The 246,823-nt window shown below is 40.0% G+C and overlaps 3 protein-coding genes across 12 annotated transcripts; all 3 read left to right on the top strand.

Moving 5' to 3' along the window:
• Nucleotides 1–22,644: 22,644 nt before the first annotated feature.
• Nucleotides 22,645–75,120, top strand: RFX7 (regulatory factor X7). Of its 6 annotated transcripts, XM_082061214.1 has the most exons (9): nt 22,645–23,075; nt 45,131–45,164; nt 53,008–53,090; nt 53,826–53,948; nt 60,153–60,273; nt 62,986–63,066; nt 63,772–63,979; nt 66,562–66,857; nt 67,798–75,120. In XM_082061214.1, the coding sequence occupies exons 1-9, from the start codon at nt 22,930–22,932 to the stop codon at nt 71,071–71,073; spliced, it is 4,368 nt and encodes a 1,455-aa protein (XP_081917340.1). In that variant the 5' UTR covers nt 22,645–22,929; the 3' UTR covers nt 71,074–75,120. The 6 variants fall into 6 exon arrangements, with proteins under 6 accessions (XP_081917340.1, XP_081917344.1, XP_081917345.1 ...); XM_082061219.1 differs by lacking the exon at nt 45,131–45,164 and having other exon boundaries at nt 22,984–23,075; XM_082061217.1 differs by lacking the exons at nt 60,153–60,273; nt 62,986–63,066; nt 63,772–63,979 and having other exon boundaries at nt 22,997–23,075; nt 53,012–53,090.
• Nucleotides 75,121–83,723: 8,603 nt separating this feature from the next.
• On the top strand, nt 83,724–140,676 carry NEDD4 (NEDD4 E3 ubiquitin protein ligase). Of its 5 annotated transcripts, XM_082061213.1 has the most exons (29): nt 83,724–83,830; nt 94,320–94,393; nt 95,999–96,077; nt 97,195–97,233; nt 97,651–97,704; nt 117,225–117,275; nt 119,781–119,842; nt 120,665–120,767; nt 121,670–121,839; nt 122,429–122,546; nt 122,674–122,841; nt 124,307–124,372; nt 125,030–125,149; nt 125,587–125,793; nt 126,801–126,878; nt 127,116–127,170; nt 127,261–127,319; nt 128,241–128,306; nt 130,526–130,755; nt 131,332–131,453; nt 131,553–131,623; nt 133,184–133,279; nt 134,325–134,398; nt 134,534–134,594; nt 135,173–135,232; nt 135,329–135,436; nt 136,037–136,133; nt 138,669–138,741; nt 138,817–140,676. In XM_082061213.1, exons 1-29 carry the CDS (start codon nt 83,786–83,788, stop codon nt 138,917–138,919), a joined length of 2,709 nt encoding a protein of 902 aa, XP_081917339.1. In that variant the 5' UTR covers nt 83,724–83,785; the 3' UTR covers nt 138,920–140,676. The 5 variants fall into 5 exon arrangements, with proteins under 5 accessions (XP_081917339.1, XP_081917337.1, XP_081917338.1 ...); XM_082061211.1 differs by having other exon boundaries at nt 127,116–127,319; XM_082061212.1 differs by lacking the exon at nt 97,195–97,233 and having other exon boundaries at nt 127,116–127,319.
• Nucleotides 140,677–154,997: 14,321 nt separating this feature from the next.
• PRTG (protogenin) lies at nt 154,998–235,663 on the top strand (the record flags this gene model as incomplete). The annotated part of the gene is made up of 20 exons (XM_082061098.1): nt 154,998–155,064; nt 155,896–156,198; nt 187,219–187,363; nt 188,372–188,505; nt 188,787–188,924; nt 190,019–190,177; nt 190,775–190,934; nt 191,545–191,792; nt 195,680–195,844; nt 196,877–197,182; nt 198,375–198,563; nt 223,351–223,446; nt 224,005–224,191; nt 225,873–226,000; nt 226,766–226,936; nt 230,522–230,704; nt 231,898–232,018; nt 232,933–233,098; nt 234,079–234,183; nt 235,265–235,663. The coding sequence occupies 20 exons, from the start codon at nt 154,998–155,000 to the stop codon at nt 235,661–235,663; spliced, it is 3,570 nt and encodes a 1,189-aa protein (XP_081917224.1).
• Nucleotides 235,664–246,823: the final 11,160 nt, after the last annotated feature.

Raw genomic sequence — 246,823 nt, 5'->3', positions numbered from 1 at the left:
TCTAACAGTGATGTTAGATTCCAGATTAAGTGGCTCATGCATTGCCAGAGTTGCTCTTCCAGCAAAGGAGGAGGTAGATCGCAGAACAAAAGAGCTCAGTCAATGTGTCTGGCAGGAGCGGTGCAGGACAGAAAGGTGTGCAGAGCTGGTATGACATTAGAATAGTTTATTGCATGAGACTGATGAGAGTCAATAACAGTATTTACCTTTGATTGGACCAGAAAACTTGCATTATTTGTTACCTATGGCCTTCTTGTGCAGGCACAAATTTTCTGATCTCACTTTCCTCCCACAATAAAAATATAAAAGCAGGTGATTTTTATATCAAGCTATTATCTTTACACTTTTAGACACATTTTTTGTTCATAATAATTTATTATTGCTTTAAGATTCATTATGCAGAATTTTCAATGCTTCTGATAAAAGTTGGGCCATTTAGTAAAGACCTAGAGTACTGTCAACAGCCAACGCTGTAGGAAGGCACAGGACTTCCCTGTATATCACATTACTTGTCAGAAACAGAGGAACAATAGTGGTTTAGGACATTTTGTTCCATAAAAATCATTGCAAATGTTTCAGACCAAACAGACAACAGGTGATACCCTTGCTCAAGTTTTTGTTATTTTTTTCTTTTTTTTTTTTTCAATAAGACCCATTCTAAACAAATAAATAACATCATATATATGTGCAAAAATGCTTACCATTTTTAGACCAAGAATCCTGTTAAGGGTTATATGTTGTCTTTGATATGTGATAGAGCTAACTTCAATTAAACATATATATATATATATATATGAGAGGTCTGTAGTCTGTCGATTCCACCTCTAGAAGGAAAAGTATTCTAGCGGACTTGTTGCTGCCTGCTGTACCCTCCACCCTAGGAAAGCGGGATACTTCACTGAGGCAATATGACACAAAATGTGTCATTCTTCCTTGTATGCTAGTTTATTTGACCAGGACAGTGTGTACTGCTTAAATTACCCTGTTCTGGGTTAAGCAGTCAGGGAGAGACTGTTTACCACAACACGTTTACCATCTCAGGTCTGAACACTTGTACTTTTCCCACTCCACACCCGTGTTTTAGGCACAGGAATCCGAAGCAATCCAACCTGCGCTTGAAGGAGAAGTGTGTTACCGCCCGGGCGGGCTGCCTGGCAGCCGCGTGTCACACAGCGCTGCCATATCTCGTGGCCCACGTGACACAAGCTGCCGCTGGCACCGTGCCCCTTATCGCGTGCTGCAGGGCCAGGGCGCGCACAGGAGCTCTGGCAGAACCAAAACCCTGGCCGTGGGGAAGTACAGCAGGGACAGGCCTACGGCAGCACTCGCAGGTGAAGGCACGGACTGTAAAGCAGCAGGCGCTTGTTTGCTTGTTTCCTTACTTATTCTAAATGTACCATAGAGGATGTCAAACTTGCATCCAAAGCATATCACCCTAATATAAGCAAGTGTAACAATTACAGCCCTTTCACACTGAAATAGTTTCCCTACCTTAAATTTCTGCTTTGTTTTTCTAGTTCCAATTTCCTGGAGGGAAGAGCAGAATTTTGGAGTGAATTTTAGGTGAAATTTAACACTCGGCAGCTTTCTGAAAAGTTGGATTTTTTTTTTTTTTTTAATCTCTAACCACTTATGTTAGTTTTTACTTAAACAAATACAATTGCTATTTCATATTCCTATTGTGTGGGGTGGAAGCAACAGCTAATCTTGAATTCACCTAAAAATCAGAATAATATAAATAATTTTTTGAGAAAAAAAGGGAAAAAAAAGTGATGTAAACTCATGTACAGTATTTGCAAACATTAGTGGAGTGGTAGGATCTAGACAATGTGTAGCTATTAAATCAATAATCCAGACATCGAGGGGATTCCCCAGACAGCTGTTGGGTTTTTCCCCCCTAATCAGTAATAATAATCCAATGGTGTTTGAAATCGTGTGATTGTATATCAGAACGTATTTTTGTGCTGGTATTTTCTCATGTGTCTCTAATGGCTCCCTAAAATACAAAGATGACCAAGTATTATTAATAGCCATGTATTTCTTATGAAAAACCTGTGAACTGTTTGGATATATGAAGTCTTCAAAAAAAATCTTTAGACCTTACTGACAGATATCCTAAGCTGGTTTACATCAGTATAGGCTGATATCATTTTTTTTCTAGCAGAATGACCCAGGTGCATGTCTGTTGCCTGTGTCTAGTTTTGTGTGGCAGAAGCTGGGGAGGTGTGTGGGAACCGAGCACGCAGATTTTGATGGGCAAGCTGACCTAAGAAGCCTATTCTGTCTCCAGTGTCTCCAGTTTTGCTTTCATATGGATGGTGCAATACAAATGTTTATTCTGTTTCTAGTAGCTGTGTAAACATATACAATACCTAGTTTCTAGGCTAGTCGAAGTAGTTTTTGTATAGGTCTAACCAGCATACCTAGGCTATCCAGACTGCTATTTAAAAATACAAATATTTTTCTTTGTTCTTCTCTGTTTTGCTGCACTATTGGGGCTTACTTATTTCAGTGTCATCCTTCCTAACCTAATCCAAACAATAACCTTGGCTCAACAATTTAAACATATTGAATCCTCAGCCAGAGTAGTTTTCCCTAGTAATACTCTGATTACAGCAGCTTTTATGTCTGAACAGGAAAGGACCTTAAACACTAAATCTCATCAGCACTGTAAAAAATAAGTGGTGAGCATCAGTCACATTTTCTTGAAATACCACGAGTCTTTCTTGAGGCCTAATCCTTTAATCTCTGGATTTTGGGCACTTCTGTTCTGATTACTAGGGATCAAAAGGTTTGGCAAATACTCTTCAGACCACTCTTCAAGGTGGCCACTGTAATATCACTAGGTTGTTATGACAATTGCATGATTATTTGTTGTAGTAGAACTGGTGTTTGGTTTGGTTTGTTGTTTTGTTTTGTTTTGTTTTTGGGGTGGGGGTGGCAACAAACAACCAAACCAATGAATGCTACACAAAAAAACAAGCAGAGAAGTAAGTTTATCAGTGCAACAGTTTGCCACATTGAAAAGTACTTTAAAAAGCACATGGTCTTCCAGTACTGTGGTTCAGAGGATTTCAGAACATGGCAATGTCAAAGAAAAAGGGCAATATCCTTCACAGATGATGGAAATTCCTCCTACTGTGTAAGACACAATATTTTTCTAATGGCTGTTACTCCTAAAGAGCTGCTGGAATGTATACAAATGCTGTTTTCCCAGCTTGTTCCCAAAGCTGCTAAGTAATAATTCATTTTACTGAAACTAGAAGTCTTATACCATTTCCTACTTGAAATACTATCATATGTGAAGTTACATTAGAACAAAAGAAAGAACTTGGCATGTCATGCATAGACCAAAATCAATACCTTAGACTCTGCTACCAGATAGTTTTGTCAAATGTTCATTGGCCTGTTCTGGAAGGACAGAGTTTTTTCCTAAATGAGATTATTTCCTCATGCTAGTTCAAAGAAAGTCTACATACGTTGAAGCAAAACAGTGACTCCTCCTACCCAAGTTTCATTGTACTTATTGTAAAATTAGAAATTAAGTTGGGCTAAATATTTTTCCCTATATTTGATCACTAGGACTCCTAAAGCCTGACAATTTACATGTTAGATCTCTGTCTGAAGACAAGAACCCCACCTCACTCAAATTTGAGAGATAAAAAGCTACTTTTAAGAAGAAATCACTCACTTTTCAACAGAGAGGCATGCTATTGACAGGGTAGATTTTGGAAAAGAAACAATCTTGTCACCTGGATGCTGAGCCCTACAGTTATAGCAGCAGCAAGCACAAATCTGTCCGTACTGTTCCTGCTCATCACAACCTCCGTTACTCACCTGCGTTTGTTGTTCCCATCCTTGCGGTTGCCAGTAAGAAACCCAATCGCGTATTTAGTACCAAAAGCCTAGAGCCTGAAAGAGCCAAATCTTCTTCTGCTGTTTTCATGAATATTTTATTTGCATGGGTGTGTTATCACTTGTATCCAATTCCTCTTCACTTGGAAGATTATGTTCTGCTACATAGCATAACATTAATTTAGAAAATACTTTTTTTAAACTGTTGCTTTCATGAGGCTTGCAACATTGTATATCTGAGCGTGCATACCAGGAGTGAATGCAGATGAGGCCTTTGGAAGTTACTTCGCTGTGTTGACACCACCAAAACAGATCTGGCCTTTACTATCAACTTGCATATTGTTTATTAATTTTTCATTCAGTGCAGAATAAGACATAATGGTTCTAAAATATTCAGTGAATATAGTGTGGCATCACCAAGAAAATTAATATTATGTAACAAGTACAAACAAGTTCTAACATTTTAAATGTGTCAATGTTAGCATTCAATGTTAGCCCAAAAACAGAATAACACATGTTTTGGCATTTGCTCATTCTATGTTGCTCGATAAAAGGAATGCTAATTCAGTCTATATTGTCAGCTCAGCCCTTGGCTTCCCTGCTAATGCCTACTCTCTTTTAGAAAACTTGTTCCAGTGTAGTAAAATGGGTTAAAAGTCAACCTACATGCCCATGTGTAAACTGCCAGTATGAATGCATTTGACTTCTTAGTGCATTAAAGTGCACTGGAAAATTATTTCAGCTTAGGAGAGGTAGGAACTTTTTTGCTAACTGTAGTAAAAGATGTGGAGCTCAGTGTCAGCTGGGGGGAGACTGTTAGTTTGTTATCTTTTGCCCGTTTTCATAAACAAATGCCAACAGCGATTGTTGTTATTGCAGAGCCAGCAGAAATTCATAGGAGTTTTCTTTTGTTGTTCTGCCACACACAAAAAAGAGATGTTATTTTAACAACAGAATGTTTGATAGCTTTTAAAAATACAAGGCCTAATTTTAGGCATACTGAGCCCCCACAATTGCCGCTGAAGTCAGCTCTTGCTGCAGATGCGTCACAGCACTCTGAGGAGTCCCTCAGATTCGAGATCCAAGAACAACATTAGGGAACGCCTCTGATGTGAGGATGGCCACCAGGAAAAGCATGGCGGTTTTTGCTTTCTATACGTGAACTCCAATTGGACTGAATCTTTCGAAAAGCACGTATGTTGAGTGTGTTCATAAAATCTGCCAAGGTACCATCACAGAAATCAGCCTTGGTAGTAATGAGCAAGTTAGCTGAGATGAGAGCAGGGCTTCTCTGATGGGAATTGCTTTGTGATAGGGAATGCAGAGGTCAGATTTGGACATAACCACTGTGGGACAATCAGGCACAGTGAAACATCTGTCCTTTGAAGAAACTACCTGTGGCAAAAATAACCTTGGACTGAATGCTGAGCTACATTTCCAGGCTGGGTCCACCTGTCAGAGATTTAAAGGTTTCTGTTGGGTGGTCACTATCTTTTTTTTCCCTTGCAGCAGCTAAGGTTTTCCCAGGATTCATGCCTCAGCAGGTAACAGTTAACAGATAACCCTGAAGGTCTTCTGAAAACAAACAAAAAAAACCCCTAAACAATGACAAGCACAAACCAAGACAAAAATTTCAAGTCCCTGACAAAATCAAATACTTAAATACAAAATGAATAAGTGGCATATACAAGGTGGAAAAATGCCCTTACTTTGGCCCCATCACTCCTTACTGTCCTCTTTCCCAAAGCTGAATCCCTACTTCAATTTAGGTGTTACGTATCCATTAAGTGTTATAGAACAGATGTACAGACAATGTAGTGGCAGGTAAAAGGCTGTTCATTCCCTTAACATTTATTGCCCACTAATTGATTAGCACTATTAAATAAATGTCTATGTTCAAATGCTCTGAACTTTTGCTTAACAAGGTAGGAGAGAAGAAAAACTGGCTGATGTTAATTTTGAATGAATCAGCTTTTATGCCTGTGGCTGTCCTGAGTAAAAAGAGTGCTCTAAAGGCATTTAAGTTCAAAGACTAGGTTGTGGGTTCTTTTCCCTAAAAGCTGATCAAAAGATCCATTGGAACATCTATTTTGTTTACTTGGACTTGGACATTTTTCTCCAGTGTTGGCAACTCAGATTTTGCAAGATTGTGCCAGAAAGTGGAAGGTAGAGATGAAAGCAAATGTTTGCTATCAAAGAAAAGTTGGATTCTCACTGTAAACAGATAGCTTGACTAGTGAAAATATTAATTGTAAAATTATTGCTGGTATCAGTAAATTTAAACATATGCACATAAGCATTACGTGTAAAGTCACATTTAATCATTTTCAAATGCAGAGTCAGCATATTAAACAGCTCTGATTATAAGCATGATTTTGTAGCACTTCTTTTCATTGTATATTGAGTGTTAAATGGTACTTAAGTAGAGTTAAAACTCCAAAGTCAGACTGGGACAGCAAAGATAGGGCCGTTGGGAGTCTAGCACACCAGTTGTGGAAGGGCAATGGGCAGTCAGTGAAGGTTTGCCTGATGACTGTCTTTCAAATCAAGCACATGGAAAGATGAAGAAAAGAATTCACTTAACCAGTACACAATAGGAAATTAAGGACTGGAAAAATCTTTGTAACATATTGCTTATGAAAGAGAAAAAAAGCAGATAAGACAGTGAAAAATAAGTTCCATTTTCCTTTTTATCTTTGAAGTTAATGCAGTGAGAACAGCAATCATGCATCCTGTCCCTGTGCTACTCTGTCTAGTCTGCCATGACTAGGAGCTGGTCTGTAGTAGAGAAATCACCTCCACTAAAGTTGTGGTTTATTTTCCATGCAGCTTTTCCAACTGTGTTGCCATTAACTATAAAGCTGCACATAGCGTTATTCCATGTCATGTATAGTTGTGTTTTTCCTTATGTGGTCAGCTGTGCAATAGGAGATGAAAATAAACGACCTCTTTTCTGAGCCACATTGAACAACCGTTAGATGAGTGCTGACCGCTCCTGTGTCTGAGCATTCAGTTCTGTAAAGCAGTGTCCAGGCTGGCGTCACTGGAGTTCTACAAAGTTACCTGTGTGACAATGGCAGCTGCTGATGTGAGTGGGCTATGCTAAGGAAAGCACTACTTGTGTAAAACTGAAAACGTATTTTTCCCAACTTGCATAATATTTTTGTAGATCTCATCTGACAAAGATTTCAGTTTTGTTGGAAATTTTTTCTGATGTTGAAACTGTCAGGAAAGTGGTTAAACTCATGTATGGTGCTAAGTGCGTGAGCTGTTATCTAGCTACATTGCTGAATCAGATTTCTAAATTTGTTTTGTCTCCTTTTGAATGGAAATTGATCCATCTTCTGAAATACTGCTTATGCTAATGGAAACATATTTATTTTTTCAGAAAGGCATGCTAGTTGAGTTAATATTTGCCTTTAAAGTTTGATTTCTTCTGGCAGAGGGAATAGTTTAAATTATGTCGGGGCTACAGTAGAGCGAATTTCATAATGAATATATAAGAGATGGGAGAAGAATATCTAGCATTCCTGCAAGTAATATGAAGCACCCTATTTTATTGTTTGATCTGTGGCTATGCTGTACTGTTTGAGATTAATAAGATTTCCTCTTTAAGTCTTTTCCTAATGTTTCAATTCCCCCAAAAGTATTTATTCTTTAAATTAGTAACATGGTATGAAACCATCCTGTCACTTTCCAAGGTCTTTTAGAATTTACTTTTATACACGAGTTTAGCTAGATTCTTTAAAAAGCATTCATGTTAGCCATTTCCAACCTGTACTCCTTCACTTGCCTTGCCTATTTTTCAAGTTTTCCTTTTCTGCATGTTATTTTTATGGCAGAGACCATGCTGCAGAAACCACCTTTGGGACTGATGCCATGTGGTCTGGAGTCTTCACGATGTGCATTGCAGTCATTGACACAGGGTAGACCTGATGCTCATTAACTCAGGTTTCCACTTGGGCTGTGATAGTTGTGTCCAGGTGGCTTTAACCTTTTATGCTTAAAATATCTCATTGTTGCCACCTCTGGTTCAGCTGCATGAGAGCACTGGTCTACAGACCATGCAACAACAAAGCTTTTGTGTTCTAGGTCAACTAGTATTCAGACATTCATCACAAAACCAGCCAAAATAGTGGCAGAAGTGGTGAGAAATTACTCCTTTGGTTGAAGCAAAAAAACTGAAGAATAGAACCCGTGTTTCGTTATCTCAAACACCAGAGAGTGCTGACACTGTGAGTCTGTTAGCACATGCACACAGTTTGAGAATAACAGCTATCATGCCCAAATTTCCATGGCATCTATTCATAATAGTCCCTCTTTCTCAGTAAAAAAAGCAAGGTTTTGGTGGCCTTTCTGAATTTGTTTTCTGCTGAAAACTATGTATCTTAAAATCTGGATGCAGCTGAACTCTGGGTAAGGCCCATTCTTTTGTTTGTTTGTACTTTGACTGAAGGATTACATTGACAGTTTCCCAGGATCCAAAATAGTATTTAGTCTGTTTACAGAGCTACATATGTTATTTGAATTAGAAAGAAGGAAATGAAAGTGGCTGTATCTACGTGAGCTGCTTCAGAGGAAGCAGCGATTACTGTCTTGCCTGCTGCCCCAGGAAAGCCCACCCGACTGCTGCGTGGGGCACGGACATGCAACGCTGCCACCCCAAGCACCAAAACAGCATCAGAGAGCAATAACAACTAACACACATGAGCAGAATAACAAGAATTAGAATAATTCCTGCAGGAACGTAACTGAAGGTAATTTCACTTGCAATTGTCAAACTCAGCTAAACTGGCAACCGAAGGAATGTGGATTTGTAATCAGCAGCTGTGCACTTGCAGTGCAGGAGCGACGCAGGCACAGCACGCTCAGGCGCTATCACCTCTTTCAAATTCACTCAGCCTCTGCCGTACTCTGGCATTTTTCCTCTTTGCTTTTTTTTGGTCACAGCTCACACATCTGTGAATCATTGAAGGGGAAAGTTTGAGAGATGCTATGTGTCAGGTCAATCCAGGTTTATTCACTGTATGTCCTTAGAAAGCAAGAAACACTGGTGTGTAAACAATGGGGGAGGGGAAGGTTTAACGAAACAACCAGGGTTAACCTTTTCTTTCACTGTTGCACAAAATTTGGTTTTCTGATTACACACTGAACTAGAGTTGCATTTTCTTTAATTCAGTTATACAAACACAGTAGGCAATTAATATTCCTGCACTCTGTGTGTTGTGAAGGATGCATGGAGAAAACCTTTGTTATTTTTCTGGTGCTAAAGGAGCTGTTCAAGTTAAAGCATATCCTCTACACAGCAACAGCAAAGTAAATGACAGAATTAATTCCATCCAGAATGCTTGATAAATTGAGAGGGATTGTTTACCTAGTGTATGAAAATGTCTCTGTGGGGATGGGTTTTATTGTGATCTGCATAGTCATCCATCTTCCTATACTGTCTGTGCTCATGTTTGTGAGTAAAACATATACAGTAATTTAGCATTCAGATAATCCCACTGCTATAATCCAGACAGATTTAGCTCAAATTTCTCCAGGATTTCTATTATCTAGATTTAGCAGTGTGGTGTTGACTGGATATTTTAAATTGCTGCAAATGCTTTTTTCTGCAATAAACAACATATTTTGATGTTCTCACAATTGAGATTCTTTCTGGCATTAACCACATGTAAAAATGTATCTTTGTGAGGGCAGTGATGGCACAGCTGGAGCTTGGTTTTAATGAGTTCCAGCTATTTGACTACAGACCACGTAAGATCATACAATGTTCATGTGAAATTCAATGTAACATATATGAAAGTACTAATGGGGATAACCTGAAGAATGTTTGTCTCCACACCTCATCTATTTGAAAATGAACTCAGCTGCTTCAATTTTAATAATGTTTTACTACAGTATAGTGACAATACAATACTATAGAACCTGGCTCTCTTACAGCACTTTCTTAAGTAGATCAGAGCTTTTATTGTTTTACGATTCATCTGACAGGACTTCTAGTCTTCCTCGCTCAGCAGTTTTGAGGAAAAGAGGGAGTCCAGGGGGAGAGAGGGCATCATTATCTGCATGAAATGAGGGGATATTAAGTCCGAGTGCACTGGGCACCTTTCACAGCAGACCACCCTTTGTCGTATGTTCATCTGATTAATTGCAAATGTATTCAAGGGAGCAGAGCAGACACTATAGAGAGGGTCCAAATATTCTTGTACCAAAAATGTCAGCCCTCCCACACTTGCTAGCACTGGTGGAGCTGCAAGAGTAAGAATGCTTATGTGGGAGATTTTTAGGAGGGAAGTGTACTGTGAGGAAAATTGTAAAGCTGCTCCTTTTGCTCAAGTAGCGTGAGTGAGAGTGTCTGAATTGAGGCAAACTGCAGAGCAGAGCAGTGCATGCACTGTGCTCTGCTTAGTAATTGTGTTGCAAATGCATAAAATACATTATTCGCCCCCAGGCCAGATCTTCTGGGAAGAGGCTTATGTGCACTTGGCAATAATTTGATGCTAAGATAATGTCATCCATAAGTGTCTGAGAAATTAAAAATAAGCAAACCACTTGGAAATGTTTGGAAAACAAATGTTTGGAATGATTTGTGGGGTTTGGGATGCCTTGTGTCATATTTTTGCTCCCTGAACTGGAGGATTCAGATGCCAATTCACTAGGTGAATTCAGGTGCTGCCCATGAAAGCACCTCCATCCTGCTGTGTTCCAGATACCTTCTCTGACTGTGCAATATCGCCAGCACCAATAACTGTAAAAATCTTGAGAGATTTTCTGAGTGAAGAAAGAGGATTCTCATTTAATCAGCTGTGATAAAGCTGTTCCAGGTATGAAATATATCTGGTTAGTCCCCAAATTACAGAATTGCCAGAACAATAGAGGAAAAAAAAAGGGGGGAGGGGAGGGGGCATGAATGAGAGTCTTTTGTAGCTAACAATCATGCTTCTGGATAGAAATCTTCTGAAAGAAATATGCTGCGTCTATGTGGCAGTACTTGTGGTTTCATACTTGCTCTGAGTTATTCTTTGCTCTACTATAGCAACTGGGTTTCAGAAGCAGCAGTGCTTATGCACTTGCAATGAAAAAGAAAAGAATCAAAGCATTCACATGCCTTGCTCTGATGCCCCTGCCACAGCAGTGGGTCTGCCTCTATTGCACCGAAAGCTCCCACTTCTGGTCTAAGAAATTATACTTATGTTGAAATATCTATCAATATCCAAGCGTGATCCTGAGTAAGTCAGAACTATGAAGCTGTAATGCCAGTGAGGTGGAAAAGCAATCTGATAGCTCTTAAACTGCTCTTTCTTCCAGACGGTGCCTGGGGCACCAACTGTTTTATTAATAGTTGGTAGTTTTCAAGCCTCAGTTCTCTTCTTTCTGAAAAGGATTTCCTTAGACCCCTAGAAAGTAGTGTCAGAAAACCACAGATGATCAGAAGAGTTTAAGAGCCTAAAATGGACCTGACATTATTATGTCTTAGCTGCATCTTTATCTGAATAGAAGTATTAATCAATTTAAAGTTTTACAGTCAATGTCTGAGGAGGTTGCAAATGCACCCACAGGCCTTCTCATTGCTGCACATAGCTGCTCAGCTGCCTTTGCTTTTTCACTTGCTAATGCAAATGCATCTCAAAATATCATCCTCCTAAGTTATTAGATCCAGGCCTTGATGATGCATACTGGGCTTAGTTGAAGTATCAAACCAACAAAGAAAGACCAAGAAACAAAAGAGCACCATGTAAATATTGACAGATTGTTTTCATGACTAAGCTATGATTATTCTTCATTGATTTTTCTATGCTTTCAGAAAGGAAGGGAGGAATTTGAAAAGCAGAGTAGTATTTTTTTACAACAGGCACCTGTGTTCTGTGATTGTAGAATTTTATATTCAAGAAGTTCCTCAAATTCAGGAAAAAAAAAATTAAAAAAGAAAATATCTTACAGTGAGGCAAGTCTGGTATGTTTAAAAGTAACACCAGTGTGTTCCATGTCTGCATCTGTAATTTGAGATTAAATACACTGTGGATAAGGTTAAAAACATAATCTTTTCTAACCACCTACCAGGCATTTCTGCAGTATGTTGTTTCATTTTTGACAGTTAAATTACTAGTAGTAATAAAGGTCTGCATCTCTGCCATGACAGTGTTTGTCCTCTAACACAGTTGTGCAACTGCATCATCTGCTATAAGCTGCACCAGCACGAGGGCAGAATCTCAGCCTTTAGCATCCAGTTAATCATTCCACGTGCCATTAGCAGAGCTGATACCTTTGTGCTCCCTCCCCTACCTCAGTGCTGGAGGAATAAAGCAACTCAAACTAGTCAACTGCTGCAATTCTGAAAGCAGATTTTCTGTGCAAGAAGTTGCCATCTGCACAATCATCCTTCTCCTCTTTGAGTTGCAAACAGCCAGAAGGTACCAAGCCCCCTCTCTCTGTTGCAGAGGGAAGAATCTCAGACATGGCTTTGGTAGCTGTGCCCTGCTGGGTTTTTTTTAAGCCATTGAGGTATTTTCTAAAGATGCTCTTATTTCCATGTGCTTGGCTGGTGTTATGGTGACCATGAGTGCATATATCAGGTTACTGGTATGGGAGTAGCCTTGCCAGGAAGCCAGAGGGCATGTTCAGTGCAAACTGTTTTTAGAAGCCCAAATAGGCACAGCTCTAAGTTGAGTGCCTGCTATGTTAATAAAATGTCTAAACATTACTTCTCTTACCTCTGAACGTGTACAGAACACAGCCTGTATCTGAGAAAAGGCTTACTCCTGGGTTGGTGTCACACTTGGCTAATTAGCCCTTAAAGCATTGCGTAAATAGCATAAATAGTATTCTTAACCTGGAGTTAGTCAGATTTTTGAGCTTGGGATCTGCTGGAATTTGTGACTTTTTAAAAGCTGAATGGGGAGAAATTAAGAAAAGAAGCAAACAAACAAATTCCCCATCTGGCCCAACATGGGAAATTTTAATGAACAAAATGTGATCAACTCATTCTAGTAGAGGCTGAAGTAAAAATGAAAACCAGAGAGAAAGCTGCCCCTACTTCCTTTCTTCCTGGTGTTGAAAGAGATCTGTTCCTTGCTTCATGAAGGGAGGAAAATTATCTGACTCAGGAAAATCAAGTTAGGAAGGTGACCTACTGATTTATTTATTTTACTCTTCTCATAGTGGTATAAAACATCCAGCTGCAAAGTGCACTGGTTTGTAAACGGAGCTGTTCTGCTAGAGGTTATTCAGATTAAAACTGCTGAAAAACTCTCAGCACCATCCCAAACTGTAAAGTTGAGGACTTTATCAATTATAATCCTCGTGCTTTCCTCCTATTCACAGATTATATCAGTTGTAAAATGGCAGCTAAATTTCCATAATTTCACCCATAGTATTTATTAAAAAGCTATTTAAATACATAAATAATCTCCTGGGTTCACTTAAGAACAGCAGAAGACATGAAGTGCTCTCTTGTACTGAAGTTTATACCTTAGTCTGTTTTTCTTTTGAATTGTTAGAGAAATGTTAGAAACCTGATAGTATGAGAATGGCTGTTTCTTGGCTGTATGTGGTGTTGGTTTGTAAGAGTAATGATATTGTAATTGTTCAGCTAATTGGGACATTGATTAAGCATCTTGATACAGGATGCCATTCTCCTCCTATCTAAGCTGATTTGCTGTTGGGTTTTTTGCCAAGTCGACAATCCAACCCAAACACATTGGTTAAGACCACAAAGATCCCTGTGGGTACGGAGCAGCCTAGACCCACCACTGCTGACTCCTTCCCTGCCACGTTCCACTGCCCTGGGAACCTCTGCCCAACCTTGCCCTTACACCCCTGTAACCTGCTGCTGTCTGCCCATGGACAAGGGTCCCTCAGCAGCTCTCTGGCTTCATCCCCATCTCAGTGGTACCTTTCCTGATAGCCTAATTTTGGCTCTGAGCTAGATCCAGTGCCTAGATAGGATAAGATTTCAGCCAGATGGATTATGAACAACATTTTCTTTTCAATGTTCTTGGCTAGAACCCACAGGAGATTGATTTAGCCCAACAGAATAAAACCCCATCGTTCGGGCAGCTGAGCCACTTGCCTTTACCATGCAATGTAATTATCCTATATGTTCCAAATAACAGGCATTCCATTCAGAGCTTCTGGTTTGCACCTGATGTGCTGCTGAATTCAGGACCACACAGTGTGAACTTCCTTACAAAGGCAGATACAGGCATTAAGAATCAGGGCCTAGGTATAGCATCACAAATAAACAGTCTTTAATTTCTTACATTTCACCCTAATGAGAAAAAATAAAATCCATGCTTCACCAAGCTCTATGCTAGTGAGGAAAACTCCCTGTGAAACTTATAAACCTGTTCAATGCAAATAGATAATACACCTTTTTTTTTTCCCAACTTGATTCAGATTATCAATGAATGTGATTTAATCCACCCATCCATACTGAATAATTCTACAATCACATATTCATGCTCAGGGAGACTTTCTAGTGAAATTATTTGCAGAATAAGTCTTTGCTACCTGTTACAAGTGGGATCATTGCAGAGATAACATTTTCCTTCTACTTATCAAATGCAGCACAAATCTGCTTGGCATCTTTGTTAATTATTTAGAGTGTAGAAGACAAAAACAATCTTCTTAGAATTATTACTGCAAGAATTTATGATCTATTACGAAGTGAAAGCGATTTTTATATATGAGCAGTATTGGGAGGAACTGCCAGTGTGAAAACTCAAACCGGATCTGTGTGCATAATATTCTTGTCTCGCAGGAAGTAGTGGGAGTCATATGTAAAATAGAGTTGTTCACAAATCAGTATCCTTGGGAGCTCTCTAGATGACTTTTCCTGCACTTTGTGATACTCTATAAAAAAAAAAAAAATCCTCTTTTCCCTTTTTTAGCCTTTTTGTGTCGCAAACTGTGCACATAAAGCCACAGGTGTAACAACTCACACCATTCTTCAGCAGAGGATGCAGAGTAGGATCAGGTACATAACAAAGGTTCCGGTCCCTTATGGTAGTTACAACTACAAATCTCTGTGCAAAATAATGTTAGTCATTAAAACAAAGGTATTCTTAAAACTCTCTCTATTGGTAAAGGCTGATTTATCTTTCCATGTTATAATGCAATGAATACCCGACAAGCCTTTGCATTGTCTTCACTCACAGTTTTACTGGAATCATGAACAGCTTTCCTAACAAAGTCTAAAGCCTGCAAAAGATTGGTATTCCAAGTGTATGCGTAGACCCTGTTGTTCCAGGTTGTACTTCTTTCCTAAAGCATGCACTGACAAGCTCTTCAGTGTGTTTATTACTGTACAACACTGTGAGCCAACTAATGTTTATTACTGGCTGCACATTAGGTCAATCCAGGTTTTTACCACAACAAGGTAGGTTTTAAATGGGTTGTGCCTGAAGGGCACTATCCCTTATGGATCAGCTTAGTGGGGAGAAGAACCTGCATCTTAACAAGGGTGTGCTGAGCTCCCACCTCAGCCTCGGGGGAGAGTAGGTAGAGTGGCAAGTCCTGTCTTTGTATTCTCTAAGTGCAGTCCCCCTGGCCTTTTTCCAGGGCTCCGAGATGCAGGAAATCCTCCTCATGTCCTGCCTCACTCTGCAGAGCTACACTAAAGCCAACCGCAATTACTGGTATGTGTCTTATTTTGAATAAGTCCATGTAACATCATAAATACATGTGTATTATACCTAAGTTATGTTCATAATGAAGAGCAAAGATGCATCCATAAATACATGTACGAGACTGCTCTGTACATAGAGAACAGATGATATTTATTCTATATTAATTAATATTGCATGCAGAATTGCCTCCCTCTTTAAATATCTTTAACATCCTTTTTTAGAATCTATATGCACACATACAGATTCTTTTGCTTTGACAGCTCACCACTGTATTTTATCTCAATTCAACATAGGTGGTCTTGGTTTGTTCTTATAAGTACTATCTTGTGTATCTTCAGTCTAAATGCCATTATTGTAATTCTACTTTCTACTTAAATCAAGTTAATAAATTGATTTAATTAATTTAAAGATGGAAAGCAAACAATGCTATGAACCCTCCTGAAATCTGGGAGTTAATAGTTCAAGTTTGACAGGATTTGGATCTTCAGGTGTTGGTTTCGCTGGCCATCACCCTTTTGTATAGTCTGTGTTTTCTTAGCCACTTGTTTCAGACTAACATTACACATAAGGATGAAATGCAGCCACTGCTGGGATTCTACTGTTCCCTGTAACTTGTTCAGAAATACTGCTCGAGACACGTGGTCTTTGCCATTGTAGTCATACAGTGGAACATTTCTGCCTTACAACTACAGCCACACATAGATGCGGCTAAAAACAAAAAAGCAGTGGCACTATCATGGATATTCAAACACCATTGCTTTAAGGGACACTTGAAACGAAACTAGGCCAAAAACTTGACCTATTTTAAAAGACATGGCAATCTGTTCTTTTAAAAAATCATTCACACTTCACTGAGTCCTTCTCTCTCTCCTATACCATGAAAAATATCATACAGTAGCAAGATTCAGAATTCTTCTATCTCTGTACAGTTTCCCATACAAATATTGCAAGCTGAATTATCTGATTTGACAATTTAATTTTTCTCCATCGCTGGTCTTGAGAAAGAAATCATCTTAGAAATTAGCAAATGCATAAATTGAACTAATTAGCTGTAGCTAACTAAAATTGCTACATCACTGTACTTTCTCCCTAGCGTTAGCTGCTTGTGGACCCATTTGACAACCAAAAAGTCTTAGGATCCATAAAGGATTTTTGCTTCTAGGAACTTCCCTGTTTTGAATTTGAAAACCAGGAGCAGTGAGCCATATTTCTCAGTTATTTTGTTGTTTGAAATCTGGCTGTGAAACTCTATTTACTTTGTGTTGGACTCCTGCCAGAGGAGGCCTGGTTTTAGCAGATGGTGGTGGAGCGGAGGCCAGACGTTTCCTGCTGCATCCTGACGAGGCACTGATAGCACTGCTCCCAGGCACGGGCAGCGCTGCCTGCAGCAGCCACCGGCGCTGGAGCTGCAGGGACCGCTGGCCGAAAGGTTGTGAAGAGCCTGTGACGCAGCCCTGGGGGCAAAAGCCTTTGTGGTCAAGAGGGTCCTGTTGTGGTGCTCAGAGGTGGTGGAGGTGCCAGCCAGAAGATGAGCAGGGGCAGGGCTGGAGTTTTGACCAAGAAGAACTGAAGTGTTAAAACCAGATGGACATATACCAGTGTGAGATGTGATTGCTTTGATCTTTGACAGGACACCCCAGTGCATTTTCAGGGATATAGAGCTGCAAGAAGAAAGACAAAATGGGAGGCTATGGCATTTTACTGTTGTGTGGGTTTACCTCTCTGCTCTATGGGCACAATGTGCAGGTAGCATTTTCCTTTCCCCCCATTTCTGGGGAGCAACTTCTATGAGAACAAAAATCTTCAATGTGTCCTCAGGCTGGTGTTTGATCTTTCAAGACAGTGCCTGCTTGCAAGATGGGGAATCAAAGGGCAGTGCCATAATTGCAAGAGTGTGTGTATTGCTGGATCACTGCCTTGCCAATTTGCATACAGGAGAAAATGCAAACAAATTTCTCAGGAGGCTGCAGGACTTGGAAATCCTACAGGATTCCTTCAGGCAGCAGTAAGATTAAGGACATCCATAGTTTATCTGGGGATCCAGAGCTTGGACCAGCATAGCTGAAATTCATGGTTCCTGTGCCACATGGCTCCGCCTTTGGGGACTGGGTGCTCTCCCATCCTCTGCCATCAGATACCTGGAGCCACTGCATTACTGCATGAGGCTTATTTGGCTCACGATTTTGTACAGGTGGCAAGGCCTCTGGGACATGCAGCTGGCCTCTCCTTGCACTCAAGCCATTCTGCTGGTACACAGTGTTTAGTTTTGAACACCTGTGCCTTTCCAGTTTACCACTGGATCTCAAAAGGAAAAAAAAAAAACAACAAGGAAAGACTGAAGTGTTGATTTCTTTGTTACATGAAACTTGCATATATTTCTCTCTCCTTGGCCTTAATTCTGTCAGAAATGCCCTAAAACCGAGCCCCTGGGTTAGCACAAGAGACAACTGACGAGATCAAACAAGTGCGTAGGGGTCTGACTGAAAATATTTTTCCCCTAACTTCTACCTGCAGGAGAATAAAATATTCAACAACACTGAAAATGGAAGGATGTCTCTTTTTAGAACCTCAGTCAAGGATCAAACTTTGGTATTTCTTTCAGTGACAGCCCTTCCTTCCTACTCATCAGCCTTGTACAGGACAGTCTGAATCACCACTTTCATGACCTACTGTTCCTTTCTAAGTAGTTTTCTTAGGCTGTGGTGGTTGATGCCTTTTTCTTCCTTATTGACTTCTTCCAGCTTGAAGACAAGCATGCAGTGTATAGGAACATCATACTCATAACTTTTTCAAGCTCAGCAGCTGAGCCCATTTGATATTACATTGAGACAAAGATTTATTTTACAGAGGAATCAATCTATAGAAATTAAAAGTTTCAAACTACCTGTATCATCAAAGAGCCTCGATGGACCTTGGGAATTAATCTGCTTATCATGACTTACAGAATGCCAATGGTCTGTGTATTACCCCAGCAAAATGCCATACTCCTTGTCTGACCAACCATGGCAAGCTACAGGCAGGCTTGTGTGAGCCTGGGCCATTCCTGTCTTGCATCTGATGATTACCTACATCTGCACAGAGTAAGGGCTGCATACCCATTTCATTAGTGCCTTAAAACTGCCTTGCAGAGATGTAAATGCCTAAATGGATGGCAAAACAGACAACTGGAACTGTGGTTGCTAAGAAAACTGCTGTAACCAGTTAGAGTGGTAGGACACGTGACCACAGGGCCTAACTCAGACGTCCCTACCATTTTTTAAAATGTTTCCCATTATTTGCCAGGTCATGAGACTGCCCACCGCACAGCCCCTGCACCCGCTTAAACACATACTGCAAGATCCAGCAAAGCTGGGCAAACTCCCAGTCAAGCAGGCTTTCATTATCATTAAAATAGCTCCCTTCTCACTACCAGGCTTGAAAACAGTCTGGTTTCTCCTGTCAGTTGGTATGATACCAGTTTGAAGATTTCCTAGGTAAACTTTTTGGTTTTGTTTTTAATACTTGAAACCATAAAAGCCAAAGTATCCATTAAAATTGGTTAGGTGAATTACTAGTTATTGCACTTTCATTTTACAGGTGCTATGCATGAACAGAGGTAACAAAACAAAGAGAACCAGAGGGAGATGTCTTGGGCACAGCTCGGGATTCACGGAGACAGATACCACTAGGGAAGGAGAGTTGCAAAAAGGCATCGAAATGGGGTTCACTGAACCAGCGTTTAAAGCTTTTGGAAAGTATATTTCTTTAGCAAGCCTTTAAAGTCAATTATCCTCACAGAATATATTTTATGTTTGTCTTGAGGATAAAGATAGCGAGATTTCATTATTTATCTGCCTCATACCTTGGGTTAGTCTCTGAGCGTGCAGGTCTCTGGCCCTGCGCTAGACAAGAGGTGGCAGATCCCTCTCCACGGACAGAGGAGTGGGAAGAGCTCCCTCCCCTCAGTCTGGCTGCTTGCTGGAGAAAGGGCAGCAAGACATTCCTCCTTGAAAGCTTGAAACGCTGTATTCCCCAACTGTCAGAGACAATTCATAACAAGGAAGAAAAAAAACAAAACAAAGCCATGCTGAAGTTTGGTAGAGAAAATCCTGGAAAACAGGTTAGATAGTATGAAAGCACAACGTTTCCCCACTGAGAGGGCTTATGTTAGATCCTAAGCTCCAGAAATGGAGGGAAAATAAACACAACTTTTGGAATTAACCTAGCAAAATGGAGTTAGCTCCTACCTGTCACAGGACCACATGGTGGAGATTGCAGACAGCTGGCTCTTCCTTTCTCTTTTCAAGATCATCCTCTAATGAATATATCTGTCTGGCACAGCAGTCTTCTAGTGTTTTGAGTTAGAAAAGACAGGAATTTTAGTGTCTAATACAGCAACATCAGTTTCTAGATGAGCAAACTCTGTCTGCAGAAGGGGAGAGGAGGAGAGAAAGCCCCTGGCCTACCTGCTCTGAGCTCAGCTGCTGCGCTCTTCCATCAAAGCATACATTTGGAAAATGGAAAAGAACAAGTAAGATCCTGGTCAGGTTTCTGACAGGCTTAAACTTTCACACCTGCTTTCATTTACAGTAATGTGACTTAATATTAACTCATTTTTATTACTTTTTGTGTGTTGGTTATACAGTGCTGACCAGGAGCTCAACGTCTGTGTCACGCGAAGGTGTTCAGAGCTGTTAGGTGCAAGAACTCCAGCAGATGGTTGTCATGGTCCTCGGTGGACATTCCCTGGAGGTCTTCAGTCAGTCCATCTGAGTTCAGGTTTGTCAGATGATTCTCCTCAGTGTCTTCAAGTTAATTCTGTCAGCACAAGTTCTTTGTTTATGCAATTATTCTGTTTGTTCTTTGCTTTAGTTGTGTATAACCAAGTAAACTGCCTGTAAGATGCCGCCGTTTTTCTTTCAGCCATTTTGCACAGGAGTCAGGTAAAATGCCCTCCATTAATGGGCCTACCTACTGCATAGTGGGAAAAATTCCTCAGCTGGCATTAAACGGGCCCGTAACAAACCTGTGCCAAACCCTGTGCTCCGTCGCACTGAGGGAACACCAGGAAAGTACCAAGGGGGGATTACTCCTAATACAGAAAAGGCTGTTGAAGAGCAGAGTGTGGGCCTCTGCTCTAGCTATACACAACACAGCCCCATTTATTTCAAGTATCATGCTAGGAGAAAATGTTAAACTTTTCTTTACTGCTAGGCCTGAGGAGGAAATATCTTCTTTACACAAAATGGGACCCTGATCCTATTTTGGGCCTCTATGCCATCTTATTTTGGGCCTGCTACTGAAACCCAGTAACAGAAACTGACTAACACTTCAAAGGCTTCACACCAAAAATCCCACAGAAAAAGTAGTGATTTGTTTTGTTTTGTTTTGTTTTAAAGCTGACTTGATGGTGAGATATGGAAATACAGACATAGCTTTTGAGGCCCAGTGACCACTTCCACCATAAAAATGCAACCTTGAGTCTAGCCCGCTCATTTAATCTCTGTGTCAATTTAATCACATTCTGGGAACTAAATTGATTATGAACTAAATAATAAATTTGTCTTTCAATTCCTGGTTTAGACTGAAAGCAACACTGAAATGATGTATATTTTTCCAATTTATTGTAATAGACTATTACCCTGTGACTATGATGCACATCTGTTGAACTTTATTCTGATATGTAGGCCCCTTGATTTTAGTCTGGGACTGATACACACACTGGCCAGAACATTTTTAGGTCTGGGATCCCCACGGGTTAAGCTCTGGACAGTCAGATGTCACAGGGTCCAACAGAAGATCTCAACAGAGGCAACCCTGAACCCTGGCTGTGTTAATACTATTGGTATTAGGTGGAAATTGCCACAAAACTAGAAAACATCATCAAGGACATTCACCTCTGTCTTCCTGTGCTGGTTAACATGCTTATTGATGTAGTTTTCCTGCAAGAAGCATAGCAGTTAGGGATTTTAAATTATTACTTTTCTCTATTTACTCCTGATTACAATTTTTACTGGTATTTTTCTCTTATTTTATTTTGGATGCCCTTCAGAAATTTTAAATTAAATTTTAAAAATGCTTTTAACAGGAGGCAGGAACAAGAGAGCTTAGTTTTTGTGATTCTGATGAGAGGTCTTATGAGGAGAAGAAAATCATCATTGTCATAGCCATTAATGTTCTGATTTTGGAGCAGTGGAAACTGCTGTATTTTTGAAGTCTGAAGATGTATTTTTGAAGTCTCTCTTTGGTTGGTGACATAGTGATTTACAAATACTCATCTCCTAAATTTAGCAGTGCCATGTCTCCATGTGTGTATTTACATTATTAGTCATCTTCAGGCCCACATCTATGATCAGCGTACGGAGGTCAGTCCTCCTTCCTTGCGTACCACTGTTAGGAAGGGTACCTGTGCCTCCATCCCTTTGCCATGTGCTGCCCCAGCGGGCTGAGCCCAACAATTGTGAATTCCCATCAGAATGCTACCAGAATTGCAGCGATTGGGGAAAAAAGGGGCAACGCAGGGGGAGGCTGAGCCGCCTGGGCTGTTCACGAAAGCTGGGGGTCAAGGCCCGTGGGACTAATGGCCCCACCGACCCACTGATGTGCAGGGGACACACAGGAAGGCAGAGGACAAGGGGTGGCCCTGCCCCCACCCCGTGCCATGGCTGCCTTCCTCAGGGTCGTGTGAGCACCGAGGAATTCATTTTTTTTTTAACAAGCAAGCACTTCAGGAGCGCTGCCCGAGGTGTGAGGCCGGGGAAGGCGCAGGAGCCCCCGGGAGGAGCCGGGCGGCTGCGGTGCAGCCCGCTGATGTAATGCTGCCGCAGCTTCACGTGTCTCAGTGCGCAGATCCGCGCTCGGTGCACTCTATGTAAATCATGCACAACTACGTGTATTATATATATCTCTATCTATAAAAAACGTACACACACACGTATGTGTTATTTTCGCCGCCAGCGCGCAGCGGGGGCCACCCCCGCAGAGCCGGGCCGCTCCGGGAGGAGCCCACCACCCCGCGGCGGGGGCCCGCAGGCCGCGGCCCGGGGCTATCGGAGGGGCCGCCCCCACCGCCCCGGCTCCGGCTCGCCACCGCCGGCCGCGCCCCCGGCCCCGGCCCCCTCCCCGGCGGCGGCGCGGGGCGGCCCGTCTGCTCGGGCAGCGCCGAGCCTGCGCACTCGGCGCCCGGGCGGGCACGGCGGCCGCGGGGCGAGGAGCGGCGGCGGCGCGGGGCGGGCCGGGCCAGGTGCTGCGGAGCGGGGGAGCGCGGAGCGACCCTGCGCGGGGGCGGCGGCCGGGCCGCCATGCGCCTTGCCGAGGGCCGGGCTCGCCATCCTGCGGCGTAGCGGCGGGACGCGGCTCGGCTCTCCGCCCGTGATGTCCCCCGGGCAGCGGGGGAAGGCGACTCACTCAAGGGCTGCGGCAGAGGCCTAGTGCGCCCAGCGCCGCTCCGCGTCCCCGCGCCCCCATGGCCGAGGAGCAGCAGCCGGAGGGGCAGGCGCCGCGGCGGCTGGCCGGCACCCCCGCGCCCGGCGGGGCCCTGCCGGCCCTGGTGCCGGGGCTGCAGGGCTGCGAGGCCAGCGCGCTGCAGCACAAGATCCGCAGCTCCATCTGGTAAGGGCCGGGCCCCGCTGCGCCCCGGGCCGGCGCTCGCTCGGGTGCACGGGGGGAGCGGAGCGGGGGTGGGGGCGCTGCGCGGGCGCGGGGGGGGCGCGGCCCCTTTGTGCCAGGAAGCGCGGAGCTGCGCGCGGAGCCGCCTGCCACCCCTGCCGGCCCCGTCCCTTCCCCCTTCCGCGCGGAAAACACGCGTGGCCGCGGTCAGGTGCGCCGGTTGGGCGGGCCGGGGCGCGCGGCGGCTGCCGTGCCCGGTGCTTGTTATTTTCCAGGCGTGAGGCAGCCGGGCAGCCTCCGTGTGCAGCCTGCGTGTGCTCAGCGATAATGGGAGCTGCGGAGCGGCTCTCCTCGGGCGGGCGGGCGCAGGCTCACCTGCTGGAGGCATTTTAATTACTCGGCATCCTATACGGCCCTCTGTTTTTACCTTGGGTTTTTTTTTTTTGACGTTCACATGAGACCCCCCAGCACAATGTTGATGCAGCAAGGAATGCAGAGTGTTGCAGTAAGGGTGCGTTTTTCCAGCCTTCCTGTAAACCTCTGTGCTTCTGAGTGTCCAGTCTGGCAATTGAAATGCAATTTTGACTGAAACTTGTGATGGTGGTTTGCAAGTTTCCGCACAGGAATCCGGTTTCTTTTGTTTTTCTAAAAATAGAAACAAAATTAATAGTAAACCAACATTTTATTTAAGAATATTTGGGGGAGGTAGATTGAGTTTAGCTTGCCCTGCAAATAAAATATTCTGCTTTTAAAAAAATATCTGTGAGAGCCTATTGTAGCATTTATATTTTCTGTATGTTTTTAAAAGCTGCTTTTGGCTGAGAGGGCTGGTAAAGTATTGTGAAAGTTGGGAGTTATAAATATAGGTTGCTCATATGTAATGTTTTCCTTTATATATACATACCATATATATATTTACATACATGTGCTCATCCTCATAAGAACATACTGATCTAGCTTGCATATTGCTCCGTATTACAGTTAGATTTTATGGTTGGATTGATGTAGCTATGAAAGAAAGAATCTAAATATAATTTTTCCTTCAGATTCTTTTATTGTATGGCATACTGAATTTGCATTTGTTGTTTGGTTGTTGGCTGTTTTTAATTCATTGTCCTTAATCCACACTTGCTACCTTTTGTTTTGGTTTTCTCTGCAATGTGACCCAGAGAAGGAATACAACTGCAGAATTTCCTGTCTGTTTAGATCACACAATCTTCACACCCTCCTAATTTATTATGGTATTCAGTGATGGCCTTTTTGTATTTTCTTCTCTTTCCATGAACGTGCTGTTTGGAAGTGAGCCTCAGAGAGCATGTTTACATTGCATTCAGATTAGGTATCATGTCCAAGTTGAAGACAAAATGGCTACTAAGTAAAACCTCTGCTTTTATTATGGGTTTTCTTTTCAAGGAAAAAGAGAGTGTATGTATGTTAACCTTATAAATGAAAGCTGCTAATTTAATTCAGGTAAATTTGATGAGTAGCTCGAGCCTGCACTGGGTACAAAGGAATGCAGCGCTTTGGGGGTGTAAGTGGCTGTCCTGGTGCCAAGCGCCTGTGACCAGCAGAGGTGTTGGCAGCACCTTGCAGCCCTGTCTCCTGCTACTCTGACAGCCGTTCCTCTCCTCCGCAGGACTCTTCCTCTCTGGAACTCACTTCCTGCACTGTGTTGCCACTTCCTTGCTGCTTGCAGGCAGTATCCCTTCCCTGCAGGTTATACTGGTGAAATGCGGTATTTGAAGATAAGATTATTTTTATAATAAAACCTTTTCTTTGACACCTTAAAATCTTTTGTCTGGAACTACTAGAAATTCTGTGTTTCTGTGTTGCAATCAAGCGGTTTTCATTTCAAGCTGGAGTTTAATGTTAATTTGCATCTTCACTTAGATGCGGTGGTTGTTTGCGAGCAGCAAGGATGAGGAGCATTGCCAGGGAAGTCGTGCATTCCACGCTTGGAGTAAACTGTGGAAAGTCTCCTTCTGTAGTTGCCGTTTGGATCTGCTGTTCTGTTCAGCAGGTGCTGTGTGCTGGTGATGCATAAACAGTGGGAGAGATGGTGGAAGGCTGCTTGTGAAAATGGCAGTGCTCTGTTGGTAACAGGGACTAGGTGTAATGTGCAGAGAGAGCTTCCTCTTTTCTGCCTCCCCTCCTCTTCCTCTGCTCTTCCCCTGCCCCGCCGGTTGTGTCTGCTGGCAGGTTGGCAGTTCCTCTGCTTCCCAAAGCGTTTAGCACATCTAGACTAGTACTCTTCTGTATTGTTTCCGCCCCCCACCTCTTTTTTCCTACAGGTTTGTGCATACTGGATGTTTTTTTGGTCGTTGTTTTCTGGTTGTGTTTTTATTTTTCTTTAAGAATGGTTTCAGTTTTCCAATTGTCTTGTCAATGAAAACAGTAGTATAGCAAAATATAGCAGCTACTGAAATACTGGACTTGAGGATCACAAACAAGTCTGTGCTTGTCCTTCCGCTCTACAGACGAATATAAATATAGTGTGTGATGCAGACCTCGCATGGAACAATGAGTTGCTTGTTATCTCAACTCATACTTAAGTTATTCTGTTTATTAAATTTAAATGTAGTTTGATAGAAGTAGCTCGAGTAATTGTGAACATGTTGAGTGCCTTAAAATGAAACAACAGGTTAAGTCCTGCTGGTTAAAATTGCAGACGTGGCCAACATATGTACTGAAGACTTAATGTTCTTGTTAGGAGTCCAGTCTGGGTTTTGTGTTTGGTTTGGGGTTTTGTCTTTTTTTTTGCATATAAAGTGACTATTAGTTTGGACTGAGGTGGAGAAGATAAGAGTTACTTAGCTGTTCTTAAAAACAAATCAGGAAGTATTTATTTGCATTGTAATATCACATACAGGTATTTAACTGCTGTTTGGTTACAATAATTGAAGTTCATCACTGTCTAACTGTATTTCTTTCCTGTCTGCCCTACTTGTACCCATCCAGCAAAGTGGTGTCTGTTTTTGTTTCATGTTGCGTACATGAGTTGCTGAGGCAGTCAGATGTGTTCTTACGGTGTCAATGAAACAGGCAGAAATAATATTAGATGTCTTTTCCCATTGACGGATTAGCAGTCTAGACGGGAGAACACGTCTTTGGAAGCCCAGCCGGGCTGATTAGTGTCAGGTTGGGTGGGTTTGTGAGTTGCCCTGGTCTTGGCTGGCCACTGGGCCTTAGTCTGCCTGATTTTATTTCCCTCTAGATTCATTAAAGCTTTCATATTTATTAATAGCTTTTTGTCCAGACGTTAGAGCCCGAGGCGGGAAAACCTCTCCAGTCAGCTGTCTGAGCCTATAGACTAATGGGGTTTCAATTATTTCCTTCGGGTGAGGGTACTGTATTTCTAAACGTGTTATTTGTATATGATGTTTCTGTACACAAACACGTGGTGGTGAAGACACAGTCTACTCAATATTACATTAAGTTGCCAAAGAATATCCTGTGGCTGAAGACAGCCAGTGATGTTCGTACGTAGAAGCAGTGTGGCACAAGGACTGAGGCGCGGAGGTGACCGAGGGAGGAAGGTGTTGCCTGAGGGTCTGCTCTTGCTGGCGTGAAAGAGAAAGACCAACAATTCTAGGCAATTTAATCCCTCTGCTCACTGTTTTAATCTAAAATCCAGTCTGTAGCAGCGAACACTGTAGGAATGGATGCCTTTGTTTTCTTGCTCACTGTTGTGAGTAACTGGTGATGATTCCTCAATGAGTACTTGTTTACTGTTGTAAATAGTGATCTCGTGCTTGCATCTGTGTGCGGGTTGGCTTCAGATTCTTTCACCTTGCCTGCATCTTGGCTCTTTTTGTCCCAAAGGCATCTGTTAGAATTTGAATATAATAATTCTGCTTGAGAGATTAATTTCTCTCCTCCCCCTCCCCAATAGCTCATGTGTAAACCAAGCTGAAGACCAGGTGGCATGGAGTGGCAAAGACAAACCATTGCTTTTGCAGCTATTTCAGCTGGATGTGGATGTGGGTTTCAGATCCATAATTTTTGTCCTCAAATCGCTCTTCTAGCTAGAAGTTGTACTGGAAAACCACATGAGCTAGGCTGCACAGTGCCAAAATTATGTGTCCCAAGGCCCTGTTTGTTTCATGTTGAAGGGGGAGTAGGAGATGACTTGTGCCCTTGTTTTGGGCTCTTGGTATCATGCTAGAAAACCAAATTAGCTGTTTGTAACACCAATATTTTAAATTTTTGGAAGACTCTGTTCTTTCTTATGACTTAAATAATTCCTGCTTCCTCCCGCAATCGCATCCATCACTCCTCATTAGGCATTGTCAGCAAGTGTGGATCATCACTTAGCTGTTGGCAGAGCAAATGTTCCACAATTTGGGAAATGCCATTGAGATTTTTCATAATAGGAATTGCTACTTATTTGTATGGTTACGTCAGCAGAAAAAATTATCAATAGCCTTGATATTTTTAACAGAATACCTGACAATGAAGAGAGAAGCTCTAGGGTTATGTATTTCAGGCTCTTTGCAAATGCAGGTGCAGGCACCTTTCTGGTAGTTTTCTTCTGTGGTTGAAATTCCTGTAACACCCTTTATGAATTTTTAAAAACTCAGATTTCTTTGAGTCAGTTTGGTTTAATCTGTAGACCAGTCCATCTGCATTTACTCTTTTTCAATTTTCTGTAGCTGAGGAGAGGGAGAAAGGGAATAAGAGCAAAGGAAAAAAACCTCTATATTTTGTTAAATGATCTGTCAAAATTGACTGGAGAACTTAAAGTTTCTTGTAACTGATTACAGACTCTTTGTCGTTATTCTATGTTGCCAGCCCAAAATGCACCAGCCACTATTCCCTCCTTCATCCTGGTTAATTCATTGTTGGAGATGGGAAACAAAGCTTATAATTCTTCAATAACAGACTACTAACTATTGTGAGGAAGAACTAATAATTATTGACAGGCATACAGACTGCACTCACTTCACTAAGTCTGTGTCATGTCAGAAATGTGTTTACCTCCTTTGAAAACATGCTTTGAGGCTCTTGACTAAGAGATCCCCTGTAAAACTGCAAAAATTTCTTGTCCCTAAGCCAGTTTTCCCTGACTTTATGGTGCCATTGTTCACAGGTGATGGTGAGACTTGCCTGTCCTGAATGTGTTTCCTGGTGTGGTGTATAAGCAGTCAAATATGTAGGAAAAAACTGAGCTGTGGCCCATATTTTAGAGTAGTTCTTGATGATTTCAGGGGAGGTCAGGCTTCCTTGGGCAGAGCATTTAGCAGCATGTCATTCTCCTTCACACTCTGCTTCCCCAAATGGATAGGAACAGAAAGTGGAATTTGTTTCATTTGGCTCCATCTGTTTCTGTACAAGTTGGTCAAGGTAGCTCCTTTGTAGCCATTGTGGAGAAAAATGCACTTCTGAGGTGAGGGCCATCTCCTACAGAAGAGATTTCCATAAAACAATCCATCTGATCACTTTATTTGCCTAATTTTCTTTTACTATAAACAAATTCTAAACTGCGTGCCAGGGCCAAACCATCTGCGGTGCAGACCTCTCAAACTGGGTGAAATAAATCCTGCACCATTTGTCATTTTTTTCAACTTGATTTATTTTCCTGGAGGATGGCCTCTGCATCCCCTCCATGGGTTGTTTTGGAAATCTTCCATTCTCTTGAACAAGGTCCAGGTACACCCTTTATCTAGGACCACACATTCCTGTATGGAAGTAACCCTCCTTTTGGAGGGAAGCCCCCATGGAAGAATTGCTTCTCACCAAAGTGGCTTAAAAAAACATGTAGTGTTCCCTGCTGAAATGCCTCCTGTTGCTGGTGGGGAAGCTGTCCCCGTGCGGGAGCGGGCAGGTCAGCAGCCGGCACTGCCAGATCGGCGTGGGAGGAGAAGCAACTTTCCAAACCGGGGCACGGCCACCACAGCGGTAGAGTTTCTAGGTCAGCAGGTGTGGAAGCCAATTTGGTCCACAGGCATTTTTACACAGTTAGAAAATAAACCTGGATAAAATGAACACTAACCTTTATGTAACCTTTTGAGAATGGAGTTGAGGTTTTATTGAATATCCTGACGCTGAGTTGGATGGAATAGCTTTGCAGAAAAAAGATCTTTGTAAATGTGCTTTTAGGAAGAGTGGATTTTTTCACTCTTGCTCGTGGGTTCTGTTTGTCTGTGTTTCTTGAAACAATAGGATCTAATAAAGTATACGAGAAGAAAAAACAATATTCAAGTAATAAAAGGTTTAGCTAAGTTTTACTGCTGTTTATTTAGAATGCATACGGTGCATTAAATTGTTGACTTTCCAGCATCAAACATGTGTAATTCCTTGTTTCATAAATATTTCCACTGCAGGAGTTCCCTTCGCTGAAGTAAGTCAGACGGTGTGACATCATGATTCAGAGCAGCATTTCTAATGAGCTCTTAATAAGATCAGAATTGCAGGAGTGTCATCCCAGGCCTCTGTAGCTGGGTCGCTTGCCATTTAGGACAGTTCTGTTTGATTTGTGTGTGTGTGGATGTCATTGATGGGTGGGAGTCCAACTGTCTACCTGAAAAGAACACTTAGAACCACCGCCCCCCCCCTAATTTTGTGGGTGCCATATAAATTAATCAGGAAAAATACTGTAACTGGGTGAGATGGCAGTACTGTTCAGGTTTGGGTGATCAGATTTCTACTGAAGCAGTGATTAATCTTTTAATTAATTGGGGCTGGGTGTGGTTTTGTTAGTCTTTTTGTGTTTGTGTGTTATGTGTAGTTTTGAGAGCAGGGGTTGAGCTTAATGTTTTTATACAGATCCTATAACTTATGTATGTTGCCTTCTCTTGTTACTCCACTCTACCGCTTGCCAAACAGAAGTATTTGGAGAGAGGCCAGAGCTGCAAAATTCAGATCAGGATCCAAATTTGGATTTTTGGTTCAAGTCTTTCTAATATCTAATATTTTGAAACCTCATAGACAAAAAAAGGAACTTATTATTTTTAAACCGTGAAGGCAAGGAGGTGAAGGTAGCTTTCTAGCTTGCCTCTGGAGCAGTCCAGATAGAATGCTGGACTGCATGTTTGAAAAGTTATCAGTAGGTGATTCAAAAGGTAAATTGAATAGATGAAAATGCAGCGAGTGCTCTGTCATCCAGAAAGAGCCCAACCAGAAGGCCAGCACAGATTGGTACTTTCAAGCCAGTGAGAAGAATCCTCCAAAAAATCTAAAAATTCTGAAAGCACTGGGGTGTTTTGTTGTGTTCCCTTAGATCTTTGGGAATTTTGAGGGTTTGTTTTGTTTTGTTCTAAATGGAGTGTCGAGGGTTAAGATTGCGGGGTGACAATAAAACCCTGGCAGATGTATTGTTAACCCCCTCTCCCCCCCCAACTTCCCCCTTTTTGCCCCTCCCTCTCCCCCCTTCCCACTCAGGACAGGCGATCGGGAGGGAAAGAAGAACAGAGAGAAGAGAGTTGGAAAAATTAAAGATGTTTTACTAATGCTACTAATAAGAATAGAGAAAATAATACAAAATATACAAAACCAATCTTGAAAGTCTCAGCAACTGCAGGGCCAGCACCCAAAGTCCTGGATTAGACTCTGCAGCCAACCGGAGCTGGATTCAGTCTCTCACTAGGCCTCAGTTCTCAGGGACCAGCAAGATCCTCTCCTAATGTCGGCCATAAGCAGAAGGAAAAAAGGGAAAAGGGCCGAGATCCTCGTGATCTCCCACTTTTATATGAAGTATTCACGTGAATGGAATGTTATACACAGTTGGTCAGTTTCTTGGTCACTGGTTTCTCGTCGCCCCTCTCGCGAGATGTCCATCCATGCTTATCAATAAGTTTGCATTCCATTGCTAGGTTTACCAAAACATGTGTCTGGTTCTCCAGGAAAATGCAGTTAATATGAAGGCTTAGCTGACAGGCAAAATTCACTGAAAGAGAAACTTGTTTTTAACAAAACCAGGACATGGAGTTAGCTGGTATCTCAATTTTAATGCTTTCTTGATTTAATGGAAAAAGGATTATCTGTCATCAAGTAGGATGCTTGTTATCGGCTGCTGTGCCACCAACAGGCTTTCAGTAAGCTGCCAAGTGTTTTCTGTTGTTGAATGTTTAATCATTAAGACAGTGGAAAAAACATTCAAAACTTCCCGGTATTTTCCCTGTTACTTGTTTTCGGTTGCTTGTGGTTGCTGCAGCGACATTGTACCAGTCGGAGGGTGGAGAGGCCGGGTGTTGCTGCAGGCGGGACCCAGGATGGGTCTTTATGTAGCGCTCAGGCCGTGTGAGCTCTTATTTTTTCTGATTATAACCTCAAAACACGCTGCGGGACACCGTGCGTGGCGATTGCAGAGGCGGGGGTGCGTCTACAGACGTGGGTCTCTCAGGGTGTACCTGCGCTCCAGAGCGAGGGGTCCTGCTTAGTTTTTCCCTGGAGCTGGCTTGGGATGGTATCACTTACTGATTGTCAGGTACTTCAAGTTTGGGAAGAAAATTTTGTTCCTGGGAAGAACTCATTTATTAAATGAAGCATCTTTGTGTCTCCCCCCAAGAGGAAATTAAAGGTTAAATGTCAAAGTCTGTGATTTATTGCGGTCCTTTTTGATGGATGGTCTCACAGGCATGGAGGCAATCTGTGTTTCCCAGTCAAAGATTCCTAAGTGCCATTATAAGGTTGTTGGGACTCCTGTAAATTAAAAAGCTGGATTGCATGGGACAGCAAGAATTACAGTTCATTACTTTGGTAGCCTTTAAAGCAGTGCTTTAAATTATTTTTAAAACTGTCAGTGATACAGACTATTGGAACTTCTTCTTAGTATGAGGTTGCGTGGCATTGTCTGCCTCAAGCAACCTTCGGACAAACAAGAATTAGCTTGTGAGCGAGATGTGCTGGATGGTAAGATGGGCAATTTGTTCTGTTGCATTTTCCTCACCTTCTTCTTGTCCTTGTTTAGAAATCACCTGAAAATACTTAGAGTAGTCTTTGTAACTTCAGTGAAAATACTCCTGTGTGCTTTATTAAAATACAGACTTAAAAGACAGTTACTCACTACCACAAGTGGTAACTGTTTGAAGGCCTGTAAATTGAAAAATTTTAATGTTTATTTTTTTTTCATGGATGGAATTTTAAGTGCTTTTTAATCTGCTTTGAAAAATAGGGACAACTCCATCCTCCAGAACCACATGCTAGTTTTATTGCTAATTCAGTGCAGAAAAGTACTCGGGAGACTTGGATGCTTATTAGGCTGGGCAAGGTGCTTCTGGAGGCAACCTAGAACTGGCACTTGAGGCTTCTGCTTGGGGGCCGGGTGTGCTGTGGCAGCTGTGGCGTGGGTGTCCCCCAAGGGACGGGTGCCCTGCTGAAGTGAGCTGTGCCTCTTGGTACTTACACAGCATCCTCTGCTTACAACCGCCGTCTCCCACATTATCTTCATATTCAGATGCTCTGTGCTTCTCACAGTGTTTCTCAGTGAAAGGTAAATGATCGCTCTCTGATCCTCGTGCTGATTACACGAAGGTTGAGGTCAGCCAGCCGGCACACAGCCCTTGCCTGAAAGCTGCAGCTCTTTCTGCTGCCATGGGGCTGTCTGAAGTAAAGGCCAAAAATAGTTTGGAAATAGTCTTGCAGGACTTGAGAGACGGTGCCACAGGAACCTTTTATCCAACCTCTGACAAAGTATGGTGTTCCTTTCATAAGGGTATGTAAGAAATGTGCCTGTTTTCTTTATGGCTTGATTTTTTTTTAATTAAGCCTGTTAGCATTTTAAACAACAAGCTGTATTAGGGCCTACATTGCTATTAGTGGTCATGTAAACTAAATAAATTAGCTGATATTTAAAAGACAGTTAAATTACTCACTGGCTGTAATAGCAAGCTGCACACCTGGAACCACAGTGTGCTGAAGAGCTAAGCCAGCTTTTGGCTTCCAGGAGACTCTTCTGCAGAATTATCTTCATTATGCATGATTCCAGTGGTATAGTTCAATGATTAACTCATTAAAAAGTTGAGAAATTAATTGGCAGCCAAGAGAAAAGTATATTTGCATCTTCCATTCAACAAGTGAATGAAGTGGGATTGCTGGGTCTAGTTCTAAAAGTGTGAAATGGGATATTTTGAACAGAAACCATCAGTTGTATTTAACAACTAGAGATAGCTTACTGAATCAAAAAAATCCCAAGTAATCAACAAATGTGCTGAAGACATATTTCTTTTTACAGTAATTTTGAAATGCTAGTTTGTGTGCGTTTAATTACGTTGGACGAAAGTTTGTCTAAATGCAGTTTAGAGTGAAATTTTGGGTAAAAATTAATCTTATAAATGATCATTTTATCATGCAAAAAATGCTAAAATGCGGATCCTGAAGATTAGGTAACCTATATAAATAAGTCCCTGATCCATGAAGATATTCAGACAACTCTCTGTTATTCCTTACTTCCAAGTAGCAGCTAGGTGTCTGATTACCCTGTAGATATGTACCTGGATGTCCACTATGAGTAGTCAATTTTCCTGGTTAATAATGGCTAAAAAAATTGTAATACTATTGATCTCTCAGACTGAGAATAAACATGAAAAACAAGGTAATTTTATGTTTTGTTTTGTTTAGTACTAATAAGTTTAAGCAGTCCCTGTTTACCTTTCATTGCAGATATCCCCATGGACTGCATCTTTTCCTTGCTAGATGCTTACTTCACTTGGAGGGATTAAGAAAGTGATGTTCATGTAGCATCATTTGTATGTTCAAGTTGGTGAAACTTGTAGGTTAACTAAAAATAAAATTTAGATTGTGTGTTCAGTGGGTCAGTGTGTGGAAGTCCTGTCTCTGTGAACACTTAGACACATGTGTGTACTGGGATGTTGTCAGTCAATGGCTCCAGATGTTCAGGGTGAAAATATTTATAATGGGTGTTCGCAGCATGGAACCTAATAATTATTTGTCATTTCACAGTGATTCTTGTCACTTCAGAAAAGTTCTTAGTTACCACTGAATACTTCAAATACCAGTAGCTTTGTGGCAAATTAGGCCCAATGTAGGGTCAGGAGATAGCTTGAGTAGATTGTATTCTTCTGGAAGAGATGGTCCTTCCTAAATTCATCAAACTTGGAAAGGCGAGCTGCAACTTTGGCTTGATTAGTTCAGCTGCTTAGTAAGGGAGGGGCAGAGCAGCATGTAGTTCACCTTGAAAATGGAAATCAAACTGCGTTAATAATCAGGAAAAGACATTTTCATTCCCTTAATGCAAACATCTGCTCTCCCACTGGCATGTTTACGCATGATGTGGTTCACAGGAATTAAAATCCAGGCTGATCAATTCCGTACTGCTCTCAGACAATGTCTCCTTCTGGAAAGACCCATCAGACAAGTAATTGTGGGTAACATTAGTGTTAATCTTTCATACAAGCATAGATCAGTAAATTGTTAGATGCTGAAAGATGTGAGCCAGCTACGTGCTGCAGCCTACAGGTGAATTTTAACAGTGCACTTATCTCTCGGGGAATATTGGTTTAGTACCTTTCTCTCTACATCTATCTTAAATATAATTCTATGGCGCTATGATTTTTGGAAAGTCAGAAGTTTAATGCAGTTTTTCTGAAATCTGTTCTTTAATCAAAGACAGCCTTTTCTGTTTCTGAGCACTTTACTAAGTAAGTTGTGGTGTAACATCCTGGGGATGTCTGAAATGGACATATTATGAATAAAGAATCCGTGCAGATGTTCTGCAAATTGTCTTACTAGGGTGCTAAACTCAGTGACCTGCATGGCTGTGGCTTCAGTACTTGGCATGAAGGCAGGTCACGTGCCCTCTGCTATGTTTTTAAAAGAAAACCATGAAAGCTTTAAAAATAGGTATCAAAATGCTTATGGACAACATTGTACCTACAAAGTTGGTATGATACTTGAGAAGAAGAGGGCGAAACTCTCAATTTTTTTGGTTGTGTCCCCACTAAGTTGACTACAGAGGTAGGATAGGCTGGCAAAGCCAAGCGTAGCACAGGCTGCCTGCAATGAACTGGCTGTGTACGTTGCACTCTGTTCCGAGGAGATGGAGGTTTGGTGCTGGTCATAATTTCCATTAATAAATTAGGTTTTAGAGGAAAGAAATAATCTGATAGACTTGCTTGTTCATTCATCATGGCTGCAGAGGCAGCCTAGCAGTGGAGGAGTGAAGTGACTGAGTGGATGGTTCTCATCTGCCCCACGCTTGTAGTTTATGCATCATTGGCGGTGGAATTGTCTGTTCTGGCCGCTGTGAAGCTGCACAGGCCTGCTGGTTGCCTCAGCCAAAGAGCTGGCGAATGTGATCTTGGGTTTCAGCACCTGGTCCTGCAGTGCAGGCTCGTGCAAGATGCTAATTGGACACAGTTAAGCTGCCACCTAGGAGCGAGGGCAGCTGTGTTCAAACTCGGCTCTGTAGCTGCAAACTGAAATAGATGCATGTAGGTATGAACTGACATGGCTTTAACTTAATTAAATTTTGTGCAGCTTTAATTTTAAGCAAGTGCAGCTTACAGGTTTAGACAAGCTCTTGAGTCTGCAAAGTAAACTAAAGTTCACCTGGGTTGCAGACAAGGGGAACTCAAACTTCCCAAACTAAATCCTTGAGAACTGGAGTAGCACATGTTTGCAGCTTTTCTGAAGATCTTAGTTTGGGGACCAAAAATGTTTTAAAAGATACCAGTAGGATTATTATTTTTACCCCCAGAAACAGAGGGTGGCAAACTTACGGTTTATACTACTTTAGTATTTGATGAATGGACCTTTAAGGTAGGCAAGAGACTTCTGACTGCTTGCAGATGGTCTCTGTGCCCGGTGTGGGTCGAAGCCTGTAAGCAGAGGTGAGTGAGAGGTGCCCCACGATACAGGTGCAAGGCTGAAGGATGGAGGCCTGAAAGAACCTGTGGCAGCTGAACAAGAAGGAGGAATTTTTTGAGATTGGAAGCTGTATGACTGTCACCATCAGGCAGCAGTGCCATGTTCATCCTGAATATGTTCAGATTTTAAATTTTACACCTCTACAAAAAAGTCAAGGACTGGAGTAGGGTTATGGGATGTGCCAGTGAGCAGCGTGGCGCAGGTCAGGAAGAGAAGTTGCCTTTCCATGTCCATCTAGCACAAAAAAGTGACCATTGTACTAGGAAGATGCTTGGAAGGTGTTTGTGGATACTCAGAGCATTACTCAGCATGGGGAAGCCTAAGAGGTTGCAAGGATTGCATCCCCTGGGAGTTACCAAAGTCAGCACTCGGGTACAGGTTCCTCTTCAAGTGGAAAAAAAAGGGTGCAGAGGAGCTCTGTGCTGGACAGCCATGGGAGAAAAGGGAGGAGCAGAAATGCAGATCCAGAGATTGGAGCAGAAGTGGTACAACCAGTAGCAAACCTGTTTCTTAGCAGAAAGTAACCAGGATGGCCGTGGGTCATGGAAATGTCAAAGGAAACAATGAGAAATGAAGAAGAAACACACCTTTTATCAGCAGGCTTCAATCTGCCATCCGTGCACCTGCGCTAGCATTGGGAAACGCGTGTGGTAGGAAAGCATTGCTGTGGAGCTGCTTGCACTGGAAGCTTTTATAGTGGATTCAGCTGAGCTGCATATAACTATGTGCAAGAAGCACAACCCTATACAGATTTGTACATTTATGGGTGCTTGTTAAATGTAAGCAGAGTGTAGAACCATTCCTGTCTTCTTGTGAGCGTGTTGTTTCGCTTTGCCCTCAGCTGTCTGTAGCCACCGTTTCTGCAGGGAAGGGCAGCAGAGGGCCGGGTCTGTGCCCTGTGCAGGCTGTGACACACAGTGAGGTGCTGCCGTCCTCCTCCTCATCCTGGGGCTCCACAGGCGTGGAAGTGAAACACCTTTGTGCTCATGTGTAATGTAGCTGTGCTTCTCCCCCCCACAACCTGGTTTTTATTTTTAAGTGCTGCTGAGGAGTGTCACTCCTTTAATTTCATTAGATGTCCTTTCTTAGAGCTAGGTGGGACAAAGGCTTGAGAAAAATCTCATCATGCTTTATAGCATCTCCAGTTCAGACCCTGTAGAAATACTAACCTTAAATAATAATGTTGTGGTTAGGCCTCTGCTGACCATGGCTCAAAATACCACAGCAGATCTTTTAGCAATCTGTAGACTGAACTCAGAAGCAACCGGTATTTTTTTTTTTTCATAATTAGTTTTAAAACCAGAAGTTTTCATTGTGAAATATGTGAGCCGTTGCAATGGATGATTTGCCGTTTAGCCACAAACCTGCCTATCTGGCGACTGCATCCATTCTTTTTTGCTTTTAGTGGAACATAGTTTAAGTTCCTACTCGAGCAGTCTTTCTTCTTGTAATTTTGTTGAGATCACTCTGTGATTTTTGTTTTTAGCCTTTCTAGGCAATTGACCCTTGCAGACTGATCTTAGAACAATGCCCTGCAGTGCCCCATGTAGATTGTTAGTAATAAATATAGGATGCCGCTCCTCTGAAGTCATATTATCTCCCCACAGAATGTACAGAGGACATCGCATCCTTGGAATAGAAAGTCCTGCCTGAATATAACAATATGCACTGATTTTAATTGAGAGCAAGGCCGAAAGAACTAGGGTGAGAACTGTATAAAAGCATTTTCTTTGTCATTAAAGTAACTTATGGCAAAATACTGTATTCAAATAAATGTAAAAACCCTCCAAAACTTTAATGACTGTCTTGTAGCTGGAATAGAGCACCCGGCAGTGTGTGATTGTTACAAGTTCTTCCCAGTTATTTTAAGAATTGTGGAACAAGCCTTTAGTGTTGAATACAGCTAGATTTCTTCAGAGAGCTAAAGGAGATGTTTATAGACCTAAATTTCAGACATAGGTATTCTGATGTCTGCTGGCTAATTATTTCTTGGCAGTTCTTTACAGTGGGCTACATTTGAGGCTTGGACATTTCATTAGCAGCCTTATCTTCATTCTTTGTTCAGCTATTTGTATAGCTGGCATTATTTAATACTCATAAAATCATCATAGTGTCAGAAATGGTGAAAGGATTAAATCTGTATCCTATATGAAATATTTAATTGCATTTATTTTAGTAATAAGTGTTGAAGTAATGTGTTTGACCAATTTTAACCTGCAGTAACTCAAGTGTTGTGGCACGCTGAACTATTCCTTTTTTCAGCTCTGTGGTGCAGCGTTGCTCCTCCTTGTGTCTGATGGGAAACTGGTCTGGCTTATTCTCTTTGGCAAGTGGATGGAGGTGGATTGGGTTACAGGGAAGGTTAAATGGCTGCAGCTCGCCCTTGTTGCACTGTTTTATGCACTTGCTGTGCTTGTTGCTTCCTGATTCTGCTGAGAAGAGTCTTGACTTGGATTGAGTTGGAGTCTGTCTTCAAGCTGAAAGAGCCGATATTTACAAGTTGGTGAATACTTGCTTTTTTCACTTTTTGAGGCCTGGGAGTCCGACACTTTTCTGCATTGCCAGTGGACACAACTCTGGCTATTTTTATGCGCTATGGAAATAAAGATACTTCATGTGCTTCCAAGCAATTACGGTCCATGTAGCTTTTATCTGGAGTAAGAATTCATCTGTATTTGAATACTGGAAGATTTAATTTGTCTTTTGTTAAATGTTTCGCTTCTGTTTGCGCTAGGTTCAAGTGCTGTGTCCCTGAGGCGTGACAAGGCATTGTCCCCAGGGGAGGGAGGAGTGCAGGTGGGGACAGAGCCCCTAGGTGGCATCAGAAGCCACCTGATTTTTGGGTCCTGCCTGCTGAAGGGTGGGACTCCTTCCTCTGGGGTGCTGGGGCTGGGCGTGCTTGCTTTTCTCTGTAACCCATGCTAGCAAAGGCTCTTACTCCATTAGCTGAGCAGTATATATAGTCATCATTTCACTAATTCAAACATGTTTCAACCTTTTGCAGCTCTGCTTTCTAAATATTTAATTGAAATGCTTTTACAGCCATTTTACTTCTTTATCAACGTGAGCCAAGCCAGACAATGTAACATGGCATATGTTAAGATGTTAATTGAGTAGCAGCACACATAGGCGGCTGTTTCATAATTTTCTCCTTAGATGATCCTTGGCTCCAGTTTAACATTTCTTTGTGCTTCTGAATGGAAGGTTATATAAAGATATATTTAGAGCTGTTAGTCTAAGAAAGAGAAGCATTAATTCAGTAAGATTAAGAATTAAGGGCTGAATCCTGCAGGCACTGCTGGGACACAGTGCTTGTCGTGGTAAGGATGCGATAATAGTACGTTTCTGATAGTACCACTTACTGTAATAGGGTTGGTAATCCTTTTATTGAGTGGTTCCTCACAGCATGCAGAGTAAATAAATGTTTTTTTTTTTTTTTTTTTAATGTTGCCTGATGAGTTGTGGAAGAGATGTTGAATGTTTCCAGAAGGATGTGTGGTCAGTTTAATAATGACCCTCCCTAAGGTGGCTTTCAGGAAGATGGCTTTGCCGAAGCTGTCACTGTTGGTATTTAGTAGTGGAGTGTAACTGGCTTTCCTCTGGAGCAAACTGGGTTTTTGCAAGAGGCAAAGAGGCAGCAGGACACTGCACAGGAACAAGAGCTCCTGCCACCAACACCCAAATACTGCCCGTGCCTGGGAGAGACAGGCCTGGCAAATGCTGCTCCTGTGATATTGCTCCCCACAGAAGCAGCTGTTCCAGACTACCTGTAGACCCTGTTGTTAAGCAGTTTGACAAACCACCCTTGGAAATTGTGTGGGAGAATGGTTGATGCAGTGGGAAATGGAGGCTTTCAGGGCTGTGTAATTTTTAAAAGACTGTGTGGCCGAAATAGTTCTTCCTTGGCAGACAGCTCTAACTGCTGTCTCGAGTATTGTTCTCATACAGAAGGCTTGTTTTCAGATATCTGAGTAAAAATACCAGGGCAGCAGTGTGTGGCCATACCAGGCTCGGGTGGTACCTGGGGCCAGGAGGGCACTGTCGGGGGGGTGGGGGGTGGTTCCCTGTGGCCCTGAACAGCCCCAGCTGCTCTTCTTTAGCTGAACCTGTGCTATGGGTTGGGTTGGTTTTGGTTTTTCCCCTTCTCCAAAGAAAGCTTTCTTTAATAATAAAACTGGATAAACCTCATCTCTGTCTTGAGTAGTTGTCTGGGAGGGTGGGTGGTTTTCTAGCTGAGATGGTAACTAGTTAACACTGATGATGATAAGTAACTACACACTGGGATTTTCCTTTCTAGTTGCAACTTTTCTTACTGTGTCCTGTGTACCAGGTAATAATGTAGCGTAATGCATGAGTAGTGGAAACTGGGGGCCCTGCGGTGGGGAACCCTTGCTGCTGGGTCAGGAGGTGGATCCTGGCTTTGTGATGGGTAGCAGAGCCGTTAGCAGTGATGGGAAGTGGTTCCTTTTCATAAATTGCATTAGTGTTTGGCAGAAATAATGTTTTCCCCTGGCTGTCCAAAATGTACCAAGCACACGGAACACAGCTACAGAGGCTGGTTTTGGGTGGGTATTCCAGTTTATGCAAATATTTGCAGTCTTGGACTGAACAGGAAACAGGATACAGAGTATCTGTGGCAACCTCAGTGTTGGTATGGAAGTTATAATGAAAAAATCACTCTGGGCTTCCTGGGTTTGACCACCTAGTGAAATGATTACAATATTTTGCACAATAAATTGTGGCTCCACTTGTCCCCTGAATTTTGCTGAACCAGACTCATTGCTGAGATTGATATCTCCTCCACTCGAGGGCTGAGTCCACTGCTAGTGCCTGAGTGATGAGAGCTGTGTCCCTTGGGACTTCTGGGGCTGAGAGGTCCCCTCCTTGTGGCACTGCTGGCTTTCATGGGCCGTGCACGATCTGCAGTTGGAATGCTGGTAAGGGTTAATTTCAGTGGCTGTGTGGGCTTGGAGAAGGCTTAGAGTTAACTAGGCAGTAGCTAATAAGTTTGAGGGCTTTCTTTTACCCCTTCCAACCACCTTCCTCTTTCTGGTCTCACAGGGATAAGGCTTCTCATATCTCATGTGGTTATATGGGCTTCTACTGTTTGCAGCTTTACGGAAATACTCAATGTGCTCACAGCAACTGAATTCTGCCACCTCTTGTAATACAATAGTCTCATATTGCTCAACGTAGCTCAGCTACCTATTCCTGAAAGAAAAGTATTGCTTAATTAGAGGAAGGTTGGCGGTATCTGGTTTTATGCCACTTTGAAAAAAAAATTACATCTCCTTGCCTTCTCCCTCAGTGCAAAGTAAACCCAGCTGCACACCTGGAGAGAGAACACACTCCTCATTCTACCTGTGCCACATCAGGGCGGTTAAAATGGGGCTGTTTTGAGTAGAAATATATAAATAGGTCAGGGAAAGCAGACGCATATACTTTGGCTTAAGATAGAAGAGCAGTTTGAGGAAATGCTTTAGTCTGCTTTTCCCCCTCTCCCCATTCTCCCCAAAATACTTTCAGGAGTTAGCAAACGTGGCTTCAACATTTAGGCGCCTAAATTATCGCACCCTTCAAAGTCACCTTCAAGATTCTTTCAGTGGTCTTGGGCCTAAAAGGTTGAGTCAAAAGCTGAGGCTGTTAAGATGGGCTGGAGGCTTTCCAGTAATGCTTTCCACTGCAGACCCAAGGCAGCCAATGCACGTTCGCTGGGAGGCTGTGGGCTGAGGGTCCCCATGAAACACAGCGGCTTTCACAGGGAGTCACCCTGCTGCGCTTCACTAAACCACAGGATAAGAAACTCCCCTTTTCTCTGCTGTTTTACTAATGAGAAGCTAAACTCTTGATGGGCTGATAATAGCTCTTCAGAGGTGAGCAGGTTGATCCAGACTGGAAACAATCTGCATGGTGGTATCCATCAAGCAATAGTTTCAGGTGCGAACTGGTAAATCCAAGGCAGCTGTTAAAGCAGCCACCTTTGCTGTCACTTATAAGAGACAGCTACCCACAGAATCACAAGAGGCACCTTCTTGTCATGGATGGAACTACTTGCAGTAGTCTGAATTAAGTTGTAGATCAAGTAAGTGAACTATTATAACTTCAGGGACACTGTCAGCATGAAGAGCTATGAAAGAGAAGGTAATGTCAGCTGTGCAAGCCCCCAGGAGCAGCTCTCCAAGAGAAGCAGCACTGGTTGTTGGTTACCCCACCGTTTCAAAGTTTAGTTTTCCAATGGCCCAGGTCCCTAATAGATTCAGATGGTTATTTTCATTAGCGAGAACATCTGTTGCTCCCGCTGCTCTCCTGCAGTTGTTCCTAGATGTGTAGCAAAGCGTGTGGGTAGCAGCCTCCAAACATTAGAAGTAGCTCTGTGTAGGACCTGATTCAGCCTTGCTCTTGCGATTGCTGGTTGCAGTTACTGTGATTGCAGTAGTAATTAAGTAAGGGGTGCCTTTGACAGAGACAGAAGCAGAATTATTTGTTTGTAAACCAAATTTCAGCTTTCAAACACATTTGTCCTGTTAGTAAAGGAAGAAGTGGGGTGAAAGAAACAAAAGTGGCAAATACATTGTAACTGGGATGGCTGTTCCTTTGCCACCTTTGTCACTTGTCCTTTTATCTCTGGATTCGATGGAGATGCATCCTGCAGTGTCAGGAGCTTTTCTGTGTGGTGCTCAGGACCACAAGGAGGTCACTGTCCCAGCACCTTCCCAGGGGAAGGGCTGGTTCCTCAGGGTTGCTGTTGCTTGCCTTTGACATGGATCAGCTCCACTGGAAGGTAAATTAGAAGCATTTATGTCATTAGGCCCAGGCTTTATAGAACCAGGCCATGTTAGCCTGTGCTTTGGTCAGGATGAAAGAAGCCTTATTTGGCCACGGACAAATTTTAACAATGTCTTCCCAGTATAACAGAGAGCATGGAGCAGGACATGAAGAAAAGAAAAAAAATATGTTAAAATAGACATCATGCTTATCCGTGCTGAAGCCATAGGACCTTTGCCTTTTAAAATGTCACAAACTCTGCTTGCAGATTGGAGGACACAAACTTGACTGTCCTTTTTGTGCCACCAGTTGACCAAAAGGAAATGGAGAGAAGGTGTATTTGCTGGCCTTATTATTGCTCTTCTGCTGCGTCTTCTTGACGCTGTTGATCGGTGCTGTGGGAGCAGAGGTCGCAACTGGGAGAGCCTGAACTAAATTTGAGAGTTTACCTTTACTGATTCAGACTGATATTTGGAGATAAAAGGACAGCTCCAGGGTTCTCCTGCCCAGCTGTCTCCTGGCAACTTGCTGCTTTCTCTTTGCAAGAAGACAATATTAATGCAAATGGGTGCTCTTATCTGCAGTTTGGCAGAACCAAGCAGGAAGGGAAGCCGTGCTGGCTGAAGCATGTTCTCCTGAAAAGCCTAGTGCACAATGTCATCTGCAAGGCTGTAGAGTAGGGGCTGTATTTGGACTAAGTTTGAGCTGCATGTACCCTGCATCTCCTCATCCTCCGTGCTCCTTTTCTGCAGTAAGCTACCCTGTGAAGCCATAGGTACAAAATGGGCACACGTGCCCGAACCCTGCTGCCTGCTCCTGTGAGTGCTGCTTTGTAGTAGAGGCTGTGGATCTGCAGCAGCACAAGGACTGTGAGGTGCTGCTGGTGCAGGAGTCCAGGGCGAAGGAAGCGCTGCTGGAGCAGCCGGCCGTGTCAGCAGGACTTGGGTCAGACACAGGGATGACTCTTAGCAGCAGGTTAACATGCTTAGTGTCCTTTGACTTCTCTAGAACGACGGTGGTTTGTGAAGAGTGAGATGACATGTGGGTTCCCTTGTCCAGTGCCCGCGGTAGATGTGAGAATCTTCCCCCAGGCAAGGAAAAGCTCGTGTTTTACTGTGCCAAGCATTCCCTGTTCTCACAGTTCCCCAGCAGATCTGCTTTACTCCTTCCTGTTCCCAAGTGTCCACCCATTGGATTGCCTTCTCTTACACAGTCACCTGAAGTGGATGGCTGCTAATGTATCTACTTTGTGGATTTGTCATATATTTTTACCTGTTGGAATTTTTTTAATTGTATTCTGTCACTATAGCATATGAAGTTTTTGTGTGGGAAGGAGCATCAGTATCAGCAGCTCCTGCAGAACAGATTTTTAGATCGTCTGGTTTCAAAGTGAGGTGATGTAGCAAAGCAGGACAACCGAGCTTCTGCCTCTTGGAGCATCTGATACAGCAGTAGATGCTGATTCAGTGGCCTTGGTTCCTATCACCACCAGACACTTTGCTTGTTTATTAATTTTGATTTTAGTGTATCCATCAGATACCATACTTGGTCCTTCTTTGTATGTGGTAGCACCTGTACAAAAGTAAAATAGCTGGAAATGAGATGTTTTGTTGTGTTGACAGGAGATTGAATTATGTTTTATTTTACTAGGGAAAGAATCGCTCCCTGAGCTCCAAAAATGATGGTTTAGTGCTTGTTCAGTAGGTGTCCAGCAGTAAAGAGTATTGGGTTTTGCATGTTAAACGTCAGAACAATAAAATGCCTTCAGCTAATGCAGTCAGACCAAGCATGTGAAATCCCGCACCCTTAAGAAACAAAAGCTGCTTATGGGTGTGTTTGCATGAAGTATAATAAGGTCCATACTATTTGCACTCCTTGGCACATGTACTGAGCTCATTTATGGCATGTTTTAACGCAGTTCCCACCCAGTGTCGTCTTAATAAGCCAACAGAGAGGTAGTGAGACTAACGTGGAAAACTCCTGAATTGCCTGTGGGATACCAATTGTTTGCTTTGTAGAGCTCTTTGGAAAGCTAGAAATAAATGCCTTGAAGTGGTGGGATTTACTGGAGCATGTGGAGAGGAGGATGTTAATTGTGTTACAGATGAACAAGTAAAATGCATCTGAATTGTGGAAGAGCTTACAATAAAAGTCATGACATCCATCTGGCTGCTTTGCAACTTGGGATAATAGCTCCCAGTTGCAATGATACTTCATTAAAAAAAATACAGCTCTTATATAAAAGAGCAAAACAGCAAGAATTCTAACAAACAGTTAAGTTTGGGAGTTTGGGATGAGTTTCTACAAAAAATAGCCAGAGGAGTATTCTTCCATAGACTAGCAGGATATTTCACAGCAGGAGATTAAGCCTGTAGTACAGTGATAGAAATTCTAATATGTAACATTTTTGTCATTGCTGTTTAGATTAATTCAAGATTTCTATTCTCTCTTTCTTCCCTCACGTCTAGCAAAACTGTACAATCTAAAGTGGACTGCATTTTGGTAAGTACAACTCCAGAATGCTTTTTAATATTTAATAAACTGCAAGACCAAAATAGATGGCTCTGGAGACTGACAGCTATTTTGACGCCTTTCCTTAGCAGTGCTTTAAGGTACTGCTACTAAATGTGACCAAAATTAGTCCAAAACTGCCAAAAAAGACAAGATGTAGGTTTGGTGTTTGTTTTCCGTGAAAGTATTGACCTCTTGTTGCCAGCCGCAAGTGGCTCTGATTGCTACTTGTCAAACTGTCAGTATAGATACAGCATAAAAGGTGACTTACTGCTTTTGTAAGCATGATTTTATTAAATGCAAGATTGTTTGTTGCACAGATCAGAGTATGCAAGAAGCTAATTGTGCCTTCCATTCCATTGCTCCTTAGGCCTTTAATAACAATTATTGTTGCTTTTGTTGATGGTTCCTTGAAATATTTAATTCATGGCCAGTGCTGCATTTTAAGGAGAGAACAAGATAGAACTGCGTGTTTGCACAAAACCAGGCAGACTAATGTTCTGGTCTGTGAAAATCTTGCAGGTGTTCGATAATTATCAGTGTTTGGTTCTGTGTTGTTTTTGAATCTTGCTGACTTCAAAATTTGCACATCATCTCAGGTACCTTCCCAGAAATATGCAACTCTGTAGGTCCTGTTGTTAGGTCAGCTGTATTACTAAGGAAAGGGAGATCATGTTTTTTGAAGAAGGAAAGCCCTTGCAATGCGTAAATGTCATCTTCCTTTGTGCATTAAAATAATAGGATCTAGACAGTGATAAGAGATTATTTCTAGGAAGCACATATTGAGCACTAACTCAGAAAGAGGATTTATTTGTTTGTTTTTAATAGTGAGCAGGCTGTGAATTTCTTTAAATCAGAGCCTGAGTTCATAAATCTTTAGACTGGAAGGGACTGCTTATTCTGACTTTCTACCTTCAGCATTTCATCCAGAACTACCAGCGGGTAAGATAAAAAGATGACATAGACAACCATCTGGATACTATCAAGTAGAATCTGTTCAGCTGTGTAGCTGAGCTAGATAAGAATACTCCTTCAAGTCATATTATCAGAGGCTAATTCAGATGGCGCTGAATTCTCTTTCCTTAAAATGTTGTCTTAATTCATTGTGGTAAGAGGTTTAAAATAAGCTGTATTGTTGTATTGCAAACAAACTTCAAAACCAGTTTTGCCTATGCTTAAAAATTTTTGGATGCATCCAACTAAAATAGCAATGCAAAAGTGTCGTTTTTGTCCATTTATTCCTCATTGACATTTGTGGACACAAAGCAGGTGTCTTAATTTTTTTGTGAGTCTTCAGTGGCAAAGGGATAAATTGCACTTGTAAAACTCTTTTAACACGAGGTTTTTCCATAGCGAAAAATGGGAGGTGGGGTAGGTGTTCCTAAGTAGCATTGGAGAGGGAGTAAATAAGTAGGAGGTTAACTGGTCATCTGCTTCTTGGAAATCTGTTCTAAGAAAATGGAATTACACTAAGACTATTCTTGCATTAAATTCTGCAGATTTGTGGCCCTAGGGTACTGAGGTAGGGATGATCAGTTTGTGTGAGCCCATCATTTGTGTAGGTCTCATCCACTGGAAGCATGCGCTTTTTTTCTGAGTAGTGCTCTTGGAATCAAAGCATCCTCTATAGCCTGACGTGGAACAGAGTCCTGATGTCTGATGGTCTGTCCAGATGTCCTGATGGTCTGATTTTCTGTTCCAGATGCATCCTTGTGTGTCCTGCTGATGAGTTCAGAGGAGCCTGTCAACAGTGGAAAGGCCACTCTAGGTTAGCAAAGGGAGATCTGATGCTGTTCAGGTAGTTTAAAAAAGAAAAATCCAAGACCAGAATAGTTGCAGGAAATAAAAAGCTGGATTCTGGAAAAATGGTTTCTGGTTTTTCACATGCTTTTGGAAAGCTGTGAGCTGCAAGACAGAATCTAACACTATGTTAAAATAAACGGCTGTGACTATATAACTCCAAATAACTTGCTTGGAGCTTCCTTGCAGAGCTGTCCAGCTTTGTGCTGCAGAAGAGAGATGAGCAGGTTGCTTCTTTGTGGAATGTAATGGGCTTGTCAGAGCATCCTGTGACTGAGGTACCAGCTGCCTGCAGGATCCAACTCCAAGCTTATGGGCAGGCCAGAACATTTCCTTTAAATACACATTCTCACATGTTTGGTTCAGACAGAAACATTTTCAGGGCCTTTGAATCAAGCCTCATGATGCATAAAGGGACAGTGTTCTTTGTCTCCCTTCTTACTGTAAGGAGATTTGGGACTAGCTTTCAGTTATGTTGGGAGGTGCTGACAAGACGCTAAAGCATTTAAACTTGATCAGTTTGCTGGCAAAACAACAACAAAAAAACGCCAATATAGAAAAAAATCAGACTACCTTTGTTTCCATTTGTGTTTGGTAGCACCAGTCACAGCCGCAGTGTGCAGAACCGCACACAAATGCTCTTTAGTACATACATATCCTTGTTCAACACAGGATAGTGAGAAAGAGAGAAATAGGAAGAAGAAACAGGTAATGGCAATGGACTTTGTGGAGGGAGTAGCAGGAGAGGACTACAGAAAACAGCTAATATAAGGGCACTGGGACTGCAATTACTCATACAAGAGACCAGTTATGTGCCTTTTATTTGTTATACTGCACCACTTACATTCTGACATGCTGTCAGTTTCTGGAAGATCATAAGAAAATCATTGTATGCTGTGCAATCCAAAAAAGATAATTAGCAAGAATTGTGGTGTAAACAGTCATTAAAAATTCATTATAACATCTTTTTAACTGTAGTAAACATGTCTAGCAGTAGATTCTCTTATGACTTCGCTTGTTATATTTGCTGCCACATACTAAGTGAACTCTTGAACCCGCTGTTTAAAATGGTGTGCTCCATATAAGCGCTCAGCAAGAAGGTTAAGGTTTCTTTCCTTAGTCCTCTGAAAAGAGGTCAGTGCTGCGAGAGAGCCATGAAAACTGATGCTGCTGGTGGCTGGAGCAGGTGCAGGTGAGCAGGAGCTGATGAAGCAATGCGGCTCTGTCCTGCTGCTGAGAAGGTGGTCGCTTGTCACTTGTCTTGTTGGCCCTACAGGAGACAGGCAGGAGCTCTGTGAAGCTTTGGCAGCTGTGCTTGGACACTGTCAGTATAAAGCTGCCATGTGTTTTTAGGGCTTGTTTGGAATATTTAGCACCTGAAATATGTTTCTGCTTCTGTTCAGCTAGGGCATATCAAATGTATTTATTAGCAGCTTTTTAGAATAATAGGTTCTGTTTCAAGTATTACCTATTTCTGTTTTGATCATATTTCCAACAAACCGTCTGACCTTGAGCAAATTATTTAACCTTTGCTTCTTGTTTCTCTATTCATGAAGTGGGGAGATGATTGCTTGACTACTTTGCTATTCTTAGCCTGGTTGTTAAATAATAGATGTTTGTTCTGCTGAAGTATGACAAGTTTTAGAACCAGTCTGCCAGTAGGTGCAAGTTACATTGCCATTGGCATAGCCTTTTTTACTTCGATTACGGTATAGTAATCTATAAATACTCAAGATGTGGAAATATTAAGATCAGTCCCTGCTCTTTAAAATAGTAGTCTTGCAAAAAGCTTGCAGCAGTGCCTCTGGCCTCCTGCTCCCCTTCACTGGAACGCAAGGACAGAAATAACCTGTAATTCTGCCTTCACTGTGGAAATAAATAGTTCAGATTTGAATGCGGTTTTTCACTGTATTCATTAGAGAAGTTGTAACTCTACTAATGGTTCCTTAGTATATTCTTCCTCTATTTTATTTAAAGTTTGGCCTGACTAAATATTTTCTTCTTTAAAACAATCCAGAAGCACATTCCCTGGACTTTTCCCATGGTAATCCCTCTTGACAACTTTAGGATTAAACTTCACTAATGTTTGTGACCTGACAGTAGATCAGCAGTCAGATAAAACCAGATAGAGAGAACCAATCCACCAAGGTCAGGACACCTTAAATGGGATTTTGTGATTCTAGAGACTCATGTTCCAATCTCTGTGTTCCCTGGTTCAAGCAGAAACTTGAATAAACTCATGTTTCCTATAACACAGGTTAAGTCCTTAATGACACTCTGTGTTGAACTGATCTTTGTCTCTTTGTGCTGCAAAAAGTTTCAGTGAAAAGTTAGTGTTGCCAAGAATGGAACCAAATGTCAAAACCTGCTATTTTCATTAAAAAAACAAACCCAAACAAACAAAACCACAAAAAAAGCCACAAAACAAACCACAAAAGAAAACCTCAACAAAACCATAAACAACCACATTTTGTCTGTCCTCTTTTATTTTAGAGTTGTTTATTCACTTAATCAAAATGCCTGTTAGAATAAAAAAGAAAGTTGCTTTTCTTCCTAAGAGGTCCTTTTTCTCTTTCTTAGGCAGCAGAAGCACAGATTGATTTGGAGCAGATCTGTGTGGCCACTGATAGTGCAAATATAAATGGAGCTCTGGTTTCATTTGTTTGCTACATGTTTTGTGCATTTCTTAAGCGAACTATATTTGGTAACTGTCAGAACAAAAATGTCAGGTAGACACCTGCTCCTTTGTATGTTACTGTTTGCTTAGCTGTAACTGGAGGTTTCTAATTCTTTCTCTTCAGTTTTTCTGTCTCAGAATATAAGATCACTCAGATACTTGGAGTACTCGATGTATCTTTTTGGCTAAACTGAAGCCAAGTTGGGAAAACAAGTATGAACGCTGCTTGTTCCCCATCTCCACTGAATCTTCCTTCATTTAATGTGGTTCCAGTTAGAGGAGATAAATGTGTGAAAACCAAGAGTAACAGAGGTGATGCTTTCTGATGGCTTTCCACCTCACTCCTGCAAGCAGTTTGGCATGCTTGTGCATTTTCCTAATGCAACTTCAAGAAATACCATTTATAAATAGCCTTTGGAGAGCTAGACAGTCTTCATCTGATTTGATAGAACCAGTCAGTCAAGGTCAGGAAACTTGAAGTGTAATTTTTGCTTAGATACTTGTAAGTAGCAGAAGAGAATTCCCCAGACATTTTACATTCTGTATGGGTTTTAAAACTACTGTAGCATAAGCTTTAATGGGCTGCGCAAAGGGGAATGTGTCCAAGACAGTGCCAGTATTGCAATCTTCCTTTTGATGCTGTGACTCTCTTCCACTCTATTGACCTATTTTTTCCAGACTATTGACCTATTTGGGAGGTGGTAGTGGAGAAGGTTCAGAGTATATTTTGTGTGTTTGTTTCTTTTCCGTATACATCCAATTTAGCACAAATAAAAACTCAGGACTGAATGAATCTTTTTTTCTTGGTCAGTAGTCAGCAGCCCAGCTGAAATGTTCCTCTGCTTTCCCAAATGCTTTTCTGATTGCATTAAGAAATTTGAACGTTTTGATACTTTGAACAGTTGCAGTAGAGTTGTTGCTGATTTCACCAGACCTTTAGCACTGAGAACTGGTGGATGTCAGCTGAGGTTGAAGAGATTGTATTTACTGAGGTTGTAAAGCAAGATTTGAGAGTTTTAGAAATGTTTGGAGAAAACAGTTTATCCTGTTTATACAAAACATAATATTTAACAAATTTTTAAACTAAACAAAACATAATGTTTCCTGAATCCGCTTGCACTGACTGTCACACTCCATCCCTTTGCTGCCACTTCTTCAGTTTTAAGATGATTTTCTCTAAATAGATTCAGTCTCATCTAATAAGCTTAGGTTTATCTAATTATCACCCAGGTAGGATTACATCTGTGAGCTGCCTGTGACTCCTGCCTGCAGTGACCTCCAGTTTGGAGGCGGCGGTGCTGCCCGGGGGCCGCCCCACAGCCGGAGGAGCTGTGCGGAAAGTGCTGCCTGCGGCCAGTTTTTTCTCTACACATACAGTGCTCGGTTTTGTTTTGTTTTGTTAATTAGAGAATTTGACAGACGGGGCCTGTGTAGCAGCCTCCACAGTTCAGGTAAGACCTTCCCCGCAGCCCCTTCCTTCTGCCAGGACATGAAGCACAAGTTGCTTCAACTGCCGTGGGCACTGAGGCTACTTGAGTATTTTTTGATGGAAGGTTTAATGTTGCTTCTAAAACCTTGCCCTTTCTGCTGCACTCTGGCACATCAGATTTGGAAGTGAGAGATTGTCTTCCACCTCAGTGTCAGAGTCATCGGGAATTTTTGGTTTTGTTTTGCCTCGGATGCTATTGCTGCATGGATTAGCGCTTACTGTGCAAGGGAATCTCATCCGAACCGTGTCCTTTGGAATGGTACTTTGGCATTTTCCATTTAAAACAAAAAGCAACTAAGTTTCTCAAAGAAGAGGTCTAATAAATAAGTGCAAATATTTTTACAGTTGTTAAATTTATATTTTTTCATAAATTAATGATTAAGTTTCTGTAAATTCTTACTTTGAAGAAGGTTCATCTTTTCAGTAGTGGGTTTGTTAAAGAAAAACCCACCAGTCCAAATGATGTGATTTATGCAGGAAGGGAAGAACAGAATTGGACAAAGTCCACCCGTTAAGAAATGCCTCTCTGGATATTTGGTGGTCTGGGCACCACTGCTGTGTAAGCTGCTGTAGAGCCACACAGAAATTGGTATCAGCAAATTTCAGGAGTTTGTCAGAGGAAAAAAACCAAACCAAACCAAACCCGAATGTTGTGGTTTGCTGCAGCTTATAAAAGCAGCAAATCCAGTGTCTGTTACCTGGCTGCTGCTGGAAGTGTTTCTCTTGGCTCTGAGAGCGTCTGTCGCGTTGCTGGTGGCCCAGTTCTGTGCGGCGGTTTTGCGGTGGGTGTAGACGGGGGATTAGCGACCGCAGGTCCCACTGGCCCTTGTCCAGCGTCTGGGGGGACCCTGCACTGGGCACAAAGCCAGCGAGGGCGGCGGGAGCTCAGCTCCCCAGCACTGCTGTCAGTTCTGGGCCAGCTCAAGTGAGGTGGACCTGGACAGCACTGGGGCAGGTAGGGAGCCCTGGCTAAAATGAAATTTAGGTTTGTAGTTTGCCTGCTCTTTTTTAATTTGTTGCTGAAGCAAACAGCCAGGTCTCACTCCCTGTCAGTCCTGCTCTCGTCTTTTCTCTTCCTTTTGGAAAAGCTTACATTGGCAGTAAGACACCAGTAAAGGAAAAGAGAATTAACTGTAATCCAGAAGCTGTATTCTGACATGAACAGGCATCGTGGGAGGCTTTTAGTTTGTATGTGGCAATCACTATTTGCATACAACAGGTAAAACCCCCCCTTGTGTCTGATCCTCAGCTGGTACCCTCTGGAGGATGAGTCCAGCATCACTGAGGTTCATGTTAACTGAACGGCTTGTCTTCAGTACCTGTTCAGTAAGTCTGATTTCCAAAGCAAACAAACAAAAAAACCCCATATGTATAGAGAGAGATTTTAAAATGAAATTGAATGAAAATTGGAATCTGTGACGCTTACCTATTAATATATAGTGGATTGCAGGATCAGGTCTGACATCCTGCATTGTTACAGCATAGCTGGTTTTTGATAGTGCGCTCTCAGATGTGCTCCTTGTGTGCTCTGAGAAGATAAAGCTTTCGTGCTACATGTCTGGTTACAGAAGTGATCTATTACTGACATTTTTTCCAGATTCTGCTTTTGTTGCACGTGAATGTTGAAATGGTGACCAGTGATTTCTAATTCGTGATGGCGTGCCAATAAAATAGAAACTCACGTTTCTAGTGCCAGAGTGCTCACAGTCACATTATTTCACATATTGTCTTGTTTAAAATTATATTATTTAAGAGTACACTGTTGGATGACAGTTTTTAGCTGTCGAGCTCAACTCTTATTGTTTGCTTTTTCTCTCTCTGCCTCTCCCCACCCTTTTCTTTATAACCAAAACACCTTTTTTATCTAGCAAGACGTTGAGAAGTTTACAGACCTAGAGAAACTCTACCTCTACCTTCAGCTGCCTTCGGGTCCCAGCAATGGAGACAAAAGGTACATGTGTGAGTGTGTAAGTGTGAGCGGTTAGTACTGAAAACTTACTTCTGTGGCACTTAACTGCTGAGGAAACCATTCACATAATGTGTTTGGTAGCAGAAGCACCTTTTTTTAAACATTAAGGACTCTTATTTTCCTGAAGATAGCTTTTTTTAAACTTTTATACCTTTTGTGCATGAATAGCTTGTAAATATAAAACTCCTAAAATACAAGAGTCATCAGAGAAAGTGTTTTGCAGCCGAAGTGTGATCGTTCCGTTGCTTTTCATGTAGGAAGTGATAATACAGCAGCACAAATGTAATGGTGGGGAAATGAAGGAACTGCTGGTATTTCTGGTAACATTTGTTTGACAAAAGGAGGTCTAAGAAAAACAGCCTGCAGATCACAACGTCCCAGAGTTAGTGTATGTTCCCAGTTGGGTGGTTATAGGCAGACAGGTGCCTGCAGGAAGCACTCAGGGCTGCCTGTAAGCAGGAGGGTGAACTCTTGCCCATCGCTGTCTGCTCATGTCTGTAAATCAGTCAAGAACTGGAGTGTGGAGTCTTTGTCAAATTGTAGATGAAAGAGGGCAATAACTGATGCCCAGGCCTCAAGGAACAGCTAAATGTGTGAGATAGTGGCTCGTTGTCTCTGGTGTCTCTCCACCCGTGTAAGCAGACAATTATTAAGTCTTGTAACTGAGGAGGAGCTATGGAGTGAACTGTTCATCGGCACTGCTTCTTCTTTCCCTAGCGATCAGATCTCCATGTCGTCCAGCCGTGCCCAGCAGATGCACGCCTTCTCATGGATACGGAACACCTTGGAAGAGCACCCCGAGACATCCCTTCCCAAGCAGGAGGTTTATGATGAATACAAGTGAGTGCTTCCCAACTGGATCTGTACATATGGCTTTAGCAAGTGTGGCTCTTTGACACTGGCTGTACTGGTACTCCACTGATGTACGAGTGCATATAGCAGAACAAGGCCTTATGTACATACTAGCTACAGTGAGGCAAACTGTATTTGTTATTTCTGCCATTGAAGATAAGACTGTCGTGTTTAAATTGTGCATTACATATGCTGAAGGAAAGGTACAAGTATTTCTTAACAAGTAAATATCTGTATGAATATTGTTTTTGTTTTGTGGACAGGGTGGCACAGATAAAAAGCACAATTTACTATCTTAGAGTATGTTTTTGTCTGCTTCTAGATATGTACGTATATGACTGCCTTAAAAAGGATGAGGGGCTTAATTGTTCCTCCTGGAAATGCAGCTATTTTGCACATAAGATCTAGCCCATCACACCTTTCTTTCCAGAATAATGCATAATTATTGGACCTTTCTGCAGCAAACCTGATTTCTACAGAGGCACAATATATCTGAATATGTATGAAACCAGTAACCAAGGCCACTGTGAGTCTGTGTTGTCAAGTGTCAAAGCTACCATGTAACGAGAAAGCGATTAGCAGCAAGGGAGAGGGAGCTGTCTGGAAGTTGGATTTGAATTCATTTACAGAACATTCCCCACAGGGGAAAAAAAAAAATCATCCTCAGCCCAGTTGCCTGAAGATGAATAGCAGATTTATGATCTAGTATGAATATTTCCGTAATCTGAACGACTTCAGTAATTTGCAGCGAGCTGAATCCCTTCACCTCCTAAGTGCCTACAGGATTCAGCCCTTTGTTATTGTGGGGTTGCCTTCTGCGAATACCTGCTTTTAATTAACGCTCTCTGGTCAAGTTTTTTTACTCTGAGTGAACTGAACCATGATGGCATTCGCTTGCCTGGGGTTGATCAACATGCACACACCTATTTCTGAGATCTCGCCACCGACTGGAGCGGTGACGCAGCCGGGAAGCGCAGCCAATGCACAGACGTGCTGGGGTGGCCAATCCCCGGGCAGCAGCCGCTCGCGCAGACACAGCAACAGCGGCAGCTGCTGTGCGGGAGAGAGATGGGAGCGTTATTCTTAAATATATTTCTTATTAAATAATTTATGGCCTGCTTCAGCAACAAATCTGCTTGGCTTCCATGCTGTGCCAAGCTGCAGATGCCCGGAAAAATCATCATCTACAGATTGTGGAGTGTGAAATTTGGATGGCTTTTGTATGTAGCTGCATCAAGTATTTGTGTATTGTATTTTTTTTCCTAACAAAATAAGGGTGGTAAGCAAATATTCAGGAACATATCAAATGTTTGGAATCTGTTCTCCTTTGAAAGCATCTGTTCTGTTTTTAAAACATTCAGTTTCTTTGAATATTTTCGTGAGTTATTCTTGCACACCAAAGGAAGAGTAGTCTTGGAGTGGGAGGTGGGGACAGGCATATAAATAGATAAGAGAGTTAGTCTCGATAAGTCATTTTTCTTTGCCTAAGAGTATTAAGACCTCTCAAAACTCACTTTGCCATATTAACAAGTTACCATTCTCTCCTGCGTGTGCAAAGACAGATATTGCATGAGTGCACAGTGAGCAAGCGTATGCACTCTGCACAGCTAAATCAAAGTTACAAGGTTTCAGAAGAGTGCCATGTCATACCAGCATCTATATTCCTACTGTAAATTTTAGTCAAAATAAACCTTGCAAAACCATTGGGCTTCTGCATCACCTTTCATGTGTGTGGGTTTTTTTTCTTCTTTTTGTTTTGTTTTGTTTTTGTTTGTTTTTTTGTTTTTTTGTTTTTTTGTTTTGTTTTTTGCTTCTGTGAAGAGGGAAAAGTCAGCAGCTTAGAAGCTTGCGCTCCACACAAGTCAACCATTGAGAAGTGTCGATAGTGTTCCAGCTCCTCTACCTTTCAGTAGCCTTTTCTCGCTGTGCTTATTCAACACAGTGGCTCTTTTTCCTCTTTTCTTGCTCTGAAATTTAATTGTGAATTCACATCTATAAGTGGATAAAAATTAATTGATTCATCGTCCTTTTGAAAGGCATATAATAAATGAAAAATGCATCATAAGGCAGTAACAGTTGGGAAGGTTGAGAGCTTGCAGCTGAATTTCAGAAAGAAGGCAGATTAGAGCTGGTTCACCTCTGGTTGGTGCTGCGGCACCGCTTGCACTGACAGAATATGCTGGGCTGTAAGAAGCTGTGTTTCTGTTGGGCACACACGGTTCTTCTGCCAGCTGCCTCTGGGAGCTATTTGGGGATACAGCCTGGAAAACACGGGAACTCATGGGGAGTTCCCTAAGGTGTTATCTAGCGTGCACAAAGTAGATGCTGCTTCCCATCAAATCCTTTCAATGTTTTCTTGCAAGTTGGTTTTACTTGGGAATCTTCTCCCTGTTAGTAGACACCCTTCTGGAGGCAGCCGGGTGTAAATATAGCTGAGTGCAGGGAACTAGTATTTCAAGTGTAAGTGTAGTTCTGCAGTACTTATGCAGACAAAATCCCTATTTGCCCACAAAATGATTTGTTGAGCTTTCAATAAACATTTGGGTCCTCTTATTTTGCTTCTGCTAGTGGCACAAAGAAAGAAAGTAATTCATATTTAAGTTGGGTACCCTGAAGATTCAATTGATACACTTAATATAGACTAGGAGGTCTTTGAGTCAGCCTGTATCTCTTTCCTTCAGCCTGTAAATCATTGATCTTTGCTTTACTGGCTGATGGGCCTGTTGATGCCACCTGATGCATAGATTACATGCACTAAGTGTTAAGGATGTTAACCAACAAGTTAGAAGGCTATTTGGAACCTATCACAGAAGGTATAGGAATACCATGTGAAACAACAGACACAAGATAGATGCTGATCGTGTTTGATGGAACTTAATGCATGTTTTTATATAGAACTCCCTGATAGAAACAGGGTGGGACCTATTGTTGTAAAATCCAGTCCTCTGTCATAAGCAACTACCTATATATTCATTTTAAAAGCCAATCAAACTCCATTTAAAGCAGTTGTTTCCCACCTCTGCTGCTGCCCTTGGGAGTCTGACCTGCAGTTTTGCTCCTCTGATGGTTTTCAGACATCTGTTTTCCACCCTGCCTGATTTTTAGGCCTCATTTCTGTGCCAGCATTAATTGTCTATTTAATGAGAACCTACCTCTTCCTAAGGTTCTTCACTCTAACCCATTTTTAGAGACCAGTTGCTTTTCTGGATTGGATAAGCCAAGATCTTTGTGTCATTTCATGCAACAGATTCTTTATCATTTGCTATTTGTAGTGGTTTCTCTGCCTAGGAAGCTATGTAAGCTGAGCCACGTAGCCTGACTGTCTTCATTGGCGTTTAGGTTAATCTTTTTTGTGGTTTAATTCCGGTGCACTCCTAGTATAGTTTATGTCTCCAGTACATTAAATTCAAACATCTTAGGAAAAAAAGAAAAGGCCTTTTCTTCTTATCATGTAGGGGAGCTCTGTACAAGGGAACATGAACAACCGCATGCCCGTTGTCATTCCTGTCTCTACGTAGACCTTCCCTCCCCCCATCTGTTTCCCACCCACCCTTCAAATAAGCAAAACAGCTCCTGGGCTCAGCGTAGTGCCAAGAGTGCAAGTAGCAGAGAGAAGAGCTTCAGGGAAGAGACTCCTGGTACGTGTTGTCAAGTCAATGAGAGACCACAGATGGACGTGGAGGCTCCTCGGCCGCGCCAGGAGGAGGAGGGGCCATATGGGATGATCTGTCTGAAAACCGAAATTACATGATGATAATAATAATAATAATAGCTCATAAATCACAAGCTTGCAGGAGCTGCCAGTATGGATACAAGGGAACCACGTAACTGTGTGTTTTGCTGCTAGCAAGTAATTGTCTTGAAACAGGTGTGCCAGACTTGAGGGACTGAGCTGCTTTTTTATTTAGTTATTTTCTCTTAGATAGAGAATAATTTTAACTTTAACGCTGATTGATTGACAGGTCCCTAATCCTCTTGTTTTGCTGTGGGTTTTTTTTTATTTCTTTGTCTGGGTTTTTTAAAAGCTGCTTTGCTGACGTTGAGTTTTAGTCAAAGATACTGCCGACAGCGGCAGAGGAATTCCAGGAGCCCTCCTTTGCGTGCTAGGTGAGACTTCAAGTCCTGTAATCAGTATCAGTAAGCAACGAAGACCCACCTTTTAGGAATTTTCAGAGTGAAGTTAAAATCCATTGGAGCCTGACAAGATGCATGTAAAAGAAAAAAAGGCGCACAGAGATCTCTCTATTACACATAAAGCATTATCCGATTCCTGAGAGGGCGCAGCAAGGTAGAAGTCTTCCTTTGTGTTAACTTCAAGGGACACATCCAGAATCCAGATTCTATGACTGACGTGCATTGAAATGAAATATGTTGGTATATAAATTGGATAAAGACTTTTGTGATGTCCCATACAGAAGCCAGACTAATGGCTGACTGCACACCAGCTTGCAGGCAACATCTCCTGGTTTGGACGGAGTGGCCCAGTAGCTGGAGGAAGCGGGTGCCACAAGCTCTGCAGGGAAATGTCAGAACCAAATAGCATAAAACTTGCTGTTTACCATTATCCAAATCTTTGCATTTGTAGCGCTGCTTTCCACGTGGAGGTCACCTACATACAGCCAAGGTAAAAGCAGCAGATACTTGCTCTGTAATAACGAGTGTTTTTACAGAGAATATGAGTGGAAGTAGCTTAAGAAATATATACTGTTTTCTGTAGGGCTGCGGTTTTCAGAGAAGACATTTTGACTGGCCTATTTGGATGCAAATGCCATTGTTAATTGTTACAGTTTTTACTAGGTGATGCTGTGACTGAAACTTCTGTCTCAGGAGTGCTGCTCTTTCTTTCTCTTTGTTCCTTTATGAGCAGAGCTTTGTTTGTATAATGTACTTGGTTGGAGTAGCAGGCAACGTGGTCTACAGAGTTATTGTGTTTCTTGTCTCCTGCTGATGCCCACACACGACCGTGTACAGCCACCTCTTCTTTTCAGAGGCAGGTTGTGTGTTGCTGGTAGGACTTCTCGTGGGAAAGGAGGTGGTTGCTATCTGGGGCTGACACTGTGCTGTAGGAAATCTGAATGAGAATGCTTTATTGTTATGTTTTGGGCCTTAATGCATTAACAGCTGTGAAATACTGCAAAAAAAAAAAAAAAAAGGCGATGTGGCATACATATCTTTGTGCAGCCTTAAGTACTTGCTGTGTAGGTAAACCTTCCAGAGCAGTTCCCACTTTTCTCTCTGCTTTCACACGTTTGTGATTTTCTGGAACATTTATGTTTTGCAGCGAAATCAAAGACTCTTGTTCTCTGCCTTAAGGAGATATTTCTTAAATATCTCAGATGTTGAAGCATCTGAATAGGTGATGAAATAAAATTCCTTCTGCTGTTCTTGAGAAATGAAGCCAGATAAAAGTGGCCATTTTACTAGAATAAGTAAATTTAGCAAATCAATTACCTTTTGTTGCTTTATTCCCCTGTATCATCAGGTTGTATACTCAGTTGCATGAAGATGTATATTCGCAGAGGCAGTTGAGATCTCAGTTAATTTAGGACTGTTAACAAATACAAGGATGTCTATAATTAAGCAGCTCTCGTAGTTCAGTAGTGATACAGTGGTAAGGCGATTAGGTCCTCAGTACGTGTTATGTTGCACCTGTAAAGGTGAAGCTTGTTCTCTGGGAAGGTATGGTTTATTAAATTCAGTTCTGTTAAGCTTTATTAAATTGAGTTTGTGTAGGCAGAGTCTTTCTCTGGACACTGACAAATGTCTTACCTACTGCTTTTCAAATATTCCTGCAGGACTTCAAGCCTTACGATGCTCAAGCTATACTTCTGGCTAGAATGTCTCTGATTTTATTATGTCCTAAAATAAGTGAATTGAAACATATGCTTCAAACTAAGTTGTGGAGTAAATCTTAACTGTGCTCTAGATAATGCCACTACATGTTATGTCTACGCATGACTTGTCTTTGAACTCAGTAGAAAACAAGGCAAAAACTATGGTATTAATAGCTCTGTTTATACATTTTTTATTGCATTCAATTCGTTGTGGATAGCTTCATTAATATTAAATGTGGTTCTAAATATAGGTGGGTATAAGTGTTTTCTTTTGAAAACCTTTGATGGAGTCTAGCATGCAGACTGGCCTCTTGTATTGACTTTGATTCCATTCACGCTTTCTTTCTCTTTGTTGCAGGAGCTATTGTGACAATCTTGGCTACCACCCATTAAGTGCTGCTGACTTTGGAAAGATCATGAAAAATGTCTTTCCAAATATGAAGGCCCGTCGTCTAGGCACAAGAGGCAAATCAAAATATCCTTTGCTAGAGCGCTTCTCAGTAACTTCTTCTGCACTTACCTGGAGAACATCTGTCATTATGGCTTAACTACCAGCCAAGTGTAGAAGTAATGTTAAATTAAAAAATGCAGACACTTTCCCAGCATTTTTAAAAAATCATTAATTGCAGTAGTGTTAGTTTGCAAGATACAACTTTAGAAACAAGTACCTAAATTTCAGTTCTGATGTTTAGTTGTCACAGCAGTGAGGAATCAAAGAAACTTTATCATTTAGAGCAAAGGGAGATATTAGAATAAAGGAACGTTTTATACGTGCAGTAGCTAATATTTTATTGGTACTACAGCTCAGAATTATCAGAACATTTCTTGCTTTTATATTATACTTGTGCACACCAGTAACCTTTTAAAAGTTAGCTGTAAAGCCAAAGGTCCTTCTTAAGCTGTGCTACAGATAGTTCATAAAACTGCCCCTCCTCGACCACTGGTATTGCTAGAAAGAGGGGACTGGGAAGTTGTCAGAAAAGCTGACTTCAGACTTGGGGACGGCACAATCTGAGGCTTGTCCTCCCATCAGAGGGGCAGGTGGCTTCCTTCACTGCATGGCGCAGAGCTCCTGAGGCAGGAAACACAATCCAGAGCAAAAGCTTCTAGGGTGGGGAGCGCTGTTTCTCTTGACTGCAGTCTTGTTTTCTGTGCCCAAAGCTGGAATCCACTCGCTTCCCTCCTTCCCTGTTAGAGAAATAGTCCATCCCAGAGGGTGTGCAAAACCACTACCCTATGCAATTGTAACTTTATACAAATGTTAAAGTATTTTTTAAAATGATGTTGTCATAGTGTAATTAGACATAATTGCCACAGGCAGAACTATACATAGATCTTAGGACAGATTAGTTTACCAATCAATAGGCAGCCACAGTGAAGAATTCGGGGCAAAATCTCTGCAGAAGAGCCTGCTCATAATGCTGGTGGTTCTGCTGCTTCGGTATAGGGGCAAGGAGTTCTGCTAGGAAAGAAGCACGGTAATCAAGTTTAAAGGCTACAAGGATGCGGGTTTTTCTCAGGTTTTTCTGAGACTGAGCTGTAGTATGTCTAGAGTTTAGCATGCTGAGGTGTTACATTAAAAAAGATCTGTTGGTGATTTTCAAAGTTGTTTTTTCATCAGCAAGAATTTTGTCTTTTCCAAGTTAAGAATTATACCTTCCCTTGAGAATCCTTAGAAACCATCATGAAGTAATGTAATGCCTGCTGCATCCCCCCAGGGGCAGCTCTTGCTCCATTCTGATGTGCAGCTAAGCCATTGCAGTAAGCAAGGGAGGGAGAGCATTAAAAGGCCAAAAGGCATCATGGTGCTTGTAGGCTTTAATTAAAAACCACTCAAAACAACTATCCATAATTATATGGACTCACTGTAATACTGGCCTTTTCCTAGGTCTTGCTTGATCATGCACTTACAGAGAATTAAGTGCTAGCGGGCAGCCCAGAATTATTTGTCTTCCATAGAGAAAAAAAACTTCCATGTAGCAGTAAATGGAGAAGTTATGTGTCAGTTAAATTGTTTCATAAAATAATATTGATTATCTAGCAGTGGAGTCCAAAACCTAGTAGTGATGGTTTGGATAGAGCTTGAGAAGTTTTAAGCAGGAAATTGTATGACATAGTTGTAGCACGACCCAGGAGATTTCTTTCAGTTTGTTTTTCCCAAGCTTCTAATTCAGAATTTTTAAAAAGTGACCTTATCTCACACTTACCTAAATACCTAGCCTCCTTGCATTTATTTTACTGTATTCATGCTCCATCCATGTTAATGTGAGCAAATAACAGACTCCATGGTCTAGGAAAGAGAACTACAGAGATATTTACAGAATGTGAAAAATCAGTGATCCTGAAAAGGATTCATGTGTCACAGAGGAGAGACACTCTATGTGAACTCCCAGAGTAGTGCTGTGGAGTGGAAAAAAAGGCTGATCTTATTTTTAGACCTATAAACAAGTAAGTAAGAGTAATGGAGGGAGTATATTTTTGTGTACAGAGTTTTTTGTGTACTGATTTGATGAGATCAACGTATGAACAAATCTGGGTATTCGTGTCCATGTTTTTACAGATTAATAATTGTTGTGGCAGGGGAGAGATCCACAAAAACTGTGTAGAATCTTAGGAAGAAGTGTCCTCAATAGTAAATTTATCTTGTCATCATGGGGAACTTCTTCAGTTTGTAGAAGTCCCTTGGGAGAAGGAAATACAGCAAAAAGAGGCAAAAATTAAGAACTTAAAATAATGTAAAACTGAAATTTGGGAACACATTTTTTAATAGCAATTAACTTTAGGAAGTGCATTTTCCATCTCATTTTGGGCCTGGTTTAGGAAGAGAGTTTAGTCCAAATTTATGCTAATGATTTAGCTATTGAGTAGCTAATTGAAAATACTCGGTGTGGCTTAGCGGTTCTTCTGAGTCATCAAATGAAATTCATCATGTTGTTGGAGAAGTTTAATGACCAGCATCATTTGATCCACTGCATGGATGGAAAAGCCCAACCACCTGCCCAAGAACACAGCCGTTTATAGGCTCTTGATGCTGGCTGCCTATGAGACTGTGCTAATGACAGTCATTATTAGATCTGTTGTTGAGTTTGCTTAGAAAGCTTATGAGGGGTATCAGAGGAATTACTGCCCTTCCCTCCTATCCCCCAGTTAACAAGCAGAGACAATTTAGACCTTAATTCTTGTTCACATATTGCTACAGTGGACTGCGGAAGAAGGCTTTTGTGCATATGCCAACACTGCCCAACCTTGACTTTCATAAAACTGGAGATGGGGTATGATATATACTTGCTTATTTTCATATATATATATATATTTCTGCAAATTAACTTTTATCATGTTGTTTTTCTGTCTGAAGTTTTCAAAACAATGCAAAGGGCTGTGCAGTTTTTAAGATTTTTTTTTTTTGCTTTACAATACTTACATTCTGAATCATTGTTTCATATTTTTCTGTAAAGTTCAGAACAAATTGCAGTGCTATTAAAAAACCTAATTTAGGAGGTGAAGCAGACTTTCACAGTGTTGCCACCCGCAAACTATGTCTCTTCAATTCTGTTTCTGTTGTGGTTTTACTGTATTAAAAAAAAAAAAAAATAAAGACAACCACAATGACAGGGCAGAGGAACCCCAGGGAAAGCAGCAGTTCCTGCCTAACAGCGGCTGCTGAGTTGACAAGACTCTGGCTGCAAGAAGCATCTATTGGTGGTGGTCCAGATGTTAGGATTTTTTCAGAGATTTTCTCCCAGAAATGTCAGCTCCGTATAATGCCTTTGGAAACAACCAGTAGATTAACATGAAGACATTTCCTGTTGAATGATATTGATGTTATGATTTCATTCTGTCAATTTATTGAAAGTCTGTAAACATAGTTGCTGAACTTTTTGTGTTTCTGATCATCATTTGCTCTCAATTGTTGTTTTCAAGCCTTAATGACCCTTAATAATTAAAGTAACCTTTCCTCCGCTGTTTGTTTGTTTTAGTTGGACGGGGCAGAGCCGGCTGGGCAGCTGCAAAGTGCTGATGCGGAAGTCGTCTCTGCGGCCTGCCGGCTTGTTTGTGAATGGGCCCAGAAAGTGCTGAGCCAGCCTTTTGATACGGTCTTGGAATTGGCTCGTTTCCTTGTAAAAAGTCACTATATCGGTACCAAGTCAATGGCAGCTTTAACAGTAATGGCAGGGGCACCAGCAGGTAATGAGACAACTTAATGCTGAATGGATTACATAAGGGATCTTTTTTTGAAGAATAATAACATCTCGGTTTGAGGAAGCGCTCCTCTTCAGGGCAGACTTTAAACACTGACTCTGGGTGTTGAGTACACATTTGTTATTTTAATCCACATTGCTGCAAATTACTTTTCTTACTGGGAGTCTAGGTAAAGAGATCTGAAAAGAAGCAGTTTTAGTTTGTGTTAGATTTAGTTTGTGTTCCTCCCACTCCTCCAGTGAGGACCCTGGTCCTTTAAAGCACTTCAAGGCATGTGTGTAATTGTGCTGAATTTATGTACTTCGCTAGATCGGGATTTTGGTGCCGGTACAGTGCTGGTTTGTAGACAAACTGCTGGTGTAGCTGTGTTTCTGTCTGATAACTTGCCCTAATTTGGAAACAATTGTCTGTCTTAATTTTCTCTCAAGAGAAGATTTTTGTGTAGGCATTTCTGATACGTCAGATGCAAATTTTCCTCAGATGTTTGATCAGTGTTCGGTAGTCCAAGCAAGTCAGCTGCTGTTATTATTGATCACGTTAGAAGTAAGGACTTGAGGGGCATTGAGAGGGACAGGAGGAGCCTCCTCTGGGGGCAGTCATGTGACTGAGATTCCAGCACTCAATTTCAAATCTTCATTAAGGGTTGAGTTAAAGAGAAGAGTTATTTTGTAGTTGGCTGCACCAGATGAATTCCTGTTTTATACAGTCTATAGGAAAGACTACTTTGGATGTGGGTTTTCATCTTCTTTTGTTTTCTTTGTTTCCCTCTTCATGGTCAAAATCAGTCAATCCTTTAAAGTGTTTTTTTGTGGCTGTAAATGAAGTAAATTAAGAAAATGAAGGATGAGGAGGGAAGTGCAGGTGCACAACATGCTGCCAAGACTTCCCTCTGGCAAGTCCTGCCCAGGACTGTCAAGCAATGTACATTTGGGTCAAGGCAAATCTCTTGCCTTGAGACAGGTGATTTCAAACGGAAACTGGTCGTCAGGGCTGTAGGTTGGGGCGATGCCCTTTTGGATCACCTTCCCTCTCCTTCCAGCTCTCTTTCCTTTGTTGCAACTTGGAACTGACGGGTGGCAGTGGCATGTTTTGTTCCTTTCTTACCTGTTGTCGCTGGGCTTCATTGGTTCTGCTTACCGTGCTGCTGGAAGGAACGCTGGGTATATGGACAGCTCTTCAACTCGTGCAGCTCCTCCGCCTTCCTTCAAGAGAAGATGGTTTCCTTAAGGAAAAGGGCAGTTGTTTCCAGTGCATGCCTCTATGGCTCGGATAGTCATTTCAGGAGAGGTTCTTTTGGGAACGGCAAATAAAATATTCCCATTCCTCTTTATCACAAGGAACCACAGTGTCTTAACTGAGCATTAACAGAGGAAAAAGCAAAATTTTACCCTCAATATTACCCTCAAATAAAAATTGCCTTCAGTATTCAGCCCACATAGATGACTTGTTTTCCAGTAACTGCAATATATTTGGGCATTTCACTGCTCTGTGAAGAAGGAATTGTGAAAGTGGAGACATGTTGGGATGTTCAAGCGCTCATGGTACACACAGACTGCTGCTGAGAGGGTGGGCTCCCAGACCACAGTTCCTAAGCACGTACTGGGTATCAAAAAACAAGTATATACTTGCCCTAAAATTGTGTGGATTAATTTGTAATTCAGAGTTATTTTTAAAACTGTGAGCAAAGTGTAAATGAAATGGTGTTGAAGCATTTTTAGATGAGCAGATCAACTGGGTTAGTTGGTCACTGTAGACCATGCTAATCCTCTTGACTGCTATTAAGAAAAGATCATAAATGTGATGTGATTTTTGTAAGGCAAATGGGTAGCAGCTGCACAGATGAGACTAACCCCCTGTTGTTCTCCCTGGAAGCACCACTTACTTGTGATCACCAGAGGCATTATCGCCAGAAACAACATTCTTCCATTCTAATTTCCATTGTTTTTTCACCTTTTCCTCCTCTTTTTTTTTCCTTTTTCCCTGAAGACTTCTCTTCTTGCCCTTCTTTAACCATTAGCCCTGAATCACACACAGGTGGTGATCCGTTCTGATATATGCATTGTGTTTAATGCCTTGGCCATTAGATGATATCATCTGCTCAGAGCTGCTCCTGTGTGATACAGACGCACAGCTTTCTAGAAAGATTTTTCGTTTTAAAAGCTTCCTTAGACATTGACAACAAAACAAACCTTTAAAATTCATCATCTACTGTGTTTTTATCTAAAATATGCACTGCCCTCTACTGTCAGTTAAATGAAATGCGTTGGTTTTCGGATTTTGTTGACACAAAAGTTGCAATTTGAGACTACTAGAAACGAGATGCCAGTACGTGGTGTTGTAGCAGCTAATGCCAGCTTGTCTAACAGATAGTTTTTGCCACAGATATGCACATAAACTGAAACACTGAGTAGATTTGAGCATGAAGTGGATGGGAGGAGGTCATGGAGGAGGTAGTCCCAGGATAGCTGTCGAGACGCCTACCGTGAATTCTGTGTGGTTAGATACAGAAGTGTCACTACAGCAGACAGGGTATGTGTGGTTATAGTTTGTTCTTCTTTTGCATTCAGGAATAAAAGGGATCCCCCAGCCCTCAGCTTTTATACCTACTGCTGAAAGTAATTCCTTTCAACCGCAAGTGAAAACTCTGCCATCTCCTGTTGATGCCAAGCAGCAGCTGCAGCGTAAGATTCAGAAGAAGCAGCAAGAACAGAAACTGCAGTCTCCTTTGCCAGGAGAGTCTCCAGCAAAGAAAACAGAAAGCACTGCAACCAACGGCGTGACCAGTATATCTAATGGAAGTCCTGCAATTCTGTCTCCTCCACCTATTGGCATTGTTGTGGCAGCTGTCCCCAGCCCAATACCGGTAATGTTCTCCAGCAATTCTATAGAGAAACCACCTTATGAAAGGGTTTCAAATTGACAGTAACAAAGCAGCGGTGTCAGTGGGATAGAAGAACTGTTTCCATTCAAAGGACTGAGTCCCTTGGTGCTTCTCTGTCCCACTGACTCTGTTATACCACGTGAGTTACAGCATCGATACAGAGGCAGCAGAATACCGATCACAGAGCATACGCTGAATTCATCTTTGAAGTCATTGTCAGTGGTATTTCAGCTAGCAATAATGAAGGTTATATTGGGAATAATTGCTCTTGAGATGGAGTTTAACCAGACGGGAGAGCTGACACCAGTTGTGTGGGTCACTGAGCCCCTGTTATAGAATCTAAATTGCATTTCATTGGCCCAGTGCATTTAGCAGAAGCAGCAATTTTGGTTTTGGATGAATGTCGGTAGCATGGAACATCTTTGTGTCTTTCAGGCCATACAAAACTGGGGTGGGGAGATAATTTGTTTCCAAGATGTTAGTTGTGTTGTCCATTTTGATAGGTAAGCCAGTATTTCTGCCTGATAGTGGGTTTGTATTAAACTCGCTTTTGAAGCATTAACAATGAGCAGTGTTTTGATCACATCCTTTCCTCTTTAACCTTTGTATGTCTGTCTTTTTGTCCCATGCCGTAAAGGACTGTATGAGAACAACCCTTTCATTAGCAGAAGAGCAGACTAGTGCAAAGACCAGTGCCTCATGCCTTAAACACTGAGGCCACATATCTGTCTATCAGTCCTTAGGCAGACAACTAGAAATAGTCTTGTATATAGTTGAAGAGCTTGTTTTGTTTCAAACTGACACTCAGGAGCTTTGGTGTATTGAGCTGTGTTGTCTTTCACCTTTGAAATGCTTGGGCATGAAGTGGTCTGTGGATGTTGGGGACTTCCTTGCTTCATCACCACGCTTTTTCTCTTGACAGGTGCCAAGGACCAGGCAGTTGGTGACATCTCCAAGTCCTATGGGATCGTCTGATAGCAAGGTCCTGCCGCTCAACGTTCAGGTGGTCACCCAGCACATGCAATCAGTCAAGCAGTCACCAAAGACTCCCCAGAACGTTCCTGCCAGTCCAGTTGGTGACCGCTCTGCCCGGCATCGCTACCCACAGATCTTACCGAAGCCAGCAAATACCAGTGCTCTCACCATCCGCTCTCCCACGACGGTGCTCTTTACCAGTAGCCCAATCAAGACTGTTGTGCCAGCTCCACACGTGAATTCCTTAAATGTGGTAAAAATGACAGCAATATCTCTAGCCCCAAGCAGCAGTAGTGTGCCCGTCAAGCAGACGCCTTCAGCTAGCAGTAATGCAGGAGCAGTGGAAGAAGGGAGGACTGGTCCACAGGTCAAAAATGGATCTGCTGTTTCGCTTCAGTCTCCAGGATCCAAGCCTAGCACTGTTGTAGCTATGCCTGCAGTCAAGATCAAAATGGAACCAGAAGTATTGCTGGATGAGAACTCAGTACAGGGCCAAGAGAGCTCTGAGGTGTCTAAGTCCATAAAGGCAACCCCTGACCTGCCTCCTGCTCAACTAATTAATTTTGAGGTTACAACCTTGAAGGTTTCAGCTGATGATGTTGTGGAGGTGAAACCAGTTAAGAGCTGTGATCAGGGAGCTGAAGAAGCAGGAACCAAATATAAAACACAATCTAATGAGATCCCACCAGTTTCTTCAGTAGGCAATAATCAAAGCACTCTAAAGCTCTCAGTTGCCAATCAAAACTTGTCCAGCACCAGCATCGGTTCACCTCCTACTGGTGAGTCTATGATTAAAGACAAAACATGCACTAAAAGTCCAAGAAAGCGACAACCTTCTACACTTCAGGATTCCCAGGTACCACCTGTAAAGAAACCACTGGTGGAGCAGCTTTCAGCTGGTAATGTTGTGGAGAGTCAAAAAGCAAATGGCGTTAAGAAGTCTCCGAAGGTTGGATCATTAGCTAACAGTGACAATACAGCAACACTTGCTCAAGTTTCCAGCACAATACCTGTACCTTCTGCAGCTGCAGCAAACCTGGCAACAGACCTTTCCGTGAGCACCGATTTAAATACCAGTGATTCTACTTTAGAACAGGAGCTTGCATCAGTACCATCTCCAGATATAAAAGTAAAATTGGAAGGAAACATGTTTATCATAGAAAGTGATTCAAAATCTGATGGCAGCTTTAACCCAAGTACATGGCACCATATCACCAAAACCTCCGACTTTGCATCTGTGAATTGTGAGCAGCAGGATCTCAGCGTGATGGCAATTGCAGGGCACTCCGGCGACTTACAGGAATCGGCATGGCAGCCAGTGCACTGCGAAGATATACAGCAGGATGCGTACAGCCAGCAGTTACAGAGCCAGATCCAGGACTCCTCCTTGGCTCAGATACAAGCACAGTCTTCAAATCAGTTACCTCTGCAGTCTGAGCTGAAAGAGTTTGAACATACAGTCCCTCAGTCAAACGAAAACTTCTTTTCATTTGATGACGACCTTACCCAGGATAGCATTGTGGAGGAGCTGGTGCTCATGGAGGAGCAAATGTCCATGAATAATTCTCATCCTTATGGTGGTTGTCTAGGAATGGCGCTTCAGAGTCAGACTGCAGCTCAAGGAGCTCCCGTGTCATCTCATCCAAGCAGCGTGCACTTTTACCATTCGATCCATAACAACAGCACTCCGATTCACACTCCCACTCCCACCCCCACCCCAACTCCCACCCCCACCCCAACTCCAACGCCCACCTCTGAAATGATTGCTGGGTCTCAGAACATGTCCCGAGAGAGCCCTTGCTCGAGGCTGGCTCAGACGACTCCCGTGGACAGTGCTCTAGGGAGCAGCCGGCACACACCCATCGGCACACCGCATTCCAACTGCAGCAGCAGTGTCCCTCCGAGTCCCGTGGAATGCCGAAACCCCTTTGCGTTTACTCCCATCAGCTCCAGCATGGCTTACCACGATGCCAGCATTATATCCAGTAGCCCCGTGAAGCCGATGCAGCGGCCTATGGCTACCCATCCTGACAAAACCAAGCTTGAGTGGATGAATAACGGCTACAGTGGAGTCAGCAATTCATCAGTTGCAAACCACGGCATCCTGACGAGCTATCAGGAGCTGATGGAAGACCGCTTCAGGAAACCTCACGCTTTTGCCGTTCCTGGCCAGTCATACCAGTCTCAGCCGCGCCACCACGATACTCACTTTGGCCGCGTGACTCCGGTTTCGCCAGTGCAGCACCAGGCAGCCCCTGTCAGTAGCACCACCAAGCAAGAGGGCTTTGCTGTTCCTGCTCCTTTGGACAACAAAGGAACCGGTTCCTCTCTCAACAACAGCCTGAGGTGCCGGAGCGTGAGCCCTGCTGTCCATCGCCAGCGTAATCTCAGTGGAAGCACTGTCTACTCTGTTTCAAATATACCACGCTCTAACCTGACACCTTTTGGAAGTCCAGTGACTCCTGAAGTTCACAATGTATTTGCTAATATCCATGCAGACACCAGTGCCAATAACATAGCACAAAGAAGCCAGTCGGTCCCGTTGACTGTGATGATGCAGACGGCCTTCCCGTCTCTTCAGAAACAAACAAACACTAAAAAAATCACCAATGTGTTGTTAAACAAACTTGATTCTGACAGTGATGATGCAGTGAGAGGTTTGGGAGTGAACAACATGCCCTCAAATTACACAGCCAGGATGAATCTCACTCAGATTTTGGAGACATCCGCTGCTTTTCCTAGTGCCAACCCACAAAATATGATCAATTCCAGCACTTCAGTTTATGAATTCCAAACACCAAATTACCTCACAAAAAACAGCAGCACCGATCAGATCAGTTTTTCTTCTGGAGATAACCAAGCACAATCAGACATCGGAGAGCAGCAATTAGATTTTAGCAGCACTGTAAAAGACCTTTTAGGGGAGGACAGTCTGCCAACAAACCAGCAGCTGGTGAATCAGGTGGCATCAGATCTCAATAACGTTGCATCTGTCTTTCCCAGCGACATCAGGTTGTCTTCCGAGCTCTCAGGCAGCATTAACGATCTGAACACTTTAGACACAAATCTACTGTTTGATCCAGGTCGTCAGCAGGGACAAGACGATGATGCTACACTGGAGGAATTAAAAAACGACCCCTTGTTTCAACAAATCTGCAATGAATCCATTAACTCAATGACTACATCAGGTTTTGAGTGGATGGAGAGCAAGGAATGCTGTTGAAATGTTGGGTTAATCTTGTTTTATAATATGTATGTAGCACACTGTATCTAAAAGACAGACGTATTGTATTTGTCTTAATGGAAGTGCCTCCCGCAGCAGAAACACTTGCTATGTATTGTGGCATTTTAAAAAAAGTTTGCTGTATCCGTTGCTCATTCTTCAGCAGGGAAGATGCAGTCTTACCAATTTTAGACAAATCTCTGAAGGTGATGGGCTATCAAAGAGCCAGTATTAAACTTTGAATTTTCTAGTGTTTCCCACTTGACATTTCTTACTGTAGCAAATAACGAAGTGGTTGACAGCCAGCCAGCAGAGACAGCTATGGCTGAGGCTTTGGGAGGGTTTAAGCTCATTAGTAGGCCTTCCGTACATTGTGTTGCTCGTTACTTCTTCGTAGCTGATCCTTACTGACCTTTGTCATTGAGGTTTGGAATGCAGGGTGTGTGCAGCCAGGTGGGTGGTGGGGAGTGGGTACCAGTGACCCAGGTGATGTGCAGGTGTCCGAGTGCTGCGTAGCTGTTGTGAGCGCTGCTCGGTGGGAGCTGGGGAAGCCTCTGTAGCAGTGGTGCCATTGACATCTCTACCAAAATGCAGAGAGAGGAAAAACTAACAGGAATGATCAAGGAAAAAGGAAGATGCACTAAATTTTTTATGTAAGAGAAATAAATCTATGTAGTTATTTTAGCCATTAATATTCATGGCATACTTGATATTTTAGTTCTCACTTCAATGTTTTTATATTAAGTAGAATTCATACGAAAAGATTTTGAGCACTGAGATTTAATCTAGGCATAACACCCTATTTTAAAGTGATAGGTACTGTTTAATTATTTATCAATGCTAGAGAAGGAACGTGGTATTTTCCCTCTCTTTTTTTAAATAGAAGAGCTGCTGGAGCTCATTAAAATACTATTTTTCAAGATTAATTTTTTAAGTTTGCTCTTTCCTAACCTAGTGGAGGGTATGGGAAGATGTTATTTTCTGTATTTCACTAGGTTGAGCCTTTCTGTATTTCTTGCTCACTCTCAAACAAAAGATTAAAATATTAGAAAATGTGACTGAACTAAATATGTTTTGTATAGAGCCATAATACTGCCAGGCACTTTACTGATACGCAGTAAGATGTGATCTTTCTTTCGGTAAAACTTCTTTTAAAAGTACTTACTGTTTTAGAAGCCTGAATTCCATTTTCAAAGTGATTGGACAGGATTGGTGCATCTAAGTTTTTTAGAAGTCCTTAGCTGCCCCTCTGGAAAATGAGATTTAGACTTCTGCCTCACTAGTTCACTTGAACCAAAAAAGACTTTTTGTTTTATCGGCATGGCATGGATCTCTCTAATGGTGAAAAATGAGAGGTACTGAACTGGCCATGGCCCTGACACTGGAAAGAGGACTTGCAGAGGCCAGCTTTTACAAATGAAGTGCTGCACTGAGGATGCTAAAATACCATCCCTTAGGCTTAGTATGAGATTGATTATTTCTCCTGTGAACTGACGCAGAACGGAAAACAGCAGAAAACATTTTCTTCTCTTGCATCACCTCTTTGAACGAGCAGACATGAATTTGTGAGGGGTAGGCACAATATGTCCCCCTAGATTTACTGAAGGGGAAGATGCTCAGATTTTTCGGGTGATTCATGTTTAAGTGTCTTGGTGGTCTTCCGTTTCTTCAGTTTTTGCTAATGACTTGAGATCCCAGTACTGATCAACTTTTTTGGCGGTGCTGATTCAACCTGTGCTGCTGCATTGGCACTGAGGTGCTGGTGTACCATGGCTTCTCTTGCTCTTGCCCAAATTCACCACCACTCTGTGGCCTCTTCTGCAGGGACAAACAGTTGTGCCAAGCTCTAGCACCTTATGGGGCCTGACTTCACTGTGCTTGCATCGGAAGTTCTGCTGCTTTGTTAGGAACAAACTTGGAGAGTTCTAATCCCTCCTTGAAGCACGTGGATGTGCAATGGTGTACTTTGCATCATGTAAGACCAAGTGTCCGTTTAAGGTTTTGTTAAGGAAATGGGAGGAAATTAAAATCCGCCTGAGAGCCTTCTGCTTGTTACCTTGCCAGGTGTCTGTTGGTAAGGCTTGAACCATTCCTCTTGTAGACGGAAGTTGCTGAAGGCAGGGCTTGAGTTTTGTACCTGCCTGTGGCCTTTTGCCAGAGATGTGCTGAATGTCGTCTGACCTTTCTGACTTCACTGGTTCTCAGAGACACTCAGCACCTCTTTTTTCTTTTTTTTTTTTTTTTAATTTTTTTTTTCTTTTTCCTTTTTTCCTTTGTTCTTTTTCTTGTTTTCTTTTTTCTTTCTTTGCCCCTGTGTGAAGCGCCAGCACATCTGTGAAGAGGTGACACCTGCCTTGGGGTGGAGAGGGCTGGCGAGGACGGGGAGAAGCCACACGTGTGCTCTGGCAGCCCGTGCATCTGCGTGACGCGCTGGCCTCTCCTCCAGCGCACTGACGCTGACGTGGGCTTGGGGGAAATCAGCTTTTCCTTGACTTCACTAAGTTTTTTAAGAACATTTCTCAGAAAAGCAAGAGTAGATTTGAAGCTGATGCGTTCTGAATTATGCAGCCGTCACCAAAGGTTATAGAACTGCGTTTAAAATAATAATTTTTAAATACAAGCATTACACTGGGCCTAATGTGTGACTTAATTAGCGGAAATATTCTATAATCAGTGGATTTAAAGCAAAAATGTGTTTAATTTAAGAAGTGTTAAATTCAATAAGGATTGTTTCAAGTAAAGTCCAGGGCACAGGCACAGCTTTGTAGACTGGGATGTATTATTTTAGAGGTGTATGTGTGTTGGTGTTATAATTGATGAGGTTAGGTCCCTGACCTTAGCACTAGCGGAGTTCTTTACTATACATTGAGACAGAGCACTACTGCACACCAAAGTATGCAATACCCAAAGGAAAATTCTGTGATTCTAGCAAATGGAAGCCTGTCTGTGTCAGATACTCCAAAACTAAGAATTTGCGACAGTTCTGACCCCTTGTTTACATTATTGGCTTCCTACTAAGGTGATAAATAAATTATTTTGATAGCAGTTTTTGCTAAAGTATACAAACTAGTGAATTTGTACCCTGTGTACAGTATTGCAGCAAACACTTTAAATTTGGTTGGTTAGTCCAGCAAACTTTCTGGGTTCATATATTGCACTAAAATTCTGTTGAACCTGTGGCAGGCACATTCCTTAGGATAAATGCAACAAATACGGCCCACAGATTAAAAAAAAAAACTTTAAAAAGCAAAACAAACAACCTTTTTAATGTGTTTCATTATTAAAAGGCAAATGTCATTAAAAGTGACAGGTGAAATTGTCTTATGTAGCAATGTGCATTGATCTCAATGAGATATTTCTATTTCTTATTCTCTTACATGAGAATATTACAGCAGGAAAAATTAAGTTTAGTTTGCTTCACCATGTTAATACATGATCACAAAACGTGCATGAGTGTTAATGACTTAATCTTGTACAGTACTAGATATATTCCTGTAACCACTTTTATTTTTTTTATTCTTTTGCTGTATTGAAACTGGTTCAGTGTTAACCAGGTGAGCATAGTTATTCACAAGTTATTTACTTTTTTATGTTAACTAATTCAGCTTAGTTATTGTTGAATATGTTCTTTTCTTGGATTATTTTTTATTGTTCTGGTGTTGAAAAACATTTTTGCATCATTTTATCATGAGAAGAATTCATGAAGTAAATAATTTGCAAATAATTGCAATAAGCACTGACTTCTGAACTGAAAAGAAGGAAAGCGTTTCTTGTGCAGTGCATCTGAGGTTCATATAATAGTCTTGTACTATACTGTGCTTTATTTACTGCACCGTAAGGAAAGAGAAATCCCTGTTCCACGTTTTCATTTAGTGCAGGAAATCCAGTTTCTCCCCTCTTCCCCGGTGTTTTGTTGTCTGTTGTACTGCTGAAACTACAGTAGTTGAATATTGCAGTAGCATTTCAGTTATTTTTTTTATTGAAAGTGCTCAAAAATTGTTTTTTAAATGTTTTCAAAAACAATAAAAACATTTTTTATTAAAATGACTTCTGGAGGTTTTTTCCTTATATGGAAAATATGCATTAAGGTTGGCCTAAAATACAGAGCTTTCTAGTTTGTGTGAAGAGGGGTCTCTGCTGCCGATGCTGAGCCCAGTCACAGCCACGGAGCTGGCAGGAAGGTGGATGTTCTGGTTGGGATGCCTTGGACACTGTGCTCCCAGAGCAATTCCAAGAGAAACTGGTGGTAATGGGCTCCTGACCATTCACTTTATATTCCATTTCCATAGGTATCCCTTTTAAGTGGAAAGTACTTGTGTGGTGATACTGGTACATTTGCGGGATAAAAGCAGCTGAATCTTACAGCTGAACCTGACAGTTCAAATTTACAATCAAACCTTAAAATAATATTATGATCAAAGCTGTACTTCAGAATGCGCTGGTGATAGTCCTGCTGGTCGGAGTTGTCATCACGTGCAGCTCCTCTGTGCTGCAGACGTCCCGGTGTGGGTGCTGCACCCAGTCTTTGGGTCTGGGTGGTGGCTCTCACCGTTGTGCTATCCAACATCCCGTTGCTGGAATGGCCATCCACCGTGGCGGTGCTTGGCTGGTTTTGCTTTTTGACACCAGTACAGCGTGCTTACAAGGTAGTGTTATGATGCAGCTTGGCTTGCTGCCATAAAGGAGGAAAAAAAAAAAAGCTCTTTTGATCTACAGAGTCCTTTATTTGGGTTGTAAAATTGTATATAAAACCGGCAGCATTCCAAGCACAGTTTACGTGAACGTGATGGAAAAGTATTGCCACAGAACAGAAACTGGCTATGAGAAAGTGAGGGTGAGGATAACTATTTAGGTTTTCATGCCAAAAAGACAGCACTGGTTAACAGACTCCATCCCAGACTACAGAGGTGCTGAGATGAGCTGGCAGGTGGCAAATTTGATGGTAGCACGAAATCGCTTCAGGTTCATCAACAGAGAAGAATCATCAGGGAGACATAAATCAGGCAGCATGAATGAAAGCATCAGAAAGACAAGTTTATTTTTAACATGACATTCGAGTGTACGCTATTAATATATCCCACTGGATTCTAAATTAACGTGCTCTAAAAAGAGTTTTCTGTGAACAATTCTCAGACATGCATTCTCCAGGTTCCACAGTCATAAAAAAATGAAAATTAAAAACTCCCAAGGAATGAGATAGAATATAATTTTGTGCATATAAAAGACTATTTTAGAAACTGATCGTTCATCTGAAGTAATAATGGGTTTTCATTGAAACCTCTCAGCTGTAGACTGGAAAAAATTGGCCTTAATGGTTAATATAAAGGGCCATGAGAGCAAACAAATCTGACTGAATTGAAATGGACAAACAAGAAAGACATGTTGGAACTAAATGCATTACCAAAGTAACTACCTCAAAATGTTGAAGTCATGAGCTTCGTAGGTTTCAAAACGACTAGATGTTTATGTGTTTAATAAAGACATCCAGAGTGAATTCTAAATCACTGCTTGGAAATACTTCTACATCTCCAGAAATATAAATCTGCATGTGTGAATGCAGCTGGTACCTCCCCTCCTAGGGTCGTAAGGATTGCTGTGTTGAATTAGCCAGTGGTTCACATAGTCAGTACAGTGTCTCTGGCAATTGATATCACTGTCTTCTCCAGAGAAAGGAGCCCTGCATTATTAGGTGTTCAGAGAATAAATTGCCTCTGAGAAAGCTGCTCTCCTATACCCAAGAGCTGGAAGCTCAATCTGAACCCAGCGCATTAGAGCTGGGGTGGATGAATGAGGTGACCTCCGGAGCTTCCTTTCAACCTCCCTTGGTCAGCATGTGCATCAAGGATGGAGAGCTGAGTAAACCTAACCGGATCTGACTGTGTAGCGTGGCTGCTTTCACTCAGGTATAAGTTCAAGCATAATATTTGATGATCATCAAGTTCATTTGACAGAAAACTTTTAATTATCTAGGCCTTCTCTGATGTCTAAGTCTGAGATAGCCAGCACTTGGTGTGAGTTAAGCTTAGATACAGAGAGGAAATACAAGAAAAATGTGTAGTGAGACTTACAAATTGTGGAATAACTCTGAAAAGCAATTTTATACTTAAGAAATGAACAGTGACCTGACTGTGCACTTAAGATGTCTCTGAATAATGCTTTTAAGGGAGTGCAATAAAACTTGCAAACGTAGTGTTTCGTGTAAAAATTTTCATCTGCATAGTGTTTCTAATAGTTACCTGTAATCATCCAGACCAGGAGACTGTTGCACATTGAGGAGTCAGTGATGTACGTAACAGTCAACAACCTGAACATGCCCAGGCCTGTGCTGTGCTGTCCCTGGGTTGTGCTGCGCTTTTTCCCGGCCTGCAGGAACTTGGCTGGGTAACCACAGCAGAGAAGCCTTCAGGCAGCTCCCGCTCGGTGCCGGCCATTACGCCACTTGTGTGTCCTTGCCTTTATCTGAAAGTGCAGCAAGAAGTTCTCATGTGAACGTCCTGTCTGCTTGACAGTAGAAATGATGAACAGAGTTGGGTTTTTGTAAGAAAATCCTACAATAGTTCAAGTGACCAAAATGGAGTGACCCTTACACAGGCAGGATCTGCATGTGGATCAGAGGCCCATTCAGTGCTGCACAGCTTGGGGATCTGAAGGGATGTAAGATTTTCTATACTGTCCTTCCTTTTTTCTGTAGTGCTACTGCTAGCAAATGGCATTTTAAGCAATCTGAGCACCTTTGTTACTGCTATCATAATGAAGCAGCACCTCCTGCTTAGAAAACATACAGTGCTAGAAAGACAGCAGTTTCATTCTGGAGACTGCAGCGTTTAAATACCCAAAATAAAAGATCACCTTGATATATAATGCGGAGTATATAACCAAGTGATTACAGTTCCTGATAGGTCATAACGTTTCTGCTATGTGCTTTGAATATGTAGGAGATATCCTACTATTGATGTAAACACTTGAGATGTGTTGCCTTGGAATACTTGCACATCTGTTCTCCAATGGCTTTGCTGGGGCTCCTCCTGAGTCTGTTCTTCCTGGGCCTACCTAGCTGTTTATGGTAATGCTTTAGCTCTGAAATTATCTAAAAGGTCCATTTTTGTGCCTGTAGGTCATCTTTCCTCTGTTGTCAGCTTCCTTTTAAATAAACTGCTTTTATATGGATTATGGTAAGTTCTTTATCATTGGAACTTTACCTATCCCACTACCTAATTAGATGATGCCCATTAGAATCAAATTTTCAGTGGAGCTCAAGATGCTGTTTCAAATAACATTAGCAGTGTGCTACTGATCTGGAGCATACTCTGTTGCACATGTAGGGGTTTTTTGACACAAATGTTAAAATTGTACTTGAAAAAAACTGGCCCAAGGATGGAAATGAGTCTTAGGAGCTTGTGAGAAGATTCCATTTTAACCTACCTACACAGGCAAATAACCACCTTTGGTACAAATATTTTCAAAGTAGTATAGAATTATACCAAAGAATCTAAATTTATTTTTAAAGCCTCCATGTATCTTAAAGGTAGGAAAAAGGAGATGTGTAGGGAGCTGAAAATACATCTTCATTTATTCAGGAGCCTTATATCCAGTTATTAACCTGTTGCTAGCGGATTTTTGTGAAGACTAAATTGAACAGGGCATTTCCTGACTGCTGCTGGGGCTGAGTCCATCTGCAGCCCCAGTTTTCTGAGCACCGTGTGGAGGAGCGTGGCCAGTAGGAATCAAGAGGTCCCTGCAGCCTTCCTCAGGCAGCTGACCTACCCATCGCTACAAACCTGTGCTTCTCTACATACTTACTTTCAAGAGCCATTGGGCGCCCTCATCTCAAACATTCTTCGTTGGTTTTTAGTATGGATGGGAAAACATAGCTATATAACTGTATTACATTATAAACAAACTGATAGGGTTCACTCGTCTCCTTTATCAAATATACCCTTGAGTGTTCCATTTGCCTGGTCAGTGTCAGTACTTCAAAAGGACACTTGTTCCAAGGGCTATGATAATCAGTTCCCAAAGAGATCAAGCCCAATTCCTCCTTGCTCTGAGACAAGAAGAGGCATTTTGAAATATGCTGTTTAAAAAGCTGTGTATAAGCAATGATTATTTCTGACTGGAACAAAGTAATTAAAACCTACTTATAACAGCAATTATTTACTATTCCATTTTTTCTAATGGAATAAGGGAGAAACACTATGAGAAGAAGCCTCTTGTGTCAAAAAGAGAGGCGTAAACATGGGAGTGCATAAGTTCTGCTCAGTCCCAGGCCTAGTCAGAATAGTATTATAGCTTCTTCTGGTCTTAGCAATGTTTTAGACACTGGCAAAGCGCATATGGCACGTACTACTTCATACACATATGGAGAATGATAATCTCAAGGTATTTAAAGAAGAAAAGCCCAAATACGTCATCCCTGGAAAGAACTTACTTCTGCAACACTGTGTTGGGTTGAGCTGTTAGCAGAAATATCCACAATGACTTTGTTAACCAAGGGATCACTGGTGGTGAATTAAGCTGGGAACAGCGTGACAGCAGTTGACTGGAGCTCAGCACCTCCGGGTTTTTGTTCTGGCAGCTCTCCTCCCCCTCAAGCTGAAAATAGAGAAGGATGACATGAGTGGTGGTGATTCAGACAAGTGTTTACCACTTCATTCAAATGCATATGCACCAAAAGAGCGTGACTTTCCACCTCCACCGCAGTTGCTCTTCTTACTATGCAGGTTTGCTCATCAAGCCAGAGAGATTTCCAAAATAAATGGCTTGTAAACTGTTATACTCATCACAGAAATTAGGAAAAACATTTCTTACATCTTTCCCTTCTCCCAGCCTCCCCACGTGAGAGCTGGAGATCTCAGTAGTTTTCCTGGGGGACAGGGATCTTTGCAGGGGGACGGAGGGAGCTGTCCCAGGGCAGGTGTTAGTGTCTTGGGAACACAGACCCATGCTTGGGGAGCAGCGTTAAATTTTGTCTGCAGGCTGCCCTGAGAAGCAGCTACTTGTGCAGAGAGTTACTGATTCACGTTCGGTCTGTCCCTGGGGGTGGTCACACCTTGCTGTCCTCCTGCAGGGACAAGTAGGGCTCAGGGTTTGGGGCAGCTGGAGGCAGAAAGCAACACATGTTCTAGCAGAAGTTGCTTTTAAGGGAAAGAAAAAAAGTTGGGGAAAACTGAACCAGTGACTTTGGAACACTGAGGATGAAAAGGAGCAATAAGGGGCTGCCAAAAACCTGAGCGTGAGCTAACAGCAGCCTAGTTGTAATGGAGACACAGCACTCAGTCTGGGGTGACTTCTATCAGATGGAATGAAATTCTTGCTTACAAAATTTAAACTCTCAACTTTGTATCAATTTTGCATCTTGTTATCATGGTGTTTGAAATCTAGCATTAAGCACCAGGATCTAGTGCATATTTGCATGTAACCATAGAGCCAAGAAGAATGTTGAGAGCTGGTCCTTAACTATATCTCTGGCATTAGTCTCATTAGTGAGTCATTGCCACGATAGTAGAGAAATTGAGATTATGCTATCAATAGGTATTTACTTCTCTTAGTCAGAGTAATGACTCAGTAGCAATATAAATTTTTTCTATTCATTCCCTCTTGTATGTAGTTTTCCATTTACCTGCCACTGTGACACTGTGAGTGGTTCATCATAACATTTTGTATTGTATTACTCAGTAGAACAGAAGACAATAGAACAAAAATCCATTTGTGTCATTTGCATCCGGACTTTTTGTTTAATTGCGGTTAAAATTACTTCTGATTCCTCTAGTTGAAACAAAGAGCAGTGAAGATAATTTATCTAATTTGATTTAAAATCCTCTGCAGCAAAAGTGTATCCTATATTTAATAAGATAAAGCATGCTTTGATATCACTTGATATCCCAGCTTTTGTAACTTAACCATTAATATAGTTGATATATATTCTTAAGATAAAGATTATTTTATTATGATAACCCTTTAGGATTCTGAAACAGATCTCCTTTTCCCTCACTTTATTCCCTCCTTTAAGAATAAACACTGATTTGTTTTTTTCAAAGCAGTTCAGTATTATAGTGTATGGATTATCTTCGGCTTATAAAAGCATCTATGATAAAGAAAGACGCAAACATTGGGTCTATCAGGCCGAATGCCATAATCTAAGAGAAGGAAAATATTTTAAAAGTTCATAATTTTTTGATCTTTCATGGGACTGAAGGTTTATTTAGATAGCAAGAGATGTCAAACTTCTTTGTTACCAGATGAGAACTCACTACTGGGATGGAGTAATGAGATAAAATATTTTTAATGGTCTTGATATACAGTTAAAGTGTTCTGTTGCATTCAGATGATCTACATGCAGGTTATTCTCTGCAACTGAAAATCAATTATTTGCAGAAAGAGTAAGAACTCTCAGAAGAACCCTCTTTCACTATTAGTCTGTAATTGCATAAGACCATGAAATATTAAATGCTGGAGATATATATCTTAAATGAGAACTGATTGTTTGTTAACAGACAGATTGTGGTTTATTTTCTCCTGGTTTTAAGTAAAATAATATTTTAATTTTAAATTCTTCTAATTTGAATGAACTTCTAGATGTCTTGCTGGAATATTGAAGATAACAATTGATCCCACTGAAAATGCACATAGACCTTACTTTAGTGTATGGATGCCTCTGGGTAACAAACCCAGAAACACAAGCCTTGTTGACAGCAGGTCATCTATGTATGCATTTGAGATTTGACTGCGTTGTAACTTCTGTTCTGGACAATCAGTGGTCTTTCCACAGAAAAAAATGAATCAGTGAGATCTTATTTGGGGCTGTGTTATACTCTGCTTATGAAAAAATGCAATATAACAAATTTGGTATCCTAATGCTCTGTTGTAAATTTCAAAAGGGTATATTTCAAATTTCAAAGTTATTGAAATGACACGTTACTTAGAATTTGATGTTTGGGTTTTGATGTCTTACAACAAAGTCCAGTAAGTAATGTGCTAATAAAATATTCACAAATGAAACCTTTGTTAAACAGGACTTCATGATGCTTGAGGGTCCTTCTTACAGCCACCGAGTGTACAGAAAAGCTGAGGCTGAGACTGTGGAAGAACAGACGAGCAGAGTTCAGGCAAGTGACAGTAATATTGTAGTAAGAGATTATAGGGGGAAATAAATCAGTATCTTCTATTAGGCTAATCAATGCAATTTTGAAAACAAACAAACAGTGTTTCACAAAGTAACTGGACCTGGGAATCATTCCTGCTGTAACTTGACACAGGTTTATCCTTGCTTGGCCCTCACCCAGGAACCTTCCCACTTAAATGTGGGCAAGCCTCTGAACTGGTGCTGGGACAGTGCTGTAGGCAAGGCTGAGTGAGGGAACTGGAGAGAAACGTTGGGTGTCCAGAGGCTCGATCCAGAAACAAGGGAGTTATTTCTTCTGAATTACCCAAAAGCTTATCTGGGTCTTTTTTCCAAACTTTATCAGTTGGTTGAATAAAAGACATTGTTACCCCATGTTCACCTACCTGTTCATATTTTTAGACAATCATGACTATGAAGACACTTGCATGAATGCCACTTTGTCTGTTTCTCAGACACTCACCTGGTTTTTCATAGGTAATACACTGATTTTGGAACATGCACAAGCTGAAGTTGCTGCTGAGATTGTTTCTCCTTAGAGCCCCCTGGGAAGAGAGCACCTGTGTGTGACAGGGGCACCGTCTCTCCCGAGCGCTGCCGGGGAGGTGCTGCTCACCTGGATGTTCTGTGATCCGCCTGGGGTGCAGTCCAAAGAGCAGAGCCTGGGTCTGTGTTTGTTTTGGGAAGCTGGGCAGCAGCACTGAGCAGCGATTTGGGAATGACCTCAAGCGTTCAGCCGAAATGTTGTCCTGCTCCCTTACCAACATGTTGCTGTTCTGCTGGTAAGATTGAATGGAGGGGGACAGATTTTTCTTTTGAGAAAACTGCAAGTCTTCACGATATTGTTGCTTTGCTTTCAAACAAGGCTTTCACAGTTTTTATTTTTCTCTGCTCTGGCATTCTCCCTGCTCGAGTATTGTGCCTGGTCAGCTGCCCAAACAGCAGGGATGTACCTTCTCCTCCCAGTGCCCTGGAAGGCAGCACTACCTCGTCCTGTTGGGCAAGGTCCTTTCTGCGCATTGACAATTATTATTTTTTCCTCCGTATTCCTCAAATTTTTGCCATTTCAGAAGGTTCCCTGGATGCAAGGGGTCTAGGCAAGAGATCCCACAGCTTGTGGTGGCCCTCAGAGATGCAAAAAAGACCCTCACGATGTAAGCCACCGGGAAAAATTTTAGATAAAGGATTTTATAATCACGCCATGACCTAGCTAAGCGGCGTCTCTGGGGCGGGGTACGCAGGAGTTGTCGTCCCTGGTCCCCCGCGGGGCGGCTGGTCGCGCTGTGGGCCCGTGCAGCCGGGGGGGCTGCCCGCACGGCGCGTGTCTCCGGGCGTGGTGCGAAGGGAGAGCCAATCGGGAGGCGCTGCCATCCTCCGGGTTGGCGGCGGCGCGGGCTCCTGCACCAATCAGACGAGTCGGGGGCCCGGAGAGGGGCGGGGGGCGCGCACCCGCGTTCGCCAGTGCTCCTGGGCGGCCGCCGCTGGCGCGCGCGGCGGGCTGTGGGCGGGGCGGTGGGCGGGGCCGCGGCGGGCCGCGCGGCGGGGCGGTGGCGGCGGATAAACACGGCGGCGGGGAGCGCGCGCCGCTCGGCTATGGCGGCCTCTCCTGTGGAGGTGTTCGGGCTGCCGGGAGAGGAGGTGAGGCCCGGGACTGCCCCACCGCTTCCCGCTTCCTTGCTCCGCCGAGGGCGGGCGGCGGCTTCCTCGCGGGGCAGGGCCGGGCGGGTTTCCCCTTGGTGCGGGGGTTTCCTGCGGGCCCACCGCGGTCTGGCGCGGTGGCGAGGTGGGCCAGCGGGGCTGAGGTGAGGTGGGGTGGGGTGAGGTGGAGTGAAGCGGGATGGGTGGAGGGGCGCTCCGCGGGCCCCCCCGGGGCCGGAGCCAGAGCCAGTTCCTTTCCGCACTGGCTGCCGGGCCGCCCCTCCAGCCCCCGCGGCGGTGGGAGCGTGGTCAGCCGGCGGTGGCCGCGTCTCCTGCCCCGGCGTTCCTGCCCCGGGCATCTAACTCGTGACGGCGCTGGCCGGGCCGAGCGGGGTCTCTGCTCCCCCCGCCCTCCCCGCACTGGAGAATAAAGTCTTTGTTCCAGGCTCGGTCACAGACAGTATTTGAACCGCTGGGGCGGTGCGCGGAGTACAGTTGTGCAGGAGGTGGTTCGGGGCCTAGGCGGTGGTGCTGTCCTGCGTTCTCTTCAGCGAGAGTGTGGAATCCTGTGTTTTGGTGGATTTTGCAATAAACTTGTGGGTAACTGCAAGTGACATCCGCAGTGGCTGCTGTCATGGGGTGGTGGTTCCGGAGCACATGGGTCTTTGGGAGGTGGCCGGTACCATGTACCTGGTGCTGTGTTTAAGTGGTGACAGGTGGGGTGGGCTTGTGCATCACAACTGTGCCGTGTCCATAGGGCAGAGTATTAACGGAATAGTTAACTTTATCAAGAAGAAAGAAGGTCACTTTATCTTTAATTGCAGGTACAGGAAGAATAAAAGCTGTGTGGTGACCTGTGTGAAGTGTCAGTAATGTTGTCTTTGAGCCAACAGGATATTTTACCATGACTGTCTTTTGTGTCCAGGCAGTGATGATCTGTGCCAGTGCACACTTGTTGCATCCTTTGCAGGGATTCACTTCGTGAAAACTGAAGTATTAATCCTAGTCTGTTAGCATGGCTCTCTTTCTCATGTTCTGCTTTACTTCTGGCGAAGTTACTGTAAAGGTATCAAAGGAATTTTTTTCTTCATCTTCATATTTAAATTGTGTAGAAGTTCTAATAGAAAATTAGCACAGCATGCTGTAAGCTGCTGTTGCACAGCACTTCCCATTGCAAGATCCTATTTTCAGTTGCTAGAAAATTTTTGAGGCTAATAGGACTAACACGTTCCATGCTTCAGGCCATCTATTTTAACTTTATTAAACTTTGGTCACTTTACTTGTTTCTTAGCCTTCCTTGCTATGGGGGAAATATTTTGAAATCCGGTCAAAATTGACCAATTCTGATCTTCCCTCCAACCTTTTCAAGATGAACATATTGTTTTTGAACAGCTGGCGGAAAGGGAAGAAAGTTTGACTATGTTACAAATCTATCAGATCCAACTTTTTCCATAATTCAAAAGATTAGCCAAACTTTTCCAAGTTATAACTGTGAAAAATGTGGATTGTTTATGATCAGAGACTGTTATTCAGTTGGTGCAGTTCACATGTGAAGAACTTGCTCAGTTTTCTTCATAGTGATCTCAGGGTTGTAAGAATACTGCTGCCAGCTGCCTTTGCCCAGGGTACTGGAATGCAAACTAGAGTTCTGCCTCCCTGGATTGTCTTTTTTTCAATAATCCCAGAGTTTAGATCTGGATGATTGAATACACAGAGTTGCAAAAAACCACAAAGTCATAAACCCAAATAATATAATAAGTAGCATCAAGGAGTGTTCTGTAAAAGCCTCCCCGTACCGTTGTTTTGCAGGCTTTTCGTGGTTTATGTCTGTCCAGTGCTGCTTCTCCAGGGCTGCTCTGTGATCCATTCTGCAAGATGGATTTGTTTGGCATATGAATCAAAGTTGCCTGTTAAAAGAAAGTGGTGTTATCTGCAAAACCTCTTTACTTGTTGCAGCTACTGTGTACGATTATGCGGTAAATATAATAACTGTAAATAAAATAATGAAGGACGGTGAGAAAAAGTTGGTCTAATTGTTGAGGCAGTTCAATGCAGTGTTGGAATGTGGATTTTTCCTCCCCTTTCCCCTCTGCTCCACGCCACCCCCCCCCCCCCGCAAGTTACGCATTTATTCCAGATTTCCAGTCACTTAGACTTAACAAAGGATTGTTAATGTGATGTTGCTGACACAAACAAAATGATGAAGAAGCTGAGATGAAAAGGAAGCTGTAGCTGAGGTGATTGTATATACAGTGGGTTGTTGTATATGCTGCATTTAGGCATGTGAATTTCAGTGCCTGAACCTAGCAGATGCAGTTGTCCTTGATTTCTGTGGTTTAGTGTTTCATCTGTAAAATGGATATCGTACCCTTATATCACCCATAGGACTTCTTATGACTTACTTGGGTATTGAAATAATAAGCACTAGAAAAGTCAATGGGGAAAAAGAATAATTCTGTATTTGGAGCAGGGTCTTAGCAACATGTGAAAAACAAGTTCTGGGGTCACATGCTGAAAAATGGAGACAGGAGAAAGTACAAAATATTTGTTTGTGAGTAATACCGATTTTGTTTACTTAGTAAGTTGTCTGTCTCTTAAAAATAATTTATGGTCCTATCATCAAGAGTTCTAATGGAATGAATATACAATAACAGGCTAAAATGAATATAATAAATGGACCAGTATTAGATTAAAACTGAATGCTGATGACATTTCTGAAATATTTTTTTTGTAAATTATTTTATGTTGTGGGATAGTATCTAGAAAAAAGACAAATGCACAGATTATATACCTTGCTACAGCTGATCTCAATGTAGAAAAATGAAGAGCTCTGATTTTTTTTAAAAAATTACTTTCATCCTCTCATTAACTTTTTTTAAAGAGGAAAGCATTTTTCAGTGTTTTTCTGGGTTTAAAATGTAATTATTAAAGATCTGTCCAGAACGACAATGCATTTATTTCTGTTTTCTATTAAAATACCTGTTTGCTCTGTAGGGCTTTGGAGTGGCTTTTAATAAAATGATGCCGCTAGTCTATATACACGTAATTCATAGCAATTTTAATTTAAAAAATTCTATGTGTCAGAATTCTTACACCCACAGCCTGAATTAAGGGTTTTCTTATTTTGCTTAGCTCTTTTTACATTGCCTACACAACAGGATAAGTTAGCTAGCTTTTTTGATCTGTTGTGTCTGTTATGTTTGATCTGTTTCAGGGGTTAAACTAGCAATGGGAACCTCTCACAGGCAAAACCACACTTCCCACTTGTACACATTTGCCATTTCAGGTTTCTCAGTCAGTTGAGAGCTGTCCTATGTAAAACAAGTGTTTTTGTTTTCTGCAGGTCACACAAGATTTCTCTTGAACATATGGTATTTCATTTTGGAAAGCTTTAGGTATATTGTTATATTCCTGTAGGATATACTACTGGCGTAGGTTGCTTACGGTTATTTAGCTTGCTGCTGGTGAACTGAATGTCTTGAATACATACTTTGTCTTCACTACTTCTGCACACTTCTCACCCCACAACCCTTCTCATATTGCTGTATTTTGGAGATAATGCTGGTGACTAGAAATCTTTACTTTGGCAACTGGAATGGACTAGTCTTTGGATTGCTTCTGATGAAAACAGTTTTGTTTGGCTTGTTTGTGCCTTGAGGCAGCCCAGTGCTTCTGTTCCTGTTCAAACCCTGTGGTTCCCCCAGCACCCCTCTATGAGATGTCTGCTCCATCTGGCCCTGTTCTCGCGTGGGGCTCTCAAACAGAAAATACAGATGTGCATGCCTCTGTGCTTCAGAAATGCTCTGAATTTATTGTAGTCTGTGAAGGACTTTCTCATTGCAAGGTGTGATCTGGAATAGTTCAGACACTTGTAGAAATGATGATGCTTGCTGGTTTGGGGAGTTTTTGTTTGTTTGGGTTTCTTGGTTTGTTTGGCGTTTTTTGAACAGTAATATAATTTGTATAGATTGATAGTTTCTGGAAGCTGTCTTGTACCTGGGTTTGTTTTGTTTTTAAAGCCTTTTTTCATGGTGAACTAACAAATGCTGACTCCGACTGTTGTGGATATTGGGTTGCACATGTTGAAAAGTGGTTTGGTGGTGATTGTTGTTTGGTTAGTTGTGGGTTTTTTTCCTAAAGTAAAATTTTGTTGACAAGTAGATAACTCCATTAGTGGACCCTTGTCTTCTTGAATCTTTTCCTTGATTTGCAATTGAACAAGGGTGTTAAATAAAATCTGTAGAAACATCCAGCATTTCTTGAAGGTTGAGACTTCCTTATTTATGAACACAAAATTCTTCTGTGGTACAATTAACATTTAAGTTCTTGTAGTGAGTTAGTAAGACTGGACTGTAACCAGCAGGTGGAAGCTGATGACTTTCACTATGTTTACAAGCTTGATTAATGTAGTTCTATAATGGGAATCTTCCTGAACCTAAAACTTGCTTTGAGAGACTTTCGTCAAAGAAAAATGGTTTAGCTCTGATTGCCACAGAGGTGGGAAGAATGCTCTCTGCATTATGAAGGAACAGTCAAGATGGCAAAGTCTCCTTCCCAGTTTCCACCTCCTGGTGAAATGAACTGCTGATGCTTACAAAACTTACTATAACTTAGAGACCACCTAACATGTATGTCTGCCTCAGGTCTGAATATTGCAGGAAATACTTTTCTTCAGCTAATGCTTACCATTCTGTGGGAAAGGCTTTCTTTTAAATGCGGTGGTAGGTTTTAGCAGTAACTTAATTGGGCCTGTTCAGCATACTGTCAACTTTGTCTTTATCTCCTGCTGAAATTGCTCAAGCTGAATGTAGCATATATAAGTGCTCTTAACTTGCCTGATCTTATAATTATGTGTTACACTTTTTTGTTTAAGATCTAAAGAATTTTATTTAAAATGCTTAGTACCTCTTTCTCTAGAATATATGAGGAAGGTCTGTTCTTAAATGTTGTTTTTAAGGTTAGACAGGTGAAGAATGTCAATATCTTCTCGACTGCTTGAGGGAAAATATTCTGTGCTAACCTCCGTGTAGGTAATGGAGAGCCAAATCCTTGATTGTTTAGACTCTGAAAGGTTTATTTGAGGTTAAAAGTCTGCTTATCATTCCGGTAAATGCCATTAAGGAATTTGTTTTTATTGTGAAACACTCAAACATAATTTTTGTGGTCACTAATGATCTCAAGGTACAAACTAACAAACCCCCAAAAACCCAACCCACCAACAAAAAACCCTCCAAAACAAGCAAACTTTCAGTGCAATTTGAAATAAGTGTTCTTGGATGGGAAACACAAACTAGGAAACTTGTTAAGATAAGGGTTTTTTTAACTTATAGAAACACAGCAGTGTCAACTACTAAAACTGACTGAGGGAAGAAGCTATCTATTCAACTGAAATATGTAGTCACTTTAGCAGTAAGTAGCTTTCAGCATCGTTTCCAAGCTGCTCCTGTCTTGAAAGCCCTCTCTGTGGTGGTGTCTGTCTTTAATAAAAAGATTTGTGCTTGAAATACAAGCTACTAGTAGAGTAAATCTGAGTACCTTGAGTAAGATGTTTCACAGATTTGAGAAGCATGCTATGAAAGAAACTATGCGTTCATGATGTGTAGCTCTTATTCTAGTATTCCTTCTTCAACAGGCTTTAGTTGCACTTCTACCCATGCAAGTGTCCCAACTTTTCTTGCTGTTTATAGCTGTTCCTTCACAGGGTCAGCAGTCTGTTTAGATGTATGCTGCAGAACACTTTAGAATAGTTGATAATATATTTTTTTTTTCCTTGCCCTCTACTGACATTCTGGACCACAGTACATGGGATGGGAGGGGTTGCTCTGTCTGGGACACAGAATATGATTAGCCTGTTGAACATCCCTTCCTTTTTATGCTCTTTCGCTGGCCCACATTATTTACTGGTTTCAGTTTTTGAACTTTTGAGACTATTGGTATATTTCAGCTTGCCTTATCTGCACATACCCAAATCTGAGTTTCCTGTTTTCTTTTTACATGTAGACTATTTGCAGACATGGTATGAAACTCAAGAAAACCTTAATATATAATTCCTGATATTACTAGAGTCTTAAAGTGCGGTGCTGCTGTACTGTTTTGTTGTAATATCCTTTCATGCTCTTTTCTTGGATTGTTTTAGTGGTAGTTGATTCTTGACCTATCTAGCTAGAACAAAAGAATAACAGGATGTTATTGCCTAGAGCAATTGTTTACTACAAAGTGTGCTCTCTCTGTTAGGCTGCTTGGACATTTTTATATTGGCTTCCTCAAAAAAAGCTGTCTAGTAGTCCAGCAGATACTACCATTTTATGTTTTACATTAGATTAACCATCCTGCTTTTGGTGTTTCCTTACATCCTGTGTGAATCTTTTCTGTAGAAGCATATTGAAAAAGTAAAACCAATGCTTGAAACAAAGATTAAAATAGGAAAGCAAATACAATTAATGTCTCAATATTAATCAAATATGTACTCTGAAGAACCCTTCTTCTAATTAAAATCCATTCTTTTTTTATTGCTGTCACAGAATGTTAGGGACTGGAATGGACCTCAAAAGATCATCTAGTCCAGTCCCCCTGCCGGTGGCTATACAGTTATTTTATCTGAATTTTATGTGTCTTACACATGTCAAACTGCTTTTTTTTATGGTAGCTTATCTGAGTCTCACTCCAGTCAGTCCTCTGCTGGAGGTTTGGGATGTGTCAGGAATCACTTTTCAACCTGAGAAATGGATTGAACTTGCTGAAAATGCCTGTAAAATTGCTTGGACTTGAAATGTTTACATTACCATCAGAGAGAGCCTTATTAGCCACTGAATTAGATAATAGTATGGTACATGTTTTGTCTTACCTTCAAGTGAAGGAGAACAGTTAGTAGTTGATAGTTGAATCATTGGATGTTGCAAACATTAATGACTGGCAAAGGTAAATGCCTTTTGCTGGTGTAACTTTGTACTATTTCAATGCACAAAAGGAGACATTTTGAACTTCCCTTCTCAATTCAGGTATAGGCAGCAGCTAAAACTTTTAAGGTAACAAGTTACAACTCCTTGTTGTAATCTTGTTGTGAATCTCGTGACATTTGGTTTATATAGGAAATATTTTATCATCTACAGTCCATGGCGCTGGTAGCACACCCCGCGTGCATGCCTATGTCGGCGTATGTTCACACACGTGTGCGCACACACACGGACTGGACCGCCCTTCGGGGACTCGCTCCAGAATCATGCTTCATCATCGTTCTCTGTTTTGTTCGGTGTTTTGCACCATAGTCATCGCTGTGTCACCATTTCTTAATTTGTGCCTTCTTTCTCACCCTTTCTTTCTGCATATGCTGTTTCTTCTGTTCTGCCTTGCACTTCCACCTCTCCATTGGTACTCACTCTCCCAGTTGACAGTAGCATGTGAATTTGGGAAGGATCAGGGTGGAAAGAACAGTAGTAGTTACCTGTCCTTTATAGTGGTTGACTATAAACAGCTGTAACCCAGGCAAGACCATTCGATTCTGATAATTTTGAGCAAGTTTTACACTCCTTAAAATCTTGACGTTTCTTTCCAAATGCTGTTTTCTTGCCCAAAATGACCAGCTTAAGAACTTCTCACCTTAATACATATTCATCGAATCTGGGTAGATTCCTAGTGACATTTATGGAGATTCAACACTATCCACTTCTGGAAGTGCCCCTTTATTAGCTTGACTCCTGTGCTGTGTAGAGAACATGTTTTAAAACTGTTTGACGCCTCTTTTAATAGGCACACATAAGAAGGTTTTCTGTGTTAATGATCAGTTCAAAGTATCATAGGCTGGCAGGCATTGCCTTTAAAGCCTTAAGTTACTGATTGTCTACACATTAGCTCAGAAACCCTGTATTTCATCATCTTGTTACATACTATCTGTTAGTAAACAGAGTCATTGTTAGACCTTGTGAAAATGGCATGCACTAGCAGACCTGGTTATTTTGGTGAGTGAATTGTCAACATGTACTCTAAAATATACTAATATGATTAAAAATAGAATAATGATAAGTCCCGGAAGTCCAAAATAAGATAACTAACTTGCTGCTTCAGCTCCATAAAGGATGTTTTTCCTCACTTAATCAGACCAAGTCCAAGCAACTAAATGCAGATGCAAGAAAAGGTATTTGTCTTTTAGGGCAGTGTATCCTACACCAACATCTGTTCTTGATCTTTTTCTGAGGAGACGGTGAGACTGTTTCTTGGGCTGAATTCTGTCTATTGGGTGCCCTGGGCTGTGTCTGAGGAGCCTTCTCTTGTTAGGAGAGAATAGTGGCGCACTGAGGGAAGTGCACAAGTGCTCAGTGAGCGTGGAAATGCACACATGGGCCTCTTCAGCTTGAGTAATCTTTGAAACTCACTGATATCAAATGTCACTGAAGCCAAATAATGGATAGAAGACAAATTGGATGCTGTTTTGGAATGTAAGACAAGGGTGGGTATTTTAGGATATTTGTGATATATAAAAAATATTAACAAATGCCTGTTCTTAATTTGATGCTAACATAGTTTTATACTTACTTTTTCTTAAATCTGGTCAGTTCTATTGCTGTCATAACGCATATTAGTGATGTTATATGCCTTAAAGCCTGATCATGTCTGAGAATTTTGAGAACTTAGGACACTTACTCGTGGTGAGTGCTGTTTTTTTCTTTTCTGGACTGTTAGATTTCCTAGTAGAAGACAATTTTCTTTGAGGTGAATGTAGAAGACAGACTTGTGATTTGGCTGGAGTTGTCCTGGCCAATTGACTGCTTTGTCAGTAGTGGATATTGTAGATGTTCATGTCAGTCCCCTGGCAATTACCTCTAACTATAGAGGGTGGGAGAAACTTGCTTACTTTAAAAAAAATGTTTTTTTTATTTAGTGGTTTGTTTTCAGCTCTCCCTTGTTAGCCAGGATTAGCCTGCAGTTCTCTCCGTTAACTTTACAAACACCTCCAGTTGGTATTGGTGAGGGAGTCCAGCCCCGTGATTATATAGGAGACCAGTGATAACACAGACTTCCCGAGTGCTGCTGGGTCGCCTTTTGAAAGTACTTTCAATCATAGGTGGAATCCAGGAAGGCCCCAGGGACAACATCTGCTGCTTCACCCATTACTCTTGGTATCTGTTTAACTCTTTAACCACATAGGTTGGATCAGCCTCGCTCACAAGCGTTGCTGCATAGCCATTGCCTCCAAACAGTCCTTCATCAGCAAAGCTTTTTGCTTTCCAAGCAAACAGTGCTCATTTGTCGTCTTCCTCTGACATGGTCACAGATGTTGGGATTTTTTTCCCCTCTTGAATTTAGTAGCTTATCAGATGAGCTGTGTAAGCCTCTGCACAGCTATAGTAATTAACAGGAGGAATGCAATCACGTATGTCACTCCTGTGAAGCTGTAATCTGAATAATGTGTAACTGAAATAGTTTTTGGGTTTGTAAAATTCTCATACCCTGCTGACACATTTCAGAAATCACAATATTTTGAGTGTGGCCTTTCTGTGCTGTAAAATAAAAATAGATGTAACAATCCTTTATTCTTTTCTCTTTCTGGAGTTCTTTACTGCTTTATTAATCTTTTTAAATCAATTTGATACCCTTTTAATTCCTCCCAGGAAATAAATTTATGGTCAGAGTCTATTTCCCACCCTCTGATGAATGCTGAGATACCATTATGTAAAGACTTGCACAGTCCATACACATTTGTCTGTGTGTTTAATGCAACTCACTTGAATAGCTAGTGAGATGTAAATGGCAGCACACTCCTTGCATGTTAACAGATCATGCCCACGTGCACTAAAACTTTTTATGCTGTTCAGATCTTGTTCTCACAAAGGTTCTTGCGTACTCTGTAGAAAAGATGGCGAAGAATGGCTTGCTCAGAACCACAAGAACTGCTCCCAGATGCTCTCCTTCCTGGGAGCAGCAGAACTCACTGGGCTGCAGGAACTGTGGCAATAGCAGCTTGTTCAGCGCTCTGGGAGATCTTCATGTGTGTGCTCTGCAGTATGTATGCGCTGCACCTGGTCTGATACAAGTGCATTGCAAGGCTTGCTGGGGAACGTGGTGACTGCTGCTGCCAGAACAATTCAGGATTTGGGAAAGAAGGCTGGCGGAACAGGTGTATGCTAAGTTAACAATCCTATCCTGTGGAATTAAGCATCCTAACTCCAAACAAAATCCCACTTCTTTAGAATGCCAAGAAACAAAATAAAATGAATTAAAAAAAACCCAAACCCTACTGTATTGACTTATCCAGATTTTTGAATCCTGCATTAACAATTATATATGGATAAAACTTTGAAAGAGAAAAAGGTAGAATAAATTTACTACTGAATCTTAGAGTTGTTTCTATCAGACAAAGTAACCGCATTATTTAGTCCGTAGTTTTCAGTGTAAATTCAAAATTATGCCAATAATTGCTTTTAGTTTTATAAATTAAAAATAGATCTGAAAAAAGAATCTGAATGCATCCTGAATATTTTACTTTGTATTTTAGGAGAACACACGAATTGTCAGGGTGAAGGTTATAGCTGGAATTGGCCTGGCCAAGAAGGATGTCCTAGGAGCCAGGTAAGAATACGTGTCATTAAAGCATTAGGGGACATCTACTTCTTTATTTTCTTTCCACAGCTCTTTAGATCTTAGTAAATCCTGCTGTGCCTCTTTCAAAAAAAATCAGACTGTTTTAACTGGTAACATTATAAAATGATCAGAGACTATATAAACATGAATATATCTGATTTCTTGCCCAAGAGTCACTTTCTGCATTGGCAAAACACTGTGTGGGAAGGTTTAATTCTCTGCATGGTGAAATTGTTCTGCCACGGAGAATAGATACATGTATATATTTCAGGTAGACTGTTGCTAAAATAACAAGAATTCAGTTATAATCAAAATTGTCTCATCTGTGCCTTAAAGACTTGGAATGAACACAACACTAAACACTTGTAGTGGCAAGACTATTTAAACTTAAACTGTATACTGAGGAACAGCATCCGTCAGTTCTGTAGATGTGGTAAACCAATGCCAGTGGCTGCAGCCTCTGGGAATGTACAAATTTAAAAATTAACCATCTGTGTAAGAGAAGAAACAATTGAAGTCGCTTAAGATGTACCACAGGAAAGATCAGACTTTCTAATTGGTAACTGAAATGCTTTGTAGGATCTTGTAGAATTGGCAAGTGGCAGCATGCAGCTTGTACTAAAGCTACTTTTTCTTTTGGCCCATGTACAGAGGGTCTAGTTAAGTACTGATGGGTTTAGTACCAGTTCAGCTGTCAGCTGCTTTGGCATATGTACAGGAATGCTCTTATTTTAGCACTATCAAAATTCTTATGTGTGACATTGGTTTAGCATTAGAAAAGTTTCTCTTGTGATATTCATATTTTCCCTCAAGCCAGGCAGTCTCTCATCAATTTTTTTTCACGTGCGATTTTTTTTTTACTTTAAACAAAAATATGGCAGCTTTTCTCATCGTAACGTAAATATGTGAAAACTGTGTGCTCTTTTTCCATGTGGCAGACAGTCTTGGTCACCTTTTGTTGCTAGTCTGTTTGAGCAATTGAATGCCTTGACTCTGTTCATGGAAAGTAGATATTCACATAATCTGTTGTTTATTGCACCACAGGAAAGGAAAAAAAAAAATCTGAGGCAGAGGGCCATTTTAAGCAGCCATATTAGGACACCTTCATTAGCAGAAAAAATCAGGTTAAACTCAAACTCTGTGAAACTGATAGAATATTTAGTAAAAATATTGCATATTCAAGGAAGTGCTTCAAAAACAGGTATTATAAATAGTTAAAAACAAGGGATTTAATACTTCAAGCTTTTTCAGTCACAACTGATTTTTTTATGTGTGCCTTGTTGAAATGCAAGAGGATTTATTAATTCTGTTCTCATGAAATAAGGATGGTGAAAGAGGAAAATCACCTTGTAGTGATGTACAGAATATAAAATGGCATAGCTAGTATGGTCATAATCACTAACTATTTACATTAATTTTAGAGATAAAACTATTTAGGAAGTGATTGTAAGAACAATGTGTGTGATGTTCATAAAGTAATTGTAACTCTTAGTCTCATAGCTTCTATTAATTTAAGCCTTTTAAAATTCAACTGCTAATAATGCTGACAAGGATATATAGCAGCATGCTGATCTTTTTCTTTCCCCCTCTCAGTGACCCATATGTGAAAGTGACAGTGTATGATCCAGCAAATGGAGTCCTTACCAGTGTTCAGACAAAAACTATTAAAAAGGTTAGCTGTCTTATCTTTGTGGGTGTGATGGTTTTGTTTGGGTTTTTTTAACAGACTCTAGAGGAAAAGTTAATACTCCAGGAAACTGGGGAATTAATCTGTCACTTGAGTGAATGGACAAGGGGGAAGGAATGTTCCATGACCTACGCTGTGTCTCTGTTCGTGGCATTATTTTGGTATTTTCCCTTAAATAATTTTAGTGAAAGGTAGAGAAGCACTAAAGATAATGAGGTGAGTACTGATTCAGACTACATAATTCATGGAAATATCGGATTGTTCTGATTTTCTGAGATCTTTAGTGATATAAGAATCTATCTTGCTGTCCAACTTTTATCTCTTATGTTTGAAACACAAACGCAGTCTTTTGTGTTTCAATATCAAATTGCACAGTTCACCTGAATCATGATGCTACTTGTTTCTCTAGAATACCTGCAGGAAAAAGTCAGTCTTAGTACTAGTAACTTACATTAGTTCAACTAAAAATGAAACAATGTATATGTGAGAGGGAAAGTACTCTTACAAATTGTTGTTCTCAGATAGTGACTGTGATTTATGTTCTGAGATGACTCATGCATTTTCCTTTCATGTTGATAATTGTTAGTTTAGCTATGATGAGAGCTCAAAGTATCCGTAGTATTTGAAAAAATAGCCACAATGGGAAGATGCGTTTAGTTGAGCAGGTTGTATGGTGTCCGGCCCACCTGTGCCTGGTCTGTCTCAATTATGTTGAGACATGTGGCATTTGCCAAGAGTTTGTAATTTCAGGATTAGCACATGTTGGTATGTAAGCAATGTAGATAGTGGACTGAGGAGAAGGCAGTGATTATTACTGAAGACATACCATAAATAAACTGATTTGGACTGTATAATGGGCCCTTCTCTGCATCCATGGCATTAGACAAAACCTGAGGATACTTGCAGAAATTGTCTCCATTCTGCACTGTATTAACAGTATAAAACTCCCATGACTTTTTCCTGCAATAGCAAGGTTAAAGCTTTCGTACGTTTTTCTTAACTGGATTGTTACATGAGATAAAACAGATGTAAAACATCAAAAAAACACCAATATAGAATTGTCACTGTAACCAATGCTGCTTTTTTTCTTTTCCGTCCCCAGTCCTTAAACCCAAAGTGGAACGAAGAACTCTTATTTAGAGTAAGTGTTTTTAACAGCCTTATTACCTATGTTGGATATTATATTAACACATTAGGAAAAATCTTTTCTCACTATTTCAGCTTAAAAAGTACATCTTTAATGTTCTGAAACGCTCACACACTGGTTTCCTCACAAGTACGTTTGTTAATGTTTTTGTTTGTGCCAGGGTTAAATTTTCAGTCTTGATGCTATCTTCTTTGTTCTGTGAATGCTTAAAAGCATGAACATGGATTTAAAACCAGTTTGAGATAGCACCAGTCTTGGCACACTGGTTCTGATAGAAATGTGATGCATGGTGACATGGCAGCAAGATGTAGATTTGCTGTTTAATTTAGATCTTTAATTTAGAGATTCTGCTGAAGATGAGTGCTGGAATTCAGCACATATTTTAACTGTGAATGTATTTCTTTTTCCTAGGTTAATCCTCAGAAACACAGACTCCTTTTTGAAGTATTTGATGAAAATCGTTTGGTAGGTCCTTCTATGTTAATATTGCACTGTATTAAAGACTTGAATGTAAGTAAGTTCATTCTGATTCAACATGGATCAAAAAAACGCACCAAACCACCTTAACATCTATAAAACCTAAAGCTAAAGGCACACCTGATTCATTTACTTATCTGACATTACCACACTTTGTGATTCTCTGAAGCAGTTATATTATTATTCTTTACTTCTAACGCTCTTTAACTCGTAAAAGTGTAGTTCTTTTATAGTGCTTTTTAAATGATATGGCCAGATTCTTTGGTGATATTGAAAGCTCCACATCAAATGTTGATTTTTCCCACAAAGTAGTATTGACAATGTAGGTACCTCCATACACGGTGTGAGAAGCTTCTTCAGTGCATGAGCATTAGCATCAAAGAAAGCGTGTGTGACTTTTCTTTGAAAACCTGAACAAGTGGACAGTGAATTGGGATCTTGTAGATAGGTGTTACTCTCTGAATGCAGGTCATAAGTAAGATAAGGATAGATTGTGCATTTATTTTCTCGGTGAAATCAAAACTAATCCTCTGACCGTGCTCTCATTTTGTGTGTGAAGATGTCTAATTACCTGTCTTTCTATCTGTATGTTTCATTGTAAATGGATAAGGCTGGTAGCAGTACAGTCACAACACTCGCATCCTAGGGCCGCTTCACAGACATCCCTTACCGCCTTTTCCTTCTGCAACAGTTTGAAACTAATAGGAAGGATTAAATGCTCTTTAGTTTGTGCTCCGCAGTTTCATTCTGATAGCAGTTTTAAAAGATCAATTTGTGCTTGAATAGTGTGTTAGCTATGAAAAACTATTTTTTTTTTCCCTAATGCTTTCTGCCTATATTCAGAAATCCATTGTATCTTTTAGGGAGGTGCTGCTCCGCTAAAGTTGGGAAGAGTAAAAATGCATGTAAATATAAGTACAAACTATCTAGAATAAGTAGATTTGAGAAAGAGGCTTGTTTCTTGGTTATAGGCATCACACAATTCCCAAACCACTTACTTCTGGACTGGTGGTATTACCTGACCCACGTGTTTCAAATATGGTGTCTCTTATGTTTCTAAAAAACTATTTTAAAGGGAATCACCAGCATTTGTGGCTTACGTGGCAGGTTAAATATGATTTTTTAAGATGTTCAGATGTTCATCTCGGTGTGTGTTAGGGGCCATGATGTATTCTCCATGAAGTCAAAGTACTTTGTCCTTTAGTCATTGGAACATTACTGCCACCCCCTGGAAGCCAGGAGATGTGATTAGAAGTCTGATTCCTGATTGTCTTGGGAGAAGGACAGTGCTTGCTTTGTGGTTTCCACCAGAAGAATTCCTTAGCATTCTTTCTCTAATCTAGAGTAGATAAGTTGTTTGACCTGTTTGCCTTATAGGAGAAGAACAAATGAACCATTTTATTGGCATCAGCTTGGAAACGGTGCTTTGTTTCCTATGTATGATTATATTTAGACCTCATTACTCACTGTATAAAAATAACACTAGTATTTTCTGTCTTTTCCATCTCATTTGGTGAAGCCTGTTTCTCTTTAGCTTGCTCTCAGAAACACCAAGTTTCTATCCCAGTTGTCTTGAGCTGTTTTAAATACGTAAAATTGTTGCCTTAGCTGTGACTGTTGTTTAGCATTGACAAGCTCCCCCATTTCTATTAACTCATCTCCACATGTGAGAAATCATAGGTGCCTTGCGCTCTTTTTCTGGCTTACACAGCTGCGATCGAAAGGTGTTTCATCTGCCGTTATTTTACTGGGCTTTAGTGTTAATCATTCTTCCTTTCTTCTACCTATTGAATGACTGTTTAAACTCTAGATGTGAGCAAGCTGATAAAACAGAAATTCTTTTGCATTTGTGAGACTATCCTCCCAACAGATAGTTTCCTCTTTACAAAAATTTGTCCTAACTGCTTTTATTTCCTGTAATTTTTGGGGTTAAACTGAAGCCTGAAATATCTCCTGTTTGTTTAAGAAATGTTCCTTTCTTGAAAGTCAAGCTCGAAAGTTACCTTCTTCAGTGTAAGGGTTCAATTCAAAATCTTTCTGTTATAGCTTTAAAACTTGTCAAAGGTCACCTGTCTTGGATTTGGTAGGAGAACACTAAATGTTTTGTTCTGCTCATTTGTTTTACACCATTAATAAAGGGCTTGAGGAGTTTGTAGAGTCCTCAACTATGGTTGTCTTTAAAAACAACATTAGAAAAATCCATCAAGAAGGACAATGAGATCCCTTATGAGATGGACTAATTAAGGGACTAGATGACTTTTTGCTGTCTCTTCCTATCTTATAATAACTTGTCACAATTATGTATATTTCAAATGAAATGCCAAAGCTGGTTATTGCTACTGAAGACGTCAATGATGTTAATATTTGAATGGAACTATTGGTACATAATTTTTTAAGAATTTATTTTTATGTCAACTCTAATTCAGCAAGACAGACTTTTGTATTTTAAAAGCCATTTTATATTGGCTAAGGAAACTGTATTAGACTGGCTGTATTTACACAGTTATAGCTAAGCAGGAGTGACATGTTGAGAAATCTTGCTTGAATCTTAAGCCTGAGTTACCAAAACATGTCAGCTTATAATTCTTTTAGAGATTTCTTTAGTAAAATTGAAAAACATTTCAGATCATCTGTTGGGGGAGAAAGTGTTGCTTTCTTTTACTAAAAGCAGTATCTCTAAAGTGGTTGCAATTTATTGCGTATCACACTAACATGTTAGGAACTGTGCTACTAATAACTTTGTTGGGGAGAAAAGGAGCTTTAAGAAATGCTTTGTTTACTTTTCACTTCCATATCTTAGGGTGGTGGTGTAGGTTGTTTTGTTTATTTGTAAATATATTGCCTTATGTTCAAATGTAACTTTTTGAAACTGTGACCAAAAAATATTGTGTGGTATTTTCCTTTCCTCTTCTCCCTGTCCCAGTCCCCCTTCAACATATAATGTTAGTTGGTAAAGGGTAAAGAAATAAATGAACTATTGTATTTATTAGCTTTTATGAATAACCTAGTATTCATTTATTGCTGCATTCTAATAATGGAATTCAGGTAACAGAGGTTAAGTAAGCCCTGGAGTATAATTAGAAAACAAATTCGTTGCTTGCAAACAGAGTACTGTGGATTTGATTCTCGGCTCTTTTTTGGGAAGGAGGTATAAATGTTGATTTTACTGCCTTCTAGCTTAAAATACAGTAAAGGTTAAGTAAATATGGAGCAGGAAAAAAATCTAGTAGTATGACCTATAAAAGTATAAATGGCCCAGTGTTCTTTTCTGTTTTGCACTTTTTCAGCAGCACTAAGTAATTTCATCTTAGTGCAGTAGTGTTTAGTGCTGCATCACATATGAGCTCTGTATTTAAAAGTACCTTCTTAGCCAAAGGTGTTTTAAAAAACAAACAAACAAACCAAAACACACATGCACAAAAAAACCACACAACAAAAAAACCACCACCAAAACATACTTAACAGCAGGATTCAAGATTGTCTTTTCTTGAAGGTCCCACTAGGTGCCAGCAAAGGACCTTTTCAAATGATATGAGCCAGTGAAACACTTAGTAGGAATTCTCGGTCCCATTACTCATGTAAGAGTTGACAGTAAATTAACTTATTGACATGCCGATCATTTTATTAAAAAAAAAAATTAGCTTTGAACGTATGAGACCATTTGTATATAATTATACAGAATAGCTTTCTTCTGTAGTTTGTGCTTGGTAATCTTATTTCTCTGTGCATACTTTGTCCAGTGTTTTAAAAGTCTGCATAGTTGGTCATGTATTTGTATGCTACATCGAACTCTAATGAATGTCTGTTTATTGTTGGCTTCCAGCAGACAAGATGAGGTAGTTCCGTTTGTAAGAATTGTTTGTGTTTTTCTACCTTTAACAGCTGTAATTTTGAAGGGTTAAAATAAAAAATAAAAGGTTAAGATGGTAGGCTGAAAACACATGCCAAATTATTAATCAGAATAACTTGTTGTGGTTCTAATTCAGTTGCACATCACTGAAAAATATGAATTATTTGGCAGGAAAGGCTTCTACTATGTGCAGCTCTTTAGAAAGTGTGATTGCTTAACAGCACGTAGATTGCGAGATAATACCAGATTTCTTTAAAGTTTTATTTAAACAGTGTAGAAGCACTTCTTTTAAGGAGAAGGCTTATTTCACTGGTTTATGCATTATTCAGACCTCAGCAGTTTGCTAGCATGGCTACTATTTGGAAATTCAATCCTAGACTTGATACTCAATTATATGGGACTTCATTCCTACCAACTTCCTGTAATTCTAAACCTATGGGTAAAAATATTAGTAGTCATACGCTGCTGAGGAAAGTGCGGACACATTGACTCAGCTAGTGCAGCTGCAGCAGGCGTTGCTGTTTTAAACTTGGAAGTACTGGAAGTTTATTATTGTATGCATGCATGCAAATTGCAGCAGGTATACTTAAAACAAGGTCAGTAGCGTTTGTCAGTGTGTTGCATTTGAGGTCGCTGGAACATAAGTGCTCTGTAAATGAATGCTTTCTGACTGCAAGCAATCAAAGACGGTCCAGAAACTGCAGTTCAACAAATGGCTGACTTATTTCAAGAGGTACAGTGTGGGTTTTTTTAACACTAGTATCTTGTAGAAATTAGGACAAAGACTGCAACTTTTATGGGCTTTTACTGTTGTGATGTACTAGCACTAGGTTCTGTGCAGCTGCCTGTAGCCTTTCTGCCGAAGGATCTTTGTGGTTTTCATTTGCTAACATGCATGGAAATGAGAACAAATGGCACGGCGGTTAAGATTGCATTTTGCTACCCAAAGAAGCAACACGGATCCGTTATTGGAAACCTCTGAAGATGTTTTGGATAGTAACAATTGTGTGCACTTCAAAAAATTGCAAAATTCTGCACCTAATGTTACACAAATGAAACAGACTCCTAGACAAGTTGCTTATGCACCTGTAACGCAACAAGTAATTAATCAAGAGGAAAATGCAGCTATTTCTTCACTGCAAGTAAAAAAGAGCACCTCACTGCACATTTCTCTACAGACTAGAAAATATAGTGGCTGTTTTCGGTCTGGTGATGCTGTAGCTGCTGGTGAAGACACTTCATTCATTGGTACCGGTAATGAAGGAAATTGTGACGCTAGAATTGTGGTTGATCATCGATCTAACGACAGCCTTCTGAGCAGCGCTGCTCTGTGCAATGGCAGTCTCAGCAGTGCCACAGCCAGTGACAGTGGATCGTTCAGCAGCGCTGGCAGTGACTACGGATCATGTGCAAGTACCACAAGCGATGGAGGTTCATATTGTAACAGTGTCGTCAGTGACAGTGGCATTCTTTTGACAGGTGACAGTACTTTCTGTAGTACTGTTGTTCATGGTGATTCTTCATACAGAAGCACTGCAAACAACTGTAATCCCTACAGGAACAACTCATCTCAGGAAATTCTGTGTACAAGTAATACTACTTTTGACCAAAATGCTTTGTCAGTGAGGAAGAAAACGAAAATTCCACTGCGACGTTGTTCATCGCTGGTTATTTTCCCTAGGAGTCCTTCCAGTACTCCTCCAGCTTCTCCAGTAAGCTCAGGTCAACTACCACATCGAGGCGCCTATCAAACATCCCATAAAATAATTATTTCTCCTAGTGAGCTGGCACAAAAAGAAGATGAAACCATTTCCAAGGGATTCCTGTCAACAGCAGTCAATGGACTTCGGCTGTCTAAAACAGCTTCCTCTTCTGGTGAAGTCAGAGACGTTCGACCGCTTTATTTGAACACATCATTACAGGGCAAAAGTAAAATTTTGAATAGTTCTGAGCAGGCAACTTGTGAAGAAGTGTCTGATGGCTTCTCATCTATTTCGGTTCGTCTCGCTCAAAGAGCGTTTGCATCAAGCAGTGAAATGGTTAATAGCTGTTGCAGTCCCGAGTTAAATCTGAACTCCAGTGCAAAATACCCTCATTTAAAACTGGCACGTAGCACATCTGCATGTTTACCCTCAAAAATAGATTCAGAATATGAGATTAATATAAATGGACTAGAAAGACCAAACGCACAGATGAGCAAAACCCACCATGTTTTGCAAAGAAGTGTTTCATTGGAAGGATCACGTCAAAAAGTTTCTTGCTGTTTATCCAGCCTTAAATACAAGTGTCATAGTGCAAGGACGTCTCAGTTGCACATACAGTTCAAACCTGGGAATGAAGGAAAAACAACTGGTGTTAAGAAAAGATATGGAACCTCTAAAAGGGAAATGTCTAGCACTTTGTGGAGGCCCCATAAGGTGAGTGTTTTGGTTTATAGAAAAATTGACAGTATTTTACAGCTGAAATTTAACCAGAAAATTATAGAATTTACAACTAATACTTTGACATTATGATTTCAGAATTTTCTGATGGTATTAAACTGTCACCATTAGGAAGTAAATTTTTATATTGCCTGCAGGAATTGGTTTTAAATTTGTTACTTAGAATATGGGACACACAGTAGCATGGGTGAGTAGGTATTACAGTGAAATAATTGTATTTAATGTGTTAAAAACACTAATTTCCTATTTACATGAACTCAAAGGGGTTTTCTTTTCTAGTTATCTAGACATGGGAGTTATTCAAACTTCAGATGAAGTTTTGTAGTTTTAAATACGTAACTTTACTTCTCAGTAAATTAATAGAAATTACTAAAATTGCATGCAAAATGGGTACAAATTAGTGAATTACTCCAGAGTCTTTTAGGTTTATTTCATGTAGGCTTTATTTTACAGAACAGTGCTCTATGTAGAATTAAAGATAAGTAATATTTGAGCAGAGAAGCTGTAAATACCATTTTTTTCTGTATACACCCTGAACCACAGGAATTTTCAGAGTTTCCTCTCAATTTTTTTCCTTCCAACCACTACTTCAGCCTGAGCAGTACACTGTAACTTAATACTTCTCCTAACAACATCGCTGTTCAAATTATAGTACTTGGGTCTAGAAGGCATATATTTTTATTTTTTTTCTGGTAATGAAACTCACATCCAACTAAACTGCAGAAGTGTGTTTGCTCTTATTAACTTTTAAGGGAGTTCATAATGTTTGTAAGGCATAAGCCACACCTGTTTAAATAATGCTGTGAGGACTTGAATGATCTGAATAGTATGTATTAGTTTTAATTGTGAATGCTGATAAAAGTGCAATAATTAATGTTTACCAAAATTTAAGATCTCATTCCCTATGAATTGACACTACTATAATTTAACTAACACACTTGTTTAAGCAAAAGGCTTTATGCCCAATATCTATTCTTGTGACAGTCCCTTTCTAAACTAGTAATATAATTACCTTGGAGGTATTAGTCTGTAATTTTCAGTCTGTTGTTGCTCCTGGAGTAGTGCCTGATGATTTTAAACTTTTTGAATTCTTTGGAGTTTTGTATTACTTTTTGGTTAAAAAAAGTCTGAAGAAAAATGCACTTTCCTTCTTGTAAACTGTGACCTATGTTTAAGCTTCCTTATAAAACTCAGAGTGGGGCACAGGTAATCACTATGGGTATTGTTTAGTGATTCCTCATCCCAAAATCCAACTGTAAAGTTGATGGTAAATTCCACAATAAGCACAAACAGATTATGACATGTTTAAAGTAGTCAAAATATAATTATTATTTACAAGTATGTTGTAAAAAGGAAAACATGTTGAGTCATGCACTTCAGGTACGCTTCTCGGCAACTTGCACTGGTAGCCTCTGTGTTTAATGACAGTTGATATGGAAGAGATTTTATATTTTAATATTGAGTAGCTTTTAATAAATTCAGTTTAGATAGAATCCCAGTTCAGGATTAGATTGTTAGCAAACATTTCCAGAAAACTTTGTAGGACGCTGGACTGACAGTGGTTTGTTTCAGTTCCTGGGAGTGGTGTTTACAGTAAATTGACATCACATCTAAGGAGATTTAACTTTTTAAAGCGCTTGGTAGCATGCATCTATGGTTGTTGAGCATTTTTACTGTGTTAATGGGGTAATTTTAAGCTTTCTGAATTCTTAAGATTTTTGTCTTCTGACTGGAGGATGGGAGAGACAAGTTTAAAAATAAAAAATAATTTAAAAAAAAATCTGAATTCCAAATTGTTGCTGTTATCTTGTACTTTTCATGTGTTTGCAAATATTAGATTTGTGCCATGTCTACATACAAATTCAAAAGATCTCTCTCAGAAAACTGGACAGCGAAGGTTTTATAGCAGTATACTTGTTTCAGATCGCTTTATGCAACAACAGACACAGGAGCCATTCTGCCCTCAAATGGCCCACTCAGTCTTTATGTAAAATCAGTTTTTAGAAAATATCCTGTAAAACATGTTACCAAAAAATGTAAAAGCTTCCCCCACCAAACCAAACCGATTGTTGACTTTATAGCAGTTCAGCAATTCACTGGAATAAAAGAGATAAATATTATTGTATTTGCTATTACAGTCTTTGTGACAAATGTAATAGATTCTATGGCAATCATTTAATTATGTGGTCCAGTTAATTATCATGGTGTATTGTGACTCATTTAAAAATAAACAACTCCCAAAATATTTCTCTTGACTCCAGTTAGTCTGGCCTAGTATATTGATATGCTGAGTCTGGGTTCAAATTTAACAAGTTGATACTGGAGTAGCATTTAGTAATGTCAGCTATCTGCACAGAGCAGTCATGAAATCAAATCAGCGCTTTGCTCAGGGACTGTGGAGTCTGAAGCAGCGAAAGGTCTGTGCATTCTTCTCTTTCGTGCCTAGCTACCAGCCTTCAGCCGCCTCCTATCACATTTCCTGCTTTCTATAATCAACAGCTTGTTAAAGGCTGACTTAAAAAAAAAAAAAAAAAAAAAATCAAAACACCATTTCTGCAACAACTGGCCTTGGATTATTTTTAATTAATTTGAAAAATGTGGAGTGCTGATGGCCCACATACCACTGCTGTTCTTTACTGGAAACATATTGAATAGGTTCTGCAGTAGATAGTGGAATTTCATGTATGTGAAGCAGGAGGAAGAGGTGGTCTTGGTTGCAGCATTGAAGATTGTCCTTGACTTTGTATTTCTGTTTTTATTTTTTTTTTTTTTTTAATGCATCTATCTCTTGCTTCTGGTAGAAATAAATCTGCAACTAAAGCACTTTGACAGCACAGGTGTGAACTGAGAGGGTAGGAGTAAGGGAACAGTTTACATGTCATCTTACGTATGTAAACTTAAAGAGGTGCAGAGGAAGGCAGAAGCAGTGACTACAGTTCCACTCTTAGTATAGACCATAAACAAATAAAAAAAAAAAAGCTGTGCTAATCTCTTCCACAAGTATAATATTTTGCTGACATCTCTGCTGACATTGGCCATTCCTTCCCTGTCAGTATCACTGCTGATTAGATAATGTGAATATCGTAAATGTACTTGTCTGTTTCAGCAACTGTATACCTTTAAAGTCATTTGTTATACAATTAAGGGAATAATTGTCTTATTGTCCTTTTGTTTACAAGTAATTTTACTCAAGCTTTGTCTCTAGCAAATGAAATAAATGTTTTGAAGAAAAAAAACTTCAGAGGAAGTATACAATAACAAAACATTTTTTTACTGTTAGGTTTGTGTGAGGAATACCTTTAGGTGGAACTCTCAAGCTTTTTAAATGAGGTTCTGGAACTCTGCCTTTTGTATTTGTAAAAGGAGGTACTATTTGAATCTTTTAGTACTAAATTTACATTTTGGACAAGCAGTAATTGGAGGGTTTGTGTGTGAGGATGTCTCTCTGCACTAACTTACTTCCCAGCTGGTCTGAACGTGCTGAGGGGACCAGAACCAGTGCTGCACCAGACCTTAACACCAGATAGTCTGAGGTTGTCCTCTCTCTTGCATCCTCTTCAAGTACTGAGCTTCTGTCTCAGCAAAACTCTTTCACAGAAGATAATGGTCCAGCCAGCGAGAAGTGCCAAGAGAAGGGTGGGAGAGCTGTGGCCTATCACCAGCCATCTCCATCTTTGCGTATCAAGCAAAGAGGCTGCACAGGTATCTTTTTCCCAAATCTGTGCAAGGAGGTGGTGTGGGAAGGGGGCAGGTGAAGCAAAAGATTATAGAGGCAATACAAGGCAAAGCACAAGTTGAGATCTCTTTATGCTATTGTGTTACGATAACCTCATCACCCAATAATTTTCATATTGTTCAGTATTGCGTATCTTGAAGGATCATGTTACAGGACTGTCTATGGCACATCGCTATGTCATGGTTGATCAGTTCAGCCATGGAGAATTGGGACTGAAGCGAAGGTGGGGTGTGTGTTTCTGAGGAATCATGGTAGCAATTATGTTAGACTTAAATCACATAACATGATTTATGTTGTCTCAGACAAATTTTAGAAGTTCAAATATATGTCAAAGCATTAAAGGAAAAATAGCAGGCACTGTTAATCACAGTAATTAACAATTTATAATTAGTTGTACGTGATCTCCTACTTTCATCTGTTATATAACAATGACCTGTAGTGCTTCGATAATTTGTACCAATTTCTTCCATTTTCCATTTTCCTTAAATGCAGAGTTTTGTTACAGCTTCTATTCCATGTTTGTTCATTCCTTTAGCTCTTGATTAGCAATCTTCTTCAGGGGAAAAGAAAATTGCACACAAAGAATGTGATAAACCTTACAACCAAGACTAGCTGTGAACAGTTGCTATGTGGAAGCATTAGTATTAATTCATTGCTTCCTTCACTATTTGGTACCAGCTCCATCCCTAAAATTTTTCTTTGTCACTTTTAGCAAGTTGTATTTGGCAACAGTGAACCATATGTAACTTTCAGAATATGATCACACTATAAGGAACAGTGTCTGGGCTGTAGCAGAATACTTGAATAACCCTGCTTATCAAACTTCTAGCACTTTGTAGTCATCAGCACATGCTACACATACATATTAAGGAGGCATTTTAATTGATTGTGCTATGCACAAATTATGAAGAACCTCATTCTGTTTATAGTCTGCAGATGAACTGATTTTGGGAAGGTTTCTCATGCCAACAAAAGAGGAAACTTAAACTGCAAAACCATGCAAAGCAGAGCTCCTGAAACAGCTTATATAAATATTTAATTATCCAGCCTTCAGGTTGAATCAGGTCCTTTTAATCTGCCATGAGGGAGTGGGAAGCATTGATGATGTGGCTTCTTCAGTATAGCCGCAAGCCGTAGTTATTGTATGTCTTAAGGCTTAGTATACATTTAAGAATGTGTCGAAGTAAAACTTGTTCCTGAGGCAAGATACAGACGCTCTTCCCTTTACTCCTGACTAGCCAAGTAACTTGCAGGCTTTCAGATATGAGATCATGATTATTGCTGTCATTTTTTTTTTTTCTTTGAAAGGTACATCCTTTTTGCTTTCTATGAGAAATTAGATCAATACTTTGGGTTAAACAAAAACATTCTTGGAAAATGTTATAATGTAGAAATCATAGTCTTTGTAAGCATTATAGCATAAGACAGAAGTCCTTAAAAAACTATTAGTACTTGAAGGTATTTTCCCAAGAATTGTTAAGAAGCTCAGCTATAAGATTATTGAAATACTAACTGCTGTGAGTGATCTTTTAATCTATTGGATTCCCTTACTGAAGGAAAATGCTAAGCAGTGTGCCAGTATTTTTAAATGACCAAAAGGGGAACTACAGGCTACTGTGCCAGGTTGGTCTGGAAGGAAGAGTGCATGGAATAGAATTAGTACACATAAGACGTTTTGTGTTTATAAGGAGGGAGACTGAGCACTGCTAGCATAAAAAGTTTTGTCATACAAATCAGACTTAGCAATGACATGTGAAGATGAGTGACCTGGTTCATGCAGGTCACCAGGCTTTTCAAAATATTTGACAAAAACCCTATAGTAGGAGTTCTGAAAAATACTCTCAAGACATAGGTGCAACAAAAAGCTTCTTCATTGATGACTAAAAGATAAGGAAGAGAAGTGAGAATTAAATTCTCACATCTGAAGTTGCAGAAAATCTCATGGTAGTGAGTGACTAGACAGTAGAATGGACAGTTTGAAAATCAGTGTTGATAAATGTCAAGTACTGCACACAGAGGAAAACCAGCCAATGATGCCTGTGTGGTGATGGTCTCACGTACTGGTCAGGACATAGTTAATGTCATGGTGACTGACTCGCTGAAAATGTCAGCTCAAATCTTGTTGGCAGTTGAAAGGCAAATAGAAGGTTAGGATTTATTAGGAAAGGAATAAACTAACAAAATTAAAACCACCGTTATGGAGTTGTACACATCCACGTATGTACATGGCTTGCATATTTCTGGTCATCCTTTTTCAGGAAGCACGTATAACAGACCTAGAAAAATACCAAGAAGGGTCACAAGATTGGGATAAATTTTATGTGAGGAGACACTAAGGAGACCAAGGACTTTTCAGCTTTGGTGGGAGCAGGGGAAAAGTGGTATGAAGGTAGTTTTATAAAACTGTAGTTCAGGGGAGGTGAATTTAAACAGAGGATCCACTCTTATAAAACAAATACGTTCTGTTATGTGTTGCTGAGCTCACTGTTGCAAGATGTTGTGCATACCAAAAGTAGAAATGGATTTCAAGAAGAGGTTAGATAAGTTGAAGAAAGGTCTATCAAAGAGTTTTACATTCTCAATGTGTATTTTATGTCAGGATCAAAAAGTCCATGACCACTTATTCATTAGAAACTGGGGAATATATCAGAAGTAGTACTATTTTTAGCGGCTGCTTTTATTATTTCCTTAAGCACCTGCTCTTGGCCATTACTAGGGAAAGGATACAAGGCTATGCAGAGCGTTAATCTGACCACCAGGCTCTTTGGTGCCTGCTCAGCCCTCGCAGCCACCTAGGATCAAATGGTAGAAATGCTCTTTCAAGTTCTCCCCTCACCCTGGGCTGAGAGTGTTCTTCTGCGTTCCAGCACGTGTTTTCTCATTTTCCAGAAGTGGATGAATTTCACAGACCGAGCAAGCAAGCAGAACTGACTGGCCTTTTTAGGCGAGTCATTTGCTCACGACTGACTTTCACCCTGGTCTGAAGGGGACTGCCCCACATTTCTGTTAAGTGTCTCTGTTTCAAGTGAACTTTCTTCCTCCCTGCGATGAACAGAACCTGCTGATTTGGGAATGCAGCCAGCAAAATGTTTGTAACTCATTTCAGTGTTAGTTTTAGGATCTATACTCATCTCTGTTTCAAGAGAGTACATCACTCTCTTTTTCTGTCATGGCAGTTTACAGTAAACTGAGAAGTCTACAGATAGATGCAGTTATTGTTTGAGACCGTGGGCCGCTTTCAGTTGTATCAACTGGAACATAAGCAAACAGAATTTAAGGAGGACGTCAGAAAGTTCCTGACTAAAATTAATTACAAACTGAAATTGGAGTCACTGAAGTTAGGGCATATTAAAATGCAAATGGGATGCTCCAGCTACTCAGAGGAATGTAGGAAAAAAAATGTGGAACTGGATTCCTTTAGACCTAGATGATTTATCTTGTAATCTGTGAATTTTCTAGCGTAAGGGAAAAGGCCTTATTCAGAAACTTGAAAGAACAAGGGCTTTTTGAAGATCAAGTTTTCAAAAATGTATTAGGACCATTAGTTATTTTTTAATAGTGCTTTTACCTTAGCCAGCTTTTCTATTAATCATTGTTTCTAGTAAGTTCAATTAGGGACATATATTTAGCTCATAAAGAATAAATCTAATGTGTTTAATATCTGGCAAATTATAGGCCAATAAAACGCATGTCTAATGTGGGAAATGCAGCGCAATTTTAGTAAGAAATGTTGAGCTTACCTGAAATAAATAGTAATACTGCTTTTGTTGTATTTGTTTTGTATTTGCCTTGTGTCGTAGAGGTTGAGGCATCCAAGGTCAGTTCACACAGACTGGTTTTGGACAGATAGATTCTAACTTGAGCACAGCACAGCTTAAGATAAACCGGTCAGTTCTGCTCTAGCCGGGTCATCTTGTGTGCAGTTAGGACTGGTAGCAGTGGGTCCAGGTCTGGGGCTGGGAGAGGTCACTGGGGCTCCTGCCCAGCCCAGCGGTGGCTAAGGGCTGATGCGGGGCGCAGGGGAGTGTGGAGAGCTGGGACGTGGCCGCAGCGGCTGCTGGCTCCGCACTGGGGCAGAGGCGCAGGAATCCCCCAGGTGGTGTTGATGTTGAGTTTGGATCAACAGGAGCTGAGAACAGTAGACTCAAGAATGCTTTTGAAAACTGCGGGACTAACTTTGGAGTAGGCTAAGGCCATTCAGCCTGCATCCCACCCTGCTCTAGGTGCATGTTCACAGAAACTTCTTAGAAGGGGTCAGTTACTTGTACAGCCTGGGCTGACTGTTCAAGATTATATTTTGGGCTGGGAGAAGCAGCCTCCAGGCTAAACCTGACCTTGTGCATCTGTGTGGCACAATACTGGGCCCAATGAACTTCCCAGGAGTGAGACTGTGATGCAGAAATGATCCAACTGCCTGTCTGACTTCTGTCCTTTTTTTTCCCCCAAGTTCTGTTTGTTCCCTCTTGCTCTGAATAACAGAAAGTTGACTGTGTATTGAGTCCTGTGGCTGAGTATATTAATTAACCAGGGTGCTTAACATCTGTTGATCTGGTTTATCTGTCGCTCATTTCAGGGAGCAAGTTAGGTGTGCAGTTTAATGTTTGATAAGGTTTTACATTTTTTAGTGTTTTAAGCTTTATAGTGCTAATTGGTGAAGGTAAGGTAAAAGCGCAACTGGAATTGTTACTACAAGGGTTTGTTTTTCAAACTTTATTTGAAGTCTTAAGATTTGGCACCAAACCTTCCACAAATAGATGCAACTATGAAGGTAGCTGACAAGATGTCAGGAATGGCTTGTTGAAATAGTACTTAATTAAATATTTGGTATTTGGTGGTTTGATGTTGTGGGTTTGTTTTGTTTTGTTGAGTGTTGTGGGGTATAACACAGGAGGCCAAATCAGGGTTGGCTCATGACTTTTCATAAAATGCAATATTCCTGCTTTTCATATGGTAGCTTATTTGACATATCTGTCCATAAAACCAAAGGAACTCAAATTTCTGATGAATAAAATACATGCATTAGTAGCTTTTGACTTGTTCTCTAAGTTGTGCTTAAGTATACTTCAGTTATATTAGACATCTTCTTGTTTTCCTGTGCCCTATATGAAAATGAATTCTCTTAAGAAAAAAAAAAACAAACAACCTATCTTAAATTGCTTTATTAATGAACTTTTGATCACAAGTTCTCAAAGTACCAAATGTCGAATGGAGTAATATGTGAACATTGTTATAAAATTACTGTAGACTAAATACGAACTTTTAAGGAAGCTATCTATAAGATTCTGATTCTATATAAAAAGTGTAAGCTATACATGGAGAAACAGATGACACATTTGCTCTAGTCTTTTTAGAGAAGCAGTTCACTGAAAATATCTTTGGAAGCAAGAGAGAATTAGTGAAAATAACGTGTGTCATTTCTAAAAGCTGTCTATTAAACGGATGGTAAAAGTGCCGAGGCCCGCGGTGCTGACACCTCGCTGCTGCAGCAGCCAGCAGGGTGAGCGTGTTGTGTAATAACCATTGATCTAGCAGTATGGATTTGCTCTATTTTGTGAAGGCTGATAGGTTCTTATATCTCAGTATTCTAGGTAGTTGATCGTAGATGCCAACTAAAAAAAATGCCTACATCTTATTAAAAAAAAAATAAATCAATTTGTCATCTACCTATCTCCCTTAAAAATATGGGAGACTTGGACTTTCATGAATTCCATGCAACGAAGTATTTATCGCTTTGCAAGACAGAGAAAACATTATTTTTAGAATCTGTGAATTTGGTAAGATCTTAACATGATAATGGAATTTTGCTTTTTTGAAACTGTTATTTTCCCATGATGAATAGCATATCCTGGCAGTACTTTATGGAAGAAAAGGCTTGCAATTCTCAATTCAGAGTTCAAGAGCACCAAATAATATACACAGCGCAGCATGAAAAGAAAAATACTTGAAGTTTCTAGTGTAGCTCAGGAAAGTCTTTTTTCATTCTCTTCAAGCTTGTAACCAGTGTTGATGTTTGGGTGTTTAAGCAAGAAGAATTTTGGTTTTATAAGGGATCTATTGAGCCCTTGTTTTCTTAAGCAGCGATAGTCCGGACCACTGTTTGTTTTTTCAATTTGAATTGATGCTTTATGTTCCCTCCAATAAAAGCTGTATGCTTTCTTATTTTGCCATACAGCTGCAGATTTCTGTGTGGAAACTTAGTCAAAACTTGCTATCTAGTCAGAAAAAGACTTGGAATGTACTTGGGTTCTTATCCATGCACTAACACCAATAAAATTAGTCACAAAAGCTGGTAGAGAAAATACCTGTTATTTCAACACCCTGGTGTTACACAAGAGCTGTTTCAGAAGGCACTGTCATGAATCCAGCGATTAAGAAAGGCATTAAATTCAGTTAACTGTCTTCAAACCCGATGTAATGTTGTCAGTACTGCCCTTCAGTGTGTGACTCAGATAAGCATGCCTGTTTAAAATTTGCTTCTATCCAGTTTCTGATGAGAATTGCAGAAAAAAACTCCAAAATCTTTCCTGTTAAGGCTTATAAAGTTCATATTAATAAAATAGACAAAAATGAGCTTTGGACTGGATTACTTTCTTTCGGTGCTTTGTCTCTTTGAGCACTCACTTTGGCATTGCACTAGAGTGCTTTAAATGTATTATATAGAGCAGCTGTCTGTCCTCACATTTTTTCAATAACTTTCGATAGACTAAACCAATGAATCAGTAAAATAAAAGGGCTCTTTGTTAGTGTAGTGTATCATTAATTGAGGTTTATGCACTTATGGTTTGGCAAGCAGAAAGTCTGAGTTCTCTGGCTGTTAAGAAATTAGAAGTTGACAAGAACAACTGACCCATTTGTCTGTCTTGAAAAAACTGGGATGCCTGCTCTCCTGAAACAGAGATCCAAAAAGTTTCAGCCCCGTTGGCATTTAATTGTTAGTGTGTGCGAAGTCTGTTTCAGAGCTTCTTTGGCACTTCTTTGAAGGCAGTTAGTCAGCTCATCATAGTGGGGCACATTGCTAAAGAGCATTCCTGCTATCTGATCTATGTATTAGTTGTTTGGAGGTCAACAAAAATCTCCACTGGAGGATTTTACTCTGGCTGGAGGAGAAAGTACTGTTAAAGGTTGATTATCGAGGCTAGCTCTGCTAAAAATAGCAGGAGAGACAGCAGAGTAATAAAGTGAATAACAGGAGCCTGTACTAAAATAATGCTGGTAACAAACACAATGTTCTGAGGTTTTCTAAAATACAGCGGACTTTTGTCCCACATTCCAGTAATTTATTTGAAAGGCATGTTCCACTTGAGGATTGCCAAGAACTTTACAAATACTGAGCCTTTTAACATGTCTAAGGTATGTGCTGTGCCATTTTAAAAAGAACCTCATAGGCAAAAATGATAGCTGTATTTTTCCGGGAGCTTGTGGTCTATAATAGTACAGAAAGTTTTCCTTCAGCAATTTGGGGAAGCTTCAGACTCTTCAGGTATGAAAACCTGTTGTAGCTTTCTATCTCAAATGAGTTTGTGAACTAAAAAGGTGGGTATTTTATTTCCACTTCCCTTCCTCCCCCCCATTCAAATCTGAATATAAAACATACACACTATTAATTCAATTTGAAGTTATGTTTCTCTAGATTTCTAGCATGTTATCATCTGTGATAAGCACTGCAGTCTAGTTGTGCTTTCTGGAGGCGTAAAAATTGGAGCTTATACAAATGTGAGGTGCTGGTTCTCCATATGCACGTACAGTTTAAAGATAAAATGGACCAACTTAAGACAACAGAGCTAAAGAAAGAAGGTACCAGAATTATTGAGGGAGAAAGAACTGCTTCAAGAAATACCTATGGCCTTTAACATCAGAGCTGTTTGAATGGAGAATGTCATCAATGGGACAAAAAAAACCCAGTAGAATTGGGCTGGATTTTTAATACCGTAAAACACTGGTATTGAAAATTAAAAATATAGTCATGCTAGAAGAAAGGTGAAACACATGGCATTGCCTTGAGGTGAAGGAAGATGGAAGGTGCAGATCCTCATAATGGAAAGTTTTGTGCAAGTAGGACGTGAAAATCCTTGGGTGATGACTTTGAATAAAAGCTTGTGGTACACTAACAGATTTAGGAAATAAGAGGCACCAAATCTCCTATTAGCTGGAAAAATCAAGACAAGAAATCTTGAAGCTGCCCAGGCTACACTGTTGAAGACTTTCCCAGTTCCTTATGCCATCTGTGGAAAAAAAGCAGAGTCTTGTTATAGTGTAGATTTTTGAAAAATGCCATAGGCTTATACATACCTTTTAAAAATTTAATGCCCTCTTGATTTTAGCACACAGGCAGTGATATGTCTTCATGTTAAATGACCCATATAATACGTTTTCCTGCTTTTGCAAAGGCTTTCAAATCTCAAATGAATTTGAAATAGCATATGCTCGAGTAATCCAGTGAGAAGTCAAGTAAAGTACTTTGACTGTTGGCAGTGATCATTGGCGAGCACTGAAATTACCTGTGATAATTATTAAAATCTTCTTTTGGTAGACAAAAATCAATGATCAAAAGTAAATTGTACAATGATACCGTGTATTGTCAGTCCCTCCCCTGGTACCGTGTGTGAGCCGGAGTGAATCAGGCTGCAAAGCTGCTACATTCATAGTCTGGTTGTAGTTGGACAGTCCAGACATCCGAGTTGGGGCGGAATCTTTCACATTTTAGTGGTTAAAACTAAACTCCACAACGTTTATAGGCAAATAGTAATTTTTCATATATAAAATGAATTTTAGCACATCTTCAGATGTCAACAGGAATATCAGGCAGGGCTTCAGGGAGGTGCCAGACTTGAAGCTCCTGCTGCCAAGCTTGGGACTGCTGGAATTGCTGAAACTTCCAAAGCACTTATCACAGATGAAACTTATTTTTACTTCATCTTATTTTTGACGGTAGCTGTGGTATTTTGAAAAGAAAAAAATATTTCTATATGCCTGTTTTAAACAGCTGCCTAGGATTATAGAAATTGTCGGGCACTCCTAGGTGGAAAGTCTTCAGTTCTGTTTTAATCTGTAATAAATGTTTATTTGCTTAAGCACATACCAAGACAATTATTTTACTGAAATGGCCAAGGGAAATAGTGTCTTTACTCTTTGCCTTTTCGGACAATGTTTCTACTGGAGATGCTGCCGGTCTCAGTCCTGACGCTGAATAACTCTCTCCTGTTTGACCAGCATTAGTCTATGCGACTGAAAAAGCAATCTAAATCTCCACCCCCAGCTCCCTCAAACTTCATTTATTTTGAGGAAGGCAGAACAGTCCTGGGCTCTGAGTGTTGGATCAATCAGCACTTGTTCTGTATAGAATGAGTTTGTTGTCTGTTATGTAAGACTGTCTACAAATTCTTTAAGTATCGCTATCCTGTCATGGTTTTGAAACAATGTTTTTAAAACACTTTGCAACTTTAAACTTTCTGTGTTTTTTGTTTGTTTTTATTCTCCATAGACTCGAGATGATTTTCTTGGGCAAGTGGATATTCCTCTTTATCAGTTACCGGTTTGTATTTTTTGTTCATTTTTGTTTTAAGAATGATTCTGTATGCAACTGTGTTAGTCGTCTAGGGAAGTTAACTGTATTGATAAGTGATTAAATTCTCCTGCTCTGTGGGTTTCTTGTTTGGTTTTCTTTTGTGGATTAGTTAGGGCCTTTTTAGTGCTGGTATTTACCAAAAAATCTAAGTTACCTGGTGTTATTTAAATAGTGGATTCTGCTGCTACAAGAGTTAGGAGTGCTTTAGCTTTGTCAAGAATGAAAATGTGAGGTTTAAAACAGTCTTGAAGACAAGAAGAGACTGTGAATATTGTCATATTTCTTAAAACATTTTCTTTAAAATCTCCCATTTTAAAGATATTAAACTGTGGTAAACCAGGCAGTTGTTCTTTCACTGTGGTGAGAGCCGTGTCTGAGGTGGTTATGGAGAAGTCCCATTTCCCACTGGACCTGGGACGCGAGATCCTACTCAGGAATCAGACGGAGCTGGGAAGAGCAGCCGCCACCTCCCTCGGCAGAAAACCCTCTTGGCGTTTTCACTTCTCGCTACCGGGCTGCACAGCAGTATCTGGAGTCTTGAAAAATCAGGGCATTTCCTTTCTTTGTTTTTTAGCATGAACTGATTTATAGAGCCTCAGTGAAGGATTTTTGTGGCTATTTTCTTACCTTCCTCAAATGTTAATTTTTCCCTGTCTCCTCTTTGTTTCCGTCTTCCTGGTCTAAATCCAGGGTATTTTACTGGTCCAAACATAGGTGGATTTTTTCAAAGTCTTTAATTTACATAAGTAAATATCTTGGGTAACTAAAATCACTTTATAAATTATCTGTTACATGCAGATTTGGTTTTGCTTGGTACTATTCAAATGAAGACTGTTCATAAGTAAAAGGAGCTGTAATAAGAGATGTGTAAAAAGGGCAAATCATCTGCAAGGAAAGCTACTTGGCAGATATGAATTTGTTCCTTCCAAACCCATAATGTATTATTCCAAGTGTAATCTAGCAGTGAATCTAAGGCAACTCTTGTTTTTGGAAAGTCAGAAAAATAATTATGAAACTTAGATTAAGGAAATAATATTTTTCTCTGTGATGTTTTGTGATTCCACAGTGTCTTAGTGTGCGTGTTGGTGGAAATAATGTAAGGTGGGGGTAGGGACAGGACCCCGAAAACCCCACAAAACCAAAACCCAAGCTTAATTCCATTTTAATTTCAGAGAAGTACTCACCTTAGTTGTAAGACAGTTCATTTTATAGTTATAGAACCTGATCATGCAGGTAAAACTGGTGTAACACTTTATCGTTACAGGCTTGAAGGGCTGCATTTTAACTCAGTGAAGGCTGAACGTTTCAACTTGAGTGTAGCATTTCTAAATTGTATTAGTAAGAGCTTATACTGAAATGTCTGAAATACAAGTGAGCATGTTTCTTTCTGCGATTCAGTTTAATAGTCATCACATTCAGTAAAACTTGGACAGCTTAATCTTAGGACTTTTTCCTAACAAAGCTCAATAGTTCAAAAAAAATCCTAAAAATCTCTAATCATGTCCAGCCTTTAAATTCTGCATATTTTTTGTTGTTTTGTTCTCACCAAATGTTGACAAACATTAGATATTTTTTGAAAATACTATTATGGAATTTGGATTGCATCATGTATCATTGTTATTAATTAAAACAAATAGAGCAGTTGCAAGTTTTTCATCATATTATACAGTACTTCTTGAAATGCTTAAAATGTGTTCATTAATGAGAGTCTAGAGTTACTCCCCAAAATTTACCAACAGTTGAAAAAGGAAGAAATAAGGAGAAAAAAAATAAGAAAGATATTTACAAATGTTCTTAAACATATAATATTGCAAAAATCAAACGTTGTAAGAATTGCAGAACTTCAGCTGGATTATAAATATTTGTTAACCAGAAAAATAAATATCTTTGGGTTTTTTTTGGTTTTGTTTTTAATAATCCCTGGTGTGTGTTTCTCTATCTGGACATGAGATGTATATTTATAAAATGAGGTCTGTTTATCTCTGTGCTTCTTTCTGTTGAGCAACTTTGCTGCTGAGAATCAGAACAGAGATGTTCTCAGAATAGATTCTTCTGTGATTAATTTTTATCCCCAAGTTCTGAAGCTAGAAATGGCTTTTTATATATGTTCTGTGTAAAAATACTTGAAAAATATTGAGGGAAGAAAAAGAGTTGTGGTCGATCTTTTAAATGTGAAAATTAAGAATCCGTTTCTTGATTTCAGGCTAAACAGGATTTTTTTTCTGTGCTTTAGAAACTGTAAGATATGTATATGCTGGAAGTTGTTTGGTTTTTTGTTTTTTTTTTCTAGAAGTAGGAAAATAGCTTTATTACCAACATTAAAGCTGGTATTAGTTACTGTACTCAATCCTATAATTTAAATTTTATAATGTTATATGGCCTTTAAATAAACTGGTTGTAAATTTCTGATAATTTTCTTTAACTTCAAGTGTTTCATACAGATTTTTCTTGAAAAAACTTCTCTTATTGCAGACAGAAAATCCAAATATGGAGCGACCATATACATTTAAGGATTTTGTTCTTCATCCAAGAAGGTTAGTAAATACTGCAGAACTTCCCTATCTAAATAATGCTGTTATGTGGTTGCTTGTATGTGTGCAAATGTTGTCTAAATTTTTTTGTTTACCTCAAAGAAATATGAGCATCAATGGAGTAAGAGATCTGTGCTTCTAAGTTTTCTGCATTAAAAAAAAAGGCAAAGTATTAGGCCTTAGTCATGTGGATTTTTTTTTTTTACACTTGTTTGGGATTTTAAAATATTTATTGTAGCAAGATGATGTGCAGGTTCCACTTGACTCACTAATGATTCTATGGAGCTCTCTTTTTTTTTTTTATACCAGTAGTCAAACAGATGAGATAATTGGAGAGATTTCTTTACCAAGTGAAATTATTAAATAGAATCAATATGGATAAATCCTGTTTTCAGGCTTCTAATGATGCCTTAAGCTAAATACAGAGAGGCAGATGCTGAAGTGTGTAAGCTTGCTTTAACTAAAAGTTTTAGGAAAAGTAGTCCTGTTGGTTGAAATAATACTTGGTAGATTGTCTGCAGACAATATATTAATTACGTTGTCTTTATTCTTATATTCTTGTTCTTTATTGTAGTTGGGTACTAGGGAAGTTTTCGGAAGGCTGAGTTGGAAAGACAGGTTTCTAGTTGAGGTACATAATAAAAAGGTGTATTCAGAAGTCTAAAAACTCAGTACCATTATAGAACTTAATTAATTTAAACTATAAAAAGACAAGTTTGTGCTGAGAGACTTAAGAATAATCCTCTAGCTGTGCTTTCTCGGCTATTGTATTTCCAGATAATTTCACAAGTGCATAATAAGAACATTTAATTTTCTCTTCTACAGCCATAAATCAAGAGTTAAAGGCCACCTGAGGTTAAAAATGACTTACTTACCTAAAAGCAATGGGTCTGAAGAAGAAACCACAGAACAGGCTGAAGAATTGGAGGTGGGAAAAGTAGTATTTATTGCTGAAAAGTCTAGAAAATGGTCAGTCTTCAGCTGTTAAGGGTAGTGACAGTAAAAATGAATGTTAGGAATCACTAAGCTATGAATAGTTTTAGAAACAAACCAGTTAGAAGTGATTGCTTTTATCTTACAGAATAGCTGTAAGTCAGCATAAAAAATTCTGAAGCAGTTTTTCTAACCAAAGGAGTGGCTTTGTCAATGTATCTAAAAAAGAAAAGATACATTAGGCTTTGGGTTTTGTTCTGACACTGACTTGCCATATGTCTATGTAGCTTTTCTTGATTTAGAATTAATGGCAGGATCACCACCCAGTATTTTTACTGCTGTTCAATATTGTTTGACCCCAGCCAGCCAGACATTGACATCTTGCTGGTTTTAGAATTTCAGCTCTCTCCAATTTATAGGGATATTTTGATCTTAACTACTTTACATTTATAATTTCCTGTAAGCACAACCAATTTAGATCAGTGGATTGCTTTTCAAGACCTCAAACAACTCTTGCCAGCATTTCCACCTTTGGCGTAATTAAACTTGCTGTTACAAAATGGTATGCTCATCTGACCAGTACATTTGCAGTAGATGTATGAAATGAATTTTTTTATTTTTTTTTTTTTAAATCTGTTCTAGGAATGCTGTGTATTTTCCTGGAATAAACAACTTTTGATGCTAATATGTTTCAGGAACTTGAGTTAAAAATAAGATTCTGCATGCATCACTTATCCTATCATTTCTTGAGAAATATACACACTATAACCCAGAGCCAGACTTACTGGCTTAAGACATAGTGGAACTGCACATTAAAAAGGGGTTGGTTTAATAAATTGAGCTACTTTTTTATCTTTGGTAATATGAATTAAAGTTAGTTAATCTTGTGTCTCTTAGCCTGGGTGGATTATATTGGACCAACCAGATGCTGCTAGCCAGCCCCAGCAGCAGCAGCAGGAATCTCCTCCGCTGCCTTCAGGCTGGGAAGAAAGGCAAGACATCCTCGGCAGGACCTACTATGTCAATCACGAGTTCAGAAGAACACAGTGGAAAAGACCAACTGCTCAGTATGTCTTTTGGCCTGAAAATTCAAGTGTTTTAACTACAGTAATGAGTTCACTCTACTTACATTGAAAGCAAGGAGAACTAGAAAGTGAACAGCTTGAGAATAGTAGAGAGCTTTCCATAACTTAACCTTCAAGCCCACAAGTAATGGTCACTGGCTAGTGGTCAGTTTAACTGCACAGTACTCTTTTCTCCAAGTATGCACTCAAATGTAGAGTGGTTGTGATTGTAAGAGACTAATATATTAATGAAAAGGAAAATATTTTCCAGCTCTAAGCCTGGTTCCTCCTTCTCAGCAGAGACTGCATTCAATTATTTACCTTGGTTATTTTTTTTTTCCTTTTCTGTTTTATTCAAGATTTTTTTTTTTCCCCTTAGCATGCGTATTACAGAAGTAATACCTGGGATGCAATCTGGTTCTTTAGTTTAACTTCATGTTGACTTTTTGAACAGTTTACATTCATTTTGATAGCTCACGGCTGTTTCTTTTTCTTCTGTTGAGAGGACTATAATGTATGCTTTTGCTGTTAGGCTAGCTTACTAGTGAAAGATAAAATATGGCTACTGTGCACTGACTTCTCCTCCCAACAGGGACAATGTAGCTGTTGCAGATATTGGTAATGTGCAGTTGGAGGCCCAGCATGTGTTCACTCATCGGCGACAGATATCGGAGGATACAGAAAATCTAGACAGCAGAGATTCCCCCGAGGTAAAAACAATCTCTAAATGTGTCTGAAATGCAAGGAACTTTTAAATCTAGTTAAAAAGATTTTCTTAACTATTTGCAACTTGGAACTACTTATTTTTAATGTTTTTTCCTTATTTTCTTTTTAAAGAGCTGGGAAATTATAACTGAAGATGAGGCAACAACGTATAGCAATCAGAATGTTCAAATACCTCTCTCACAGAGTAATTGTGATATACAGACTCATCTTGCAGAAGAATTGAGTACTAGACTTACTACCTCTGGAAGTTCAGCTACTGGCCAGTCAGCAGCCTACACTGTAAATTATTTTTCTTGTTGTACTAACATAAAGAATATCTATAATATTTTACACAAAATGTTACTACTACTAGAATTGGGTCCATAAATACTTCATGTTAACAATCATATTTTAAATTTCATCTCAAATGCAGAGAATTTAAGAGGAATCTTTTTTACTATAGAACCTCATCCAAGCAGACGTTTTATTCTTCCCCACTTTGCTTACATGAATTTCTGCCTGAGATTAAAATAGACTTGGATTAACTGTTTTTCAGTCTGTAAATCTACATCTTATTCTAGTGTCATACTAAGTACTGCTGAAAACTACAGATGATGGAAGCTGTCTGTATCCGGAAAGCTTATTTCCAAGGGAGTCATGCTATGTTGGTTACTTTTACCACTAGGACAAGTTTTAAGATCACTCATTTTTCATTGTGAACATTGGGATGAGGTTTTATGATAGGGCTGAGTAGACCTAGGGACTCCCTAGCAGTGAAAAAGGGACCTCACTCATAGTTGCGTAAGATTTATTTGGTGCTTGAATAGACTCATTAGCTTTTGTGATGCTGAGAATGCCATTGCAAATGTGAATTTGGAATTGACTATGTTTTTTGAAGTTAGTACTAAGGCATCACCAGTGCTGATGGAAACAGCAGAGTGAGACCAACAAGACTTTACTTGATCTCTGCTATTCAGAATCATATGGATAGTAAGAAAACTGTTATTTCAGCTTGCTTGGGTGGCCTAAGCAAAGGAGGAGGCAGATGTTCAAATTATTTGCAAGAGACAGCTAGAATGAATCTTGCCTTCTTTCACCTCCATTACCCTCAAAAAAGTAAATTTAAAAACATAATCATGCCTCTTCTTTGAAGTATTCTAAAAGGGTATGTAGGTAGGGAAAAATCCTTCAAATAATCTGGGAAATTCTGGAGTGAGTTTAAATATAGTTGCTTAATTGTAGCAGATGAGGTCTAAATATGGTTCTAGTCAGAAAGGTGGATGCTTCTGCTAAGTCCAGGAACTGAACTACTCTTCTAAAACTGGATGTCTCAGGCTGTCATATCTTATCATTATTAGCTTAATCTACTCTCTGAAAAGTTGTGTTAGCTCTGATACATCACAGGCTTTAGTCTACTGACAAGATAACGCACTAAGTTCTATACTGTAAGTTCAATTGTAATGTGACTGGTTGCAATTAACTCTAATGTTTCAAGTGCCAAAACATCTATCGTTAGGGTTTTCAGAACTTTCACAAGCCTCTGTATTATTCTGGCTTAAGGTTATAATAGGCACTGTGAACTTCTAGCAGTGTAAAATGATAGTTTCCAAAACAGTATATTAAATCAATGCCTCAAAACAAATAAGTCAGTTTGTTCAAGATGAAAACTGTAATAGTGTAAATGTCATAGCCATTGCTGACTGTTTGCTGCCAACCTTGAAGCTGCAATAACAGCTAATATGTCATTCCTCTTCACTACTTCAAGAACCATTCCAGCCGAAGGGGTAGTCTGCAAACATACAGAGTTGAAGAGCAGCCTGCACATCCCGTGGTATGTCATTTTTTAAAAAACAGGCTTGTGTAGCTGTTGTGTAGAAGTTGAAGGATTTTCTTCATGTAGAACTTTTTTTTTTAAACTATGTGTTATGTGCTGACATTTTAAATGAGATTTGGCTGCATTTTGGCAGCTATCCTGACAGAATTTGAGTTATGAATCTAGTAAGATTGGAGTTCAGTTGTAAAGCTTTCATGTTCCAACTTGGTGGTTTTGGTTTAACATTAGTTTAATATATGGACAGGGCCGTCAGGAAGAAGTAATCTTCCCATGAAGATATGAGTTTTGGTTTTCAAATTGTTTGCTTTATAATTAAAAGCTGTACCACCATCCTGACATTCTGTTTTCATAGTGACACTGCAAACTTAGAATGATCTCATAGCCAGAAGTACTAGGCTGGATCAGCCATGCCTAAACCAGGTATATAAATGAGTCCTTGTAGATGAGGAGCTTGAATTTAAAAAAGAATTGTCACTTCATACTATTCAGTAAAGGTTTAAGTACTGCTTTTCCATTTTATCCAGTTTGTGAAAATCATGAACCTTCTGCATTTTGGTTTTGTTTTGTTGTTTTAATTTGACATTTAATCTGACTTTTCACAGTCAGTTTCATAGTTTGCTTAACTGTTTTTCTTCTGTTATCACTAATATTTAGTTACTGCCTACTTCATCTGGATTACCCCCAGGCTGGGAAGAGCGACAAGATGAAAAAGGGAGGTCATATTATATAGATCACAATTCTAGAACCACTACCTGGATTAAGCCAGTTGTACAGGTACTGTCTGTCTTTATTTAATGATTTTATTCATTTAACCTTTTAAACATCTTACGTAATAGAAGTAAAGTTTAGAGACCACTTTGAAATAGAACATACAGAATGCATAAACTAGTAAAGCACTGCATAAAATATCTGAGAGAATGCAACAAGAGCGAGGAACAGTAATAGTTATGGCAACTTGCTCTTCTAAAGGTGCAGCAAGAAAGCCTTCTGGAGAGTGACAGCTGATTGAGAATCCTGAAAGACTTCTTTTACCTTTAGTAGCGTAATTAGTAATTGTTAGTCAGTGGTGTTGATATTAGACTAAACAAATCTATGTACCATCTGGTACTTGGTTCATGAAACTGCTTTTGTGAATCAAAAACATAAGCTAACAGAAAACAAATGTATTGCTCTACAGGGCTTTGATTTTTGTCTTTTGTCGTTTACCATAGATTGCTATGGAACCAGGTCAGTTGTCAGCTGCACAAAGTATTTCTATAGGAAGACAACAACAAGCAACATCAAGTGATTCATCACAACAGTCTACTCACCAGCAGCCTGAAATGGAGCAAGGATTTCTCCCTAAAGGCTGGGAAGTCCGACATGCACCCAATGGGAGACCATTCTTTATTGACCACAATACCAAAACTACAACATGGGTAATGGAGAACTGCTCTCATGGACTGAGATTCTAGTTTCTCTCAGGTCAAAGCTTTGCTGCATTCAGCAAGCTTCTCTAGATTTCTTTAGTGCCAAAACAGCTGTATCGTGTCTGTTAAGGAACATAAGTGACAAACATAAAAAGTCATTCTACTTATGATAGATTTTGTAAATATTATGAATTCTGCAAACCATATCGACACTTGGAAGTTTAGCTTGGAAGGATATAGGAGTCTGTTTCATGAGTGTAAAGTGTCTCCTAAATGACACTGCTGTCATAACTGTAAAACTGCAATGGCTTATATGTGCCGTTAGCAGAAATCAGTTTTGTAATCTTATCTTCAAGAGGAAATCCATTACCTTGAAATTATCACGTGGTATGGTGCAAAACGCAAATTGCTCTGAATTTTTTACGAAAGCAGACCAGGTGCAGCTGCAATATGGATGAGGGAGTTGAATAGCCGTAGTTCCACAGAGTGACGCTGTGCATCACTAGGCAGAGCTAATAGATGGACTTAAGCATTTTAAAGAGTAGGTCAGTATTACTGTCAGGTGAAAGAGAAATAGAGAAATGCATTTAATTGATGCAAAATGAATATTCATTTATTCAGGATTATGGAAAGACCTCATTTAACACAAACACCTTTCCTTTGCCCTGCAAAAAAAACCCAAACCAACAGACCAAAATAACCCAACCACCAAACCCAAAAAGCACAAGGTTTGTCAGAAACCATGTGGAAAGATTAATTCAGCTCTATTACACGAAAACTGAGTTGAATGAGGGATTTTTTAATATAGATATCATGAAGTGAAAGGTCATTAGAAGATGATTGTGAACTATTGGAGGACTGAGAATCCCAAGGAACTATCTGGCTGAAAAATATACAACAATTATCTGGTTGGTACTAGACATATTCTTACACAGTCATGAATACAAGAGGAAAAAAATGCAAGAAAACCAAAGCAACAAAAGGATTTTAATGTGCTGCTTGTTTTGTTTTCAAAGGAAGATCCAAGACTGAAAATTTCTGCTAATCTGAGGAGAAAGACTTCTCTAGATCCAGTAGACCTAGGCCCGTTACCAGTAAGTAAATGGCTTTATACTTGTTTTGCAAATAAAATGATTTAAATACTTAAATTAGAGCTAACAAAGATGGTACATGAGAAAATACAACCTGCTTTTTTCTCACATAAAATACTCTAATTTGAATTCCAGTGCTGAGAGTAGATGGAGGGGCCAATGCCCCAGCTGCAGGTCATGTTGAGTTCTGTGCGAACTATACAGTCAGAGATTTCTAACAAAATTGTCTCCTCCTTACAGCCAGGGTGGGAAGAGAGAACTCACACGGATGGAAGAATATTCTTCATAAACCACAGTATGTACCATGTAGTATTCTCTTATCACTCATCATTTTATTTCTGGACATTATCTAAATTAATGGAACTAATGAAGAAATATCTTGTAGATACAAAGAAAACACAATGGGAGGATCCTCGACTGCAGAATGTGGCAATAACTGGACCAGTAAGCTTTCCTCATGTAGCTTTACATATTTTTCAGGAATATTGTTAATAGAATCCAAAAAAACTGTTGTAATTTTTCAGGTACTCAGTCTAGATGATGAAACTTCAAGAGTGTTGGAACAAAGCATTTTATTTCTTTTTAAAGACTGTTTAGAAAGCTTTCTGTAGAAATGAGGGGGGGCAGGAAGGAGGGGGTGAGTTGAAGTGGGTGAGAACCTTTATTTTTTTGCCCACGATGTCTGAGATAAATTGAGCTCAATTCATGAAGTAAACTTGAAAAAAAAAGGGGGCGGGGGGGAAGGGGCGGGGAAGGAAGAAAAAGAAATAAAGCCAGAACAAAACCCAACAACAACAAAATAGATTTATAAGGAATGAAATTAATTTCCAACCGAAAAATAATTATCTAGCCTTGATACTTAATCTGAAGTGCAAAATTACCAGGACTAATTGCAAAGACCGTACACATTATAATTATAGATGGGTTTTAGTGTTCAGCTGATATGTGTGTTTATTAATAGCCCACATATGTAAACAACCGTCTCTGTCCATGGAAAATAGAGGTGTTTGTAGCCAGGTCTGTCATGATACAGCAAGGAAAAGACTCTGTGTTACGTAAACCACCAGAGGCATTTTGGTCACTTTGATCGGGGGTAGCCAGATCGGTCACATCAGCTAACAGTAGAGTACAGGGTAAATTCTATGGAACTGATCAGAACAGGTGTTCTGAACAAAGTACTTTTCATTCCAGATGTTTTTAACTGTCCATGTATTTATGAACTGAAAGTGTCCCCGATACTTAGTAAAACATGTATTGCTGTTTTCTCAGAACTTAAATGCATTGTCTGTGTTTCACAAATATGGACTGGTTTGTAGTACATTTATTGTTAGAGTATCTCAAGCATTTTTTTTTTTTTTTCTGAAGGCTGTGCCTTACTCCAGGGACTATAAGCGGAAATATGAATTCTTCAGAAAGAAGCTGAAGAAACAGGTTAGTATTAAGTAGGAATCCAGTAGAAGGTTAAGGAACTTGTGTCCCTAACCAAAGGAAAGCTTACAGTGAAAGGAACTTGAGCTTTGTAACCTCCTTTGGGAATGTGCACTTGCTTTCTGATCACTAATACATTTGTGAAGCAGCAACTTGGTGAAAATTAGCATTTAATCTAGCAGTAGGGTTTGTGACACTATGCAGTGATGGGACTGCAAGCAACCTAATTGAAAAAGGTTGAAGTTGTGAACTTGGAAGTAGGTTGGCAGCAGAAAACTCTGAAAATCACTAATCTGGCATATAGTAGTTTCTGGAACTCAGAATATGGAAATACAAGTTCTCAAAACAGATTTTTAGACCACTCGGATAGAGATCTGTATTGTCATCTTGCTCAGGCTAGATGACTCTAATAAAATTGTTACAGCCTTAAAATCTTAGGTTCGCTTGCAACTTCTAGTTTGAATTGGTAGTGCCAGATACATTTATAGCACATAGCATAAAAGACTGTAAATAGCATCTGGATATTCAGATAACAATGAGTCTTTGCATAACTACGATCAAATTGGGTATTCCTGGGAGATATTTCATATACACAATAATGGTGTTTGAGTTTAGACCATACTTCACCTTTTACCTGTCTCAAGCCTTTCTAAAATCTATGCTTTTTTTGCTGATGTTAAAATTCCACACAATTATATGTGCACCTATTTTTGTGTTCCTAGTCAAACAGGCTCAGCATTCATTCAAATGTCATTATCCTAATCTGAGAAGTGATAGACAGCTCAGCCACACAATATAATTGCAGTAATTTAAGAATTAAATGCATGTGTGGATTTTGAAGCATACATTACTGTTGCCTTTTAAGCTTTCACAATTACCTAAATGACAATTAAGGTAATGGATTGATTTATATAGTTTATTGAATACTACTTTAATCAGCTAAGTTGGGTTTTAATATTTTATTATTGTTTTAATTTTTTTTTCTCAAAAGTTGATTTGTAACAAAAAAAAATATATATAGCTTTTAAGAAATTTATGGATATTTACTGCTTTCTGAAATGATGAAATATACAGGTCTTTTTCAGCCACCATGTAAATAGGGGATATAAGATTGTACAGTAGTTTGCAACTTGGAAAATGACAAATAACATGCCCCCCCCAGCAAGTACTTATTATTTGTTTGTAGTATGGATCAAGCTGTTGTTGGATATAAATAGGCATTACATTTAAATGCAGCTTTTTTTTTTAATTTGGGATGTTAAGGATAGTTTGAGGAGGATAAAAGAACAAAAAGGCAGCATATCTGAACATGTGCTCTTCAGATTGATTTATTAACTATTTCTGCATTCAAAAATTCATTATTTCTACTTAGTTTGTGACTAGTTCTTTAAAATTTGACATAACTAAGTTTCATTGCATCATATTAATCTAGGCATAGAGCAACATGTGTTGAAATTTCCTGTTTCCCCTTTCACAGAATTTCTTGATTTTGCCTGAAGTAATTGCTGAAATAAACTGGCTGAAAACATGCGAAATCAAGAAAATATTCTGTTCTCAGATAGTAATTTAATGGTTCAGGGAAGTTTTATTCCAGGTTTCTTAGGGGCTTACTCTGAAAGCTCAGCAGCAAATGTGAGCTCCTTGGGTATATTAATTTAAATATTTTCCTATGTGGTAGTAAATACAAACCATGTGGTTTGTTCCTGTGACATAAAATGTTAAATGGATTGGTTTTTATTTTGCTATTGTAGGAATACTTGTGTGTCATGTATATCTTAATAAAATGGGGCACCTCGCCTTATAGGCAGAATTTTGCATGAGAAATTCAAATAAGTCAAGCAAAATCATTCCAAAATAATTTTATTTATCAAGTTTCAGCCTTTTTTTTTTAATCAAGCTAATTTTATGATGAACTTTCAGTGTTAAAAAATATTCCATGCCTTGCTGCATGCAGAACAACTGAGCATGTGCTGTTACTAGTAAGAACTTATTTTAACCCTATTTACTTGATATGAAATAGAACTTTGTATCTGAAATTATCCATTCTAGTTGAGTTGTCTGTAAATAGAGCCTCTTGTCAACATACTGTGTTATGTTTCTAAATTATTTAAGAAAATTATTTGTGTGCCATTCTTTGTTTACAGAATTTGCAGACTCTGCAAGATGCTGGGGTTTGTTCTAGTCTATGTTTTCATGTTATTTTTTTTTTTCTTTTTTTTTAGAGTGATATTCCAAATAGATTTGAGATGAAAATTCATCGTACAACAATCCTTGAAGATTCCTATAGAAGAATTATAGCTGTAAAGAGAGCAGATTTCCTTAAAGCAAGACTTTGGATTGAATTTGATGGTGAAAAAGGTTTAGACTATGGAGGAGTGGCCAGGGAATGGTTCTTCCTTCTCTCTAAAGAAATGTTTAATCCTTATTATGGATTGTTCGAATATTCAGCTACGTAAGTAATAAAGGTCTGCAAGACATGAAGGCTAGTTAGGGAAAGCAGATTGGTTGTATTTCTCATACCTACTTAAAAATGGAATTACCTCCCCCACTGCAACTGTTTAATTGTTAATAACTGCCCTGTTCTGCACCTAGTTCTTTGTTTGACAGAAGAATAATGTGGAGACAGTACCTGTATCTTTTTTCAGCAGTCTAACATAAGCCATGACTTCTTTGCATAGACAAGCATATGCTGGAACCATCTATGGCTTACAGAAGCAGCATTATTTAAGAAAAATGTGGAGAATGTTATTCTGACTACTTTAAAATTAGTAGGAGTTAAGCCCTTGTTGTTGGTAAATCTCTAGCTTACAAAGGTGTTTCAAAACTGTTATTTCAGCTATGCTAACAGAATCTTCTATTGAGTGTTTATATTAGATTAATGATTTATTAATCCAAATATGATGACTTTTCATGAAAAGTAATACCTCATTTAACCAGTGATGTCTTTCAGATCTTCAACTATGGGACTGTTCCAATAGTACAACATTTTGTTTTTCTTTCTCTTCCCTGCTCCCTCCCTCAACTTCAGAGATAACTATACTCTGCAGATCAATCCAAACTCTGGACTTTGCAATGAGGATCATCTCTCTTATTTCAAGTTTATAGGTCGTGTAGCTGGAATGGCTGTTTACCATGGCAAACTTTTGGATGGTTAGTATTTGTTTTATGTAATACAATATTTAGCTTAATATTGTGAATATTTTGAATTTTAAGTCACATACTGTTCAATTTTTTTGTTCTTCTTTAAAGCCTTTTTTATTCGTCCTTTTTACAAGATGATGCTCCAAAAACCAATAACGCTTCATGATATGGAGTCTGTGGTATGTAATTCGCTTACTAGGATTTTGTGTTCATATTATTTTTTAAATGTGTCTTTAATAACATGATGAAGTGCATGATTCAAAGAAATTTTAGGTTACATTTTTTATAAGTCTGTAAGTTGTACAGGAGTTAAAACTTCCAATGAAAATCCGAGACCTAGACTCTGGTTTAAGTCAGTTAAGCTGTATTGAAAACTCGAGACTAAACTTTTTGTTATGTTTTCTTAAAATATTTTTACACACTAAGGTTCTTAAATGTAAACATCTTTGGGATCCCTATGGCAACCTGTTTTCTAAATTAGTTTGTGTCTTTTGGTTATTAAAAAGAAACATTCTTATAGAGACTGAATATATTAATGTGTGAGACAATGTAACAGTTTTAGAGGAGAACATGGCCCTTACTATTCTCTTGTTTATTTCCCTGATAATGGCTCTTACCAAGATTAGTTGTGGGGGCAGAGTGGTTTGGGTTTTTTAAATTATTTTTTTTTAATCCAGTCTCTTTAATCTATTACTGCTTTTGCTGTCCTACAAGAATACAGAATATACTCCCTATCTGTTTTTGAGTATTTGCTTTATAGATGTCTTGATTATTTTGTTTTCCTAGTACTGTAGAATCATAGAATAGTTTGGGTTGGGAGGGACTTTAAATATCACCTGGTTTCAACCCCCTGCCATGGGCAGGGACACCTTCCACTAGACCAGGTTGCTCGAAGCCCCATCCAGCCTGGCCTTGAACACTGCCAGGGATGGGGCATCCACAGCTTCTCTGGGCAGCCCATTCCAGTGCCTCGCCACCCTCATGGTGAAGGATTTCCTGCTTATATCTAATCTAAATCTACCTTCTTGCAGTTTAAAGCCATTACCCCTTGTCCTACCACTACATAGAATTGTAAAAAGTCCCTCTCCAGCTTCTTTGCAGGTCCCCTTTTGGTACTGGAGGCTGCTATAAGGTCTCCCTGGAGCCTTCTCTTCTCCAGGCTCAATGACCCCAACTCTCTCAGCCTGTCTTCACAGGGGAGATGCTCCAGCCCCCTGGTCATCTTTGTGGCCTCCTCTGGACTTGCTCCAACAGGTCCATGTCCTTCCTATGTTGGGGGCCCCACACCTGGACACAGTACTGCAGGTGGGGTCTCAGGAGAGTGGAACAATGGGGAGGATCACCTCCCTTGACCTGCCAACCACACTTCTTTTGATGCAACCCAGGATGCAATTGGCTTTATCTTAATATTCATTTCTTAAGGCTCTTTGTAATAATGCCTAACAATATAGGGAAGATAAATATAGGATGAGAGACAGAAGAGTCTAAAACACATTATTTCAGATAATGCTGTGACGTCTTATCACCATTCTGCTATGTGAGAGATTTTTAGTCCTGAGATTGAGTTAAGATTTCAAACGTCTTTATAGGTCTTTGTTTTTTTGTATAATTGCAGAGAGTCTGTATCAAATACAGGTTATCTTAGGTAGCAGCATTCGCTGGGCTGTAATGGAGCCTCTTGTAGCTTAAAAGGTGACTACTCTATTTTATATTTACTATTTTGTAATTCTTTCTCTTAGGATAGTGAATATTACAATTCTCTGAGATGGATTCTGGAAAATGATCCAGCAGAACTGGACCTCAGATTTGTAGTTGATGAAGAACTTTTTGGTCAGGTTGGTATGTTTGTGTAAAGTAGAATAGAGAAAACATAATCAAAGCATTTGAGCTGTGAAATTAGCTGATTTTTATCTGTATGATATGAAGGAAAACCCTTCATTTACAGCCCTGTTGGTTTGTTCATTCAGCTGCTTCTTTTAGCTGGCACTTCCTCATGCAGTGCTCTGTTAGCCTGGCTGTGATGTGATAAAGGACTTGGAAATAAGCAGAGCCTTAAAAACTAGCTCATGCTTTTTTCTGAAAGAAATGTAGCTGTTACTGTGAATGCAACTGAGACAGAGATATCCGTAGTCCTGTTATTTAGTCTGGAGAACGGGTTGGTTTTATGTGATTGGCTAGAAAGGATGAGCTCTGGTGGAAATGGCTGGAATCATAAATTTCATTGAGAGATAACAATAGGGATTTTTTTTTCCTCCAAGATGTACTAGAAAACTATGGAATAAACAAGGTTGTTGTTGTGTAGAAAGCCTATCCAAGATAAGCCATGTAGAAATATGAGAGGTCTTGAATAAATATTCCAAGTTACAGATGCCAGCTAGATCCAGGTAGGATAATAGCCTTTGCGGTCTTGTGCAACTGAAGTGATCCTAAGTAGGAGTGTGAAAATGTATATCCATAATGAACTGAAAATCAGGTATTTGTATGCTGAGGTTCCAGTAGTATAAATCATTTGTAACAGGTATGCCAATTGATTCACTTATTTACTGGGACAGTTGCTGAAATTGTTCTGTGTTTTTCCTTGAGATTTGGTAAAAAAGCTGGGTCATTGAATATGCAGTTAGTGAAGTCCACTTTATTGGGAACTTGTGTGCAAACTTAGGTGACTTATTGTTGCAGGTCAGAAAAAGCAGATCTTGCCCCAATGCAACCTGGCATCCCAGAATAATACAATTTTAAAACAATCAACCAAATTGTACTTATTCAGGTGACCTGTGAAACTGGTTCTGTTTCTCATAGTTTTCAAATTCTGCAGTCTTCAAGAGTTATTTAAATTACCCAATATATACCTCATTTAAGACCTGTTCTATGTATTGCATTTAGACCCATCAACATGAACTGAAAAGCGGTGGATCGGAAATAGTTGTCACCAACAAGAACAAGAGAGACTACATTCAGTAAGTAGTGATCACTGTGTCCAGTGTGTCTGGCTAGATTGCTTGTTTCGTAGTAGGGGCTGTATGTTAGTTGTATGAACAAAATGAAGTCGTTGCTTTGTATATAAATTGCTTTTACTTTATCTTTTTTAACAGTCTTGTAATTCAGTGGAGATTTGTGAGCAGAGTACAAAAACAAATGGCAGCCTTTAAAGAGGTATAGTCTTACTTACAAAATCAATTCTTCTAAGAATTTGTTGCATCTAATCTTAAAACAAGCTTTTTTTTGGACATCCTGAGAACCCACAGATGATGTTGTTACAGATATAAAAAAAGGCAGTGATACTGTTTGTAGTGTCAGCTTTGAATTATTTCAGACTTACTCTTTTTGGTATGTTTTTACTGACATGTTTAATTCATATGGAAAAACTTGCTTATTTCTCAGTCCTGGCTGACAGCTTCAGCTGTAGTGCAAACTGTTTAATGAACTCTGCAGAAATGAAAATTAAATCAAACTATCTAGAATTGAATTAAATTAAACTAGCTGGTTAGCCTTTTTACATATACAATATTCACACTTATATATTCACTGATCAGTGTAGCACAATAAAGTTGTGGGATAAATCAGAATTAAAAGTACTATAACCAAACCGGGGACTGCTGGTATCCAAACATCTGTAATTTGATGTATTGCTTTGGCTCCATTTACTAAAGCATTTAAATATCTTTCTCCGTGAACAAAAATGCTTAAATAATGTTGACTTTTTTTTTTTTTTATTTCCCTCATCTTTTTAGGGCTTTTTTGAGCTGATACCACAGGATCTCATTAAAATTTTTGATGAAAATGAACTAGAGGTAAGTGTATAATGGAAAAGAAAAATTATGTTGGAACTTAACGTTACTGACTTAAAAATTGGTGGTGTGTTGTTTTTTTTTTTTTAATCTGTCTAGTTATTAATGTGTGGATTGGGAGATGTGGATGTGGCTGATTGGAAGCTACATACAAAATACAAAAATGGCTACAACATCAATCATCAAGTAATACAGTGGTTCTGGAAGGTATCGTGAAATTCTATTATTTTTTTGACTTAAAGCCTGTTTGAAAGCTGCTGCCTTTCAGCTCTGCTAATTTATCATGTGATTCATCAATAAGTAGGCAAATATTTGACCATTAAAACTCTTAAGAAAGACAGTAAGAAAACTGAAAATGAGATGTGTGGTAAGAATATAAATATGCTACTGATACTTGCTTTTACCAAAAAATCCATGTCTGACTGGGGTTAAAAATATTTCTGTGTAAGTTTTTCTGGCATGGGTACACTAAAGAGGTGGTAAACTCTTCTGTTTAATAAATTACAGGAATTTGACTGCTAGTTCATAGCATCAGGAGAGTTCAAAGAAAGTAGGGGCCAAATCTTCAAGGGAAGTATTTTAACAGCCTGCTAAGCCAGTAACCATGCCCTTGTTACAGTGCCATTTAAAAATTGTTGACTTCATAGCTTTTAGCAGCAGGCAGAGAAAGTAGGCTGTGGTGTCACTAAAAAAATACTTATGTATAAAGGATAATGATTTAGAGAAAGCAGATTTATTCAACACAGTTGCTAGCTTAAAACCTTAATTTAAAAATAAATCTTTAATTGTAATCATTATCATATGTAGGCAGTCTTAATGATGGACTCTGAAAAGAGAATAAGATTACTTCAGTTTGTTACTGGCACATCACGCGTACCTATGAATGGGTTTGCTGAGCTGTATGGTGAGTACTTAGGATTATGCTTACGATTAAGTAATGAGAATATAATACTGGCATTGTCATGATGTTTGTCTTCAAACACAGGCCTATTAATTTTCAAATTTTGCTTTTAAAATGAGTATATGCTGGCAGTTACAAGAAGCAAAGTTAGAAAAGAGTCACTTAGATCACATGTTATCCATGTTCTAGAAATACTTCAGTTCTGGTTTTGGAAGTTTTTAAGTGTGTAGGACCTCTCAAATTGATGTGGATTTTCTAAAGAGCCGCAAAAATCCCTGCTTAACACATGATTGAGCTTGAAGAAAATTCTCAATTATCTAAGATCTGATTACAAAGACATGCTGGCATTGGCAGTTAAATTCAGATTCCACAACTGCTTTTATGTGCTCAAAAGCCATGGTTGTACAGATACAATTGTTTGCAAGGATACATTCTAAAGGGGACCACTGAAATGACATGAGTCAAGCATAATGCCAGAAGAAAAGTAGTGAACCTACAATGAGGAGACTGAACCAAGCAGATGGCAGCAAGGAGCAGACCTGAATAACAGAGCCAAAAAACACACTGTGGTAAGACCAGGGGCAAGCAGAGAGAACAGCCCATGAAGGGTGGGGGCTGTTTTGCTTACGGGAAGTCTGTTTTCCACTACCATCAGCTATTATGTTTTCTGCTACGCTGCTTTATTAAGGCTGAAAGTGCTTGAGATCCTATGCAAGTAACTGAATAGCCTAACTTGTGTATTTGAATAAACATCTCCTTCTTTGTAAACAAGACAGTGATTTGTTTATAAAACACTAGAGTTGTGAACAAATATCACCCACCACAACATGTATCCATTTCTCCCTCTCTTAACATCCATCGGAAGGACTCAGTGTATGTTTTCCATTCCATCGGTGAATGAGTTGTGAGTTCCAATGGCACGGACAGGGACCCCAGCGAACTTGAGCCATGTGTCTGTTGTTGCACCTAAACCTTGGTACTGTTGGAGTTACGGCACATGCTCATCACAGCGGAACCCAATCAGACTTCTGCTGCATCTGTATTTCTGTTTATTTGTCTAAAAATGTGACCAGAGAGAGAACTAAGGAATGAGGAAATAAACTGTTGAAGCTCTTGGCTTCCTTCTGCTCTAGGACTAGGATATCCTTGGGCAGTCTTCTGGCCAGGACCCAGTTTCTGTAGTTGTATTCACTCATGAAAAATTCATTTAGCAGTTGTCTTGCACAGTGCTTTTTTTTCTCTTAGTTATTTCTGCTTTACTCTGGCCAGCATGCCATCCTCACTAAGTCCCAGTAGTGATCACAATTACATTTCCAGTACCTGCTTGTACTTGAAGAGCTGTAGGTGGTTCTGCAGTGCTGGTACGTGGCTTCGTGCTGCTGCCGCTGTTCCTGGCTGCAGGCCAGAGCTGGCTTTCCAGCGGGACATCTCCCTCCTGTGGCCCAGAGAGGCATTTCTGCCTGTAGGAAGGGAGTGAGCACTTGGTGTTCAAGATAAATCCACCCAAATTTAAGAACAAGGACAGTAAACAAACGTGTGGTTTTCTTGTATTTCTTGTGTTCCCCCACCAAATTAATGTCATAGGTCTAAAGGTACTCTACACAGCACTTATACCTCAGCCATATTCATAGATCAACCTGCTCTCATTACTGCTGTTCATCTTTAATCTGAAACATGTTTCACGTCATCCATTTCAGAAGCAGAAAGCTACTCTTCCTTGGGGAGACATCTGCCTTGGAATACAATCTCTGTGTTGACGGTCTCCTTGTAGAACAGTCAGAGGACACTCACCATCAGATAATATGTTCTCTGACAAGATAGTGTTTTGGTTTTTGTTTGGTTTTTGTTTGTGGTGGGTTTTTTGTTTTTAAATTAAACAACACAGTCTTCTCCAGACACACACAAATGCCTTTAGCAGCTTAAGGAAATGGTTACAAAGTGCCCTTTGCATCCCCCTGGCAAGAGTTGAGAGGTCCAAGGAACTTTTAGATACAACATGCTGTAAGACAGCTGCTGAAGGCACAGGCATAGCTGGAGCTGCACTTGGTAGCCAGAAGTTCTCTCAGGTGTATATGTGCATCCCTGGAGTACACACATGCTCACAGTTTCAAAAATTTCTCAGTTACTTGGCTCTGTTGTTGCATAGGTAAAGGTGGATATTGAATACTTTCTGCTAGATTATATAACGTGGCATGCTGTGATAAACATGTCTAAATTTTTACATGGAAAATTTATATGGTATAGAACTGTCTTCTGCATAAAATTTTCAATGGCAACTAATATGTATATATGTTTAGGTCTTAGACTTCGGAGCTTAAGGTGTAAAAGTCTCTTGAAATTAAGATGTAGCAAGAAATAATTAAAAAGACAAGTGAATTGGGGTTATTGACAGAGTATAGACTGTATTTGATCCATATAGATAGCTCCTACTATTGCCAGAATTGGATTACAAAAAAACCCCAAATATTTCATAATTTGACTTTCTAATTATAAAAGAACCACATAGCGGGGTGAAAAGTGATGTATTCTTTTCTGCAGGTTCAAATGGACCACAGTTGTTTACAGTTGAGCAGTGGGGTACCCCTGAGAAACTGCCAAGAGCTCATACCTGGTGAGTATTTAATTTAGCTAAATTATGACCTTTAGTAAGAGTGGTACGATACTTAAGAGTTTTCATCTGTTTCAGCTTTAATCGCTTGGATTTGCCTCCATATGACTCGTTTGAAGATTTATGGGATAAACTTCTTCTAGCGATTGAAAATACTCAGGGTTTTGATGGGGTTGATTAAGACACAGACATAAATTACATCAGTCCAGTGCTGCAATTTCATTTTAAGGGTTTACAAACAGATTTGAATTTTCCAGGGACTACCATTGTATTTAGTTACACGGCTTTTGAATCTTCATAGTATCACTTGTAATGTAAGTATTAAAAATTCACTAACTTTTGAAAATGTGTTTTGCCATTTCCACAGTTTTGTATACTTTGCTAATAACTATAATATACACATTGGATGGGCCAGTGCCAAGTAAGTCAAAAACTAAAATATTTTTCAGCAGTTTCCTCTTCTATGGTATTTGACAGACTGTCCTGCCATACACTACTGAAGTAAAACTGTGAAGAAATATTTGCAGAGGGTGTCGATTTGAATTGCTGCTTTAAAAGGAACAACTGAAATTGTTAAACTGTTTAAACAAACAAAAAAAATAAAATAAAAAAACACAAACAAACAAAAAAAACAAACAAAACAAAACAAAACCAGCAAACTTCATGTAATGCAGTGTCATAATCTGTGCTGCTTCAGACTGTTTGCCACAGATCTGTCCAAAGCACCTTATGATTCAGTGCATTAGGTAAAACATTGGAAAGCATTTGTTTGTATTATCAGCCATCCGTTTGCAGAACGTTGACTTGCTGACACATTTTATGTGTTAGATTTCTGTTTTCAACTCACTTTTGTTAAAACAGTGTAACAAAACCAGGATTTTTATATAAAACAAGCAAGCAGCATAATTCTGAATTGTAGTGAAAAATTACATCCTTTTTTGTCTGAATTTGTATACTGTCATTGGTTTGAGAGTTCATCACTTTTTTGGATAAATTTGTAGTTCAACGATGGATAATATTTTCAATTCAGCCTTTTGCAACAAAGTAATCTTAAAGTGAAATTTGTACGGATATCACTCAGTATTAGTTACTGGTAGTTAGAGGCCTTTATTATCCATTCTTGCAGTATTGCACTACGTAACAATAAAAAACATGTTTACAGGGTTTTCTGAGCCAAATTCAGCAGTCTGGCATGTGCAAACTTCTCTGAACTGCCTGGAGGTTATGCACATGTAATCAGGTGCAGAATTTGGTTCTGTAATATGTTTACAGGTTATGCTAGTTTCTATAGCTGCGTTTTTTGTATTTTTTTTTTCCTCCACTGTTAGTCTAGAAACCAAATTTGTTAATACGATGTAACCAAAGTCATAACCAACAATGTGCAATTTATTGTAGAACAACTTGTCATATAAATATTAGTTTGATTTATTTTGTAAATGTGGGTATTTTTTGTATTGCTAACATTTTTTTTGAGCAAGTGCTGGTTATAAATGATTAGCAAAGTTGGTTCTAAAAGAAAAAAATGGTTTATATACCTGGATTGCTCTAATTTTAACATTTTATTACCAATATGATCTGAAGAAATGACAGTATCTAGCTTTGGCCAGCAGATTTCTGTTTAGTCACAGTCTTTATAAATATGCAAGAAGGAAGTGTAGCACATCTCTAAAGATATGTAAATTATGTAACAAATGTAATGGGTCTTAAGGGATATTTAAAATCCCACTTTGTTTTATTCTTTGACTAGGTCATTAGGGCTGAGAATATTACATGTAAATAAAGGTAACTTATACAAATTTCCCAAATCTATATGCAGTTTTGTAAAACAAATGATATATCAGTAAATCTGTATAGATTTGAATGTAGCAGGTTTTGTTGCATACTTTAAAGTATAAAATAAGGATCCTGAGAACAATAAATAAAAGTTTATTCTAATAAGTTGTGACTTGGTTCTTTTTGGTGCAAATCCGTAGTCTTGAAGTAGCAAGAATTCAGTCATTTCAGTACTCCTAGGTAGAGTGGGGTGGCAGTTCCACCTACCACAATATGCTGCTACTTTTGTACAGGTGTTGGGGTGCAGCGGTGCTGTTTCTTCGTGTTCTGCTCCCAAGGTGTGCAGTCTTTGAAAATTTAAGACCATGTTTTTATAAAAGCTCTAGGTCGCTGTATGGCCAGCCTAGAAACGCTACACAGCAGACAGGCGAAGGTGGAGGCCCCACAGAAATGCCAGCTGACAACGGCTGAGGGAGGACAGGGCTCCTCTCCTGCTGTAGGAACACCCTTCTCAGCTGGTCAGCAGGTGCGCAGCCAACAGACAGCAGTGGTGAGTGTAGCAGGGATGTGAACGGGGCCCCAAAACTCTGCTGCAGGCAGCATGGACTACCTAGCAGTGATGGGGATGCACCACCGGGCTTGGTCCCTAGTGCCAGCTGGGGGAAGCAGCCCTGGCACATGGTGGAAGCTCCTGGAGAAGGGTGCAGCTGCCAGGTCCTGGGCTGCAGGGAGTACTGGTGCCTCTCCTGAGAGCTGAGGCAGAGCTGGCCTTGCCTGCAGGAGCTCTGCTGTGGGCAAGGCACTGAGTTACCCCATGAAAGAGCTATAGGAGAAGTGAAGAAGCCTTGTACCATTAGTGAGGATGAGCAGCGAGAGACCATAAGGGTCTTCACAGAGACCTTGTTGAGGCAAAAGACCAAACCATGCAGTGGGACTAAGAAGGGGCAGCTGGAGGTCCTACTTGGGTAGGTGGTGGATGGAGATTCCCAAGATCCATGAAGCTGGAAGCTTGTGACTTCTGACATCAGAAGAAAGGCTGCTTTTCCACCCTTGGGTATGAATTTACAAAATTGCTATGGTGCTGTAACAGATGAAGAAAGGAACAATTTGCATTAAGGGGAAGGGTTCAGAACTAGATGGGCCTGAACCAAGCTTTCACACCAAGAATTTGTGAGTGATAGAGTGCAGAGAGTTCCTCCTGTGGGCTTTAAACTAGGTTTGTTCAGGAATGGTGATAACACTTGTGGCTAAGCGAGAGAAGAGAGGTCAGTGGTGCTCAGTACTGGGGCAGGGAGTGAGGCAGCCCTTGCTGAGGATGCCACGGGCTGAACAGGACCCACCTATGTGCCAGAACACACTTGCAGGCAGTTGGGAAAAGACCAGGAGGAGCAAGAGACATGGCTCATATAGCTGGAGCCACTGAGATGCAGGGAGATCTGTGGAAGGGGTGACAGGCTGGTACGGAGCTTTGTAGGTGTGGGTCAGAGGAGACACCAGCATGGGAAATGCATCCTGGTGAGGACTTGTCCTGGGCCACCTGTTTGTGAGAAAGTGGGCAGAGTGGTCTTTGAAGCATCTGAAGGAATACCAAGATTGTAAACCTGGCTTTTACAGGAGACTAAACTCCCTGACATCTGTGGGAAGGCAACACAAGGAGGTGCAATCTGGGAGGCTTCTGAGGGGCATTATGAACAGCTAAACAAAGGTGCTGGCTTGGCCAACCAAGGATATGCTCTCCTGGATCTGCTGCATGTCCATTTGTACTTGTATCTTCTGCATGTCACTGTGCTGTGTTCCCTAATCATATATGCTTAGATTTTGGGGGACAAGTCCAAAGATGCTGCTATGAACACTTACTGTTTTCTTCACCAGAAACACGGTTCCCAGTACGGCTCAGTGTGCCAGCTGCAGATGAGAGCAAACAGCTGCTTCCATCTCTTTTACACTGTAATTTCATTACTCTTAACATCTGGCAGTACCAGATGAGGGGTAAGGCAGAAAAAAATTCCCAGGTAGGTAAGAGCTAAATGTACCAATCTGCTGGAAAAACAGAATGTGTAGGTAAGAGACACTTGGTAAGAGTTTTGTGCAGAACTGGCTAAAAAGCATAGATCTGTGAAGAAACTGGGTTTTTAAGATGAGACTTAAGCAAGATGCTCATTCTAGAGCAAGGACTGGACCATAACATGAGGTAGATGGTTGCAACAGGAATGGTTTCACTTTTCTCAGCTTTAGGAACACTGCACTGAAAATCCATGGGTGCCTTTGGCAGTGTTTTCTGGGCTGCTCCAAGCCTGAAAGCTGGAAGCAAAACACTTCCCTGCTATTGATTATGGCTTTTGCGGGTGAGTACTGATTCAAACCGGCTTTTGTAGAACCTGAGAAAATACAACTGAGGATCTGCCCTCGATGTGACCATTTTCTTTCCAGCACTCGCAGCGGCTCGAGGCGCCGTTTCGGCCGCCAGGTGGCGCTGCTGGGGGGGGGGGGGCGGCCCTCCCGTCCGGCCCCGCGTGGGACCCCGAGCGACAGCGGGGGGACACCCGGGCTGGCTGGGGCAGCAGCCGCCCCACGAGGCGGGTCAGAGCACCCAAGGACAGCCTGGAACCTTTTTGGAAATCTGTCAGGGGCTGATCTTTTCTGGTGAAGTCAAACCATCTTCTGTTTCACGTTTAATGGGGATGGTGGTGACATTTATTCGTGTGTCAATTATTACCATTATATGACAAATGGTGTTTTGTTCCTGAATGAATAAATGTGATGCTGTCGAAGAAGTGAATTTGTTTGGCCTAAAATCCATAAAGTATATAGTTTAACCTCAAGGAAGTCTTGCAGTATAAACTGTTTATAATTCAAAGGTCTACTTAGACGGCTGCGGGTGAGGTTTTCTTAGATTTTCAGTTGATGTCAATAATTTGATTTATATTGACTTAAAAGGTTTTGGTCTGAAATTGTCTTTCTCTAAAGTTTCTCATTTACTCCAAAGGTTTTTACGTATGTGGAAATGCTCTGCAGGCTGGCGTTACAGAAATGAGATTTTAGGAATGAAAAAGAAACATTCAACAATAATTTGGAGGTTTGGGGCAGTGTTGTTTTGTTTGTTGTTGTTTTGTTGGAGTTTTGTTTGTTTTCCTTCAAGATTCGACTCTGCCAACTGGCAGGTTTTTGGGCTGGGTGTTACTTGTCTCAGATCTGTCACTTCTCAGGGCAGTACAGGTGATTCTTCAGCATTCTTGTTGCATCACGAGGCAGAGCTGTGGGTTAGTAGGAAGCTAAATCAATAATTTCCTTTAAGTGCCTCTGAGGCTTCATTTATGCTGCTCGAAGGAAAGGACTTAAATTGTTTTTAATTTCTATTAATAAATCACATTTGTAGCGTATTAAATTATTTTTACTAGAGACACGGTGGAGTACTTATGCATCAAACCTAGGCAAAGTATTTGATTGCAGGCTACTAATTTTGCTTCTCTATCCTACTTTTCCCTCTTTAACCTCATTGTTTCATACATAAACTTTGCAAGCTACCTAGTGCCTTGGCCTTTGATTTGTTCTGTAAATCCATAGTGCAGTTCGTTGCTATAAAGATGGTGTCTTTACAAAAAACTGCGTGTCTCACTGAAATCCGCAGCTGCCGCTGGCATCGTCAGTGTGAAATGTGTCCTGGATCAGCACAGATTACTTTTTTCCTTGTGTACTTCAGTGCAACTTTAACAAATACGTTATATTCTTATCAATTCCCTGCAGTGGGAATTACATAGTTAGGATGATAACATACTAAAACACATATGAAGTAATTAAAACTGAATATATGTAGTTTAAAATGCTGTTTTCATTTTACTCATTTCTTGTGTGGTCAGAAAGAATGTTGACTGCTGGAGACCAGGCTCTTCTGTCTGCTGTTCTTCATGCTCTCTGTTCATTTGAGTTGTCCTTTCTATTTCTTTTTAATTAGTTTGTTGTGGTGCTGGGGTTTTCACATAGGGTCTTATCAAACTATTTTCTTTAAATGAGATTCTGCTTTTTTTAGGGAAGCTTTTTAATTTTACTATCTCCCCTTTTTAATTAATGGATTTCTGTAAAGGAATCAATGTGCAGTTCTTATGATGTGAACTGAGAGTAGGTCACTTACTTATCTGAAGTTAGACCACCATCACCACCAAGAATCCATACCTCTGGTGCCATAGAAGCACCTTATTGAAACATCTATACATTTAAAAGGTAACAAACACCTACCATCTTCCATTGTTATAAACAGGAATTAAGCATTTAACAGTTGCCGTATTGCTCTGCGGCATCACAAAATCAGTAGGAGATGCAAGCACAGGCTTTGGTACTCTTATACTAAATCGTTTTACTTTGAAGTGGAGACTTAATTGCTTTTTCTGTGTGGAACATATATCATTAGCACGCTAATCAGAATACAAACAGCTTGCAAAGGGGATAATGAGGGAGAACTTCCATGTAATGCTTGGTTTACATCCACGTGACTCTGTAGAAAAATGTTTTGTTTTGCTGAGCTGTCCTTAATTTGAGGTTTCTTGCTTAATGAGACTTCAAACAAATTCTGCATTGTAGGTTTCAGGTTTTCATCCCAGAGAGAGGCTTGGGATTTCAGGGAGGGGGAGGCAGAGCGGCTTGGGAAACCTGAACAGACATTAAGTCTTGAGGAAAGACAGATAAGGCAGCCTTCCTAAATGTGGCAGAAAGTAAAACTTTCTGTTGAAATAGACCACACTCTAAAAACATACATCACAATTTGTTTTTCTTAAGCTCTTTTGAGTTTAATTTAATGGAAAATGTTTTCATAATTGTCTTGTATTTTTTTCCTGGTATTTTCTACAAGCTGAAATATTTCTGACTCGGGTTTTGTTTTGAGGGCTGGGAAGTATGACCTTTGGAGGCTGTGAGCACACATGTCCTACTATGCACTGCTGCTTGGGAGTATGTGAAATGCTAAAGGTTTAAATCAAATTGCCCTGAGGACTGCTTACTGACCTTTTGAATGCGAAGCTGTCAAAACCTTCAACTCGACATCAGCTCCAGAAGAACACTTAAGACAGATCAATGCAAATAGAAAACAATGTGGTTCTGACTTTTGGTAATTCCTAGTTAGTGAGAAACAATTACTGTGCTATAAGAGCTGCCGGAAACAAAACTGCACTGCTGAGGAATTGCTGTGAGTAACATGTAATGGTTATTTTTCAGGGAAAACCTTTTATAATCTACTTAAGAAATTAAAAGTTTTCATTAATTGCCAAATACTGATATAGCTATATGAGCAGGATGCTTCATTGACTTCAAAGGGATTTTTGTCTACTTAGGGAATGCAGGGTCAGGCCCTTAACTAGTGATAACTTTCTTGAGTGGGTTGTCAGATATGACAAACTATGCCACTTTAGTAGAGGTTACCCTCACCACGCCATGCCATCCCTTTGTCCTGAAAACCTGCTTGCTTCTTTTTTCCCGGATAATAGAGTTTATAGGTGGTTGCGATATAGAAGACCTTAGAAATTACTCCTTAGCTGAAGCTGTGGTTTCTGTGAATGTATTTTATTTGAATAACTATAACACATTATTTTCTAGTTATGATACATTATATCATAAATTCAGTTGCAGAAAGTGTTCAGTGGAGTTATGAGTCCCCTCGTTCTATTAATTGCTGCCCAGCAATTAGTTATCTGTCCTTAATAGATTTATTCCTAGTTAGTTGTTCATGCACTATTGATTGCTGTAATGCAGAGTTTTAAATAAATGCCTTCCTTTCTATGTAGGCTTACAAAAATGGACCAAAACCCAGGGAACTGAGAAACTGTTCATTCATATGCTGGGACTTAGTCAAATAATTCCAGGCGTCCTGTGCAAAAAGTATTAAACAATCACGTATATCCTGTGCTGGAGATTCACAGAATAATTACTTCACGGGTTAGTAAAAAAATTGTCTGCACTTTACCAGAATGTTACTTCTCATCTCTTGGCATCATGAAAAGTTAGCTATCAAAACATAAGAGCTGCTGCTTTATCCAAGGCAAGAATATAGTTGGACTCTATTAACATGTAACTAAAAAGTATGCATTTTTTCAAAATAATTCATTTTTACTCTTCTCCAAACTGAGAATTCAAAGTCTGATTGTAAAGCATTATAAGATCAAATTTTCACTTATATAAACATCTATATTTTTTTAAAGATAAGAGACGAAGTCGAAATTTTTTGCGTGCATACATAAACCTGGGTTAGGAAAGTGACCAACATTTTAGTCAGGTAAATACTTTTTTGGTACTGGAAAAAATCTAGCTATTTAATTGTCTCTTAAGGCGCAAACAGGCTGGATCAGTTGATCTCTCACTGTAGAAATCAATTAATCCTAATCACGCTGTGTCTAAGGTGAAGACTGAGCAGGCAGATGGGCTGGTCTGGGCTGCAGACGGAGCTGCAGCTGCAGCAGGACGGGACGTGACGGGGAGCTGAGCTGCGGGATGCAAGTCGGGGTGTCCCACTTTGGAGGGGTGAACAGGGAGGGGCTGCAGCTTGCTCAGGATGCCTTGGAAAAGGCATTTGTCTGCCTCTGCTCCTCCTGAAGTCAACAGGAGTTTAAATAGTTGGAGGAGGATTTGGACTGCTCTCTGCATGTCGAAGGTTTTCTTTTTCCTAGTCTAAGGCATCATGCCTCCCATGCTGCAACAGCTTGCTGATGCTGAACGGGATGCCCCCGTGGCCACAAGCGCTCTAGATGGGATTTCCACTCAGTGACTTGCACTGGCCTGGTCCTTGACTGAGCATATTAGGCCAGTTTAACTCTGTAACTTGTCATAAAACTTCCCTGCCTCACCTCACCTCACCTCACACACTTTTTTTCCTAGTTGTTTAGGATGAACATTTTGGCGTGCACATGGTATGTATTCCACATCTGTATTATTTGCCAAATACAAGTTCTGTCATGTAGCAGTGTTTGGCCACAGTGACCTTCTAGAGGTATCTGAACATAAATGAGAGCAAAATGTTATTTAGCATTTAGCAAACAGTCCTGGTGTAATAATTAAATACTGGGCAACAGCAGAGCTGAAAACAAGCTATGCTACTAGCAGCCTTAACTGCTGCTTGCTCCCCTGATGTGTTATGTAGGCATATCTGTGTATGCCACATAATAAACTCAGCCAGGGACTTGATTCCAGAAAAAAATACCTGTATTTCTCCCAGCAAGTTATTTCCGTCAGGATGAGTTCTCTGATTTGATTCCTCACTTGGCCACGCAAGCTCCTGTGCCAACCCAACGTAGGCACTGCCCGTTGCAAAGCGCCGAACTGCATCAAAGAACCTGAGGGTGCCTGTGGATGTGCTTCCAGCAGAGCCTCTGAGCTCCTCCTGCCCTGCTGTGCCGGGACAGGGCCCAGGCAGGAACAGTGTGGGGGTAAGAGGTATTGGGGTGAGCTTCTCTGTTCCCCTCTGTCCCCTGGGCTGTGCAGGGCACTGTGATCCAGCCATGCCTCCTGCCTTCAGCTCTTCCAGAGCCTCTAAAGGATGAGAAATCCCCGTGGGCTCCCAAGTGACTCCTGCAGCCCAGCTGAGAGAAAATCCCAGCAACTGCAGCTGATGGAGGCACTAATTTCGGCATCAAAAGAAATTGTCCCTGTGCTGCCCAGCTGTTGGCTCTCCCTCAGTTCGCACCCCCCTTGGCTCACTCCTTGCACTGGGGTGTTGCCTTTAGCGGTTCAGCCCAAATTCTTGGTAAAGCTGTTCTGGTGCAAGTCACAGCTTCACATGGCCCTTCAAACATCTCTGTATCCATCCACAAAGCCGTGCTGTGTGCGGGGGCGTTTGCAGGACAAGCCTGGGTGCATGTGAGGGGGAGGAGGTGCTGGAACATGCCTTGAAGGCCTCAAATCTGTTTATCTTCACACTCCTGAGGGGCGATCGCTCTCCTGTGACAGGGCAGCACACTGGAGGGATCTGTGCTGGCAGTGGGGAGATAAACCTATAGGGCACAGGCTGCTCTAGCTAAGTGGCCTTTCCCTGACCAGCAATTCCTTATGTCTCTGTGAGATGAAATAGGACAAGAGCAGCAGGAAGCCTCCTCCAGTCCTTCTTTTTAATAGTTCCTTGGGATAAATTGTAGATAAGAGGAAAGACTGCATTGTTAACAAGCTGAGAATGCAAAGACAAAGGCAAAGGCTGCAATACTTCACAGCAAAAATAAATTGCTATCTGTAGCATGGTATATTCAGCAGTATGTCCAACTGCTAGTCAGCCCCTGACTTGGCTTGTTTTTAGTTTATTTTATTTCCAGTAATTGTTTCCTGATTGCAAACATATAGAGGAAAAGAAGCAGAAATTATTTGCGTATTTCCTGTTGTAACAACAGAATGAAGGTAACTTATACAAGATGAAAGGAGACCGTATTTCACGTCTGTTGCTAAACAAATAGCTGCAGAGCAGTGGGTCATGATAAGCAAGAAAGACACTAACAAAAAGCTGCCTCTGTCTGGAAGGTTTGAGAGATTCCTTTGTACATTCAAACATAGAAAGTGGTAACCTAGGAGATACTTTCTTTCTGTTCAGTTATTCCTGGCTTGATATTTATTGTATCGACCCAGTGTATTAACACTTTGATTTATGGAAGATAACATCAAAGTACAGTACCGCTGCATTTCCAGGGTATTGTTTTGATTTCTTACTGGAGCAAGGATTGAGAGAGGGGACTGTACTGAGCCAATTAAAAAAATATACATTGCAAATGCAGCTTGTGGAGCAGCTCTTTTCCACCTGCTGGCCATTCCTGATCCTTGCTGTGACGCATAAATCCTTAATGAAATTATTCCATGTGTTTCAGTGCACAGATTCCAGCTGCAGCTGCCAGTCTGCTGTCATTTTGGTCTCAAGCCAGCCGAGGCCCGAGGGCTCACCTCCCAGGAGAGCAGAGCATCCCTGAGCTCAGAGGAAGTAAATGGTGCTCAGCACCTCGTGTAAGAGCCCAAGGTGGCACTGCAGAGGCATGCAGGCTGCCCTGGCCGGGAGAATGTTCATGGTGGCTAGGCTGATATGACTCAGGGCAACCACTGTCCCAGCCTATTGCCATACCTTCAGCTGCATGTTGCAATCCTTGGTGTTTCACCATTCATTTTACACTATAAAGAGCCAGGTTAAGGAGATAAAGCAGAGAAAACAAGCTGTACTGAAAAAAAAAGGAAGAGTCTTCTGGCAGGTTAGGTGTTCAGAGGAGCTCACTGCAGGCAGAGGAGCATCAGCTGTGGTATGAGAATGAGAAGAGAGAGCACAGAGCTGTGGTAAACCCAAGTTCCACACTGAAGCTACACACTGCATGGAAGGGCAAGAGTGCATCTGGGATCAGGTGTGTCCTCAGGTGTGTGCTCTCTGTAGCCACAGCTGTGTGGTTTGTTGAAAGTACCAAGAAGACCTGACGGCTTGCATCTAGGAAACAGCAGTGACTGACCAAAAATACTTACGTGTTTTTCACACCTTCCAGCTGTGCCGGATCCCTGTGAGGCTACTCCTCCCAACTGCCTGCGGTTACCTCCAGCAGCAGGGGAGGATGCTGGGGTGTCCTCTTTCTCTTGGCAGGGTCCCTCTTCATTCTGGTGTGATGAGCCTTCAGAAGTGGCTGTAAATGTGCAGAGGCTGCCTCTGAGGCACTGCGAAACAGCCCAGCTGAGGTGCACCCACTGCTTTGTGCTAGGGGAGCACTGCTGTGGAAGGTGGCTGGAAGGAAAAAAAAAAAAGCTAGTATGGCAAACAATGGTACTCCTTCCACTTCAGTGTTTGTTGGTTTATAACCAGATGAGATCTGTGTTAAAATCCCTTTGTCAGAGAGGTGTGCTTTCCCTGTGCAGGAAGGCTCCCTGGAGAGAAAGTTCATTAGCATCCCAAGGGCTCAGCCCAAGGTGTGTTTGCCCATCTGCTCATGGAAGGAGTGAATCTCCTTTGAGAAAGCCGCGGAGATGGTAACTGTACACAGGTTCAAAATGAAGCAAGAATCCACTAAGTGACCAAATGTGTATGGTGGGTCTTACTAGAGTTAGCTTAACATATTGTAAATCTGTGAATACAGTTGTAATTGGGTCAGGAGTTTGGCACGAGCAACAAGAAAGTGTCTAAACATGCCTACAGTGACACCAGATCAAAAACCGAGCAAGAACTGTAAAGAAAAAAGGGGCTTCCCTGAGCAGAAGGGTTAATGACACCCTGCCAGGAGTGCCGCGACGTGGCAGCCCCTTTGCTGGGTTTTGAGGACTCTGCTGGCTGAAGGCAGAGCTGAGCCGGTGCAAATTGCCGTAATTCCCCTGCAGTTAATAGGGTTCCGGCAATTACCACTGCTCTCAGCCTGCCCTGAAAGATGACCGCAGCTCCAATACTGCCGCAGCCATGCTAAGCTGCCCATGGTGATTGTGCCCTCTCCTCTGCCCTGAGTGCCTGTAGCTACAGCTTTCCTCACGCCTGCAGTGACCTGCCAGCAGAGGTGGAGGATGAGCTGGGACCTGGCACCGGCAGCAGGGCAGGGTTGAGCCTGTGGGGCTGAGAGCAGTGGGGGGACTCGGATGATGATTGTATGTTGGTTTGAAAACAGATTTGGGCTCCAGGACCCTACTACCATCTCTTATATGCTGCAGCTAATTAAAGATAGTGTTGTGATTGCACATGTGGCAATGGGGACACTTAAATTGCTGTAAGCAGCTCTCTCTGCACCTCTCCTGTTTCCCCACCCACAGGTACTCATCCCTATCCTTTTCTGTCCCACAATGTTATGGTGTTAGAGCACAGCTGTGCAAAGCTAAATTGGGGGAGTGGATCATGGGGGCAAAGCCACTTTCCCAGCTCTGAACTTGTTGGGTCACGTGAGACGTGGCAGCATGTGGGCATCCTGCTGGGGCAGTGCGTGGCCATGCCAAATACCACCTGTACTGCTGTGGTGGCTTTTCACAGACCACAGGGATGAGAGAGCTAACATGGTGCCATTCTTTTTCTCAGGTAGAGCCAAAAAGCTCAGTGCAAAAATGAACACAGACCGAACTGAATTATTTCTGGTTTAAACTAGAAGAAAAGCAAATGGTCTAACACACACCAAAAAAATCTTATTCTAACCTGGAAAGAAACCACGTTCTCCACCTGGGCTTGTGGCTGCAGAAATCTCATAAATGCGGAGTTCACCCTGGGAAGCTTCGCTTACAGGTGAATTTTCAGCTCCTTTCTTTTTCCTGAGTCCTGCCTATTCCCTGTCTAGAGATGTTGGCAACACCTCAGAAAAGTGTATCAACATCATTGTCATGAGACTTCATTCACCTTTGGAAAGTCCCTCTCTCTCCTTGCTGGTTCATAATGGGATCAAAATGCTGGATTGTCAATCTGATTTTTAAAGTCTTTATTTTCATGAAACATACAAACTGGGTTTGCCAGGGCTGAGACTGAGGCTGAAATGCAGCATAAGGTAAATCAGGTTATTTAGAGACAGCAGCCTGGACAGCATGCTGTTATTCCAGCTGTTGGTAGCACTTCAAAGAGAGCTCTTACTACTGACTTGTGGTTTAAGGCACTGAGGGGCTGACTGCTGAAGTATTACGAGTTATTATTTAATTGAAAGGTGTGCGCAGCTTGTTTGTAGACCTCAAAATCTAAGAGAAAACATAGAAAAGGGTTTATATGGGTCTGAAAAAACCCACAAAAACTGGTGAAGCTTCCATAGTTTCCAACATACACCAAAACTACAGACTGAGTTAAGCAAAAAAGTCTTTGCTGGTGACAAAAGAAAAATTGCTGCCCTGCAGCAAAGTAGCCATAGCTTTGTTTATGTTGGCTGGCAATATTTTGTACTTACCCTGGACTGCTGTTCTGGCTTTCTCAAGATAATGGTTCCGTGAGATGGTTAGTCAAGTAGATCATTGTGTTTATTTGCTCTGTATTTACTAACATGGTGTATTTGACAAAGTTATGGTGGGCAGCGCTTTTAAACTGTGGTTCAATGGGTTTATCAGCTTGCAGTGAAGTATGAATTTAGATACATTATCGCAAATCTGCACTATCTCTAATCCAGTTAATTACTGGAAAATGTATTGAAATAATGACTTTTGACGAATTAAGGAGGGAGAGTTTATGCTCATCTAGTTATAGGACTGCTTCATTCTAGTAAGGAATTTACTATTTCTTTTGCTCAACAGAAATGTGGAAATGGAAATACTGGTGTTTGCAGCTGCCCATACCCAGGCACAAGGAGCACTCCAGTGGGAAGCACTGTTCTTCGTTTAGCCATTTAAGACGAATACTGCATTTGATCTCACAAGTCAAAACCTCCTGCCGGCACAGCGTAGTCCAGGGAGATGGTAAAGCCGTTTCCCTGCTACAGCAGAATACAGCAGTGAGCACAGACGACACAGCTAATGCAAAACAGCCCACAAGTAGGACTGCAACTTGCTCGCTCCCTCTCTGTTGACTTTTTTGGTCCCTCGGTGCACCGGGACCACCTCCTGCTTCAAAAAGGGCTGGTGAACTGGGCAAGGAGGTGTCATTCCTTGGCTGAGCGGGGTAGCGTCCAGTGCTGGGCAGTACGGCCGGCACAGCCGCCCACTCGGAAGCAACACCCTGCTGCGCAGAGCAAATGGCTGCAGGGAAATAATGTTTCATCTAACCAGGGATAGGTTCAGCCTCTGCACCGACTGACCCAAGCAGATGGCATAGAAATGTTACTGGATAATGCATTCCCCATTGGTGTGTTTGTCTTCTAGAGGTGCTGAAGTCACCTAGGAAATCTCAGATTCAGGTCACTCTGAGGAGAGTTTAGCAGGAGACACTACAGTACCAGCATGAGCTATTGTTCAAGTTGTGAGTTTGACACAAGAAAGAAAGAATGTTTAACCATTAGTATCAAAAATAATCCAAACAAAATTTATTGTGATACTTTTTTTTCCATAGTTCATACTTTTGTGACTGGATAAAGTAAAATACTATGGAAAATTCAAAAATGCTGAGACAAGTGGACCCTGTTTCTGTATTTACTCTGCTTTGCACACCAAGGTGGTGCATATGCAGTTCTGCTCTGCAGAGTGACTGTGAAACTGCCTGGATGCCTTTTGGGTAACTGATTTGCATGCAAAGCAAATCTTTCCTAGTTTTCCCAAAAACTTGTGCTAAGATAGAACAAGCTGAATTCTTCCGATTGTGTGTTTTTGACAAGTAAGGAAGGCTTTCAGAGGGGTCACTGACTGAGATTGTAGCCAGTCCTGGTGATGATGCAGCAGAAGAGACCTAGTTTGGCTGCCAGCTCCTGGCTTTGTGAGCTCTGCGGTGCTGGCAGGAACAAAAAGCAGTAAAAACTTGCCTGTCACTGAAGTCAGCAGCTCTTACAATGAATGCAAACTGGGGGCAAATCTGCTGAGTAAGAAGATGCCTTCTTCCATGGTAGCTTTAGAAACCAGAACTCTGAACAGCCAAAAAGAGCTTAGAAATCAGTAGCTACAAGCATGGAGGAAAATCACGGGTGAAGCTGAAGGTTTAATGATAGTGGCAGCATTTGTTTTGATTATATTATCCATAGGCTGTTGTTTGCAGTTCAGGTTGCACTTTGGCAAGCTCTGTTTTGGGCTCAAGGCAGACAAACTTGTGGCTGCTTCGTGCTAGACACAAATAAAGGGCAGCTCATCCCTGGCAGCGGAGCCCTGTCCTGCAGGGCCACCTTGAAGTGGCTTTATTGGTGCTGTCAGTGAGAATCATTGACACAATGGCACTCCGTTTCTGAGCCATTCCCATCCTCACATTCAAAACTTGGTCTGCATGTGTGGGAAAGCAGGTTTCACCTGGGGGTGGGGATGTTCTGCCAAACCCGGCCACTGCTGCACCTGCACTGGGCACTGCAGGGTCCACTGGTGGATGCCCGGGTGGGCATCTCTACTTTTGGTACGGCCCTTTGGTAAAGCCAGATCTGGCTAAGTGCACGTTTTTGCAGCCGCTTGCCGTGCCGCTGCGGAGAGCAATACGGTTTGTGGTGTCCAGGGCACCCTGCGCCCTGGGGTAGGCATGGCCGGCAGCTCCTACCCGCCAAATGCCGAGGTCGGCAGGGCCGGGCTGGTCCGGGGCTGCCCCGGTGGGAGCTGCCGTCGGGTCCCGGCGCTGTCCAAGGCGCCGCCGGCTGGGAGTGGCCGCGTCTCCGGGGCACCGTCGGTGCTCACCCGGGGCGGGAGGGGGAGTTCGGGCTCAGATGGCGCCGGACCCCGCCGCTCCTCGTGAGCGGGGCCCGCGGGTCCTGCAGCCCCCCGCCCCGGAGTATTGTCCGCAGCGGTCCCGGAGCCCGCCCCGTCCAGCGGCGTCCCTCCCTCCGGCCCTGCCCCTCGCCCCTCTCCTCCCCAAAGGCCAATAGAGACGAGATGCGGAGAGCAGGGCTGGGACGGGCGCGCCGGGGCCGCTCCGGCCGTCCCCTGTCTCCTCCCCTCGCCCGCTGACCGGTCTCTCTCGCGGCGGCCGGCGGGGCATGCCAGCCGCCTCCCGCTGAATGGCGCCGCTCCGCCGCCGGGCGCTGCTGCGGGCGCTGCTGCGGGCGCTGCTACTCCCGCTGCCAGGTGAGTCCGCCCGCCCCGCGCCCCGCAAGCCATTGTCCGCTCGCGCCCCGGCCCCGCTCCGCCGCACGTGGTTTTATTTATCCGGCACCGGCGGGAGCGGGAACCGGCTCCGGCCCCGCGCTTTGTTCGTGCCGCGGCGGAGCGCGCGGCGTGGAGGAGCTCCCGCGCGCCCGCCCCGCCGACAGGTGGCGCGAGCGGGCCGCGGGGCTTCGCTCCCAGCCGCGCGCCGGGCGGTGAGCGACCGTTAATTAGCCACGCGCTCGCGGCGTCGCGAGCCGGGCCGGGGGCTCCGAGGGGCCGGCGGCGGGGTGTGTGTGAGGGGCGGTTTGCCGCGCCCCGCCCGCCGGCCAGGGGCTTTCGCTAACGATTTCTTGTAAAATTAAGCCTTTTACGAGCCGCCCCGCTCCGGCTCCGTTGTCAGGCTTGTAAAATTAGCGAGCGGCTCGGGCGCCCCGCCTCGAGTGCGGTACCGGTCGCACCTGTGTGGCGGCCCCCGCCGCCCAGCCGGGCTCAGCGGGGCCCTCCCGACCCCCAGCGCCTCCCGAGCCGAGCCGAGCCGCTCTGGGTCTCCCGCGCCTTGACACGGTGCGTTTGGGAGCTGGGAAGCAAACGCGCGGGTGTTGTACAGCCCGATGGCTTTGCTCCACTGGATATCAGTACCAGAGTTTTCCCAGTTTTCTGAGTTTGGAGGGCTGAAGGACCTCAGAGCCTGTAATAATGATAGTTTTACCTCATGCTGTGGGTTCAGCACAGTAACTCGCAGCTCACAAGTGCACTTGGTAACTTGCACGTCTATGTTTACAGGCAAAAATCTTTTTTTCTCTCTCTTAGGAGTATGGTGCTTTAGTGAACTGTTTTTTGTGAAGGAGCCCCAGGATGTTACTGTCTCAAGGAAGGATCCGGTGGTTTTAGACTGCCAGGCCCGTGGTGAAGCTCCTATAACTATTACATGGCTGAAAAATGGAGGCAAAGTATCTGAAAATGAACGGATCTACACTTTATCCAATGGCTCGTTATATATCAGTGAGGTGGAAGGAAAGAAAGGAGAGCTGTCTGATGAAGGATTTTACCAGTGCTTAGCTCTGAACAAGTATGGGGCCATTCTCAGTAAAAAAAGCCACCTCACACTAGCAAGTAAGTTCCTGCTATTGTTCATTAACCTGCTCTTGAGTTTGTGACAGCAGTTCCCTGAACAGCACACAACAACCTATCGTTTTGATTGTGTACCTGAAAAGGCAAATTACGAAAGCAAAGAGCAAGTCAGTTGTGCAGAACCTTAATTTTCCTTTAAACGTGTAAAGATTATAAGCAAAACTTGTAGTGGTCTCTTTCTGGGTACCTGAAGTGACAGGAGTGGCACAGCCACCTATGAGATCTCTTGGGCAGTGGTACCTTGTGTGGGTGGCTCTTGTGGGTCCCTGGTCTCCACAGCAGGTGGTGATGCAGAGTCCTGCTGGCAACCTGCTGCAAAAGTCCTGGGTCTTGTTTCTCAAATGCTGTTCATGTAGCCATACAAGGGTTATCTATTAACCTGATTTAAAAAATTATTATTCCTTGTTCACTAGTTTGATGTTGGTGTTGTGCCATCTTGGGGCAGGGCAGAGCTGGTTGTCTTTGGAAGAGGGAAGGGTTTTCTGGGCAACCATGAGGGTTAAATTACCAAGCCCTTTCCTTTCTGACACGTGTTAAGCTGAGCAGGTGCGGGTGCTGCCCCTTTTGGAACTGCTTCGGGGTCCTCCGGAGCCAACCGTAAGGGCCTGTTATTCGGTTCCTCTAGGAAGTGACATTCACGTTTCTAGGGTGACTCCCTGCTATTGGATGAAGGAAATAGTTGTGTGTAAGTGCCTTTATGGCTTTAACAGCCGGACCCTGAGTGTGTGTTGCTTTCTGATTTCCTAGCATCTTTAAATGTATTGAGCAAGGGATGTGTGTTAGGAATGGAATGCTATGCCTTTTTCCATGCCAATGCAGAGCCTTGCCGGTAGGCTGCTTCTACAGCACCATCTTTTCTGCTTTCCAAAAGTGCACAGAGTCATTTCAAAGAAAGTATAACACAGAGCGTACACAGTTTATGTAGTCTTCTCATGTTTCCTCTGTAATAGGACTTAACTGATTAAATTAATCTAATAGGAAAAGGCTTCCTTTGACCTCTTCAACCCTGTTCTTAGTAGCAAGCTGCACAAAACTGTGGTGCTGATACCTCTGTGGAAACTTGACATTAGTTGTAGATCGCAAGTTTTACCAAATTCAGTCTGAAACTAGTTAATAAAAGTGGTACATTAGCTTACATTACAAAATCTCTGAATGTTAACGTTCGTTAGGGGTTTTTTTTTGTGTGCTTCTGAACTTGTTATAAAAATTGTCCATAAAATAGCCCAGGAAGACATGAAATACCTTGTTCAGTGATCTAGAGCGTTGAGCAGTTGAAAACCAGCCTGGAGGGAGGTGGCTCCAAGTAGGTGATGAGTTTTTCACATGCTGTAAGAAGCTGATCTGTGAACTCTCCATTTCAGAAAACTGGCTAGTTATTACTTTGTGTCATGGCATCTTACATGCAGAATTAATAGACCAAGCAGTTCTTGGATACTTTTGATAAAACGATGAAAAATAAAGTATTAATATTGTGGACATTTACATTCATGTCATTAAGTTTCAGAGAGTCAGCAGCATTAATAAACAGAGTAAAGAAAATCTGTCTTAAGAGGAGAGGAATTTTGTTGTTGTTAATAAAAATAAAGCAAAGCAGTGGCTGATGGATTAATTGTGTAGGACTGTGGAAACTTCAGGGCCTTTTTAAGTCTAAGACATTGCAAGATGAGCTCTGTGCTCAATATCAGAGAACTTCTGGCATAGGAAAGAACACTATAGTCATACAGCATAGCAATACACTTGTGGTTTTATTCAGACAGTACTGAACATTTATAAATGTTTCTTTCTAGCATGCATGTTATTTCACCAGAAGGATGGTCTAATTTTGTTTTGGTTTTGATAATGAAAAGTTTTCACTAAGGAAGAGTTGAGAAGCAATAGATGGCACAGTGTGGAGTGAGACTCTTGTTTTGCAGACTTTTATTTTTTTTTCTTGTTTTTTTTTTCTTCCCCTTCCCTGTAAGACTGTGACAAAAGTTTTCTTTTCTTCTTTGAATACTATGACTGTTGGAGAAAACTGGAAGAGATAGTGGATCCACAATGATCACAGTAGGTGTTGTTGACTTAGCGATTAAGTGGTTAACTAGTGGCCAAACATAAAGTTATCCTATGTAGCAGTCTCTTCTTTTTTTAGTCATATTGCAATCTGAATGGTTTCAGAATGTCATCTTTGCTGTAAAGCTGTGAAATAAGGCTGTAATTTGTATCGTTACATTTTGAACCCCATAAAACAAGTGCAAAATTAGTTTTATATCTCATTTTGAACAGTGTTTGTGCCTGCTATCATGAGCTGATCAAACTTCGTAGATGTTTTAAGTGAAATAAAGTCTTGTGGGAGATTTTGTAGGCTTATAGCTTTGTTTAGAAGTAGTTGTTGGTTGCTGCGAAGGCAAATTACCTTGTGATCTGGGTACAGAAGGAACTATACATATTAAACAGGTGGAGAATAGGCATTAAATGGTCATTCTTTCTTCAGAGGAAAAAAGCAAATGCTCTCTTCAGTTTCTGGTAGCAGCAGGGTGCAAGGATGTTCTTTTACTTTGCCTGGTCAGAGCTTTTGCCAGTAAGCTTATCTTTTGCTTCAGAATTGTAATGTTTAGTGTTGCATTTGGAAATCAAAAACTTTAATGTGTCCAAGAGTTTAAGATTTGAACACACAAGGAGATCAGGTCTTGGTTTCTAAAGTTAGGAACTGGAAGCTGAAGGTTGCACTCTTAGCAAGAATTCCATTATTCATGTGCAAATTAAGAATTCACAGGGTTAAAAGGTTAGAAACTGGCCAGGATGAGGTTTACCCTTGTGATAAAGAGCAGATGACCCTCATTCATTGGCCAAAGCTTTCATGTAGCTCCTCTGCAAAGTTAGTGATTGCCATGAATTGTTCTTGAGGAATGCAGAAATTCAAATGTGAGCAGGCCTTTCCTTAAGTGTCACTATGGAGCCTTATCTCCCGAGCACATCAGAGTAGGTCTGAAGGGACAGGGTTCCTCCCCAGAGGCCCCAAGGCTTTGCTTTCCTGTTGTTCATCCATGCACAAAAGAATTTGACTAATTTAAGGCTTTTTTTCGGCGAGATCCCCCTACTATTTTAAAAGGAAACTGTAGGGCTGAGATATTGCTTAGGTAAAAAGAAATACTAGTTTCAGTACATGCTTGTAGTTGCTTCCAAAGCCGGCTGGTTGATGTGTGGGGGAGAGGAGGAGGTTCCAGTGTGGTGCTTTGTGAGGCAACATGTGAGGGTAAAATGCTCATAGTGAAGAGTATGAGTTACTCAAAATTCAACTTACTGCTGCCACTGCTACTAAGAGAAGTCTCTTTTTAACAAAAAATAAAAGGAATGTAGACTGTGGAGAAAGTCTAAGCACTTTTGGTGCAACTTTGAATCGGCCAAAAATAAACAAGCTGAGATTTTTGCATTTGTGCATTTTTAAATTATGACTATTTAACCATAGTTAACGAAGATTCTGTCTAAAAATAAAGCCAGCCTTCCAATAAGATAGTATTAAGATAAAATGGAGAAGGTGGATCATGTTCTGAAGTAAGTAACACGGGATTTGGACACTGATTGGACAGGATGCTCGTTGTTTATTTTCTTTTCACAAAAAGTGGTAATTGAAATCTTCAGATGGTTGGATAGGATATATACAACTGGGTAGGAGCATTCCCAGATAACCCTTTTTCCTTTTGTAACTTGGCTGAATTGATTTTAATGTTTGTGAATTACAGGAAACATAAGCCAAAATATTTGTGTACAGGTTTCTACAAATCACAGGAGTGAAAGGGTGTACAAGCACAAAGAAGGTTCTGGAACATCCTTCTGGAGGGAAGCTGTGTGTGCACACTGCACGCCAGTTTGTGAAATGCTGGGCCTGTTACATGTAGCAGGCTATACTTTGTGAAGAGTGTAGTTTTGCTTACCTGCTGTGGCAGTGATGCGGCTTCTGGTCCCACTGTCATGCAAATTATTGGCAATATTTATGTTTTGATATCCTAATAACACCTTTTGCTCTGCTTTTAAATATTTACACTTAAGAGTGCATCCAGCTGAGCCTTATTCTGTACTGTGGCAATCATGTTTTCTTTAGCAGTTCCAGCTGTTGGTTCCCACTTTTGCATTGTACCCTTGCTTGTGTGGGCACAGCTGCCTGTGTCGCTAACTGAACAGGGAACTGATCCGGGTTAAAATAATAGAATTAAAAGAAAAGATGGTGTTTAACCCAAATGAGTTCCCTGATGTGGGATTGCACTGGTGTAACTGAGAGGAATTGTGTGGAGGTGGAAGAACATGGTGAGGACAGAGGAAGGCTACTGAAACTTTGTTCCAAAAATCAGTATTCATCAAACTACTGCCTTTATGGAAAACGTCTGTAGGCATATATGTTCCCTCTCTACTATATTTTGAAATTAATTTTAGTATCTTGCCTTAAATGAAGGGATTAATAGCTGTGATCTAACAGTATTGTTTTCATTTTGTATGGAATCTGTCAATTAGGATATCTTCCAAATGCATATACAGTTCAAGGGTATCTTTAATTATTTGAAGCAGTAATGGAGAGAGGAACAAATTCTGAGATGGAAAGGTAGGGCTGGGGTGCAGAAGTGTTTTTTGGCTGGGGTGCAGAAGTGTTTTTTGGCTGAGGTGGAAGTGGAAGGCAAATGGCTGTTGTAGGCAATGGTCTTGTATTAAAAGAAGCAGCAAAGTCTTAATGCTGTAGAACTGGTGTGGTTACAGTTTGAGGAAGCTCTTGGTTTAGGTTTTTTTAATGGCTGCCTTGTTGCTATTGCTTTCATTAATTGATTTGAATGTCCTGAGAGGAGAATCCATTTCTAAGCCAAGAATGCTCATGGCTGATCTTTGGTGAATTTAAAATTCCAGTATTTAAGACAGGAGGACATTTAATGCCTTAGTTGGCAATGTCAGCTGATAACAGTGAAGAAGAGCAGTAAGATTTTTCTTTTCTTTATCTGAGATACACTGAAAAAACAAAAAAACTGGGAAATATTTTTCTTTTTAACTTTTCTTCTTGTAGGACTTTCCTCTAGAACTCCACTAGACATATTTTGACCTGACCTCCTACAACACCCTTACAGAAGAAATTGTCAACATCTTTTTAAGACATAATCACTAGTTACTTCTCTTTTTTTTTTTTTTTTTTTTTTTTTCCCTTCACTAGAGCATTCCTTATTCTTTCAGTGGTGACTGGTCTGCACTTGTAAGAGCTCTTCCACAGACTAAAGGATGGTCTTTTATATTGTTGCCGGGAGAAAAAAAAATGTATGAAACCTTACTTAGTGCACATGAACAGTGTATATTTCCAAAACTACATTACTGGAGAAGTGAGCTTTTTATGGGTTTCCTCAACACCTCAGTTTCAAATTTGTGTCAAGCATAATGCCAAACTGAGGCATGTCATGCCCTGGCTTTTCCTCCTAGCTAGTATGGCCAAAGCTGTTACAGTTTTTACTAGTTTTCATCACTATAAGTTTACAATGTATAAAGTTTTTACCAGCTTATTTTTAAAGGAATGCTCAGTCTTACTGGCACTGTGCTCTGTAGCTAATAAAACCTTCACCTATGTGAGAAATGTTGAAGGAAAACATGGTATCATGCTAGAAGCTATTGAGAGCTGTGACTAGAGGCACTCAGTTCTTACCTGGTGCAATTTCTATGTATGATATATGCACCGAACTATTGAGATTTCTGCTTGCAAAGCAGTGTACAGCAGCAAAAGATGCTGCTCTGTTCTTGCAGTGTGGTACTCACCCTCAGTGCTCCCTTTCTTCCCCCTCCCTCTCTCTCTGCATTTCTTGGTGTAGAAATTGTTGAAAGGGCATTCAGTAAGGCCCCCTTTTGTCAGCCAGCTCTGATTATCCTAAAGAAAAGGATCTCACTCTGAGCAGTTGTTTGCCTAGAGACTTCTTGTCACGTCTTCACAATTTAACAGCTGTGGCTATTGATGGTGTGCAGAACAATTTAAGGCAATGACAAAAGAGTATCTCAGAGGAAGAATTTAAAAGTTACTAAGCGTTTTCCTACAGAAATACAGTCATTTCCATTGTTGGACAAACTTGTGCGTACTTTTTGTGTGTTTTCCTCAGGATTTTGTATTTTTCCACATCTTATCTCCAAAATTTTGGGTATAATCTTTTGTTTAGTTTTGCATTGTTGGTTTTTTTTTTTTTCTTTTCATCAATAGGCCCAGCTGTTAAATTGGGATTGATTACTTCCACTCTTTATAACTGGTAATCACCACCTAAGTGAAAAAGTAATCAACAATGTCAAGTCTCCACATTTTGTTGAGTAAGTGTGGGTTGTATGGTCAACATTAGTTACTAGGTTGAACCTCAATGTAGCTTTTAAGCAGCAGCATTTTAAGCATTATCTATGTTTTAAAGTTGATTGTGTCAACTGTTGAGTTAGAGGAGGGAAAAAAATGGTGATTTGTGTTAGGAGTTAGAAATCCGTCTGTCAGCCTTCCAAAACTACATCTACAGTGGAAGCATTTTTATGTTTGCATGGATGAAGTTGTTACTATTTTAATAGATAAACAGCAGACATAGGAAGGAGATGCTTGTGAAATCACTGGAGTGTGGACAGTTTGTCTGTGACTTACTTTATGAAATTATTGTAACCTCCTCTTCTGTGTTGTTTTTTCTGTATCTAAAAGTTTTGGAGAGAGATGGCCTTCCTAATATGTTAGAGGAAAATGTAAATAAGCAGTACCAGACAGATTTTCTTTACTGCTCTTAATTTGTTTCATAACTCTCAACAGTAATTCTGGTTAGTTTTGTTTGTTTGTCGTTTTTTCCAATGAAATCAAATGTGATCTCCTTAGGTGAGTTGAAGTTGTTGTTTTCTTTTTTTTAATAATGTGAATTCTCACAAAGGCAAAATAAACTAAGTGGCATCTGTATAATGCAGTTATCATCTCGAGGCCCCATTCCAAAATGCTTGTTTCTCAATTGCCTGTCTCTGTTGGGCATCTGCTAGGAGGTTTCTAACACATCAGTGCATCTGCAGCTTAGGGGAATAGGATCTAGGTATCATTCATCTCAGATGCACGTAGATCTGCTGTGTGCTCATGAAGTTCACTTTGTTTCATATTATCATGACCCAAAAACGACAGAATGTGCAATCTTTGTATTTTATGAGGTAAAGATTTCAGGGTTACTGAGTCTTTCTGGGCCACTGTTAATACTGAAGAGCTTTTATAATTAAACTCCCACTGTGATCAGGGTATTGCCTGAGTTTGGCTGATGGGAAAACTGTGTATTTTTCAGTAGTTAAGCTTGAGGAAGTTATGTTTGCTTCTAGATTGAGCACTTTATTGTAGCAATTGTGATAGTATTCAGTGAGTACCTTCTCACTGGATGTCAGAGCAGCAGAATGCAATGGGAAAAATGAAATACTGAAAATGAACATGTTATAAAAGACATAGGAGTGCTGACAACAAGCTTTATATCCAAAGCTGTTACCAGAATTTAATAATTAATTTGAGGCAAGAGTTGCAATATGCCAAGATACTCCTTCACCATTTCTGGAAGGCTTATTGGGGATTTCACTACTAGGGAGGGAGAAAGTCAGAAAGGAGTTCAGTTATTTAATGTTCTGTAATCGTGGTTCTTAGGTTTATACCTGTATAAATTGATATCCTCTTCTGACAAAAGTATTAAGAATACACACTCCCATAAATTATTTGAAAATGATTGCATTAGGTTGTTTCTGTACATAAGCAAAATTTTGGTGAAAGGAATGCCTTCTGGAATAAGAAATAAATGGAAATGCACTGATTGTAAAGTTCTAGCAAAACTGAGAACAGACAAGAACTTTTGTTATAAAACTAGAAAACAGGTAGAAACCTTGTTAAGTAGAATTTCCTGCAGTCATGGATGTGGAGGCTTGCGAGGCTCACAGAACATGTGATGCACTCTGTCCCAACTCCTTCTAGAAACCTGTCCTTACTGTTTAGGATTGTTAATAAAGGAAAAAAAGCATGAGGACACAAGGATGCCGCCCATATCCTACATCTCTGTGGTTGCAGGCAATTTGTTTGATGAAAATGTCTCAGGTGATCTTGAGAAATGAAAGAAAAATAGAAAATAAATGCAACTTTAATGTTTTCACCTGGGATATTTCTTCCTGTCACCAAATCTTGGCATTAGTTTAAGCTAATGAGTGTGCAAGAAACAGCCAGGTCATGTAATTGTACTTTATATAACAGAAAGAAATGATTTAAGGAAAAAAAGAAAAGGCAAAGCCCCCAAAAAATCTTAGAAAACTGAAAATCCAAAGAACAAGGCTTCTACTGTACAAAAATATTTAATGATCTGCAAGTGTGGAAGTCCTGCCTTGGATGCCTCAGTAGACACTAAACTGTCCTCTCAGTGGCCATTTTTAAGGGACATGGCTACATGAGAAAATGCAGCTGAGCCATATGCTTAGTTAAGTCATTATTTTAATGAAAATAATAAAAATCTCAACAGTCCCTTCCATAAGCAATAATGATCAACACTATTTCTCTTAGGACCTTACAGTTACACTTTGACTTCTATTTTACCAATTTTTTCAATGGTAGAATACTACTGAGGTAATCACCCCTCCAGCCTTTGCCAAGACTTGTGTTTGAAAGAGGTGCCTGCTGTAAGAGCTCTGGTAAAATTCTCCTGGACAGCAAGGAGTAAGATTGTTGTTTCTGAATTCTGACAGAACTCTGTTGTGAAGAGCACAAATCTAAGTGCAGAGAGAGTCTTAGTTCATTCCCAACTATAGAATCTTAGGAAGAAAACTGCCTACATACTGTCAGATATAAAGGGACTGGTTGTAGGATGGGGTTTATCTCAAAACATTGCATTTCCCTGTATCTGTATTCAGATGTGGAACATCTTTGCCAAGCCTACTTTTAAGTAGATGTTGGAATGGGCAACAGATTCCATTCTGTGCAAGTTTACAGTTCTGCCCAAATTGGTAGACGTTTCTGGATGGCAGCTTTAGAAGTGGGACAAATACAGTATTTTAGAAAGGAGAAAAGAGTTTGTCTCTAGCTACAGGCTACACTGAATGGTGCACTGATGGCAAAGCAGCAAAACTTACTTTGTTCTAGTTCTCTAGCCTCAGAACATGCTAAAATTATGATTCTGAATTTCATAGTAGCAATGAGTGCCTTGTCTTAGAAGCATGTGTAATGGAAATTTGCTCTTTAGCTCTGAGGTGCAGTAGTTCCATTTTGAAATTATTTGTGTATGAGAGACAGTTTTGAAAGAAATAATCACCTGACTGACCAGGGGGAAAGGATACATAAAAGTTATTGCAAGCATTAAACATGTCATCTCGTGTTCTTTTAATACATAGCGAGGGGGCAGTTAAACTAAGTCTTTACAGCTTGTATATAGTGATCGTGAATGTTGGAAACTGGAGGGGATTCTGTGAACAGAAACAACTGTGTATCTTCAGATTTGCTTTTTAGCATCTTCAGATAATAATCCTGTTCACACTGATTGATTACATCATTCATTCTCATCTCAGTAGATCAGAATTTCTCATGCAAAACCCTCATGTCTTAATGGCATCACTGGCAAATTGATAGAATTATAAAAGTAGAAAAAATGTGGGATTTTTAATGTATCAGTGTAATTTTACCACGTGTGTACTAGCTCACCTTTGGACACCTTGCTAGATACACATGACTCACTTTTAAAATCTTACATTACACCAAAGATATCTTTGAATCTTCCAGTCAAGAGGGTTTTGAGGTTTGATTTTTTTTTTTAATCTCCTTTGAACCATTTCAGATTAAAGACAAAACAAGATAAACTAGGATTATAAAAAATAACTCACTCTTCTATGTCTCAATCTTTGCAGCAATTGTTTTTCATGCAAAGTAGCAATGGTCAGCCTTCTCTTCTCACACTAAAACCATGAAAGTAATCTATCAGCCTGCTTACAAAGTGGGATTGTTAGTTCTTCTAAGCTGTGTTGAGAGACACTTCCTGTATACTTTAAAGTTGAGAGAAAAAAAGCATAAATATGAAAGCTTCTAATATTCAAAATTTTCTCATCATTTGTGTCCTCTCCCATGTTCCCACTCTTTTCTCTTTCTCAGGTCAGGTGTAGGCTGGTTTTGCTGTATGTAGTCAGTTTTATTTTTCCTTTTTCTCTTTATGAATTGTCATATATATGCTATATCATTGCTTTGGATTTGCAAAACTGCTTGTGGTGACCCCTGTTTCTTATTCCTGTCTGATGACTTTCCAGTGGAGCTTATTTTCACAGCTGTGGCAGAGGAGAGAAATGTCATAAGATACTTTGAGGTCAGTTTTGACCCCAAATTTAGATGAGGTAAAAATGATTCAACAGGAGTGAAATATCTGGTCTCAAGTGGTCTGTCTGTCACTTCTAAATCAGATAGTAATTATGATCAAAAAAAAAAGCTGTTTTGATAGCCGTTACAATGTATAATAAAAGCAGCTCGGTGTTACACAGTATTGTTTTTTGTTTTACAACTTGTTACAACTGGAAGTTATCAAATAAGCCATTATGTTTTCGAAGAAATTTAAAATTAATCTTAAGGTCTTTGAACATGCAGAAGAGTTTAACATTTTTTTTTTTTCTTACTCCTGCTTGTAGAATCTTCAACATATTAATAATTGTTTAGGTAACTTATCAGCAAATTAACTAGTGTAAATTGTTAAATTACCATTTGACTGTCCACATCAAGATCTCTAGTAAACCTGTAATAACTGTAACATGCCTCAGGCAGAGCTGTGCATTATGTATGTTCTTTGTAATGAGAATTCATTGACTTTATGAAGCCATTGACAGACATTTATCATTTTGTTCATTAAACTTGTCTGTGACATCCGGCAAATTGATGTTAGCTGGAAATATTCTCTGGCAGTTCTGGCATGATTGTCGTTTTGCCTGAGGAGAGATAAACTTTGTATATAGCGTGTCCCAAATTGTAAGGGTGAAACTTCCTTCTCCCACCACCTCGCCAAAAGCATAAGTGAGCATATGACCAGCTCTTTTTAAATCTTGCTTTTAATGATTATTTATGCAAGCAACCCTGAGGCTCACAGTTTGCAAGCAGATTTATCATTGATCTTCAATAGAGGCTGAAAGTGGATACTGCTTTTATTTGTTCAGCCTGTCTGTTTCAGGAAGGCAGCTCAATTTTATCACACGACCAAACTATTGTAAAAATGATCATAGTGCAAATCCACAGTTCTCTGTGCACAGTGGCTCATGGAACCAGTACATGTGAGTTCATATTCAGGTGCATTAGTGCATGCTCACAAAATCAGTATATTGTTTATTTAAGAAGGGGAGACGTTATAATTGGGTATGAGGATGTTTTACTCAGCTTTTGTTTCTCATGAGTAGAACTTTTTAAATTCCTGTTACTATTTATTTATTTTTTTTTTCCTTTTAAGGGTGTGAACTTTATTTCTAGCAATAAATATGTTTTCTAGTGTTTGGAATTCTTGAATACACTAAACAATAGGTAAGCATTGATACAGAGTAAAAGAAATTAACTATGGAATTCTTGGTAGCATTGATGGGAGTTTTATGACATTCCCAGCACATGTCATTTAGTACTTGTTTTTAATGGTCATCATCTTTACCTGGTGTTGCTTATTGTTGATTCACATAAAATATATGGTTGACAGATGCTTTGTAGAGCAGTGCTTCATTTGGTCTTTCAAAATTACTGTGTTTGGAATGATGAACAATCTCTCATTCATTCTGCTCTTGAGCATTTAGTGTGGAAAGAAAGATACACTTTTAATACCTGGCTGTGTTTGATTCCTGTGGATAGCTATCTCTAATAATGGTAGAGGTTGTTCATAGGATATCTGCCCACCTGCTAGTGTTCCTATTGTGCTACCTGAATCCAACTGTATCAGGGATCTTTGGAACAGGAATGAATGTACTAACACATTTTGGCATAACTGACTAAAATATTTATGAATGGGCCAAAGATAATACTCAGATTGTAAAACCTTCTAAAAATTGAATATCTAAAAATCCATTGCACAAAATTTTGTCTTTTGAGAGAAGGAGTAAAGCAGTTGGCTCTTTAAAATATATTGTGTCTCACTACATAATAGTTCACTGGATTAAATGAATTTATTGATTTCTGCTTCTTTACTGACACACATTTATGAGCAGTTTCTTTGGCACCATGGACACATGTCAAAGGTCATAACTTTCCTTCACTGTGGAAGAATAAAAGCTTTCAGATGGTGAATCCCTGAAATCCACACAGTGCTTTATTCTACCCTCACCCCCAATATAATTACTGGTTTTGCATGACTTTATTTAAGATAAGTAAACAGTAATAATAAAAAATATGCGCACTAGAAAAAACTCCTCTACTTATCTATCATAAAATAACAGTAGGAAACTATTTCTCTGCACAAAAGGTGATATATCTAGTCTGCTAATAGGTATCATTATGGGATTCACGGTATTATATTAGGATCTTTTCAAGTCAGATTTTATTGAAAATAGTCAATTTTAAGAATATTAAAAAATAAACATCTCTCATGAATAATTTTGTTACACTTCAGTTTAGAAACAGTATTTCTTTCCTTTTAGAGCTGTGCCAAAGGCATCATATACTTTATGCGCCAGAGGTGATATTGTTGATACTGGAAGCAGATCCTACAGAGAGAATGGAGCACATAAAAAATCTGTGCTTTGTGTTTAGATGAATGTTTATAATGCTGACATTTTCTTTAATGCCCTTCATTAGTAGTAGCCTGTGGGATTTTTGATCTGTAGTAGATCTTGAAGTCCACTGATGACATAAACATGAAGCTATTAAAAACCAAACCGCACTGGAATATAAGGAGGCTTAATCAGTCCACTAGTTTGCAAAAACAGAACAATAAATCATGCTTTAAGCATAAATTGGCTGACAGTAGTTCTGAAATTTTGGAAATGTAGAATTTGATGCAGTTAATGCTGCCTCCCTCGTGCAGTCTGTGATGCTCCTCTGATTGATAACCTGGCAGGAAAAAAAAAATACTTATTCAACTAATGTGATTAGCTGTGGTGGTTTGAACTGGCTGTCTGTGTTATCTGACAAGCGGTAGAGCTGGCTGGAAGTAAGTAGGCAAGAGTAGTGGGGATTTGGGACTATCTGGGAAGAGTTTGTCACATTTTAGTGTCTACTAACTGGTAGATTAGCTCTGACCATCTCAAATGGCAGTGTGAAGGTAACTTCACTCCAGTGTTATTTTGATTTAAAGTCATCAAAATGTTTGTGCTAGATAAGGTGAAATAGGTTTGAATTGTTAGTGGGGGTTGGCTATAGTCCTTCTAGCAGGGCTGTTACTGAAGGAGTATCAGAGCCTGGAGTTGTATCAATGGAGAAAAAACCCAAACCCACATGATTTTCTGGGAAGAGGTAAAAAGTCTTCCCATTGCTCGCCTCAAGAAAGGGAATAGGCTGCCAAACTTTATTTTTACGTAGTAGGGATGAAGCCTGTTGATGCTTTTGATCATAACTCTTGCAAGAAATACTAGTGGTAGACTTCTGCTCTGTTTTGTGCAAGGGATAATCTTATTCTAAAGGAGCTGGTGGCACTCTGCTGTTAAATTTACCAAATATTTATATTGCAGGACTGTAGTTGCTAAGGTTCTGACATGTAAACCTTTTGGATGGAAATTTGCCGGGTTAGTACCCATCTCTTTGCCTATAGAATATACTTCTGCAGGACTGTTTAGCCTGTTCCATAGAACAAATCTAAGGTAAAACTACTTTTTCTGTGTTTTTTGTTTGTCACTAGGATAGCGTCAGAATGTCTACTTAGGGAACAGGGACATGGGATTTGTTAGGGAAATGGTCTTTGTCTCTGGAAGTAGCAGTTGCTGTGACCATATTTGCAAATTTGGTTGTCCTGTAAGTTTTGAGGAAAAATCTTAGGCTTTTTTGTTTGTTTGGGGTTTTTTTTGTGCATATGTTCAGCACAGACCTAGCTTGATTAGCTATAGACACTGAAGACGCTGTTTGTGCTGCGCATGTTGCTTGTGAACACTGAGTTGGGCTTTCCCTCTAAGCAGTCCTAGGCAGCTGTGGACTTGCCTTTTTTCCTGTTCTGAATTAATGAGGAGCTAAAGTGTGATCTAACACTGGAGAAACCAGCTGGCATTGAAAGCTGAAGTAAGTGAAAACAATGGTCTAATTACCTGGAGAGGGAGTTTGGGAGGAGAAGTGGGTGAGGTGGAGATGTGAGTGGTCTGGTGTCTAGAGGTCAGGAAGGGGAAGAGAAATGCATTGGTGGGAAGCAGTGAGTACTAAGGAAAAGCTTTGTGGAGTTGAGGCTTGGGGTTGGCTTGATTTGGAGATCGCTGTGGGTACAAGTTGGGAGTGGGAAAGGAGCAAGGGGCTGGCAAAGTCCGACTCAAGAGTGCCCACTGGAGCAGCTGATCTTTCAGGACATGGAATGTGGACCCAAGAGTCCTGGACTTCCCTTGGGAATTTCAGAAAGACAAAGAATAACCTCACAGTCAGGGGAGCTTTGGAGGATTTAAATTGTATCACTACTTCAGCCAGAAGCTTCTACAATACATGACATAAGTCAGCTCCTCCCTACTTTCTGTAGGAAGTCTGTAACTACATGTTTCTTATGGTCTTGACGTTTGATATGAGCTTCTGAGGTTTGATCAATTGCTGCTGCAACAAGGTGGGGGAGCCATGATTGCAACACATAGGGTGCTGTGAAGGATCGATGTCTTATCTTTGACACCTAAATTTAGTTAATGTTTTGGGCCACCATCCAACTATTTGTCCATACCCAACAGTTAAAATTAAGGTAATAATAAAATGTCATCTCGAGGTGTTGTGAGAGTAGATGCATTAACATTTGTGAAGAACTGTAGTGCAGAACACTGCAGAAAAGACCATAGGGAAGTTAGTAACTGCCTTTAGGGCAGCGCTTAATAGAGTGTAATAAATAAGGAATGAGGCCACACACTGAACAGAGAAGAGAAAACAAAATATTGAATAGATGCTCATTATGTCAGCACCATTCAATTGGTACTGTGAATAGTGGGAGAAGTGTGATTGTGTGGTTGGATTGTTTCCTACGGTGTGTATATAAACAGAGCAAATCAGTTACATAAGCAGCTTCATTTATTCAGTTTCCTAATTTGTGAGCATTTGGGTTTGGAAATTTTCAGCTTGCTTGTGTATACACACATGTAAGAGGCAGAGATATACTGAATAGTTTGTTAGTGGGAAAGTTTAGAGGTTAGCTTCATTTATCTAGTTACATTGGTAATGCAGCAAAAAATGAAATAAATATGCATGAAAGTATTAGAGTTTTATATAGGCAGGGTGTCAGGAAAAAAAGACTTATAACAAGGGTCAGCGATATGTTTATTAGAACTTTTTGATTCAACCGAAACATGGGCTAGTGTCTAAGCTTGTATTTAGCAATAGCTTTAACTTGATAATTATAAAGAGCTTTTTTGTGGTGCATATTGTTAGGTAGGTGCCAGGGAGGACTGTGGACTCCAGAGCTGCAGAGGAGTTAGCACCTGTGGGTTTCACCTCCTTTGTCTGGTCTGTCTCTTTTCTCAAGCACATAGCCTAGACTGCCACCTACTTGTTAGGCTACAGGTCTTACCTTGGGCTGTAGGGCTTTCAGGAAATACAGCCCATGACCAGAGAAAAGCCCTGATACTCTTTTTTTCTTCTTTTTCTGACATATTTGTGTAAAGAATCTCAAAGGCAGTAAAGTATTTAATACGTGCTTTCAGTGCAAGGCATGCACCTAGATCCAGTTGGGGATCTGGCCCTTTGTGTGCTAAGACCTTTCTCTGAGGATGTTTTACATGGGCATGTTCAGAAGCTGGAATTATGAGGAAACGTAAAGCACGATTTGTACTTATTTTAAGTGTTCCTTTCCTCACTATTTAGTTGCTGCTATGTTTGCCATTGTCTTGCATTTACCTAAATAATGGTTGCCTGGCCTTTCACAAACTTGTGAAGAGGAAAGATGGTGACCACCTGAAACAATAATATCTGTGGCAGAATAGCCTGAGAACTTTAAATAACCAAAGGGGACCGTTTCCAAGGCAGCCAAGTGACCTTTGGATCCCAGAAGCAGGCTATTCATAGAGGTGAAGCCTTTGTCCTGCTTTGACCAGTGGTCAGTGAACTCTGGCAGGCCCCTCAGCTCACCATCTTGGCCCTAGACTAGCAGCTGGTGATTGATTCATTTAGCTGTCCAGATTCACATTCTTCTGTCAAGGACTTGTCAAGGAAGAAAAAGGTTCTATGGAGGGCTATTCATTTTACTAAAAGGAAAGGGATGCATTATATGATTGAGTGGATTACTTTTGGGTCAGAAGAGTTCCTGCATTGCTCTGTTTTAATTTGGCCTTCAATCAAAGAGAGATTTAGTTTATCAGCACAGTGTGGTGCTCATGAAGGGGGACAGATCGTTTCAATTCCATCAGTGCAATAGGTCTGTTTTGTTTTGTGGGTTTTCTGTTGTTCTGCCCCTCCTCTCTATGATTTGTCCCTCCCACCATTTTTTTGCCAACAAGTCCATAGATTTTTGTGATTAGTTGATACAACAGAGGGTAGAGAGTATTCATTTCTATTACTCTCACTCTTAGTTTTGATGTGTATGATATATGAATTGTAGTGCTCCTACTACTTCTCATATATGATGTTAAGCAACCCAGAAGAGCCTAGAGTAAGTAAAAGATTAGTGTGTTACTTCTGTTTTAGATATGGAGAAACTTGAGAAGATACTAGATTCCACAGAATCAAACTAACAAATTACTTTCTTACAGACAACACAAACAGCTGTAAAGCTGAGGGTAGAACCAAGTATTTTCTCTCCAGTCCCCATTTTCACCTGATTAACAAAAATTTGTTGTACAAACCCAGCATTTTCCAAATGGACAAGAGTGCTCTCTGTCCATTTGTCCATTGAGAATCCCTTTTTTTAAAAACAAGAGAGAAGTGTTTCCATTCTGTTTTGGTTTAACCCAGCTGGCAACTAAACACCACACAGCAGCTCACTCACACACCTACAGTGGGATAAGGGAGAGAATTGGAAGGGTAAAAGTGAGAAAACTGGTGGGTTGAGGTAAAGACAGTTTAACAGGTAAAGCAAAAGCCACACACACAAGCAAAGCAAAACAATGAATTCATTTAGTGCTTCCTATCAGCAGGCAGGTGTTCAGCCTTGTCCAGGACAGCTGGGCTCCATCACATGTGACAGTTACTTGGGAAGTCAAACGCCATCGGTCCCAATGTCCTCCCCTTCCTCCGTCTTCGCCCAAAATACATACAGAGCATGATGTTATATAGTATGGAATATCACCTTGGCCAGTTTGGGTCAGCTGTCCTGGCTGTGCCCCCTCCCATCTTGTGCACTTCCCATGGCATGAGAAGCTGAAAAGTCCTTGACTACTTAGCAGCAATTAAAACATCAGTGTATTATCAACATTAGTTTCATTCTAAATCCAAAACACAGCAGTGTACCAGTTACTAGGGAGAAAATTAACTCTATCCCAGCCAAAACTAGGACACATGCTTTATGAAACTTGAATCATGTTTTCAATTTGATAATTAATGCATCCAAAAATCAACTTTGAGTTGCACTGAGGAGCTGTGTTTGCTTGTCATGGTGTTGCCAGACTATTCTGTCCATCTTGCCTTCAGCTGTGCTGTGTTCCCTTAGCATTAGGATTTTTTTGCTGATCTTCTTCATGAAGTACCGAGAAGAGAACACTGTTGCTTAGCTCCTTCCCCTGGAAATAAGAGATGTTAAAGACCAGATCCTGCCAGTTAACCTTCTGCCTCTGTTTGAATGAACACAATGAGCTGCAGCAGATGAAATATGACCTTCCAGTTTCTTTACCTCACTCTCATAAGCCATGTATTGTTTTGATTTGGCTTATTGAACGCATTATGAGGGATTTCTGATTGGCTTCAGGCCAAGGTCTTACGCTTCTGCTGATGGAAGTACAAGTGCATAATTTAGAATAAAATACAGTGAGGGCTGGTCTGTTGTATTATTTTCTCTTCCTCTTTTTGGGGCAAAAGGGAGAATTTTATATTTTTTGAGATAAATGGGAGGCTTAACTGTCTCTAATAACACAAGAGAGAAATGAAGTCTGAGATAAGCTAACCTTGCTTAACTCTTTTCTGTTATACATATCTACAAACATGTCAGAAATCTGGGATAAGTACGACACCTGTTGAGTAGGCCTCCTTCTTTCATGGGGGCCTGGTGGTATTCCTTTCACGTCTGCAGTTGCATTTCCCAAGGATCAGTCCCCTTTCTCAGAGATTGGTTGGTTCAGGATGGAGTATGATGTCTAAGTTGGAGGTACCAGCTTCCCTGTGCTCCAGGTAACACTTCCTTCAGCACCTTCCTGGCAGCTTTGATTAATAGCCTTGAGTTGGAGAGAAATAACGAGCTTTTGAAAATCTTGGAAAAGGAAGATGGGTTGTCATTGTTTATTAGAGAATATAAGTAATCTAATGACCAGAAGTATTACCAGCTTAGTAGAACATGGTTATTTGTTTGCACTGTGAGTGGGCAAACTGCAAATCCAACTATTGCCTCCCACCCAAGCAGTCGATAGCTGTAGCAAGGTGACTTACTCTAAAGACAATTTTTTCTGTTTCCTTTTGTTTGCCTTTGATATGAGGGATTTTATGCTGTGTTCAGCATAAATTTGCAGGATATTTTCCAGACACATAAGGAAGTGAGAGAAATGTAATTGGGGAAAAATATAGGGATTTCTATAAGTTGAAGGCAATATGATTTTCATCTGGAAGCCACACTTTTGATTTGTTTTATGTGAAAGTTGCAAGAGTTGTAAACTCTTTCCTCTCCCCTACCATCATAAATTTTCAGATAAACATCTAATTAGAGGATTTAAGTAACTTCAATACATAAGCAGTACTGACAGTGCCTTTGTGTGTGTGTGTGTGTGTGTGTGTGGTTTGTTTCTAGTTTTCTCCCTGCTGCTCTCAGACTTTAAGACATTCGGAATTTTGCTGTTATTGTCCTGTGTAGAAAGACAGTTATTGGGGAAAGATCTCTCGGCTGTGTAATGTAGTTGGGGGCATTTGGTGACAGGGAAATGAGCTGCAGGCATTTGGCCCTTGCGAGTGGAGGCATCTCTTCTTTCCTTTCCCCATGGGAACACTGAAATGTTGACATTTGGAGAGGGGGCTGAAGGGCTTGAATTCCCAGCACCTCTCTTCAGCATCTTGCAGTGAAATTGTGTCTTTCATCCTAGGCTGCTGATTCTGAAACAAAAAAAGTGAAAAATGCAGAGTGCTTCTATCTCTCACAGATAGCATTTCTGACAGTCTGAAGGCTTACAGCATCACCATATCAACTTACACTCATTCATACGTGGATGGTGTCAGTTTGCCATTGTATGAAATGAAACATCTTCCTCCACCTCCCCCCCAGATGTGAGGGAAGGCGCAGTGGTGGGCGGCGTGGCAGAGGAATGTGTGGGGCCCCGCTCCTGTCCTGGGATGCGTTCTGTGGTGCTTTCTCTGATTGATGAGCTGGGCAGGGTGAGGTGAAGAGCGGGTATTGCATTTTATTGGGGTCTTGTTTTATTTTAGCCAGGAATAGCATTTATTTGTTTTTAAAGGTACATGACTGATAAATAGAGGTCTTACCCTTCAGCTGGCATCTCCAGTGAAATTAATTGATCAGAATGAATTAGTGCTTACAGTGCTGGAGACTCGTTGCACAGTGCTGAAATTCTCTTTTTTTGTGTTGCACCAAGCAATTATTACGTTTTTGTGTTCTTTTTGGAGTGTTCTTTGTGAAACCTTAGAGTCATAGCAACATAGCAATCAATCTTTAATTTTTCTTTTCTTTTTTTTTTTTTTTTTGAATGTGAAATCAGAATAGTTGTGAAGGGATGTGTCTTTTGTTGCACAATCCTGTTTGTGTTCTGATCCTTCTCTTCATGTCATAAAGTGCAAAACTGTGTCGGATGTTCCCCATGCAGCAACTGGGGTATTAAGCAGGACTAATTCTTCACAGAATGGCAACAGCTCCAAAGAAAGGCCTCTGTAGGATTAAGCATATACTAGAAGGCAATCACTTGGCAAACTGCTGAAGGAAAGCAGTCCTTTTTGCAAGCGAGAAAGTGGTGTGTTCTTTCTCCTGAATGCATACAACCACACAAGTAGAACAGCTTTGAAGCTGGTTAATGTGGCTTACTGTGTGCCTTTTCTGTACTATTACCTACATTCTTGTCTGCAGAAGAGCAGAGGGGAATTCCTCGATAAATGCATTAGCATTTATTGTGCACTTCTGTGGCCACACACTGTTGCCCGGATGATAGATAGACTGAGAAGGGAAAACACCAGCTGGGATGCCTTCAAAAGTGAAAAGACCAAATCTCTCACTCTTGTTTACATGATTCAGTAAGATATGTCAGTTACGCCATCAATAAACTGTTGAATATATAGAACCACATATTTCTAAGCCTTGATCTTTTATTTCCTTTAAAACAGTGCTAGTAGAGAGCTCCTGAGGTGATATGTATGACTGGTTTCATTGGGAAGGGTGGTAGTGGTATATTTTTTGCCACTTATTAAAAGGTCGAGGTGTAGTAAGACAATACGTGTGGTTATGTGAATAGCTTGCAGATAGCTGCAAGAGGCAGAAAGCGCCATTGTTGCACTATCATTATCTGATTTGACCATGGTAAAGTAGAAAGACCTGGGTGTATTGTACTGTACTTTATTCCTTCACAGATTGGGAGTTTTGATGCTTGCCTCTGCATAGTAGTTCTCCTGAATCATCATCTCAGTGTGGCTCAAAGAGCACCTGATGGGACAGAGAGCAAACAGTAAAATAAGATGGTCATGGGTTGGTAGTTTGGCAGTTAGGATCCTCCTGTTATTTTCTCTAGTGCATTGGTGCTGCCAAGGATCCCATTTATTGTCACAATTATGTTAATATGTAACGAATAACAAGCTGCCTCTCTGTGCCAGTGGTCTGAAGAAGTAAGGAGGAAAGAGGACAGTCTCATAGTCACTCTGCCAAATTGTACTTTTCGGTTCCTGCATTTAAGAGAACTTTTTGAAGGGTGATTATCCACTTCTAAGGAGCCAATTTTCTTAAACTATTTTCATATTTTTTCTTAACATACAGCAGGCATGCCAATTATGAACTCTTTCTGTTGTTAACACTTTACAAAATTCATGGTGAGCACATGCTGCTGCAAAAGGAAAGAGCATTTTTCATAAAATACAATATATCCTGAGATGAAATGATTGCTTTTATGCTTGAAAAAATGGATCAGTGTCATAGAGACTCCTGGTGTATTGTGTATTATAATAAATTGGAATTCACAGTTTTACCCATGAAGGAAAGCTTAGACAGCCAGGCACATGTTTAAATCTTGAGAGTCTGGTGTGCCATATGATGTGTCCTGTGCCCAGAAAACAAATATTTACAGGGCTGAAAGGTTCTGAGACAATAGTTAAATGAAAGTGGTAGGACTTGCTTCTGTCTTCAGCGATGTCCATATGTACAGGAAGGGGTTGCGTTTCCAAAACAGTCTCACCAAAGTGAGGCTGTTCCAGAATCACATGCCTCATTTGTTCTTTTTTCTGCATTTTTTTCTCTGAAGCAGCCAAAGATGACCATCTGAGACCCTGTCTCCAGACCTTGCACTTCTAAAGAACTCTTGCAAGAGGGGAAGAAAGTTTTGTTTTGTTTTTAGTGAAAACAAAAACAACTTTGGGAAAGTCAGGATGTACAAGGAAAAGGCTATTCTCAGTTCTTTGGGAGTTGTGGGGGGGGGGTGTGTGGGGGTGTGTGTGTGAGACAGTGTCCTTATCTTGTCAAATTTCTTCTCCTTTCCTGTCAACTGTGTTCAACATGCAGCCTTTTGAATCTTTCTCATGACTCTCTGCACTGGGATATATCAGAAACCTGCTCACAGCAGTTTCCATTCTGTATGTGGAGAAGATGGTATACCTTCCTGCTTTCTGAGGATGCTGTAAGAAAGGAAGAATAAAAGGGTACTGTAGGTAAGGAAGAATAAATGAGTACATTTCCCTAAAAACCTACTCCAGAGTAGTCTACTTGAATTCCAGGCTTTCAGGAAGAGAAAATACTACATATGAAACTTTAGACTGGTCCTAACTTTGAGAAGCCAGTGGTGAAAACTGTCTCTCTATGCGTGTGTGGCCAGAATCACTTTTGCAGAATCTAGTCCCAACCCAAATGGTGGAGAGCTTAGTGAACTTCAGTGGATGTATTCAGACTTGGTTATTCCTGTACAGAGATTCTTAAAGTGATCATTTGTCAGCCACTGAATTAGGAGCTTTAAAGAAAGGAGCAGGGGGACCTGAAAGTGTTAGAGGAAACAAATGAGATTGCAGCTGACATCTCCAAGGGAACTTTTGTTCAAGGGTGCTCAGGCTGTTGACCTCTTTGCTTCTCCATTTCATTGCCTTTAGATTATAGCATTCTTTGATACCAGAAAAGTAGTGGCTAGTTTGTGACTGGGCAAATGGTACCTTTGTTTTTTTGGTGGGGGAGGCAATCATAAACATTGCTGTGCAAAGATTTTAATGCACAAATAATCAGTTTTGCATTGTATTTTAAAAGTGTGGGGTTTATATATTAAGCTAATTATTTATTTCCTTTTCTCCCTTCTTACCAGAGATTGCAGAGCAATTCTTAGTGATATGCATCTTAGTATGGAGAACATTGTCTAAAAATTACACTTCTTAGATATCTGTCAGCATGTTGGCAAGAATATGAGAGAGGAAAGAAAAAATTAAAACACATCATTGTTTCTTACTTTTTCCATTCCTTTTTCTATTGCACTTCTCTCTCTTTGTTTAGTTTTAGTGGCAGAACTAAGCATGTAGTAGGCTAGAAGTGAACATTTTTGTAGCAAGGTGACCATAAGTTTTAGCAGAACAGACTCTTTCCCAGATGTAATTGACTGGCAGTTTGTTGGAGGCGAAACCACAGTAAGCTCTGCAATGGACCTCACCCTTTAGCTTAACAATCAGGGCCCTGGAGAAGTTTTGTCCAGAGCAGAGGTAATGAATTGAGAACAGCAGAAAGGGCAGATGGCCCAAATCCTCACTCATTACCTCATCTGGGGTCTCCTTGGTATTTATCAGTGAAAGCTTTCTGTGATTACCCTGATGTGCAGAGCAGTTCGTGGTCCCTTCAAAACTCAAAATGTGATTTTTGAGAGGGTCTTGCACACTAATGCCTCAGAAAGATTTGCTCCTTGCCTACAACCTGTAAATACTATTCTGTGAGCTGAAATGTGAGGAGCACATGATGTAAAGGATCAGTTCTGTCTATAGGGAATGTCAGATTTCGTGACCAAACCTGGCTCATTCTCTGTGCTTCCATGTCTTCCACGCTGTAGAAATGGTGTTTCTAATCTTGTCAGTTTTTTGCAATATTTGAACCTTTAGAAAAATCTTGTTTGTTTTTTATTGTTTAGGTTTGTGTCTTCATGTATAGACATATTTTGCAGTCATTAAAAAAAAAATCTTCATAAAGTTTAGTAGAACAAACCAGAACAACTGCCTTCCTTTCCAAACCTTCTTCTTCCATCCTTCTGATCCCAACAAAACAATATATGCCAGAATTCTGGAGTAATGCACACATCATCTAGAGAACTGAGGAGGCACAATAATGGGTCTCTAAGGTAAGGCCCTGACTCAAAGCCTGTTGAAATCAAGAATAAGACTTACTGGTCAACAGGTATCAGCAGGTTGGAAGAAATGAAGAAATGTGTGTCAGCAGTCTTATACATCTGGCTCTCAAACTCTCTGGATTTGTGAACGTAAAGTGCATAGGTGCCAATAAGCTATGCTAGCAGCTCCCAAAAATCTTATCCCAGTTTGAGAAAACGTATTCTTTGATTTAGGAAAAAAATGGTAGGAAGGGAAGAGGAACCCAAATTGTAGTGCTATGATAGTGGCTCGTAAAAATGAAGCTGTGTAATTTGCCACTCCATGGGGCTTTCCAAAGCATCAGAATAATAATGATCACTATAGGTTATGGTTGTATTCTTTACAAACTGTAATTCCAATCCACCTGCTTTAAAATATTAAAATGCCTGCTAGGGGATTCTAAATGGCAAATGGTTAAGAAATATCTTTGGGATAGACAGATTAATAAGTGTCCCATATCAATTATTGATAGTGGCAAATCAATGCAGCAGTTCCAGTCTCATTTAACCTTCCTATTATTTAATTGTAATGCTCTAATTGCTGGAGACAGGGCTCCTTTTCAATACAATTCTGAACTGTCATCTTCAAAACTGCTGCTATGGTGTTCATACTATCACAGTCAAGAATTTCTTAATATTGGTAGAGTCACAGAGGAACATTTCTTTATCTTTTTGTTTTCATTTTATGAAGAGACAATGGGTGTATTAGGTTTATCCTGGAAATATGTTTAACTCAAGAAATATCTGTGAAAATACACAATGTAATTTGTTTCACAAATAGCATGGTGATAGGCTAAATGGTATCCTGCTTGCTGATATTTCCAGTATACACAGCAGACTGTGTGATTTTTGTTCCGTATGTTCCTGAGCAATGTAGAGAGAGTTATTTAAAAAAGGGAGGATTATTTGCACTTCTGTCACTACTTTTCGGTGTAGACTAACGGAAGCATGACTTGTTACCGTACTCAGAATTACATTTTTGTCTCAAACTAGTATTTTTTTATGGAAAAAGTTTTGATGGATTTAAACTTACACCTTTTGCTTAGTGACTAATAGCAACATTTTTCTCCCTCAGATTTAATTTCAGTAAGCCAAGGTATAAACATTTTAAGGAAGTTTCCCTGCAGCTTGGGGTGATTATAGATGTGTTTTTCAAAACTGTTCTTGAGGACAACCTCCTGATTTTGCTGAGATATTGACAATATAGATTTAGGGCTAAACGGACAGTTAATTTTTTCTGTAGAATTTTCATCCTGCTAGCACAGTAGTTCTGTAGATACATGGGCGTTTTGTCTTGTGAAGAGATTCTCTGCTATCTATTGGCCTGGATGTTCAGATGTTTCTGGAGAAATATGTTAACAAAGAATCTGAAAAGTTCTGAAATATATCTGGATGTAGAAACACTAACTTAGGTGCCAACCAAGCCTTACTTTGTAGTAATGTTAGCAGTGAAAACTATACCTGGCTATAAGGGCTTCTAAACTGACAGGGTACTATGGTTTGGAGAGTCCTTTTATTTATGTAACACTACTGTTTGCTCCATTCCATCTCTCACATTTTTTTTCTTTCTTCCTTAAAATACTTCTTTTCTCTCATGTAATATCTGAATTAGGTGATTTTTTTGGTAATTTTTTGTGTTTTCAAGGAAAATGATTTTATTTTTCATATCGGGAAGTTAAATATCATACTCACTAGTGGCAAACTAGCTTGTTTCTGTCATGTAATCTTGGGTCTGCATCCTGTCTGAGTTCTTAGTAACCATCTTGATAGAACAAAGGAGAAGCAGAAATTAAAGCTAAAATATGAAGCTGGAAAACAAAACAGAGGTAAAATGAATACCCTTTAACAGGAACAACCACATTTCCAGACAATTCAAGCGAATACTGATTTTTAAAGTCATGTCTAACAGTTTAGTGTTAGTACCTCATTAAAATCCAGGGATTAGTTGCAGCAATCTCCTTGTTATACATCAAAAGCTTTTAGTTTAATTTGGGATTAAAGGATACAAAATGCCATTCTAGCAAAGCTATTTCCAAGGTAAAGTGGGATGGTGTAAAGACTCTGGTTTCCCTAACTGTCTCAGTTATACTATGTGTTTATCTATATATCTGTATGGATTTTAAAATTGTGATGAACCGGTTCAATAATCCTTTATAATCTGTGTTATCTCTGGAAGTGAAATTGTCTGGAAAAGCTTGTTTGAAATGTTGAGAAAGGCAATTGGAGTTATAGGTCCACACTGCCTTTCTGGGACCATAGGTGTGGTTGGGCTCAGCTTGGTTCAAGGACATTGAAATCTGGGGATGCTGGTGTTGAAGAGTCAACACCAACAAGATTTCCCTCTGTATTAGATAAGGGTAATGGGCAACATTCTGCTCTTCTCTCCTGCAAGTCTGCAGCATGTGCAGTGTGTGGTAGTAGTTGCAACAGGATTGGTCATTATTCTCCTCTTTTTTGTACTACCAATGTTTCCAAGGCATGCGAGTGAGAGAACAGCCATCTTGAGAGCCCTAATTTAGGAATTAATGAATTTGAGGAGGGGCACAGGATGAGTTTATGGACACTGCAGTCCTCTCCATGTTTTCAGGTTTTGGGGAGAAGGAGAGGATGATTGGTTGGTGGTTTTATTGCTATCAGTTGCTTTTTGTTAGGCTGTCTGAGGTGATTAATATGTCAATGTGTGATAGCATTTACTGCCAGGGATAAATACAGAGAAATAAAATACAATTTTGAAATTCTAGCGTAAATAAGGATCTGGTATAGTATTATCCAGGATTTTCCTGATGATTTTTTAACATCTTGGCAGTGATATCGGCAGGCTGTATGATTTATTTAATGATTTTATTTATATATTTATATTTATATATTTATATTATATTTATATACTCCTGACTTTATGGAAAAAAAAATACTTATTTTGTTCCAACTGAGTTTAGGTATCAAGCTTTTGACACTGTATACGTCTTTGGTTATGAATTAAAAATAAGTATATTAAACTAACATTTTAAGCAACAGTAGTACAAAACTATGCAATTTCAGAATATTTATTTTAAAATACAAAGATATGGAAAAAGCATATTTTAGTTAAGCTTATTTTTCCAACCACTCTGGCAGAAATTAAAAATAAGAGCTGGCTTTAGGGAAAAAGCCACACTTCCAGTTTATCAGAACAGTTAATTTACTGGTAATTTACAAGACTGCCATTATCAGTATGTTGTTTGAATTATGATCTTTTCTTCTTTATTTTTTTATAACAGAATGAAAAGAGAAAATTTGGTATTAAATTTATCATGCTGTTCTGAAATCCATTTATTTGGAAAAAGCCACAGCTTTTTTTTAACATGCAGGTTGGTTTTTCTCAAGTGAAAACCGCTTTGCCTGAGAATTGGGGGAGGGGGAGAAGAAAATAATATTAGTTTCATTGGAAGGGTTAGGGCTGTTATACATAACATATAATAACATATCAATAGCATTAACACCTAAGTTCTCCAGATTGCTTTATGCACTTTTGTTATTTCCACCTGATTGGTTCATCGGTCTGAGTGGCCATTATCTCTTGAGAAACACTTAAGTGGTTGTTGTCATGTGCTCTAGAGTTTCTCAATATTTGCTGCATTCTGGTTTGATGAAACCCCCTTCTGTGCTACTGTTTCAGTTCAGGGAGTAATTTCAGTTCAGGGGTTTTATTTTCCATTCTTTCAGTTTCTTTATTACACAGTTATAGACCAGTCTTGGGCTAGTGTCAGCTGTTATGAAACCCGCAAGCTTTAACAATAATAAACGTGTAGGTTGTTGGAATTTCTTTTGCCTTTTAAGAAAACTCATTCAGAAAATTAGTTAATGACATGAAATAAGTGAGTAGAAAGTGCAGCATGTAAGGGAACAAGTCACCTGGACTTGGGTTTGAACAAGCTTCAGGACTTTATTTCAGGAGTGAATGAAGCGGGTGGGTGTTGTGTTGTGTTTCTTTTTTGTTTGGATTTTTTTCCTCTGTGTGTGTGGTGGTTTTTTTATTTATTTTATTTTTATCTTTTATTAAAGTGAGTGAAGGACTGCTGCTGTATTTAAAAAACAAACAACAAAACCCCACAACTATGTGAGGGATGAGCTGCTTAAATTTTACTTTTCCATACCTTAGTAGTTAAATCTATGCAAACCTGTTTAGGTACACTTTTTTTTTTTTTTTTTTTCCCATGCAAAAGAGTATTCAGTCTGTGTATGGTGCAGGAGACACCAGCAGGGTTTCTCTTATATTTAAGCAGTGTGTGACAGCAAGAAATCAGTTGGGTTTTGAGCCTGTGGATATTTGCCTCAGTGGTAAATGAGGGAACTCATACCAGGACTCATACTTTGATTTCTCTCTGCTTAGATAAGTTTATTGGACAGACCTGTGTGTTTTATGCCATCAAAGGTATTAGTACTCAAAAGTAACTATACAAAAACATGTTCCCATCACATAAATTGCAGGCATTTATGATAGTAAATACAGTTTCTAGCTATTGTTTTCTTCTTCTGTAAGCAGCATTTGGTATCTTGCAAGTTAAAAAAAGGTGGGAGCATCAGGTTCTCGGAGTAACATTAATTGTTTTCTTTTGGCTATAAATCTGGGAACAAAATGATTAAATAGACCAGAGAAGAGGGGGAAAACTCAAATAAAAAGGCACTTACATTTATTGCATTTTGCAGGGTTGTTTTCAGGAACAACGTATGTCTCTTGAGACTTTGTTTCTTATCCATTTTATAGAGCTCTGGCCTCTTAACAGCACTGCTTTAATGACTTTTTCTTGGGGTTCTGAGTTGGTATCAGCGCTTGCCTTGAAAACAAGCCTGTTACAAAGAGGTCAGGTTTCACGAGACAGCAATAGACTTGTAAAACCAGATTTTACTGGAACAAATAAAGTCAGAATTAAGAAGAAACCAGAGATTTGCATACAGAAACAAGATACAGAGGGAACAAGTATTGAACTAAGCTGATAAACAATGTATAATTTTAGATGAGAGTTAAGTGGAGATTTTTTGTTTCTAAAACCACATATAATTACCTTTTTGCCCTGTTAAAATGGTCCTTTCTTATGCCATTGGCTGTGTGGTGCAGCTGTGCTGCACGATGGCTCTGAAACTTGTGTTAGATTGATTTGTGGTGTTCTTGTTATCTATGCCTTTATTATATTCCTAGAAGTTTTATTTTGAAAGCTAAGCAGACTTGCCTAGTTCGCTACATCATGCTTTCAGTGAGTAAATGAAGAATGCAAAGCACTACGTTTTTGTTAGAAACTCTGTTAAGGACAGCATGAAGGAAATATTCTGAGTGCAGGTGAACACATGTGGTTTCTGGGTAGCAAGGAGTTAGAACAGAGAAGGAGGGAAGGGAAGGAGTAAGACAAGCCTGGATGCTTCCCCCCGCTTCCCTTCTGTAGTGGAAAACTGCAGGGGAGTTGGACTGCGTCAAATTTAGTAGAAAGCAAATCTAGAAACTTTCGAGTTATGGGAACAACCTGGTACATGTGCAGGTTATTTGACTTGCATTGAGTCCTTCGGTTTTGTGAAGCTGAACTTCTGTAGGTAGGAAAAGAACTAATAAGTCTTACTTTTCTTCTGATGGTTTCTTAGCAATCAAAAGAAAATCTGTTGAAGGAGAGAACTGTTTTTGTGTCTCTCACTCAACAAGCTTTAAATTTGTAAGACTTCTGTTATAACATCTTCGTGCAAGTTGTGTGGGTTTTTCGTTTGTTCTTGAGCCTGGTGCTGCTCAAAAGTGAAAGAACAAAAAATGGAGCATAGGGAAGGACCAAAAAGTGGAACATAGGGAACTGGATTAAATTCTACTGGCAAGAAAGGCTAGTTCTGTCTGTGGCGAAGGTGTGTGGGGCTGTGGGGGACCCACTGCCAAAAGAATGGGACTGGTCGTAAAAATGGAGACCAGGAGCATCTCTGCTTTCACCCTGTGAGTCTGGATCATGTTTGAGGTGCCAGACCTAGTTGCTACCCGCCATGGTATTTGCATCATGTGGCCACAGCTGCTTTCAGATGATTTTGCTGTACAAGGTGGTTTGGTTGTCTCATTAATCACAATCTTTGGGAGGTCTGTTCACAAAGCTGCAACACTTTAACTCTGCTGGTATGATTAGGAATGTGCATTCCTGCAGTGCTATTGCAACTACAGGAATGCAGTGCAAAAAAGTAATTTCTTCTGACCTGGGAGGTGAGGTAGGTATGGTAGTAATAGGAATTTTAAGTTATGTAGTTAGGCCCATGTTAGAAGACAATTTGTCCATGGAGGGGAAAGCAACCAGGTCATGTCACATTTCCTTTGCACTCCAACATTAATCTATCGATGCTATGCAGTAGCATTAAAATGATGTGAGGTGGGAAGCATTCTTTGGAATGCTTGGTGTGCATCAGTACTGTATGTGTCCTTTGTGCAGAAGGGTATTATTGAAAATATTAGAGTAAATAGGATGAAAAAACATTTCAATTAATGAATGAGCAAAACAGAGGAATTCTTTCAACAAAAAACTTGTGTGTTAAGCAATGGGTAACTTACTATTTTTGGTTTATCTATTAAAATCACTTTTCTGTATAATTTTTACAAGAACAGAAATTTGTTTGAAATCTGACTTTCTTAAAAAAAACCAAATCAGTGCTGTTGAGTTTGTGCAGAGATTGTTCTCTGTCTAGTTACAGTGGGTGGACCTGTGTGCGGAGTGATTTGTGTTGTGAGTTATCCAAAAGTAGTTGCCTCTGAAGAGCTGTTTTTTTCTGTTAATCATGTTAAAAGCAGCAGTAAATAGAGCAATTAATTAGAGGGTTTTGTATTCCTTTTCCTTTGAATTTTATTCTCTGAGCAAAGAAATCCAGCTACTGATCACCTTTTTAGGTGTCTGTTAGCTACAAGGTATTTATTGATCTGCCACTTTAATTGGCTCGATTTTAGTGAACTCCTTAAATTGTAAATGCTTGAAATTATATTGATGCTCTGTGTATCAGACATCTGCTCAGTGACCGCTTGGGTTGTTGGGATGAAAGTGTTCTCATATGATTAAACTTACGTTGAGATCTTTTTTATTTCTTTTTTTTTATCAAGCATGAACTTGTACTACCCTCCAAATGTTTTTACTGCAGTGAGTACTATTAGAGGACTAAAATATGACTGTCAGGAACTGTCAAGTATTTCTGGATAATTTTGCAAGTTAATCTATGATCTGGTGTTTGGTTTAGCCAGAATTTTTTCCTCACTTCAGTCCTCTAAATTTGATGTTCTCTTATTTCTAGCTATTTCTGCATTTGAAGTCCAGCCACTTTCAACTGAGGTCCAAGAAGGTGGAGTAGCTCGATTTGCCTGTAAAATAACAGCAAACCCTCCTGCCACTGTGACATGGGAAGTGAATCGAACATCTTTACCTTTAGTCATGGACAGGTATGTACAGTTACACGTTTAGAATGTCACTTATTTCTGTGACGATTTTGAGCCTCCTCCAATAAGAAAATCTGAATATTTGCAACGACATTAAAAAGGTTCCATGTGTATAGTATATCAACAATTAAAATAACTAGTAATAATTATGATGTTAATGATATTTAAACATGTGTTCTGAGTGCAGACCAGAATCACCCACTATTGTCTAGACCGTAGTCACGGGCTTATGAATTGTCATTGGAGAAGTTTGCGTGTGAGTCATCCTCAGGAATGGGAGTTGCTGTGGGATACAGAATAGATGGTCTTCAGCTGTGGGGGTGGTTTCAACTAGCGGAACTGCTTTTGCAGAAGAATTAATGCTGAGTCTGTTTTTCTTTAGAGGGCCGATAAAGTATTACATGTACAGAAAACTGAGTTAAAACACTTTATGCTAGGGAAATTATGCAAAGGGGGACTTCTCTTAAATTGATTAAGTTGAAGCACACAGACTGTTCCCTGCTAGATTCTTTCCCGGTCCAGATTGTATTTGTTAGCCTGTTCCCATCCTTCCTGACATGTAAATTTTTGTTGAACTTGTCTAAGATGCCCAGCATGCAAAGGAAGGCAAAAAGAGAAACATAAAAGTTGAAAGCATAGGTGGGTTTTGGGGAACCACATAGCAGTTATGTCATTATATCAGAAGTTGCTGCCAAAAAATCAGCCAACCTGAGTAGTATGAATATAGTAGCTGGCTAAAGAATGTTGGGATGGTTGTTTCTGAGGGCGAGAAAGATCATCTTATTGAAAGTAAATTCCTCTGCTCTAGTCATGGTGCTGGGTGGAATCTCATCTGTAGTTTGGAAATGTGGGGAGGTGAGTCATGTATGAAGAATGTTTTTGAGTCTCTGGCCTGCTGTTTCGAAGTCAGTGTAGCAATGACTGTTTGTAAATCAAAGTTAATTCCATGATGGTGTTTGCTGGCTGAACGTTTATCTACATTTCATTTTTTTTTGTTTGTTTCTGTGACAGGATAACTGCTCTACCTACAGGAGTTCTTCAGATCTATGGTGTTGAACAGAAGGATGCTGGGAATTATCGATGTGTTGCCACAACAATAGCCAATAGACGTAAAAGCACTGAGGCAGTACTGAGTGTTATTCCAGGTACTCACCGTGTGAGATTTTTTTCAATGGCGTTATATTATTGCAAAAACACATGTTGAAGAGCTGTAACTGTCCTCTAAACCACTCACCCAAATAATCATTTTACTTGCTTTTATCTTGTGGCTAAAATATTGTTTAGTGGAAGTTTCCACAATTACTGAAATAAGGCTTTGGTGTAAATCTTATTTTAAGCATACTTTTAAAAATATTATGTTTTATTTAATATTTAGTTGAATTTTTATTTACTTGTTCTCACTTATTTCTTTTTCTCCCTTTCAAAGCCTCAGACTTGAAGCCTTTTCACAAGCCATCTATAATAGCTGGTCCTCAAAACATTACAGCATCTCTTCATCAAACTGTCATCCTGGAGTGTGTAGCCACAGGGAATCCAAAGCCAATCATCTCATGGAGCCGGCTAGGTAGGTCTTAAAATTACAGCATACGACCTTCAGCCTGTGGAGAGGAAGTGAAACTGGAAAGAAAGGATTTCAGCAATTATGTTACTGTTTTGGGGCTTCATGTAGTCGATAACAATTAGAAGGTTGGGGTAAGATAAGTAAAACACTTCCATACTGCTGTTGAGAAGCCCTGAGGTTTCCTGAGGCTTTGGGCTTCCTGTGGCTGCTCTCAGTCCCACTCTACCCCCAGCGCAGTGTGCACAGAGTCCTGGGATGGGTGGTGACCTCCAGGGATCTGTGGCTCGGAGCAGAATCAATGGTGAATTATGGTGGGTTGGAGTGGTTGCATCCTATGAAACAATCCTGTAAATGTTTCTCCCCCTCTGCTTCTAAGAAGAGCATTTGTGAGCATGGTTTGGACCTTGTGTTAATGGGTCATTTGGATTATAGATAGGTACAGTCAAACCCTGAGTCTGCCCAGAAGTGGAGAACAGAGGGGATGCAATAAGAATAACTATTCAACAGCACATCACACTTTTCCATGAAAAATACCTCTGTTTTTATTCTGACATATACCTAAATGTGAAAGTCAGGACTGAATCAGAAGCATGAAACGTTTTCCTACATTTCTAAAAGCTGGAGAAATTAACATGTGTTTCCTCACTGATTCAGTGACTCTTATAGACAAATAATTAAGAAAAAACTTATCTAACTGTCATAGAGCATTTGCCTTAAAAACAGAAGAAAATATATGGATGGTAATCAAATCTACCCATTTTATCCCCAGCATAATTCAGGAGGAGATAGATGATCCCTGTTTGTAAAGTTGATGTGGATGTTGGTAGTGATGAAATGAATCATAGTGCAAGGCAACTGTGGAGGCTAATGGCATTAGTTTTTTAGCCCCAGTAGTGAATTTCAGATATAAACCACTTAGCAAATGGTGAGACTAAACCATGTGAATGGAGAAACCTCTGAAAGCTCATCTGTGATTGCCGTTTGCATTTTTTGACTTTTAAACTCTAATTATGCCATTACTACCTAGGCAACCCTATTTAGTTGTTTGGATACGTTGAACAGCCTCGTAACCACACTTCTCCCGCTCTCTTGAATAGACCATAAGTCCATTGATGTCTTCAATACCCGTGTCCTTGGAAATGGGAACCTCATGATCTCTGACGTGAAGGTGCAGCATGCAGGCGTGTACATCTGTCGAGCCACTATTCCAGGCACACGAAACTTCACAGTAGCAATGGCAACTCTCTCTGTGCTGGGTGAGCCTGCTTTGACTTCCACACTGTTTTAACAACTTGTGTCTGTCTTGAGCTGTGCTATGTACCGGGCTGAATTTTTATCTCAAACATAGCACACCAAGGGCTGTAGGAAGATAGCAGAGATTAAACAGATCACAGAACTGTGGCTGCCTTCCGTCTGTTGACTTAGATGAGAAGTGTCAGATACTCAACATTTCAGTTATAAACTAACAGTTCATTTGCACTTGGAGATACCCAGGTGCAATGTTTGCTCTGGGAAGACAGGCTTTCAACACAGAAAAGAATCCCATAATGAAGCAGAAATATGTAATACACACATATGCCTCACAAGCAGTATGTCAGAAGCTGGAGTTTGATTTGTTTGTATTCATAAATGCAGTAATAAAAATGTGTAGAAATGTTGCTGTCTGTGCAGATAGTATGAATCTTTAAAGAAACGTTCTTTGTTTACATGAAACATGCTTTCTGCATAGGTATGTATGTGTATTTGAGTGGCCAGAGGAGAAAGGTTTATATGTGGAAAATTCATTATTATTCTGACTGTCCTTGCATTTGTTGGAGCTTGATTTTTTTTTCCCCCGTGTTACTTATCTGTAGCTCCACCTTCGTTTGTGGAATGGCCAGAAAGTTTAACAAGGCCGAGAGCGGGTACTGCTCGTTTTGCTTGTCAGGCAGAAGGAAATCCTGCCCCCAAAATTTCATGGTTAAAAAATGGAAGAAGAATACACTCCAATGGCAGAATAAAAATGTACAACAGGTAAGATTATAATTGCTGTATGAGAGCTGTGTTAGGGATGTGCCACCAAAGGATGAAATTCCACAAACTAAATATAGCCAAGCAAGGTGTAACTCAAGTAAACATGAAATTGGACATTAAATGTACTTATAGACATTTCCTTGGTAGAAAGAATGCAGATGAGTCAATACCTAAAATCCTCAGCAAAGCTTTTGTGATTGTTGCCGTATCTGGAGGGGAAACTGAAGTGATTTCACCACAGAGTTGCTCTAGATTTACGGTACTGTAGCAGAGACCAGAATCTTGCTAGTTGTATGACACCCCATTTGACTGCTTTTTGTGAGCAGCTCATATAAAAAAGTTTGTTAAGAAATGACAATCCTAAGGTTGTGCTTTTTGCAGGAGGGGAATAGATATACAGGCTTTGCAGGCATAAACATAAACATGGCAGGTTTTGAGGAGCATGTAAGTTGCTAAATTTCACACCTACACATCCATTTCTAATAGAAGAGTTTATGGCACATAATTATATGAAACTCATGAAGCAAACATAACTGTTATTGCATTATGCAGAGCTAAGTTTATCCATGATGTGAACTTTTTTCTACCTTTTTCTTCCTTTTGGGTTCAGTAAATTGGTGATTAACCAGATCATTCCTGAAGACGATGCCATTTATCAGTGCATGGCTGAGAACAGCCAGGGATCTATTCTCTCCAGAGCCAGGCTTACTGTAGTTATGTCAGAAGACAGACCCAGTGCACCTTACAATGTCCATGCTGAAACGATGTCAAGCTCAGCAATCCTGCTAGCATGGGAGAGGCCGCTGTATAATTCAGACAAAGTGATTGCATACTCCGTGCATTACATGAAAGCAGAAGGTAAGCAGATTGCTTAAAATACTATTTAACTACTCAGATGTGGTAAGAACTTGGATGTCCCTGCAAAGAGTGTCAAATTTGAATGGTTCATAACCAGGGCTGCATCAGAGCATACATGCAAATAAACGCATATTGTAATCAACAGGCCTGCTTCAGGAAGATGCTTTTGCCACATCATCTCATTTGTGGGACTGAGTGTTCATCCAGCTCACCCTTGTCTGATCAATGCAGTAAGCCCATTTTGAAGTTAGGAATAGGCCTTAAAACTTGGGGCCTCCATACAACTATCTGGGTTTCCCTCTGTCCTCAGCAGGAACTTCTGCCTACTCTTTCCTGTGTGCGTGCTTGGCAAGGAAGGACTGAGCATACAGGAGAATGCTGGAGGCTTACAGAGTTGAACTTTTCACCAGACAGCTCTTTTCTCTAGATCCTCAAATTCTAGTGACTTTACTGGCCTTCATATATTTTGGAGGAGAATAATCGATACTTTATTGGCTTAACTGTCTTATCTTAGAACAAATATTGGCTGAATGGTAAAATCCACTCTCCTTTCACCTCTTGGTGTCCTACAATGAGAAGAGTGTACTCAAACTCTAAAACATGCTGAGATAGCCATGAATCGTTTATCCTAGTCTCTGAAATGATAAATAAATTGCTACATAAAAGGGAATGGATAGTTAGAATAAAAATTAGTAACTAGACATTAAAAACCCCTTAGTAATATGTAATTGCTTCAAGGTAATCTTTAAGGTGACAGAAAACAGACATTTCTCATAAGCAGAAGAAGTGATTGCTAGATGACTTGAAAATTTCTTAGGTGCATGGCTTAAGCTATGCTATGCAGCTCTGTTCCGTAGGAGTGATTTCTTTTTCCATTTCTATTCAGTAAGTGGTTTATTCAAGGACAGGAGTGCAGATGCTCAGCTTTGTGTGGAATATCAGTCTGCCATCTGCTAAGCAGAGGACAGGAAGGACGACTTAATTACTCTAATACTGATGCAGAAATAGCTGCCTTTGCAAGTGGGATATTTCAGGACACAAGAGAATTTTGTCTGAAGGAAGGAAGGAAAGTGTTTTAAAAGATAATGAGGACAAGAGGTGTGGGAAATTACCCCCTACACTTTCAGTCACTGAGGTATTGTGCTTACAACCCCCTCTTAAAGCTAATATGAATAAAGTCACACTAGATAAGTTATCTGGGTAATTGAATGTCCGGTGCCAGTGTAGAGAGCGGAGACTGAGTAACTTCAAAGAAAACGGGAAAACTGTCCTTAGGGAAGTGTGTATTTGTGCAGGAAATATTCCTGCACAGTGGTGAAAAGAGGTGTCTTCTGAAATGTGTTTTCTGCAAAATCATTTTGCAATCCCTGCTTAATTTGCTTGGTTATCCAAAGGTTATGTCTTATGAAATGAGATTGTAGCTTGTCTTGGTTTAGGAAACAAAATAAACTCCAAACAGAAGCAAAAACCAAAAAAACCTCTCTGATATGTTTGAACCCGCTTTCTCAAATACCTATTTTTTTCATCATTCTAGACTGTCTCATTTACTTTATTTAATATAATGCTGTTGTGTATCTGTTCACATTAGTAAAGACATGCACGCAGGGAATGTGGGGAAGGCTGTGTTAAGAGGAGTAATAACAGAGGTGAGAATCAAATATAGGTGATGTGCATGAATTTTTTCTTTGGTAATGTGATTGGGTAGTACCAGAAGATCTGCATCGGGACGTAAAAACACTTTGTTCTCATTTTGTAGAAGAAACCTTGAGCTTCAAAGGCTAGTGGACTGCATTTCTGTAAATATAATTGTTTTCTAAGTGATAGTCTGTAAACCTTTCTGAGGAGGTTGCCCACATATCAGAGGCATTATTAAAAACCTAACAAATGCCTTTGTGGGAAAGTATCACATCAGCCATCTCTCTATTGTAAATTTAGAAACAACTATATTTAAACAAATGCAAATTAAATATTAAGAAAAGTCTTTTGATGCCATTCACACCATACCAGGCCACAGAGATGCTAACATAGACTCTTGACATTTTCAACACCTTATTTACTCTGTAAGAAATCTGTATACTTATGTATTAATGTAAATAGTTTGTGTGGATGTATTGCTTTCATTGCTTTCATTTCAAGCCTGCCTTTCTCCAGTCAACCCTCAGACCCTGATGAAGATTAAAAATGATCTTAGATGTATCGACTTAACTAGAGTATGTCTTACTTGCGTAAAGCTTCTCGTGTAGAACTTTTTACTGATACATCTATGTTCATACATTGCTCTCTTATGTTAGGAACCACATTTGTCAGTGTGAGTAAAGAACATTTTATTGCAAAAGAAAACCAGTGCTTGCTAAGTCTCCTAAGTTGTATTGATGCTTATGAGTCCATAAACTTTAAAGGAAAACTGGATAATACGCTTCTGTAGATTTCACAGTGTGGTAGGTACTTTGAATACAAAAGATACGACCACTCGTTGTTTAATTTCACAACTCAAATATTCTGATGTTTCACTGTAAAAATAGGTTCTGGTCCTCTCCCTGTTAAAAAAAAAAAAAAAAAAAAGAAAAAAGAAAAAAAAAGTTAGTGTTTTAATCAAGTTAGCTGAAAAAACTAACAGGTGTTTTTTTGTGTTTTTGTTTTTTGTTTCTTTAAGCAGAATATTTTACATTCAAATCAGGGTCATAGTAGCAAGAAGAATAAGGGTCTGATGAGCGTGCATGTTGGAGTGTGTTAATTCCTTGTTAGCGATTTAGAAAAGGCACAAAGGGAACACTGATTGTGGTGGAAGGCAAGCCTTGTTCTCTATTATGGCTGTTTCATTAGGGCCTCTGCGTGAGGCCTAGCAATCCATTCAATGAGAGAACAAGTCCTTTTAATTTGAGCTCAAGGATCTTGTTTAGCAGGTCAGAAATCGTGCCTTGCAATTCCTAATTAACAAGCCATTAACTAGTCTGTTGTGAGATGCTTGTAATCTTGTCTTATTAAAATGCTATCAAGTTAATTCATAAATGTGGGAAAACTTAATGGTGGAATTTGCCTTTCGTTTTGTTTATAAATTCAGTTGTGAAGAGGAGGAGCTGGGTCTTACAGAGTTTTGATTAAGTTGACATGCACTTGGTGTGAATTGTTCGTTAACACAGCAGCTTTCACCACACTTATTGCACTTTATAGCCTTCTTCTGTAGGAATAAAGCCCAACAAAGACAAGGACTGCTGCATGCATTGCTATGCATATTTTAATGTGAATTGCTGAGAATTTTTTTAACAACTCACTAAGGAGCCAAACATTTTTGAAGCTCATTCTGGTCTGTTCTTATTGGCCTTTCTCCAAATTAAAGAAAAACCATGTCAATCAAATGTAATACAATTCACAGGGCTAAAATGAGATCCTTTTGCTGAATAAATTCTTTCTGTTTGTTTCTTTGCGGGGGGGAGAGAGTGGGGGTGGTGTTTGTTTTGTTTTTGATGGAGTGGAGCCCTCGCATTCCTTGCAGTCTGCTATAGAAAGGCTCTGTAAATAGCTTTGAAAAAAAACCTCCCTAACTCTAAACAAATAGATTTAAAAGACTGGTATGAATGATAAGGCTATTAGAGCTTGTCTGTTGTGTTACTGTACATTGGGCACAGTTTGTTGTGACTAATTCTAAATAGGGTTTAGGACTTCATTCAGCATCCCTTATTCAGGAAAATCCTGAAACACTATAATCTATACCACAGCAAGACACAGTTACTCCTGTGCATGAAAGACCTTTTATTTAGTAGGGTTTTAAAAATAGAGGTGGGCTGGGGAAGAACACAAAATAACTTTGTAAGATCTTAAAGCCGAGATACTGTGATGATTAGGGATTGTCAAGATTTTTTATTTGTCTAACCCTTGTTTTATGCCAGGTTTAAATAACGAAGAGTACCAAGTCGTCATTGGAAATGATACAACCCATTACATTATTGATGACTTAGAACCAGCCAGCAACTACACCTTCTATATTGTAGCTTATATGCCTCTGGGAGCCAGTCAGATGTCAGATCATGTGACTCAGCACACTCTTGAAGATGGTAAGACAAATACCAGTGATTTTGATGAACATTTTTATTTGCACTGAAGAGAAATGTGCAATCCAGTGCTAACGCCTCTTGAGCATCCCAAATTTCCATTGGTATCAGAGAGACTTCTGGATATGTGCAGTGTAAGACTGAGCCAGCCAATGAAAGGAATGAGAATAAAATAACATTCTGACAGGACAACATTGTATATTACACTGTGTCTTTTTCTGTGTTGAAAGACATTTCATTAAATCATACAAATAGCTATTCTAGGTCTTTAAGAACTCCCTCAGTGTTAAGAATTTGATGATAGCCTAGGGTTTAGTCTCTATGACTCTCTCTTGGGCATCTAAAACATGAATCAGACTGCACACTCACTGCATCTTTTGCAAATTTTAAAGGAAAATTTGAAATAAAAATTTGCTGTACCATTTATTTTTTGTCTATGTGCTTGTTAGTAGAATCAGAATTTCATAAATGACTCTAATGACTGACTTCTGTGCAGTGATTTAACTAATCTGAACATTGTGGCAACAACAAACTGTTTAGTATAGTTAATTAGAACTGATTAATAAATTCTGACAGGGTTAAGCTTTGGCAGCATGGAACATTGCCAGTTCCACTTGTCTGCCTGTCTCTTTGCCAGGAGTTACTGCCCTCATTACATGGTTGTTGGAAGAGAGCATGCACTGAGTCTTCAGCAGTACAGGTTGTCTGGCCTCTCCATATAAGCTGATGCATCTAACTCTGACAGTCAGTTTGTCAGAATCATAAGGTGCTGATTGCCTTTGGTTACTGCTGGCAGCAATAAGAGAAGAAAATGTTGAGGGCCTTACAGAAAGGAGCTTGCTAAGGCTATACTGCATGCAAAAGGTGAGAAGTATGAATAGTGTCAAGTTATCCTTAAAATAAACAAGAATCTACAAAACTTATTGAATTATTTACTGTTACATTACTGGTACCTCATCATAGACTAAGGTGTCAGCTGAGAATCTTCTATCTCTCTTTTCCCTGAGCTGAAAAGCTTTGTCTTCTCCTTTTTAGTTCCCTTAAGAGCTCCTGAAATTAGTCTGACAAGCAGGAGTCCTACAGATATTCTCATTTCTTGGCTGCCAATTCCTGCAAAGTACAGGAGAGGTCAGGTGGTCCTGTACCGTCTGTCTTTCCGCCTCAGCACAGAGACCAAAATCCAAGTCTTGGAGCTCCCAGGGACTTCAGATGAGTATCTCCTCGAAGGCCTGAGGCCTGACAGTGTCTATTTGGTTCGTATCACGGCTGCAACAAGGATTGGCTGGGGAGAGGCATCCTTGTGGACTTCCCACCGGACTCCCAAAGCTACAAGTGTGAAAGGTAATTCTTAATGCTACCAGCAGCCTAGAGATGGGGTTAATTGCAGGCTTTATCTGAAGGTTACACTTTTTTTCTGATACGTAGTGCAAGGATGTGAAATGGGTTCTCCCATCACGTGTTCTTGTTCTCATGATCTAGACAATAGTGTTCTAGCCATGATTCTGTGCATAGTCTGCAAAACCTTCTGATCCCTTTAATAAATTATATGCAGTTAATACATAGTTTCAGGATCAAAAGTTGAAGAGGAACTAATCTGTCTTCTGAAAGGCCTTATGTGACAGGCGAAGGAAAAGCTGATATATTATTTTGGTGTCAATCTTTGATTGTTTCCATATGTTGATGTTCACATATTTGACAAAGTGGCGGGAAACTTTAATCCATGTTTGTGAGCTACTCAAATGTTTTATCTTGTAGACTTGTTTTCAATGATAACACATTTTTTTCTGTTCTATATAATTTGAATTAAAAAATCCAACAACCCCAATCCCAAGCCCTGTTGTTGTTCTGTGTAAAATACCTGTCTGCAAAGCAGGACACTGCACATTAGCAGTGTGTACAGGTACATAACAGATCTGAGTTGATGCATGTATGTCTGTATTAAAAACAAAATACATGTTTTGAATATGCAAATTGACTTGATATTTGAAGTCTAATTTAAATCCTTATAATTGAGTTTTGGATTACATTAGTAATGTCATGCAGGAGAGCATTCAGTTTTGCCTGAATGGCTTGAAAAAGATGTAGATTTGAATTTGTAACTTTGTTTCTTAGCTGTTATCCTCATCCATCCACTTTGGATTTCATTGAGTGTTGACTACTACAGGCAATTATTAGCATTTGATGAATTGTGATGTTATAGTTAATCACATTTGCTCTGGCTTACTTTAAAACAGGAGGTAATTTTATAACTATCTTTGGAGTGTTTTTGTTTTTCTTTGAAAATAACCACCTCATACATTTAATTAAGATGCAGAATTTTTAAAAAGTTTCTATTCTGTTTTATCCTAAATCAAGTTGTTAGATTATCTTATAGGGAGTCAGACATCATAATAAAGAAATAATTATGTGAGTACACAAATGAGCTAGAATTGAAGTCCTGGGCGAACTTTGGACTGATGGGCTTCCAGATTTTTATGTGAAAAGTAGTTATTCCTAGAATATAAGAATATTATATATATTTCTCTAAAACCAGCACCGAAGTCTCCTGAGCTGCGTTTGGAGCCGATGAACTGTACAACCATTACGGTACAGTGGCAGCAGGACTCTGAGGACACAGCAGCTATTCAAGGGTACAAGCTGTATTACAAGGAAGAAGGCCAACAGGAGAATGGACCAATTCTGCTGGATGCCAGTGATCTTGAGTATACTGTCAGTGGTTTAGGTGAGTATATAAAATATAAAATATTTCTTAACTGTTCTGGAATACAGCAAAGTCAAAGGACATCTTAGAGGGCTTAAATCATTAGACCTGTAAGGCAAGGGCATTAGGTTTCGCCAGCTCTTTTCCCAGCAATAAGCTTTGCATGTTTGAGTTATGCTGCTGCTGGAATAATCCTCTCCCAAAATATGTGTTGGAAAACACTCAGGTAACCAGATCTTGGAAATCTTGTGTAAGCTGAAAGAAGGACACCGAACTACTTATCACAAGATACAGAACTTACAGTTAGTAAATACTGCCAGTAGATGACATCTTTTTAATATTCGGTTTAATATTACTTTTTTTTTTTCAGATTTTGTCTATTTATGCCTGATCTAGTAACAGTGAAAGATTAATACAAAATACCAAAGACTTTTCTCTAGTATTTCTAGCCTATTTCTCTTTTATTTGTAGCCTTCGTCTCAGTGATACTGCACAACAAGCACTGCTTCCTCCGCATAGTAGCAAGTAGCTCCTGTGCATGTTATTATCATGTTAATGTTTTTAAGGAGTACTGGTAAATATTTTCAGAACTGAGCACAAGGATTAGGGCACAGAGCTTGCTAAGTCCTATTGGAGTCTTTCCATTGATCACCTGACTCTTCCTTCCTGTAGCTTTTGCAATGTATATTAGTACAGATGTGTGTTATCCCTGGATGGAAGGTACTTCTGTTTACATATATAACTGAGAATTTCTCTCATAGAAAGATATGATCTCTAATGTAATCAGCAAAAGTAATACTGAACTTGACACTTTGTATTTGAAGTGTTTTGAGATAGTTTACCTAGGGGTAGTACAGAGAGTTGATTTTCACTAAATTATCAAAATTGACCTGCAGTCTTAACTAGGTCAAATGGCCTCTTGACCATGCTCAGATATTCTCATCCACTGCATACAGTTGACGTACTACTTTAGGGAGATCTGAGGAGAGCATCCTGGTCTGTTAACTGGACAACTGACCATCTGTGACCATTTCTAGCCAGAGCATCTGCCAGCAGCTGACTGTTTAACAGAGCTGTGAGACAAAAGAGCAGTGGGTTGAAAGGATGTGGTGTCTGTGTGTCCTAGGACATCAATGCATTTTTTTTGTCTTCTCATTATGCAGTTACAAAGCAGTCGTTTCAGACACATGCAAACTTATTAACTGTGTGATCCACATCATATGGCTTTTCTCAGTACACTAATCCTCCTCGGATTAAAATATTATTTTACAGAATGTTGTTAGAATGTATATTTACTGTGTGTTTTTATTGGTTTTTATTTCCAGTAAGCACGTAGACAGAGGAGAAAACAAGCAAAGTGAGTTTGAGAAATGACAGCTTTCACATGGTCACATTGTTAACTGAATTACAAGAAGTGTAGGCATGGAAGAATTCCTGTGCTTGAGTTAACCATTCAGTCATGGTGCATGTGATGTGTTGAGTGTTTATTCCTTATCATAATCTAAATATCTAAATATGGTGAACAAAACATGATACATTTGCTATCATCTGATTGCTATCACTTGTGTTTTTCACATGTGTGTAATTTACGCTGCCATAGGTTAGATCCACTGAAGAGTATTTTTTTCAAATAACTTCAGTAGAATTCGTGGGTTTTTATTTTTAATGGGATGTATTGAGTTATTTGAAGTGTGTAACAAACATGGAAAGTTTTCCTGTGTATGTTTCTTTGCTGGTTTCTTAGTTTTGTTTGCTTCGTAGCATTTACAGAACTGGGCATTCATTGCTACAGCTACAAAATACTCACTTGGCACAGGAAATGTGATTAGGTCATGATTTTCCATTGCTAGGATGATTACATGTGTTAAAGCCTTGAAAGTTCACATAGACTTCTCATAGTGACAGTGCCTGTCTGACTACTGTATCTGCCTGTTGAGAAGCTGCCTGTTTGAAATACTTACCTGCGCTAAATTATTTCTTAGAAAACAGTACTCAACCAACCTTCTTCTGCCTGTGTCAGCTGCGCATGCAGAGAATTAGAACAGGTAAAATTAATGCTTTAGGTAAACCCACAAAGACTGTTGCAACATCCACGCATTAAGAAAGGACTGATTTGCTTTTCTTTTTATTTCTTGTAAATAATCTAAATCATTGGAACCAGGTTATTTTTGCATTTCAGATTTCAAATATTACTTATTAGGAAGTGGTCCTACTTGGTAGAATTTGAGATAAAACAAGGCAAGCCACTGCTCTAGGTTTTGTGACTATGGTAAGCTGAATCTTCCTGAACTAAACAGAGGCTTTGAGGACTAATGTTCTGTCATCCATTTGCCTCTCCTGAGGACACTAAACTACTGATTTATTGACAGCCTCTTTAAAATAAATGTCTTCATTATGAGCTACAGGAATTAGTAGAATACTGCAAGTGTGAAACCTGAAGGGCAACGGTGTGTTTTAAGATTTTTGGTTTCATAAATGTTGGATAGCATGGTCAAAAGAAAAGGTTGTTCCTATTTTGGAAGAATAAGCTAAGAGTATTAGGTGCTTTCCAGTGGCAAAGATGGAGTAGTTTCTCATGCATTGTCTATTGCCACAGAAATTACGTGGCTTCCAAACACTTCCTCTTCCTGTCCTAGTTTGTCATGAACTAAGGCTGTTCTACCATTCCCTGTTCTCTTGCATAGTTGATAAACTGCAGATAGACTTCTAGTGATATTTGCAGCAAGTCAATGCTTCTCTCCATGGAACTTTCTGCAGATGTTGGTACGACTGCCAATTGTGCAAAACCTGTGTATTTAAGGAAGGTTCACTTACTCTGTGGCAATTGAAGTGCATCCCAAAATCACAATTTGTAATATTTTCTAATCAAAGAGAACATTAGCATTGATATTATAAACACTGTTGATTGCGTTGATTGTTGATCGCCTTGATGTAACTACTGCAAATAATTTGCAAATGTCTGTAGGACTCTTGATGGGGGGACAAGTGTGGTAGGTAAAGCAGAATCAGCAATGATACTGTAAAATAGGTTACAGTGATTGAACATGAAATAGAGCTCTGTGAATGCTTTCTGTATGTTTTAATCTCTTGATTCCTACTGTGTTTTTTGAGAACTGACCTCTCTTACTCCAGTGTAGGTCTAGCCAGTTACTTCTGTGTATTTTTAAACTGGATTATTTAGCACAATAGTCACCATGTAAGTAGAATTAAATGATCTGATCAGAGTCAGGACTGCCATTTGCAAAATAAATATCCAGAGTTTCACATAGACATTTGTTTGTGTTAAAGGTCTTGGCATTTATTTTTCAATAGCAGGCCATTTGCTAGTCCAGTGTAAAATTCCATTATCAGTTGAATTTGCCACAGGAGCAGACCCTTGGGTGCATGCCATACATTTTTGCCTCTATTTTTAATTCCTCCTTTGCTTCCTTCTGCTCGAGAAAGTTTTCACTAACAGAAGGTCTTTCATTGTGAGACTTGATGAGTCTGCTGGTAGAGGTTCTGTTTCTGTAATGTTTCAGAACATGTGTGTTTAGAAGTTGAAATGAGTTTTGTTGGTAGAAAATGTTGTTTGAGAATCTTCTCACCATGTAACAGGAGAGGGATTGGCAAAGCTTGCAAGATAAAACAAAGGAAGGGTCTGGAGAAGCTCATCTCCCCCTTTAAATGTCTTCAAATTATTTTTTTCAGAGAGTATTTTAAGCATGTGCATATGCATCTCTGCCTTGGTGGTGTTGGTGCTCACTGCTGTGCTAGGTGGACTGTTTGCCTGTCACAGCTCACTACGTTTGCAGCTATATGACTGGTAGGAAGTTAGAACCTACACAAGAAGGGCAGTGACTCAGAAGAACCCATTTTGAGCTTATCTGGTTTATTTGAGCCCAGAACTAGATTGTAATGCTGATAGGAATCTCATTCTGGCACCTACATCTGGGGAGAATAAAATCAAAATCAGCTTCTTGGTTCACAAACTCAAGAAAATATGATTAGTCCTGATGCTGTAAGACAATAATGCTGTTCTTAAAGCTGCTTGGAAGTCTCCCACTCTGAACTTCTTTTTTTAATGTTTCATTTCTTATGCTAGTAACAAGGAATATTTGTCCTAATCAAATGAATGCCACTGGTGATGGTGGAATGCAATATGTTCTTGAGCTGTGCTGCCTTGAGTGATTCTAGTTACAGTGAGGATTTCAGAAAGTTGCACCGTGGTGACAGGACTAACATAGCGTCTCACTAAACACACATGAAACCCTGAGGCAAGGAGGCAGTGGCAGAGATGAGTGCACCTTTTGGTTGCACACAAGATGATATCACAGTAAATAACCATTTTCAGGCAGACACCTTAGGGGATGGAAAAACTGGTCTGTTGGCTTTGGTGAAAACGGCCTGGAGCATGGGATCCCACATACCTTGGCCTTTCCTTGGTGAAGGCCCCTCCCCAGGAGAGCCTGCCCAGTGGGGTGTCCTGCGCTGGGAGCTGCAGCCCCCAGCTGCACCCCGGCTTCCCGGGGCTTGGGGCGCTTGCTGGCTGCTGGGGTCATCCAAGCTGTTTAGCATGAGGTGCATCACAAACCCTTGCTGTTCCTCCTGGTACTCCCCAGTGTTACATTACCTGGTGGCATTTTCCCCACTCAAATCTGGTTCTTCTGGAAAAATAATTGGATTCTGTCAGACTCATTTGTGCAATTTATTCCAAAAACTCTGGTCTTAATCAGAAAAACTTGCCTGCCTGAAAGCTCTTCTGTGTCCTACTTCTTTCCAGCTGCAGAGAGAAATAAGGGAACGTGCATTCCTCCCCCTGAGTTGGACTGTATTACCAAGTGTAGAATTTGTCAAAGTCTAAATGACACCAAGACACATTTTGTGACCCTGCATGGCACTCTCCTCTGAAAAGGATGCTTGTGCTGAAGAATTAGGCAACCACTTACTGCACTTCGCATTCCCCCAGAGACTTGGCCTTCAGTTGTTTGATTTCCCCTGGATCTGTTTATATCACATTACAATTGTGATCATAGTTAAGCTTCAGTCCAGGGCAGCAAAGATGACAAGGTGATTCTACAGTCTATGGAAACTGAATAAAGGTGTGTAAGACAAGTCAATGCAAAGAATCTCTCCAGTTAAACAGCCTGATGCATGTCACCTGAGTATCTCTTGTAGTAATTCTGTGAAAGTGCGTATGTAGTTTCGTAAAGCAGTTGATGTGATGGTCAGGTATGACATAGTGGTGTCCTTTACACCGTATTGCAAGCTAGAAAAATGTGAATTTAAAAAACGTAATGACATCTTTGACAGCTTTCTCATTAAGAATTGCAAATGCTGTAATATTGAGAAAGAGTACGGTAAGAGCATAACATGTGTTAATGTAGCTATTTCTGATAGCTAGGGCAATAATTTCAGTTTTATCCCAGATTTTGTTGGTGTCAAAATGTAATCTCTACATGCTTATATCTGAACATTCTGGGATATCCAAAATTATGTATGTGGAAATTGATACTGCTTTTTGGTTATAAGTTATTATGGAAACGTATCTTGGGATTCTCATAGAAATACAAAGAGCCAGGCATTCCCACAGTTTAATAAAATGATGTGAAAGAAACACAAGTCATCTCTTTCAACACTCAGATTTTTTTTTTTAATTTCATAGTTAACTGCTCTCACCATTAAATAAAATATAATCTAGTATTACAGACATACTTTATTTCTGTTTGAGATATTTTATATCAGATCAGACATTCACAGTTAATGAAATGTTGATTTGAATAAACTGTTGCTCTGTTTAAAAAAAGAATTACCAGAAGTTACTTTAGTTCTTAATAAAGATCAGCTAACAGCTCAGCTTTCTGGCTCGGAAAAGGAGATGAGAACACTATGCTCATATACTGTAGCCATTATCTTTACATTGTTACATAGTGAAAAGTGTCTAATAGCTCAGTAGGTGACCAGGACAAATATTATGATTTATTTCCACTGTTTACAGCTGGGTCAGTGTAGTGTTTACTCGCGCTGATTACATCCTTAAACTAAACCTCTTATCTGTCAGTTCTGATTGTGTGCAACAGGCTTGCTTCTGCTACTGATCAGCTAAAGCATAAGGGATTTGCTGAGAGAGGGGAGGAGGAGTTGGTCATATTGCACAGTAATAAACCCCAAATCCCTAGAAGTAGAGTGGCCATGTTTAAAAGCAGCTTCTTCCCCAGCTGTGACCTCTTTCTCTTTCTCAGACATGGCAGTTTATGTATATTTGTACTTAACAACCCCAAGCTCTGGTATGACAGTGTGCTTTCCCTACATGTCAGTAAATAAGAGACACATTCCTTACTTCATACTCATGAAAAGCAGACCTGTCACCACTCTAAATGAGCCTGTCCTCCAAATGCAGATGTGGCATATCTGTATATAATTTTTCCATTTTTATTTTTATTTTTATTTTTATTTTTATTTTTATTTTTATTTTTATTTTTATTTTTATTTTTATTTTTTATTTTCAAGGTTTATAAGAGGAGGGGGAGGAACCCTTACAGGTTAAAAAAGAGAAGGGAGGGGTCTTTATTACCCTGTAACTTTTTTTACCTGTAAAACATCAAAGCAAATGCTCCTTTGATAAGCTTTTACCTCTTTTATGTAAGAAACCATACTGCATTTTACAGGCTGTAAGTGTAAATAGACATCAAACTTGTTTCTGTTCTGTTTTGTTGTTGGAATTTACACACTGTCGTGTCATCTTTTGTTTCAAATGTATGTCAGCGCTATTAAGTTCTTTAGATTTGTTTGTAGCAGAGAGTTCCTTTTAGATTCAGATTGTCTGGTTTTGCTTGTAGAAGAGCTAAGTTGGGTGGCAGAGGCATGGAAGGAATCAAACCTCTGTCTTGTGCAGCATTTTTGATCATGTACTCGTTAGTTCACGTGCAGCTTGATGGGTACCAGGACAAGCGAGCGGGCAATATCAGGAGTCTGCTCAGTGCACATATACTGACATGAGTGACCAAGCAAACTGATTCACAGTCTCACCTACTTGGTTCTGCGTCCCTGCGGAAGAAAAATACTAAACTGCTCTGTTCACATGAAAATTTGTTTCACTCAGGTTGTAAACTGAAATCTCACTGAGCAAAACTGAATCTCATGTTTAGCTATGTGGTCCTCTGTTAGAGCTTATTGGCATAGCATCGGTTACAACTGTGTCTGTGGCTCAGCTTTATTTAAGCACTCTTAGACACGACTGAGTGGGAATCCTAGATAAATATCAGCTTGTTCTGAGCAGATTTGCGGAGGAGAGGCCAGTTAACTGTCAGCTGCTAATGCTGCATGCTTGTTATGCAGTTCAAGTGCCACATCTGTAAAATGTAGTGCCTTGCTTCCTGGGTAGTTCTTCCATTATTTCTCTTGCACTGTTCACGATTGCTGCTTTGTATCATAATTACGTATTTTCACTCCAATGTTTATTGTTAAAATGCTGTTACTTTCCAATGTATTCTTTCTGACAGTGTTTAACTTTGCATTTGTTAAAGAAATTTGTTTTGTTTTGTTTTAAATCACATCACATTTGCTTCTGCACGTGTTTTGGTTTTCTGAAAGGAAACATTATTTTCATACAGTTCATTTATAATGGAAGGCTTTAACTGATGTTTAATGTATTTGTCAATTTTAAATTATGCCATCAAGCCTCTCAATAGGTTTAGCCAATAATCAGCTTCAGTAGGTGCTGGAATACTGCAGTCTGTAACATCTGCATTAGCAGCATAACTGGCTTTGGTGTTGATTAAAACATTGCATATGACAGATACTTACTAAGCAGAATCTCTAGGCTTTCTTTGAATTAACTGCAGAGTCATGAAATGGCTCTAAAACTCATGGAATATTATTAGTCTACACATTAAGCACTTAATCTTGGGGCAGAAAGATGCATTCTTGCTCTCTTAGACAGTTAAGATATTTCAGAAACAGGGAGATTGTGTGTTGGAAGGATTACCCAATATATTTTTTTGTAGCCTTCTTGAATGTGCTCTCTGAACTGTTCCATTTTGAACTCATTTATCTGGGAAAATAATCCTGACATCCTCATTTAAACATGCCTTGACTTTTGCAGTAATTCATTTTAACTTCCCAAGCTAGTGGCTCTTTAAAGGGGAAGGACATGGTGAGGAAGGAGATGCCCAAATGCAGAATAAAGGTACAGTACATTCAAAACAGAGTGCAAAGGCCAGTTAAGCCTGGCTCTCTAAAGAGATTGTAGGTGCTGTCAGGACAGGAGAAGTTTCATTATTTTGTGGGGCAATGCCTTGTAGCAATTGTAAAGGTAAAATGTAAAGATTTAGTAAGGCAGCAGGAGAGATGATGTTCCCTGAGCCCACTTGAGTAGCATGAAGGGTTATTGCCTGTTTTTGAGAGAGTTGTTTGTCTCTTTATCAACGATCCACATAACTGAGTCAGATGCAGTTGTTTCTCTCAGGACATTAGATTAATTGTGTCACAACTCAAAGAAATGGAATCAAGGGTGCTGCAAAGCCTTGGAGCAGGATGGGGAGACGTTTTGCACTCTGGCAAGACAACTTGCTGGCCTATAATAAAGCAAAATATGTAATCTTCAAAGTATTTAAAGGTAAAATTTTCAGTGGTGGGAAAGTTATTAGAATCTTGCAGGAAATGCTCTCTGCTGCTCTGCATTCTTGGGGTAGAAATTCCACAATTTAAAGCTAAACCTGTGTGGGAATTCAGTTGGGAAATTGTGTCATGTTGATTGAGTAACAGTTAGGATGGATGCAAATAGTATTTCATTGTTCGTTTGCTGGAGCTGAAGGTTAAAATTTGCTTCATGAAAAGGACATATTGATCACTCTTTACATCAAGAAAGTTATAAATTATTTTAAATCCCCTCAAAGTTGCTTTTGAAGTGTTTCTAAGTATTACAATGAAAATGTAATAATATTTATTTTAATAGCTATAATGTAAAAGTGACCAATTAATAAAGATCAATTTAGTGAAAATGGAAACAAAGTGAAATATGTACCACTGTTTAAAGAGTAAAAAAGAGCAAGCAGTATAACAATGACAGGAATGACCAGGCAATTGCTCAAGTTTCTTAAACAAAACAACTAAACAAACCAAACTAAACAAAAATTAAAAAGCCTCCAACAACTATGTATATTTCTGCTATGCGACCTTTTTTAGATTTAAACAGAGCTGTGAATATGGTGGTTGGTTGTTTTGTGGTGGTGGTTTTTTGTTGTTTGTTTTTTGTTTTGTTTTTTGTTTTTTTTTTTTTTTTTTTGTGTGTGTTTTTTTTTTTTTTTTTTTTCCAATTCCTGAAATGGGAGGATTTGTCTCTGGGAGACAGTATTATTTAATTTGCTATTTATCCGACTTCATTAGTAAAATACTTAAGTCCTGGATTGCAAAGAAACTGCTCCTTGGAGAAAGCTTAGAGAAAACTCCTGTTATAGGAAATTAAATCAACATTGTCCATTAATCATACTGCATGTCAACCCCCAGACCTCTCTTGATTGTTCTTGGTGAATGTGAGGAACCATTAGATGTGTGAGGTCCTTAAAGGTCTGAGTAAGTCAAAGGGGAAGAGTTTAAAAAAATGCCACCATTAGCACATGAAAGGGACTTCAGAGTGGACAGAAGAAAACATTTTCTGTACAGGGATAGCTACATTTCTGAATTTTTTCCCGTTTTTAAATTTTTTTTTTCTTCCTTTATTTAACAACAATCCAGATGTTGTGATCAAACTGTTAATCTCATTTCTCCTGAGGTTTTTCTTATTAACTTTTTTTGGGTCATGTTACCACTTGTGTTGTATGGGAAAGGTAATAGTAAGGGTTCTTTGCAAATTCTGTGTTAGTGATAAGTAAATGCACTTCCAAAGCTAAGCTAGTATGTTTTCTGGTAGCTTTCCTGCCTTGAGTAACGCCTTGGTTATATATTTGCCATGAAGGCATTATTGCTAACAGAAGCATTTTTCTATTTTGGGAAAAGATGCAATTGTGGAAAAGCCGATTTTTTTTTTCAGGCCACCTGGAGTCACACTTTTGTGGCAAATGAAGGGGTGGTATGTGGGAAGTGGGGGAAAAAAAGCAAAGTTGTGTTGGAAGAAGCAGCTCTTGCTGTGAAACTTCTCTTCCAAACCTGTGATTTTTTTTGCATATGGAAAAAAAGTGTAGTAGAAATCGATTTTGCATTAAAAGGGTATTTCAGCATCTATACTCAGTTCCACAGTGTTTTTACCATTATCATAGCTGAATATTGTACCCTGACTCAAGCTGATTGTCATTATGAAACAAAATACTTGTTACTGCATGGGTTAGTTGAAGCTGGGACAGGGAAATATATTCTTGATCAGTAGATCAGTTAAAGACTTGAGTTTTCTGTCTCTTGGTGCATCCCGTTGTGCATGCTGTGGCTCTTTGTATGGCTGACACGTTTGTATATTCAGACAAAGGAGAAGACATAAAACATGGTATGCAAATACAACCTGAAAATGTGGTCTGCATATCAGCTCCCAGTGCTTTTTTTAAGGCAGTTGACTGGAGATGGTCAGAAGCAGTGGGGTAGGATGGTGTGTCTGGGGGAAGAGAGGCAGATGGGTAGGTGTTGCAGTACTGTGCCTGCTGTCCCTTTACCCACCAATTCCCACTTTCTCCTTTGTATATTTAAGCCGCAGGGAGGGATGTGCTCACAGCCTGTTGCTCTGTATCTGTGTGTCTGCATTTGCATGTGTATATAGAGACTGTCGGGAGTTCAAGAAGGTATCTTCTGGCTCTTTGCCTTAGTCTAGTCCAGCACTTCTCTATCAGAAGCATACCTCTTACTACATTAGTCTTTTGTATTCATTTTTATTTTCATGATAATTGTTAATATTGGCCTAATCTAGCCTTTTTTCCCTATTCATGTCTTTTGGCTGCCTTCTTACTCCTTCTCACTTGCCCATACCTAATTTCTCTTAGTTTCCCATCAGTTGTTGTTGCCTCAGTGACAACCATTTGCCTTGGACAGTCCACAGCTGTGACACTCCCTACCAGTTATTTGTGCTGGAGAACTTCGCTCAGGGCTGGCTTGCATGTATTAAGTCTTTGTATGTTATCCAAGCAGAGCAGACAGGTATTCACAGGCTGTGGTTGGAAGAGCCCTATCATATATGCAGTGGTAATCACCCCTGTCCTTCAGAAATGACAGCGCAGTCATGTGTCCAGTCAACCCATTAAAATACCTGAAGTAAAGCACCCAAGCACAGTCAAGTTGTAGGACAGGCAAGTGAATTGCTCAGCATGATTCACAATGCAGGCACAAGTCCAGGGTACTCTGGCCAGGCTGGCAGTGCCTATTTCTCTCTCTTTTGCTTGAGCCGTCCTGTTGGAAGATCTGTCTGTGAAGGGTCATCTTCCCCTTTGTTGAAGTCAGGAGGAGTCTCCCCTGAGGGACCCCAGAGCCTGCATTGTCCCTTGTGCCCCTGTGCAAGGCAGCTGAAGCATGCTGCCTGGAGCGCTATGACAGAAATCATATTTCCGCTTTTCTTTGTTATTTCTGCTAATAATACATGCTGCAGTATTCCAGCACTTTGTAACCATTCCAATGAGTTTCACTGGTGGATGAGTGTTCACTGCCTCTTCTTACAAACTGGGTACCTGAAACACGAGGAAGAGAAGGGCCTTTTTCATGGAGTTGCTCGGGTACTGATGTTTTAAACTAAGTACGATATGATATCCTGGAAATCGATGACAGAGCTGACCTGTAAATTTACAGCTTTGCATTCAGTCTATTAGATAACAGCTCCCCCTCGAGGGGTGCTTCTTTTATTAATAAATTCATGACATGGCTTTTCTATCACTGGAGTTTTTGTGTGGATAGGTTTGAGGTTCATGATTTCACCAGGTTCCATAAGATGAAGCAGACCCATGGTGGCTGTGTTGTGTCCTAACCAGCGCTGGGAATGACCGGGTGGTTCTGCCGAGGGTTCGCTCTGGTGCCTTGACACGTTGCTGAGTTCTCAGACTTCATCAAAGTGCAACTCGGAGCACAGTAAAGTAGCAAAAGCTGGCACTTTGGGAAGTAAACATCCCCCATTCCTTGTGTACCTGTCTGTACTAATTCGTGCTGCTTCTCTCTGTGCTTGCACTAACACTTGTGTGGTTGGCCAGGGACAGGGCGGGAAGTTGGCTGGAATGAAAAACAACTCGGCAAAGGAAGGTTGTGGCAGGAGTGAGGGGCTGGAGGGTGCAGGGAAGCTGGGGGGCTGCTTTCAGCAGCAGCGGTGGCTAATGCTAGTTTGAAATGCTCATCAAACTGCAGGCTCAACTTAGCATTTGTAAAACTGGATTAATGATGAGAAACCCTTTTAATTGTACAAAGGAAGATAGCTAGCTAAGAGTTAAGTAGCTGTGTGTTTATTTTACTGAAGTAATCAATCAGTCAGACTGCTTTCCATTTTCTAAGTGTTGTATAAACTTCATATACAGAGGAATTACATCAAGATAATTTTGTTCTCCCTTTTTCAATCAAGATAGTAATATAGCTTGGATTTAAATCTTGAATGCATTAGGAAAGATAACAAAAATAACCTTCCTTATGAGCAGTCTCCCAGTCTTTTACTCTGTATCTTTCATTTTGTTAATACACTGTTTGACATGTGTTCAATGCTTGTTTTTCACAAAACTAATTCAAAAATACAGCAGGTATGGCAAAAGATTTAACTTACAACTAGTCCATGGTGAAACATTTTGATGACAACAGCATTACTTCCTGTGAGAAGTGATTTATTTAAAAAAAAAAAGTCAAAGAAAAACATTTTGAAGAAAAAATTTAAGCCAGACCAAGTTCCCATGTATATAATTACAGAAAATACACACATAAAAAGCATTCTTGGAAAAAGGGAACCAACCTGTGAAATTCTATTCCAGATTCTGATAAGTTATAACTTTTCCATGTTGTTCTTGCTATTCTGAGCATCCTTTAAAGTGTTTACCTGTAGTAAGTTGTATTTGCTTTAAAAACATGTTGTAATCCATTTCCAAGTGAGGGAAAAATACGCTTTTGTCTTTACAAAACGCCACAAAGTGTAAAAGAAATAATAGGTGCTGCGTTGTAAGCCAGAAGAGCAAAAGCTTTTGGAAAGTTTCAGGAAGCCTGAAATCTTTCAAGCTACTCTTCCTTAGATGCTTCTTTGTATGGACATTAAACAAGATTTTTGTAAAGGGTGTTAGTACTCAGAACCCAGCTCAGAGAATTACTCTAAACTCCAGTTTCAGAATGCACATGTTGACTCCTCTTACACCACCTGCAAGATCTGTCTGTGGTGCTTTCAAGAATACTGTTCCAGAAATTTGGTCTTAATTAAATAGATGTTAATGGTTTGTTTGAAGGCTATTTAACTAAAAGCAACAACAACGTTAACTTGCACAACTGTTGCCACTCGTATAGACTGAGTAATCCTTCTGGTAAATTATCTTAGAAGAGCAGAGTCCTGGCTTGGAAAAAGATGAGCAGAAGATACTATGGAAATGTGGTTTTAAGTGGCATCAGTGTAGAAATGAAAAGCTAGGATAATTTTTACAGAGAAGCAAATTTTCCTGGCCTTCTAGATGGATATTTGTACCTAATTTAAGCTTAGCGAAAGCATTCCAGAAGAAATAGAAGTATGTAGTATATCAGGCTACATTGCTTGGTGACAAGCTGTCACTTACTGTGTTCTTTTAATAAACCTTTTTGAGCATATTCTTACCACAAAACTCATTATTAATAGCTCATGCCTGGGTGCCATTGAATATAACAGCAGTGCATATTCAAGCCAAGGATGTTGTAGGTTCCTGTATACTTTTATTATAATTACAAATGGAAGTTTTTTTCAGGGCATGTTTTAGAAATCCAGGATGTGCTGTATGAAAACGTGAAGGCTAAAAATAACACTGCTGTGCCAAACCACTAGGGAGGTTGTTCAGCATAATCTAAATGTAATTAAAATGAATACCCTTCCTGAATGTCAAAGATACGCAGCAGTCAGAGAGGCTGGAGAGAATGAGGTGTCTAAGAAGATAGTGAGGGAAAAGTTGACATGTTTATGTACGGAGGAGCTACTGCAATGCATTTCGTGACAGAGGAACGAGACTTGTGTCCTTATGCCACAACACTTTGGGTGAAATTACTTGCTGAGCTAAGGCATTTGAGTTGAACTCTTCACAAGTGCAATACTTTGCATTAAAAGTAGTGTACAAATGAAGCTTGATGCCAGCCTTTTATTTTAATGCTTTTTAGTGCATTTGAATTTAACTTCAGCAAATGAACTATGAGAGTTGTCATATTAGAAGCAGTAAATGTGTATCACAGTCTGTGACAAATGTGCCAGTTTGGCAAATTTACTATAAAACTTATCAGCCTTCTAGGTTATCTTGCTCCTCCACCCTGTATTCAACAAATGAATGCCCAATTTTGACCTTCTTTTACATCTGCATCTGCTTTATTTACATCTGCAAAGTGTCTGTATTATAATAGCTCAGTGCTCACAGAAGTGTGTGTGCCAGCAATCCCATGGACACAGAGTGCAGATCTATCTGTCTGGGAGGTGAAACCACCGCAACCTGGTGTCTGACAAATAAAAGGGAGTGTTGTGTGTGTAGGAGCACACGTGGCCCTTGACACCTGCAATAACAGAATGTCCTGCTGAAGTTTGGGCCGTAATTATAGATGCAGCTGGATATAGGCTGTGCAGCCAATATTTGACTTAAGAAAAATATAGTGGTGGTTTCTACTTGCATGTATTTTGTTTGTTTTCCTGTCACAGCTGACTTGTTTTACACCTAGCAATTTGAACGTGTTTTAGTGCGGTTCCTTGTCGCCCTCTCAAGGAGATAGCCAGGCTGATTATGAGTTGCCCTACCTGAAACTTTTGCATGTTGCAGTCATGCTTGCAAGAGCACGGCTCCTAAAGCTTGAGATCTGAGAGGAGTCACCAGAGCACAGATGTTTTTGCAATGAAAAAGTGCACCTCCTAGAAAGTCACTGTGGTGCAAGTAATGATAGATAGTGTTTTCATTTTGCTGCACAAAAGGGTCAAAATGGTGTGGGGAGTCCATGACAGACCAGCAGAAAATGTTGGTTCTGAAAGAAAATTTATTTCATAGCTTCAGGGGAAAGTTTGGGTGCTGTGAACAGATTGCCTTTTGTCATTGTGTAAAAATGTGTTGTTTGTAAGGTGATGCTGGATGTCGGGCAGTCACTGTGTGTGTATGACAGAGCTTGGTACCTAAACAGATGTTAAACCAAGTGCTTATTGTATTGTGTTTAGCTGCATTTGCTGGAAGCATTCCTCTTAGCATGAAGGTCAGGCAAATTGTTTGAACTTCCTTCCTGTCTGCAACCCAGAAATGTTGGTCTTCACTGGGGACAGCATCTTTTCAATCTCTTCCAGCTTATGGAAAAGAACCTTTTATAGCACACTCCTGTTCTGAGGCATGCTTGTAGCTGCATTTGTGTGATGTGTGAGTTTTGAATTTTATTCCACATACACCCCCCCCCCCCATCCTCTACTATATTGTTTATCTCACTGTTTTCTGTCACTTGTACATGGGTCAGCTGCTCTATGTAAGGGAACCTGTTGTATGGGTGGCACATCCTATTTGGACCACTGTGTGAATTCTCAGTGGACATATCTGTGTTAGTGACTGGCAATAATTAAGGTTCTGCTGGCTTCTTCGGACACACTTTCCCTCCCCCTCGCCCTCCCTTTCTTCTTCCAGACATGGCCTCTCTACATAATTCCATTAAAGTGATTGTGCTCTGAGGGGTGGACTGAGGGGCAGTGCTCTCATCTTTCAAAGCAGGACCAATGAGCTATGTGCTTTCCACTGGGCAGCAACAAAAGAAAAGGTCTCTCAGAAGAAAAGACGAGCACAAAAGATCAAAATTAGGTGTTTGTCCAGGCCTCTGGTATTGCTTTCAAGTTAGCTTTTGAGGGCTCACTTTGAAAACGGTGAGCCAGGCTAGTTAACATAAGGGTGTCTGCTAGTTAGAGAGTGTGTTGTTAGAATAATATTGGAAGAGAGCTTTTTGCTTGTGCAATTTAAGTTCTCTGAAGTGCTAAAGAAACACTGGGACTGATTGAAAATGTTGCAGGCGTAGTGGTAATGTTCTGCGCCTGTATGGAAATGGAGCAAACTTAAAATCCTTGAGATTTACTTCACTTCTTTTAAAAAGATTAGAGACATTTGGATAGTTCTCGTGTTTCCGTGGTCTCCAAAAGGCCAAAATGCTGGATGCTGGGAATTCATCCTGCCCCACTCGCCCTCCCCCCACACTTTTTTTGTATAAAGCTGCTATTGCTGATGGTGGGCAGTAGGAGAGGTGATGTTTTTACTGCAAGGGGGTGTGAGGTGTTGTTTGTCCTGGGGCCCTCTAAGGGGATAGCGCAAAGCTACAAAGGGGATACAGACCCTTTTCAGATTTAGACAAATAAGCGAGAGCCATCCAAAGCCGTGGAAAGCCAGACCGTGTAGCTGGATCAGTTCACATATGTCATATGTTCTAGTTTCTACCAAAATAAACTTCTACAGTGTTGTACAAAGAACAAATTGCTTAGTTTCTACTTCAGTTATTTGGTTTGCAAAGAAAAACATAAGTATCACAGACAGTCTTTGTTCCATCTAACTGTTTAAAGTTACCTTTCAGTTGAAAAAGAAACTATGAGATGTAAAATGCTGGTGATTTGTAACCTCTCAAACTATTTTAATGTGGTACTATAAAGTTGATATTTAAAATCGGCGATCAATTGAAATTCCAGCTCCTTTAAAAATAGAATTAAATTATATGAAGTTAGTAGTAAGACTTAGAAATTACATACCCAGCGCCTTGACAAGATTTTTAAAACCATAATAGAACTGGATTGCTAAACTGTTTCTTTGCTTAATCACATGTACTCAAGCAAGGTAAAAGGGGATTTTTTAGAAAAGCAAAATAAAATCCAGTACTGAAAATCTGCAAGGGAATACCTGCTTCTGAGAGAAACGGACCTGAATCTGTATCATCCTTCTGCTTCCTGGTGTTATGTTACTGTTTGGCTTGATGCACTTTTCTCTGTCCCTTTTGTCTAGTATATTTGAAATGTTTTTGCTTATTTTCCTAATAAGTTTCTGCTGTATTTACATTACTTTGCTTCAAAAGTACATTTTTTAAGGATAGTATTTCTCAGTGTTCTTCCTTTCCCACCCTTCCCCCTTAATAATTCCCCTGGCCCTCTGTTGCTTGGAGCAGACTTTGGCTAGCCCCAGATTCGATGTCAAAGGCCATGACCCGATGTCAGAGCAGCCCATGCTGCTGGCCTCTTCTTTGAATAATTATCTGGAGTTTATTGTGTTGAAGGGATGGGCTTGGGGGGCAGCGCAGTCACCCTGGCAAACCAGACCAATGAGCTACCCAGACGGACCACTAGCCAACAATGGACCTGTAGGTTACACAAAAAAATCCAGCAGCAGATTAAAAATGGACATTTGGCCACAGAAGTTTTGTCCTTAGAACAACTATTTTTTCAGCCTTCTGAGTGTAGTGTGGTTTTGGATACCTTTAATTGAAAGGAAAAAAGAATTATTTGCATTTTGTATGTAAGCTAGAATAAAACTGAAATATTTTTCTTATCCCCTTCCCCAGCTGCAAGAATCACATACTGGATGTAGCTGAAGAAATTGTTTCCAGGTTTCTAGTCACTGAATTCAACTCAGAACATCAAGCCACTGAACTTTATTTTTTTTCACTAGAAACTCTGAGTAATCCTGATGCTTTTAGAAACAATAACAAAGTCCTCAGTACTTTTATTTTAATCAATATTTTATTTTTAAAGTGCTGAGAATGGGGTTGTTCAAAACTGGTATGAAAGTGTCCTCAGTTATCTGGAGTTAATGAGTCAACAGTAAATGATGGTAAAATGCCCATTTTCTTTGGGCTTCCTTATCTTTTCCTCTCCCCAAAGAGGGCTTAAAAAGTCTGAAATCCAGATTGTGGAGTGCTGTCTCTTCTTATCAGGACTGAATGAAAGGCTGCTAGAGGTGGACTCACTGTTCTGGAGGGGTAGGGGGGGGAAAAAAATCCTTTCATGGTCTGACCTTGGATTCTTTCTTAATTTTATCTAGCCCTGACCTGTTGGCTCTGCTCTGCCTCCTTTCAAGGCCTTCAGAGCTTCACAAACATGCAGCAGCTGAAGGAAACAATGACAGGGCTTTTAGGGGTTGCAATATTACACTCTCTTGTAACCTTGGCTAAGTAGCCCGTAAACAGATGCTTTCTATGAAGCATTTTCCAAAAAGCCAAAATTTTGTCTGTGTTGATACCAGCAAACACAGCTATATAACACTCTTGATTTGTAGCTCTTCGTTTTGCATTCAATATAAGCTTCAGCTGGAAGAACAGTTACCCAGAGTGTGTCTCGTGCATACAACGTGGTTGTAGAACTTCCTGTTACAGGTTTTAGACTTATCTGTAATGCTATAAATTTACCTGGAATAGAAGACTTGTATGAAGGCAAATTATCGAAATCCGAATGTGCTAAATGCAGTTCAGTCTTTTGCAGAAAACTGATTTGAAGATGGTGTGAAAGTGTAATCAGGCTGTATGCATTTCTGTGTATTCTTTTGAGAAGGGAGGATGGAATTATATATTAATTAGGACTTTTCATTGGCTGTGCTGTTAGTTTTGTGCTGCTTTAAGTTTAGGGTGTTTTAATTATCTGATAGAATGTATTGAGAATGGGAATTTTGTTCCATTGTGAATACGGAAGTGACATTATTGGTTTTAGTAACGTTTCCTGAAAGTTCAGTCTGTGCAATCGTGGTCATTTTAGAATAAGGTAGTTGCATGAGAAAGTACTTCACCAGCTGCAAAGTGACTAGAAGCACATTTTGTTTAACCGCTAATATAGGCATTTAATCTTTGCCGCTAGTTTTTCCAGCTGTGTTCCTTGGAAGTGCATGAGGACACCATCTGGCAATAATGAGGTATAACTCTACCAGATGGAACTAACCACATCGGCTGGAGAGATGTTCCTTCCTCTCCCCATGTCACCTGCATCACTAGGGAAGTGTCTTCAAAACAGAGGACAATCATCCCAGCAAAACCTAGGTCCTCAGTGGATGTATTTCAGGGACCAGTAAGGGTCAACAGAAGCACCATTTATTCTGTTGTGGAACAATGGCAGATTGTTTTATATGTTTTTGTGTGTTTGTCTGAATGTTTTAGAAGAGCTGCAGAACTAAGTCTGAGACGGTAACTCAGTGGAATTCCATGGAATACACCAACATACACTAAAACTAGTTCTGGCACGAGAAAATATCAACTCTGTACTTGCTTGGGTTTACCGTTGTGTATATATTTGCTAGACTATTTATATTTTCCTAAGCTTTTAAAACTGGGCTCTGCATGTTTAATCCATGTTTAACTAGTAAATAGATAAAACTTGAACATATTAAAATCTTATGTTTTGGAAAAGAAAATGGGTGAGTACTTCTGACTGACAGCTGCTTTGTAGTAGCAACTTCTCCCCTTACTGAAAGGGAAATGGAAGACTTACATAGAAGCAAGGCTGATGGCAGTAGTAAAGAATACTGAATAACTTTGAACTGGTGCAATAAAATGTGGATGCTGTAATGAACTGTAGAGTAATAGAACTGCTAATAAATCAAGCCTCAATTCTTCTTGATAGTTTTGCAGTTTCTCACAGTTTCTTGCATCCAGACAGATAAGCAGCTGTGGTTCTCCCTCCATGCTGGGAAATGAAATGACTTGGCACAAAAGCAATGTTGGAACATCTGAGTGCACTGGAATATTTTTCTGGAAGAATCTGTTTTTACAGCATTAACACCAGTAACTTCTCTGAGCTTACTATCTGCTTTCTGAGAAGCTGAACATAATCTCTAAGATTATATCTCAGGGATGTAGTAAGGCAGTAAAATACACAAGTAAAAAATTGTCATCTGAACTCTTACCAGGCTTCAGCTACTGTAATGTTTCATGTTTTTTCCAGGTTACAATCCATGTTTTAAATGATAGTTCAGCCTAATTTTTTTGCTCATACTTGCAGTACTTAGCATTGCTGTAGATTTACTAGAAGGTATAAAACCCATTCATAGACTTGCAAAACAAAGAGAAGGCTCCCCCACGTGTCCTGCTGCTGAAAGACCCCATCAGGGTTGAATCTGCAGGACTCACCGCAGATGTTTACGGGAGAGTGAATGACAGGATATGGGATTCCACAGGAGTATCAGCAGGGAGCAGTTACCTACCTACAAAAACTGCCAGAGGAAAATTAAGCTGATCCTACGTGAACTGTAAAACAATGATTTATGGGACAGTATCTATTTTGATAATTTGAATTAATGTAAGTCATATTTAGCTTTTTCCTACTGTTATTTTATAGGAGTATAATTACCAGAGGCAAAATTTGTGCCTCTGGTTGAACTGTTATTTATGTGTTTTTAATACTGACAGGTTTTGGTTCTATGAAAAGGGTGTGTGAGGCAGATCCATTGTACTCTGTGAAGCTATTGAAGGTCATCACATCCAGCCTATAATGTCTTTGAAAAGACAGTCTCTGTGTACTCCAGAGGCACTCTTGTAATAAAATTTATTAATTAACTCTAGCATGTTTATATCAACATCAGTTCTGGCCTCTTGATTTGTACAAATAGTGCAGTTTTTGTGTCTACTGGCTGATTTAAGTAGTAACAATAAAAATGCCTATTGAAAAGCTATAGGTACTGTGACAATTTTACAACAATCTAATGCCAGCAGCACTAAAAACAAACCAACCAACCAAAACCCAAACCACATTCAACAGAAAGAAATTAACTTAAAAAAATTTAGCCATTTGGTAAATAGGCTAGGAAATTGTTCCTGTTCACCGTATGTCTGGGAACAAGCCTTCAACCACCACACAAATTCTGGTAATTGCAAGAAAATTAATTGAAATGACTCAGTGTTACCAGGCTGTTGAGAGAAATTTTGCAAATGCAGGCGTGAAATCTTGATGTGAGGGTTTTTTTACTTAAACTGAATTTATGTGTTGAATGGGTTGAGTAAATCACTGCATCTAATTTGTTTCTGAATAGTGGTGATCTTCTGTGGAAGGATGTGTTACTCCTGGGTCTGTTATGAGTGTGACTGATGGTCTCAATACTGGCTTCCCTGATTTCTGAGCCCCTCAAGCCTCTTGTTGCTGTATAATGTGCATGGATGGCATACACTAAATTTGAGACTGTCAGGCCCCCAGGTGGCCATGCTATCCCCAATCTTTTATCAATGATTTATGTGTAAACTATTCAGGATATCTATGCTGTTTAAAGATAAGAAAGCTCCTGAAGTTTGTTTTTTCTTTAACGATGTCTGGCTTTGAATGTTTGATCCAGCTGATGAACTGGTAGATAAAAGTCTTTATGCCAAATTTGTACTGGGATTGCCTTTGAAGAGTAAATCAAATCGTAAGCCTGTAAAAGAAACTAACAATTGTTAAAAATATTCTGAACAGAGGGTACTTCATAAAACAAATAATGTGCAAGTATCTGTTGGAACTGGAGGCAGATTTTGGGCTATTGATTATCTTGGTTGGCATATGGTGAAGCATTATTAACATGCAACAGCATCCCAGCAGGTACTTTGAACTGGTCTTGACTAATGTTATACATATAATCTGTGAAGTGAGTGTCACCTAAATTTCTTTCACTGCTCAGTACACTGTCTTTAAAATTCTTTTATATTATTCTTTTTAGATTACTATAACATTTAGGGTTTTCTAGGCCAGTATATAAGGCAGCCCTCCTCAGTTGCTCTTTCAGTTACAGATATCAGCAGATGGTTTTTCAACCATAGAAGCAGTAATGTGGGACAGCTTAAAAATTCTCACATCACTTTTGGATTGAACTAGTCTTGCCACCAATCAAACCACAATGTCCTGAAGTGCAGATAACTTTGCTTTTTAGATGGTAGGGACTAGTTGAGAGATTTTATTTTTAAACAGGTGGTTCTATATACAGAGAATTCTTTTTGAAACTTCTTGCATTACACAAGACTTAAGATGAGTGGTATTCAACATGGTGCTTTTTATAAATGCAGAGTGTTAAAGACACATAAAAATAAGAATTTTAATTTGTGTTTTTTCTCGAAGACATTTTAATATTTTTTTTTTTCATGAGAGTTACTTTTTTGCCTTTCTTCCACATCCCATTATTCTTCCTTTCCTCCCCAACCAAGTGTTAATGAGGAATTCGGTGGGTTTGGGGTTTTTTTTCTTTTTTTTGAAAAAAGGCAGTGAGGATAAACAGACCTCACAGGCTCCTCATTCAGCTCAGCAGGGCACTAGACCTTAGCTATTCTTCATTTCACAGTGCAGATGATCAGTTCTGGGTGACCACTTTCAAAGGGCACAGAGTTTTTGAAGGTGCTCGGCAGGATGATAAATTGTCGTGTCTGTCATCCTGTCTCTTGCGGAAATGCAGCAGGGGTCTCTTCTGCAGGAACTTGGAAAGAAAAAGATAGATGGTGACACTTGGCCGGCTGGATGCTGTCTGTTTCAGTGGAATCTGTTCGAGGGTCTGCTAAATACTACCTGAATTGACATTTTTTCTAAGAATGGGTGGGAGAGTTGGTTATTATAACAAAAACCTCCAAAGCATAATCCTAATGAGATCTTAAAGATGTCTTGATGGCATCTTTTAAAAATTTTTGCTTTGTTTTTGAATATTTCAGTTATATGCTAAATATATGTATTCGTACCACAGGTTAAGAAGCCTGGGAAAGTATATATTTCTGCTTTCCTGAGCTGCATGCTGTAATTAACCTCAGCAGGTCACCATAAGTTGATTTTGGCGTATTCAAATCGCTTGGTATTTCTGAAGTGCAGTTACCTTTTTGTTTGGGCTCAGTGTTTGTTAAATGCACCTTCCCTTCATGTGTCTTTTGTTTCTTACAAATTTTTAAGAGATTGTAATGATTTACATGAAATATCTTACTATCCTTCTGAATTTTCAATATTAAAATTCTATATTTTCTTTTATCACATGCTTAAGGTTAGCCCATGTGGTTTTGTCCATCTTTTCTCTGATTGTAACTTGTTGGCTGGGAACAGCTGATGTCATTTGTGATAGTGATATTGTAAATTGAAAAAATCTTCAAAGCAAATGAGAATTTTACTCTAGTTTAAAGCAACCTCATTTTTTGACATTTTGTTATTTATATTGTCCACTTGTGATGTTAAAGTCTATTTGAAAAATGTGACTGGGCTTCTCTTGCCTATTCCACCTTTAGTGTTAAACACATCAAAGAAATACTTTACTCCAAATTTAAGCGCCCCTTTGCCTTTACACCTATATGTAGATTTTGGTTAAGTGGTATTTTAAAAATAAACATACACAGAGATGTAAACTCTACCTAGTGAGATCTCATTTAAAGATGATATTGGTAACTACAGCACAAAAAGATTGTCTGTTGCAAAATAAATATGAACAGATCTGACAAAATGTGTTATTATAAAATTACCACGTCGTCTTTATGGAAAGATCAAATCAAGAGTTGTTAAGATTGTATTGCTGGTGCAGAGGCTGCAGAGGGAGCTAACGATCTGATGTGAAAAACAGTCCTGTTTGTCATGAAGAAATGTCAGGGGTTTGTGTTACTGTTTCTATCATGAGAGAGGCCACGTCAAATCTCTGCTAAAGTGAGAAAGAGGAGAGCGTATTTTGAGAAGGGATAATATTGTGGTATTTTAGGGTAAGGAAAAAAGAAAGAAACAAGATCAGCACAGTTACATAACATGTCTAGACCTTCTGAAAATCTTAATAGAAAGAAATAGGTTCATGACAAGAGAAGAGGAAAACGTCCTAATATCTACATCAATACTTTGGTGAAGTTTAGCTGAGAAGCTCATACGTTCTAGTAGCAAGGACCTTGCAAGTTGTCACTGTATGGAAGGGATTTGTTGCAAACAGCATTAGGAAGGAGCAGGCTGTAGAGAAGCCGTGCTGCCATCCCAGTGGTTTGCACTCCTCACCACCTGTGGGTACCCCATGCTGTCGCCACCTGCAGAAAGCTCAAGGCCCCTTTCTAACTCATTTCTCTAGTGATTTTTCACTTGGATCAAGGCAATTGTATTGTTAACAGAGCTGAGAGAAGCAGCAAACTGCAATATGGGTACCCAGAGACAGGCCCAGAGAAAGGGAAATAGGGAGACCCTTCCACCTAGGAACAGTGACCCTATCGGAAAACCAGAGCCAGCTTTCAAGAAAACATGTAGAAGCAGAAGCTGCAAGTCAAAGGTATTAGTAACAGACACTGTTGTTTCACAGTGTATTTGCATGTGCTTTGATTGCCCAGCTTCATTACAGCCATTACAGAATTTATTTCATTACAGAAATAAATGTTGGTTTCTGTGAACCTCATGCTGTTTTTTTAAACTAATCTTTACTGTAGACTGAAAGCACTTTCAATATGTTAAATAATGCTATTAAATCTATGTAGCTGTGAAGGTGTGATTTTCTTACAGATAGAAATGAGATATTTATCCTACTCCCACTGATTTCTATTACAAACTTCAGTTTCAGGCTGTTGGAAGAAAGAATGGCAGATATGTGACTGATTCGAGTGCAGTCTGGGCAAAGATTGAGGGAAGTTCACAGAGCTGGAGAAAAGATGGGCTTCCAGGCATCCAGCCCATTCGTCACTGCGCTAATTGCAGCAGACAAGTTTTGAACCAAACTTGCAGAAGAACCAACTTATCTCACTATCTGTCGAACTCTGCAAATCCATATTTTTTTTCTGGAGTCTAATTATCTCTTTTCTCTTTGTGCAGATCCTAGAAGGAAGTATCATGTGAGGCTGCTGGCATATAACAACATGGAAGAAGGTTATCAGGCAGACCAAACTGTCAGCACTCCAGGATGTGTCTGTAAGTGTTGTAGGTGCATGAAGAATTTATTAAGAGCTGAGCTGTTGCACCATCCCAGCAGCTCTGTGTTTTTAACCTATAAATAATCAATTAATTCAGTGTAAAACAGAGAACCAGAAAGATCATATCTGTGGCAAATACTTTCCTAGTCATCCGGCAACTCAGTCTCCTGTGTTCATGAACTGCAGCTGGGGAAACAAGGTAGCCACCAAGCACATTTTCCTCCCCTATTGGGTTGTCTGCATCGTCTAACCAGTGATGTATCGTGTATCTTATGACATACTTCTCTCTCATAAGATTTATCTCCCTTGTACCTGTTTGTAGTTTTGACTGGTTTTGACTAAACAAGTGGGCCTACAGAAGGAATATATGACATGTATTGGGCTAGGAGGGATCTTTAATAGCTTGAGCCAGATTTCTGGGTCTGAATACCAGGTAGTGCTGGGCAGGGACAGATTTGAATCTAAACCTCTGGGCTCGGACCCATCTCTTAATCTTGACAGTATCTGTATACAGTTTGTTAAATAATCCATGCTCCTTTTTTTTTTTTTTAAACAGCTGTCCGTGATCGCATGGTGCCACCGCCGCCACCCCCGCACCACCTCTATGCCAAAGCTAACACTTCATCTTCTATCTACCTTCACTGGGGAAAGCCCGCCTTTACATCTGCGCAAGTCATTAACTACACGATCCGCTGCAACCCAGTGGGGCTGCAGAATGCTTCTCTGGTTCTCTACCTTCAAACGTGAGTGTAGCACTAATGAGTCTTGGTTTCCCATTTACAGATCCTTTCCACTCAATTTCTACTCTTCCTGCCCTCTCTTAATTGCCTTTTGCTGTAACAACTTTTATCTCCCTTAGAGGACTGTGTGTTTTGCCCAGTGACTGCTAGTTCTGTTTCTTGGGTTATTTATGTTGTGTTCATAGAATGGCTTCATTTTCTACCTGTGTTGAATCCCTGGACAAGTTCTTGAATTTTTAATGGCTTTCTAGCTGTCTAAGTTGAATTTAATCTTAAGCTCTTCTTCCATCAAACAAAAGAGATTACCTATTTTATAGATCACATTTTTGGGCTAGGATGGGACTTGATCCAGTGTCTGAATTTAAGACTGGAAACAAGAATTTTTGATTTTTGAGAGGTTGAGCACGTTATTGTGGGAATGCCACATTCCTGAGTGTGTGGCGCTCTGCCAGGAGAAAGCTGAGTGGGAACTACAGCTTGCTTTTCAGAGAAGCAAGACATGAGCCAAAGAATGGTAGAACAACACGGAAGAAATTCTGCCTGGGCGCTGGGGTTCAACTTTCTGCCCAGGTGGTACTGGGAGTAGAAGACTTTGCTCCATTGCAACTGCCTGTGCTGGGGCCCATGGTGCTGTTGAGGGAATCCATGTGTGTGTAGCTCCCTCAATACTTGGGTTTACTCAAGCCTTCTAAATAAGAAAAATGCTGTCTTAAAAGATAGTTTCCATCCTAATATTGATGGTTTTCTCTTCATAGAACACCTCCCCTGCTGTATAACTCCTGACTTAATGATTAGACACAGTATAATCACCATGTAAAATTCTTAGCGTGCAATATGGAGCATAGCAATGAATGCTGCTTTTTGTGATAGGATGAAACCATTGCTAATAATGGTGACTGCCTTTGCAATATGGAAGATGAAAATACTAAATGAGATTTAATAAAGCAATATCTGTAGACAAATGCTATTTTAAACTGAGATTTGATCTTGACTTGGGTATTATGACCTGGAATTTCCCTATGCCCCTGGAATCAAAACAAAGCAGAATGTCTACAATTAACTTTGTGATTAAATAGTAAATTGCAATATTACAATTAATATAATCAATTTTTGCAATTAATAAATTGCCAAATATGACTACAAGATGAGTAGGGAACATTCATATTCTACAGAGAGCCTCTAAACGTGAGGTGATGGAGGCCAGCAGTGGAAGTTGTGCATATATATTGTCTGTTCTGGGGACTGAAAATCAGATCCAGGAAAAGCTAATGCAGCCAACAAGATGTGCCTTTTCAGCTGTGGTGCTGGCTGTGGTTTAAGTGTTACTCCAGCTTGAAGCGTAGTGTCCTATGGACAAAGCTGAGTTTAGGATACCTACTGGTGATCTGGGAAATAATATTCTTGGACTTGCTTGTGTGTCAGTTTCCCAAATAACCTTTAAAAAAACTTGAGCTCAAGTCAACTGACAGCAGATATAATATCCTCCCAAGTGCTCCAGTGTTCGTACAATTACATTTTTAGGTAGACAGCGTGGATTGACCACATGTCTGGACTTGAGCTGGTTTGTCTTGTGTTGAACTGACAGTGAGAATCTACACACAATGACTAAGAGATATCATTTGAATTTTGGGATCTTCAAGCCAACTGCTGCTGTTAAATTAATTTTATTCCTTCATCTGTACAGGTCAGAGACTCACATGTTAGTTCAAGGTCTTGAGCCAAAAACCATGTATGAATTTGCAGTTCGGCTGCATGTGGACCAGCTCTCCAGTCCCTGGAGTCCGGTAGTCTACCATACAACCCTTCCAGAAGGTAGGGTACCAGGAGAGGACCACGTGGTTCTAAAAAAAAAGCTCTGTAAACCAAATGGCCTGAAAAAATGTTTATTAATTTTAACTGTTTGTAGGAGACAGAAATACTTTCCTCTGAGATACAGATATTGCTGCTTTTGGTGAGAGAAAAATACTGTCAGGAAAATCCATGTTTTGGAATTGTGAAATTATTTTTCAAAATCTACCCAAAATCAGCAATGCCTTTTATGTAAAATGTGATATACTTACACCATTAGCAACCACTGAATGAAATTAACTTGAATAAGAATTTTAAAATACATATTGGAAAGACAGGGCTGATTCATAGATATTATGGAAACATATTTTAAACCCCAGAAATTTTAGAAACCATAAGAATATTAAACATATCCTGCCCTAGCTGCTGGTTTGCTTTTTTGTCAGCTTGGTCAGTGAAAACCAAAACCTTCAGTTTCATGTTCTCAGCATTGCAATCTTTGGGATGTACCTGTTTGCGGGGTAATTATGCGATTTTTTTTGTCAGTAGCAGTTTCCTTCTGGAGTTGAAGGAAAAAGATGAAATTTGCTTTTACAAGCTCTAAGCTATTCACCAGATCAGAGTTAACAGGAGAGTTTCTCTTGAGGAGCAGTGAGCATGTGTTTGTTTATATGTTGTTTATCTGGGATGTAGCAGTAGTCATTAGGTCTGCTCATCAGTTTCTTGCTGAGCAATTTAATTGCATGTAAATTAGGTTATCCTAATAGCATTGTGTTACTGTTCTCACAGCACCATCTGGCCCTCCAGTAGGAGTGAAGGTGACTTTGATAGAGGATGATACAGCTTTGGTTTCCTGGAAGCCACCTGATGGTCCTGAAACAGTTGTTACACGATATACCATCCTCTACGCATCCAGGAAGTCTTGGATCGCTGGGGAATGGCAAGTGTTGCACAGAGAAGGTAAATGAAAATTATAAACTTATGAACCAGACAATGATGCTACTTATAAGATGCTTTGTTACTTTCAGCTCCCTTGGACTACAAGAAGAAAGAAATTAATACAAATTTTCACATAAAAGTTACAATTAGTTTAGAAATACTCCCATGGTTGTGATGAAAATGTATTAAAAAACAACTAATACTTAGAAGGTGAGAGGGGAGGGGCTGTCTGTGCTTTTTGGAGCTCAGTGTGTGCATGTGAACCAAAATGTCTCATAAATCAATTATATCCATTTTAGTTCTGTTGCAACCATGATTGTGATGGTTTTATTTTGTAAATGCATTCTTTCAAATCTGAAGTCTCTGAGATGCCTCGCTCTCCAGAAATAAATTTATAAACGTGTCTGTGTAGGTTTCTATGTTTATTTTGATCACTGCCCATCCAGTTAGCTCAGTTTGCTTAATGATCTTTCCTCTACCCCCAGTAAATTGCTCTGCATATTCAATTTAACTCTCTGGCTCTACTCAGCTGCTGAGCCCCAGCTAGCTAATCTAGCAGTAACTCCGGTAGCGTGATAGGAACTGCAGTCACATCTTTGTGATTAAATGCAAATAACCCTATGTTTTTTATACGCACTTTCCAGAATAATACTATGATTTGAAGAGGTGCATCAAGAACAGCTTTATACTATAGCCAGGAAAAAGGCATTTACAGTTCAGTTGGTATTCAAAATAGAGAGAGGCAGTTCAGAATAGGTAATGTTCTAAACATATATTAAACTAGAAAGGGAGGCTCAGTGTTGCAGAGAAAAGTCACGTGCTTGTGTAGCTTATTTAAGAGGATTGCCCAGGAAGAGTTACTATTTTGTTGTTCTGAATTATTTCGTGGCTGAAAGCTTGGTTGTCAACAGAGTGAGGCTTTACATTTTATGTGTAGAAAATTCATAAAGCTTAATGAGTGCACTCACAGTGGACAATTTGCTCTACCATCAGTGAGAGTGAACTGTTTTAGTTCAAACATGGTGGTTGTTCGTGCAGCTTCTGAAGAGAGGACCAAGGACCAACAGCCATCTTGAAAGGTGCCAGTGCCACTTGGTCTTTGCTGGAGCAGAATGGTATTTGTTGGGCTGGCCTCAAATAGAATGGTCAACTGTGATGAAGTGACTACTCATCTTACGAAAAATATGTGAAAAATAACTGGTCTGAAATATCAATGAGCTCTAACTAGAGGGGAAAGTTGGAGCCCATGGTTTTTTCACTGTTAGAACTGTTGAAAGAACCAGTGGTATAAAGATGTCCCATTAAATTGTTGAAAGAAACGGTGATGTAAAGTTGTAATATTAAAGGACAAATTTAATATTAATTTTTACTCACTAAAAACCCAGCAGATTTAAATACACAGAGGGCTTATATATGAAGAATACATCTTGACATTTTGCTGATGAAACACTGTATTTGTTGTATGCGGCTGAATTGCTTTCAGGTATATACTTAAGCTCAGCCATGACTGTGAAACTGAACCGTGTCTCAAATAGTATTTTACCATAGATATTTTGGATGAAGGGCTGGCAATGACAGTAAACGTTTTCATGCATTCCCAAGTGAAAGTGTTGGAGGGAATGAGCAAATGGACAGCTGTAAATCTCAGTGTATTACTATGTCCATTAATGTTAGAGTCACTGATTTTGTATTTTGACAGAAATATTAGGATTTGAGATATGGCATAGAATTTGGGCATCCTGACACATTAGGACAGTCTGTAATGCTCTTAGTTAAAGTAGAAATGAAAAGACCTGTGAAAGAAAATGAGTAGGTAGATGTAAAATTGGGCAAATACTGTGATAGTCCCATGACAGTCCTTTGATAGGTAATTTGAGGTAGAAGCAGGGTTTGGGGGTTTTAATGCATTTATTCCAATAAGATCAGCTAACCCTATGCAATAAATCGCCTTCTCTTGCTTGATACTAAACTTGTACAGAAGATTTATGAAATCTTAACCCCATTCCTTTCCCATACCTCCAAAGACACCCCCCAATAAAAACAAACAAACAAATAAAACGAAACAAAACAAACCCAACACCACCACCAGCAAACCAAGGCAAAAAAACCCCACAAACTGATCCTACCCCCACCTATAAAAGCCCTAGCATGGGCTTTAGCTTATGCATGAAAGTTTCTACCAATCCACCAACTTAAAAAACGAAACCCTGTAATTTAACTGAGCTTGTGATAGCCATGGCAGAATTAGAAAATGCTTGTTGCTGATTTGTGATGTATCTTCCAGCCACCACCCCCCTTTTCCCTAGTTCTCTTCAAGTGGATCAGAAGTTACAGCCTTTACACACTTGGTGTGCAGTAAATCAGTACAAAGTGCTTACTTGGCTTTAGCAATGCAGCAGATTTGAAAGGAACTGGTGGGAAAGAGCCTGTAATATTGGAAGGCGACCTTTCGCCCTTGCTGGTGCTAAGCATTACAGCTCCTTTGGTTACAGATACCTCACATTTTACTTCAAATGGGTGTTTTTATGGAAGAACTGAAATAGCTTTTGAAGTAGCTTCCCTTTTGCCAAATGTATAATATTTTCTGTGAACATGACCCTATATTTTGTACACTCCCATGATACTATAAATTCTGACTTCTGAAACTGATTTGAAAGGTTGAAATTTAGACTTAAATCTGAGAAAGTGAATGGAATATGCAAAAGAGAACAAGGGATAGATTTGGTCCTGTAACTGCCACTATTTAGGGGAAAGAAAGGCAGTAGATTTCTGAGGTAGGAACAAATACAGGCATCTTAGAAAGGAATTGAATTTTAAGCAACAGTCTGCAGTCCTTGGACAGGCAAAGCTCTCATTGACTTTAATAGGAGTTTTGCCTATAGAAAGATGATGCCAGTGAATCCTATTTATGTTCTTAATCTGTTTTTCCTGCCTCCAGGGACTTTAGGAAATGAATCCTTAGCATGTGAGAAAGACATTTTTCTGTAATATTTTTAGTAGCACAGCTTAGATGCACAGTAATCAAGGAAGCCTATGCCCATCTTAATAGGGTTTAATTTTATTTTTAAAGTGCTATAATGTGCTGTTCCAAATCTGTCCATTTAACCAACTAGACTGAAGTTTGATAAACTGAACCTGAATTATTTTGTTGTGACAATTTTCATTCACATTCATGGTACAGTGGATGTAGGAGAGGGGCATAGATTAGCGTGTGAGAGAGGTCTAACATTTTCTCTGCCTGGAAGTCTGTTTAATGTTTGGAGCATCTCCTCACAGGTGCAATCACAACATAAAAGCTGAAATGCAGCTAGTGCTAGATTTAGGATTAGTGTGCTGTGTATCGTAGCAAATACTTTACTCTTTGTTTTGAACTATGTTGGCACCTCACAGCGTGCTGTGTTCAGGCAGTATGGAGAGAAAAGACAAAAGGGATGAGCAGGCAACCCCGGTGTTCGATCTGTACCCTGTATGCAGGTTAGAATGTACAGAAGTGATTGCAGTCCTCAAACAAGATTTAGAGATGGTATTGGAAAGAAAGTGTAGGCCCTAATGTCTAAATCCCACAGATTTTGTATAACTGGAACTGTGTATCTAATCTTTTCATAGGAGCAATGACCATGGCTTTGCTGGAAAACCTTGTAGCAGGAAATGTCTACTTGGTCAAAATAGCAGCTTCCAATGAAGTGGGAGAAGGACCCTTCTCAAATGCGGTAGAACTTGCTGTCCTGCCAAAGGAGACATCAGAGTCTAATCAGAGACCTAAACGCTTGGATTCGGGAGCTTCCACAAGTCAGTAGCAATGTTTTGATTACTGCTGTCACAAGTACGAGGAAAAAAGATCCTTGTTTGTTTTAGCTTATTAAGCTTTCTGAGTAAACCATTCTGCTTTATATGGGGCAATCCTTACAGTGTAGTGTTTTCTTCTACATGAAACCATTATGGAATTTTTCTCTCTGTTCAACTCAGAACTGGTTTAAGTCTTTTGCTCAGAAGATGGAAGTTTGACTTTCAAATGCGCATATGTAACTGGTTTGAATTTTACATCATATCAACTTTGCAGCCACTCTTTTAAGGCACTTCCTTTAAGTCCTTTATTTGGCTTGAGATACCAGTAGCACTGGGTCAGTTAGAACCAGACAGCTCAGCAGGGAGATGGCATCTCAAATCTATTGAAATATGCTGGTTCCTGGTATTCCAGCAACCCATATAAACCTGTCAGACAGTGATATACCAGCATATTTTTTCACCAAAGAAGTCACCCCACCTGCAGCTCTTTGGGAAACACTATGTGCTACCTTGTGGAAATCAAGGTAACATCAGTAGTTTCTCCATGTAAGAATGGAGGAACACATTATCTTTGTCAGATGTAGAAGAGGATTTATCTTGGTGACTTGTTACAGATTTTAAATTTGGGGAGACAAGAGCTAGTAATTATTCAGGTACGTGAACCTTTTAACCTTTCCTTGTTGCTACACATTTAATCATGATTGAAACACAGGGATTTTTCTTGCTTAGGTTTTCTCCCTCCCTGGTATACAGCTGTATTTTAGGCCTGAATAAGCAAACAGAGTCACACCCTCAGGATTATGTTAACAGACATATGATATCAAAGTATAAACCAAAGTGAACCCTCCTAGGTGACAGTGGCTAGACTTCTCCAAGCCTTTTCCCTTTGTTGTCTAGTAGCACCCTGTAAGGAAGGGGTTAGAAAGAGCTCTTCTGCTCCATGTTGTAGGTCACCAAAGCGGCTGTGGTGTGAGGCAGTCTTTCCCATCCCATCCCATAACTGCATACTCTCCTGTTTGGTCTACAAGTTTTATTTTCGGAAGTGTCAAAATGTATGACAGATAAGGTCTGGAAATCTCCTTAAAAGGAAGCATTTGCCTCTGTGGTTGTGACTGTAACCCTATTAATTTCCTGACAGGGACCAGTAGGTAACTCTTCGTATTTACTGAGCCTTTCTATGTTCTTTTTTGCTATAGCTTATTCTGACTATTACCATCTGGACCAGAAATCAATGACTGGCATTGTTGCTGGGGTTTGCATAGCCTTGACCTGCATCCTCCTCTGCATCCTGATCTTAATTTATCGCAGTAAAGCCAGGTATGTTTATGTTCTTCAAGACTGAGCACTGATTCTTGGGACATGTCTTCTTCTCCAAGAGTGCTAAGTTCTCTGAAGTATTCTGTCTCTTCACCTATTCCTACCAGCAGTGAAAACAAAGCACTTTGTTGGCTCTTCTTACTCTACCCGAGTCCCTTCTCCAGTGAAAAGAAGAACCCACAGAGTGAGTCAGTGGTGCTTTGACAACTAAGTATGAGGCATGTTTCCAAATGAAAAAAACCCTTTTGAGTCAATTAAGCATGCTGCTTTACATCATCTGCTCCTCCTGCTTAACCCTCCAGCCTGCCCAGACCTGGTTTGCAAGGCTTTAATCCTCTGGTGTTGCTGGACAAGGGGAACTCTGACATAAAGCAGTTCTACAATGCAGTTTCTTTGCAGTGGTGCAAGCCACCATCTGTCTGTCTTGATATCCACTGCTGTTGGGCAAAACTGGCCCAGTGACTCTGCCCATAAGTTTGGGATCAGAACAAATGTAAGTTTCATGAAATAATAAATTTTAAAACTGTCTGGAAGTATATTTTAGTAACAATGGCATGTTAGCATACATGCAGAAAAAAAAACATGGATTGGGAGAGAGAGTCTCTGTGTAGCATGGTAGAAATGTCTTAATATTATCACTGGTTACTTCCTCCAAGTAATAGTACTAATCATGACAATTCCTTTCTGCACATAAGCTTGTAGCCTACTGTATATGGTGAACTGGAAGCAGATGTTATTTTTTATCACAAGCAATAACATTTAAGTTCCATGAGAGTTAGGAGTATCATATAATAAAATGTAAATGCCAAGAATATACCAATATTATTTGGTTAATAATAGCTTTAAAGTTTATCCTTGATTTTTTAATATTTTCTTCCTGTGGGTCAATTTTATTCCTGTTTAACATTGTGCAGGAAAACATCTGCTCCTAAACCTGTGCAGCAAAGCACTGACCAGCTGTCACATACCAGCATCTCATTAGCCAGTGCTAATGAGGGGGAGAAGAGTGCTGAAGGAATTGCAGAGAATGAAGAATCCTTATTGCCAATGATAGTGGGAAACAGCTTCATCGATGCTAAGGTACTGTGAGCTTTACTCACTCCCAAAACAGAAATCTTTCTTTAGAATTCATTGCTATAACATCTGAGTCCTTATCCAGAGTAAACTACATACACTGCAAATCCACAGTAGGATTTTCTAAATGGGACAAGCACAACGGCAATCCAGGGTCGAATTTTCAAGACTCATCTTAAAGTTCAGCTAGAGATCTGATTCAGTGCACTTGTCTTGCACTGTACTCTGCAGATTGCAGAGTTTGGCTTGGGCACAGTACCAAGCAATTAAAAGCTCCATAGACTTAGGGCTACTAGGTGACCTCTGATAGTCCAAGGAGATAGATGAGAGGGTCCTTGTCAGCACCTGGTTCAGTAAACGTCTGTGTACAATCCAGTCAAGTGTGACACTTAGCAGATATTAAAGAAAATACTGTTTTTCTGCATATTTACTGGTAAGACAACGTTACCTTTAAAAACTCTTATTTGGTCAAATTATCAATTGAACTAGATGGCAGGATGGATCAGTGGATGTGTAGAATCTTACAGTCCAGGAGTCCAGTGTGACAAAATCACACTGGCCCTACTTTCACATGCAGACACACTGATTTAAAGTGTATTCTGTACACACTGCACACTTGAGTGGAGCTGCTTCCTGAGGATACGTGCAAGAGCTGGGAAATGGAAATGGACCCCAGTACAGGCACAGACACTATGTCTGTGAATGGTCACATTCAAAGTAGTAGAGCAAGAGCAGTGGCTGGAATATTTTGCTGTGTTTATGCAACATTAGAGCTGTTGGGTCTGGCCTGTGGCCTTGCCAGATTCAGTGGATCTGGTCTTGAGCAATAGATGAATACCAGACCACAAAAATGTGACTGAGCACTGCAACTTAATTTGTCTTCCTTTTCAGTATGGAGCCAATATGTAGGAATAGAAAAAGATTTTCAAATATCGTAGAAATTTAGTTTGTTAAAATAAATGTCCGTGTGTCTCTCACTGTTGTAGGGGGGATCTGATCTGATTATTAATAGCTATGGGCCTGTCACAAAGGCTAACTGCAAGAAGAGGTGGCTGTTCTTCCAAGATACTAAGAAGGCAAAGACTGAGGAGGTAATTGCTCTGATGGGCAGAGATGCATAATCTTTACTGTAATACACTGGCAAAGGAAGATGCATAGTTGTCTGTTTATGGAAAAGTGTAGTTAGTAGTCTAAGTTTTAATTGAATGGTTTTAGTTGTGTTAAGGTTGATGGTGTTCTACCTTGTACTGAAGTCTTATGGAAGTTTCATTGTCTGTCCCAAGTTGCCAGATATTGTAACTCTTCAGAGTGAACTGGTTGGCTTCTTGCCAGTGCCCTTTTAGCTGTGAGCAAAAGGATTTCTGTGTACTGGATTTATGCATAGCATCTACAGTGACTTTGTATAAATATAAATACAGATTAATTATGTATTTATAAATAAAAATTAAAATAGTATCCTTCTACCCTGACAGCTAAGACTTTGTTTGCTGAAACCAAAAGAGGAAAATTAAATGATTTACCCAAATGATTTACTGAAGAAACTGAGAATCTGAGTAGAACTGTCTGGCTTCTGAAATTATTGTTCTGGACACATTTGCTGGTTGGACGAGAAAAATAACAGTTTAAAACTGAAGTGTTAAACCAAATCCTGAACATTATCATGCAAATTCACACCTACAGGGCATCTAAGTAATGATTATTGAATTGTAACTCATATTGTCCTCTTATATGTTTAAGGAATAGAAAGTCTTGATATCCATGTTGTGAATTCATATTCCAAAATATTTCCAGAAACAGCTGCATATTTCTGATGCCTCTATAAGCAAAATATTTGCTACCACTCTAGGAGTAATGCTCAAAGAATATGTTTGAAGGAAAGAGAGAGAGCTCTATCAAGTATGTTTTTAAAAATACCATTTAGGTCTCTCCAGTGAAATCATTCTTGATTAGCCATGCCTAGCTAGAAGGGATTATTTCATCTATTATGGAAAAGTATGAGCAAGACTTGAGATTGATTCTTTTTAACCTTCTATAGGAAAGCGCAGACTGTTTCAAGCCAATGCTGTTGTAGGCACTCTGGTGAAATAGGAGATAGGAAATGCAGTAAAAATTCAAATTATGGCTGAGCTTTTCAGAGGCTGAACAACCTTTTTCTGTCTGCTTTTTATATAGCCTCAGAGAAGATTTGCCCGAGCGGTGTGTCTGTATCAGCCAGGCACCACTGTGCTGATCGGTGAGGATGGCTCCCCCAACTCTCCTGGCCAGCAGTCCAGTTTCCAGGTGCCTTTCAGTATTGCTGCTGATACAGAGCATTCGGCCAACAGTGAAGGAAGCCATGGGACTGGTGACTCTGGAAGATTTTCCCACGAATCCAATGACGAGATACACCTCTCCTCTGTGACAAGTGACACACCTCCCGCCACCAGTCCTTTCGTAAGCAGTGACTTGGGTACAAACATGATAAGCCCTGCCATAAGTAACTGCACAGAGTCTCCTCTGCCAGTCGCTGCTGACCAGACTCCTACCTCACCTCTTCAGATACACTCTGCAGTGCAAAACTGCCATCCTTAGGGCCACGCCAGACATTCTAGCAGTGTATGTCTGTTCGAAGGACAATGAACAGGGAGCCAAAGTTCTATTGTGGAAAGCCTGACCAATGTAGCAGGTGATCCCGTATTTCTGTTGAATGTTTGTTTTGGTTGGTTTTGATTTTTTTGTTTTTTTAACTAATTTTGAATGTTCAGTGGTCAACAAATGTGAAAGGACAGTGAAAATTTCTGACTAAAGTTAAAAATGTCACTGGAGCAAAGGGAAGGCTGTTGGCCCTTTTGCTGACTATCTACCTCAGTTTGCCGAGAGGTGAACTCTGAATGATGACTGCTTTACCTCATTTGTGTTCTAGTTGGTCTCAGCTATGGAACTGATGATACTTCCTAGTAGTGTTGTTTTATTTTGAGTTTCTTTTTTTTTTTAATTTTCAGTTGTGTGTAGAATATATGTGTGTTGTGTGTGCACCTGTGTGCACTCAGTGATCAGGGAGTTGTATAGGTAGGTGAACAAGATTGTTTAGCTGAAGCTCTGTCTTTAAAAAGAAGGAAACCTCAGAGTATAAAAAGTAATGATTTAATGTGTTCGACGTAGAGGATGTTAAAAACTGGAGTTGGTGCTTCCACATATACAGCCACATGAAATTTCTTGTACCTCTCATAACCCCAGTAAGCCTAGGACAGTGCCTTTCCCCCAGAAACTTGTGCCAGCAACTGGTGACAGGATGTATGCTATATCCTTAGGGCTCTGGGACGTTCTTCACAGTGACAAATGTTGACCCTTTATTGACAGTTAATGCTAAAAAGCATGGCAAAATGAAGAAGTATTCAGCATTTCCAGTTTGGCTCTGCCCGAGAGTCACAGAATAGAGTATAATGCTGAGTGTTCCAGTATCACAGTACTTCTGAGCAACGGTGCCTTGCATTATATATTATGAAATTACTGATTTGCCTTATGCCTTTTTAGTATTCATAAAGTCGCTCTGGAGTACAGAAAGATGCCTTAAATGCTTCTTAGATGTTCTAAATAAACTATATAATGAGTTTATAATTCATTTTTACCCAGCTTTGAGTGCTGATAAGCACTGCTAGCATCACAGTATGTCTCAGAGCTGTGGTTTGGATACAACCCTGCTCCTTGCCTTCACTTAGTGTGCTGTTAGCCAGGAATTTTAGCTCAAGGAGTGACTTTACCCACATGCCAATCTAAAACTCTGATTAGGCTACCACGAGAAATAAAAAAGCCAGAGCTTTAGTTGAAGAGTCTGTTGAAAGAGGTGAGTACTGCTACTGCCTTGAAACCATGCAATTCCTGTTTTATACTACCTCCTTTAAAAGTTAGTCTAGTGTTTTTTGGGGTTGGTTGTTGTTGTTTTTTCCTGTACTCAGGGAACAGTTTATTACTTTTGAGCTGCCTCACGGAAACGTGGAGCAAACTGACAGGGTATGATGTTTTGGTTTTTTTTTAATAGGAGAGAGGGAGGAGGTTGGAATCATCCAATGTTATAAACTTGCCTGTATCTATTAATATATCTAGTCTTCTTCTCCATCCACTCCTCCTCTTCCCCTACTTTACTTCAAAATAAGAAAAAAAAAAAAAAAAAAAAAAAAAAAAAAAAAACAGACATATGTTTTTACTTAAAAAAAAGAGTTGAAAAATGTGCTGTTGTGAAGAAGCAACCATAGGAACTCCTGGCTCTATTGAGGTCTGTCAGAACTCCCACTGGCCTTACTGGGGCCAGGATGTCACCCTTAAGGTAGCCAGGCTGACTTGTGTGTTGTTCCTCCTGGATCACAATGCAGTCAGAAGCCGTCAGTAAGCCCTGCTGTTATGTCTGTTTGTGTTGATGAATCGGCCTCTAGTTACTGTAGTTCTTTACCTTGTAACTGCTGGTTCCAAACCAAACAGTCCACATTCACCCGTTTATAACAGTGTTGACTCAAATGCTTTGAAAATAATCTTATACCAAAGACTTTTCTGTAGAAGAGCAGGAAGCTGCATACTGTCCAAAAATAATTGAACTAGTTAAAACCTATAGGTTTGAAAAGCTGAATACGTTTTATTCTGTAAGTAGTTACTAACAAAAAACAATAGGGCTTCTTGATTGCAGTAGTTGATTGCATAGATGAGTTGTATGCTTCTACAATTTTAACTACCTTGTTGTTACAACAGCCTTTAAAGAAAGTTATAATAATACCAGCAGATATCTCCAAAGACTTGGAAGCGTAATTTTTTTCTCCAGCACGTAGCTGATCAACAATACAGTATTAAAAAAATATTTTTGAACAGTTTTTTATCTACTTGCTGAAGAAAAAGAAAACCTTTTCACCAAAGATTTATTTTTGGTCTCATCAGGAAGAATGTTTAGTGTACAGCAGAGTACTGTTTCTAGTTAGGTAAAGTGTGAATTAATCAAACTAGAGTAAGAATGTGTAACTGTAGCATGAAGTTTCACACTTCATCTTTTACAGTAGCCTCTTCTGTTAGTTTCATTCAGAAAGAGCTGATATGCATGGGGTAACTGTTTGCTTCTCCAAAGACTTATTTGCTGTAAGTACTGATAATCATATGTAATTTTAGGACCTTCATTACCAGCAAATGCTTTGAATCCTAAACCTTTTATTCCGGAGACCCGCACTGTAGTTTAACCCGTGGATAATTTGAGAGAAACAGACTTCATATAAAAGTCCTAAGTCTAATATAGATGCTCTAACTTCAACAGCTGAAGAGCTGAAAATACTCAGTGTATTAGAGAGCAGTGCATCCAGAACTGTGTTCATCATTTTATGTTTTATTAAGGTACTTTTTATCAGCAAATAAAGAAAACCAAAGATATTTAAGGTTACCTCAGCATATAGGCAAACTTAGTTAGACATTAATTATTGTCTTTGTGTTTATTTTAACCAAATACATGTTTCTCCACAACCCAGTCTACATACATGTGCTTCCATTTACTTTGTCCCATAGTCAGGATTACTACAGAACAAAAAATACATTGTCCTCAAAATTCACAGCCTATTACTAATATATCACAAGATTTTGTGAGAGAAAATTTTTCTTACAATTGAAAACTCCACCAACGTAAGCAAAGGAATCTCCAGAAAAATTGTCTAGAAATTGATACTGTTTCTATTGAACTCAATAGCAGAATCAGTCCTTCATGATTGTAACAAAGCAAAATTGGGCTCAAAGTTTAAATGTTTCATATCCTCGAAGCCAACACATGTAATTATAGCTGTGATATCACAGATATTTTCTTAAAAGCTTTTACTTGAGGAAATCAGTCTTTCATATGTAAACTTTATTCATTCCATTTGCCTAGAAAGAGCTGGCAGAACACAGCAGGCAGAATGGTTTCAAGTTTTCCAGTATGTTTTCTTGGCTATGTCTGTAGTAACTGGGTCCTGGAGAAAAAAAATATCATTTTTAAATTATGAATTATGAATTTAAGTGATTATGTTCTGGAAGATGAACATAAATGTGGAATTTAGTGTTACACTATGTGAATTGATTTTGTTTAAGTCTATTAAGAACTAAAGAGCCATGGCTGGTGTAATGAGTGCATATGTAACCCCGGTACTTTAAAAGAAAAGCAAAAACGCTACAGTTGATGTGACTTGAAAAGCATCAAAACTTATAGAGGAGGTCTGAAAACTGGCTTATCATGCTCGTTGTGTTTCCAAGGAAGGACTCTGCCGCTCAATTGTGACAGCAATGCCTGTTCTGCAGGTCCAGGATCTAAAACCGAAGCTCAGTCTGCCCACAGTTACACTTGTGTCCTTTCTTCATATGTAACAAATAAGTACTCATCTTTCAGGAATTATGTGAGAGAATTGGCAATGTGTATGCTGTGTAGAACAGGGCCTGGCAGTTGATTATTTTTTTTCGTAGCTCTGCTTTTATAAGAGAAACTTGAAAAATCTACATATCACTTTTAATAATTTCTTATATTAGCTGTGAATTTTCTGTATAACTTATGAGATTTTAACAGAAAAGACTATTGAGATATTTCTTTACCTGTTTTAATTATTCTTCGTAGTTCATTTCCTCTTTGGTTTTATTTGCTTGATTTAGACTATGAGCTAAATCTTGTTTGCCTTATTCCAAGCAGGGTCCTCCTCCTGTTTGTTTTTAAGACAATAGGAGAATTAATTTTTATTTTGGTTTGCATGGTCTGGACAGACTGAATCAGCTTTTTGTTTAAGTCTTCACAGTATTATTATTTTTAAAGGACAGCATTATTACATAGTTAAAACTCCCATTGGCAAATGGATTTTTGTGAGATAACAAGATACCGTACATCAGAGGTCCACTGCAAGTCTTCATGCATTCCAGTCTTAGCCTGTAGTAAATATTGAATATTTCAAGTCACTTAACTCTTTGTCATTGCAAACTAAGTCAACTTGAGTGACTTAAAATTTGCTGCAACCTGAGCATACACAACAATAGTTACTTTGGAATGCTGGGTCTCAGTAAGATGTTACTCTGAGCAAATGTGTAAGCCCTAAGACCAGGAACTCTTGCTCATTTTATTTGTTACAGAATGAAGTTAATGAAGGGAAAAGTCCATCTCGTAACATGGGGAATGTTGGTAGATCTTGTAGGGCATTCCATGTTTAGCCAAAAGTCTCATTTACACCAACTGAAGAGAGAGCTGCACAGGTGTAACTCTAGTGGTATTCACGGAAATCAGTTTACTGAAGTTGTTCTGGTAAAATGGAAAGCAGAATTACACCTAGTAATTGCTGAAGAGGTAGTTCTTAGTTTGAACAATTGTTACACACTTTCTAGTTGCTGCAACTGCAGCTCTGCTAATACCAAGCAATTTCTAAAGTGAATGAATTTGCAGGAAATATGGAGCACCTCTCTATAATAATGCAAATTAAAAATATATTATTTGTGTAACTGTATATTTTAGAGCATGTGTTTCACAGAATACTGTTCTTCAATACAAAAGTCATAAACGAAATTGGTTTCTGTTAACAGAGGCCCTTATGAAAATAATTCAGTTTCACTCAAATGCAAGTAAGTTTATTTTTTTGAATTCCTCTAGATTTACACTGAGACTGGTCCTAATTGACACAAAAGGGATGTGAATACACGCTTAAGATTTTGCTGTGTTGGGCAGTCTAGTTCCTTTGTGAGCTGTGCTCCTTCTGGAAGTTTTCAGCTTTTTGTGGTTGCATATACTCACATTGCATCTGCCTGGTGTGTTTTCAGTAAAGACTGACTGTATATGAAAAACTGACTTATACAGGTGTTGCTTTTGAGTGTTTGGCTTTTGGGTTTTTTCAAAGTTGTGAATGAAGTGCCAGTGTAGGAGCCAGGTATGTATCTCATATTGTGGTGGTCTGGATCCTTTCACTCCATGTGCCATTTTCTTCCAAGGGCGACAATGGCTGACTGGCTAATGGAGGATGGAGCTGAATTGTATTCATTTTATATTTGTCTCAGGGGATCAGCTCTGTGAATTCCATTGCATGAGGGAAGCTAATGTTTGCCCTGATTTGAATGTAACTTTTTAATGTCTTTTAAAAACTATTTTGTTTAATAATGTGGATTTGTTTTTCTTTTTCTAGCATTCTAGTAAATATTACCTAGTGTGTTGGTTCATTTTTCCCCTCCAGGGTTGTTTATATACTTACCCCAAGGTCATGCCAAAAAGTAATAGAAGTTTAAATGCCAAATGTTTATGAAACTGCCGTCTAAATACTGATTGATTGCACAGTTGAAATAAAAGTTTTCCTTAGTAAAAGTGCTACTCGATAAATATTTTCTTTTCGGTGTCTCTGATGAGAGGTTCAAAACAGGGAAGATACAAATACAGTGCCTCCTTTTAGGCTGAGTGGCTAGGGAGGTGTTGGCCCTTAGTCATAAAAAGAGGTAGAGAGTAAATTGCACATGCCTTATCATTGACATTCATAGAACTTTCTCAAACTTGTATTCATGTATAATTTATGTACCTGGAATTATTTCCCACCTAAAAACTCTGTGTCCTCTGACTGTCACCCATGCAAGATCTCTGTTTTGGTTTATTTTCCGTGGGTGTGGGAGATGTGGTTCTCAGCGCAGTTGTTCTCAAAAGTCTGGAAAGCTGTTGACAAACCTGCACTCCTGAGTTTTTTCCCAGCCTTTTTACACCTGCTAACTGCTGAACCTGGTATTTCAGTGTATGACGGGATTATGAAAATGCAGTTGCTGTTGGTCAAAAGGCAAACTGCTGTTTTTACAAAGGACTACGTTCTATATGAAAGTCAAGTTAAATTACCAAGGAAATTATCTTTTCGCGGGATTAAAAGGTTTCTATTGCTAGCAGGTTGATTACTGATTGCCACTTGAAAGCAACTGAAGAATTGGCCAGGTGATTTAGAGAGTTAGGTACAGAGCTGGATTTAGAATAGTGGTGCCCGTGCAAATCTTACACTACTGGAAATGAAACCACAGTGATTACTGCTGTTATTTACAGGGTCTCTAGGGAGAAATAAAAACAAACCAGCAATGGAATCTGAACTCTCTCAATACTTAGGTAGGTTTGACTTTGGCTTTTCATCTATATTGTGCCATGAAAGAAACAGCAATCTACAGTCTTTGCTTATCTGTTTTTTTGTGTAAAAGGACCTTGGAATATAAAGGCCAGCTTTCTGTGGTGCTTTGCAGGTTGCTTGGCCCCCAGCAAGCAAGCTGCCTGGGCTAATTCCTCTACCTGCCCTCATCTTTCCCTCAGCAGGTAAAACTGGCATCTCTGTTAAGAAGCAGAGTCCGTACCTGTATTTTGCTGCTAACCCTGTGCAGAGCACCATGTGTTAAAGGAACTGGCTGCCTCAAGGTCTAAACTAGGTGTGTATATCTTGAAAAACAGCCCAGTTTTCCACTGAACCTCTCGTAACTGCAGATTTGGAATCTCCTTTGGACCTAAAGCCCCAATTTGCATTTTGTTATCTACGAAAAAAAGACATCTGCTTTCCTTTCATTTATTCCTTAAGTTATTTCTCTGAATATTTACAAGAAGTAAATCCAGTTAGGTTTTTTGTCTGGGGGGATGCATAAGCATTTGTTATCAGTAGGATTAACTTATGCCGTATCTTATTTCTAATAGATTTTGGCACTGTGCAGCCCAGTCTGTCTCCGCTTTTTCCTTCATCTGCAATCCTGGTCTCAGAATTGGTGCTGGACAGCAGAGTGTACCCTCTGTCAGTAAGAGAAAAGCTGTAGGTACTAATGCTGTGGCTGTCCGTGTCGCAGTGTCCTACTCTTTCTATAATTAAGGTATTAAGACTTGGCTTCACCTTTTCCTCCCCACACAGTGAAGAGGATGGGATTTGAACCTTCCTCTCTGCGTGCTAGAGCTCCACGTAAAGAAGCTCAGATTTGACAAGGAGATACCATATTGTTTCTACCTGAAAATGGAATGTAAGCTTTATTTAAATCCCATAATCTAAATCCTATTTACACAGAAAATGCTAGTAATTCAGAATCCAGCTGTGCCTCAGTGAAAGATGTACCATGCACAGATATCCCTAGTCTGTAGGATCTCCCTTGGCTGGCAATCGAGGTCTGGGGCTGGCAAACGTTTGGGTGCCAGCTGTTCTCTGAGAGAATTCTGTCCTCACTATCAGGCATGAATCCCCGTTTGGCCTGCAAGAACCACCTGAGATGTTTTTCTGGCAATGCTGCAAAGTGATCCGAGTTCTTCAGGGTTTCTCTGGACAGATGGCTCAAGCGTCACTGGAAGTTGACCAAAAAATCCAGGTGGGTCTAGGAAATGCTAGATACTGTAATTATCTGCAGTTTGGAAGGATGAAAGTAAATTTCTGTGGGTGACTGAATATGTTTCTTATTATACCACTCCATGGGAAGTTTTAAATCAGTGCCCAAAACACTGGATTCTGCTTTAACTGGAAATAGACTGGGGACTCCCCAGAGGTCATGTTAATAGAGTGAGTTTGGATTTCCTTTTATCTGCATGGCAATACACCAGGAAAAAAAGGATTTTCATGAGTAAAGCAGCAGATTTCTGGCTAGGCTGCCAGGCGGGTGCACCACATGAAAGCAGGAAAAGTGTTGCTCATACTACAGCTCACAATAGCCTTTAACAATTTGCATTTTGTTGTGCTGGGCTGAGAAATTAACCCCTCTGATTTGCTGAAAGCTTGTCACCAGAAGATGAGTGACAGAGCTTAATATATGCTGCCTCCTCACTTTTTACAGCTTTCAGTCATATTAGCTTAAAACAATCCCACTGAACTACTTGCTTATAGACTTCCCTATATTAGATCATGCAATTAAAGCCAGAAGTGAGGTAGTTTACAGCACAGACTGTAAATTTTTTTAAAAAGCCATTTAAAATTATTCATGTTAGCAACCGTCATGCTTTGGAATAGATCCTGAATATTTAAAAGTCAGTAACAGCTTGCTCAGTCTTTACCAAATAAAACAATCTGGCTTTGCTTTACACAAAACCCACAGTCAAAGCAGAATGAATCCCTTGAGATCAAGATTTCTAACTTCAAAGGATAAATTAACTCCAAGCTTGAGTTCTAAATATTTCAATTAAAATTCTTCTGCAAAACCAAAAGCACAACAACCTCTAGTTCATAATAGGAAAGATTTCTGATACTGGCTTTTACAACACTTTACAGAAAAATTACTATTTTAAACAGGGAAGCACCCTCTTAGTTTTTATATAGTGTACCTCTAGCTTTGTGATCTACGTACGGTAAGACACAATCAGTGAAGAAGGTCTGCATATTAGAAGCCAGTGTAGCAGAGCCTAGAGTCACAGTCAATACCGAAGAGTCCACTTCTGCCCTTGTAAAGGCTCAGAGGTTTAAGTGAGCCCAGACTGTGGTTAGCTTTTGAGCACTGCCTAGAGATGGGATAAGCACCCTGTCACCCGGCAGAGTGGGCTGGCTTGCGTCATAGCCTATGATTTAGAAGTCTCAGACTGTGATAAGGTTGCCATTCGTGGATGGATTGACTGGAAACAGCCTTTTATTAATAACAGGAGCACTCCACCACTTGGTTTAGCATTCAACAAGGTTTTAAGAGTTTGTGATGATTCTTTTCTGTAGCTCAGCTGGACTGAAGCTTACAGCCCAGCCCTGCAGCTGCAGATAACTCAATGGCAGGATTCCCATAGGAACAGATGTATAGCACCCTAAAATATCTGTCTGTAAACTGCAGATTTTGAACTGTACCCACTAGGCAAAATGCATGTCAAGCAATTTAATCCAATTTGGTGTTTGCAGACAGATAGTGCATGTATTTGAAATAATTAGTTCCACAATCTTTTCTTGAAATCCTGGATTTCACATGAATTTTAGCCTGGGGATTAGGAAAGCTGCTCTCAGATGTAATGGGTGCGTGCAGCATCTATATAACTAGGTCACAGTGTTCTTAGGCATATCTAGTTATCTCTTCTTCTGTTCTTCCCTACTTTTGTTGCACAATAAACAAAAGAGGTAACAAAGTTTGGTTCATTATCTCCTTTTAAAGGATGGCAGAATTATGAGATTTCATAGTGGTGGGGGTTTTTTACTGCATTTTCTAACAAAGGTATGTTTGTGATGTTTTTTTCTTTCATTTTGATAATTTTTTTCCTGCTTTAGCTGTATTTTCCTTTCATATTCTACAAACCCTCAAATTCACACAGTAGTTGGTTCCTGCTTCCCAGCAAGTCCCCTATTATTCAAAGTTACTTGTTCAAAATAGAGGGTTTGTTACTGCATTCCAGTAAATATTTTCCTTAAAAAATTGACTAAGCTATAGTTGCCAAAAAAAAAGAAAAGACACAGCACATACTGTCATCTAGCAGTCCCCTTGATTGTCCATTACCTAAGTTTCCTTGTTACTAGTTAATTGTGGAAATGCTTGGTAATTACTGTAGGAAGGTCTGTGACATTATGGTGGGTTAACCTTGGCTGCCAGTTGCCCACCAAACTGCCTTCTCACTCCCCTCCTTAACAAAACAGGGAGAAAATAAAATTTAAAAGCTTGTGGGGCAAGATGAAGACAGGGAAATTGCTTACCGGTTACCATCACAGGCAAAACAGACTTTACTTGGGGAAGATTAATTTATTGCTCCTGATCTGTACTCACAGAGGCCATCCCTGCAGCCCCCTTGCTACCAAAACCGTGCCACCTACACCCAATACTAATGTTAAAGATATTTCTATTCTGTTTGCTCTTTAACATATAGCTGGCTTCTGAGCATCCTGCTCTTAATTTCGAAGAAATACAATTGTAGTTGATTAACTCAACTACCGATCTGGGTGGAGGGAAGGGTAAGACATATAATTTGACTGAGGTGGCTGTAAAATTAATTGTGCCTCTTGACAGATATGTTCTTGCTAAAATCTGGCAGGTGTTGCTGCTCTGGGCGCTTCTCATCCTTCAGAAACGGTTCTCGGATTATCCTGTGCAACGATCTCCAGAACCAGGACAGCCCGTGGTGGTGGGACAGGAGCACACGGGCAGGGGCCCGTCCTGGCTCGGGGCTGTTTCCGCAGTCGATATGAGTTGCTGCGTGAGCTGGAACCAACCTCCTGATGATCCAGCCTGGCCCTTTGTCCCCGGCTTTCCCAGGTCAGCTCAGCAGGCTGGGCCACCCACAAGTGTCCTCTGGTGGCACCACCCAAACGGGTCACCTGTGTCTGTGATGGTGGGGACACCCCCACGGGCTCCCTAGAAAACAGACATCACAGCACTGGGGGGGGGCACGCGGAGCCTCGGTACTTTTCATTTGGTTTGTTTGGGGTGTCTTTGCCTTTGTTGTTGTTTTGTTCATTAGCTTCTTGTTGTTCATTTGTTTGTTATTAAGCTGTTACTCTATATAGCTCCTCGGTGGTGCTTACAGAGTATGGATAAACCTAGCCTGCTTCCTCACAGGAGATGACAATTTTCCTTGCAACAAGTGATTGAAGCTGCTATAGATTTTTCCCGGCAGCCCGGGCGGCCGCTGCTCTTTCATTTGCATGTGCTCGCCCTTAGGGGGCAGCACGGTCGCGGAGCATCAATGCGCATGCGCAGTTAACACGCCGCAGTACCGGATTTCTGCCACCGAGCGGCAGCACAGAGCGCGTCCAGGGGTGCAGTACCGAGCCCCGGCCAGCAGGCGGCAGCACTGACAACGAAATGTCCGAGACAGAAACCCCCAGCAGGCACAGACATGGAACAGTCGCAAAG

Source organism: Streptopelia decaocto (genome assembly GCF_964273445.1).
Source record: "Streptopelia decaocto genome assembly, chromosome: 9".
In the NCBI taxonomy this organism is placed as follows: Eukaryota; Metazoa; Chordata; class Aves; order Columbiformes; family Columbidae; genus Streptopelia; species Streptopelia decaocto.
Note: the sequence above shows the minus strand (reverse complement) of the source record. Positions and strands in the feature narration are given on the sequence as shown.

What these genes read in the sequence shown, in the direction of transcription:
- RFX7 (XM_082061214.1), top strand. Translation starts at nt 22,930, where the DNA reads ATGGCCGAGGAGCAGCAGCCGGAGGGGCAGGCGCCGCGGCGGCTGGCC. An exon ending in CCCAGCAATGGAGACAAAAG is followed by an intron (nt 53,091 to 53,825) that starts GTACATGTGTGA and finishes TTCTTTCCCTAG; the next exon opens with CGATCAGATCTCCATGTCGT. An exon ending in CTGTCCCCAGCCCAATACCG is followed by an intron (nt 66,858 to 67,797) that starts GTAATGTTCTCC and finishes TTCTCTTGACAG; the next exon opens with GTGCCAAGGACCAGGCAGTT.
- NEDD4 (XM_082061209.1), top strand. Translation starts at nt 102,478, where the DNA reads ATGGCACGGCGGTTAAGATTGCATTTTGCTACCCAAAGAAGCAACACG. An exon ending in GGATTAAGCCAGTTGTACAG is followed by an intron (nt 125,150 to 125,586) that starts GTACTGTCTGTC and finishes CGTTTACCATAG; the next exon opens with ATTGCTATGGAACCAGGTCA. An exon ending in TAGACCTAGGCCCGTTACCA is followed by an intron (nt 126,879 to 127,115) that starts GTAAGTAAATGG and finishes TCCTCCTTACAG; the next exon opens with CCAGGGTGGGAAGAGAGAAC.